Raw genomic sequence first — 270843 nt, 5'->3', positions numbered from 1 at the left:
CAAGCTGTGTGTCTTCGTTCACAAATCGGCGTCTAACGTCACTTCTGCTTCCCCAGATAGTAAAGAGGCCAAGCAATGAATTGTGGATCATCAAATGGAACGCATATGCGTTCCAACATATCGTCCAAGTTAGATTATATGCAGTAACATTTAATAACATTTCTAGCAATGCGACTGTGTGCACAAAAGTATCTAGATCCACTCCTCATCAATGAAGACATTAATTCAAAGTCACGCAGCAACGCTGCTGCATCCTCACGAAGGTCTGAAATATAGAGAACACGTCACTTCCTGTCATTCATCCTATTTGCGCATATGTTCCTCACATTTCTAACGCATATGCGTTTCAACTCATTATCTAAAGAAACGGATTAGATAAGTGTCATCTCTATCTAAGGCTCCAGGGAGTACCTAGCCAATTAGCACCCCTCTTTTTACTTCAATGGGTGTGCGCCTTCTCTCTATATCTTATACAATTTCCCCAATAGACCTGCTTATCTTAAATAGTTACAATTGCTTCTTTGCTTATCTTAAATTGTAACTAATGTATAGAAGTGCACCTGCCACATATTCTGGACTCTCTCAAGTCAGTTTTAGAAACTTTGTATCTTTTTGTGGCTGGAGATCAAAGTGCAGGAGATCAAAGAGAAAGTCAGGACATTTCAGTAACAATCCGGGAATGCTGGTTGAGCTGTCAAAATTGGGACTGTCCTGCGAAAAATGGGACAGTTGGGAGGTGTGCTTACAGACAGCTCCCTGTAGCCCTGATACTGGCTGCCCAGCTGGATGATTACACAGAAAAACAAAACTATTTTCTACAAGGTCACGTCTGCATATACTGAAAGCATATTATGTGTAACTCTTAAAGCAACAGTTACATGAGTATGAATGGATATGCAGAGGGTGTCACAATATCACAATATGATCACAGTAGATAGATAAGAATTGGCATTTGTTTGATTTAATGTCCAGGCTGCACTAGAGAATACCCCAATGCTTATAGTGCTAAACAGCTGGAGGGCCTCCCTATTATTAGGGTTGCTACCTGCAAAAATATAGGAAGGCCGGTATTTTTTTTCCAGAAAAGGTGGCAACCCTCCCTATTATACATATGTACAGATATTTATGTCATGTACAGTATTTGATTTTCCTACTAAACAGACTTTCCTATTGCCTGCATTGTTTTGGTACTGGCTAAATATCTGCCGACACTGTTAGGCCAGGCTTGTCCCGGAGAAAAGTTGCCTAAAGTTGCCCTATTCTTCCAATGACAAATGCTGGGGGAAATAATGGCAGTATCATAGATAAACCCCCCCAGATAGGGTCTGTGATCAGGGGAATGGAAGAGGGTCAACTAATGATGTCCCTGGACATAAAGGATGCGCATCTACATGTGCCGATATGGCCACCGCATCACCGCTTCCTACGTTTTGCCAACAACCATTACCAGTTTGTAGCCCTTCCATTCGGGTTATCAACAGCCCCCCGAGTGTTCACCACGCTGATGTCAGTCTCGGAATCGGCTCTACGTCTACAAGGGATCTCAATCACTCCCTACCTGGACGACCTGCTCATAAAGGCCAGAACAGCAACAAAAGCAAAGCAAGATCTCTCTCTAGCAATCTCCTTGCTCCAGCAATTCGGATGGACAGTGAACTGGTCGAAATCGAATTTACACCCCAGCCACCAAATGACCTTTTTGGGGCTGGAATTCAATACGAGCACTCAACTGGTCTGTCTCCCCCACGACAAACATAAAAGACTCAGAGATCAGATACAACGCCTACTTGTACCTCAAAAGATCACAATACAAACAGCAATGAGGGTGCTAGGGGTGATGATCTCAGTCATAGAGGCAGTGCCATTTGCACAGATGCACTTTCGTCCATTACAGTCGAACACACTTGCCGTCTGGAAAGGGGGACCCCTCTCCCGAACATTCTCCCTCTCCCAACAGACCAGGAGGTTGCTCTGGTGGTTGAAACCCTGCAACCTAAACACAGGACAGTCATGGGCGACACCAGACTGGACAGTCATAGCCAAGGATGCCAGCTGGGGGGGATGAGGAGCGACCTGAAACAACTTATCAGCACAAGGACTATGGTCCACAGAAGACTCAAAACTTCCAATAAACATACTGGAATTAAGAGCCGTAAGACTGGCACTCGAAGTATGGAGTACAGAGCGACAACGCCACAACAGTGGCATACATAAATCGCAAGGGAGGAACCCGCAGCAAAGCGGCACTAGCAGAGGCACAGCAAATATTACACTGGGTGGAAATCAACAAGGTGAGGTTGTCCGCAATACATATCCCGGGGGTATCCAACACAAAGGTTGATTACCTCAGCCGAAATCAAATAGAACCCGGAGAGTGGGAATTACACCCGGAAGTGTTTGCCGAGCTAGTAAATCACTGGGGACTTCCACAAATAGACCTCATGGCCTCCAGAGACAATCACAAGGTACCCAGGTACTTTGCCCGCTGTCGGGACCCGACAGCAGCGGGGACAGATGCAATGACTCAACCCTGGCGATTCAAGCTAGCGTACGTCTTTCCAGCCATTCCAATGTTACCTTGGGTACTAAAGAAGATAAGACAGTCACAACTCACTGTAATCATAGTGGCACCATACTGGCCACGACGGTCTTGGTTCTCAGACCTGCAGGACATGTTGGTCGCCCATCCAATACGTCTAACCCCCAGGTCAGATCTCCTCCTTCAAGGGCCCATAGCTCACCACAACCTGGGCCTGTTCCGTTTGATGGGGTGGTTATTGAATCCGACATCTGGAGAAAACAAGGACTGTCGGAAGAAGTCATTGCTACCATGCTAAAAGCTCGAAAAGCAACCTTATCCGGGTCCTACCACAGAATATGGCACTCCTACCACAACTGGTTCAACGAAGGGGGTTTCGCGTTTTTAGAACTCAAGATCCCTAGGATTCTGTCTTTTTTTCAGAGGAGTCTCCAACTAAATCTCAAGCTCAGCTTTCTTTTTTTTTTAATTCAATACTGCTTTTATTGGCATAAAAACAAACAGAAAGAGCAAGTAGTGGCATACAATGACATTTGCAAGGTATAATGAGCAAGTACATAATACAGGTACCCATGCAGCAGTATACAATGATAGTACCACCCTGATTCGTCTGGCATCTAAGGAACACATTGAACAAGCAATTAGAAAAGACTAGCTTAACACTTATGTATGGCCCCCAGAGGATGCGAGATGGCCTTCTCGACTGTAAAAATGGGCTAGACAGACTAGGTGGATACGGAACTCTGATAAGAAGTCCACGGTTCCCATGTCTGTATGATTCAAAGATTCTTTTCCGGGTCGGTTTCCGTCAAAAATTCCATATATTTCCTAGATTCAATCCGTTTGATCAACTGCTGTACAGAAGGAGTAGTTGGTGTCTTCCAAGTACTCGCTATAAGAGTTAGTGCTGCATTGAGTATCTGAAATAGAAGGCTCCTCTCAGCTTTTGAAATTTGTACTGGGTAGATTTGGAGTAGTGCTATCTGGGGCAGTTGGGGTATTTCCCTGTGGAATATCTCCTTTATTAAATCGAAAAGCTCTGTCCAAAAAACTGTAACTTTTACACACTGCCACCACATGTGAAGCATTGTACCTGGCTGTCCACATTGTCTCCAGCACATGTTTGGATAATTTGGAGAAATCTTTGCAATCCTGGAGGGTGTTAGGTACCACCTACCAACCACTTTAATGTGAGATTCCAGGTGGTTAGTGCAGTGGGTAGCGCCTTTAGGACTATTGATACAGGCGGACCATTGAGCTGGGGAGAACTGCAGTTGAAGCTCCTGTTCCCATTTATCCATATATAGAAGTTTTTGAGATTCCTCACGTGTTATTTGCATTTTATAACAATCCGACAATATCGATTTACCGTTCCAGAATTTACCACAGAGGCACTCCATCCATGACTGAGTGCGCAATGTTTTGTAATCCACAGCAGTGGTGCGCAGAAAATGCGTGATTTGCCCATAAGTATAGATTTGATGTGGTTGTAAACCATAGGTCTGCATCAGATCCTCAAACCGACGTAGTTTTGAGAGCTGGTAGAGGTGTCCTAGTTGGGAAATCCCAGCAGTAGCCCAGCTGTTAAGGTTTATCTGTGGGATGAAATATTTCAGTGCTTTCAGAGGCAGTAAAGGGGAAGGAAAGGTACTAAACTTAAGCTTTGTGTGCACAGTATCCCAGATATTGATGGACAGTTTAGTGGTGGGTAAAAGGCTGTCCACTGGTGGTCTGGAATGTTTGGGCATCCAGAAAAGATGAATTATAGAGTTATCCCCCATCATTTGAGCTTCCATATCCACCCATGCTCTGCAGCCCCTTTCCGCATGCAAACGGACAACTGATTCCAAAATAGTGGCAATATAATAGGCTTTGACATTGGGTATACCCATTCCTCCTGAAGATCTGGAATATTGAGTAGTCGAGAAGGCCATTCTCGGGGGTTTTTGCTGCCATATGAATCTATTCATAGTTCTCTGTATAGTCGCCAAATATTTAGTAGGGAGCCGGATCTGCAACATTCTAAATACATATAAAATGCGTGGTAAAAGGTTCATTTTTATAGCCATTACACGCCCATACCAAGAAATTGTTTCTTTTCGCCATCTGTTACATTCTAATTCAACGAGTTTTATCAAAGGAGAATGATTCAATTTAAATATCATGGCCGGGTCTCTGGGTAGCTTGATTCCCAAATAGGTGATATAGGAATCACGCCACTCAAAGGCGTGGTAGTGTGCAATTCCTTCCAGAACCCGCCTAGGTATGTTAATGGGTAAAGCCTGCGTTTTTGCGGTGTTGATTTTATACCATGATACTACTTGAAACCTGTCAAGTTCTCTGAGAATATTAGGTAGAGAGGTCAAGGGATTCGTAACAGCCAGGAGAATATCGTCTGCGAACAAACCAATTTTCTGTTGCCCAACAGGCGTGGGGATGCCCTTTATATCCTGATTGTCCCTAATACTGTGGGCTAAAGGTTCAACCATTAAGGCAAAGATAAAAGGCGACAGAGGGCACCCTTGCCTAGTCCCATTAGTAAGCTCGAAGGCGTCTGACAGGGCTCCCTTGGTACAAACTTTAGCTGTGGGATTTGAGTATAGTGGAGAGACAGCTTTTAAGAAAGTTGGTCCAATCTGGAATTTGGCCAATGTAGCTTTCATATATTCCCAATTTACCCTGTCAAACGCCTTCTCTGCGTCCAGGGAAAGCAATAGAGCTGGTGTTTCAGTGCTTTTGAGTAAGTGTAAAATATTCTGAAATCGTCTTGAGCTATCAGCCCCTTGCCTGGTTAGTATGAATCCCACTTGATCGTTTTTGATAAGTATTAAATTAAGCCGTTGAGCTAGCAACTTAGCGTAAATTTTGAGGTCAGTATTAAGCAAAGTGATGGGTCTGTAGTTTTGACACTGGTCGTGGGATTTGCCTGGTTTAGGGATGGTAACTACATGAGCATGTAGAAATTCAGGATTAATCAGACCTGTGTCCATGATGTCCTGAAATAATTTAAGTAAATGCGGGGATAATATGTCAAGGTATAGTTTGTAATATTGGTTTGTGAAGCCGTCAGGGCCTGGAGATTTACCAAGTTTCAGTTCTTTAATCACAGATTGCACAGATTAATCTTCAAGCTGAATGGGTTTGCGAAGGGATTCCAATTGTTGCGGGGTTGGTGAAGGGAGGTCCAAAGTGTTCAAATATGCGTCAATTTGTTCTGGAAGTGGTCTAGAGTTTGCCGGGTCAGAGCCTAAATTGTATAACTTTGTATAATAAAGCGCAAATTTGTTTGCTATTTGTTTAGGGTCAGTTATTTTTGTATGAGCGTCCTGTAAGTGTTGTATGCGGGTTTGAGCTTGTCTTTGTCTTAATAAGTTCGCCAATAAGCCTTGTTTCCCTTAGTGTAAAAAGTTGTTTCATACATGTACTCTGTACGCCGTTTTAGCAGCCAAGATCGTATTTAATTTAGTACGTGTAGCCTCTATTTGTTTGACTGTATTCGCGTGGAAGTGCTGTATCAGGTCCCTTTCTAGGTCTGCTAACTGAGATTCTAGCATCTTCTGTTCCGATTCCCTTTGCCTTCTAAGTTGTTTTGCCTTGGCTATTAATTCACCTCGCAAAACAGCTTTGTGCGCTAACCAATTGTTTTGCCAGTTGGTGTCTCTAGGATTGTTTTCCCTGAAAAATTGTAATATCCTCTGCTCAATATATCCCCTGGTTTCCTCATTCTGTAACAATGTATTGTTCAGTTTCCAGGGAAGTTTGTCAGCTATTCTATCTAGGGGGAGCTCCATACCGATTGGGGCATGGTCTGACCATGTTCGTAGACCAATCCAAGGATTAACGACTTGTGTGGTGGATTGCAAGTCGGTGAGGAACATGTCAATCCTAGTGTGTGTTTGGAATCTAGGGGAATAGTATGTGAAGTCTTTCGCTGAGGGGTATTTAGCTCTCCATACGTCTATTAAGGCAAAGTTGTGCAAAAGTGTTCTAAATTTGGAGGCCTGGGCTAGCCGAGATTTGTTCGTAACCCCCCTACCATCTGCTCTTTGAACATCAATATGTGGGTTTAGGGTGAGATTAAAATCCCCAGCTATTATGCATTTCCCCTGTATATCATTAAGCAGTTTGGTAAAAGTTTGCGTCAGGAATCTACTTTGATTGTCATTTGGGACATACATATTTATCAGGGTATATTTAACATTGTGAATCATACATATGAGGAGGATATACCTGCCTGCGGGATCTACAACAGACTTCAATAGTTGCCATGACACACGGGAGGATATCAAGATGGACACTCCCTTGGTTTTGTTTTGTGAGTATGAGTGGTAGCTATGTGGATAATGCCTATCTGAAAACCGTGGCGGGTTCTTGACACAGAAATGTGTTTCCTGGTAGAAAAGTATATCAGCCTTGGCCTGAAAAGCATCTCTAAGGGCTTGATTCCTTTTATGGGGGGAATTCAATCCTCTAGTATTCAGAGAGTAAAAACGTGTCATCACAACAAATTGACCAGTTGCTTTACCCGTTGGGATACCCCTAAAATATAATGCGACACTGCAACAAATTCGACATAGCTTGCTCGCAATACAATATTACGCTGATTAAGTAAGACATAGGACCCTGCAATTGTATGATACCACTGAGGTATGGTAGAAAAAACAGTATAATAAAACATTGTTATCAACAAAACATAGAACATTAAACAAAAGAACTGCGAAAAACGCATGTGGTAACGTGTGGTAGATACCACGGTGTGACTACTCAGCTAATGTGGAGTCAATGGGGGCTCCGGAGATACAATATCTCATTGTGGACAGGGGAGTTTCTGGGTTACCTTACTGTCCTGTACTTTTAGCTTCCTCAAAGGGGCAACAAGATTCAATATCTCTGTTATGCAGCTGGATTGTGGGCAACTTTAAGCTTTCGACCAATCCTTCCTCACTTTATGCTGCTGTAGGGGAGGCCTACGTAGTGCTGTAGGCTCTGTGTCTTGCTCCGGCGACATGATGTTCCATCTGATGAGCGCTTTCCGCGCATCGTCAGCTGTTGACAGCGTAGTGGGCACTCCATTCCTTTGCACTATCAACTTTACCGGATAACCCCATCTGTACGGAATATTGTGTTGGCGTAGCAGAGACGTAGTTTCAGCAAAGGCCTTCCTCTTTAGTAAAGTTGCTGGCGATAGATCGGTATAGATCTCCAACTTCTGGTAATCAGGTTGCCACCCCTCTTTCTTGCAAACAAGCGATAGTAACTTCTCCTCGCCAGCACATCCCGTGGCGCCGCATTCAGGGGCCGCTTGGGTTTGGGAACCCGATGAATGGATCCAGTTCTCGTTCGAGGCTGGTGGGAGTCGGACATAATGGCCGCCAGCAGCTGTTGTATGTGCTGCTCTAGGTCTTGCGGGCCTACCTCTTCAGGGATCCCCCTAAGCCGCAAATTGTTCCGGCGGGATCTGTCTTCTAGGTCAATTATCTTGTCGACCAGTCTGTCTGTCTCCGCCTGTACTTTCGTATGCGAGTCCGCGAGGTCATTATGGGCCTCCGCAATTCGGTTATTTGCTCCTCTAGGTGCGCCGTCCTCTCGCCAATGTCTTGGATATCTTGTGCGAAGTTCATCCGACATCCGCCGAACATCATTCTAGAGGGTACATTTCACTTCCTGCAGCATTTCGCGGATTTGCGTTGCTGTCGCCGGAATGCTCTCACCCTGCGGCTCCGTCATAACAGAGGCCTGCGATTCCGCGCCTTGCGGGCGAATCCAAGTTGGCGGAGGAGCGTTGCGACGCTCGAATAAAATAAGTGGAGACAGCTTTTTGTTCTTTTTTTTTGATTTCTCTTCTGGCCCCATGGACTTGGAGGGACTCAACTCGTGCCCAGAGTACATAGCCCGCAATGGGGCAGCTTAGATTCGCCCCCATTGAGGATCTGTACTCCCTCGTCCACGGAGCTCTTTCTCCTATGCGTCCATTAAAGTTGGCTAAGGGCAAAACTCCGCCCCCCAAGCTTCAGCTTTCTTAAAGTACAGATATCGAGCCCTTATCTGTAGCCTCTTTCAACAAGGACCTGGCACTAGAAGAATCCATACGGTACAATTTCTGCAAGGGAGTACAGACATCTAAAAACCTCCGTTCCGATCCCCAGTCCCCAGGGTGGGACTTAAACCTAGTACTCAAAGCGCTTCCTTGATCCACCGTTTGAACCAATGGGATCCCATTTCTGAAATCACTCTGACTAAGAAAGTGCTTTTCCTGATGACATATCCTCAACCAGACGAGTATGCAGACTCAGCCTCTGTCTTCTGAAGAACCGCTGACATCATTTTCCACAAGGACAAACGCGTACTCAGAACACTACCCTCCTTCCTACCAAAGGTGGTATCTCAATTCACATCAATCAAAGAAATAGTAGTGCCAACCTTATGCCCTGATCCAAGAACGACAAAGAGCGCAGACTACACAAATTAGATGTCGTCAGAGCACTTTGTTGGTATGTGGAACTCTCAAAACCATTTCGGCATTCTACATCCTTGTTTATACTACCAGCGGGCCCCTAAAAAAAGCCAGCAGCTTCTAAGCAACACTGGTAAGATGGATCAAAGAGACAATACGGCAAGCCTACTTATCCAAAGGGAAGGTTCCCACCCCTGAATATACGAGCTCATTTGACGAGAGCAGTCGGAGCTTCCTGGGCATGGCGGCAACTCTGGCCTCATTGAGCAGATCTGCAGAGCGGCACCTGTGTTTTCCTGTTCATACATTCTCAAAATTCTACAATCTGACCACGTACTCCTCAGCGGAGGCAGAGTTTGGCCCGCAAAGTACTGCACTCCATAGTGCAGTAAAGGTGTCATCTCTTTTTCAACTCAGTTTAATTCCTCAATTCCCACCGTTTGTCTGGGGCTGCTTTTGTTAGTCCCCTAATGTCCCCTGTGTCTCCCCAAGAGATTGACAGAGAAAACAGTATTTTTCATACTCACCGTTAAATCTGTTTCTCTGTAGCCTGATAGGGGGACACAGGGCTTTCCCGCCCCTTGAGAATGGTTGACCACCGTTGGTCTAAATGGAAATATTCTTCTGTTTTTTACCTGTTCTGCCATTCGGCTTATTGGTTTTATGAAGTTATTATAGCAGCTATCCTTTGGTACAAACTGGATGAATAAGTAAGTGTGTGGTGTTAAGCTGGCTATCCAGACACGCCCCCTGAATGATTTTCATAAGTGTTCCTGCGTTCCTGGAGGATGGAGCTAACCCCTAAGGTCCCTGTGGTCCCCCTATCGACTACAGCAGAAACAATTTAACGGTGAGTATCAAAAATCCTGTGCTTTACCAACCATTAGGTCATCACAATAGGTTGCCATGGGTTACCCATTGGTGGAGTCATCATAATGGTTGCCATCGGGTACCATTGTAGAGTCATCACGGTAATGTTGCCATGGGTTACGCATTGTGAGTCATCACAATGGTTGCCATGGGTACCATTGTGAGTTCATCAACAATGTAATGACCTCACAATGGTGCCATTGTGATGTCATCATATACATTGTGATGCTAATGGACCCTAAGCTTCTTGTACATGTAGCACAGAATACAGAATTCCATTTGTCATTTGTTTTCCAGCCAGCTGAGTAAGCATCAGAGCAGAGGTCATGTGGTATATTAAAACTACTAAAACTTCATATTAAGATAAAATATAGATAAAATAAGTTATATAATTCTCAAGTAGAAAGTGTACTATGAATCCTACCCTTTTATATGAATAAAGTAGCCCCTGTGTAAAATATAAGGATATTATAAGTAGCGAGGCATTCAGGCCATGAACTCTGAAGATGAGTTCTAATATCTATATTTGCAACAGGGATACTTTATTTATTACGTATCATGAAACCTAGAATATACATCACTAAGCTGCTCTGATTTACATACAATGACATCACTTAAGCTCTGATTAAAACAATGAATCTAATTCAATGGACCATATTAAGTCAATAGCTGAGTTGCTTCTCATATCCGATCGTATAATGCACCTAAGCTTTCTGTACATGTAGTACAGGAAACAGATCAATTTCATTTGAATTTTCCAGCCAACTGCAGTATAGCATCAGACAGAGAGTGAGGTATATTAAAATTACTAACATGATATTAAGAGCAAGAGAAATATATAAATATAATACATTAGTATGAACACAGATTGTGATATATAGTGATATCATATAGTGAATAAATGTACCCTTGTAAAAACAAGGAAATTATAAGTTCGCGAGAGTTCAGCATGAACTCTGAGGTAGTTCGAATAATCTTCAATATTTGCAACAGGGGATATTTATTTATCAAATAATCATTTCCTGTGAGTCATGCGACAAATTACATCCACTAACCTCTATTACAAAATGACATCACATAGCACTGTTATAAGGATATCATTACAGGATATTTATTGGTTCTTGTGTATTATTATATATGTATGCTATTTATAACATGTTTTTTTCTTCGCTTACAGAAATCAAATAACAAAATCAAATAACAAAATCAAATAACAAAATCAAAACTCTACATTCCTATCAATAACACTTTAAGAAAAGACTGTTGAAATGTATTTCTTATTGCTTTCCATTTCGTAAAAGTAAGCATTTCCAAATTATATATAATTAAAATGCAATATGTTGTTAAGTTAAAGAACAGCTCACATAAAAGTCTCAAAAGTTCGTAAACATCTGCAGTAACAATTTATCAAATTTCACAAATATTATTTACCTTTTATAGAAATGCTAACTCAGTTATTCTGCATTAATATTAGCTAAATTATCTTTTAAGAATATAAAATATTCCTGTAAAAAAAAAAAAAAAAAATTAAATGTGCATCTTAAACCCTCCAATTCATCACAATCAAACAATTCTTAATGGCAAAAATTAATTATACGTTGATAAAACCCACTATTGTTTATTTACCACACACAGAATTTGTCATTGTGCTGCCGTATCCATAGCACTTTTGGCTTCATTGTTGTACTTGTAGCTGGCAGAAACAAATATAGTCACTGACGTGCTGCTATTTTTTGTGCACAGGTGCAGATTTCCCTATAGTTAGTAATTATAGTCATATTGTTTATTACGATAATTAAAAATAAAAAGTCCCTATATAAATTTGATTCATGTATTTGTCATTGGCACCACTCCATATTGGCCACATAATTGTGGAGAATGTAGCAAATGAACATGACTTTAATATGGCCTACAGTTGGATATGTTGTTCAGTGTTATACAATATGTAGCATTTCATGTCTGTTAAGCAAAGAATCAGTGATTACCTTCTCGCTTTGATCTTTGCTCCAATGTATACATTACATGTTGGTATATCGCAATATCATGGGTGGTAAAGGTCCTACAATATAGTTTTTTCTGAACTGGGATGGTCTAGTCCTGCCTCTGACTGGTTATTAATTCAATTTTTCTACACCACTGGCTAGTGATGGCGAATTTGCGCCGTTTTCGCGCAAAAATTTGCGAAATTGCGAAACGGTGAAAAATTCGCGAAACGACCGCGGCGTTCGTTTTTTACGCCGCGTCCGTTTTTTAGGAAAAACAAATTGCTGACGCCCAATTTCCGCCTGCCGAATAATAATTCGCCCATCACTACACTTGCCCATATTAATTAGGGATAATTTGGCAAAGAGCTATGTTAAATACCCAGTATTAGCATATTCTTTAGCTGCAAATGAAGCGTTTTAACCTATAAACTGATAAATATATATTTTCTTTTCTTTAAAGCAGAAACCCTAATGACAAGCTTTGAAGAAATTGAGGTAGGCAGGAGATATTTGTAGAATTAAACAGAACATTCTTTTAATTCTTAGACTGCCTTCCTTTCATAGTACAGATTTACTTTAGCAACTTTCCTCATACTGACTAATCATATAATGGACGTTTAAGGTATGTGGAGTTTTTAACGTATCTTCAGTGCAGACCGAATCCTCTTTCCTCCTTTTTTACCTCTTCTTGTTTAAATAAAAAAGGTGTGTATATATATATATAAACTTACCTACACTGCTGTTATGAAAAGGCACATGTAGTATTGCTGACCAAATACCTTTATTTACATATATAATACATATATTTATACTATTAATATATATATATATATATATATATATATTATAATATATATATATATATATTATATATATATATATATAGGTACAGGATCTGTTATCTGGCAACCGTTATCCGGAAAGTTCCAAAATTATAGAGAGGCCATCTCCCTAAACTACATTTTATCCAAATAATTCCAAATTTTTAAAAAATGTTTCCTTTTCTTCTCCATAATAAATTAGTTCCATGTACTTGATCCCACTAAGAAGAAATACCAGCCTATTGGTTCATTTAATGTTTACACAATTTTCTAGTAGACTAAAGGTATGAACGATCCAAATTACAGTAAGATCTGTTATCCAGAAAACTCAAGTCCCGAGCAATTGTGGATAACCAGTCCAATACCTGTATATACACAGTTATACAAGAGTGGACATTGGTTGCTCATGAATCTTTGGTTTTCCTATAAAATTAGACATATTTCTACATTGCACAGTGGGTTATGGGCCTACGTGTCGGAACTGTAGCATTTACTTTACATTTTCTTACTTTTGTGAATCTCTTATTCTTGCGCTATTTTAATCTACAGATCAAACAGGAATCACTAGAAAAACAACCTTTTGAAGCTAATAGTGAAAAGAAACGAGTTATGAAGTTAATAGCGAAAGAGAAACAACTATTGAGCTAATAGTGAAGAGAAACGAGTTATGAAGTTAATAGTGAAAGAGAAACAACTATTGAAGCTAATAGTGAAAAGAAACACAGTTAATGAAGTTAATAGCGAAAGAGAACAAACTGTTGAAGCTAATAGTGAAATAGAAACGAGTAATGAGTTAATAGCGAAAGAGAAACAACTGTTGAAGGCTAAGAGAAAAGAGAAACTACTACTAAGCTCATAGGAAAAGAAAGGCGGCTAACAAATCTAGAGAGTACAAGAAAAACTGCTAAGAAGCCTAATGGTAATTAGTTAAATGCTAAATGCTATCTTCTGATTGGCTGAACACTTTCTACCTGTTACAGAAATGAACTAGTTGGTACTTGTTACTACTCCATGTCCCATCTTTAACCTTATAGTCCAACACTTCTTTCATATTAGTGGCAGAACATGATTTAGATGAATAAATGTGTTCATCTTCTAATCTTCACCTTTATCAACTGTGAAAATTTGTTGTTATTTGTTAACACTTTCTAAATAGATTTGCCCCTGTATATGTCTAAGTACATGATGTTCTAAAGATTATTTCAAAAGAACTGTCTGTGTTATCATTGTGGGCTTCATAAATAGTTATGGTTTTTTCTGTAATTTTTCCAGTCTGGGAATTTGTAGTAAATTGCCATCTTCATTCTTGTACTCTTTGTGGTTTGTTAAAATATTATTCATTATTCCATCACTCTCATCTGAATATAATATATGTATGTTATATCTCTTTTGCACATGCAGTTTCACCTGAACGGGATAAATTGGTACTTGTGACGAATGGTGTATCAGACAGAAGAGATGCTTCAAGACCAGTTAAAACATCAAGTTTGGTAAGTATTCCAGCACCAGGAATTCTTTTAGCCTATGTTTGAATATAATATATTAGGAGAAAAAAACTAAAAATGACATTGCACAGAGAGTCCATCTCCTACAATTGTAAATGATCTTAGTTTGGTGCCTGACTTCCCCAAGGCTATAATGACTTTACATAGAAAAGTTAAAGAACACTAGGAGGATAACAGATAAGCCACATTCTGCTCTTCATGTGTCCTGTTGTGAGGAGCATGAATTGGCTGGAAGGAGCACCTGGTCTAACATGACACAATCACACTAAAGTAACATAGAAATTCTGAATATACCTGTAATGGCCATTTTTACAAATGATATAAAAAACCAGGTGTATTGCTGTGAGTAGATATGCTGATAGCCAACTCATAAGGAAATAGGTAGATGGAAGAGATGTTCCATTTATCCCTGATATCTGCCCAATATGCAACAAGTACAACATTTAGTATTGGTTGTTATACAAACTATATTTGTTCTTCCACTACTAGCTATTTCCAAACCCCAAGACTTATGAATTTGTTTCTTTTATATACCCTTAAGGTCCCTTAATATCACACAGAAGACAACATGATCCCATGCAAGCAATTTATTCTGTATAGCCACCTTTAAGAAATTACTGTATTTGGAATCTCTAATGCGTTTCTCTTTAAATATCCCACACAGAAAAAGAAAAGTTTTCTGGACTGACTTTAAAGATCCCAATGACTTCGAGAGAGGCCTATTAAGTAGAGGATGGTGAAGAAAATTGCCCCCACCTTCAGTAAGTCTGCTTAAAAAAAACATCTCTTCAAGGATTTTTAGAGATATTGAATTGTTAATCGATAAAAATGAACCTAGTGCTCCCACATCTAGATATAATGTCTCTGCCTGGGGTTTCTGAGCACAAAGTTGATGAAGTAGAAGTAGAGGATAAAACCTCATGGAATAGGCGACAAATCTGCATGAAAGTTTGCATCCAACTTTATCTTCCAGTGACTTTCTGATCTGAAAATATTCCACGTAAACATATCCGTAGGCCAGAATTTATAAGGAATACTTTTTCTTAGGCACATGACACCAAAAAACATGGTTTTGTTAACACGTTGATACTCTACGTCTTAAGCCTTAATATTATAGAGATAAATATTATATTCCCTAATGTGCCCTGGGAAAATATGGGCAGAATCTGCTACTAGTGGAAACTTTCTGAGCATCTAATAAACTGTGATAATGATACTAATGCAATGTTTTTACTTGATAGATGCTGGTCCCAAGAAAACCTGTATTTCGTGACCCAAGCATATGGACATAAGGTAAATTCATATTTATGTTTGTACAATACAAAGATCTATGTAAGAAATGTGTGGGTATCTTAATCTAACCACTCATGGATATTGGCCAATTTAATTGAGCATTAAGATAAATATTGTTAATGTTTAATATTATAGCTTTCTTTTTATCACACCATTGTCATTGTTCAACCAGAAAGTGTCCAATGAACTTGCACTTTCCTATAGCTAAACATATTTCTTTCTATGATACAAAATATAAATGCCACCGTACATTTACTATTCAGTTAAAATGCATGATGTGACTGGTGGAGAGGAGCCAAGCAAGTTAGCAAGCTACATACTTAGTGCAACTTAATTACAGAGTATGTAGCAGCATAACTAGCAGTTACTAGCCAGTTGTTATTTCTTCTGTGGTAAAATGAAGTAATAATATGCTCCAGAAGTTTACTAATCATTTGAGGTACTTGCCTTCCATGAATAAACTTTGTATTATTTTTCTTTTTAGATTATAAGTCGTTAATACATACAACCCAACCTCATCCTGACACGCAAAGAATTGAACTCCATCTTCTGAAAGAGGATCAGATAACCAATCACTTTTGCAGAGTGCACGCCCAAGCAAGGTGAGCCAACTGCAGTGACTTACAAATGACCCAAGCAACCAATTAGATCTTTCATTTCTATCTCGCAGTAGCTGATCAAAATGAAATTGCTTATTAAATACTTTTGTGAATATATTCACATTCTCAGTGAAATTTGCCGTTTATTCATAATAGCACAACAAAAAATAACAGCAACATTGTTTTAGATGATTTGATCCATGTCTGAACTGGAGGCCCCAGTATTTAACCAGTGTAAAAGAACCCAATATGCTCCACATTGGCCCATTAATAAATACTGGTGCATTGCATTTTTGATATTTGCCGTTTACAGTCTGCCTGTGCAGGACTGCTTCTTTTCATCTGAATCATATGGCTTCCAGTTAACATAGATTGGAACCCATTATTTCCAAGTCAACAGACGGTTCCAGTAAATGGAAGTGGAAATTATTTACATAGGGTTTCCAAGAGGAAAACAAGGCTATGATATGATGCCTCTTGTCACTGGTCATACTCACAATGTAACTTCTTCGGACACAGGTGACCTGGTGGGAATATAGAGCCAGAATGTGGCCAATCAGTGGCTCTCTAGATGTTGTTGCATTCTAATTCCTAGATTTTTTGTATATTTTATTGCTATAATCTTTTTTGACTTTTATATATTATAAAATGCATAACTAAATATGTTCTTTGTATTCTAGAGTGGTCTGTGCAAAGTATTAAGGCAATGGTGTTTGTCGTGTGATGCGAATTCCACACACCTTTCTTCCCTCGTTGCTAACATGTTTAGTAAGATAATGAAAAACAAGCATTCATTGGTAAGTGTGCATAAATACTGTATCATGTCATTATGTCCTTGGGTATAGGTAGTCTTAAATGGGCTTTATATCCTTCAAAAACCAAAGATTATTTAACTTAACGTAGATCTACAACAGTGCTTCATGAGCAACCAGTTGCTCACCAACTCTTTGGATGTTTTCTCTCGTTAGGCCTAGAAACAGGCACTTATTTTAAATTCCAGGCTTGGAGGCAATTTAAATTGCATATAAACAGGTGTACTGCCATGTAGAGGATCCTGTATGTTGTCAGGCCACGTAGGGGCTACTAAATCACATCACTTATTTGGCACACTCCAGGGACTTTTATCATTTTTGCATTGCTCCAAAACTCTTGTTTTAATGTGAATGTGGTTCATGGGTAAAAAAAATGGATGGGGCCCCTTGTTTTAACACTAGGTTATTTTATATATTGCATTTTTTTCATGGAATAGTTATTTTGGTTTAGCTTTTACACAAATGTATTTATATAACATTTGAAAAAGGCACAGAGCACACATTCAATATAAACATTGCCCAGGCCATGACTAGTCCCTCCCCTCTCCTTGATGTCTCTCAACTTATCACCTAGTCATTAGAATGTTTTTAAGAGGGATTCTGAAATCACTGTTCTATACTAGCTGTCCATATGAAATAATGTTCCACCCTAAATAAAATGTGCTCTAATGTAACAGTATAGAAGTTCCCATAAAGGTATATTATAGTGCATATTAACGACAACTCTCTGTATCTCTTATAAATTGTGCCTATATAACATTAATATGTAAAGAAAATAAAATCCATAGTATCACCTCTTAGAATATAATTCAAAGTTCCATCTTTCTTTAGAAAACTAAATCATTTGCCCTGTTTGTTCTCACAGTTATTGTTAGTGTCATCTTTGGTTAAATAGAGTATTCTAACAAAAAATTACCTTATTTAGATGACTTTACCATGACTGCGGCTTGTGGTATCCCTAAAAATGGGTTTTTGAGAAACCAATGGGAAGTCTTTGCAAGATGAAGTTATTGCCCAGCCGGAAAGAAAAGGAAGAAAAACGGCTATTTTGCATGTCAGGTAAGGGAAAAGCAGCGCACCTGGTATAGCTACAGCTACTCTGATAACAGAAAATGAGTTACTTTGTAGTATTTAAACAAGACCCCTTCTTTTGCAGTGACTATAATTGGACAGTAACACCTTGTTCATTTTTTACACTGTAAGATTAGACTTGAAATGGAGTCACTGATCTCATGGTTTTCCAACCAACTATATTTGTTTATTGTTCTCACTTCTTATTAATTCTCCTCCTGTTATGTTCTTTCTGTAGATGCTAAAATAAACAATCATGCCCTGCAAGAATTGTTCCAGAAGATATTTATAGTAACAGCCTTGTGGCTTGCCAGTTTCATTCTGTACGACTTGACACATGAGGATGAAAGACGACATAATATGTGCCGGGATAGTTGATAGAAAAATTTCATAATGACTACTATCAGGTTATGCAGTAAGTAATGTCAGATGAAACCATTCATAACAATTTAGATTTAGAAGAAATTGTCCTGATTATAGGAAACAATGACAGTGAAACTCTATGGGGTGATTTATGAATGTTCATAGAAGTTTTTGTTTCTTTCGAAATCATTAGTTTTTTGCGCAAATTCATGCATTTTCTTATAGTTACTTAATCCATGATTTTTTAGTTATTTAGCAAGGTGTAAAACCCATAAAATCTACGAATACAAGGGCCTAAACAATCACATAGAACAGATATTTATCGTAAATAATACTTATTGTATACATTAATAATATCTCCATAAACATGTGTATTGCAATAGTGTGATGTGTATTATGTATAACTGTCTCTCATCCCTGCCCTTGTATTGTTACAGTCATGGTGCGCACATACAGAATTCAGACACAGTATGTTGATTACTGCCACCAATGTTATGTAAGCTGAGAAGAGTGAACCCACAGCTAGATATAGTGGAGAAAAAAACATCTGGATTTCAAAACCAAAGAAATTTTCTAGAGGAAGAGGTAAGAGAATCTGTGAATGGGTACTCAATTGTTGTTTAGGGGGAAACAAAAGTTCAGGTACTGGTGGGTGCCCCCACAGGACATTAAATGACTCAACATCAGTAACTAATGCAGAAAACTCATGCAAGGGCTTATATATGTAATAGCTATTTCTATATGATCCATAGAAGGGTGAGGAACCTCACCCGCCAGGGAGGTTTGGGAGGATCCATGAGGGGTTTTCATCTCATCTCATACATTTTGGCACATAATAATTCCCATTCTCATGGCCAATTACAGTTATGATTATGGTATTTCTGTGCAATAATCAAATATGTATAATGAATTCCTAATTTAGATGTGTGAGATGTAGGACCAATATGGTTTCAAAGGAGCACCTTAGTTATTGGTCCAAACGCATGCTGATTTTGTTGCTTCACGGTGTTACAGAATGGTTTACTACAATATTGATTTAAACAGAGATTGATTCATGTTTTACATGTTATTACAGGGATACGTGCAGAACTGATCTGAAAGACATATGTTTCTTGGGAAAAGGGAATGGGTGGTGAAAGTACATAGAGAGGCCACTTCTTGTATATGGAACCAATTTGATCTCCGTCAGCATTTCCTCATAGACGGATAGAGATACCTTAACTACTCTGGGTTCTATAAGCACAGTTTCCTCCGGTTTCTCATCTCAGCCTTCACGCTGGAGAGTTTAGATACGTAAGTAGAGGGTGCAAAATCTTGCATTCTATTTATTTGTTATAAGGTAATGACGTGATGTTGATATGACTTCACTGCTTTGTACTCTCAGAGGCTCATGTACAACCAGAAATAAGACTCTACTCTCTGCCTTATTTTAGCATGTTACAAACTGGTATAAATATCATAAGACCTTTTTTAATTGAACAAGTAAGAATTACATTATAAACACCTTGGACAATTGGTGCCATTGTTGCTTGTAACATATTTGGTTTATAGTCGGATAATGGTTGATATCACTTTAGAATGATATTTGCCTTTTACATCTGTGAAGTGATGAATATGCTAAAGGCCCTGTTCTTCTAACCTCTGATCTGTACATTGCATTGGTTCAAGGGCTCTGTAATTTTGGCTCTAACTATGGTAGTCGCTTGCTAAATCTAATGATGGCTAAGGCAGATTGAATATTTAGTGACTCACTGGATACCGACACCTGGATTACTAGTGAATGGATTCAGGCACATAAACCTGACAATTGTATTGTTTTATCCTTCCAGCGCCACCCCATGGTATGTAATTACGCCTAAAAGAAAAATTAGAATGCACCAAATCGTCACCCAACCTGCCTGAAGAAAACATGTGCCACAGTGACGAATTCAAAGAGTATCTTTGTACAATCGGAAAAGAGCAAAGTCTGGGATTCCAATCATTATACCAGGGATGAAGAAGCCCTCATTCATACAATGAAGGCCACTCGGAAAATGTGAAGTACAGGAAAAACAGTTTTGACCTTTTTGGTTTCAATTTTCTGTTTGGAGAAAACTTCCAGCCCTGGCTACTTGAGATACAATACAAAACCTGGCATACCAAAGACACGTCAGTAATGTGAAAATTGTTCCACCAATGGTAGAGGACACATGCTATCGTGTGGTGGATTGATTACAAGGATGACCTAACTGTAATGTGGGAGGATTTGAACTTATATATAAACAGGTAAGTGCAAGTCAAGGACAGAAACTTGATTACTGATGAATGTCTAAAGAATAAATATAACCTCGGCATATAATCTGAGTACATAATGTTTTTTGGCTGTGTTTATTTATATAAGTATGCCATGGGTGTGGTACTGCTACTTTCAGGCTCTCTTCCCCATGGGAATGTCTTTGCAGATTGGACAAATTGGTGTCCCACCCCTGATAAGTTTAACACGGGCCCAAGGGGATGAGGGGGTTGCAATTGCACCCAGGCAAGTAGTTATGCCACCGCACTCTGCCTCAGCCTTGGAAATGGCTATTAGTTGCAACGCTCAAACAAATCTAAGCAGTTCCTCTTAACTTGAACAAGTTACAGACATTTGTAAGCCAATACGTTTTAATAGTATCCAGAACAGTAAATATTCAACTAACCTTATAATATAGGAAGGTAATTACGTGAGGAACATACAAATAAGATTGTAGCATATAACACAGATTTAACACTAGGACACTGGGTATAACTTTTGGTATTACATCTGAGTATAGGAGACATCATTTTTGAATACATAATGAAAATGATTCATTTAAGCCTATATGGACTATATATATATATATTTTTAGTGCTAAAAGCTTTCTGTTTTTTCAGTTTTTAGGCAAATTATACTGGAATGTGTCACGGTCAGCACCCAACACCAGAAAGTATGCCAGGCACCCTGGTCTCTCTCGTACTTCACCAGTTAAGTGCGCCTTGGCCTCGGAGGAGCCCTCAGCTTACTTCAGATGCCACCTGGACTTAACGAGAGGTGCAAGGCGTAAGTTCTGGCTGGCAATGGGGCACGACTGTTTACAAGATGCTGGAAGATAGGAAGCCACCAGGAACAGGTAGGCGGGCCAGCAAAAGCAGTAGGAATCGTCAGCAGCAACGGGTCGAAACCAGGTTATCAATCGGAAGGTTCAGCATGAGATAGTAGACGACTGGCAAAGGTTCAGGATTGGAGAGATCAGCGTAGTAAGCAAGCAGGTATGGGTCAAACACGAAAGGATCAATCAGCGATTCACAACAATAAGCTCCCAGTAACAACAGCTCATTGACCTACAACGGGCAATGAGCTAATACTAAAAATCCTTTTATACATTTGAATTTCGCGCCAATAGCACGATGGCGCAATCACGTCAGCCAGCCTGCGCTTTATGAATTGCCAGCTAGAGACCGGACCAGATGGAGCAGGCGAGCAACGCGGTATGGACCCCGCTGCGCTAGACCACCAGGATTAGTGCCTTACGAAATGGGATTCTCAGTAAAAGAAAAAACATTTAGAGATCTGAAGATAACACCATCTCTGATCCATAACAGGTGGCTAGTGGGATGAGTCTTGGAGGAAGGAATAGTCCAACCAACCATTTCTTTTGATGCCTATTTTTTTCTTTGTTATACCTTTTTTAAAATAAAAATTATTTCCCTTAATCACTTTTTTGTCTTTCCTTATGAATAATATAAATACTTTTTAACGTTGGTATCAGTTGACACCATAGCTCACGCCACAAAGACCACCTATTAAAAAAAAAATAGAAAATTCATAATATATATTATAATAGAAAGGTACAATAGTAATAATTCCATCAAAAGCACATTTAGTTATGATGCGAGAGTAATGTTCCAAAGAGTATGCCATTTAATTTTGTGTATTTGATTTATTGATCATGTATTTATTAACTATTTTTTTGGTTGAACGTGTCACCATTTTCCATCTTTCCCGCTGTTACTCCAGCCGGGTGGTGGGTCAATGAATCAATGGAGGGCAGGTTGGTGACATTGCGAGGATGGACCTGTGATGTCAGTGGACACTCCTCATGTTAGGATTATGCTGATGTCATTTGGCAAAGTGCAAAATAAATGGCAGTAAGGAAAAGATGTGGCACCTCCTTGCCCCTCACCCTTGTTCTGTCATACTTTCCCATTCAACTGGAAGGGAATTATGGCGGTGGACAATGGTGGTGATTGCTTACCCCCGGACCAAAAATATTGTTGGAGTTTGTGAGCGGACCTTTGGAGACTTGATGCTGCTTTGTAGAATAAGTCTTTATTGCAACACGTGTGAAGAGAAATGAGCAACCACTTTTGATTTAACCCTGCAGCCTCAAGTTTTTTATAGTCTCTCAGCTGTCACTTCAGAAAAGGGGGCTCAGTACCTCAAGGAATTTGTCTCCTACAAGATGGTCTCTATATGCTTTACCTATTAACTTACACATACCTCCCAACAGTTTCAAAATTGATTTAATAAGAGACTGGATATGTGAATAAGAGGGCCTGAATAGAAGATGAAGTAATAAAAGTAGCAATACACATACATTTGTCGTATTTGTTTTATAGATGAGGGTCAGTGACCCCCATTTGAAAGAGTCAGAAGAAGAAGGCAAATAATTAAAATCTATACCAAATAAATAATGAAGACCAATTGAAAAGTTGCTAAATTAGCATTCTAAGCCTGCCAAGTCACACAATTCCCAATAATGCTCAAAGTAATGATAGGCACACCCAATATCAAGAAATAGGAAAAATGTATTAAAAAAATAAAGAAAATACAAACAATTATACAAAAAATACTAAAGCAAAAAGAGCCCAGCGTTTCTGACTTAAGGGTCTTCTCAGGGCACAAATAGACAAAAAAACAAAAAAGGCAGAACGCGCCTTAACTGTCCATAAGGTTTTATACCCCAAGCTGTGTGTCTTCGTTCACAAATTCGGCTCTTAACGTCACTTTCTGCTTCCCCAGATAGTAAAGAGGCCAAGCAATGAATTGTGGATCATCAAATGGAACCAATGCGTTCCAACATATTCGCCAAGTTAGATTATTGCAGTACTATTTAATAACATTTCTAGCAATGCGACTGTGTGCACAAAAGTATCTAGATCCACTCCTCATCATGAAGCATTAATTCAAAGTCACGCAGCAACGCTGCTGCATCCTCCACCGAAGGTCTGAAATATAAGAGAACACGTCACTCCTGTATTCATTATCCTATTTGCGCATATGTTCCTCACATTTCTAACGCATATGCGTTTCAAACTCATTATCTAAAGAAACGGATTAATAAGTTGTCATCTCTATCTAAGGCTCAGGAGTACCTACCAATTAGCACCCTCTTTTTACTTCAATGGGTGTGCGCTTCTCTCTATATCTTATACAATTTCCCATAGACCTGCTTATCTTAAATAGTTACAATTGCTTCTTTGCTTATCTTAAATTTGTAACTAATGTATAGAAGTGCGCACCTGCCACATATTCTGGACTCTCTCAAGTCAGTTTTTAGAACTTGTGTATCTTTTTGTGCTGGGATAAAGTGCAGGAGATCAAAGAGAAGTCAGGACATTTCAGTAACAATCCGGGAATGCTGTTGAGCTGTCAAAATTGGACTGTCCTGCGAAAAATGGGACAGTTGGGAGGTGTGCTTACAGACAGCTCCCTGTAGCCCTGATACTGGCTGCCCAGCTGGATGATTACACAGAAAAAACAAACTATTTTCTACAAGGTCACGTCTGCATATACTGAAAGCATATTAATGTTAACTCTAAGGCAACAGTTACATGAGTATGAATGGATATGCAGAGGGTGTCACAATATTCACAATATGATCACAGTAGATAGTAAGAATTGGCATTTGTTTGATTTTAATGTCCAGGCTGACTAGAGAATACCCCAATGCTTATAGTGCTAAACAGCTGGAGGCGCCTCCCTATTATTAGGGTTGCTACCTGCAAAAATATAGAAGGCCGGTATTTTTTTTTCCAGAAAAGGTGGCACCCTCTCCTATTATACATATGTTACAGATATTTATGTCATGTACAGTATTTGATTTTCCTACTAAACAGACTTTCCTATTGCCTGCATTGTTTTGGTACTGGCTAAATATCTGCCACATACTGTTAGGCCAGGCTTGTCCCGGAGAAGTTGCCTAAGTTGCCCTATTCTTCCAATGACAAATGCTGGGAAATAATGGCAGTATCATAGAATAAACCCCCCCAGATAGGGTCTGTGATCAGGGGAATGGAAAGAGGTCAACTAATGATGTCCTGGACATAAAGGATGCGCATACTACATGTGCCGATATGCCACCGCATCACCCTTCCTACGTTTTGGCCAACAACCATTACCAGTTTGTAGCCGCTTCCATTCGGGTTATCAACACCGCCCCCGAGTGTTCACCACGCTGATGTCATCTTCGGAATCGGCTCTACGTCTACAAGGGATCTCAATCACTCTACCATGGACGACCTGCTCATAAAGGCAGAACAGCAACAAAAGCAAAGCAAGATCTGCTCTCTAGCAATCTCCTTGCTCCAGCGATATGGATGAAATCGAATTTACACCCAGCACCACAAATGACTTTTTGGGGCTGGAATTCCATACGAGCACTCAACTGGTCTGTCTCCCCCAGAACAACAAAAGACTCAGAGATCAATACAACGCCTACTTGTACCTCAAAGATCACAATACAAACAGCAAGAGGGTGCTATAGGGGTGATGATCTCAGTCATAGAGGCAGTGCCATTTGCACGATGCACTTTCGTCCATTAAAGTCGAACACACATTGCCGTCTGAAAGGGGGACCGCCTCTCCCGAACATTCTCCCTCTCCCAACAGAACCGGAGGTTGCTCTGGTGGTTAAACCCTGCAAAACCTTAAACACAGAACGTCATGGCGACACCAGACTGACATCATAGCCAAGATGCCACTGGGGGGGTGGGAGCGACCTGAATACAACTTATCAGCACAAGGACTATGGTCCACAGAAGACTCAAAACTTCCAATAAACATACTGAATTAAGAGCCGTAAGACTGGCACTCGAAGTATGGAGTACAGAGCGACAACGCACAACAGTGGCATACATAAATCGCAAGGGAGGCAACCCGCAGGCAAAGCGGCACTAGCGAGGCACAGCAAATCATTACCTGGTGGAAATCAACAAGGTGAGGTTGTCCGCAATACATATCCGGGGGTATCCAACACAAAGGTTGATTACCTCAGCCGAAATCAAATAGAACCCGGAGAGTGGGGAATTACACCGGAAGTGTTTGCCCGAGCTAGGTAAATCACTGGGATCTTCCACAAATAGACCTCATGGCCTCCAGAGACACATCACAAGGTACCCAGGTACTTTGCCCCTGTCGGGACCCGACAGCAGCGGGGACAGATGCAATGACCTCAAACCCTGCGATATCAAGCTAGCGTACGTCTTTCCACCCATTCCAATGTTACCCTTTGGGTACTACGAAGAAACAGTCACACTCACTGTAATCATAGTGGCACCATACTGGCCACGACGGTCTTGGTTCTCAGAACCTGCAGGAATGTTGTCGCCCATCTACAATGTCTACCAGGTCAGATCTCCTCCTTCAAGGGCCCATAGCTCACCACAACCTGGGCCTGTTCCGTTTGATGGGTGGTTTATTGAATCCGACATCTGGAGAAACAAGGACTGTCGGAAGAAGTCATTGCTACCATGCTAAAAGCTCGAAAAGCAACCTTATCCGGGTCCTACCACAGAATATGGCACTCCCTACACAACTGGTTCAACGAAGGGGTTTCGCGTTTTTAGAACTTCAAGATCCCTAGGGATTCTGTCTTTTTTTCACGGAGTCTCCAACTAAAATCTCAAGCTCAGCTTTCTTTTTTTTTTTAATTTCAATACTGCTTTATTGGCATAAAAACAAACAGAAAGAGCAAGTAGTGGCATACAATGACATTTGCAAGGTATAATGAGCAAGTACATAAATACAGGTACCCATGCAGCAGTATACATGATAGTACACCTGATTCGTCTGGCATCTAAGGAACACATTGAACAAGCATTAGAAAAGACTAGCTTAACACTTATGTATGGCCCCCAGAGGATGCGAGAATGGCCTTCTCGACTGTACAAAATGGGCTAGACAGACTAGGTGGATACGGAACTCTGATAAGAAGTCCACGTTCCCATGTCCTGTATGATTCAAGATTCTTTTCGGGTCGTTTCCGTCAAAAATTCCTATATTTCCTAGATTCAATCCGTTTGATCAACTCTGTACAGAAGGGAGTAGTTTGGTGATCTTCCAAGTAACTCGCTATACAGAGTTAGTGCTGCATTGAGTATCTGAAATAGAAGGCTCCTCTCAGCTTTTGAAATTTGTACTGGTAGTATTGGAGATGGCTATCTGGGGCAGTTGGGGGTATTTCCCTGTGGAATATCTCCTTTATTAAATCGAAAAGCTCTGTCCAAAAACTGTAACTTTTACATCACTGCCACAACATGTGAAGCATTGTACCATGGCTGTCCACCATTGTCTCCAGCACATGTTTGGATAATTTGGAGAAATCTTTGCAATCCTGGAGGGTGTTAGGTACACCTACCAACCACTTTAATGTGAGATTCCAGGTGGTTAGTGCAGTGGGTAGCGCCTTTTAGGACTAATTGATACAGGCGACCATTGGAGCTGGGGAGAACTGCAGTTGAAGCTCCTGTTTCCCATTTATCCATATATAGAAGTTTTTGAGATCCTCACGTGTTATTTGCATTTTATAACAATCCGACAATATCGATTTACCGTTCCAGAATTTCCACAGAGCACTCCATCCATGACTGAGTGCGCAATGTTTTTGTAATCCACAGCAGTGGTGCGCCAGAAAATGCGTATTTGCCCATAAGATATTATTTGATGTGGTTGTAAACCATAGTGTCTGCATCAGATCCCTCAAACTGACGTAGTTTTGAGAGCTGGTAGAGTTGTCCTAGTTGGGAAACCCAGCAGTAGCCCAGCTGTTAAGGTTTATCTGTGGGATGAAATATTTCAGTGCTTTCAGAGGCAGAAACGGGGAAGAAAAGGTACTAAACTTAAGCTTTGGTGCACAGTACCCAGATATTGATGGATCAGTTTAGTGGTGGGTAAAAGGCTGTCCACTGGTGGTCTGGAATGTTTGGCATCCAGAAAAGATGAATTATAGAGTTATCCCCATCATTTGAGCTTCCATATCCACCATGCTCTGCAGCCCTTTCCGCATGCAAACGGACAAACTGATTCCAAAATAGTGCAATATAATGGCTTTTGACATTGGGTATAACCATTCCTCCTGAAGATCTGGAATTTGAGTAGTCGAGAAGGCATTCTCGGGGGTTTTGCTGCCATAACATGAATCTAATAGTTTCTCTTGTATAGTCGCCAAATATTTAGTAGGGAGCCGGATCTGCAACATTCTAAATACATATAAAATGGCATGTAAAGGTTCATTTTATAGCCATTACGCGCCATACCAGAAATTGTTTCTTTTCGCCATTGTTCACTCTAATTCACGGTTTTATCAAAGGAGAATGATTCAATTTAAATATCATGGCGGGTCTCTGGGTAGCTTGATCCCAAATAGGTGATATAGGAATCACCCACTCAAAGGCGTGGTAGTGTGCAATTCTTTCCAAGACCCGCCTAGGTATGTTATGGGTAAAGCTGCGTTTTTGCGGTGTCGATTTTATACATGATACTACTTGAACTTCAATCTCTATTTAGGTAGAAGAGGTCAAGGGATTCGTAACAGCCGGAGAATATCGTCTGCGAACAAACCAATTTTCTGTTGCCCACAGGCGTGGATGCCCTTTATTATCCTGATTGTCCTCAATACTGTGGGCTAAAGGTTCACCATTAAGGCAAAGATAAAAGGGCGACAGAGGGCACCCTTGCTATCCCATTAGTAAGCTCGAAGGCGTCTGACAGGGCTCCCTTGGTACAACTTTTAGCTGTGGGATTTGAGTATAGTGGAGAGACAGCTTTAAGAAAGTTGGTCCAATCTGGAATTTGGCAATGTAGCTTTCATATATTCCCAATTTTACCTGTCAAACGCCTTCTCTGCGTCCAGGGAAAGCAATAAGCTGGTGTTCTTAGCTGTTTGAGTAAGTGTAAAAATATTCTGAAATCGTCTTTGAGCTATCAGCGCCTTGCCTGGTTAGTATGAATCCCACTTGATCGTTTTTGATAAGTATTAAATTAAGCCGTTGAGCTAGCACTTAGCGTAATATTTGGGTCATATTAAGCAAAGTGATGGGTCTGTAGTTTTGACACTGGTCGTGGGTTTGCCTGGTTTAGGGATGGTAACTACATGAGCATGTAGAAATTCAGGAATTAATCAACCTGGTCCATGATGTCCTGAAATAATTTAAGTAAAGCGGATAATATGTCAAGGTATAGTTTGTAAATATTGGTTGTGCAAGCCGTCAGGGCCTGGAGATTTACCAACTTTCAGTTCTTTAATCACAAGATTGCAGATTAATCTTCAAGCTGAATGGGTTGCGAAGGGATTCCAATTGTTGCGGGGTTGGTGAAGGAGGTCCAAAGTGGTTCAAATATGCGTCAATTTGTTCTGGAATTGGGTCTAGAGTTTGCCGGGTCAGAGCCTAAATTGTATAACTTTGTATAATAAAGCGCAAATTTGTTTGCTATTTGTTTAGGGTCAGTTATTTTTGTATGAGCGTCCTGTAAGTTTGTATGCGGGTTTGAGCTTGTCTTTGTCTTAATAAGTTCGCCAATAAGCCTTGGTTTCCCTTAGTGTAAAAAAGTTGTTTCAATACATGTACTCTGTACGCCGTTTTAGCAGCCAAGACGTATTTAATTTAGTACGTGTAGCCTCTATTTGTTTTGACTGTATTCGCGTGGAAGTGCTGTATCAGGTCCTTTCTAGGTTGCTAATGAGATTCTAGCATCTTCTGTTCCGATTCCCTTTGCCTTCTAAGTTGTTTTGCCTGCTATTAATTCCCCTCGCAAAACAGCTTTGTGCGCTAACCAATTGTTTTGCCAGTTGGTCTCTAGGATTGTTTTCCTGAAAAATTGTAATACCTCTGCTCAATATATCCCTGGTTTCCTCATTCTTGTAAACAATGTATTGTTCAGTTTTCCAGGGAAGTTTTGTCAGCCTATTCTATCTAGAGGGGAGCTCCATACCGATTGGGGCATGGTCTGACCATGTTCGTAAGACCAATCCAAGGATTAACGACTTTGTGTTGGTGGATTGCATCGGTGAGGAGCATGTCCAATCTAGTTGTGTTTGGATCTAGGGGATAGTATGTGAAGTCTTTCGCTGAGGGGTATTTAGCTCTCCCATACGTCTATAAGGGCAAAGTTGTGCAAAAGTGTTCTAATTTGGAGGCCTGGCTAGCCGAGGATTTGTTCGTAACCCCCTCACCATCTGCTCTTTGAACATCAATATGTGGGTTTAGGGTGAGATTAAAATCCCCAGCTACTTATGCATTTCCCTGTATATCATTAAGCAGTTTGGTAAAAGTTTGCGTCAGGAATCTACTTTTGATTGTCATTTGGACACATATTTATCAGGGTATATTTAACATTGTAATCATACATATGGAGAGGAATACCTGCCTGCGGGATCTACACAAACTTCAATAGTTGCCATGACACACGGGAGGATATCAAGATGGACACTCCCTTGGTTTTGTTTTTGTGAGTATGAGTGGTAGCTATGTTGGATATCCTGAAAACGTGGGGGTTCTTGACACAGAAATGTGTTTTCCTGGTAGAAAAGTATTCAGCCCTTGGCTGAAAAGCATCTCTAAGGGCTTGATTCTTTTATGGGGGAATTCAATCCTCTAGGTATTCGAGAGTAAAAACGTGTCATCACACAATTGACCAGTTGCTTTACCGTTGGTATCCCCTAAAATATAATGCGACACTGCACAATTTCGACATAGTGCTCGCAAACAAATTACGCTGATTAAGTAAGACATAGGACCCTGCAATTGTATGATACCACTGAGGTATGGTAGAAAAAACACATATAATAAACATTGTATCCACATAACAAAGAATCTGCGAAAAACGCATGTGGTAACCGTTGTTGGTAAGAATACCACGGTGTGACTACTTCAGCTAATGTGGAGTCAATGGGGGCTCCGGAGATACAATATCTCATTGTGGACAGGGGAGTTTCTGGGTTACCTTACTGTCCTGTACTTTGTACGCTTCCTCAAGGGGCAAACAATCTTCACGATTTTTCCTGAAATTCCGATTTTCGCCATTTTTTTTGGGCCAGGAGAAGTTGCACCATCACTACAATGACTGGCTGAGCGTGGCAGAAGTTAGGGGACTTTTTAAATAACTTCAACTGAAAGGACTGCAGTGGTGGGCGCAGACAAGCGCTTAATATTAAGTATTTACGTTTATATTATGGATGCAGATCATTACAAAACGATCCCTATTTTCCTCTAAAATTTATGAATGCCATGAACATTTATTAAAAGATCCTGAATATAAAAAGTATGAGAATGAGAGAAAGGTGCAGAAAACAAATATGAATACTTCTAAAAGGCCCTCTAACATTTTTTCAAGTTTTTTCAGAAGATTAATGAGCAAAAACTATGCAGAAAAGGCTCTAAAGTCTGAATGGCTTCAAAAACGAGAAAGTCCAATAGGATGCGGCAGCACAGCGTCCGCATTCACGTTCATAGGACTTGATCTGCTTTTACTTGAGAAGTTTTGTATCAGAGTTTTTCATGTTTTTAACCACTTATAATCTGCCAGTAGAGTATAAGAGAAATTTTAAAAACTCAGAATATTTAGAAAAAAAAAATATGATTAGTAAATAAAAAGAAATGCTGAATGTTAGTTGAATAGGTCTCTTGGTTGTTTTCGGCCCACTTACTAGATAGACTGTATAGATGATGCCGCTAAAGATTCAGCTTGATACGAGTGGAACTGAATTTTCAGGAGAATGAGAAGGACATAATTACGGATATTGTGGAGAAGGAGGAGTATTATATTAATTACAGGGAATAGAAGGGCAGAGGGAGTTCATTGCTTTATGTACGAGGCCAGAATTAAAGCCATGCACTAAAATAAATGAAAAAGATATGGAATTGGGGAGGGTGTGGAATCCTTTGCTTGGTAGAAATTACTGGACCTAAAGTTACAGAAAATGATTATTGGGTGTATGCGCTGCAAACTGCCACTATATGTGAGGAGAATGAAAGTCGCTCTGATATTAAAAATTGGAACAGCTTCATATTGGGTTAAGTTTGTTATCATGGTTGACGCAGTAGTCATCAGACAAGAAGTATTCGCTGATAATTTGATCTATTGGTAAATGTCGCAATTAACTGGAGTCATTACACTCCTTGCTACATGAAACACCAGGGAATCATTTATATGGAATTTTCTCTGTTGGCTCTCAAGGCACTTTTCACAGCAAACAAATGCAGACATTGATAGTTGCAAGTAAGTCGGGACACCAGGAGATTGAGTTTTTGGTCTAGAGGGAGTTGTAAGCAGGGAAATCGAAACAGTGTGCTGCTGAATATGAGATCGCGCACTCAAGGCTGATCATTTAACCTGCAGCGCCATGCTATTCTCTCTAGAAAGCTTCCTTCAACTATACAATCAATTATTGAACCAAATCAGAAGTGCTTCGCAGCGTTTCTTCCCCCTGCACTTTGAAGTTATGGGAGATAACTCAGATATCTGGAAGTGTGCTCGGCGGATTGCGCAACTGGACGCCCTTTAGATATTTAAGCACGTATAACTGGCAAAAACAATGCTGGCTTGCGCGATTGGAATTGTTATGTCCTGCACCGTCTGCGCACAAACTGGAGCTATATTTAATGATTTTGAACTCAATGGGCAAATTTGCACCTGGGCGTGTTAACTAGGGGTTGGCACGCTGGCTGGTTATTGTTCAGTAGGCACGCTAACTAAAAAAAGGGGCTTGAACATTTTCAACTTTACGGCAACTAATGTACTTTTGTTTAATAACATTTCTTATACACTTTTATTCCCTTGCCTGCCTACTACATCGGCCTGATCACCCAAATATATTATTCTTCCATTTTACGGAGGCAAAATGTCTTGCTTGTGAATGTTTGCCCCATTACGAGTCATGGCGATCGGCTTGAATTGCTATGTGCATTACCCACCTCCGCAGCATACGCAGTGCCTCGCCTGACTGGTAAACAGGTGGGAATCCCTAGACGAGTACATGGCAAACATTAAAGTTTTTGTTTGTGTCATGTTCTACCTGTTAGTTGGGCTAGAAATTATATCTAATCACTAATTTGTTGATATATTTATTCGCGCATGTGCTCCATTGAGCATGAGTAATTTAGCAGTATGTGTATATTAAGAACAAAGATGAATGCTATGCGTATAGATTTTCATTGGGTTAAAATGTTACAAAAGCGACGATTCGTGAAGATACAGTAACAGGCGGTGTTATATGTATTTCTTTAGTAATCTCTTAATCAGGATGCTTATTTCTGGGAAAAGCTAGTAACATACAATGGAGACTCTTTGAACACCTCATCAAAGACTATATTTCTGGACCTTAAGGTTCTATTGGGTTTTTAATTGCACAAAAGTGCATAATCTGTTTCATGTCAAAACAACTGCAAAAAATAACAACAAAATAGACTTAAGACTTTGTGGAGGTCATCACGAATGGTTTGGTCATGGTTACACGGATTCGAGGTTCATCACAGATGGTTGCGCATGGTTTACCTTGTGACGGTCTATAATGGTTGCCCTGGGGGTTACCGATGTGTGAGGTCATCACAATGGTTGCCATGGGTTTACCATTGTGAGGTCATGCACAACTGGTTGGCCATGGGTTAGCCATTGTGAGGTCTCACAATGTCAATGACCTCACAATGGGTTTGCCATTGGTGAGTGTCATCATATGACATTGGTGATGTGCATAATGGACCTAAGCTTTCTGGTACTGTAGCACAGGAAACAGGATCCAGTTGTATTTGTTGATTTTCCAGGCCAGCTGAGTAAGGCATCAGAGGCAGAGGGTGTGGTATATTAAAACTACTAAAACTTATATTAAGGATAGAAATATTATAATAGATAAATAAGCGAGAGAGGTTGGTTATATTAGTGAATAAAGTAGCGGCCTTGTATAGTGAATAAAGTACCCTTGTAATCTAAGGATAGGTTATAAGTTAGGAGGGCATTCAGCGCCATGGAACTCTGAAGTGAGTTCTAATATTTCATATTTTGGGCAACAGGGGATCTTTATTTATTAGCGAGTCATGACAGAAATTAACATCACTAAGCTCTGATGTAACAACAATGACATACTTAGCTTGAATTGAAAAACAATGAAAATCAATTCAATGACGCATATATAGGGTAAAGGCTGAGTGCTTGCCATGGTGATGGTCATAATGGACCGGCTAAGCTTTCTGTACATGTAAGTAGGCATGGAAACAGGATCAAGAGTTGTATTTGATTTTAGCAGGCACTGAGGTAAGCATCAGAGGCAGAGAGTTGAGGTATATTAAGAATTACTAACACTGATTATTAAGCAAAGGAGAATATATAAATAAAGTATAAGAGACACAGAAGTTTGTATATATAGTGAGTATAGTTAGTGAATACGAAGTACCGGCTTGTAAAAATCAAGGAAATTATATATAGTTCGGCGGAGGATGTTCAAGGCATGGAACTCTGAGGGTGAGTTCTAATATTCTTCATATTTTTGGGCAACAGGGGATATTTATTTATCAATAATACTATATTTTCCTGGTGAGTCGTGCGACAGAAATTACATCAGCTAACCTCTGATTACGCAACAATGACAATCACGTAAAGCAGCTGTGTTTATAAGGGATATCAATTTCAGGATATTTAATGGCTCGTTGTGTATTCTTATATACTGTATGTATTATAACATTTTTTTTTCTTCTTAAGCAGAAAATCAAATAACAAAATTCAAATAAAAAATCAAATAACAAAATCAAATTCATCTACATTTAACAATGACACTTTAACGAAAGACTTGGAAATGTATTTCTTATTGCTTTCCATTTCGTAAAAAGGTAAGATTTCAATAATATATAATGCAATATGTTGTTAAGTTATAAGAATCAGCTCACCAATAAAAAGTCTCAAAAAGTTGTAAAATCTGCAGTAACAATTTATCAGAATTTCACAAATTTTTATTTACTTTTATAGAAATGCTAATCTCAGTTATCTGCAATAATATTAGCTAAATTATCATTTTAAGAATATTAAAATGATTCCTGTAAAAAAAAAAAAAAAGATTAATGTGCATCTTAACCCTCCAATCATCACAATCAAAGCAATTCTTAATGGCAAAATTAATTTGATACGTGTGATAAATCCCACTATGTTTATTTACCACACAAGGAATTGTTGTGCCTGGGCCGTATCCAATAGACTTTTTGCTTCATTGTTGTACTTGTAGCTGGCAGAACAAATATAGTCACTGACTGGCTGCTATTTTTTGTGGGCCACAGGTGCAGATTTCCCTAGTGTTAGTAAATAAGTCATATTGTTTATTCACGAATAATTAAAAATAAAAGTCCATATAAAATTTGGATTCAGGTATTTGTCAGTTGGCACCCACTCCATATTGGGCCACATATTGTGGAGAATGTAGGTACATGAACATACTTTAATATGCTACAGTTGATATGTATGTTCAGTGTATACCAATATGTAGCATTTCAGGTCTGTTAAGAAGAATCAGTGATACCTCTCCTTTGACTTGTGCTGCCAGAATGTATACAGTACATGTTGGGTATATGCAAATCATGGGCTGTAAAGGGTCCTACAAATAGGTTTTTCTGGACTGGGGAGGTCTAGTCCTGCCTCTGACTGTTATTAATTCAATTTTTCTACACCTGGCTAGTGATGGGCGAATTTGCGCCGTTTCGCCGCCGAAAAATTTGCGAAATTCGCGAAACGGTGAAAAATTCGCGAAACGACGCCGGCGTCTCGTTTTTGACGCCGGCGTCCGTTTTTTAGAAAAAAAAATTGCTGACGCCGCGAATTTGCGCCTGCCGAATAAATTCGCCCATCACTACACCTGGCCCATATTAATAGGGATAATTTGGCAAAGAGCTATGTTTAAATACCCAGTATTAGCATATTCTTTACTGTCAAATGAAGCGTTTAACTATAAACTGATAATATATATTTTCTTTCTTTAACAGAAACCTAATGACAATGCTGTTGAAGAAATTGAGGTAGGCAGGAGATATTTGTAGATTAAAACAGAACATTCTTTTATTCTTCAGACTGCCTTTCCTTTCATAGTACAGATTTACTTTAGCAACTTTCCTACATACTGACCTAATATATAATGGACGTTTAAGGTGCATGTGGAGTTTTTAACGTATCTTCAGTGCAGACCGAATCCCTTTTCCTCCTTTTTACCTCTTCTTGTTTAAAAATAAAAAAGTGTGTGTATATATATATTAAACTTCTACACTGCTGCTTTATGAAAAGGCACATGTAGTATTGCTGCCAAAAATACCTTATTTACATATATATATACATATACATATATATATATATATATATATATATATATATATATATATATATATATATATATATATATATTATATATATATATATATATATATATATAGGTACAGGATCTGTTATCTGGCAAACCGTTATCCGGAAAGTTCCAAATTATAGAGAGGCCATCTCCCTAAACTACATTTTATCCAAATAATTCCAAATTTTTAAAAAATGTTTCCTTTTCTTCTGCAATAATAAATTAGTTCCATGTACTTGATCCCAACTAAGAAGAAATACCAGCCTATTGGGTTCATTTAATGTTTACACAATTTTCTAGTAGACTAAAGGTATGAAGATCCAAATTACAGTAAGATCTGTTATCCAGAAAACTCAAGGTCCCGAGCATTGTGGATAACCAGTCCCATACCTGTATATACACAGTTATACAAGAGTGGACATTGGCTGCTCATGAATCTTTGGGTTTTCCTATAAAATTAGACATATTTCTACATTGCACCAGTGGGTTATGGGCCTAACGTGTGGAACTGTAGCATTTACTTTACACTTTTACCTTACTTTTGTGAATCTCTTATTCTTGCAATATTTTATCTTAACAGATCAAACAGGAATCACTAGAAAACAACCTATTGAAGCTAATAGTGAAAGAGAAACGAGTTATGAAGTTAATAGTGAAAGAGAAACAACTATTGAAGCTAATAGTGAAAGAGAAACGAGTTATGAAGTTAATAGTGAAAGAGAAACAACTATTGAAGCTAATAGTGAAATAGAAACAAGTTATGAAGTTAATAGCGAAAGAGAAACAACTGTTGAAGCTAATAGTGAAATAGAAACGAGTAATGAAGTTAATAGCGAAAGAGAAACAACTGTTGAAGCTAAGAGGAAAAGAGAAACTACTACTAAAGCTCATAGGAAAAGAAAGGCGGCTAACAAATCTAAGAGTACAAGAAAAACTGCTAAGAAGCCTAATGGTAATTAGTTAAATGCTTAAATGCTATCTTCTGATTGGCTGAACACTTTCTACCTGTTACTAGAAATGAACTAGTTGGTACTTGTTACTACTCCATGTCCCATCTTTAACCTTATAGTCCAACACTTCTTTCATATTAGTGGCAGAACATGATTTAGATGAATAAATGTGTTCATCTTCTAATCTTCACCTTTATCAACTGTGAAAATTTGTTGTTATTTGTTAACACTTTCCTAAATAGATTTGCCCCTGTATATGTCCTAGTACATGATGTTCTATAAGATTATTTCAAAGAACTGTCTTGTGTTATCATGTGGCTTCATAAAATATGTTTATGGTTTTATTCTGAATTTCTCCAGTCCTGGGAATTTTGTAGTAAATTGCCATCTTCATTTTGTACTCTTTGTGGTTTGTTAAAATATTATCTCATTATTCATCACTCATGATAATATAATATATGTATGTTATATCTCTTTTGCACATGCAGTTTCACCTGAACGGGATAAATTGTACTGTGACGAATGTGTATCCAGACAGAAGAGATGCTTCGAAGACCAGGTTAAAACATCAATTGTGGTAAGACCAGCACCAGGAATTCTTTTAGCCTATGTTGTGAATATAAGTATATTAGGAGAAAAAAACTAAAAATGACATTGCACAGAGAGTCCATCTCCTACAATGTAAATGATCTTAGTTTGGTGCCTGACTTCCCCAAGGCTATAATGACTTTACATAGAAAAGTTAAAGAACACTAGGAGTGAATAACAGATAAGCCACATTCTGCTCTTCATGTGTCCTGTTGTGAGAGCCATGATTGGCTGGAAGGAGGCACCTGGGTCTAACATAGACACAATCCACTAAAGTAACATAGAAATTCTGAATATACCTGTAATGGCCATTTTTACAAATGTAAAAACCAGTGTATTGCTGTGAGTAGATATGCTGATAGCCAACTCATAAGGAAATAGGTAGATGTGAAGAGCATTGTTACATTTATCCCTGATATCTGCCCAATATGCAACAAGTACACAGTTAGTATTGGTTGTATAACAAACTATTATGTTCTTCCACTACAGCTATTTCCAAACCCCAAGACTTATGAATTTGTTTCTTTTATATACCTTAAGGTCCCTTAATATCACACAGAAGAAACATGATCCCATGCAAGCAATTTATTCTGTATAAGCCACCTTTAAGAAATTACTGTATTTGGAATCTCTAATGCGTTTCTCTTTAAATATCCCACAGAAAAAGAAAGTTTTCTGGACTGACTTTAAAAGATCCAATGACTTCGAGAGAGGCCTATTAAGTAGAGGATGGGTGAAGAAAATTGCCCCCACCTTCAGTAAGTCTGCTTAAAAAAAACATCTCTTCAAGGATTTTAGAGATATTGAATTGTTAACGATAAAAATGAACCTAGTGCTCCCCACATGCTAGCATATAAATGTCTGCCCTGGGGTTTCATGAGCACAAAGTTGATGAAGTAGAAGTAGAGGATAAAACCTCATGGAATAGGCGACAATTGCATGAAAGTTGCATCCAACTTTATCTTCCAGTGACTTTCTGATCTGAAAATATTCCACGTAAACATATCCGTAGGCCAGAATTTATAAGGAATACTTTTTCTGTAGGCACCTGACACCAAAAAACATGGTTTTGTTATACAGTTGAGTACTCTAGTCTTAAGCCTTAATATTATAGAGATAATATTATATTCCCTAATGTGCCTGGGAAATATGGGCAGAATCTGCTACTAGTGGAACCTTTCTGAGCAATCTAATAAACTGTGATAATGATACTAATGCAATGTTTTTACTTGATAGATGCTGGTCCCAAGAAAACTGTATTTCGTGACCCAACATATGGACATAAGGTAAATTCATATTTATGTTTGTACAATACAAAGATCTATGTAAGAAATGTGTGGGTAATCTTAATCTAACCACTCATGGATATGGCCAATTTAATTGAGCATTAAGATAAATATTGTTAATGTTTAATATTATATGCTTTCTTTTATCACACCATTGTCATTGTTCAACCCAGAACAGTGTACAATGACTTGCCCTTTCCTATAGCTAAACATATTTCTTTCTATGAACATAAATATAAATCCACTACATTTACTATTCAGTTAAAGTGCATGATGTGACTGGTGGAGAGGAGCCAAGCAAGTTAGCAAGCTACAGTACTTAGTGCAACTTAATTACAGAGTATGGTAGCAGCATAACTAGCAGTTACTAGGCCAGTTGTTATTTCTTCTGTGGTAAAAGAAGTAATATAATGCTCCAGAAGTTTACTAATCATTTGAGTGTACTTGCCTTCCATGAATAAACTTTGTATTTATTTTTCTTTTTTAGATTATAAGTCGTTATGACATACAACCCAACCTCATCCTGACACGCCAAAGAATTGAACTCCATCTTCTGAAAGAGGATCAGATAACCAATCACTTTTGCAGAGTGCACGCCACAAGCAAGGTGAGCCAACTGCAGTGACTTACAATGACCCATAGCAACCAATTAGATCTTTCATTTCTATCTCGCAGTAGACTGATCAAAATGAATTGCTTATTAAATACTATTTGTGAATATATTCACATTCTCAGTGAAATTTGCCGTTTTATTATAATAGCACAACAAAAAATAAAAAGCAACTTGTTTTAGATGATTTGATCCATGTCTGAACTGGAGGCCCCAGTATTTAACCAGTGTAAAGACCCAAATAGCTCCACATTGGCCCATTAATAAATACTGGTGCATTGCATTTTGATATTTGCCCGTTTACAGTCTGCCTGTGCAGGACTGCTTCTTTCATCTGAATCATATGGCTTCCAGTTAACATGATTGGAACCCATTATTTCCAAGTCAAAGACGGTTTCCAGTAAATGGAAGTGGAAATTATTTTACATAGGGTTTCCAAGAGAAAACAAGGCTATGATATGATGCCTCTTGTCACTGGTCATACTCACAATGTAACTTCTTCGGACACAGGTGACCTGGTGGGAATATAGAAGCCAGAAATGTGGCCAATCAGTGGCTCTCTAGATGTTGTTGCATTCTAATTCCTAGAATTTTTTGTATATTTATTTGCTATAATCTTTTTTGACTTTTTATATTTATAAAATGCATAACTAAATATGTTCTTTGTATTCTAGAGTGGTCTGTGCAAAGTATTAAGGCAATGGTGTTTGTCGTGTGATGCGAATCCACACACTTTCTTCCCTCGTTGCTACATGTTTAGTAAGATAAATGAAAAACAAGCATTCATTGGTAAGTGTGCATAAAATACTGTATCATGGCATTATGTCTTGGGTATAGTATCTTAAATCTGGGCTTTATATCCTTCAAAACCAAAGTATTATTTAACTTAGTGATCTACAACCAGTGGCTTATGAGCAACCAGTTGCTCACCAACTCTTTGGATGTTTCTCTCGTTGGCCTAGAAACAGGCACTTATTTTTAAATTCCAGGCTTGGAGGCAAATTTAAATTGCATATAAACTAGGTGTACTGCCATGTAGAGGATCCTGTATGTTGTCAGGCCACGTAGGGGCTACTAAATCACATCACTTATTTGGCACCTCCAGGGACTTTTATCATTTTTGCATTGCTCCAAAACTCTTGTTTTATGTGAATGTGGTTCATGGGTAAAAAATGGATGGGGCCCCTTGTTTAACACTAAGGTTATTTTATATATTGCATTTTTTTCATGGAATAGTTATTTTGGTTTAGCTTTTACACAAATGTATTTATATAACATTTGAAAAGGCAACAGAGCACACATTCCAATATAGAACACTGACCAGGCCATGACTAGTCCCTCCCCTCTCCTTGATGTCTCTCACTTATCACCTAGTCATTAGAATGTTTAAGAGGGATTCTGAAATCACTGGTTCTATATAGCTGTCCATATGAAATAATGTTCCACCCTAAATAAAATGTGCTCTAATGTAACAGCTATTAGAAGTTCCCATAAGTATATTATAGTGCATATTAACGACAACTCTCTGTATCTCTTATAAATTGTGCCTATATACATTAATATGTAAAGGAAAATAAATCCATAGTATCACCTGCTTAGAAATATAATTCAAAGTTCCATCTTTCTTTAGAAACTAAATATTTGCCCTGTTTGTTCTCACAGTTATTGTTAGTGTCATCTTTTGGTTAAATAGAGTATTCTAACAAAAAATGTACCTTTATTTAGATGACTTTACCATGACTGCGGCTTGTGGTATCCTAAAATGGGTTTTGAGAACCAATGGGAAGTCTTTGCAAGATGAAGTTATTCCCAGCCGGAAAGAAAAGGAAGAAAAAACGGCTATTTGCATGTCAGGTAAGGGAAAAGCAGCGGCACCTGGTATAGCTACAGCTACTCTGATAACAGAAAATGAGTTACTTGTAGTATTTAAACAAGACCCCTTCTTTGCAGTGACTATAATTGGACAGTAACACCTTGTTCATTTTTACACTGTAAGATTAGACTTGAAATGGAGTCACTGGCATCTCATGGTTTTCCAACCAACTATATTTGTTTATTGTTCTCACTTCTTATTAATCTCCTCCTGTTATGTTCTTTTCTGTAGATGCTAAAATAAACAATCATGGCCCTGCAAGAATTGTTCCAGAAGATATTATAGTAACAGCCCTTGTGGCTTGCCAGTTTCATCTGTACGACTTGACACATGAGGATGAAGACGACATAATATGTGCCGGGATAGTTGATAGAAAACATTTCATAAGTGACTACTATCAGGTTATGCAGTAAGTAATGTCAGATGAAACCATTCATAACAATTTAGATTTAGAAAGAAATTGTCCTGATTATAGGAAAACAATGACAGTGAACACTCTATGGGGTGATTTATGAATGTTCATAGAATGTTTGTTTCTTCGAATCATAGTTTTTGCGCAAATTCATGAATTTTTCTTATAGTTACTTAATCCATGATTTTTTAGTTATTTAGCAAGTGTAAAAACCATAAAATCTACGAATACAAGGGCCTAAAACAAATCACATAGAACAGATATTTATCGTAAATAATAAACTTATTGGTATACATTATAATATTCTCCATAAACATTGTATTGCAATAGTGTGATGTGTATTATGTATAACTGTCTCTCATCCCTGCCCTTGTATTGTTACAGTCATGGTGCGCACATACAGAATTCAGACAAGTATGTTGATTACTGCCACCAATTGTTATGTAAGCTGAGAAGAGTGAACCCACAGCTAGATATAGATGGAGAAAAAAACATCTGGATTTCAAAACCAAGAAATTTATCTAGAGGAAGAGGTAAGAGAATCTGTGAAATGGGTACTCAATTGTTGTTTAGGGGGAAACAAAAGTTCAGGTTACTGGTGGGTGCCCCCACAGGACATTAAATGACTCACATACAGTAACTAATGCAGAAAATCATGCAAGGGCTTATATAGTAATAGCTATTTCTATATGATCCATAGAAGGGTGAGGAACCTCACCGCCAGTGAGGTTTTGGGAGGATCCATGAGGGTTTTCATCTCATCTCATACATTTTGGCACATAATAAATTCCCATTCTTCATGGCCAATTCACAGTTATGATTATGGTTATTTCTGTGCAATAATGCAGAATATGTATAAATGAATTCCTAATTAGATGTGTGAGATGTAGGACCAATATGGTTTCAAAGGAGCAACCTTAGTTATTGGTCCAACGCATGCTGATTTTGTTGCTTCAGGTGTTACAGAATGGTTTACTACAATATTGATTTAAACAGAGATTGATTCATGTTTTACATGTTATTACAGGGATACGTTGCAGAAATGATCTGAAAGACATATGTTCCTTGGGAAGGGAATGGGTGGTTGAAAAGTACATAGAGAGGCCACTTCTTGTATATGGAACCAAATTTGATCTCCGTCAGCATTTCCTCATAACGGACTGGTACCCCTTAACTATCTGGTTCTATAAGCACAGTTTCCTCCGTTTCTCATCTCAGCCCTTCACGCTGGAGAGTTTAGATACGTAAGTAGAGGGTGCAAAATCTTGCATTCTATTTATTTGTTATACAGTAATGACGTGATGTTGATATGACTTCACTGCTTTGTACTCTCAGAGGCTCATGTACAAACAGAAATAAGACTACTCTCTGCCTTATTTTAGCATGTTACAAACTGGTATAAATATCATAAGACCTTTTTTAATTGAACAAGTAAGAATTACATTATAAAACACCTTGGACAATTGTGCCATTGTTGCTTGTAACTTAAAGGTAATTTATAGGTTTAATCCACGGTGTATACGATAATGTTTGGGATAAATCACTTTATGGCATGAAATGTATTTGCTTGTTTCCTTTACATCTGTGAAGTGGATGAATATGCTAAAGGCCCTGTTCTTCTAACCTCTGATTCTGTAACAGTTGCATTGGTTACAGGGCTCTGTAATTTTGCTCTAACTATGGTAGTCAGCTTGCTAAATCTAATGAATGGCTAAGGCAAGATTAGAATATTTAGTGACTCACTGGATACCGACACTGGATTACTAGTGATGGATCAGGCACATAAACCTGACAATTGTATTGTTTTATCCTTCCAGCGCCACCCATGTATGTAATTACGCCATACAGAAAAAATTAAAGAATGCACCAAATCGTCACCCCAACCTGCCTGAAGAAAACATGTGGCACAGTGACGAATTCAAAGAGTATCTTTGTACAATCGGAAAAGAGCAAGTCTGGGATTCAATCATTATACCAGGGATGAAGAAAGCCCTCATTCATACAATGAAGGCCACTCGGGAAAATGTGAAGTACAGGAAAAACAGTTTTGACCTTTTTGGTTCAGATTTTCTGTTTGGAGAAAACTTCCAGCCCTGGCTACTTGAGATACAATACAAACCTGGCATAACCAAAGACACGTCAGTAATGTGGAAAATTGTTCCACCAATGGTAGAGGACATGCTACGTGTGGTGATTGATTACAAGGATGACCCTAACTGTAATGTGGGAGGATTTGAACTTATATATAAACAGGTAAGTGCAAGTCAAGGGACAGAAACTTTGATACTGATGAATGTCTAAAGAATAATATAACCTCAGGCATATAATCTGAGTACATAATGTTTTTGGGCTGTGTTTATTTATATAAGTATGCCATGGGTGGGTACTTGCTACTTCAGGCTCTCTTCCCCCATGGGAATGTCTTGCAGATTGGACAAAATTGGTGTCCAACCCCCTGATAAGTTTAACACGGGCCCCAAGGGGATGAGGGGGTTGCAATTGCACCCAGGCAAGTAGTTATGCCACCAGCACTCGCCTCAGCCTTGGAAATGGCTATTAGTTGCAACGCTCAACCCAAATCTAAGCAGTTCCTCTTAACTTAGAACAAGGTTACAGACATTTGTAAGCCAATACGTTTTAATAGTATCCAGAACAGTAAAATATTCAACTACCTTATAATTATAGGAAGGTATTACGTGAGAACATACAAATTAAGATTGTAGGCAATATAACACAGATTTAACACTAGGACACCGGGTATAACTTTTGGTATTACATCTGAGTATAGGAGACATCATTTTGAATACATAATGAAAATGATTCATTTAAGCCTAATGGACTATATATATATATATTTTAGTGCTAAAAGCTTTCTGTTTTTTCAGTTTTAGGCAAATTATACTGGAAATGTGTCACGGTCAGCACCCAACACCAGAACAGATGCCAGGCACCCTGGTCTCGGCTCGTACTTCACCAGTTAAGTGACCGCCTTTGGCCTCGGGAGGAGCCCTCAGCTTACTCAGATGCCACCTGGACTTAACGAGAGGTGCAAGGCGTAAGTTCTGGCTGGCAATGGGGCACGACTGTTTACAAGGATGCTGGAAGATAGGAAGCCACCAGGAACAGGTAGGCCGGGCCAGCACAAGCAGTAGGAATCGTCAGGCAGGCAAGGGTCGAAACCAGGTTATCAATCGGAAGGATTCAGCATGAGAGTAGTAGAGACTCAGGCAAAGGTCAGGATTGGAGAGATCAGCGTAGTAAGCAAGCAGGTATGGGTCAAACACGAAGGATCAATCAGGATTCACAACAATAAGCTCCCAGGAACAAGCTCATTGAACCTACAACGGGCAATGAGCTAATACTAAAAATCCCCTTTTATACATTTGAATTTCCGCGCCAATGCACGATGGCGCAATCACGTCAGCGCGCCTGCGCCTTTATGAATTGCCCTAGAGGACCGGAACCAGCATGGAGCAGGGAGCAACGCGGTATGGACCCCGCTGCCGCTAGACCACCAGGATTAGTGCCTTACGAAATGGGATTCTCAGTAAAGAAAAAACATTTAGAGATCTGAAGATAACAACCATCTCTGATCCATAACAGGTGGCTAGTGGGATGAGTCTTGGAGGAAGGAATAGTCCAACCAACCATTTCCTTTTGATGCCTATTTTTTTCTTTGTTATACCTTTTTTAAAATAAAAATTATTTCCTTAATCACTTTTTTGTCTTCCTTATGAATAATATAAATACTTTTTAACGTTGGTATCAGTTGACACCCATAGCTCTACACCCACAAAGACCACCTATTAAAAAAAAAAATAGAAATATATATATAGGTACAATAGGTACAATAATTCCATCAAAAGCACATTTAGTTTGATGCAGAGAGTAATGTTCCAAAGAGTATGCCATTTATTTTGTGGTATTTGATTTATTGATCATGTAATTTATGTAACTATTTTTTGGTTGAACGTGTCACCATTTTCCATCTTTCCCCGCTGTTAACTCCAGGCCGGGTGGTGGGTCAATGATATCATGGAGGGCAGGTTGGTGACATTGCGAGGATGGACCTGTGATGTCAGTGGACACTCCTCATGTTAGGATTAATGCTGGATGCAGTTTGCAAAGTGCAAATAAAATGGCAGTAAGGACAAAGATGTGGCACCTCCTTGCCCCTCACCCTTAGTTCTGTCATACTTTCCCATTCAATGGAAGGGAATATGGCGGTGGACAATGGTGGTGATTGCTTACCCCCGGACCAAAAATATTGTTGGAGTTGTGAGCGGACCCTTTGGAGACTTGATGCTGCTTTGTAAGATAAGTCTTTATTGCAACACGTGTGAAGGAGAAATGAGCAACCACTTTTGATTTAACCCTGCAGCCTACAAGGTTTTTATAGTCTCTCAGCTGTCACTCAGAAAAAGGGGGGCTCATACCTCAAGGAATTCTGTCTCCTACAAGATGGTCTCTATATGCTTTACCTATTAATTACACATACCTCCCAACAGTTTCAAAATTGATTTGAATAAGAGACTGGAATGTGAATAAGAGAGGCCTGAATAGAAAGATGAGTAATAAAAAGTAGCAATAACAATACATTTGTAGTATTTGTTTATAGATGAGGGTCAGTGACCCCCATTTGAAAGAGTCAGAAGAAGAAGGCAAATAATTAAAAATCTATACCAAATAAATAATGAAGACCAATTGAAAAGTTGCTTAGAATTAGCCATTCTAAGCTGCAAGTCACACAATTTCCCCAATAAATGCTCAAAGTAATGAATAGCACACCCAATATCAAGAAAATAATGGAAAAATGTATTACAAAAAATAAAGAAAATACAAAACAATTATACAAAAATACTAAAGAAACAAAGAGCCCAACGCGTTTCGACCTTAAGGGTCTTCCTCAGGGGCACAAATAGACAAAAAAACAAAAAGGCAGAACGAGCCTTACTGTCCATAAGGGTTTTATACCCCAAGCTGTGTGTCTTCGTTCACAAATCGGCGTCTAACGTCACTTCTGCTTCCCCAGATAGTAAAGAGGCCAAGCAATGAATTGTGGATCATCAAATGGAACGCATATGCGTTCCAACATATCGTCCAAGTTAGATTATATGCAGTAACATTTAATAACATTTCTAGCAATGCGACTGTGTGCACAAAAGTATCTAGATCCACTCCTCATCAATGAAGACATTAATTCAAAGTCACGCAGCAACGCTGCTGCATCCTCACGAAGGTCTGAAATATAGAGAACACGTCACTTCCTGTCATTCATCCTATTTGCGCATATGTTCCTCACATTTCTAACGCATATGCGTTTCAACTCATTATCTAAAGAAACGGATTAGATAAGTGTCATCTCTATCTAAGGCTCCAGGGAGTACCTAGCCAATTAGCACCCCTCTTTTTACTTCAATGGGTGTGCGCCTTCTCTCTATATCTTATACAATTTCCCCAATAGACCTGCTTATCTTAAATAGTTACAATTGCTTCTTTGCTTATCTTAAATTGTAACTAATGTATAGAAGTGCACCTGCCACATATTCTGGACTCTCTCAAGTCAGTTTTAGAAACTTTGTATATTTTTGTGGCTGGAGATCAAAGTGCAGGAGATCAAAGAGAAAGTCAGGACATTTCAGTAACAATCCGGGAATGCTGGTTGAGCTGTCAAAATTGGGACTGTCCTGCGAAAAATGGGACAGTTGGGAGGTGTGCTTACAGACAGCTCCCTGTAGCCCTGATACTGGCTGCCCAGCTGGATGATTACACAGAAAAACAAAACTATTTTCTACAAGGTCACGTCTGCATATACTGAAAGCATATTATGTGTAACTCTTAAAGCAACAGTTACATGAGTATGAATGGATATGCAGAGGGTGTCACAATATCACAATATGATCACAGTAGATAGATAAGAATTGGCATTTGTTTGATTTAATGTCCAGGCTGCACTAGAGAATACCCCAATGCTTATAGTGCTAAACAGCTGGAGGGCCTCCCTATTATTAGGGTTGCTACCTGCAAAAATATAGGAAGGCCGGTATTTTTTTTCCAGAAAAGGTGGCAACCCTCCCTATTATACATATGTACAGATATTTATGTCATGTACAGTATTTGATTTTCCTACTAAACAGACTTTCCTATTGCCTGCATTGTTTTGGTACTGGCTAAATATCTGCCGACACTGTTAGGCCAGGCTTGTCCCGGAGAAAAGTTGCCTAAAGTTGCCCTATTCTTCCAATGACAAATGCTGGGGGAAATAATGGCAGTATCATAGATAAACCCCCCCAGATAGGGTCTGTGATCAGGGGAATGGAAGAGGGTCAACTAATGATGTCCCTGGACATAAAGGATGCGCATCTACATGTGCCGATATGGCCACCGCATCACCGCTTCCTACGTTTTGCCAACAACCATTACCAGTTTGTAGCCCTTCCATTCGGGTTATCAACAGCCCCCCGAGTGTTCACCACGCTGATGTCAGTCTCGGAATCGGCTCTACGTCTACAAGGGATCTCAATCACTCCCTACCTGGACGACCTGCTCATAAAGGCCAGAACAGCAACAAAAGCAAAGCAAGATCTCTCTCTAGCAATCTCCTTGCTCCAGCAATTCGGATGGACAGTGAACTGGTCGAAATCGAATTTACACCCCAGCCACCAAATGACCTTTTTGGGGCTGGAATTCAATACGAGCACTCAACTGGTCTGTCTCCCCCACGACAAACATAAAAGACTCAGAGATCAGATACAACGCCTACTTGTACCTCAAAAGATCACAATACAAACAGCAATGAGGGTGCTAGGGGTGATGATCTCAGTCATAGAGGCAGTGCCATTTGCACAGATGCACTTTCGTCCATTACAGTCGAACACACTTGCCGTCTGGAAAGGGGGACCCCTCTCCCGAACATTCTCCCTCTCCCAACAGACCAGGAGGTTGCTCTGGTGGTTGAAACCCTGCAACCTAAACACAGGACAGTCATGGGCGACACCAGACTGGACAGTCATAGCCAAGGATGCCAGCTGGGGGGGATGGGGAGCGACCTGAAACAACTTATCAGCACAAGGACTATGGTCCACAGAAGACTCAAAACTTCCAATAAACATACTGGAATTAAGAGCCGTAAGACTGGCACTCGAAGTATGGAGTACAGAGCGACAACGCCACAACAGTGGCATACATAAATCGCAAGGGAGGAACCCGCAGCAAAGCGGCACTAGCAGAGGCACAGCAAATATTACACTGGGTGGAAATCAACAAGGTGAGGTTGTCCGCAATACATATCCCGGGGGTATCCAACACAAAGGTTGATTACCTCAGCCGAAATCAAATAGAACCCGGAGAGTGGGAATTACACCCGGAAGTGTTTGCCGAGCTAGTAAATCACTGGGGACTTCCACAAATAGACCTCATGGCCTCCAGAGACAATCACAAGGTACCCAGGTACTTTGCCCGCTGTCGGGACCCGACAGCAGCGGGGACAGATGCAATGACTCAACCCTGGCGATTCAAGCTAGCGTACGTCTTTCCACCCATTCCAATGTTACCTTGGGTACTAAAGAAGATAAGACAGTCACAACTCACTGTAATCATAGTGGCACCATACTGGCCACGACGGTCTTGGTTCTCAGACCTGCAGGACATGTTGGTCGCCCATCCAATACGTCTAACCCCCAGGTCAGATCTCCTCCTTCAAGGGCCCATAGCTCACCACAACCTGGGCCTGTTCCGTTTGATGGGGTGGTTATTGAATCCGACATCTGGAGAAAACAAGGACTGTCGGAAGAAGTCATTGCTACCATGCTAAAAGCTCGAAAAGCAACCTTATCCGGGTCCTACCACAGAATATGGCACTCCTACCACAACTGGTTCAACGAAGGGGGTTTCGCGTTTTTAGAACTCAAGATCCCTAGGATTCTGTCTTTTTTTCAGAGGAGTCTCCAACTAAATCTCAAGCTCAGCTTTCTTTTTTTTTTAATTCAATACTGCTTTTATTGGCATAAAAACAAACAGAAAGAGCAAGTAGTGGCATACAATGACATTTGCAAGGTATAATGAGCAAGTACATAATACAGGTACCCATGCAGCAGTATACAATGATAGTACCACCCTGATTCGTCTGGCATCTAAGGAACACATTGAACAAGCAATTAGAAAAGACTAGCTTAACACTTATGTATGGCCCCCAGAGGATGCGAGATGGCCTTCTCGACTGTAAAAATGGGCTAGACAGACTAGGTGGATACGGAACTCTGATAAGAAGTCCACGGTTCCCATGTCTGTATGATTCAAAGATTCTTTTCCGGGTCGGTTTCCGTCAAAAATTCCATATATTTCCTAGATTCAATCCGTTTGATCAACTGCTGTACAGAAGGAGTAGTTGGTGTCTTCCAAGTACTCGCTATAAGAGTTAGTGCTGCATTGAGTATCTGAAATAGAAGGCTCCTCTCAGCTTTTGAAATTTGTACTGGGTAGATTTGGAGTAGTGCTATCTGGGGCAGTTGGGGTATTTCCCTGTGGAATATCTCCTTTATTAAATCGAAAAGCTCTGTCCAAAAAACTGTAACTTTTACACACTGCCACCACATGTGAAGCATTGTACCTGGCTGTCCACATTGTCTCCAGCACATGTTTGGATAATTTGGAGAAATCTTTGCAATCCTGGAGGGTGTTAGGTACCACCTACCAACCACTTTAATGTGAGATTCCAGGTGGTTAGTGCAGTGGGTAGCGCCTTTAGGACTATTGATACAGGCGGACCATTGAGCTGGGGAGAACTGCAGTTGAAGCTCCTGTTCCCATTTATCCATATATAGAAGTTTTTGAGATTCCTCACGTGTTATTTGCATTTTATAACAATCCGACAATATCGATTTACCGTTCCAGAATTTACCACAGAGGCACTCCATCCATGACTGAGTGCGCAATGTTTTGTAATCCACAGCAGTGGTGCGCAGAAAATGCGTGATTTGCCCATAAGTATAGATTTGATGTGGTTGTAAACCATAGGTCTGCATCAGATCCTCAAACCGACGTAGTTTTGAGAGCTGGTAGAGGTGTCCTAGTTGGGAAATCCCAGCAGTAGCCCAGCTGTTAAGGTTTATCTGTGGGATGAAATATTTCAGTGCTTTCAGAGGCAGTAAAGGGGAAGGAAAGGTACTAAACTTAAGCTTTGTGTGCACAGTATCCCAGATATTGATGGACAGTTTAGTGGTGGGTAAAAGGCTGTCCACTGGTGGTCTGGAATGTTTGGGCATCCAGAAAAGATGAATTATAGAGTTATCCCCCATCATTTGAGCTTCCATATCCACCCATGCTCTGCAGCCCCTTTCCGCATGCAAACGGACAACTGATTCCAAAATAGTGGCAATATAATAGGCTTTGACATTGGGTATACCCATTCCTCCTGAAGATCTGGAATATTGAGTAGTCGAGAAGGCCATTCTCGGGGGTTTTTGCTGCCATATGAATCTATTCATAGTTCTCTGTATAGTCGCCAAATATTTAGTAGGGAGCCGGATCTGCAACATTCTAAATACATATAAAATGCGTGGTAAAAGGTTCATTTTTATAGCCATTACACGCCCATACCAAGAAATTGTTTCTTTTCGCCATCTGTTACATTCTAATTCAACGAGTTTTATCAAAGGAGAATGATTCAATTTAAATATCATGGCCGGGTCTCTGGGTAGCTTGATTCCCAAATAGGTGATATAGGAATCACGCCACTCAAAGGCGTGGTAGTGTGCAATTCCTTCCAGAACCCGCCTAGGTATGTTAATGGGTAAAGCCTGCGTTTTTGCGGTGTTGATTTTATACCATGATACTACTTGAAACCTGTCAAGTTCTCTGAGAATATTAGGTAGAGAGGTCAAGGGATTCGTAACAGCCAGGAGAATATCGTCTGCGAACAAACCAATTTTCTGTTGCCCAACAGGCGTGGGGATGCCCTTTATATCCTGATTGTCCCTAATACTGTGGGCTAAAGGTTCAACCATTAAGGCAAAGATAAAAGGCGACAGAGGGCACCCTTGCCTAGTCCCATTAGTAAGCTCGAAGGCGTCTGACAGGGCTCCCTTGGTACAAACTTTAGCTGTGGGATTTGAGTATAGTGGAGAGACAGCTTTTAAGAAAGTTGGTCCAATCTGGAATTTGGCCAATGTAGCTTTCATATATTCCCAATTTACCCTGTCAAACGCCTTCTCTGCGTCCAGGGAAAGCAATAGAGCTGGTGTTTCAGTGCTTTTGAGTAAGTGTAAAATATTCTGAAATCGTCTTGAGCTATCAGCCCCTTGCCTGGTTAGTATGAATCCCACTTGATCGTTTTTGATAAGTATTAAATTAAGCCGTTGAGCTAGCAACTTAGCGTAAATTTTGAGGTCAGTATTAAGCAAAGTGATGGGTCTGTAGTTTTGACACTGGTCGTGGGATTTGCCTGGTTTAGGGATGGTAACTACATGAGCATGTAGAAATTCAGGATTAATCAGACCTGTGTCCATGATGTCCTGAAATAATTTAAGTAAATGCGGGGATAATATGTCAAGGTATAGTTTGTAATATTGGTTTGTGAAGCCGTCAGGGCCTGGAGATTTACCAAGTTTCAGTTCTTTAATCACAGATTGCACAGATTAATCTTCAAGCTGAATGGGTTTGCGAAGGGATTCCAATTGTTGCGGGGTTGGTGAAGGGAGGTCCAAAGTGTTCAAATATGCGTCAATTTGTTCTGGAAGTGGTCTAGAGTTTGCCGGGTCAGAGCCTAAATTGTATAACTTTGTATAATAAAGCGCAAATTTGTTTGCTATTTGTTTAGGGTCAGTTATTTTTGTATGAGCGTCCTGTAAGTGTTGTATGCGGGTTTGAGCTTGTCTTTGTCTTAATAAGTTCGCCAATAAGCCTTGTTTCCCTTAGTGTAAAAAAGTTGTTTCATACATGTACTCTGTACGCCGTTTTAGCAGCCAAGATCGTATTTAATTTAGTACGTGTAGCCTCTATTTGTTTGACTGTATTCGCGTGGAAGTGCTGTATCAGGTCCCTTTCTAGGTCTGCTAACTGAGATTCTAGCATCTTCTGTTCCGATTCCCTTTGCCTTCTAAGTTGTTTTGCCTTGGCTATTAATTCACCTCGCAAAACAGCTTTGTGCGCTAACCAATTGTTTTGCCAGTTGGTGTCTCTAGGATTGTTTTCCCTGAAAAATTGTAATATCCTCTGCTCAATATATCCCCTGGTTTCCTCATTCTGTAACAATGTATTGTTCAGTTTCCAGGGAAGTTTGTCAGCTATTCTATCTAGGGGGAGCTCCATACCGATTGGGGCATGGTCTGACCATGTTCGTAGACCAATCCAAGGATTAACGACTTGTGTGGTGGATTGCAAGTCGGTGAGGAACATGTCAATCCTAGTGTGTGTTTGGAATCTAGGGGAATAGTATGTGAAGTCTTTCGCTGAGGGGTATTTAGCTCTCCATACGTCTATTAAGGCAAAGTTGTGCAAAAGTGTTCTAAATTTGGAGGCCTGGGCTAGCCGAGATTTGTTCGTAACCCCCCTACCATCTGCTCTTTGAACATCAATATGTGGGTTTAGGGTGAGATTAAAATCCCCAGCTATTATGCATTTCCCCTGTATATCATTAAGCAGTTTGGTAAAAGTTTGCGTCAGGAATCTACTTTGATTGTCATTTGGGACATACATATTTATCAGGGTATATTTAACATTGTGAATCATACATATGAGGAGGATATACCTGCCTGCGGGATCTACAACAGACTTCAATAGTTGCCATGACACACGGGAGGATATCAAGATGGACACTCCCTTGGTTTTGTTTTGTGAGTATGAGTGGTAGCTATGTGGATAATGCCTATCTGAAAACCGTGGCGGGTTCTTGACACAGAAATGTGTTTCCTGGTAGAAAAGTATATCAGCCTTGGCCTGAAAAGCATCTCTAAGGGCTTGATTCCTTTTATGGGGGGAATTCAATCCTCTAGTATTCAGAGAGTAAAAACGTGTCATCACAACAAATTGACCAGTTGCTTTACCCGTTGGGATACCCCTAAAATATAATGCGACACTGCAACAATTTCGACATAGCTTGCTCGCAATACAATATTACGCTGATTAAGTAAGACATAGGACCCTGCAATTGTATGATACCACTGAGGTATGGTAGAAAAAACAGTATAATAAAACATTGTTATCAACAAAACATAGAACATTAAACAAAAGAACTGCGAAAAACGCATGTGGTAACGTGTGGTAGATACCACGGTGTGACTACTCAGCTAATGTGGAGTCAATGGGGGCTCCGGAGATACAATATCTCATTGTGGACAGGGGAGTTTCTGGGTTACCTTACTGTCCTGTACTTTTAGCTTCCTCAAAGGGGCAACAAGATTCAATATCTCTGTTATGCAGCTGGATTGTGGGCAACTTTAAGCTTTCGACCAATCCTTCCTCACTTTATGCTGCTGTAGGGGAGGCCTACGTAGTGCTGTAGGCTCTGTGTCTTGCTCCGGCGACATGATGTTCCATCTGATGAGCGCTTTCCGCGCATCGTCAGCTGTTGACAGCGTAGTGGGCACTCCATTCCTTTGCACTATCAACTTTACCGGATAACCCCATCTGTACGGAATATTGTGTTGGCGTAGCAGAGACGTAGTTTCAGCAAAGGCCTTCCTCTTTAGTAAAGTTGCTGGCGATAGATCGGTATAGATCTCCAACTTCTGGTAATCAGGTTGCCACCCCTCTTTCTTGCAAACAAGCGATAGTAACTTCTCCTCGCCAGCACATCCCGTGGCGCCGCATCAGGGGCCGCCTTGGGTTTGGGAACCCGATGAATGCGATCCAGTTCTCGTTCGAGCTGGTGGGAGTCAGGCATAATGGCCGCCAGCAGCTGTTGTATGTGCTGCTCTAGGTCTTGCGGGCCTACCTCTTCAGGGATCCCCCTAAGCCGCAAATTGTTCCGGCGGGATCTGTCTTCTAGGTCAATTATCTTGTCGACCAGTCTGTCTGTCTCCGCCTGTACTTTCGTATGCGAGTCCGCGAGGTCATTATGGGCCTCCGCAAATTCGGTTATTTGCTCCTCTAGGTGCGCCGTCCTCTCGCCAATGTCTTGGATATCTTTGCGAAGTTCATCCGACATCCGCCGAACATCATTCTAGAGGGTACATTTCACTTCCTGCAGCATTTCGCGGATTTGCGTTGCTGTCGCCGGAATGCTCTCACCCTGCGGCTCCGTCATAACAGAGGCCTGCGATTCCGCGCCTTGCGGCGAATCCAAGTTGGCGGAGGAGCGTTGCGACGCTCGAATAAAATAAGTGGAGACAGCTTTTTGTTCTTTTTTTTTTTGATTTCTCTTCTGGCCCATGACTTGGAGGGATCACTCTGCCAGAGTAATAGCCCGCAATGGGCAGCTTAGATTCGCCCCCATAGGATCTGTAGCTCCCTCGTGCACGGAGCTCTTCTCCTATGCGTCCATTAAAGTTGCTAGGCAAACTCCGCCCCCAAGCTCAGCTTTCTTAAAGTACAGATATCAGCCTTATCTGTACTTCTTCAGACAAGACTGGCACTAGATGAATCCATACGGACATTTCTGCAGGGAGTACAACATCTAAAACCTCCGTTCCGATCCCCAGTCCCAGGGTGGGACTTAAACCTAGTACTCGAAGCGCTTCTTGATCCACCGTTTGAACCAATGGGATCCATTTCTGAATCACTTCTGACTAAGAAAGTGCTTTTCCTGATGACAATATCCTCAACCAGACGAGTATCAGAACTCAGCGCTCTGTCTTCTGAAGAACCGTACATCATTTTCCACAAGGACAAAGCCGTACTCAGAACACTACCCTCCTTCCTACCAAAGGTGGTATCTCAATTTCACATCAATCAAGAAATAGTAGTGCCAACCTTATGCCCTGATCCCAAGAACGACAAAGAGCGCAGACTACACAAATTAGATGTCGTCAGAGCACTTTGTTGGTATGTGGAACTCTCAAAACCATTTCGGCATTCTACATCCTTGTTTATACTACCAGCGGGCCCTAAAAAAAGCCAGGCAGCTTCTAAAGCAACACTGGCAAGATGGATCAAAGAGACAATACGGCAAGCCTACTTATCCAAAGGGAAGGTTCCACCCCTGAATATACGAGCTCATTTGACGAGAGCAGTCGGAGCTTCCTGGGCATGGCGCAACTCTGCCTCAATTGAGCAGATCTGCAGAGCGGCCACCTGGTTTTCCGTTCATACATTCTCAAAATTCTACAATCTTGACACGTACTCCTCAGCGGAGGCAGAGTTTGGCCGCAAAGTACTGCACTCCATAGTGCAGTAAAGGTGTCATCTCTTTTCAACTCAGTTTAATTCCTCAATTCCCACCCGTTTGTCTGGGGCTGCTTTGTTAAGTCCCCTAAGGTCCCTGTGTCCCCCAGAGATGACAGAGAAAACAGTATTTTTCATACTCACCGTTAAATCTGTTTCTCTGTAGCCGATAGGGGGACACAGGGCTTCCCGCCCCTTGAGGAATGGTTGACCACGTTGGTCTAAATGGGAATATTCTTCTAGTTTTCTTACCTGTTCTGCCATTCGGCTATGGTTTTATGAAGTTATTATAGCAGTATCCTTGGTACAAACTGATGGAATAAGTAAGTGTGTGGGGTTAAGCTGGCTATCCAGACACGCCCCCTGAATGATTTTCATAAGTGTCCTGCCTCCTGGAGGATGGAGCTTAACCCCTAAGGTCCCTGTGTCCCCCTATCGACTACAGAGAAACAGATTTAACGGTGAGTATCAAAAATCCTGTTTTTTTAAGTATATATTGTGTGTCCACGCAACATGTTTTGGGGCATCAAGGGCCTTTTTTTCACACACTTGAATAAGGGCCCTTGATGCCCAAAAACAGGTTGTGTGGACGCACAATAAAAGCTTAAAATAGCAGTTATTCTGCTTGTGTGCATTTCCTAACCTCTATATTGTGACATATATATATATATACTTCTAAGCATCCATAGCTGCTTCCTGTAAAATACAGAAAGACACCCTAATGCAATCAGAATACACAGTGCTGGTGCTCTAATACAGGCACGACAAGTGACCCTATAATACCGGCAGAATACATTGAGGAGAATGGGCACTATAATTCAGGCACATTCAGAAGAGTTGGCATTCTAATACAAGGAAATAAAGGAAAAAAGGGCTGGTACTCTAGTTCACTAAAGGGGTAGGTTCACCTTCAAGTTAAGTATTATTATTATTAACATGTATTTATATAGCGCCAACATATTGCGTAGCACTGTAAAGTATGTTATAGAATGGCTAATTAGAATGGCTAATTCTAAGAAAATTTTCCATTGGCCTTTATTTTTTCTTCTTTATAGTTTTTGAATTATTTGCCTTCTTCTCTGTCTCTTTTCAGCTTTCAAATGGGGGTCACTGACCCCCATCTAAAAACAAATGCTCTGTGGGGCTAAAAATGTACTGTCATAGTGCTTTTTATTACTCCTCTTTCTATTCAGGTCTCTTTTATTCATATTGCAGTCTCTTTTCAAATCAATGCATGGTTGCCAGGGTAATTTGTAAAAGTGCAAACCAGAGAGCAGCTGAATAAAAAGCTAAATAACAAAAATAATAAAAAATCAAAACCATTTGCAAATTGTCTCAGAATACCACTCTCTACATCATACTAAAAGTTAATTCAAACGTGAACAACCCCTTTAATAATACAAGGAGAAGAACTGGCATACTAATACAGGCTCAATATAAAAAGAAAGATGATACATATAAACCTGATACAGGGAGAAATCTGGCATTTTAGTACAGTTACTACTGGTGGGTAACTAAGATCTTCCATTGGTTTAGAAAATATTCTGGCACTGGTTATTTTAGAGTTGCATTTGGCCTCTCACCTGCCACTTTCTATCATGTCCTGCCCCCTTCTTCCAAATGATACAGACATAGGGACTGACAACATAGACTGTTATGTGAAGCTCTGACTATTAGAGCAGCCGTCTCTTTGCTCTGCAGGCTGACGGAGGAAGCCAGAACCTATAATCGGCAGGAAACAAGAACCAGGTGAGCAGATCAGACTTTATATCCCTCTGTTTCTTCTGTCCATTCCAGCCTGCTCAATAAGTAAACCTTAAAAATAAGTGAATGTAAAATTGATGAGGGTGCTGTAAGCATTTTTGCAATGTACATTAATTTTTTTTTTTTTCATTCCAAGATGTTAAAGGATACATGTACTGTTATTATCAATGAATTTTGTTACAACAGCGCCACCTGCTGGTCATTTTCTGACCAGTCTGACCACCAAGTAGTCAAGGAAGTTGTCAGGCGAAAGAAGGAGGCTGCTCTGATGTTCTTCTGGTTAAGAAATTAGAAACCTTTATCATATCTTTAATAACCAAAAGAACATCAGTCGCTGTTGTAACAAAATTCATTCATATTAACAGTACTTGTATCCTTTAATATCTTGGAATGAAAAATAAAATAAATAATGAATATACACTGCAAAAGTTCTTAGAATAGCACTCATAACACATTTTAAATTCACTTACTTTTGAGGTTTACTTATCCTTTAAGATCTGCCTCTAGTCTCTCCACCTTTGCATCTTGTTGTGCTTCGTTTGCCTACATGGTTGTCAAACCTGGAAGTACAACTAATGTCCTGCTGCTGACAATGGTTGGTTACAAGATCTGCTAGTAATTATATTTCATTAAATGGGTGCTCGTTTGTCTGCCCTTAATATTATTCCCAGGCTCTGCGTTGTTTGCGGAAGAGAAAGCTAGTGGAGCGTCGCATTACGGAGCTGCAGAACAAGCAGGACAACATACAGGGAATCTTGGAGAGGATATCGGCTGCCGAAACAGACCGCAAGGTGATGGCATTTAGCACTGAAAGAGCAAGAAACCCACAAGAAGTGACTTGTATTAACAAACTGGGCTAATGATAGTGATATGTTTACGGCCTTAGGTTGTCTCTGCGTACCAGATGGGAGTCTCTGCTCTTAAACAGGCCCTAAAAGATGTCACTTTGGAGAAGGCAGAAAGTATTGTGGATCAGATTCAAGAGGTAATAATGGCTAAGGCTAAAAGGGGAATTGTCTGTGCCTTTTGTATGAAGACATCATTATACTGTAATACCTCCCAGCTAGGATTGCCACCTCACCTCTTTAACACATATGGAACCCACAACCTGCATGGCTAATTAGCAATTCATTTAGACGCATGCTGCAGACTGAACTGATTTTATGTGCAGCCATGCATCATGCCTCTAAATAAATTGCTAATTAGCCATGCACGCTGTGGATTCCATATCTTTTAAAGGGGTGAAGTGGCAACCCTGCTCCCAGCATGCCTTCTTTGTCTCTGACCAATCATTTCCTTCTTGTGGCTGTTACAGTATTGTGATCTCCAGGATGACCTCAGTCAGACACTGTCCTCAGTCACCGACGCAGGTAAGATATGTACTTTTATTTGATGTATCTTTATCTCTGTCTGCTAAGGATTTCACTCCTACTCTACTGCTTCTTGTTTCAGATGTTGACTCTGATGATTTGGAGAGAGAACTCAATGAAATTCTCCAAAATGAAGAGATGATTATTGACCTTCCTGATGTTCCTTCAGGCCCAGTGATCATTTCTCCCCAGCGCCCTACAGAATGGAAGATGGACCAGGGTGAGTCTGCAGCACTTAATATTGCTAAACCTGTTGCAAAATATACACCACACTCTGTACTTCATAATATACAGCCCTGCCTCTAGTTATACATGATAGGTTTCCCCTGCTCTTTATATAGTATGGCTCTTCTGTATCTTAGTTTGTAGGGTGAACCCCCGGTGTATTTCCCATTTATACTACAGGACTTTGGTCTGTATCTTAGTTTTTAGGAGGGATTCCCGGTGTATATCCCATTTATACAATATGGCTTTTTTCTGGTCTGTATCTCAGTTTATAGGAGGGATCACCGGTGTATATCCCATTTATACAATAGGGCTTATCTCTGGTCTGTATCTCAGTTTATAGGAGGGATCACCGGTGTATATCCCATTTATACAATAGGACTTATCTCTGGTCTGTATCTCAGTTTAGAGGAGGGATCCCCAATGTCTGTCGCATTTATACCAGGACTAACTAGATAAAAGGCTAAACTACTACTGTATGTTGTCTATCCTCAGCTGCTCATTCTCCAGCAGATGGATCATTCTTGAGGTCTGTTCCAGAGCCAATGCTACAGTGACAATACCAAAAGGTTGACTTTTATGGCTGCTTGTGCCCTACTCACAGGACCTATGCTGAGGAACCACTATGACTCTAATGAACCAACAGAGTAATTTCTTATGACCTTTACGATCATTTATGACACCCCAGACCCCTCTATAAGACTTGAGAGGACAGATACTTGCATAAAATCAGGGGTACTGCCAAACAGAGCCTCATTTAGGCTGCCAGCCCACATAGGGGGTACCAATAGCAAATCACAGCACTTATTTGGCACCCCCAGGGATGTTTTTATACATATATATACATATATATATTTATTAATTTCTCCTGTTAATGTTGGCATCATGCTCCACTATGACCACATAGGCAATAACTCAACCAATCAAAACCATCCATTGTGTCCTGCACAGCAGACCCCTTGTCTTCTACATATCAAGTAAATGTATATGGTCTCAAGCCATCAGTCGGGAATTGTATATTTCCAGTATCACAGATTAATGCCTTAATATTTATTTTTGTCTATATCTTTAGTTTTGTCCAGAGAACAAATACATCTCAATGACATCTAAAAGCAAGAAATTCCCTGTAGTTCCCCTTCTCATAGCTGTAACATTACAAAACTGAGCTTGTCAGTCATTATTACTCATTGATTGCTGGTAGTCAGTCCCACTTACTGCTTGCAGAGCACATTCACATGCATATGTTTTCACTGTGCCAGCCTCATGTTAACCGTTAAGGGATACTGTCATGGGAAAATGTTTTTTCAAAACAAATCATTTCATTGTGCTGCTCACACTTCTGCATGGAAATTCGTCTTTCAAAAGAGCAAATGGATTTTTTTATATTTGATTTTGAAATCTGTCATGAGCTAGTCATCTTGTCAGTTTCCCAGGTGCCCCTAGTCATGTGTCTTGTGCTCTGATAAAAGTTAGTCACTCTTTACTGCTGTGCTGCAAGTTGGAGTGATATCACCCTCTTCCCTTTCCCCCACCCCAGCAGTCCATCACAACAATGGGAAGGTAACCAGATAACAGCTGCCTGGTAGATTTAAGAACAGCACTCAATAGTAAAATCCAGGTCCCACTGCAACTCCTTCAATTACATTGAGTAGGAGAAACAACAGCCTGCCATAAAGCAGTTCCATCGACTCTTTCTGAAAGCACGTGACCAGGCAAAATGATCTGAGATGGCGCCTACACACCAATAGTATAAATTAAAAAAATACACTTGCTGGTTCAGGAATTACATTTTTTATTGTAGAGTGAATTATTTGCAGTGTAAACAGTGTAATTTATAAATAAAAACCTGACCATAAAAATCATGATAGAATCCCTTTAAAGGGTAACTATTGCAAAAATTAAAATGTTATATTAGCTTCATCATAATGAAATAAGCTTAGAGCTCACTCAAATAACTGATTCCAGTACAAACAAAATCTAACAAAATAACTGCCTTCTGCACGAATCCTGCATGTAGAGAGACATGATGTCTGGTGATTTTAATAGAGTGAACTCTAATACATCTTCTAGGCAAAAGGAGCCCCCCTATAAGATATATTGGATCTAACTGTCAATGAATATCTGACACCCAACTGCTGCATGAAGGGAGAATGAAGAGAAAAAGTGCAGAATATTTAATTGAATGTATTTAGAAAGTTTCTTATTTCAGTATGATGAAGCTTGTATTCCATTTTCATTTTCGCAATAGTTACCCTTTAAGTGCCAGTTACATGAAATGAGTGTGTAATGACTAATGTTATGCAGTAGCACAGAACATTCTATGGAAGAAGCCAAACATTTGCACATGCAGCACAGTCTGACCCAACACAAAGAGCAGATATAACATGTTACTATGGCAGCCAGCAGTTTTATATAGTCACCTACAAGTTGATAAATGAAAACAAATAACTGATTAGTTGTTGTCTGCAACTGTATTTATGCAAGGTGGCACCTAGGTTAGAAAATAGTCATTTGTAAACAAATTATTGGCCTGGGCAGAACTTAAGTGTTTCCATCACTGCTCTGTTGTGCCGTCACTAACCCAAATGCTTTTGGTCACCTATTAACCCTTCCCTGGCTCAATCTGGGCACTATTTAATAACTAAAGTAAATATTTTCCACTCCCAAAATGACATTATAGTATAAGGAGTACTTGTTTCTACTGTGGCGCTTTATAAACATATATGGCCATTGATTTATCATATTTTATAGTAAGTAATAAGTACAGTATGTTAGAGAGATGCTCCCTGTTGTACATCACAAAGAGTACAGCAGCTCTGTCCTATGTAACACAAATATACAGTATGTTTATGGCCCTTTAATGAATACCATATTGTTTTTTCTGGAAGACATACTGTATACAAATAGTACTTTGTAATTAAGGGGAATTTTACAGGACTTGGATTTAGAGAAAGGGGAGGGTCATGTATTGAATAATCCCATGTAGTGGATGAATAGGAAACTCTAAGCGATGGTGATGCTTTTCCTTTCCTCATATAATTTCTCAGAATGTTTGGAGAGCTGCCAGCAATGTGAGATTACACGCCAGCTCTGCTAAATGTGACAGGCTCTGGGAATTCACCTGGAAATCCTATGTCCCTGCCCCACAGCTTCATGGACTGATTCAGAGCAATTGCCTCGGGCTTCCAGATCTACGGGGGGGTCACTTTGGGTCTAAAATGTAAATAAATGTACATATACTATAAGCTGCTGATCTGTAACTAGTACTTCTGTCCGGAGGCTTGTAGATCAACAACATTTGTGAGGCTGGACTGCAGAGTTGATCATTACTGGTATAAATAGCAAAGATCACTGAATTCCTTTACTGTTTCTTAATTGCAGAAGTAGAAATCATGCAGAACATTGCCAAAGTGGAACTGTTAGTTCATGAGTATTAGAAGAGGCATAAGAAAAGGAAGTAAAGGGGAAATGGAGATCCTGTGATAAAGAGCAACAGCTGCAGTCATCCTACCCAAGGTAGTTCTTTCGATATATATGGTCAAATGAGAGAAAATGTCCATAAACTTTAAAGGGGTTGTTCACTTTTGAGTTAACTTTTAGTATGATGTAGAGAGTGGTATTCTGAGACAATTTGCAATTGGTTTTATTTTTCATTATTTGTGGTTTTTGAGTTATTTAGCTTTTTATTCAGCAGCTCTCCAGTTTGCAATTTCAGCAATCTGGTTGCTAGGGTCCAAATTATCCTAGCAACCAGAGATTGATTTCAATAAGAGACTGGAATATGAATAGGAGAGTAATAAAAAGTAGCAACAACAACAAATGTGTAGCCTTACAGAACATTTGTTGTCTAGATGGGCCAATGTATTATTTTAATAATCTGTAGGCCCCTGCCACCAATGTTTTTTAAAATAATATTCTCTGGGGCCATAAGTTTTTTTTACTTATAAGCGGGGCACTGGCACCAATGGTTTTTTTAACTCATAGGGGGCCCTGGTCCCCAATTATTTTTTTTAACTTGTAGGGGGCCCTGACCGCCTTTTTAAAAAAAAAAAACTTTTATGGGTGGCCCTGGCACCACAGTTTTTTTTAAACTTATAAGGGGGCCCTGTCCATCAATATCTTTTTATAACTTGTGTTTGTGAGGGGAGGGGTTACCTTTTTTAGCGCTGATGTCTGTGTGGTCTTTTAACTGTCCTGTGGCGTGGGCGGGATCTGGTATGGGGCTTGTGGGTGGGGCCCAGCTGAATATTTTGTTGTAATGGGCCCCATGATTTCTAATGTCTTCCCTGGCTCCATGTCCTCTCCCAAATAGCGTTCCACCATGCTGGAGTGGAATCCTTTACAATGCATTGACTGTGTAAGTTGCTGGAGACTCTATCCCGTGGCAACAAATCAAATATGGAATCCATTTCACACAAAGTAATACCAAAAATGTTTTGGCTACCCTGAAGTTGGAGACCTAAGGTTTATGTCAATTAGACTATAACAAACAAGGGAAAGTTGTGCTCACCACCGGGTGCAATGAGGCTCTGAGCACACAATTCATACAGACAAATAAAAGAGATCCTCTGCACTCATCACATTATCAATATATTAAGGACATTGAGACATTTTGTGCCTTAAGCTACTAAAAATGCCTTCCCCTTTAAACAAAATAGGGATTGTTTGTCCATATATTACAATATATTTAAACTGGCCAAGTCATCCCTGGTCTGGCCAGTCCTACACACAACTTTCAGGTGAGCACAACTTTCCATTGTTTATTATAGTTTATACAGGAGCAGTGGCCAGCCCCATGTTGTGGCCCCCACCCCTTCCAGCTATAGTCAGGTGATAATAGTCATTGGCCAATTAAAAGTGAACTAAACCCTAGTGGCTAAATATTTTATATAATAACCTTATTGCACCAGCCTAAAGTTTCAGCCTTTGTCAATGTGTAGCAATGGGGGCAGCCATTCAAAGGAGAAAAGGCTTAGGTTACACAGCAGATAAGCTCTGTAGAACATAATGGTGTTATCTGTTATCCACTATTTAACCTGTGCCATATAGTCTTTTTTCTATTTCTACCATTGCTACACAGCAGCTTGTTTATATAAACTATAGTAGTGTTTCTGAAGCAAACACATCAGTTCTACCAGTGCAGAGCAACACTATTATATTTTAATTACTTTACAACACTTCCATTTTTTTGGTATTACTGTTCCTATAAGGGTTTGTCCTCAAAGGCAGGTTTATCTAGCCCACCGAAGATTCTGCATTCCTCTGTTTTCTCCAAGTCTGCTTGGGGGACACAGGGACAGTGGGGGTATAGCTAGTACCACTAGGAGGCAGGACACAACCAAGGAAAAAACTGACTCCGCCTCCACTGGCTATACCCCCAGCAGAGCTTAGCTCAGTTTGCGTTGTGTCCTCAAGAGGATAGGACATTTATTTTATTTTATATTGTTTTTTGGAGTGTGATCAGCTAAAACTGACACCAGGGGATAGCCAGGTCCCCTACACTGAGTAGGGGTACCCTATTGGCATCTCCCAGTGGGGGAACTGTTTCTGGGGTCTTCTAGTGTTCTTCTGCACAGACTATCCAGCTCACTAAACACCCTTTCCCTTATAGGGGTGCAAGAGCTGGCCAGAAAACAGAAAGGAATGATCCACGGGTTGAGTATTGTCCAGTTTCCTCCCCCAGAGATCCCCAGTCATTCCTCACACAGGCACCTGGGTTCTCACTACCCTCAGGAAACTGCCACTTGAGTGCTCTTACTGCACATAGAAGCAGAGGCACACCAGAGCAGTCCGCACACGCACACAAGCAGACCTCGCAAGCAGAGCTGAACTCTTTGCGGCTCCATATGGCAAGGGCTGCTCCCCTCAGGCAGTGACTCAATGCAGGCGCATGTCTTTGGTCCCTCTCCAGCCACGCACAAACTTTGCGGTTCAGTTGGAGGGGACCGGGGCGGCGCGCCATTTTAAAACTGTTCTTCTAGCGCGGGCTGGTGCTCTCGCGTGATCTCGCCGCATATGATCACGGCCGCCATTTTGAAAGTGCCCGAGACAGACCGAATTACAGCAAGGCTGCGCTTACATACAGCACAGCGCTGAGGCAGCATTCCTGAGGGGCAAGAGAACACAGCACAGGGAGTTATCGCTTGTACTACTATTAGCAGTGCTCTCCCTAGGAACCACTGCCCCTCTTTTCACTTGGCAGCTCCTATTAGACAGGAGCATTGCCTGCAAGCAGCGCCAAAACTGTTAACCTTTTCAGTTTGAGGGACTGTTTATAGCAATTCTTAAGGGGTCTCTATTTCCTTCTGTCACCATGTCTGAGGGGCAAAGAGATAACCTTTTTTCCAGGGTAGCACCTCCAGCTCAAATTAGATTCCTGGCTTGTGCCACTTGCCGCAAACGTTTGCCCTCTGGGCACAAAGAACCATTGTGTGCTAAATGTAAGCCACCTGGGAAAAGTTCTGACCCTCCAGAACCTACTTCCCCCCAGATGAGTCAAGCTATACAAGGGGAATCTACTATTGTCAGAGACTCATCCCCACCCAGAGCTTCACCAACTAGAAAGCCCTCCACCCCTGAGTGGGCGTCACAACTGGCCACTGGGATTCCAATACTGGCTCAGTCCTTAAACAAGCTTCTTTTAAGACTTGACAATCCCAAGGGAAGACCATCCAAACGCAGGGCTCCTTCCCCATCCGACGAGGACTGTGACTCTCCACCCAGATTTTCCTCCCCGCATCTACTAGATTCGGGGGATGATTGTGACCGCTCGGAAGGAGAGCTCTCTTCCAATTCAGATCCAGAAGAGGAAGATTCACCCAGACTATCCTCTGAATCTGTGGACTCTCTAATCTCCTCAGTACTAGAGACTCTCCACCTTCAAGAACCAGAAACCTCATCAGACTCTTCCAAAATAATTTTCAAGCGCCACAGCAAAACTTCACCAGTTTTCCCCTCTCACTCACAGCTGGATCAAATCATCCAACAGGAGTGGGATAAACCAGAGAGACGTTTTCAAGCCAATCGTCGATTCCAAAAGCTCTATCCTTTTCCTCCTGAGCTTACAGAAAAATGGTCAGCACCACCCTCAGTGGATGCACCAGTATCTTGACTTTCAAGAAACACGGCTCTCCCAGTTCCTGATGCCTCCTCATTCAAAGATTCAATGGACAAGAAGTTAGAGAGTCTTCTAAGATCTGTTTTTTCAGCTTTAGGCACTTCACTGCGTCCTGTTTTAGCGTCTGCCTGGGTGAGCAGGGCTATCCAGTCCTGGACGGCTTCGCTTCTTGAGGCAATTGACTCCGGGGCTCCTCGACACGAACTCTCCCAATTGACTTCCCAGATTAAAGAAGCAAACGACTATTTATGCGAGGCATCTCTAGATGCCGTTCAGGTAATCAGCAGATTTTCTGCATTAGCAGTGGCGGCTCGTAGATCCCTTTGGATGAAATTATGGTCTGCAAATATAGCTTCCAAGAAATCCTTGACCTCTATTCCCTTCAAGGGAAAACTCCTATTTGGCCCCAATCTGGACAAAATTATCAGTCAAGCTACAGGGGGCAAGAGTACATCAACCAAAGGCACGCTCATCCTTTCGCAGGGGCAAGTTTTTTCGTAGCTCCCAAGCCAAGAGTACGAGATCATCCCCTCCAAGACAATAATTTGGTCGAGGGCGCTTCAGTAGTAGACCAAAGCAAACCTGGAAGCACACCACAAAGCCTGGAGACAAGACTACCTCGGCATGACGGTGTCCCTATTCATTTGGACACGACACCAATAGGGGGAAGGTTAGGTCAATTTTCGGGGGCATGGCTCTCACTTGTTCAGGACGCTTGGATCCACGAAGTAGTATCCCAAGGTTACCACCTAGAGTTCTCCTCTCCTCCCCCTCATCGCTTCTTCATGTCCAGAGTTCCACAAGAACCAAGCAAACAAAAAGCCTTCCTAAGCATCATTTCCAATCTTCTCCTCTCAGAAGTAATTACTCCCGTACCTTCCGGAGAACTCTTCAAAGGATACTACTCAAACCTATTTGTAGTACCCAAGAAGGATGGGACCTTCCGTCCCATCTTGGATTTAAAGGAGTTGAACAAATTCATCAGTCCAAGATGATTCAAGATGGAGTCTCTAAGATCTGTCATAGCAGCCATGTCTCCTGGACAGTTCCTAATTTCCCTCAACATAAAAGATGCTTACCTACATGTACCCATTTTCCCTCCTCATCGGAGATACTTGTGCTTTGCCTTTCAAAATCACCATTACCAATTCACGAGCTTCCCTTTCGGCCTAACATCGGCTCCCCGGGTCTTCACCAAGATCATGTCAGCAGCCACAGCAGTAATCCGCAGTGCGGGAGTCTCCATCACTCCGTATCTGGACGATCTGCTGATCAAGGCCCCTTCTCTTCTGGAAGCTCACCATTCACTCAAGGTGACCATAGACAAACTCCAGGAATTGGGCTGGGTCTTGAACCTGAAAAAACCATCACTGATGCCCAGCCAATCCATGAATTTTCTGGGTATGCACTTCAACACTCAGCACAGAGAGTTTCTCTGCCTCAAGAGAAGATCCTTCATCTTCAGGAATTGGTCAAGTCTCTCCAACAAAAACCTCTACACACAGCCAGGTTTTGCATGAAAGTGTTGGGGGTAATGGTTTCCACCATAGAGGCGGTACCACTTGCCCAATTTCATCTGCGGGCTCTCCAATGGAATATTCTAGCAGCCTGGAAAAGGAAATCCCTGCTTCAGGAGATCCGAATATCTCGCAAAACGAGGACATCCCTCCTCTGGTGGCAGTCCTTAGACCCAGGAGAGTGGTCATTACAGGACGAAGTGTTTCTCCAGATAACGCGGAAGTGGGGGATTCCGAAGGTGGATCTCATGGCAACTCGACACAATCGAAAAGTTCCCACCTTTCTAGCCGATACAGGGACCCACTAGCCTTAGACGCCGACGCCCTCACAGCAAGATGGCAATTTCGTCTAGCATACGCTTTTCCACCCATTCCACTTCTTCCCAGAATAGGGAACAGACTACTCTCATACTCATAGCACCAAGGTGGCCTCGACGTTCCTGGTTCACAGACCTTCTCAATATGTCAGTAGCAAAGCCATGGCCTCTACCTCAGGTCCCAGATCTCCTAACAAAAGGTCCAATACGACATCCAAATACAAAAAATCTCAGGTGTGGCTCTTGAGACCCAAATTCTGATGCCAAAGGGTTTTTCTAAAGCCGTGGCACACACTATGTGCGCCGCTCGTAAACCAGTCTCAGCCAAAGCTTACCACAGAGTCTGGTCTACCTACCACCAGTGGTGCATCCTTCACAAAGCTGACTTCAAAGTCTTTTCAATTCCAAACATCCTGGATTTTTTTGCAAGAGGGACTGTCTATAGGTCTGTCACTAGGTTCACTCAAATCCCAAGTGTCAGCATTATCAGTTCTTTTTCAGAGACGTCTGGCTCTTCTAGCCGATATAAAAACATTTATGCAGGGGGTAGCCCACGTGGCCCCTCCTGTACAACCACCAGCTCCACTCTGGGATCTCACTTTGGTGTTACACGCCCTACAAAGTCCCCCCTTTGAACCACTAGGCTCAGTATCTCTTCAGTGGCTCACCTGGAAGACAGTTTTTCTCCTGGCAATCGCTTCAGCGAGGCGTGTCTCAGAACTCAATGCCTTATCCTGCAAATCGCCTTACCTTGTCTTCCATCATGACAGGGCGGTTCTCCGCACAGTCCCATCATTTCTACCTAAGGACGTGTCGGACTTCCATCTAAATCAGGAGATAACCATTCCAACATTCTGTCCTTCACCTTCAAATCCTAAGGAGGCGGCACTGCACACCTTGGATCCTGTCCGAGCTCTAAAATTCTATCTACACAGAGCTCAAGATATCCGGAAGACAGACTCTTTACTGATTATACCGTCCGGACCTAAACAAGGCACTCCGGCCGCCAAGGCGACCATTTCCCGTTGGATTAAACAGACAATTCAGCGATCCTACATTGCTAAGGGGCGGACCCCTCCAGTTAGACTTACAGCTCACTCTACCAGGGGGATAAGTACGTCCTGGGCGTTCAGAAACCAGGCTTCGGCAGAACAGCTGTGTAAGGCAGCTACATGGACCTCTGTCCATTCCTTTTCAAAATTCTACCACTTTGACACCTTTGCGGCAGCTGACAGTCGCTTTGGCCAAAAGGTGCTCCAAGCCGCAGTGGCTACTTAAGCCTCATCTCCCACCCGAGGGTATAGGGGACAGCTTTGGTACGTCCCCACTGTCCCTGCGTCCCCCAAGCAGACTTGGAGAAAAGGAGATTTTGTGTACTCACCGTTAAATCTCTTTCTCTTCAGTCGCTTGGGGGACACAGGGCTTCCCTCCCTGGATTGAGGCTCATTCTCTTTTTCCGTCAGACATGTTTACGGGTTGGTGTTTTTTCATGGTTAATTCAAGTTATTCTATGCATGTTTGCTAAGCTCCGCCTGCTGGGGGTATAGCCAGTGGAGGCGGAGTCAGTTTTTTCCTTGGTTGTGTCCTGCCTCCTAGTGGTACTAGCTATAGCCCACTGTCCCTGTGTCCCCCAAGCGACTGAAGAGAAAGAGATTTAACGGTGAGTACACAAAATCTCCTTTTCTTACACAAAGGTGGACTTCATCTTAGAAAGACTTGTGGATGGGGTGAGCACCAGTATTTGTTGTCAAGTGTGAGCAAGAAAGAACTAGATCACTTTAACAAACCTGCCTGTCTATCTGTCCCAGGGAATAACGGACCAGGGTTGTCAGGTCTAATTTCCAAAACCAGCCAAAATCAGTTACAAAACCAGCCCAAACTAGCCAAGAGTCACTTCAAAAGTAGCCCAAAAATAGCACAATATGTGCAATGGGAAAATCTAAATAAAAAATACATATATGTAAAAATACACCTTTTTCAAATTCTCACTGATTTGCAAATTTTCCCATGAAGTAAAATAGGACAGATTCGCCCGTCACTAGGGCCGTAGCTACAGAGGGGGACCCAGGAGGTATAGGGAACCCATGAGGCCCTAATTCATATACAATTTCAATAAATGTTGGTAAAACAGGCCAACCTATAGACATTTTGTTGGCCAGCAGATTTTTGCCCTAAAATTGGCTGAAATTGAGAAAAGTCACCAGAAAATGTGAGAATGAGGGACGGGATACTGGGGTACAGAGCCCAAAATCTGCTAACTCCAGACTTCTACACAAGTCCGTCCCTTTGCATGCTGGGTATTATAGTCTTACATTAAACTTGGCTGTCAGCAAATTGTTAAACAAAAACTACATTAACCAACATGCATTGGGAGATGCAGGCCTGGCACATTAGTGGCGGGCAACAAAAAACTTTTGCTGTTTTTCAAAGTACAAACTAGAAAAAGGCCCAAATCTGTACTTTGGCTAGTTTGTACTTTTAAAACCCGCCTGGGCTTTAAATTAGTAGCCCAATTTGGCTGGAAACCCGCCAACCTGACAACCCTGTCCTGTGTAGCACTTCCTTCCTGTCAGCTCACAGAGGTGGGGACTCCTCCCCCCTTGCACAGAAACAACACAGAGGAGAGACAAATATACACATCTCCCCTGCATTTATATAGTCCTGTAGCCTTTTTATACTAAGATTTGTTTGTTACACTAAGGGGGTTATTTACTAAACTCCGAATGCAAAAATCACGAACAATTCATGTTATAAAATCACAAATTTTTTAGAATTTATTAAACACAAAAAGTCTGAATCTGAAAATCCGACATCTCAGACCTGCCGAGGGTTGCATAAAAAATCAATGGAAGAAGTCCCAATGATTTTTTGATGTGCGCTGGGTTTCGTGCAATACCAGCAAGTTCACTGAATTTTCGAGTGGAAATTCCTAAAAAAAATGCAAAATTCGTAGAAATCGGATGAAAAAAACCTAAAAAAAATTCCTGAACTTCCTGACAGTTGGATTCCAATAAAGCAAATGACATTCTGCATGGTTGATCATCTTTATGGCTCTAATTGTTATTTTGCAAAAGTTTCTTTTTTTAATTGTGAGAAACCAATATCCAATAGATATCTGTAGGATAAGACATAACATTTCCCAGGAAATAATAAATAATTGAGAGTCTGCAAAACTGATGCATTTCCATATCATTAAATCACACAAATTGTTCCTCACACCAGTTACTGATATAGTAACTGATTTTCAGTTTCCCCTAATTTTACATTGTTGTTTTGTGGTCCCACCACATTTTCCTGGATTTTACACCACTTTTTCTGGTCCCCTGAAAAATGTAAAATGGGGGTTCTGCTGTAATTCTCTTAGAACACGTTATGGTGCTCTGCTTATTCTCAGAATATATGACTACACTGACAGAATGTAACACCTCGTACTTACACACTTATATTTCACAGGTACAAAGCAGAACTAGCAAACAAATTATGCTGGACGGTGGGTGCTGGATCAGGTAGGGCAGATTTTTAATTATTACATTCCAAATACATATACACACACACACACACACACACGTGTATGCGACCCATTGTCTGGAGAACTGTTATCCAGAAAGCACATCTCCCATAGACTCCTTTTTATCCAAATAATCCAAATTTTTTTAAAAAAAATGATTTCCTCTTTCTCTGTATTAATAGAACAGTACCTTGTATTTGATCCTAACTAAGATATAATTAATCCTTATCAGAGGCAAAACCAGCCTATTGGGTTTATTTAATGTTTACATGATTTTCTAGTAGACTTAAGGTATAAGGATCCAAATTACAGAAATGTATCTGTTTTACTACATTGGTGTGTATTATTTGTTTCTTAGTGGGGTCCACCGTAGGTAGGTGTATCCCTGGATCCCACTAGGTGGTGGCACGGCTATTGAGCAAAATTCCATAGGGTTACACTAGCAAATTTATAGTTAGAGAGAAGGGGTGGATTTTCCTCTTTGGCGTCTGGTGTTTGACCCAGCTGGATATTTCCAGGGAGCCTGGGTGCAACAAGGCCCAGTAAAGCCATTCTGTCCTAGAGGGACCAGTACCTCTAGAGAGTAAAGTCCAGGGGCAGGGACCCTGTGAATGAGGCCAGCTACAAATCTGAGATCCTGAGGGTGTATCTATCCAGGTGTTAAGCTATGTGCAAAACCAGTGGACCATTTGTCTTGGACAAATAATCTGTTACATTTTTGTTGCAAGAACCTCCTGTTGCTCTACATCTCAGGCTCCAGCCTGGTGTGTTAGAGTCCAATGTACACATGCTCTATTCCCATAGCTGGCAGACATTAACCCTTTGGATCTAAAATAGCCCAAAAAAACAGTTACATTTTGGTGCCCAAAGGCATGGGTTAAAGATTTTTCTGAAGGCTGAGCTGCTGTGTGTACTGTTTCTTTAAATCCTCATGGCATGCTGCTGGACCGAATAGGAGAAGACAGTCCTGCATTTTTTGCTCTAAATTATTTGGCTGTGGGTTCGATCTGCGAGGTTCGTTCTGGAGTACCCTCGTTGGCCAGCGCCTGTGTCAATCAGCCCAGTTGTGCGAGACTTCCGCGTCTCCATTCTTTGGGTGCGAGAAGCACTTTGAAGCACTTGGGGGAAGACGGGTCCAGATGTTCACCACTGCCGCCGTTTTGTAGAGAGGTTGCCGGAGACGGATGTGTCTGCACTGTCCCTGATCCGGGGGTGCTTACTACCTCTAGCAGCTGCTAGGAAGCAATTTATTGTGCTTACACACACTACTGGACCGCAGTTGTGGCTGGATACACCTGTGTGGACTGTCGTGCATCTCGCATATTCTATCCTGCAGTTGCAGGTGAGAGCTGATTCCTGTTCATCACCCTCCACATGTATTTCCATAATGGCGTATGGTTTAGATGGATGGGAGGATTTGGATGTCCCGGCAAGGAATCCTAAGTTATGGGACCCCTTCCTGAGATCCTTTCAGCTTTTCTATGGGCTCCAGAGTTTGAGATGCCTAGAGTACAGCTTTATCTGTTGAAGGACTTTGAAAATAGTGGGTTCTAATGAAAAAAAATCTACTCCACGGAGTAGCATCTGTTCCTTGTGCCTACTACCTTCCAAGTGGCTGTCATGCTGTGGGACACTTGTAAAGGGGGCTGGGGTGATTTGTGGGCTGCTGCCGCCTTAGGCAGCAACCCGATGCCGCCCCCCTCTCCCGTTCCGTGCTTAAAAGTTTAGCGTCGGAGCGGGCCAAAAGGGGCGGCATCACTAGTGCAACGAGCGCATACTGCACTTTCTGCACTAGCAGAGCTAAATTTCCGGTTTAAAAAACGGAAATTTGGCTCTTAAACTTACAGGAGGCGGCTTTTTGCCGCCCTATGTAACTGGCCAGTCACTGCAAGGTGCTCAGGCGGCAGCAGCCCACGGATCACCCCTGCTCATGGCAGGAACGGCCCTGGAAGGGGGTGATGTGATATCTGGGATAAAGTATAAACATTTTGCACCACTTGCCAAAAACGTTGCCTCAGTTTCCCTTCTTACTTTTTTTTACTTTACTACACAATTTGAAATCATTTGAGAAAAGCAATGCAACAGTCTTGGTTTCAATCTTAATTATTCCAAAGATTAATTTCACTCCATGTTTACACCAAAAATAAAGAAATTGACAAATTTTCAGTTACGTAGGCTATTGCTTGTCTTATTACTTTTCTAAGAACAATGTTCTCAAATTAAATAATCTTCATTACTAAACAGACATGGAAATACTTAATATTAAACTGTATTGCTTAATTGTGTAGCAAATGTATGGTTTGTCATTTGAAACAGATTTAAGGCAACACTGTCCCAGGGACAACTGTTGTTGAGAATAATATGCTGAATCAAGAAACTGATCCTCAGTAATAGGAATCCCAATGCTATACTTTAGAACTGTTGTATACAGGACTGTGTGATCACAATGAATATTGTAGTATAGAACGATGGAAATATTAGGAGCTAAGTGCTTGTTATAATTGTCTTTGGGAAGTGTAGGGTTTTAAGCATATTACAGCAATTATTACATAAAAATGTTGGTGTTTGCACATTTACAGTGAAATCACTAGTGAGTGCTATAATTACACGTGGGCTGCTTTTAGAATCCTTCTTTTCTCTGGAGGCTGAGTGCAAGTAAATTTGTGACATAAAAGCGACATACTGAACCATATAAACATTGATGATCAGGGCCCCAGACAAGATGGTGGCAACCTGTGTTTGTAGACCTGTTCTTCTCTGATGGCTGCTCAGCCTTTACTGAAGCTGACACTACTTTTATTATCCTTTTCCATAAGGTTATACTACTGCAATAACATTTTCAAGGTGCTATTATAATGACACTTAGAAAACATTTAGCTACTTTTAGCTTATTTTTTATTGTTTTTTGCTCATGTGATCAACTGGCTACCAACTGAAGATCTACTGGAGATTGAGATCTCCATGTCCTGAAGGGGATCATGGGGAAGCAACATAAAGAGATAACTGAAAAAACTGCAAATCTCAATATGAGAGTGATTTGTGACCCCCTAGAATACCTCTCTAAAATGGCTAATCTGAACCTAGTTTCCTTCTTCTCCAATCGCTTCGCTGTCTACCCATGCTTATGGATTTGCCTTGTTAATTGTAGGAGGGATAAAAATACTCTCATTTTACCAAATTAAGTTGATATTTTTCAGGGGTGTCCGAAATATGGGCAGATGTAAAATTAAAAACAATATTTATCATTTCTTTTTATTTTTAACCATTGTTAGATTTCATTCATAAAATATATATTTCCTACATACACGCTATGGGGCTGATTTATGAAGGGTCGAGCTATATCATACTTAGTGCTCTGCCTCAGTCCAAATGTGACTTCAAAGCACTGTAAAACTGGGACAACAATTTTTGTTCCAGATTATGCAATTTTTTAAGGAGTTTGTTCAGATTCCAATATACAAATGAGGGTTTGGAATCAGTTCAGAGTCATTCTAATTATCATGCCAAGAGCTTCAGTATTTGCCCAAATCCAAAAGTTATGAATTCATATATTTTTTATTGTTAAATCTTTGTGTTAAAAATGAATATATATGAGTGTGTCTATGTAGCTCACCTTCTTATTGCTGCAAACACTGCAAATAAATAGTGATAGGCTAATTTGTCCTGTTTCAATTTGCCGAAAAATGTGCAAATTTCTTGCGAAAAATCCACGAATCATGAATTTTGACACTGGCGACAATTCCGATGCACAATAAAGTTAATGGCATTGGTTTAATTGCTGGGAATTTATTTACCTGCTTTGAATCATTGAAATTTGCTGTGAATTTGCGTCTGCCAAATAAATTCACCCATAATAAGTAATAAACTAACTCAACATGCACTTCATTTTCTGCAATAATCAATGGCAAGTTGAAAGACAGTAAGCCATACAGTAAAATCTTTTTGGGTCCCAAAACTTCATACAGATGTATATTTTTGCAAATATATCGAAATGCACTTGTGGCCCATAGCTGTTACAGGGTCATCTGCAGCATAAATAATAAAACAAATCCCTTTTATTAAAATTGCAATTAGTTAAAAGGTCAACTAAACAAGCGCCCTACCATCATGAAGCTTATGGATCCCATCTGTTAATAATAAAAGTATGTTTGAATTTCCCAAAAATAATATGCATAATTCAATTATCTTAGTAGAACAAGATTTTTTTAACCATGTGCCAAAAAAGCAGGTAAATACCTGAGCAAACTCTGTCCCAATGTTGACAATGGAGACAATGGACCCAATGACTAGTGATGGGCGAATAAATTCGCCTGGCATGAATTTGTGGTGAATTTCCGGGTTGCGCCGTCTGCATCAATTTCCGATTTTCACAATTTTTTTAATGAAAATGTCCGATTTTTCATGATTTTTTTGGTGAAAATCTTCAAATTTCACGATTTTTTTTAGTGAAACCCTTCAAATTTCACGATTTTTGAGTGAAAACTTCCAAATATCACGATTTTTTTGTGAAAACGACCGAATTTCACGATTTTTTCCATGAAATCTCCGATTTCGCCAATTTTTTTGCCAGGAGAAGTTCGCCCATCACTACCAATGACTGCTGAGGTGGCAGAAGTATAGGGGACTTTTAAATAACTTCAACTGAAAGGGACTGCAGTGGTGCCCAAAAGCTTAATATTAAGTATTTAAGTTATATTATGATGCTGATCCATTACAAAACGATCCCCCTATTTCTCTAAAATTTATGAATGCCATGAACATTATTAAAAGATCTGAATATAAAAAGTATGAATGGAGAAAAGTGCAGAAAAAATATGAATACTTCTAAAGCCTCTAACAATTTTTAGTTTTTCAGAAGATTAATAGCAAAAAATATCAGAAAACCTCTAAAGTCTGAATGGCTCAAAAAACGAAAGTCCAATAGGATCAGCACAGCTCCCATTCACTTCTATAGGACCTTGACTGCTTTTACTTGGAGAAGTTTGTATCAGAGTTTTTCGTGGTTTTTACACTTCATAAATCTCAGTAGAGTATAAGAGAAATTTTAAAAACTCAAATATTTAGAAAAAAAATATGATTAGTAAATAAAAGAAATCTGAATGTTAGTAAATAGGTCTCTTGGTGTTTTCGGCACACTTACTGATAGACCTGTATAATGGATGACCTGAAAAGATTCCACTTGATACGAGTGGACTGAATATTCAGGAGAAGAGAAGACATAATTACCTTATTGTGGAGAGGAGGATATTATATTATTACAGGAATAGAAGGGCAGAGGAGTTCATCTTTATGTACAGCCAGAATTAAAGCCATGCACTAAAATAAATGAAAAAGAATGGAATTGGGGAGGGTGTGGAATCCTTCTTGGTAGAGAATTCACCTGGACTAAAGTTACAGAAAATGATTATTGGTGTATGCTGCAAACTGCCCACTATATGTGAGGAGAATGAAGTCCATCTGATATTAAAAATGGAACAAGCTTCATCATTGGGTTAAGTTGTTATCATGGTTGACCAGTATCCAGACAAGAGTATTCGCTGATAATTTGATCTTTGTAATGCCCAACTTACTGGAGTCATTACCCTCCTTGCTACAGAAACACAAGGGAATCATTTATATGGCAATTTTCTCCTGTTGGCCTCAAAGCACTTTTCACAGCAAACAATGCAGCCATTATAGGTGCACAAAGTAAGCCGGGACACCAGGAGATTGAGTTACTGGTCTAAGGAGTTGTAACAGGGAATCAAACCAGTGTCTCTAATATGAGATCCCACCTCAAGGCTGATCATTTAACCTCTAGGCCAATGACTATTTCTCCTAGAAAGCTCCCTTCAACTATACAATCAATATGAACAAATCAGAAGTGCTTCCAGCGTTTCTTCCCCCCTCACTTGAAGTTAATTGGGAGATAACTCAGATATCTGGAAGTCTACATTCCAACTGACCCTTTAGATATTTACACGTATAACTGCAAAACAATGCTGGCTTCCATTGGAATTGTTAATGTCCCTGCACCTCTTGCACACAAACTGGACTATAAATGATTTGAACTCAATGGGCAAATTTGCACCTGGGCTGTAACTAGGGTTGGCACCTGGCTGGTATTTCAGTAGCCTAACTAAAAAGGGGCTTGAATTTCAAATTTAACAACAATGTACTTGTTAATACATTTCTATACATTTTACCCTTGCCTGCCTACCTAATCCCTGATCCACCCCAAATATATATTCTCATTTTACCGCATGTCTGCTGTGATGTTTGCCCCATTACATCATCGATCTGCTGAATTCTATGTCATTACCCACCTCCAGCATCCCAGTGCCTCCTGACTGGTAAAAGGTGGAATCCCTAGCAGTAACCCATGGCAACCATTAAAGTTTTGTTTTCATGTTCTACCTGTAGTTGGCTAGAAAAATCTAATCACTAATTTGTTGATATATTTAATTCCCATGTGCTCCATTGAGCATGAGTAATTTACAGTATGTGTATATTAGAACAAAGATAATGCTATCTATAGATTTCATTGGGTTTAAAAATGTTACAAAGCGACGATTCCGTGAAATACAGTACAGGCGGTGTTATATGTATTTCTTAGTAATCTCTTAAATCAGGATCTTATTTCATGGAAAAGCTAGTAACATACAATGGAGAATCTTTGACACCTCATCAAAGACTATATTTCTGGACCTTAAGGTTCTATTGGGTTTATTCACAAAAGTGCATAATCTGTTTCATTCAAAACAACTGCAAAAAATAACAACAAAATAGACTTAAGACTTTGTGAGGTCATCACAATGGTTGCATTGGTTACCACCATTAGGTCATCACAATGGTTGCCATGGGTTACCATTGTGAGGTCATCATAATGGTTGCCATGGGTTACCATTGTGAGGTCATCACAATGGTTGCCATGGGTTACCATTGTGAGGTCATCACAATGGTTGCCATGGGTTACCATTGTGAGGTCATCACAATGTAATGACCTCACAATGGTTGCCATTGTGATGTCATCATATGACATTGTGATGTCATAATGGACCCTAAGCTTTCTGTACATGTAGCACAGGAAACAGGATCCAAGTTGTCATTTGATTTTCCAGCCAGCTGAGGTAAGCATCAGAGGCAGAGGGTGTGGTATATTAAAACTACTAAAACTTATATTAAGGATAGAAATATATAAATAAATAAGAGAGAGAGGTGTATATATAGTGAATAAAGTACCCCTTGTATAGTGAATAAAGTACCCCTTGTAAAATATAAGGATATTATAAGTTAGCGAGGCATTCAGGCCATGGAACTCTGAAGTGAGTTCTAATATCTTCATATTTTGCAACAGGGGATACTTTATTTATTACGAGTCATGACAGAAATAACATCACTAAGCTCTGATTACAACAATGACATCACTAAGCTCTGATTAAAACAATGAAATCAATTCAATGACCATATAAGGTCAAAGGCTGAGTGCTTCCATAGTGATGTCATAATGGACCCTAAGCTTTCTGTACATGTAGTACAGGAAACAGGATCCAAGTTGTCATTTGATTTTCCAGCCAACTGAGGCAGAGAGTGAGGTATATTAAAATTACTAACACTGATATTAAGGATAGAAATATATAAATAAATACATAAGAGAAACAGAGTTGTATATATAGTGAGTATATATAGTGAATAAAGTACCCCTTGTAAAATATAAGGATATTATAAGTTAGCGAGGAGTTCAGGCCATGGAACTCTGAAGTGAGTTCTAATATCTTCATATTTTGCAACAGGGGATACTTTATTTATCATAATATATACAGTAATAATACAGTTTGTGTGAGTCATGACAGAAATAACATCACTAAACGCTGATTACAACAATGACATCACTAAGCTCTGATTGCAACAATAACATCAATTCAATGACCATATAAGGTCGAAGGCCAAGTGCTTTTATACAGTTCATGGAACTCAGTGGTAACTTCTAATATCCTCATATTTTCCAACAAGAGGTAATTTATTTATTATAATACACAAGTTTTAGTGAGTTGTGTGACAAAAATGACATCACTACTCACCGTTTATAACTGATATTTATAAGGATATAATTTACAGGATATTTATGGCTCTTGTATATTATTATATATATATAGTATAACATATATATATTTTTTTTCTTCCTTTATAGAAAATCAAATAACAAAATCAAATAACAAAATCAAATAACATCTACATTCTACAATGAACACTTTAACGAAAAGACTTTGGAAATGTATTTCTTATTGCTTTCCATTTCGTAAAAAGGTAAGATTTCAAATAATATATATAATATAGATATAATGTATTTAATATAATTAAATGCAATATGTTGTCAAGTTATAAGAATCAGCTCACCAATAAAAAGTCTCAAAAGTTGTAAAATCTGCAGTAACAATTTATCAGAATTTCACAAATATTTGCCTGGGCCGTATCCAATAGAGTTTTTGCTTCATTGTTGTACTTGTAGCTGGCAGAACAGATATAGTCACTGACTGGCTGCTATTTTTTGTGGCCACAGGTGCAGATTTCCCTAGTGTTAGTAAATAAGTCATATTGTTTATTCACGAATAATTAAAAATAAAAGTCCATATAAAATTTGGATTCAGGTATTTGTCAGTTGGCACCCACTCCATATTGGGCCACATATTGTGGAGAATGTAGGTACATGAACATACTTTAATATGCTACAGTTGATATGTATGTTCAGTGTATACCAATGTGTAGCATTTCAGGTCTGTTAAGAAGAATCAGTGATACCTCTCCTTTGACTTGTGCTGCCAGATGTATACAGTACATGTTGGGTATATGGAAATCATGGGCTGTAAAGGGTCCTACAAATAGGTTTTTCTGGACTGGGGAGGTCTAGTCCTGCCTCTGACTGTTATTAATTCAATTTTTCTACACCTGGCTAGTGATGGGCGAATTTGCGCCGTTTCGCTTCGCCGAAAAATTTGCGAAATTCGCGAAACGGTGAAAAATTCGCGAAACGACGCCGGCGTCTCGTTTTTGACGCCGGCGTCCGTTTTTTAGAAAAAAAAATTGCTGACGCCGCGAATTTGCGCCTGCCGAATAAATTCGCCCATCACTACACCTGGCCCATATTAATAGGGATAATTTGGCAAAGAGCTATGTTTAAATACCCAGTATTAGCATATTCTTTACTGTCAAATGAAGCGTTTAACTATAAACTGATAATATATATTTTCTTTCTTTATCAGAAACCTAATGACAATGCTGTTGAAGAAATTGAGGTAGGCAGGAGATATTTGTAGATTAAAACAGAACATTCTTTTATTCTTCAGACTGCCTTTCCTTTCATAGTACAGATTTACTTTAGCAACTTTCCTACATACTGACCTAATATATAATGGACGTTTAAGGTGCATGTGGAGTTTTTAACGTATCTTCAGTGCAGACCGAATCCCTTTTTTCCTCCTTTTTACCTCTTCTTGTTTAAAAATAAAAAAGTGTGTGTATATATATATTAAACTTCTACACTGCTGCTTTATGAAAAGGCACATGTAGTATTGCTGCCAAAAATACCTTATTTACATATATATATACATATATATATATACATATATATATATATATATATATATATATATATATATAGGTACAGGATCTGTTATCTGGCAAACCGTTATCCGGAAAGTTCCAAATTATAGAGAGGCCATCTCCCTAAACTACATTTTATCCAAATAATTCCAAATTTTTAAAAAATGTTTCCTTTTCTTCTGCAATAATAAATTAGTTCCATGTACTTGATCCCAGCTAAGAAGAAATACCAGCCTATTGGGTTCATTTAATGTTTACACAATTTTCTAGTAGACTAAAGGTATGAAGATCCAAATTACAGTAAGATCTGTTATCCAGAAAACTCAAGGTCCCGAGCATTGTGGATAACCAGTCCCATACCTGTATATACACAGTTATACAAGAGTGGACATTGGCTGCTCATGAATCTTTGGGTTTTCCTATAAAATTAGACACATTTCCACATTGCACCAGTGGGTTATGGGCCTAACGTGTGGAACTGTAGCATTTACTTTACACTTTTACCTTACTTTTGTGAATCTCTTATTCTTGCAATATTTTATCTTAACAGATCAAACAGGAATCACTAGAAAAACAACCTATTGAAGCTAATAGTGAAAGAGAAACGAGTTATGAAGTAAATAGTGAAAGAGAAACAACTATTGAAGCTAATAGTGAAAGAGAAACGAGTTATGAAGTTAATAGCGAAAGAGAAACAACTATTGAAGCTAATAGTGAAAGAGAAACGAGTTATGAAGTTAATAGCGAAAGAGAAACAACTGTTGAAGCTAATAGTGAAATAGAAACGAGTAATGAAGTTAATAGCGAAAGAGAAACAACTGTTGAAGCTAAGAGGAAAAGAGAAACTACTACTAAAGCTCATAGGAAAAGAAAGGCGGCTAACAAATCTAAGAGTACAAGAAAAACTGCTAAGAAGCCTAATGGTAATTAGTTAAATGCTTAAATGCTATCTTCTGATTGGCTGAACACTTTCTACCTGTTACTAGAAATGAACTAGTTGGTACTTGTTACTACTCCATGTCCCATCTTTAACCTTATAGTCCAACACTTCTTTCATATTAGTGGCAGAACATGATTTAGATGAATAAATGTGTTCATCTTCTAATCTTCACCTTTATCAACTGTGAAAATTTGTTGTTATTTGTTAACACTTTCCTAAATAGATTTGCCCCTGTATATGTCCTAGTACATGATGTTCTACAAGATTATTTCAAAGAACTGTCTTGTGTTATCATGTGGCTTCATAAAATAGGTTTTATTCTGAATTTCTCCAGTCCTGGGAATTTTGTAGTAAATTGCCATCTTCATTTTGTACTCTTTGTGGTTTGTTAAAATATTATATCATTATTCATCACTCATGATAATATAATATATGTATGTTATATCTCTTTTGCACATGCAGTTTCACCTGAACGGGATAAATTGTACTGTGACGAATGTGTATCCAGACAGAAGAGATGCTTCGAAGACCAGGTTAAAACATCAATTGCGGTAAGTAATTTACCAGCACCAGGAATTCTTTTAGCCTATGTTGTGAATATAAGTATATTAGGAGAAAAAAACCTAAAAATGACATTGCACAGAGAGTCCATCTCCTACAATGTAAATGATCTTAGTTTGGTGCCTGACTTCCCCAAGGCTATAATGACTTTACATAGAAAAGTTAAAGAACACTAGGAGTGAATAACAGATAAGCCACATTCTGCTCTTCATGTGTCCTGTTGTGAGAGCCATGATTGGCTGGAAGGAGGCACCTGGGTCTAAGATAGACACAATCCACTAAAGTAACATAGTAATTCTGAATATACCTGTAATGGCCATTTTTACAAATGACAATATTAAAAAATATTTTACATTGGTACCAGTGTATTGCTGTGAGTAGATATGCTGATAGCCAACTCATAAGGAAATAGGTAGATGTGAAGAGCATTGTTACATTTATCCCTGATATCTGCCCAATATGCAACAAGTACACAGTTAGTATTGGTTGTATAACAAACTATTATGTTCTTCCACTACAGCTATTTCCAAACCCCAAGACTTATGAATTTGTTTCTTTTATATACCTTAAGGTCCCTTAATATCACACAGAAGAAACATGATCCCATGCAAGCAATTTATTCTGTATAAGCCACCTTTAAGAAATTACTGTATTTGGAATCTCTAATGCGTTTCTCTTTAAATATCCCACAGAAAAAGAAAGTTTTCTGGACTGACTTTAAAAGATCCAATGACTTCGAGAGAGGCCTATTAAGTAGAGGATGGGTGAAGAAAATTGCCCCCACCTTCAGTAAGTCTGCTTAAAAAAAACATCTCTTCAAGGATTTTAGAGATATTGAATTGTTAACGATAAAAATGAACCTAGTGCTCCCCACATGCTAGCATATAAATGTCTGCCCTGGGGTTTCATGAGCACAAAGTTGATGAAGTAGAAGTAGAGGATAAAACCTCATGGAATAGGCGACAATTGCATGAAAGTTGCATCCAACTTTATCTTCCAGTGACTTTCTGATCTGAAAATATTCCACGTAAACATATCCGTAGGCCAGAATTTATAAGGAATACTTTTTCTGTAGGCACCTGACACCAAAAACATGGTTTTGTTATACAGTTGAGTACTCTAGTCTTAAGCCTTAATATTATAGAGATAATATTATATTCCCTAATGTGCCTGGGAAATATGGGCAGAATCTGCTACTAGTGGAACCTTTCTGAGCAATCTAATAAACTGCGATAATGATACTAATGCAATGTTTTTACTTGATAGATGCTGGTCCCAAGAAAACTGTATTTCGTGACCCAACATATGGACATAAGGTAAATTCATATTTATGTTTGTACAATACAAAGATCTATGTAAGAAATGTGTGGGTAATCTTAATCTAACCACTCATGGATATGGCCAATTTAATTGAGCATTAAGATAAATATTGTTAATGTTTAATATTATATGCTTTCTTTTATCACACCATTGTCATTGTTCAACCCAGAACAGTGTACAATGACTTGCCCTTTCCTATAGCTAAACATATTTCTTTCTATGAACATAAATATAAATCCACTACATTTACTATTCAGTTAAAGTGCATGATGTGACTGGTGGAGAGGAGCCAAGCAAGTTAGCAAGCTACAGTACTTAGTGCAACTTAATTACAGAGTATGGTAGCAGCATAACTAGCAGTTACTAGGCCAGTTGTTATTTCTTCTGTGGTAAAAGAAGTAATATAATGCTCCAGAAGTTTACTAATCATTTGAGTGTACTTGCCTTCCATGAATAAACTTTGTATTTATTTTTCTTTTTTAGATTATAAGTCGTTATGACATACAACCCAACCTCATCCTGACACGCCAAAGAGTTGAACTCCATCTTCTGAAAGAGGATCAGATAACCAATCACTTTTGCAGAGTGCACGCCACAAGCAAGGTGAGCCAACTGCAGTGACTTACAATGACCCATAGCAACCAATTAGATCTTTCATTTCTATCTCGCAGTAGACTGATCAAAATGAATTGCTTATTAAATACTATTTGTGAATATATTCACATTCTCAGTGAAATTTGCCGTTTTATTATAATAGCACAACAAAAAATAAAAAGCAACTTGTTTTAGATGATTTGATCCATGTCTGAACTGGAGGCCCCAGTATTTAACCAGTGTAAAGACCCAAATAGCTCCACATTGGCCCATTAATAAATACTGGTGCATTGCATTTTGATATTTGCATGTTTACAGTCTGCCTGTGCAGGACTGCTTCTTTCATCTGAATCATATGGCTTCCAGTTAACATGATTGGAACCCATTATTTCCAAGTCAAAGATGGTTTCCAGTAAATGGAAGTGGAAATTATTTTACATAGGGTTTCCAAGAGAAAACAAGGCTATGATATGATGCCTCTTGTCACTGGTCATACTCACAATGTAACTTCTTCGGACACAGGTGACCTGGTGGGAATATAGAAGCCAGAAATGTGGCCAATCAGTGCTCTCTAGATGTTGTTGCATTCTAATTCTAGAATTTTTTGTATATTTATTTGCTATAATCTTTTTTGACTTTTTATATTTATAAAATGCATAACTAAATATGTTCTTTGTATTCTAGAGTGGTCTGTGCAAAGTATTAAGGCAATGGTGTTTGTCGTGTGATGCGAATCCACACACTTTCTTCCCTCGTTGCTACATGTTTAGTAAGATAAATGAAAAACAAGCATTCATGGAGTAACTTAGTGATCTACAACCAGTGGCTTATGAGCACCAGTTGCTCACAATCTTTGGATGTTTCTCTCGTTGTCCTAGGGAGAAAGGCACTTATTTTTTAAAATTCCAGGCTTGGAGGCAAATTTAATTGCAAATAAACTAGGTGTACTGCATGTAGAGGATCCTGTATGTTGTCAGCACGTAGGGGCTACTAAAATCAATCACTTATTTGGCACCTCCGGGACTTTTATACATTTTTGCATTGCTCAAAACTCTTGTTTTTAATGTGAAAGTGGTTCATGGGGTAAAAAATGGATGGGGCCCCTTGTTAACACTAAGTTTATGTTCATATAATTGCATTTTTTTCATGAATAGTTATTTTGGCTTAGCTTTTCACAAATGTATTATAATAACATTGAAAAGGCAACAGAAGCACACATTCCAATATAGAACAGCACTGACACAGGCATGACTAGTCCCCTCCCCTCTCCTTGAGTGTCTCTCACTTATCACCTTAGTCATTAGAATGCTTTAAGAGGGATCTGAAATCCCTGGTCTATACATAAGCTGTCATCATGAAATATGTTCTACCCTAAATAAAAATGTGCTTCTAATGTTAACAGCTAATTAGAATTCCATAAGTATATTATAGTGCATATAACGACACTTTCTGCTGTATGCTGCTTATAAATTGTGGCCTATATACATTAATAATGTAAAGGAAAATAATCTACGTAAATCACCCTGCTTTAGAATATAATCAAAGTCCAATCTTCTTAGAAACTAAATATTTGCCCTGTTTGTTCCTCCAACAGTTATTGTTAGTGTCATTTTTTGCGTTAAATAGAGTAATTCTAACAAAAAGATGTAACTTTTTTAGATGACTTTCCAATGACTGTGGTATCTCTAAAATGGGTTTTGAGAACAATGGGAAGCTTTGCAAGATGAAGTTATTCCCAGCCGGAAAGAAAAGAAGAAAAAACGGCTATTTTGCATGCTCAAGGTAAGGGCAAATACTGTATCATGGCATTATGTCTTGGGTATAGTATCTTAAATCTGGGCTTTATATCCTTCAAAAACCAAAGTATTATTTAACTTAGTGATCTACAACCAGTGGCTTATGAGCAACCAGTTGCTCACCAACTCTTTGGAGGTTTCTCTCGTTGGCCTAGAAACAGGCACTTATTTTTAAATTCCAGGCTTGGAGGCAAATTTAAATTGCATATAAACTAGGTGTACTGCCATGTAGAGGATCCTGTATGTTGTCAGGCCACGTAGGGCTACTAAATCACATCACTTATTTGGCACCTCCAGGGACTTTTATCATTTTTGCATTGCTCCAAAACTCTTGTTTTATGTGAATGTGGTTCATGGGTAAAAATGGATGGGCCCCTTGTTTAACACTAAGGTTATTTTATATATTGCATTTTTTTCATGGAATAGTTATTTTGGTTTAGCTTTTACACAAATGTATTTATATAACATTTGAAAAGGCAACAGAGCACACATTCCAATATAGAACACTGACCAGGCCATGACTAGTCCCTCCCCTCTCCTTGATGTCTCTCACTTATCACCTAGTCATTAGAATGTTTAAGAGGGATTCTGAAATCACTGGTTCTATATAGCTGTCCATATGAAATAATGTTCCACCCTAAATAAAATGTGCTCTAATGTAACAGCTATTAGAAGTTCCCATAAGTATATTATAGTGCATATTAACGACAACTCTCTGTATCTCTTATAAATTGTGCCTATATACATTAATATGTAAAGGAAAATAAATCCATAGTATCACCTGCTTAGAAATATAATTCAAAGTTCCATCTTTCTTTAGAAACTAAATATTTGCCCTGTTTGTTCTCACAGTTATTGTTAGTGTCATCTTTTGGTTAAATAGAGTATTCTAACAAAAAATGTACCTTTATGTAGATGACTTTACCATGACTGCGGCTTGTGGTATCCTAAAATGGGTTTTGAGAACCAATGGGAAGTCTTTGCAAGATGAAGTTATTCCCAGCCGGAAAGAAAAGGAAGAAAAAACGGCTATTTGCATGTCAGGTAAGGGAAAAGCAGCGGCACCTGGTATAGCTACAGCTACTCTGATAACAGAAAATGAGTTACTTGTAGTATTTAAACAAGACCCCTTCTTTGCAGTGACTATAATTGGACAGTAACACCTTGTTCATTTTTACACTGTAAGATTAGACTTGAAATGGAGTCACTGGCATCTCATGGTTTTCCAACCAACTATATTTGTTTATTGTTCTCACTTCTTATTAATCTCCTCCTGTTATGTTCTTTTCTGTAGATGCTAAAATAAACAATCATGGCCCTGCAAGAATTGTTCCAGAAGATATTATAGTAACAGCCCTTGTGGCTTGCCAGTTTCATCTGTACGACTTGACACATGAGGATGAAGACGACATAATATGTGCCGGGATAGTTGATAGAAAACATTTCATAAGTGACTACTATCAGGTTATGCAGTAAGTAATGTCAGATGAAACCATTCATAACAATTTAGATTTAGAAAGAAATTGTCCTGATTATAGGAAAACAATGACAGTGAACACTCTATGGGGTGATTTATGAATGTTCATAGAATGTTTGTTTCTTCGAATCATAGTTTTTGCGCAAATTCATGAATTTTTCTTATAGTTACTTAATCCATGATTTTTTAGTTATTTAGCAAGTGTAAAAACCATAAAATCTACGAATACAAGGGCCTAAAACAAATCACATAGAACAGATATTTATCGTAAATAATAAACTTATTGGTATACATTATAATATTCTCCATAAACATTGTATTGCAATAGTGTGATGTGTATTATGTATAACTGTCTCTCATCCCTGCCCTTGTATTGTTACAGTCATGGTGCGCACATACAGAATTCAGACAAGTATGTTGATTACTGCCACCAATTGTTATGTAAGCTGAGAAGAGTGAACCCACAGCTAGATATAGATGGAGAAAAAAACATCTGGATTTCAAAACCAAGAAATTTATCTAGAGGAAGAGGTAAGAGAATCTGTGAAATGGGTACTCAATTGTTGTTTAGGGGGAAACAAAAGTTCAGGTTACTGGTGGGTGCCCCCACAGGACATTAAATGACTCACATACAGTAACTAATGCAGAAAATCATGCAAGGGCTTATATAGTAATAGCTATTTCTATATGATCCATAGAAGGGTGAGGAACCTCACCGCCAGTGAGGTTTTGGGAGGATCCATGAGGGTTTTCATCTCATCTCATACATTTTGGCACATAATAAATTCCCATTCTTCATGGCCAATTCACAGTTATGATTATGGTTATTTCTGTGCAATAATGCAGAATATGTATAAATGAATTCCTAATTAGATGTGTGAGATGTAGGACCAATATGGTTTCAAAGGAGCAACCTTAGTTATTGGTCCAACGCATGCTGATTTTGTTGCTTCAGGTGTTACAGAATGGTTTACTACAATATTGATTTAAACAGAGATTGATTCATGTTTTACATGTTATTACAGGGATACGTTGCAGAAATGATCTGAAAGACATATGTTCCTTGGGAAGGGAATGGGTGGTTGAAAAGTACATAGAGAGGCCACTTCTTGTATATGGAACCAAATTTGATCTCCGTCAGCATTTCCTCATAACGGACTGGTACCCCTTAACTATCTGGTTCTATAAGCACAGTTTCCTCCGATTCTCATCTCAGCCCTTCACGCTGGAGAGTTTAGATACGTAAGTAGAGGGTGCAAAATCTTGCATTCTATTTATTTGTTATACAGTAATGACGTGATGTTGATATGACTTCACTGCTTTGTACTCTCAGAGGCTCATGTACAAACAGAAATAAGACTACTCTCTGCCTTATTTTAGCATGTTACAAACTGGTATAAATATCATAAGACCTTTTTTAATTAAACAAGTAAGAATTACATTATAAAACACCTTGGACAATTGTGCCATTGTTGCTTGTAACTTAAAGGTAATTTATAGGTTTAATCCACGGTGTATACGATAATGTTTGGATAAATCACTTTATGGCATGAAATGTATTTGCTTGTTTCCTTTACATCTGTGAAGTGGATGAATATGCTAAAGGCCCTGTTCTTCTAACCTCTGATTCTGTAACAGTTGCATTGGTTACAGGGCTCTGTAATTTTGCTGTAACTATGGTAGTCAGCTTGCTAAATCTAATGAATGGCTAGGCAAGATTAGAATATTTAGTGACTCACTGGATACCGACACTGGATTACTAGTGATGGATCAGGCACATAAACCTGACAATTGTATTGTTTTATCCTTCCAGCGCCACCCATGTATGTAATTACGCCATACAGAAAAAATTAAAGAATGCACCAAATCGTCACCCCAACCTGCCTGAAGAAAACATGTGGCACAGTGACGAATTCAAAGAGTATCTTTGTACAATCGGAAAAGAGCAAGTCTGGGATTCAATCATTATACCAGGGATGAAGAAAGCCCTCATTCATACAATGAAGGCCACTCGGGAAAATGTGAAGTACAGGAAAAACAGTTTTGACCTTTTTGGTTCAGATTTTCTGTTTGGAGAAAACTTCCAGCCCTGGCTACTTGAGATACAATACAAACCTGGCATAACCAAAGACACGTCAGTAATGTGGAAAATTGTTCCACCAATGGTAGAGGACATGCTACGTGTGGTGATTGATTACAAGGATGACCCTAACTGTAATGTGGGAGGATTTGAACTTATATATAAACAGGTAAGTGCAAGTCAAGGGACAGAAACTTTGATACTGATGAATGTCTAAAGAATAATATAACCTCAGGCATATAATCTGAGTACATAATGTTTTTGGGCTGTGTTTATTTATATAAGTATGCCATGGGTGGGTACTTGCTACTTCAGGCTCTCTTCCCCCATGGGAATGTCTTGCAGATTGGACAAAATTGGTGTCCAACCCCCTGATAAGTTTAACACGGGCCCCAAGGGGATGAGGCGGTTGCAATTGCACCCAGGCAAGTAGTTATGCCACCAGCACTCGCCTCAGCCTTGGAAATGGCTATTAGTTGCAACGCTCAACCCAAATCTAAGCAGTTCCTCTTAACTTAGAACAAGGTTACAGACATTTGTAAGCCAATACGTTTTAATAGTATCCAGAACAGTAAAATATTCAACTACCTTATAATTATAGGAAGGTATTACGTGAGAACATACAAATTAAGATTGTAGGCAATATAACACAGATTTAACACTAGGACACTGGGTATAACTTTTGGTATTACATCTGAGTATAGGAGACATCATTTTGAATACATAATGAAAATGATTCATTTAAGCCTAATGGACTATATATATATATATTTTAGTGCTAAAAGCTTTCTGTTTTTTCAGTTTTAGGCAAATTATACTGGAAATGTGTCACGGTCAGCACCCAACACCAGAACAGATGCCAGGCACCCTGGTCTCGGCTCGTACTTCACCAGTTAAGTGACCGCCTTTGGCCTCGGGAGGAGCCCTCAGCTTACTCAGATGCCACCTGGACTTAACGAGAGGTGCAAGGCGTAAGTTCTGGCTGGCAATGGGGCACGACTGTTTACAAGGATGCTGGAAGATAGGAAGCCACCAGGAACAGGTAGGCCGGGCCAGCACAAGCAGTAGGAATCATCAGGCAGGCAAGGGTCGAAACCAGGTTATCAATCGGAAGGATTCAGCATGAGAGTAGTAGAGACTCAGGCAAAGGTCAGGATTGGAGAGATCAGCGTAGTAAGCAAGCAGGTATGGGTCAAACACGAAGGATCAATCAGGATTCACAACAATAAGCTCCCAGGAACAAGCTCATTGAACCTACAACGGGCAATGAGCTAATACTAAAAATCCCCTTTTATACATTTGAATTTCCGCGCCAATGCACGATGGCGCAATCACGTCAGCGCGCCTGCGCCTTTATGAATTGCCCTAGAGGACCGGAACCAGCATGGAGCAGGGAGCAACGCGGTATGGACCCCGCTGCCGCTAGACCACCAGGATTAGTGCCTTACGAAATGGGATTCTCAGTAAAGAAAAAACATTTAGAGATCTGAAGATAACAACCATCTCTGATCCATAACAGGTGGCTAGTGGGATGAGTCTTGGAGGAAGGAATAGTCCAACCAACCATTTCCTTTTGATGCCTATTTTTTTCTTTGTTATACCTTTTTTAAAATAAAAATTATTTCCTTAATCACTTTTTTGTCTTCCTTATGAATAATATAAATACTTTTTAACGTTGGTATCAGTTGACACCCATAGCTCTACGCCCACAAAGACCACCTATTAAAAAAAAAATAGAAATATATATATAGGTACAATAGGTACAATAATTCCATCAAAAGCACATTTAGTTTGATGCAGAGAGTAATGTTCCAAAGAGTATGCCATTTATTTTGTGGTATTTGATTTATTGATCATGTAATTTATGTAACTATTTTTTGGTTGAACGTGTCACCATTTTCCATCTTTCCCCGCTGTTAACTCCAGGCCGGGTGGTGGGTCAATGATATCATGGAGGGCAGGTTGGTGACATTGCGAGGATGGACCTGTGATGTCAGTGGACACTCCTCATGTTAGGATTAATGCTGGATGCAGTTTGCAAAGTGCAAATAAAATGGCAGTAAGGACAAAGATGTGGCACCTCCTTGCCCCTCACCCTTAGTTCTGTCATACTTTCCCATTCAATGGAAGGGAATATGGCGGTGGACAATGGTGGTGATTGCTTACCCCCGGACCAAAAATATTGTTGGAGTTGTGAGCGGACCCTTTGGAGACTTGATGCTGCTTTGTAAGATAAGTCTTTATTGCAACACGTGTGAAGGAGAAATGAGCAACCACTTTTGATTTAACCCTGCAGCCTACAAGGTTTTTATAGTCTCTCAGCTGTCACTCAGAAAAAGGGGGGCTCATACCTCAAGGAATTCTGTCTCCTACAAGACGGTCCCTATATGCTTTACCTATTACTTACACATACCTCCCAACAGTTTCAAAATTGATTTGAATAAGAGACTGGAATGTGAATAAGAGATTGAAAGATGAGTAATAAAAAGTAGCAATAACAATACATTTGTAGTATTTGTTTATAGATGAGGGTCAGTGACCCCCATTTGAAAGAGTCAGAAGAAGAAGGCAAATAATTAAAAATCTATACCAAATAAATAATGAAGACCAATTGAAAAGTTGCTTAGAATTAGCCATTCTAAGCTGCAAGTCACACAATTTCCCCAATAAATGCTCAAAGTAATGAATAGCACACCCAATATCAAGAAAATAATGGAAAAATGTATTACAAAAATAAAGAAAATACAAAACAATTATACAAAAATACTAAAGAAACAAAGAGCCCAACGCGTTTTGACCTTAAGGGTCTTCCTCAGGGGCACAAATAGACAAAAAAACAAAAAGGCAGAACGAGCCTTACTGTCCATAAGGGTTTTATACCCCAAGCTGTGTGTCTTCGTTCACAAATCGGCATCTAACGTCACTTCTGCTTCCCCAGATAGTAAAGAGGCCAAGCAATGAATTGTGGATCATCAAATGGAACGCATATGCGTTCCAACATATCGTCCAAGTTAGATTATATGCAGTAACATTTAATAACATTTCTAGCAATGCGACTGTGTGCACAAAAGTATCTAGATCCACTCCTCATCAATGAAGACATTAATTCAAAGTCACGCAGCAACGCTGCTGCATCCTCACGAAGGTCTGAAATATAGAGAACACGTCACTTCCTGTCATTCATCCTATTTGCGCATATGTTCCTCACATTTCTAACGCATATGCGTTTCAACTCATTATCTAAAGAAACGGATTAGATAAGTGTCATCTCTATCTAAGGCTCCAGGGAGTACCTAGCCAATTAGCACCCCTCTTTTTACTTCAATGGGTGTGCGGCTTCTCTCTATATCTTATACAATTTCCCCAATAGACCTGCTTATCTTAAATAGTTACAATTGCTTCTTTGCTTATCTTAAGTTGTAACTAATGTATAGAAGTGCACCTGCCACATATTCTGGACTCTCTCAAGTCAGTTTTAGAAACTTTGTATATTTTTGTGGCTGGAGATCAAAGTGCAGGAGATCAAAGAGAAAGTCAGGACATTTCAGTAACAATCCGGGAATGCTGGTTGAGCTGTCAAAATTGGGACTGTCCTGCGAAAAATGGGACAGTTGGGAGGTGTGCTTACAGACAGCTCCCTGTAGCCCTGATACTGGCTGCCCAGCTGGATGATTACACAGAAAAACAAAACTATTTTCTACAAGGTCACGTCTGCATATACTGAAAGCATATTATGTGTAACTCTTAAAGCAACAGTTACATGAGTATGAATGGATATGCAGAGGGTGTCACAATATCACAATATGATCACAGTAGATAGATAAGAATTGGCATTTGTTTGATTTAATGTCCAGGCTGCACTAGAGAATACCCCAATGCTTATAGTGCTAAACAGCTGGAGGGCCTCCCTATTATTAGGGTTGCTACCTGCAAAAATATAGGAAGGCCGGTATTTTTTTCCAGAAAAGGTGGCAACCCTCCCTATTATACATATGTACAGATATTTATGTCATGTACAGTATTTGATTTTCCTACTAAACAGACTTTCCTATTGCCTGCATTGTTTTGGTACTGGCTAAATATCTGCCGACACTGTTAGGCCAGGCTTGTCCCGGAGAAAAGTTGCCTAAAGTTGCCCTATTCTTCCAATGACAAATGCTGGGGGAAATAATGGCAGTATCATAGATAAACCCCCCCAGATAGGGTCTGTGATCAGGGGAATGGAAGAGGGTCAACTAATGATGTCCCTGGACATAAAGGATGCGCATCTACATGTGCCGATATGGCCACCGCATCACCGCTTCCTACGTTTTGCCAACAACCATTACCAGTTTGTAGCCCTTCCATTCGGGTTATCAACAGCCCCCCGAGTGTTCACCACGCTGATGTCAGTCTCGGAATCGGCTCTACGTCTACAAGGGATCTCAATCACTCCCTACCTGGACGACCTGCTCATAAAGGCCAGAACAGCAACAAAAGCAAAGCAAGATCTCTCTCTAGCAATCTCCTTGCTCCAGCAATTCGGATGGACAGTGAACTGGTCGAAATCGAATTTACACCCCAGCCACCAAATGACCTTTTTGGGGCTGGAATTCAATACGAGCACTCAACTGGTCTGTCTCCCCCACGACAAACATAAAAGACTCAGAGATCAGATACAACGCCTACTTGTACCTCAAAAGATCACAATACAAACAGCAATGAGGGTGCTAGGGGTGATGATCTCAGTCATAGAGGCAGTGCCATTTGCACAGATGCACTTTCGTCCATTACAGTCGAACACACTTGCCGTCTGGAAAGGGGGACCCCTCTCCCGAACATTCTCCCTCTCCCAACAGACCAGGAGGTTGCTCTGGTGGTTGAAACCCTGCAACCTAAACACAGGACAGTCATGGGCGACACCAGACTGGACAGTCATAGCCAAGGATGCCAGCTGGGGGGGATGAGGAGCGACCTGAAACAACTTATCAGCACAAGGACTATGGTCCACAGAAGACTCAAAACTTCCAATAAACATACTGGAATTAAGAGCCGTAAGACTGGCACTCGAAGTATGGAGTACAGAGCGACAACGCCACAACAGTGGCATACATAAATCGCAAGGGAGGAACCCGCAGCAAAGCGGCACTAGCAGAGGCACAGCAAATATTACACTGGGTGGAAATCAACAAGGTGAGGTTGTCCGCAATACATATCCCGGGGGTATCCAACACAAAGGTTGATTACCTCAGCCGAAATCAAATAGAACCCGGAGAGTGGGAATTACACCCGGAAGTGTTTGCCGAGCTAGTAAATCACTGGGGACTTCCACAAATAGACCTCATGGCCTCCAGAGACAATCACAAGGTACCCAGGTACTTTGCCCGCTGTCGGGACCCGACAGCAGCGGGGACAGATGCAATGACTCAACCCTGGCGATTCAAGCTAGCGTACGTCTTTCCACCCATTCCAATGTTACCTTGGGTACTAAAGAAGATAAGACAGTCACAACTCACTGTAATCATAGTGGCACCATACTGGCCACGACGGCCTTGGTTCTCAGACCTGCAGGACATGTTGGTCGCCCATCCAATACGTCTAACCCCCAGGTCAGATCTCCTCCTTCAAGGGCCCATAGCTCACCACAACCTGGGCCTGTTCCGTTTGATGGGGTGGTTATTGAATCCGACATCTGGAGAAAACAAGGACTGTCGGAAGAAGTCATTGCTACCATGCTAAAAGCTCGAAAAGCAACCTTATCCGGGTCCTACCACAGAATATGGCACTCCTACCACAACTGGTTCAACGAAGGGGGTTTCGCGTTTTTAGAACTCAAGATCCCTAGGATTCTGTCTTATATTCAGAGGAGTCTCCAACTAAATCTCAAGCTCAGCTTTCTTTTTTTTTTTAATTCAATACTGCTTTTATTGGCATAAAAACAAACAGAAAGAGCAAGTAGTGGCATACAATGACATTTGCAAGGTATAATGAGCAAGTACATAATACAGGTACCCATGCAGCAGTATACAATGATAGTACCACCCTGATTCGTCTGGCATCTAAGGAACACATTGAACAAGCAATTAGAAAAGACTAGCTTAACACTTATGTATGGCCCCCAGAGGATGCGAGATGGCCTTCTCGACTGTAAAAATGGGCTAGACAGACTAGGTGGATACGGAACTCTGATAAGAAGTCCACGGTTCCCATGTCTGTATGATTCAAAGATTCTTTTCCGGGTCGGTTTCCATCAAAAATTCCATATATTTCCTAGATTCAATCCGTTTGATCAACTGCTGTACAGAAGGAGTAGTTGGTGTCTTCCAAGTACTCGCTATAAGAGTTAGTGCTGCATTGAGTATCTGAAATAGAAGGCTCCTCTCAGCTTTTGAAATTTGTACTGGGTAGATTTGGAGTAGTGCTATCTGGGGCAGTTGGGGTATTTCCCTGTGGAATATCTCCTTTATTAAATCGAAAAGCTCTGTCCAAAAAACTGTAACTTTTACACACTGCCACCACATGTGAAGCATTGTACCTGGCTGTCCACATTGTCTCCAGCACATGTTTGGATAATTTGGAGAAATCTTTGCAATCCTGGAGGGTGTTAGGTACCATCTACCAACCACTTTAATGTGAGATTCCAGGTGGTTAGTGCAGTGGGTAGCGCCTTTAGGACTATTGATACAGGCGGACCATTGAGCTGGGGAGAACTGCAGTTGAAGCTCCTGTTCCCATTTATCCATATATAGAAGTTTTTGAGATTCCTCACGTGTTATTTGCATTTTATAACAATCCGACAATATCGATTTACCGTTCCAGAATTTACCACAGAGGCACTCCATCCATGACTGAGTGCGCAATGTTTTGTAATCCACAGCAGTGGTGCGCAGAAAATGCGTGATTTGCCCATAAGTATAGATTTGATGTGGTTGTAAACCATAGGTCTGCATCAGATCCTCAAACCGACGTAGTTTTGAGAGCTGGTAGAGGTGTCCTAGTTGGGAAATCCCAGCAGTAGCCCAGCTGTTAAGGTTTATCTGTGGGATGAAATATTTCAGTGCTTTCAGAGGCAGTAAAGGGGAAGGAAAGGTACTAAACTTAAGCTTTGTGTGCACAGTATCCCAGATATTGATGGACAGTTTAGTGGTGGGTAAAAGGCTGTCCACTGGTGGTCTGGAATGTTTGGGCATCCAGAAAAGATGAATTTTAGAGTTATCCCCCATCATTTGAGCTTCCATATCCACCCATGCTCTGCAGCCCCTTTCCGCATGCAAACGGACAACTGATTCCAAAATAGTGGCAATATAATAGGCTTTGACATTGGGTATACCCATTCCTCCTGAAGATCTGGAATATTGAGTAGTCGAGAAGGCCATTCTCGGGGGTTTTTGCTGCCATATGAATCTATTCATAGTTCTCTGTATAGTCGCCAAATATTTAGTAGGGAGCCGGATCTGCAACATTCTAAATACATATAAAATGCGTGGTAAAAGGTTCATTTTTATAGCCATTACACGCCCATACCAAGAAATTGTTTCTTTTCGCCATCTGTTACATTCTAATTCAACGAGTTTTATCAAAGGAGAATGATTCAATTTAAATATCATGGCCGGGTCTCTGGGTAGCTTGATTCCCAAATAGGTGATATAGGAATCACGCCACTCAAAGGCGTGGTAGTGTGCAATTCCTTCCAGAACCCGCCTAGGTATGTTAATGGGTAAAGCCTGCGTTTTTGCGGTGTTGATTTTATACCATGATACTACTTGAAACCTGTCAAGTTCTCTGAGAATATTAGGTAGAGAGGTCAAGGGATTCGTAACAGCCAGGAGAATATCGTCTGCGAACAAACCAATTTTCTGTTGCCCAACAGGCGTGGGGATGCCCTTTATATCCTGATTGTCCCTAATACTGTGGGCTAAAGGTTCAACCATTAAGGCAAAGATAAAAGGCGACAGAGGGCACCCTTGCCTAGTCCCATTAGTAAGCTCGAAGGCGTCTGACAGGGCTCCCTTGGTACAAACTTTAGCTGTGGGATTTGAGTATAGTGGAGAGACAGCTTTTAAGAAAGTTGGTCCAATCTGGAATTTGGCCAATGTAGCTTTCATATATTCCCAATTTACCCTGTCAAACGCCTTCTCTGCGTCCAGGGAAAGCAATAGAGCTGGTGTTTCAGTGCTTTTGAGTAAGTGTAAAATATTCTGAAATCGTCTTGAGCTATCAGCCCCTTGCCTGGTTAGTATGAATCCCACTTGATCGTTTTTGATAAGTATTAAATTAAGCCGTTGAGCTAGCAACTTAGCGTAAATTTTGAGGTCAGTATTAAGCAAAGTGATGGGTCTGTAGTTTTGACACTGGTCGTGGGATTTGCCTGGTTTAGGGATGGTAACTACATGAGCATGTAGAAATTCAGGATTAATCAGACCTGTGTCCATGATGTCCTGAAATAATTTAAGTAAATGTGGGGATAATATGTCAAGGTATAGTTTGTAATATTGGTTTGTGAAGCCGTCAGGGCCTGGAGATTTACCAAGTTTCAGTTCTTTAATCACAGATTGCACAGATTAATCTTCAAGCTGAATGGGTTTGCGAAGGGATTCCAATTGTTGCGGGGTTGGTGAAGGGAGGTCCAAAGTGTTCAAATATGCGTCAATTTGTTCTGGAAGTGGTCTAGAGTTTGCCGGGTCAGAGCCTAAATTGTATAACTTTGTATAATAAAGCGCAAATTTGTTTGCTATTTGTTTAGGGTCAGTTATTTTTGTATGAGCGTCCTGTAAGTGTTGTATGCGGGTTTGAGCTTGACTTTGTCTTAATAAGTTCGCCAATAAGCCTTGTTTCCCTTAGTGTAAAAAAGTTGTTTCATACATGTACTCTGTACGCCGTTTTAGCAGCCAAGATCGTATTTAATTTAGTACGTGTAGCCTCTATTTGTTTGACTGTATTCGCGTGGAAGTGCTGTATCAGGTCCCTTTCTAGGTCTGCTAACTGAGATTCTAGCATCTTCTGTTCCGATTCCCTTTGCCTTCTAAGTTGTTTTGCCTTGGCTATTAATTCACCTCGCAAAACAGCTTTGTGCGCTAACCAATTGTTTTGCCAGTTAGTGTCTCTAGGATTGTTTTCCCTGAAAAATTGTAATATCCTCTGCTCAATATATCCCCTGGTTTCCTCATTCTGTAACAATGTATTGTTCAGTTTCCAGGGAAGTTTGTCAGCTATTCTATCTAGGGGGAGCTCCATACCGATTGGGGCATGGTCTGACCATGTTCGTAGACCAATCCAAGGATTAACGACTTGTGTGGTGGATTGCAAGTCGGTGAGGAACATGTCAATCCTAGTGTGTGTTTGGAATCTAGGGGAATAGTATGTGAAGTCTTTCGCTGAGGGGTATTTAGCTCTCCATACGTCTATTAAGGCAAAGTTGTGCAAAAGTGTTCTAAATTTGGAGGCCTGGGCTAGCCGAGATTTGTTCGTAACCCCCCTACCATCTGCTCTTTGAACATCAATATGTGGGTTTAGGGTGAGATTAAAATCCCCAGCTATTATGCATTTCCCCTGTATATCATTAAGCAGTTTGGTAAAAGTTTGCGTCAGGAATCTACTTTGATTGTCATTTGGGACATACATATTTATCAGGGTATATTTAACATTGTGAATCATACATATGAGGAGGATATACCTGCCTGCGGGATCTACAACAGACTTCAATAGTTGCCATGACACACGGGAGGATATCAAGATGGACACTCCCTTGGTTTTGTTTTGTGAGTATGAGTGGTAGCTATGTGGATAATGCCTATCTGAAAACCGTGGCAGGTTCTTGACACAGAAATGTGTTTCCTGGTAGAAAAGTATATCAGCCTTGGCCTGAAAAGCATCTCTAAGGGCTTGATTCCTTTTATGGGGGGAATTCAATCCTCTAGTATTCAGAGAGTAAAAACGTGTCATCACAACAAATTGACCAGTTGCTTTACCCGTTGGGATACCCCTAAAATATAATGCGACACTGCAACAAATTCGACATAGCTTGCTCGCAATACAATATTACGCTGATTAAGTAAGACATAGGACCCTGCAATTGTATGATACCACTGAGGTATGGTAGAAAAAACAGTATAATAAAACATTGTTATCAACAAAACATAGAACATTAAACAAAAGAACTGCGAAAAACGCATGTGGTAACGTGTGGTAGATACCACGGTGTGACTACTCAGCTAATGTGGAGTCAATGGGGGCTCCGGAGATACAATATCTCATTGTGGACAGGGGAGTTTCTGGGTTACCTTACTGTCCTGTACTTTTAGCTTCCTCAAAGGGGCAACAAGATTCAATATCTCTGTTATGCAGCTGGATTGTGGGCAACTTTAAGCTTTCGACCAATCCTTCCTCACTTTATGCTGCTGTAGGGGAGGCCTACGTAGTGCTGTAGGCTCTGTGTCTTGCTCCGGCGACATGATGTTCCATCTGATGAGCGCTTTCCGCGCATCGTCAGCTGTTGACAGCGTAGTGGGCACTCCATTCCTTTGCACTATCAACTTTACCGGATAACCCCATCTGTACGGAATATTGTGTTGGCGTAGCAGAGACGTAGTTTCAGCAAAGGCCTTCCTCTTTAGTAAAGTTGCTGGCGATAGATCGGTATAGATCTCCAACTTCTGGTAATCAGGTTGCCACCCCTCTTTCTTGCAAACAAGCGATAGTATATAAAATAAGTGGAGACAGCTTTTTGTTCTTTTTTTTTTGATTTCTCTTCTGGCCCATGACTTGGAGGGATCACTCTGCCAGAGTAATAGCCCGCAATGGGCAGCTTAGATTCGCCCCCATAGGATCTGTAGCTCCCTCGTGCACGGAGCTCTTCTCTTATGCGTCCATTAACGTTGCTAGGCAAACTCCGCCCCCAAGCTCAGCTTTCTTAAAGTACAGATATCAGCCTTATCTGTACTTCTTCAGACAAGACTGGCACTAGATGAATCCATACGGACATTTCTGCAGGGAGTACAACATCTAAAACCTCCGTTCCGATCCCCAGTCCCAGGGTGGGACTTAAACCTAGTACTCGAAGCGCTTCTTGATCCACCGTTTAAACCAATGGGATCCATTTCGGAATCACTTCTGACTAAGAAAGTGCTTTTCCTGATGACAATATCCTCAACCAGACGAGTATCAGAACTCAGCGCTCTGTCTTCTGAAGAACCGTACATCATTTTCCACAAGGACAAAGCCGTACTCAGAACACTACCCTCCTTCCTACCAAAGGTGGTATCTCAATTTCACATCAATCAAGAAATAGTAGTGCCAACCTTATGCCCTGATCCCAAGAACGACAAAGAGCGCAGACTACACAAATTAGATGTCGTCAGAGCACTTTGTTGGTATGTGGAACTCTCAAAACCATTTCGGCATTCTACATCTTTGTTTATACTACCAGCGGGCCCTAAAAAAAGCCAGGCAGCTTCTAAAGCAACACTGGCAAGATGGATCAAAGAGACAATACGGCAAGCCTACTTATCCAAAGGGAAGGTTCCACCCCTGAATATACGAGCTCATTTGACGAGAGCAGTCGGAGCTTCCTGGGCATGGCGCAACTCTGATGGAATAAGTAAGTGTGTGGGGTTAAGCTGGCTATCCAGACACGCCCCCTGAATGATTTTCATAAGTGTCCTGCCTCCTGGAGGATGGAGTTTAACCCCTAAGGTCCCTGTGTCCCCCTATCGACTACAGAGAAACAGATTTAACGGTGAGTATCAAAAATCCTGTTTTTTTAAGTATATATTGTGTGTCCACGCAACATGTTTTGGGGCATCAAGGGCCTTTTTTTCACACACTTGAATAAGGGCCCTTGATGCCCAAAAACAGGTTGTGTGGACGCACAATAAAAGCTTAAAATAGCAGTTATTCTGCTTGTGTGCATTTCCTAACCTCTATATTGTGACATATATATATATACTTCTAAGCATCCATAGCTGCTTCCTGTAAAATACAGAAAGACACCCTAATGCAATCAGAATACACAGTGCTGGTGCTCTAATACAGGCACGACAAGTGACCCTATAATACCGGCAGAATACATTGAGGAGAATGGGCACTATAATTCAGGCACATTCAGAAGTGTTGGAATTCTAATACAAGGAAATAAATGAAAAAAGGGCTGGTATTCTAGTTCACTAAAGGGGTAGGTTCACCTTCAAGTTAAGTATTATTATTATTAACATGTATTTATATAGCGCCAACATATTGCGTAGCACTGTAAAGTATGTTATAGAATGGCTAATTAGAATGGCTAATTCTAAGAAAATTTTCCATTGGCCTTTATTTTTTCTTCTTTATAGTTTTTGAATTATTTGCCTTCTTCTCTGTCTCTTTTCAGCTTTCAAATGGGGGTCACTGACCCCCATCTAAAAACAAATGCTCTGTGGGGCTAAAAATGTACTGTCATAGTGCTTTTTATTACTCCTCTTTCTATTCAGGTCTCTTTTATTCATATTGCAGTCTCTTTTCAAATCAATGCATGGTTGCCAGGGTAATTTGTAAAAGTGCAAACCAGAGAGCAGCTGAATAAAAAGCTAAATAACAAAAATAATAAAAAATCAAAACCATTTGCAAATTGTCTCAGAATACCACTCTCTACATCATACTAAAAGTTAATTCAAACGTGAACAACCCCTTTAATAATACAAGGAGAAGAACTGGCATACTAATACAGGCTCAATATAAAAAGAAAGATGATACATATAAAGATGATACATATAAACCTGATACAGGGAGAAATCTGGCATTTTAGTACAGTTACTACTGGTGGGTAACTAAGATCTTCCATTGGTTTAGACACTGGTTATTTTAGAGTTGCATTTGGCCTCTCACCTGCCACTTTCTATCATGTCCTGTCCCCTTCTTCCAAATGATACAGACATAGGGACTGACAACATAGACTGTTATGTGAAGCTCTGACTATTAGAGCAGCCGTCTCTTTGCTCTGCAGGCTGACGGAGGAAGCCAGAACCTATAATCGGGCAGGAAACAAGAAGCAGGTGAGCAGATCAGACTTTATATCCCTCTGTTTCTTCTGTCCTTTTCAGCCTGCTCAATAAGTAAACCTTAAAAATAAGTGAATGTAAAATTGATGAGGGTGCTGTAAGCACTTTTGCAATGTACATTCATTATTTTTTTTTTCATTCCAAGATGTTAAAGGATACATATACTGTTATCAATGAATTTTGTTACAACAGCGCCGCCTGCTGGTCATTTTCTGACCAGTCTGACCACCAAGTAGTCAAGGAAGTTGTCAGGAGAAAGAAGGAGGCTGCTCTGATGTTCTTCTGGTTAAGAAATTAGAAACCTTTATCATATCTTTAATAACCAAAAGAACATCAGTCGCTGTTGTAACAAAATTCATTCATAATAACAGTACATGTATCCTTTAAAATCTTGGAATGAAAAATAAAATAAATAATGAATATACACTGCAAAAGTTCTTAGAATAGCACTCATAACACATTTTAAATTCACTTACTTTTGAGGTTTACTTATCCTTTAAGATCTGCCTCTAGTCTCTCCACCTTTGCATCTTGTTGTGCTTCGTTTGCTTACATGGTTGTCAAACCTGGAAGTACAACTAATGTCCTGCTGCTGACAATGGTTGGTTACAAGATCTGCTAGTAATTCTATTTCATTAAATGGGTGCTTGTTTGTCTGCCCTTAATATTATTCCCAGGCTCTGCGTTGTTTGCAGAAGAGAAAGCTAGTGGAGCGTCGCATTACGGAGCTGCAGAACAAGCAGGACAACATACAGGGAATCTTGGAGAGGATATCGGCTGCCAAAACAGACCGCAAGGTGATGGCATTTAGCACTGAAAGAGCAAGAAACCCACAAGAAGTGACTTGTATTAACAAACTGGGCTAATGATAGCGATATGTTTACGGCCTTAGGTTGTCTCTGCGTACCAGATGGGAGTCTCTGCTCTTAAACAGGCCCTAAAAGATGTCACTTTGGAGAAGGCAGAAAGTATTGTGGATCAGATTCAAGAGGTAATAATGGCTAAGGCTAAAAGGGGAATTGTCTGTGCCTTTTGTATGAAGACATCATTATACTGTAATACCTCCCAGCTAGGATTGCCACCTCACCTCTTTAAAACATATGGAACCCACAACCTGCATGGCTAATTAGCAATTCATTTAGATTCATGCTGCAGACTGAACTGATTTTATGTGCAGCCATGCATCATGCCTCTAAATAAATTGCTAATTAGCCATGCACGCTGTGGATTCCATGGGGCAAATTCACTAAGGCGCGAAGCACCGAACGCTAGCGTTAATTCGCTAGCGTTTGGCATTTTCGCTACTGCGCAAATTCACTAACGAGCGCTGTCGTAGTTTCGTTAGTGTTACTTCGCAACCTTACGCCAGGCGAATCTTCGCTAGCGACGAAACTACGCAAATTCACTAACTTGCGCAGTGTAGTGAACGCTACCTTTTACGCTAGACTTCCTTCGCCATCTCAGACCTGGCGAAGCGCAATAGAGTAGATATGGATTGTTTAAAAAAAAGTCAATTTTTTTTTTTAAGTCCCAAAAAACGCTGGCGTGCTTTCTACATGATGGGTGATAGGCTGAAAAAGATCGAAAATTTTTTGGGGCTCCCCTTCCTCCCCCCTACATTTCCTGACTCATGGCAACTTACCTAGACAGTGGGCACATGTGTAGGGCAAAATAAAATTTTTATTTGCTGATTTGAAGGTTTTCTAGGCATTTGTAGTGCAGATACGTGTTCCTCCATTGAAATTTGAATTTCGCGCCGTATGCAAATTAGCCTTCACTAGCGCAACTTCGCTTTATATAGCGAATCAACGCTAGCGCAACTTCGCAACCTTACGCTACCCCTGTGCGCAACTTCAGATTTTAGTGAATTTGCAGAGCCCTGGCGAAACTACGCCTGGCGAAGTGCGGCGAAGTTGCGCCTGGCGCAACTTCGCATCTTAGTGAATTTGCCCCCATATCTTTTAAAAGGGTGAGGTGGCAACCCTATTCCCAGCATGCCTTCTTTGTCTCTGACCAATCATTTCCTTCTTGTGGCTGTTACAGTATTGTGATCTCCAGGATGACCTCAGTCAGACACTGTCCTCAGTCACCGACGCAGGTAAGATATGTACTTTTATTTGATGTATCTTTATCTCTGTCTGCTAAGGATTTCACTCCTACTCTACTGCTTCTTGTTTCAGATGTTGACTCTGATGATTTGGAGAGAGAACTCAATGAAATTCTCCAAAATGAAGAGATGATTATTGACCTTCCTGATGTTCCTTCAGGCCCAGTGATCATTTCTCCCCAGCGCCCTACAGAATGGAAGATGGACCAGGGTGAGTCTGCAGCACTTAATATTGCTAAACCTGTTGCAAAATATACACCACACTCTGTACTTCATAATATACAGCCCTGCCTCTAGTTATACATGATAGGTTTCCCCTGCTCTTTATATAGTATGGCTCTTCTGTATCTTAGTTTGTAGGGTGAACCCCCGGTGTATTTCCCATTTATACTACAGGACTTTGGTCTGTATCTTAGTTTATATATCTTAGATTCCCGGTGTATATCCCATTTATACAATATGGCTTTTTTCTGGTCTGTATCTCAGTTTATAGGAGGGATCCCTGGTATATATCCCATTTATACAATAGGACTTATCTCTGGTCTGTATCTCAGTTTATAGGAGGGATCACCGGTGTATATCCCATTTATACAATAGGACTTATCTCTGGTCTGTATCTCAGTTTATAGGAGGGATCCCTGGTGTATATCCCATTTATACAATAGGACTTATCTCTGGTCTGTATCTCAGTTTATAGGAGGGATCCCCGGTGTATATCCCATTTATACAATAGGACTTATCTCTGGTCTGTATCTCAGTTTAGAGGAGGGATCCCCAATGTCTGTCGCATTTATACCAGGACTAACTAGATAAAAGGCTAAACTACTACTGTATGTTGTCTATCCTCAGCTGCTCATTCTCCAGCAGATGGATCATTCTTGAGGTCTGTTCCAGAGCCAATGCTACAGTGACAATACCAAAAGGTAGACTTTTATGGCTGCTTGTGCCCTACTCACAGGACCTATGCTGAGGAACCACTATGACTCTAATGAACCAACAGAGTAATTTCTTATGACCTTTATGATCATTTATGACACCCCAGACCCCTCTATAAGACTTGAGAGGACAGATACTTGCATAAAATCAGGGGTACTGCCAAACAGAGCCTCATTTAGGCTGCCAGCCCACATAGGGGGTACCAATAGCAAATCACAGCACTTATTTGGCACCCCCAGGGATGTTTTTATACATATATATATACATATATATATTTATTAATTTCTCCTGTTAATGTTGGCATCATGCTCCACTATGACCACATAAGCAATAACTCAACCAATCAAAACCATCCATTGTGTCCTGCACAGCAAACCCCTTGTCTTCTACATATCAAGTAAATGTATATGGTCTCAAGCCATCAGTCAGGAATTGTATATTTCCAGTATCACAGATTAATGCCTTAATATTTATTTTTGTCTATATCTTTAGTTTTGTCCAGAGAACAAATACATCTCAATGACATCTAAAAGCAAGAAATTCCCTGTAGTTCCCCTTCTCATAGCTGTAACATTACAAAACTGAGCTTGTCAGTCATTATTACTCATTGATTGCTGGTAGTCAGTCCCACTTACTGCTTGCAGAGCACATTCACATGCATATGCTTTCACTGTGCCAGCCTCATGTTAACCGTTAAGGGATACTGTCATGGGAAAATATTTTTTCAAAACAAATTATTTCATAGTGCTGCTCACACTTCTGCACGGAAATTCATCTTTCAAAAGAGCAAATGGATTTTTTTATATTTAATTTTGAAATCTGTCATGAGCTAGACATATTGTCAGTTTCCCAGGTGCCCCTAGTCATGTGTCTTGTGCTCTGATAAACTTTAGTCACTCTTTACTGCTGTGCTGCAAGTTGGAGTGATATCCCCCCCTTCTCTTCCCCCAACCCCAGCAGTCCATCACAACAATGGGAAGGTAACCAGATAACAGCTGCCTAGTAGAACTAAGAACAGCACTCAATAGTAAAATCCAGGTCCCACTGTAACTCCTTTAATTACATTGAGTAGGAGAAACAACAGCCTGCCAGAAAGCAGTTCCATCCTAAAGTGCTGGCTCTTTCTGAAAGCACATGACCAGGCAAAATGACCTGAGATGGCGCCTAAACACCAATAGTATAAATTAAAAAAATACACTTGCTGGTTCAGGAATTAAATTTTTATTGTAGAGTGAATTATTTCCAGTGTAAACTGTGTAATTTATAAATAAAAACTGCACCATAAAAATCATGATAGAATCCCTTTAAAGGGTAACTATTGCAAAAATGAAAATGTTATATTAGCTTCATCATAATGAAATAAGCTTAGAGCTCACTCAAATAACTGATTCCAGTACAAACAAAATCTAACAAAATAACTGCCTTTTGCACAAATCCTGCATGTAGAGAGACATGATGTCTGGTGATTTTAATAGAGTGAACTCTAATACATCTTCTAGGCAAAAGGAACCCCCCTATAAGATATATTGGATCTAACTGTCAATGAATATCTGACACCCAACTGCTGCATGAAGAGAGAATGGAGAGAAAAAGATGCTGAGAGAGAAATAGTGAAGATAAACTTGATTATTTCAGAAACAGTACGGAATATTTAATTGAATGTATTTAGAAAGTTTCTTATTTCAGTATGATGAAGCTTGTATTCCATTTTCATTTTCGCAATAGTTACCCTTTAAGTGCCAGCTACATGAAATGTGAATATGTTCACTTTAACCCCGGTACCATACCTATTTAGAAAAGTGGTTGTGGGGGGAGGGGTTTGTCGGGGGCCAAATCTGTGCGTGGTTCAGTAAGGCAGCCGGTAAGGTGAGTGTGGGCAGAGAATAGAGGCAGGGTGGGAAGGTGTCGGCAGCCCAATGAGGAAGCAGTGTATTAATTAGGCATGTGTATCATGTGACTGGGGAATGTGAGTGTGTAATGACTAATGTTATGCAGTAGCACAGAACATTCTATGGAAGAAGCCAAACATTTGCACATGCAGCACAGTCTGACCCAACACAAAGAGCAGATATAACATGTTACTATGGCAGCCAGCAGTTTTATATAGTCACCTACAAGTTGATAAATGAAAACAAATAACTGATTAGTTGTTGTCTGCAACTGTATTTATGCAAGGTGGCACCTAGGTTTGAAAATAATCATTTGTAAACAAATTATTGGCCTGGGCAGAACTTAAGTGTTTCCATCACTGCTCTGTTGTGCCGTCACTAACCCAAACGCTTTTGGTCACCTATTAACCCTTCCCTGGCTCAATCTGGGCACTATTTAATAACTAAAGTAAATATTTTCCACTCCCAAAATAACATTATAGTATAAGGAGGAGTTGTTTCTACTGTGGTGCTTTATAAATATATATGGCCATTGATTTATCATATTTTATAGTAAGTAATAAGTACAGTATGTAAGAGAGATGCTCCCTGTTGTACATCACAAAGAGTACAGCAGCTCTGTCCTATGTAACACAAATATACAGTAAAGTATGTTTATGGCCCTTTAATGAATACCATATTGTTTTTTCTGGAAGACATACTGTATACAAATAGTACTTTGTAATTAAGGGGAATTTTACAGGACTTGGATTTAGAGAAAGGGGAGGGTCATGTATTGAATAAGCCCATGTAGCGGATAAATAGGAAACTCTAAGCGATGGTGATGCTTTCCCTTTCCTCATATAATTTCTCAGAATGTTTGGAGAGCTGCCAGCAATGTGAGATTACACGCCGGCTCTGCTAAATGTGACAGGCGCTGGGAATTTACCTGGAAATCCTATGTCCCTGCCCCACAGCTTCATGGATTGATTCAGAGCAATTGCCTCGGGCTTCCAGATCTACGGGGGGGTCACTTTGGGTCTAAAATGTAAATAAATGTACATATACTATAAGCTGCTGATCTGTAACTAGCACTGCTGTCCGGAGGCTTGTAGTTCAACAACATCTGTGAGGCTGGACTGCAGAGTTGATCATTACTGGTATAAATAGCAAAGATCACTGAATTCCTTTATTGTTTCTTAATTGCAGAAGTAGAAATCATGCAGAACATTGCCAAAGTGGAACTGTTAGTTCATGAGTATTAGAAGAGGCATAAGAAAAGGAAGTAAAGGGGAAATGGAGATCCTGTGATAAAGGGCAACGGCTGAAGTCATCCTACCCAAGGTAGTTCTTTCAATATATTTGGTCAAATGAGAGAAAATATCCATAAACTTTAAAGGGGTTGTTCACTTTTGAGTTAACTTTTAGTATGATGTAGAGAGTGATATTCTGAGACAATTTGCAATTGGTTTTCATTTTTCATTATTTGTGGTTTTTGAGTTGTTTAGCTTTTTATTCAGCAGCTCTCCAGTTTGCAATTTCAGCAATCTGGTTGCTAGGGTCCAAATTATCCTAGCAACCAGAGATTGATTTCAGTAAGAGACTGGAATATGAATAGGAGAGGCCTGAATAGAAAGGTGAGTAATAAAAAGTAGCAACAACAACAAATGTGTAGCCATACAGAACATTTGTTGTCTAGATGGGTCACTGACACCCATTTGAAATCTGGAAAAAGAAGAAGGCAAATAATTAAAAAAAACTATAAAAAAAAAGAAGACTAATAGAACAGTTGCTTAGACTTGGCCATAACATACTTTAAAGATCATCCTCTTAGTGAGCAGGGTTTTTCCTATTGGCTACGCAGAGACACCTAAAGCCAATCTGGGGTCAGATTTCATTTGGCAGGAGCGAGCATGCTGGGTAAGTTGCCGTGTTTGTTCTAGCACTGGATTGGCAGGCTTAGAAGCATTATTAGGGGATGAGTTGGACTATTCCAGTTTTAAAAGGTTATAGACCTGGATTCTGGATTTAAGTCCGTCCCACCATGTGACAATGAAAGAAAAGTCACGAAAACAGCTGAAATGTAAGTCCTGAAGCGGGGAAAAGACCCAAAGTCACTAAAGGAGTCGAAGTTGAAGTTCTGAAGCCACGAGTTCAATTCTATGGAACACCAATGTATTATTTTAATAATCTGTAGGCCCCTGCCACCAAAGTTTTTTAAAAAAATATTCTCTGGGGCCATAATTTTTTTTACTTATAAGGGGGGCACTGGCGCCAATGTTTTTTTCAACTCATAGGGGGCCCTGGTCCCCTATTATTTTTTTTAACTTGTAGGGGGCCCTGACCACCTAATTTTTTTTTTTTTAAAAAAACAAAAAACTTTTATTGGGGGCCCTGGCACCACAGTTTTTTTTTAACTAATATGGGGCCCTGTTCATCAATAGCTTTTTATAACTTGTGTTTGTGGGGGGAGGGGTTACCTTTTTTAGCGCTGATGTCTGTGTGGTCTTTTAACTGTCCTGTGGAGTGGGCGGGATCTGGGATGGCACTTGTGGGCCAGGGTGGATGGGCCCCAGCAGGCCCTGAAATTTTCCCATGATTTTTAATGGCGGCCCTGGCTCCATGTCCTCTCCCAAATAGCGTTCCACCATGCTGGAGTGGAATCCTTTACAATGCATTGATTGTGTTAGTTGCTGGGGACTCTATCCCGGGGCAACAAATAAAATATGGGATCCATTTCACACAAAGTAATATCAAAAATGTTTTGGCTACTCTGAAGTTGGAGACAAAAGGTTTATGTTATTTAGACTATAACAAACAAGGGAAAGTTGTGCTCACCACCGGGTGCAATGAGGCTCTGAGCACACAATCCATACAGACAAATAAAAGAGATCCTCTGCACTCATCACATTATCAATATATTAAGGACATTGAGACATTTTGTGCCTTAAGCTACTAAAAATGCCTTCCCCTTTAAACAAAATAGGGATTGTTTGTCCATATATTAAAATATATTTAAGCTGGCCAAGTCATCCCTGGTCTGGCCAGTCCTACACACAACTTTCAGGTGAGCACAACTTTCCATTGTTTATTATAGTTTATACAGGAGCAGTGGCCAGCCCCATGTTGTGGCCCCCACCCCTTCCAGCTATAGTCAGGTGATAGTCGTTAGCCAACTAAACCCTAGTGGCTAAAAAATTCACATTTTATATACTGAACTTATTGCACCAGCCTTAAGTTTCAGCTTGTCAATAGCAGTAATGATCCAGGACTTCAAACTTGTCACAGGGGGTCACCATCTTGGAAAGTGTCTGTGACACTCACATGCTCAGTGGGCTCTGAGCAGCTGTTGAGAAGCTAAGCTTAGGGGTCATCACTAATTATCCAGCAGAAAATGATCTGTAATATAAGCTGATGCTACAGGGCTGATTATTAAATTCTGATGCTAATTGCACAGGTTTCTGTGCTGCCATGTAGTAATTATCTGTATCATTATTATCTGAAGATGGCGCCTGTTCGCTCCACTGCACATTTCTGCTTGTATAGGTCAGCTTTACTATGAGAAGCACTGTTTATTGAAATAGACTCTGCGGGGATGGAGAAGAGAGGGGGCTCATTTGATGGCTGTGGATGGGGACTTTTGATGAGGGGGGTTTAGTTCTCCTTTAAAGGAACAGCAACATCAAAAAAGAAAAGTGTTTTAAAGTAATAAAATATAATGCAGTGTTGCCCTGGACTGGTAAAACTGGTGTGTTTGCTTCAGAAACACTACTATTGTTTATATAAATAAACTGCTGTGTAGCAATGGGGCAGCCATTCAAAAGAGAAAAGGCTCAGGTTACACAGCAGATAAGCTCTGTAGAACATAATGGTGTTATCTGTTATCCACTATTTAACCTGTGCCATATAGTCTTTTTTTCTATTTCTACCATTGCTACACAGCAGCTTGTTTATATTAACTATAGTAGTGTTTCTGAAGCAACACACCAGTTTTACCAGTGCAGGGCTACAGTGCATTATATTTTTATTACTTTACAACACTTCCATTTTTTTGGAGAGAAAAGAATTTAACGGTAAGTACATAAATTTTCTTTTCATTTCTTTGGTATTACTGTTCCTATAAGGGTTTCTCCTCAAAGGCAGGTTTATCTAGCCCACCGAAGATTCTGCGTTCCTCTGTTTTCTTACACAAAGGTGGACTTCATCTTAGAAAGACTTGTGGATGTGGTGAGCACTAGTATTTGTTGTCAAGTGTGAGCAAGAAAGAACTAGATCACTTTAACAAACCTGCCTGTCTATCTGTCCCAGGGAATAACGGACAGGTGGTGAGTCAGCACCATGGTTGTCAGGTCTAATTTCCAAAACCAGCCAAAATCAGCTACAAAACCAGCAGAAAACTAGCCAAGAGTCACTTCAAAAGTAGCCCAAAAATAGCACAATATGTGCAGTGGAAAAATCTAAAAAAAAAATACATACATATATATATATATATATATATATATATAAATACACCTTTTTCAAATTTTTACTGATTTGCAAATTTTTCCATGAAGTAAAATAGGACAGATTCGCCCGTCACTAGGGCCGTAACTACAGAGGGGGACCCAGGAGGTATAGGGAACCCATGAGGCCCTAATTCATATACAATTTCAATAAATGTTGGTAAAACAGATCAACCTATTGACATTTTGGTGGCCAGCAGATTTTTGCCCTAAAATTGTCTGAAATTGAGAAAAGTCACAAGATAATGTGAGAGGGATGGGAGACTGGGGTACAGAGCCCAAAATCTACTCCAGACTTCTACACAAGTCCGTCCCTTTGCATGCTGGGTATTGTAGTCTTACATTAAACTTGGCTGTCAGCAAATTGTTAAACAAAAACTACATTAACCAACATGCACTGGGAGATGCAGGCCTGGTACATTAGGGGCGGATAACAAAAAACTTTGGCTGTACAAACTAGCCAAAGGCCCAAAAAGTAGCCCAAATCTGTACCTTGGCTAGTTTGTACTTTTAAAACCTGCCTGGGCTTTAAATTAGTAGCCCAATTTGGCTGGAAACCCGCCAAACTAACAACCCTGTCCTGTGTAGCACTTCCTTCCTGTCAGCTCACAGAGGTGGGGACTCCTCCCCCCTTGCACAGAAACTACACAGAGGAGAGACAAATATACACATCTCCCCTGCATTTATATAGTCCTGTAGCCTTTTTATACTAAGATTTGTTTGTTACACTAAGGGGGTTATTTACTAAACTCTGAATGCAAAAATCACGAACAATTCATGATTTTTTTGTTATAAAATCACTTTTAAAAAATCACAAATTTTTTTGAATTTATTAAACACAAAAAGTCTGAATCTGAAAATCCGACATCTCAGACCTGCCGAGGGTTGCATAAAAATCAATGGGAGAAGTTCCAATGATTTTTGATGTGCGCTGGGTTTTGTGCAATACCAGCAAGTTCACTGAATTTTCGAGTGGAAATTCCGGAAAAAAACCAGCGAAATAAGTGAAAATCGGATGAAAAAAACCTAAAAAAATCTAATTTTTACCCGCAAAGCTAATTTTCTGGAAAATCGAATAATAAATAAGCCTAAAAAACCCAAGCGGATTTGATTGGACTTTATAGCAGAAAATATTGAGATAACTTTGGACTTTGATAAATAACCCCTAAGACTTGTTTATTTTCCTGTTTAGGCTCAGGTAAATTCTACACCAGTAGAGAAGTGCCCAAACCATATTGCACAGCCCGTTATTTTTCTGAACTTCCTGACAGTTGGATTCCAATAAAGCAAATGACATTCTGCATGGTTGATCATCTTTATGGCTCTAATTGTTATTTTGCAAAAGTTTCTTTTTTTAATTGTGAGAAACCAATATCCAATAGATATCTGTAGGATAAGACATAACATTTCCCAGGAAATAATAAATAATTGAGAGTCTGCAAAACTGATGCATTTCCATATCATTAAATCACACAAATTGTTCCTCACACCAGTTACTGATATAGTAACTGATTTTCAGTTTCCCCTAATTTTACATTGTTGTTTTGTGGTCCCACCACATTTTCCTGGATTTTACACCACTTTTTCTGGTCCCCTGAAAAATGTAAAATGGGGGTTCTGCTGTATTTCTCTTAGAACACGTTATGGTGCTCTGCTTATTCTCAGAATATATGACTACACTGACAGAATGTAACACCTCGTACTTACACACTTATATTTCACAGGTACAAAGCAGAACTAGCAAACAAATTATGCTGGACGGTGGGCGCTGGATCAGGTAGGGCAGATTTTTAATTATTACATTCCAAATACATATACACACACACACACACACACGTGTATGCGACCCATTGTCTGGAGAACTGTTATCCAGAAAGCACATCTCCCATAGACTCCTTTTTATCCAAATAATCCAAAATTTTTTTAAAAAAAAGATTTCCTCTTTCTCTGTATTAATAGAACAGTACCTTGTATTTGATCCTAACTAAGATATAATTAATCCTTATCAGAGGCAAAACCAGCCTATTGGGTTTATTTAATGTTTACATGATTTTCTAGTAGACTTAAGGTATAAGGATCCAAATTACAGAAATGTATCTGTTTTACTACATTGGTGTGTATTATTTGTTTCTTAGTGGGGTCCACCGTAGGTAGGTGTATCCCTGGATCCCACTAGGTGGTGGCACGGCTATTGAGCAAAATTCCATAGGGTTACACTAGCAAATTTATAGTTAGAGAGAAGGGGTGGATTTTCCTCTTTGGCGTCTGGTGTTTGACCCAGCTGGATATTTCCAGGGAGCCTGGGTGCAACAAGGCCCAGTAAAGCCATTCTGTCCTAGAGGGACCAGTACCTCTAGAGAGTAAAGTCCAGGGGCAGGGACCCTGTGAATGAGGCCAGCTACAAATCTGAGATCCTGAGGGTGTATCTATCCAGGTGTTAAGCTATGTGCAAAACCAGTGGACCATTTGTCTTGGACAAATAATCTGTTATATTTTTGTTGCAAGAACCTCCTGTTGCTCTACATCTCAGGCTCCAGCCTGGTGTGTTAGAGTCTAATGTACACATGCTCTATTCCCATAGCTGGCAGACATTAACCCTTTGGATCTAAAATAGCCCAAAAAAACATTACATTTTGGTGCCCAAAGGCATGGGTTAATGATTTTTCTGAAGGCTGAGCTGCTGTGTGTACTGTTTCTTTAAATCCTCATGGCAGGCTGCTGGACCGAATAGGAGAAGACAGCCCTGCATTTTTTTGCTCTAAATTATTTGGCTGTGGGTTCGATCTGCGAGGTTCGTTCTGGAGTACCCTCGTTGGCCAGCGCCTGTGTCAATCAGCCCAGTTGTGCGAGACTTCCGCGTCTCCATTCTTTGGGTGCGAGAAGCACTTTGAAGCACTTGGGGGAAGACGGGTCCAGATGTTCATCACTGCCGCCGTTTTGTAGAGAAGTTTCCTGGAGACAGATGTGTCTGCACTGTCCCTGATCCGGGGGTGCTTACTACCTCTAGCAGCTGCTAGGAAGCAATTTATTGTGCTTACACACACTACTGGACCGCAGTTGTGGCTGGATACACCTGTGTGAACTGTCGTGCATCTTGCATATTCTATCCTGCAGTTGCAGGTGAGAACTGATTCCTGTTCATCACCCTCCACATGTATTTCCATAATGGCGTATGGTTTAGATGGATGGGAGGGATTTGGATGTCCAGGCAAGGAACCCTAAGTTATGGGACCCCTTCCTGAGATCCTTTCAGCTTTTCTATGGGCTCCAGAGTTTGAGATGCCTAGAGTACAGCTTTATCTGTTGAAGGACTTTGAAAATAGTGGGTTCTAATGAAAAAAATATACTCCACGGAGTAGCATCTGTTCCTTGTGCCTACTACCTTCCAAGTGGCTGTCATGCTGTGGGACACTTGTAAAGGTGGCAGGGGCAATCTTTGGGCTGCTGCCACTTAGGCAGCAACCCCGATGCCGCCCCTCTCCCGTTCCGTGCTTAAAAGTTTAGCGTCGGAGCGGGCCAAAAGGGGCGGCATCACTAGTGCAACGAGCGCATACTGCACTTTCTGCACTAGCAGAGCTAAATTTCCGGTTTAAAAAACGGAAATTTGGCTCTTAAACTTACAGGAGGCGGCTTTTTGCCGCCCTTTGTAACTGGCCAGTCACTGCTGCCCGAGGCAAGGTGCTCAGGCGGCAGCAGCCCACGGATTGCCTCTGCTCATGGCAGGAACGGCCCTGGAAGGGGGTGATGTGATATCTGGGATAAAGTATAAACATTTTGTACCACTTGCCAAAAACGTTGCCTCAGTTTCCCTTCTTATTTTTTTTACTTTACTACACAATTTGAAATCATTTGAGAAAAGCAATGCAACAGTCTTGGTTTCAATCTTAATTATTCCAAAGATTAATTTCACTCCATATTTACACCAAAAATAAAGAAATTGACACATTTTCAGTTACGTAGGCTATTGCTTGTCTTATTACTTTTCTAAGAACAATGTTCTCAAATTAAATAATCTTCATTACTAAACAGACATGGAAATACTTAATATTAAACTGTATTGCTTATTGGTGTAGCAAATGTATGGTTTGTCATTTGAAACAGATTTAAGGCAACACTGTCCCAGGGACAACTGTTGTTGAGAATAATATGCTGAATCAAGAAAATGATCCTCAGTAATAGGAATCCCAATGCTATACTTTAGAACTGTTGTATACAGGACTGTGTGATCACAATGAATATTGTAGTATAGAACGATGGAAATATTAGGAGCTAAGTGCTTGTTATAATTGTCTTTGGGAAGTGTAGGGTTTTAAGCATATTACAGCAATTATTACATAAAAATGTTGGTGTTTGCACATTAACAGTGAAATCACTAGTGAGTGCTATAATTACACGTGGGCTGCTTTTAGAATCCTTCTTTTCTCTGGAGGCTGAGTGCAAGTAAATTTGTGACATAAAAGCGACATACTGAACCATATAAACATTGATGATCAGGGCCCCAGACAAGATGGTGGATAGGGGCGTAACTACAGAGGAAGCAGACCCTGCAGCTGCAGGGGGGCCCAGAGGTTTAGGGGCCCCATGAGGCCCTACTTAATGAGCATTTTCAATATATATTGTTAAAACAGGACAACCTCTGGATATTGTGGGGGCCCTGAAAAAATTTGCTGTGGGGCCAGTAACATCTAGTTATGCCACTGATGGTGGCAACCAGTGTTTGTAGACCTGTTCTTCTCTGATGGCTGCTCAGCCTTTACTGAAGCTGACACTACTTTTATTATCCTTTTCCATAAGGTTATATGACTGCAATAACATTTTCAAGGTGCTATTATAATGCCAGTGAAAAAACATTTAGCTACTAGCTTTAGCATATTTTTTTATTGTTTTTTGCTCATGCGATCAACTGGCTACCAACTGAAGATCTACTGTAGATTGAGATCTCCATGTCCTGAAGGGAATCGTGGGGAAGCAAATGTGCCATAGGATGATAAAGATTATAAAGAGATAATTGAAAAAAACTGCAAATCTCAATATGAGAATGATTTTTGACCCCCTAGAATACCTCTCTAAAATGGCTAATCTGAACCCTAGTTTCCTTCTTATCCAATGGCTTCCCTGTCTACCCATGCTTATGGATTTGCCTTGTTAATTTTAGGAGGGATAAAAATACTCTCATTTTACCAAATTAAGTTGATATTTTTCAGGGGTGTCCGAAATATGGGCAGATGTAAAATTAAAAACAAGATTTATAATTTTATTTATTTATTTTTAACCATTGTTAGATTTCATTCATAAAATATATATTTCCTACATACACGCTAATTGGCAGATTTATTAAGGGTCGAGCTATATCATACTTAGTGCTCTGCCTCAGTGAATCCAAATGTGACTTCAAAGCACTGTAAAACTGGGACAACAATTTTTGTTCCAAATTATGCAATTTTTAAGGAGTTTGTTCAGATTCCAGTATACAAATGAGGGTTTGGAATCAGTTCAGATTCATTCTAATTATCATGCCAAGAGTATTTGCCCAAATCAAAAAGTTATGAATTCATATATTTTTATTGTTAAATCTTTGTGTTAAAAATGAATGTGTATGAGTGTGCCTATGTAGCTCAGCTTCTTATTGCTGCAAACATTGCAAATAAATAGTGATAGGCTAATTTGGGCGTGGTTTAATTGCTAGCAAATTTTGGGAATTTATTCACCGGCTTCAAATCATTGAAATTCGCCGTGAATTTGCGCTTTACCAAATAAATTCACCCATAATAGGTAATAAACTAACTCAACATGCACTTAATTTTCTGCAATACTCAATGGCAAGTTGAAAGACAGTAAGCCATACAGGAACATCTTTTTAGGGTCCAAAACTTCATACAGATGTATATTTTTGCAAATATATCGAAATGCACTTGTGGCCCATAGCTGTTACAGGGTCATCTGCAGCATAAATAATAAAACAAATCCCTTTTATTAAAAAAAATGAAATTGCAGAAATTAGTTAAAAGGTCAACCAAACGAGCGCCCTACCATCATGAAGCTAATGGATCCCATCTGTAATAATAAAAGTATGTTTGAATTTCCAAAAAAAATAATTCAATTACTCAGTAGAACAAGATTTTTTAAACCATGTGCCAAACAAGCAGGTAAAATATCTGAACAAACTCTGTCCAATGTTGACACACAGAGGTGTAAAAAATGAGAGAATGGACCCAATGACTAGTGATGGCGAATAATTTGATTTAGTGGAGAATTTCTGTGTTTCGCTCCGATTTTCAAAATTTTATGTGAAAATGTCTGATCTTCCCGATTTTTTTGTGAAAACCTTCAGATTTCACGATTTTTAGTGAAACCCTTCAAATATCACGGATTATTGAGTGAAAACGACCCGAATTTCCCGATTTTTTTTGTGAACTTTCCGATTTCGCAATTTTTTTTTTAACCATGTGCCAAACAAGCAGGTAAATACCTGAGCAAACTCTGTCCCAATGTTGATTCACAGAGGTGTAACATGGAGACAATGGACCCAATGACTAGCCATGGGCAAATAAATTCGGCTGCCATGAATTAGTGGCGAATTTCTGTGTTTCGTTCCGATTTTCAACAGTATTTTGTGAAAATGTCTGATTTTCCCCGATAATCAGACAATTTTTCGTTTTTCAGGTGATTAATAGCAAAAAATATTGGAAAACCTGTAAAAGTGTGAATGGCTCAAAAAGAAAGTCCAATAGGATCAGCACAGCTCCCATTCACTTCTATGGGACCTGGACTGCTTTTACTTGGAGAAGTTTTGTATCAGAGTTTTTTGTGGTTTTTACACTTCATAAATCTCAGTAGAGTATTAGAGAAATTTTAAAAACTCAAATATTTAGAGAAACAAAATATGATTAGTAAATAAAAAAAATCTGAATGTTAGTAAATAGGTCTCTTGGTGTTTTCGGCACACTTACTGATAGAACTGTATAATGGATGACCTGAAAAGATTCCACTTGATACGAGTGGACTGAATATTCAGGAGAAGAGAAGACGTAATTACTTTATTGTGGAGAGGAGGATATTATATTATTACAGGAATAGAAGGGCAGAGGAGTTCATCTTAATGTACAGCCAGAATTAAAGCCATGCACTAAAATAAATGAAAAAGAATGGAATTGGGGAGGGCGTGGAATCCTTCTTGGCAGAGAATTCACCTGGACTAAAGTTACAGAAAATGATTATTGGTGTATGCTGCAAACTGCCCACTATATGTGAGGAGAATGAAGTCCATCTGATATTAAAAATGGAACAAGCTTCATCATTGGGTTAAGTTGTTATCATGGTTGACCAGTATCCAGACAAGAGTATTCGCTGATAATTTGATCTTTGTAATGCCCAACTTAATGGAGTCATTACCCTCCTTGCTACAGAAACACAAGGGAATCATTTATATGGCAATTTTCTCCTGTTGGCCTCAAAGCACTTTTCACAGCAACAATGCAGCCATTATAGGTGCACAAAGTAAGCCGGGACACCAGGAGATTGAGTTACTGGTCTAAGGAGTTGTAACAGGGAATCAAACCAGTGTCTCTAATATGAGATCCCACCTCAAGGCTGATCATTTAACCTCTAGGCCAATGACTATTTCTCCTAGAAAGCTCCCTTCAACTATACAATCAATATGAACAAATCAGAAGTGCTTCCAGCGTTTCTTCCCCCCTCACTTGAAGTTAAATTGGGAGATAACTCAGATATCTGGAAGTCTACATCCAACTGACCCTTAGATATTTACACAGTATAACTGCAAAACAAGCTGGCTTCCATTGATTCGTTACTGTCCCTGGCACCTCGTTCGACCACACTGGACTTATAAATGATTTGAACTCAATGGGCAAATTTGCACCTGGGCTTACTAGGGTTGGCACCTGGCTGGTATTTCAGTAGCTAAACTAAAAGGGTTGATTTCAAATTAACAACAATGACTTGTTAATACACTTCTATATCATTTTACCCTTGCCTCCTACCTAATCGCTGATCCACCCCCAAATATATATTCTCATTTACCGCAGTGTCTGCTGTGATGTTTGTCCCTTACATCATCGATATGCTGAATTCTATGTCATACCCACCTCCAGCATCCAGTGCCTCTGACTGGTAAAAGTGTGAATCCTAGCATACCCATGGCAACCATTAAGTTTTGTTTTCATGTTCTAGCCTGTAGTTGGCTAAGAAAAATCTATCACTTAATTGTTGATATATCTTAATTCCATGTTCTCGCATTGAGCATGAGTCAATACTACAGTAGTTTATATTAGAACAAAGATAATGCTATCGTATACGCTTTCATTGGTTTAAAATGGTACAAAGCGACGATTCCGTGAGAATACAGTAAGCGTGTTATATGTATTTCTAGAAATCTCTTAAATCAGTGATCCTATTTCCATGGCAAAGCTAGTAACCTACAAGGAGAATCTTTGACACCTCATCGAAAGACTGATATTTCTGGACCTTAATGGTTATATTGTGTTTTTCACAAAGGCATAATCTGTTTTCATCCAAAACAACTGCAAAAAATAACAACAAAAAGACATTAAGACTTTTGTGAGGGTCACACATGTTGCATGGTTACCACCGTTAGGTCACACAATGTTGCCATGGGTTACCATGGAGGTCATCATAATGGTTGCCATGGGTTAGCCATGTGAGGTCATCACAAGGTTGCCATGGTTACTCATTGTGAGGTCATCACAATGGTTGCCAGGGTTACATTGTGAGGTCATCACTAATGTGGTGCCATGGGTTACCATTGTGAGTATCAGCAATGGTTGCCATGGGTTACCATTGTGATCCATCACAATGTAATGACCTCACAATGGTTGCCATTGTGAAGTCATCATACGACATTGTGATTCATAACTGGACCTCTACTTCTGGTCCAGTGTAGCACAGTGAGAACTAGATTCCAAGTTGGTCCAATTTGATTTCCAGCCAGCTGAAGGTATGCATTCAGAGGCAAGGTGTGGTATGATGTTAAATACTACTAAAATATATAAGGATAGAAATATATAAATAATAAGAGAGAGAGGTGATAATAGTGAAACAAGTACCCCTTGTTAGGTGAATAAAGTACCCCTTGTAAAATATAAGGATAGTATATTATGCGAGGCATTCAGGCCATGGAACTCTGAAGTGAGTTCTCAATATCTTCATATTTTTGCACAGGGAATACTTATTTATTAGATCATGACAGAAAATAACATCACTAAGCTCTTGTACAACAATGAATCACTAAGCTCTGATTTAAAAGCCAATGATCAATTCAATACCATGATAAGGTCAAAGCTGAGTGCTTCATAGTGCTGTCAATAATGGACTCTTAAGCTTTCTGTACATGTATACAGGGAAAAGGATCCAAGTTGTCATTTGATTTCCAGCTCAACTGAGGCAGCAGAGTGAGGTAGATAAAATTACTAACACTGATATTGAAGGATAGGAAAATATATAAGATAATACATAAGAGAAACAGAGTTGTATATATAGTAGTATATTTAGTGACATAAAGTACCGCCTTGTAAATATAAGGATATTTAATTAGTCGAGGAGTCAGGCCATGGAACTCTGAAGTGAGTTCTAATATCTTCATATTTTGCAACAGGGATACTTCCCTAGTTCAATCATAATAATATAGTACAGTAATAATACAGTGTGTGTAAGTTGACAGAAATAACATCACTAAACGCTGATACACATGACACAACTAAGGCTCTGGATTGCAACAATAACATCATTCAAACCATTTATAAGGTCGAAGGCCAAAGTGCTTATACAGTTCTGGAACCAGTGGTAACTCTAATATCCTCAAATTTCCAACAGCGGTAATTTTATTATTATATATACACAATTTTGTGAGTTGTGTTGACAAAAATGACATCACTATCACTTATACCTGATATTTAGAAGGATATAATTTACAGGATATGTATGGCTCCTTGTATATTATTATATAATATAGTATAACATATATATTTTTTTTCTTCCTTATGGAAAATCAATAACAAATCAAATAACAAACTCAAATAACAAAAATCAAACTAACATCTACATCTACAATGAACACTTAACGAAAGATTGGAAATGTATTCTTATTGCTTTCCCATTTCGTAAAGGTAAGATTCAAATAATATATAAATATAGAATTAGTATGATTTAATAAATTAACTGCAATATTGTTGTCAGTTATAAGAATCATCTCACCAATAAAAATCTCAAAAGTTTAAAATCTGCAGTAAACAATTTTCAAATTCACAAATATTTGCCTGGCCGTATCCAATAGAGTTTTTTGCTTCATTGTTGTACTTGTAGCTGGCAGAACAATATAGTCACTGAGCGGCTGCTTTTTTGTGGCCACAGGTGCAGATCATAGTGTTAGTAAATAATCATACTTGTTATTCACGAAATAATAAAAATAAGTCCATATAAAATTTGGACTTCAGTTTCAGTTGGCACCCACCCATATTGGCCACATATTGTGATAATGTAGGTACATGAACATCTTTAATATGCTACAGTGATGTATGTCAGGTATTACCAATGTGTAGCATTCAGGTCTGTTAAGTAGATCATGATACCTCTCCTTTGACTTGTGCTGCCGCAGTGTAAATACAGTACATTTGGTATATGGAAATCATGGGCTGTAAAGGTCTACAAATAGTTCTGGACTGGGGAGGTCTAGTCTGCTCTGACTGTATTAATTCAATTTTCTACACCTGGCAGTGATTGGGCGAATTGCGCCGTCGCTTCGTCCGAAATATAGCGAAATCCGCAAAACGGTGAAAAATTCGCGAAACGTACGCCGGCGTCTCGTTTTGACGCCGGCGTCCGTTTTTTAGAAAAAAATTGCTGACGCGGCGAATTTGAGCTGCGGAATAAATTCTGCCCATCACTACACCTGGCCCATATTAATAGGGATATATTTGGCAAGAGCTATGTTAAATACCGCAGTTTACAATTTTTACTGTCAAATGAATGTGTTAACTATAAACGTGATAATAAGGTATTTCTTTCTTACAGAAACCTAATGACAATGCGTTGAGAAATTGAGTAGGCAGCGATATATTTGTAGATTAAAACAAGAACATTCTTTTATTCTTCAGACACTGCTTTCCTTTCATCAGTACAGGATTACTTTAGTCAACTTTCCTACATATGACTAATATATTATGGGACCGTTTAAGGTGCATGTGGAGTTTTGAAGTATCCTTCAGGCAGAGCGAATCCCTTTTTTGCCTCTTTTACCTTCTTCTTGTGTTTAAGAATAAAAAAGTGTGTGTATATATATATAACTCACACTGCTGCTTTATGAAAAGGCACCGTAGTCATTGTGCCAAAATACCTTATTACATAAATGATATAACATATATATATAAAGAGGTATATCAATATATATATATTATAATCAGGTAAGGATCTGTTATGTGGCAAACCTTATCCGGAAGAGTTCAAATTATAGAAGAGGCCATCTCCCTAAACTCCCCATTTTATCCAAATAATTCCACATTTTTAAAAATGTTTCCTTTCTTCGCAATAATAAATTAGTTCCAGTACTTGATCCAGCTAAGAAGAAATACAAGCCTATTGGGTTCTTTATGTTTACACAATTTTTAGTAGACTAAAGTATGAGACCCAAATTACAGTAAGATCGTTATCCAGAAAACTCAGTCCCGACATTGTGATAACCAGTCCATACCTGTATATACACAGTTATACCAAGAGTGGATCATGGCCTGCTCATGAAATCTTTGGTTTCCTATAAAATTAGACACATTTCACATTGCACAGTGGGTATGGGCTAAACGTGTTGGACGTAGCATTTACTTACACTTTACTACTTTTGTGAATCTCTTAATTCTTGCCAATATTTATCTTAAACAAGTCAAACAGAATCACTGGAAAAACAACCTATTGAATGCTATAGTGAAAGAGAAACGAGTTATAAGTAAATAGTGAAAGAGAAACAACTATTGAAGGCAATGTGAAGAGAGAAACGAGTTATGAAGTAATAGTGAAAGGAGAAACAACTATTTGAAGCTAATATGTGAAAGAGAAACGGAACTTTTTCGCAATTGCTCCAAAAACCTCTTGTTTTATGTGAAATGTGGCTTATGGGTAAAAAATGGATGGGCCCCTGGTTTTTAACCTAAGGTTATTTTATATATTGCATTTTTTTCATGGATAAGTTATTATGGGTTTAGCTTTAATGAAGCAACAAATTGTATTTATATAACAATTGAAAAGGCAACAGAGCACCACATTCCAATATAAGCTCACTGGCCAGGCCATGACTAGTCCGTCCCTCTCCTGATGTCTCTCAGCTTAATCACCTAGTCATTAGAATGTTTAAGAGGGATTCTGAAACCACTGGTTTCTATATAGCTGTCCCATATGAAATAATGTTTCCACCCTAAATACAATGTGCTCTAATGGTAACAGCCATAGAGTTCCCATAAGTATATTAAGTGGCAATGTTAACGGACAACTCTCTGTTGCTACTATAAATTTGCCTATATGCATTAATTATGAAAGAAAAATACAATCCATAGTATCAACCTGCTTAGGAAATATAATTCAAGTTCCATCTTTTCTTTAGAAACTAAATATTTGCCCTGTTTGTTCTCCAGTTATTGTTAGTGGTCATCTTTTGTTAAATAGAGTATTCTATACAAATTTACCTTTTATTTAGATGACTTTTTACATGACTTGCGGCCATGTGGTATCCTAAAATTGGGTTTTGAGACCAATGGAAAAGTCTTTTGCAAGATGAAGTTATTCCCAGCCGGAAAGAAAAGGAAGAAAAAAACGGCTATTTGCATGTCAGGTGGGAAAAGCAGCGGCACCTGGGTAATAGCTTACCAGCTACTCTGATAACACGAAAATGAGTTACTTGTAGTATTTAAACAAGACCCTTTCTTTGCAGTGACTATAATTTGACAATAACACCTTGTTCATTTTTACACTGTAAGATTAGACTTGAAATGGAGTCACTGGCAATCCTCATGGTTTTCCAACCAACTATATTTGTTTATTGTCTCACCTTCTTATTAAATCTCCTCCTGTTATGTTCGGTGGTTCTGTGAGATGCCCTAAAATAAACAATCATGGCGCCTGCAAGAATTGTTCCAGAAGATATTATGTAAACAGCCCTTGTGGCTTGCCGTTTTCATCTGTACGACATGACACATAGGATGAAGACGACGTAATAATGTGCCGGGAATAGTTGATATGAAAAACATTTCATAAGTGACTACTATCAGGTTATGCAGTAAGTAATGTCAGATGAAACCATTCATAAAAATTTAGATTTAGAAAGAAATTGTCCTGATTATAGGAAAACAATGACAGTGAACACTCTATGGGGTGATTAATGAATGTTCATAGAATGTTTGTTTCTTCGAATCATAGTTTTTGCGCAAATTCATGAATTTTGGAAAACAATGACAGTGAACACTCTATGGGGTGTTTAATGAATGTTCATAGAATGTTTGTTTCTTCGAATCATAGTTTTTGCGCAAATTCATGAATTTTTCTTATAGTTACTTAATCCATGATTTTTAAGTTATTTAGCAAGTCTAAAAACCATAAAATCTATGAATACAAGGGCCTAAAACAAATCACACAGAACAGATAACTTATTGGTATACATTATAATATTCTCCATAAACATTGTATTGCAATAGTGTGATGTGTATTATGTATAACTGTCTCTCATCCCTGCCCTTGTATTGTTACAGTCATGGTGCGCACATACAGAATTCAGACAAGTATGTTGATTACTGCCACCAATTGTTATGTAAGCTGAGAAGAGTGAACCCACAACTAGATATAGATGGAGAAAAAAACATCTGGATTTCAAAACCAAGAGCTCTATCTAGAGGAAGAGGTAAGAGAATCTGTGAAATGGGTACTCAATTGTTGTTTAGGGGGAAACAAAAGTTCAGGTTACTGGTGGGTGCCCCCACAGGACATTAAATGACTCACATACAGTAACTAATGCAGAAATCATGCAAGGGCTTATATAGTAATAGCTATTTCTATGTGATCCATACAAGGGTAAGGGACCTCACCGCCAGTGAGGTTTTGGGAGGATCCATGAGGGTTTTCATCTCATCTCATACATTTTGGCACATAATAAATTCCCATTTTTCATGGCCAATTCACAGTTATGATTATGGTTATTTCTGTGCAATAATACAGAATATGTATAAATGAATTCCTAATTAGATGTGTGAGATGTAGGACCAATATGGTTTCAAAGGAGCAACCTTAGTTATTGGTCCAACGCATGCTGATTTTGTTGCTTCAGGCGTTACAGAATGGTTTACTACAATATTGATTTAAACAGAGATTGATTCATGTTTTACATTTTATTACAGGGATACGTTGCAGAAATGATCTGAAAGACATATGTTCCTTGGGATGGAAATGGGTGGTTCAAAAGTACATAGAGAGACCACTTCTTGTATATGGAACCAAAATTGATCTCCGTCAGCATTTCCTCATAACGGACTGGTACCCCTTAACTATCTGGTTCTATAAGCACAGTTTCCTCCGTTTCTCATCTCAGCCCTTCACGCTGGAGAGTTTAGATACGTAAGTAGAGGGTGCAAAATCTTGCATTCTATTTATTTGTTATACAGTAATGACGTGATATTGATATGACTTCACTGCTTTGTACTCTCAGAGGCTCATGTACAAACAGAAATAAGACTACTCTCTGCCTTATTTTAGCATGTTACAAACTGGTATAAATATCATAAAACCTTTTTTAATTTAAAAAGTAAGAATTACATTATAAAACACCTTGGACAATTGTGCCATTGTTGCTTGTAACTTAAAGGTAATTTATAGGTTTAATCCACGGTGTATACGATAATGTTTGGGATAAATCACTTTATGGCATGAAATGTATTTGCTTGTTTCCTTTACATCTGTGAAGTGGATGAATATGCTAAAGGCTCTGTTCTTCTAACCTCTGATTCTGTAACAGTTGCATTGGTTACAGGGCTCTGTAATTTTGCTCTAACTATGGTAGTCAGCTTGCTAAATCTAATGAATGGCTAAGGCAAGATTAGAATATTTAGTGACTCACTGGATACCGACACTGGATTACTAGTGATGGATCAGGCACATAAACCTGACCATTGTATTGTTTTATCCTTCCAGCGCCATCCATGTATGTAATAGCGCCATACAGAGAAAATTAAAGAATGCACCAAATCGTCACCCCAACCTGCCTGAAGAAAACATGTGGCACAGTGACGAATTCAAAGAGTATCTTTGTACAATCGGAAAAGAGCAAGTCTGGGATTCAATCATTATACCAGGGATGAAGAAAGCCCTCATTCATACAATGAAGGCCGCTCGGGAAAATGTGAAGTACAAGAAAAACAGTTATGACCTTTTTGGTTCAGATTTTCTGTTTGGAGAAAACTTTCAGCCCTGGCTACTTGAGATACAATACAAACCTGACATAACCAAAGACACGTCAGTAATGAAGAAAATTGTTCCACCAATGGTAGAGGACATTCTACGTGTTGTGATTGATTACAAGGATGACCCTAACTGTAATGTGGGAGGATTTGAACTTATATATAAACAGGTAAGTGCAAGTCAAGGGACAGAAACTTAGATACTGATGAATGTCTAAAGAATAATATAACCTCAGGCATATAATCTGAGTACATAATGTTTTTGGGCTGTGTTTATTTACATAAGTATGCCATGGGTGGGTATTTGCTACTTCAGGCTCTCTTACCCCATGGGAATGTCTTGTAGATTGGACAAAATTGGTGTCCAACCCCCTGATAAGTTTAACACTGGCCCCAAGGGGATGAGGGGGTTGCAATTGCACCCAGGCAAGTAGTTATGCCACCAGCACTCGCCTCAGCCTTGGAAATGGCTATTAGTTGTAACGCTCAACCCAAAACTAAGCAGTTCCTCTTAACTTAGAACAAGGTTACAGACATTTGTAAGCCAATACGTTTTAATCGTATCCAGAACAGTAAAATATTCAACTACCTTATAATTATAGGAAGGTATTACGTGAGAACATACAAATTAAGATTGTAGGCAATATAACACAGATTTAACACTAGGACACTGGGTATAACTTTTGGTATTACATCTGAGTATAGGAGACATCATTTTGAATACATAATGAAAATGATTCATTTAAGCCTAATGGACTATATATATATATATATATATATATATATATATATATATATATATATATATATATATATATATATATATAGTGCTAAAAGCTTTCTGTTTTTCAGTTCTAGGCAAATTATACTGGAAATGTGTCACGGTCAGCACCCAACACCAGAACAGATGCCAGGCACCCTGGTCTCGGCTCGTACTTCACCAGTTAAGTGACGGCCTTTGGCCTCGGGAGGAGCCCTCAGCTTACTCAGATGCCACCTGGACTTAACGAGAGGTGCAAGGCGTAAGTTCTGGCAGGCAATGGGGCACGACTGTTTACAAGGATGCTGGAAGATAGGAAGCCACCATGAACAGGCAGGCCGGACCAGCAGTAGGAATCGTCAGGCAGGTAAGGGTATAAACCAGGTTATCAATTGGAAGGATTCAGCATGAGAGTAGTAGAGATTCAGGCAAAGATCAGGATTGGAGAGATCAGCGTAGTAAGCAAGCAGGTATGGGTCAAACACGAAGGATCAGTCAGGATTCACAACAATAAGCTCTCAGGAACAAGCTAATTGAACCTACAATGGGCAATGAGCTAATACTAAAAATCCCCTTTTATACATTTGAATTTCCGCGCCAATGCACGCTGGCGCAATCACGTCAGCACGCCTGCGCCTTTATGCATTGCCCTAGAGGACTGGAACCAGCATGGAGCAGGGAGCAACGCGCGTGGACCCCACTGCCGGTAGACCACCAGGGTTAGAGCCTTACAAAATGGGATTCTCAGTAAAGAAAAAACATTTAGAGATCTGAAGATAACAACCATCTCTGATCCATAACAGGTGGCTAGTGGGATGAGTCTTGGAGGAAGGAATAGTCCAACCAACCATTTCCTTTTGATGCCTATTTTTTTCTTTGTTATACCTTTTTTAAAATAAAAATTATTTCCTTAATCACTTTTTTGTCTTCCTTATGAATAATAGAAATACTTTTTAACGTTGGTATCAGTTGACACCCATAGCTACACCCACAAAGAGCACCTCTTAAAAAAAAAAAAAAAAAAAAAAAAAATATATATATATATATATATATATATATATATATATATATATATATATATATATATATATATATATATATATATATATAGGTACAATAGGTACAATAATTCCATCAAAAGCACATTTAGTTTGATGCAGAGAGTAATGTTCCAAAGAGTATGCCATTTATTTTGTGGTATTTGATTTATTGATCATGTAATTTATGTAACTATTTTTTGGTTGAACGTGTCACCATTTTCCATCTTTCCCCGCTGTTAACTCCTGGCCGGGTGGTGGGTCAATGATATCATGGGGGGGCAGGTTGGTGACATTGCGAGGATGGACCTGTCATGTCAGTGGACACTCCTCATGTTAGGATTAATGCTGGATGCAGTTTGCAAAGTGCAAATAAAATGGCAGTAAGGACAAAGATGTGGCACCTCCTTTCCCCTCACCCTTAGTTCTGTCATACTTTCCCATTCAATGGAAGGGAATATGGCGGTGGACAATGGTGGTGATTGTTTACCCCCCCGGACCAAAAATATTGTTGGAGTTGTGAGCGGACCCTTTGGAGACTTGATGCTGCTTTGTAAGATAAGTCTTTATTGCAGCACGTGTGAAGGAGAAATGAGCAACCACTTTTGATTTAACCCTGCAGCCTACAAGGTTTTTATAGTCTCTCAGCTGTCACTCAGAAAAAGGGGGGCTCATACCTCAAGGAATTCTGTCTCCTACAAGACGGTCCCTATATGCTTTACCTATTACTTACACATACCTCCCAACAGTTTCAAAATTGATTTGAATAAGAGACTGGAATATGAATAGGAGAGGCCTGAAAAGTAGCAATAACAATACATTTGTTAGTATTTGTTTATAGATGAGGGTCAGTGACCCCCATTTGAAAGAGTCAGAAGAAGAAGGCAAATAATTAAAAATCTATACTAAATAAATAATGAAGACCAATTGAAAAGTTGCTTAGAATTAGCCATTCTAAGATGCAAGTCACACAATGTCCCCAATACATGCTCAAAGTAATGAATAGCACACCCAATATCAAGAAAATAATGGAAAAATGTATTACAAAAAATAAAGAAAATACAAAACAATTATACAAAAATACTAAAGAAACAAAGAGCCCAACGCGTTTCAACCTTAAGGGTCTTCCTCAGGGGCACAAATAGACCAAAAAACAAAAAGGCAGAACGAGCCTTACTGTCCATAAGGGTTTTATACCCCAAGCTATGTGTCTTCGTTCACAAATCGGCGTCTAACGTCACTTCTGCTTCCCCAGATAGTAAAGAGGCCAAGCAATGAATTGTGGATCATCAAATGGAACGCATATGCGTTCCAACATATCGTCCAAGTTAGATTATATGCAGTAACATTTAATAACATTTCCAGCAATGCAACTGTGTGCACAAAAGTATCTAGATCCACTCCTCATCAATGAAGACATTAATTCAATTCACGCAGCAACGCTCACGAAGGTCTGAAATATAGAGAACACGTCACTTCCTGTCATTCATCCTATTTGCACATATGTTCCTCACATTTGGAACGCATATGCATTTCAACTCATTATCTAAAGAAACTGATTAGATAAGTGTCATCTCTATCTAAGGCTCCAGGGAGTACCTAGCCAATAAGACTTTAGGGACTTTTTCTCCAGGTCTGCTTGGGGGACACAGGGACAGCGGGGATATAGCTGGTACATCTAGGAGCCAGGACACAACTAGAAAAAACTGGTTCCTCCTCCACTGGCTATACCCCCAGTAGGTGGAGCTCAACCCAGTTTGAGTTGTGTCCTCAGGAGGATAGGACATGTGTTTTTTCTCTCTAACAAGATGTATGTGCTTCAGCTTGACTGACACTTGGGGATGTACAGGCCCTCTACACTGCGTAGAGGTCCATTATGTCACCCACCTACGTGGGACCAGTCTCTGGGTTTTTTTTAGAATGCCTTTTTGCACTAACCACCCAGCCTGATACCCTTTTTCCCTTCTGCAGGGAAAAAGAAGAGCTGGAGGACTGTGATCAGAGGCTCCTGGGGTAAGTCATAACTATGCCTTTTCGCCCATTTGACACAGCGCCTAGCGCGCTTAGAGCCCTGGCTGGAGCTTACTGTTTGCTGAAGAGCGGATACGCCTCCCTTCCGCACAGCTCCTTATCTGTAAGGACGCAGGTCGGATCGCTCTCTCTCTCCCTCTCCCGCAGCATCGGACACGCTTCCGGTTAAGGGGAGCGGGGAGGGCTGTGCGCAACAGCACTTAGCTGCAACAGCACAGGTCAGAAGCTTTTCTCTCATGCGCGCCACCGTCTATGCATTCCATGGTGGTTTCGCGCGCATTGTAACAGCGGCGGCCATTTTGTTTCAGCCTCTGAGAGACTGCACTGCACAGTTGTGCGGTCCAAACCGCTCTGGGTTCCTAGCGATAAGGGGATTTTTCTGCCTGCACAGAACGTCCTGCCTACAGCTCCAGCCACACAGTGGGGTATTCTGCCTGACATAAAATCAGCAGGGCACACCCAGAACAGCTGTTCCTCCTTCCCTGTGCCATCCTCCACAGGTTACTGTTCAGCTAGGCCTTCTATTTACACGGAGTAGGTCCCATTCCACTCCATCCTATTAGCATGTTCGAGGGTCAAAGCGACAACCTCTTTCCCAGGGCAGCACCAACTGCCTCTGTTAGATATCTTGCCTGTGCCAAATGCCGCAAACGTTTGCCTTCAGGGCACAAAGACCCATTATGCTCCAAATGTAAACCTGTTGTTCGTGATTCTGAATCCCCAGGACCTATCATTCCTCCGGGAGATCAGACTTCTCAAGGTGATTCCTCATCTAAGGGAGTAACTCCACAGCGTGTCTCCCCACCCAGGGACCCTTCTCCTCCGCAATGGGCAGCCCAACTTGCCACAGGGATTCCTAGATTAGCACAATCCTTAGATAAACTATTGTCTCGTTTGGAGAATCCTAAGGGGAAGGCTGCAAAACGAAGAGCTCCATCCCCATCCGATGATGGCAGCGGTTTTCCTCCCTGTATGTCTCCCATTCATCCCTTAGACTCAGATGATGAGGGCGATCAATCCGAGGGTGAACTTCTATCCAATTCTGACCAAGACGAGGAGGAGTCCCACAAACCCTCTTCAGAATCTGTGGATTCTCTAATTTCTTCAGTTTTAGAGACTCTTCAACTTCAGGAACCAGAAGCATCTGCCGAATCCTCTAAGACTCTTTTCAAGCGTCACAGCAAAGCTTCTCCAGTTTTTCCTTCTCACTCTCAACTTGATCAAATCATCCAACAGGAGTGGGACAAACCTGAGAGGCGTTTTCAAATAAACTGCCGGTTTCAGAAGCTCTACCCCTTTCCACATGATCTCACAGAAAAATGGTCTCTACCACCATCTGTGGATGCACCAGTGTCCCGACTTTCCAAGAATACCACTCTCCCAGTCCCTGATGCATCATCCTTTAAGGATTCCATGGATAAGAAGCTAGAGAGTCTTCTTCGCTCTCTTTTCTCAGCATCGGGAACTTCTCTACAGCCTGTTTTAGCGACAGCCTGGGTCAGCAGAGCCATCCAGTCCTGGTCCGAGTCCCTACTTGACGCTATCGTCTCGGGGGTTCCTCGACACAAACTTTCACACCTGGCTTCTCAGATTAAAGAGGCAAATAACTATATTTCCGAGGCTTCCCTGGACGCAGCCCAAGGCACGGCCCACTTTTTCGTGGCTCCCAAGCTAAGAATTCCAGATCTTCCCCACCTAGACAATCCTTCTCATCACGTGGTCGTTTCCAAAATAAGCAAAGACCCACCTGGCACAACAAGAAGCACAATCTCAAGTCCGGGGACAAGTCTACCTCGGCATGACGGTGTCCCCGCACCTTCAGCCACGTCACCAATAGGAGGGAGGTTAAGTCTGTTCGCCGACGCCTGGCTCACACTTGTACAGGATGCCTGGATCCGGAAGGTGGTGACTCAAGGTTATCATCTAGAGTTTTCAACTCCTCCTCATCGTTTCTTCATGTCCAGACTTCCGACAGAACCAAACAAGCGGACAGCTTTTCTAAACGTCATCTCCAACCTCCTCCTATCAAAGGTGATCACCCCTGTGCCCACGAAAGACCATTTAAGGAGCTACTATTCAAATCTGTTTGTAGTACCCAAGAAGGACGGGTCAGTTCATCCCATCCTAGACCTAAAGGAGTTAAACAAACATATTCGTCCCAGACGCTTCAAGATGGAATCTCTCAGATCTGTCATTTCTGCAATGACTCCGGGACAGTTCCTGGTCTCTCTGGACATAAAGGACGCTTATCTACATGTCCCCATTTTCCATCCTCATCAGAGATTTTTGAGATTTGCCTTTCAAAACCATCATTTCCAATTTACAAGCCTCCCCTTCGGCCTCACATCAGCTCCCCGGGTCTTCACCAAGATCATGGCTGCAGCCACGGCTGTGATCCGTGGTGCGGGTGTCTCCATCACACCATATCTGGATGATCTGTTGATCAAGGCTCCTTCCTTACGGGAAGCTCACCGTTCCCTAGAGATCACTCTGGACAAGTTATAACAGTTCGGTTGGGTTCTGAACCTCTCCAAATCTTCTCTAACTACCAGCCAATCCATGATTTTCCTCGGCATGCAATTCAATACGCAGACGCAAAGGATCTCTCTTCCTCTAGAGAAGGCTCTTCACCTCCAATTGTTGGTGAAATCACTCCTGCAGAAACAGCAACACACTGTTCGGTTTTGCATGAAGGTGCTGGGAGTCATGGTCTCCACCATAGAAGCAGTTACATTCGCCCAGTTCCATCTCCGAGAGCTTCAATGGAACATTCTCACAATGTGGAAACGACGATCCCTTCTACAAGAGATTCGCCTTTCTCGCAAGACGAGGGTATCTCTACACTGGTGGCTGAAAACCTCCCACCTTACATCAGGCAGACCGCTGGGAGACCCACACTGGAGAGTTCTGACCACAGACGCAAGCCTGTTCGGATGGGGAGCTGTTCTCGAAGGACATCCAGCTCAGGGAGTCTGGAACTCAGAAGAAAAGAAACTACCAATCAATCTTCTGGAAATTCGAGCAATTCGTCTAGGTCTCCTTCACTGGCAGCGGGACTTATCGAACCAAGCAGTAAAGATCCAGACGGACAATGCCACAGCGGTGGCTTACATCAACTACCAAGGGGGCACAAGGAGCAGAGGGGCCCTAAACGAAGGCAGAAAAATCTTCCTCTGGGCAGAAAGTCAGAACATCATTCTTTCAGCCATATACATTCCAGGTCTCTTGAACTGGGAAGCGGACTTCTTAAGCAGACAATCCATAGACCCGGGCGAATGGTCACTAAACGACGAGGTGTTTCACGAAATAACACAGATGTGGGGCACTCCAGAAGTGGACCTCCTGGCGACCCGTCACAACCGAAAGGTGAACAGATTTCTAGCTCGATACAAAGATCCTTTAGCCTTAGATGTCGACGCCCTCACAGCGGACTGGCATTTTCGCCTGGCGTATGCCTTTCCTCCCCTTCCACTCCTGTCAAGGATAATCAGAAGGTTACAGACTGTTCAGATAACCCTCATTCTCATAGCTCCAAGGTGGCCTCGTCGCTCCTGGTTCACAGATCTGATCAATCTGTCTGTGGCAGAACCATGGACTCTACCTCTCCTTCCAGACCTTTTAACGCAGGGTCCGATCAATCACCCAAATCCATCACACCTGAACTTGACAGCGTGGCTCTTGAGACGCACATCCTAACACAGAAGGGGTTTTCTGAGGCAGTGGCTCGCACCATGTGTGCAGCGAGAAAACCAGTTTCAGCCAAGACATACCATCGAGTCAGTGGTGCACCCGCAACAGAAGGGCCTTCAGGACTTTTTCGATCCCTGACATCCTTGAATTTCTTCAGGAGGGATTATCCATGGGTCTGTCCCTAGGTTCTCTCAAGTCACAGATCTATGCTCTTTCAGTTCTCTTCCAGAAGCGACTCGCCTTGTTATCTGACGTTAAGACCTTCATGCAAGGGTCGCACATGTCGCCCCCCCAATACGACCCACCAGCTCCTCTCTGGGATCTCACTCTAGTGTTGCGGGCACTCCAACATCCACCTTTGAACTGCTGGGGTCAGTGTCCCTTCAATGGCTTACTATGGAAGACGGTGTTCCTTCTAGCAATTGCTTCAGAAAGGCGCGTGTTTCGGAACTGAATGCATTTATCCTGCAAGCCACCCCTTCCTAGTTTTTCATCACGACAGAGCGGTTCTCAGAACTATTCCTCCTTCCTTCCCAAGGTGGTCTCGGATTTTCATTTGAACCAAGAAATAACGATTCCTACCTTCTGTCCTTCGCCATCAAATCCCAAAAGGTGGTTCTACATTCTCTGGATCCCGTCAGAGCTCTAAAATTCTATCTTCACAGAGTTAAAGACTTCCGTAAAACTGATGCTCTAGCTGGTTCTGTCTTCGGCCCCCAGAAGGGTTCTCGGGCCTCAAAATCTACTATTTCCCGTTGGATCAAACAAACCATTCAGCAAGCGTACACTGCACAAGTCGAACACCTCCGTCCAGGATTACTGCCCCACTCTACCAGAGGGATGAGTACGTCCTGGGCATTCAGAAATCGGCTGAAACAGCTGTGCAAGGCAGCTACGTGGACCTCCGTTCACTCCTTTGCCAAATTTCTTTACCATTTTGATACCTTGCGGCCTCTGACACTCGCTTCGGCAGGAAGGTGCTTCAAGCCGCAGTGGTTTTCTTCCACTTAAGCCCTCAATCTCCCACCCGGAGCCTTTTTAGAGGGACAGCTTTGGTATGTCCCCACTGTCCCTGTGTCCCCCAAGCAGACCTGGAGAAAAGGAGATTTTGTGTAACTCACCGTTAAATCTCTTTCTCTTCCAGTCGCTTGGGGGATACAGGGCTTCCCTCCCTGGATTGAGGCTCTCTGTTCTTCCGTCAGACATGTTACGATATCTGGATAGGAGTATTGCATTTTCTCCTTAGTTTATTATAGTTATTGTTATTTTACTGTTGACTTTGTTACAAACTGAGTTGAGCTCCGCCTACTGGGGGTATAGCCAGTGGAGGAGGAACCAGTTTTTTCAAGTTGTGTCCTGCCTCCTAGATGTACCAGCTATAACCCCCGCCTGTCCCTGTGTCCGCCAAGCGAACTGAAGAGAAAGAGATTTAACGGTTGAGTTACACAAAATCTCCTTTTAACAGTGAATTCACAGATAGTCTAGCCTGGCCTCCCCCTATGGATTAGCACCCCTCTTTTTACTTCAATGGGTGTGCGCCTTCTCTCTATATCTTATACAATTTCCCAATAGACCTGCTTATCTTAAATAGATACAATTGCTTCCTTGCTTATCTTAAATTCTAACTAATGTATAGAAGTGCACCTGCCACATATTCTGGACTCTCTCAAGTCAGTTTTAGAAACTTTGTATCTTTTTGTGGCTGGAGATCAAAGTGCAGGAGATCAAAGAGAAAGTCGGGACATTCCAATAACAATCCGGGAATGCTGGTTGAGCTGTCAAAATTGGGACTGTCCTGCGAAAAATGGGACAGTTGGGAGGTATGCTTACAGACAGCTCTGATACTGGCTGCCCATCTGGATGATTACACAGAAAAACAAAACTATTTTCTACAAGGTCACGTCTGCATATACTGAAAGCATATTATGTGTAACTCTTAAAGCAACAGTTACATCTCATACAATAATGTATAGAGTATGAATGGATATGCAGAGGGTGTCACAATATCACAATATGATCACAGTACATAGATAAGAATTGGCATTTGTTTGATTTAATGTCCAGGCTGCACTAGAGAATATCCCAATGCTTATAGTGCTAAACAGCTGGAGGGCCTCCCTATTATTAGGGTTGCTACCTGACTGGAATTTTACCAGCCTGCAAAAATATAGGAAGGCCGGTATTTTTTCCAGAAAAGGTGGCAACCCTCCCTATTATACATATGTACAGATATTTATGTCATGTACAGTATTTGATTTTCCTACTAAACAGACTTTCCTATTGCCTGCATTGTTTTGGTACTGGCTAAAAAATCTGCCGACACTGTTAGGCCAGGCTTGTCCCGGAGAAAAGTTTGCCTAAAGTTGCCCTATTCTTCCAATGACAAATGCTGGGGGAAATAATGGCAGTATCATAGATAAACCCCCCCAGATAGGGTCTGTGATCAGGGGAATGGAAGAGGGTCAACTAATGATGTCCCTGGGACATAAAGGATGCGCATCTACATGTGCCGATATGGCCACCGCATCACCGCTTCCTACGTTTTGCCTTTGCTAACAACCATTACCAGTTTGTAGCCCTTCCATTCGGGTTATCAAGAGCCCCCCGAGTGTTCACCAAGCTGATGTCAGTCTCGCATCGGCTCTACGTCTACAAGGGATCTCAATCACTCCCTACCTGGACGACCTGCTCATAAAGGCCAGAAACAGCAACAAAAGCAAAGCAAGAAAAAAATCTGCATAATAAAAGTCCTTTTCAAATTAAACATGAAATCCAATTTCTATTTTTTATTTAAGCATTCATAGCTGTTGTAAGCTCATTTAAAAATCTCAGCTGTCAATCAAAATTTGTCTGCCCCTCCTCTATGCCCGTGGCATAGAGGCGGGGCAGACAATTACTTTCACTTTCAATTCAGCACTTCTTAGATGTCACTGCTCCCCACACATTCCTACAGTTCTCTTTACCATAAAACTGTGTGGCCAGGGCATGGGGATGGACATTGGGTCCCCCATTCTGGTGCCACAAACAAAATTCCGAGATGATGCAAGGCTTGTTCTTAATAACAGTGTCAACAAAATGGCTGCTGCCTGCTTGCTGTAGTTTTTGAAATCTCAGACTGAAGGAAACAAGATTCAAATAATTTATATAGTGTAATTAAAGTTCATTATCCTTGACTAATCTGATAAAATAGGATTTTGAATAATTTTTTTGGGTGACGGGTCCCCTTTAATAACCAAAAGAACATCAGGCGCTGTTGTAACAAAATTAATTCATATTAACAGTACATGTATCCTTTAATATCTTGGAATGAAAAATAAAATAAATAATGAATATACACTGCAAAAGTTCTTACAATAGCACTCTCATCGATTTTAAATTCACTTACTTTTGAGTTTTACTTATCCTTTAAGATCTGCCTCTAGTCTCTCCACCTTTGCATCTTGTTGTGCTTCGTTTGCTTACATGGTTGTCAAACCTGGAAGTACAACTAATGTCCTGCTGCTGACAATGGTTGGTTACAAGATCTGCTAGTAATTATATTTCATTAAATGGGTGCTCGTTTGTCTGCCTTTAATATTATTCCCAGGCTCTGCGTTGTTTGCGGAAGAGAAAGCTAGTGGAGCGTCGCATTACAGAGCTGCAGGACAACATACAGGGAATCTTGGAGAGGATATCGGCTGCCGAAACAGACCGCAAGGTGATGGCATTTAGCACTGAAAGAGCAAGAAACCCACAAGAAGTGACTTGTATTAACAAACTGGGCTAATGATAGCGATATGTTTACGGCCTTAGGTTGTCTCTGCGTACCAGATGGGAGTCTCTGCTCTTAAACAGGCCCTAAAAGATGTCACTTTGGAGAAGGCAGAAAGTATTGTGGATCAGATTCAAGAGGTAATAATGGCTAAGGCTAAAAGGGGAATTGTCTGTGCCTTTTGTATGAAGACATCATTATACTGTAATACCTCCCAGCTAGGATTGCCACCTCACCTCTTTAACACATATGGAATCCACAACCTGCATGGCTAATTAGCAATTTATTTAGATGCATGCTGCAGACTGAACTAATTTTATGTGCAGCCATGCATCATGCCTCTAAATAAATTGCTAATTAGCCATGCACGCTGTGGATTCCATATCTTTTAAAGGGGTGAAGTGGCAACCCTGCTCCCAGCATGCCTTCTTTGTCTCTGACCAATCATTTCCTTCTTGTGGCTGTTACAGTATTGTGATCTCCAGGATGACCTCAGTCAGACACTGTCCTCAGTCACCGACGCAGGTAAGATATGTACTTTTATTTGATGTATCTTTATCTCTGTCTGCTAAGGATTTCAAAAAGATTTATATCAAAAGATATCTGTCCCAAGGCTTTTTTCTTTAGTAAAAAAATATTTTATTTAAATTCACATTAAACTATAGATACATACTGACCCTCACATGGCCCCACCTTACGCGTTTCGTACCTTCAGGCGCTTAGTCATAGGTGATGGAGACACCTATGACTAAGCGCCTGAAGGTGCGAAACGCGTAAGGTGGGGCGTAAGATAAACTGATTATTTCAGAAACAGTACAGAATATTTAATTGAATGTATTTAGAAAGTTTCTTATTTCAGTATGATGAAGCTTGTATTCCATTTTCATTTTCGCAATAGTTACCCTTTAAGTTCCAGCTACATGAAATGTGAATATGTTCACTTTAACCCCGGTACCATACCTATTTAGAAAAGTGATTGTGGGGGGAGGGGTTTGTCGGGGGCCAAATCTGTACGTGGTTCAGTAAGGCAGCCGGTAAGGTGAGTGTGGGCAGAGAATAGAGGCAGGGTGGGAAGGTGTCGGCAGCCCAATGAGGAAGCAGTGTATTAATTAGGCATGTGTATCATGTGACTGGGGAATGTGAGTGTGTAATGACTAATGTTATGCAGTAGCACAGAACATTCTATGGAAGAAGCCAAACATTTGCACATGCAGCACAGTCTGACCCAACACAAAGAGCAGATATAACATGTTACTATGGCAGCCAGCAGTTTTATATAGTCACCTACAAGTTGATAAATGAAAACAAATACCTGATTAGTTGTTGTCTGCAACTGTATTTATTGCAAGGTGGTACCTAGGTTAGAAAATAATCATTTGTAAACAAATTATTGGCCTGGGCAGAACTTAAGTGTTTCCATCACTGCTCTGTTGTGCCGTCACTAACCCAAACGCTTTTGGTCACCTATTAACCTTCCCTGGCTCAATCTGGGCACTATTTAATAACTAAAGTAAATATTTCCCACTCCCAAAATAACATTATAGTATTAGGAGTACTTGTTTCTACTGTGGCGCTTTATAAACATATATGGCCATTGATTTATCATATTTTATAGTAGTAATAAGTACAGTATGTTAGAGAGATGCTCGCCTGTTGTACATCACAAAGAGTACAGCAGCTCTGTCCTATGTAACACAAATATACAGTAAAGGATGTTTATGGCCCTTTAATGACTACCATATTGTTTTTTTCTGGAAGACATACTGTATACAAATAGTGCTTTGTAATTAAGGGGAATTTTACAGGACTTTGGATTTTAGAGAAAGGGGAGGGTCATGTGTTGATAATCCGCATGTAGCAGATGAATAGGAAACTCTAAGCGGTGGTGATGCTTTCCCTTTCCTCATATAATTTCTCAGAATGTTTGGGAGAGCTGCCAGCAATGTGAGATTACACGCCGGCTCTGCTAATGTGACAGGCTCTGGGAATTCACCTGGAAATCCTATGTCCCTGGCCCCGCAGCTTCATGGACTGATTCAGAGCAATTGCCTCGGGCTTCCAGATCTACGGGGGGTCACTTTGGGTCTAAAATGTAAATAAATGTACATATACTATAAGCTGCTGATCTGTAACTAGTACTGCTGTCCGGAGGCTTGTAGTTCAACAACATCTGTGAGGCTGGACTGCAGAGTTGATCATTACTGGTATAAATAGCAAAGATCACTGAATTCCTTTACTGTTTCTTAATTGCAGAAGTAGAAATCATGCAGAACATTGCCAAAGTGGAACTGTTAGTTCATGAGTATTAGAAGAGGCATAAGAAAGGAAGTAAAGGGGAAATGGAGATCCTGTGATAAAGGGCAACGGCTGCAGTCATCCTACCCAAGGTAGTTCTTTCAATATATATGGTCAAATGATAGAAAATATCCATAAACTTTAAATTATCCTAGCAACCAGAGATTGATTTCAATAAGAGACTGGAATATGAATAGAGAGGCCTGAATAGAAAGGTGAGTAATAAAAAGTAGCAACAACAACAAATGTGTAGCCTTACAGAACATTTGTTGTCTAGATGGGTCACTGACCCCCATTTGAAATCTGGAAAAAGAAGAAGGCAAATAATTAAAAAAAACTATAAAAAAAAGAAGACTAATAGAAACAGTTGCTTAGACTTGGCCATAACATACTTTCTCCTTGGTCTGCTTGGGGGACACAGGGACTATGGGTATAGCTTACACCACTAGGAGGCAGGACACAACAATAAAAAACATTAACTAATCCCTCCTCCTCCTGCTATACCCCAGCTCCCAGGCGGAGCCAAGCCAGTTTCGTTGTGTCCTCAGGAGGTTAGGACATATTCTCCCTTCAGGAGTTAGATTTTGTTTTTTATTTTTCCTTTATCTTTATTTGTTTATTTATCATCCTACACTCAATGAGGTTGGAATGGGCATCCACACTGCGTGCTTTGCTTTCATATCCCCATCCAACTGGCTGTCTCCGGGGTCTTTTGTGCCCTGCCCACTGACCACCCAGGCTCAAGCTTTCCCCTCTCTCATTATGGGGGGGGAACTGTCTGGCCGGCAGACTGCGGATTCCTCATCTGGCAGGTAAGCATACTCCTGCTTTTCCTGCCTATATCCGCCTCCCTGTGTTCACTACCGATTTTGTTTCTTGTGGTAATGTGTGCAATGTGGGTCACTGGAGGAACAGCGTCCTTTTGGTAAGCAATCCCTACTGTAACAGAGCTAAGCGCACTATTCAGCACAGAGGCGCGCACACTATCCCTTTTTGTCAGCGCACCTCTGGCCTTCCTCCTACTGCCGCGTAGCTCCACTGTCATGGGCGGATCCTTGAGGCTGGGGAGCGGTTACTGCAGTCGCGTCTCTGAGGCGCGCACTGTTTGAGCGTCACTACGGAGGGGCGGATCGCTCCTTCGCGCCCTGACTGTCCCCACGCCTTCGCTCCACACGCGTCTATGCGCATTCAGACCCAGGGTCTTCACAGCGCAGCACCTCACTGTTTGGCGCTTGTCTCTCCCTACCACGGACCACTGTGTTCCCCTGCAGAGGCGATCCCTTATCTATTTCTGCTTTTTCTGCGCTACCCTTAACCCTTTAGCTAATAGGTTCCAGCCTTCACCACTTCAGGCATACCGGGCTCCTAGCTGACAAAGGGGGGGTTTTATTTGTATAGGGTTCCTCTACACCCCTGCTCCCCAGCAGACCTTGTGGCCTTCTGGGATGGGTCATTATTGTCTATTTTTTGCCTAACATATTTAATTTCATTCTAGAGCACCATGTCTGAGAGTTCCAGTGATACCCTCTTTTCCAAGGACGGCTGCACCTGCTAAAATATCATATCTGGCCTGTGCCAAATGCCGCAACGTTTACCACTCGGTAACAAGGAACCTCTCTGCTCCTCGTGTAAGCCACCTGAGCCTGCTTTGGAAATCCAGGACCTAGAACACAGGTAAGCTTAGACACCCATGGGGGCATCAGCGGTCCAGGACTCTGACCCTCTACCAACGGGTCCCCCTTCCCCCCCCCCACAGTGGGCTTCCCAACTGGCCTCCGACATTCCCAAACTCGCTGATTCTTTGGACAGGCTCTTAGCTCGGTTGGATAACCCCAAACCCAAGCCATCTAAGCGCAGGGCGACCTCGCCCTCCGCTGCTGACAGTGACGAGGAGTCCATTTCCCATTTTCCTTTCCCTATAGGTTCCGGGGACGAACAGTCCCTTTCTGACGGCGAACTATCTCATGTTTCGGATCATGAGGATGCCCCTAAATTTTCCTCTAAGGCCATTGACTCTCTTGTCTCCTCTGTCCTAGAGACCTTACATCTGCAGGAACCTGGGACCAGCTCCAGCTCATCCTTGGGTTTATTCAAGCGGAGGGGTCGAACCTCCCCTTGTTTTCCCTCTCACGATCAGCTTGATCAAATCATTCAACAGGAATGGGACAAGCCCGAAAGGCGCTATCAACCTAACAGACGTTTTCTTAGGCTATATCCGTTCCCTTCGGACCTCACAGACAAGTGGTCTTCCCCCCCTCGTGGATGCCCCCGTGTCACGCCTCTCTAAGAACACTGCCCTGCCTGTTCCCGACGTAGCGTCCTTCAAGGATTCCATGGACAAAAAACTAGAGGGACTCCTGCGTTTCCTTTTCACCGCTACTGGATCTTCCTTGCGCCCTGTTTTAGCCTCAGCATGGGTGACCAAGGCCATGCAATCCTGGTCCGATGCTCTGTGCTGAGCTATTTCGTCCGGGGTACCTCGCGAGGAACTATCCGAACTTGCCTCACAGATCAAGGAGGCCTGCGACTATCTATGTGATGCATCCCTTGATGCTGCTCAGGTGATTGGACTATCTTCCGCTCTGGCTGTGGCTGCCCGTTGTTCCTCTGGATGAAACTTTGGTCGGTGGACCTTTCATCCAAGAAGTCCTTGACCTCCATTCCCTTCAAGGGTAAGCTACTCTTCGGCCCCGACCTCGACAAAATCATCAGTCAAGCTACTGGGGGCAAGAGCACTCTTTTGCCTCAACCCAAGGCACGTCCTTCCTTTCGTAAGGGACGAATTTTTCGTGGCCCCCAGAACAAGTCGTCAGGGCCTTCGCCCCCCTCGGCACGCCTCTTCCAGCAGAGGCCGATTTGGATCTAAGCCCCGCCCTTCCTGGCAATCCCGTAAGCCTTCTTCGAAACCTGCCGGCAAGTCCGCATCTGCATGACGGTTTCTCTTCCAGCGAACTGACCGTAGGCGGCAGACTACGGCATTTCGCAGACGCCTGGACTACTCTGACTTCAGATTCCTGGGTAGACGAGGTGGTGACTCGGGGTTACCACTTAGAGTTTTCTTCTCCCCCGCCTCACCGCTTCTTCATGTCCAGGCTACCTCAAGAACCCACCAAGGCCCAAGCTCTTCTAGACGCCATAGACAATCTTCTTCTTTCAGATGTCATCATTCCGGTTCCTCCCCAGGAGAGATTCCAGGGCTACTATTCCAACCTTTTTGTGGTCCCCAAAAAGGACGGATCCGCCCGTCCAATTTTGGATATCAAGGAGCTCAACTTGTTCATCCGTCCGAGGAAGTTCAAGATGGAGTCTCTCCGTTCCGTCATAGCGGCAATGTCTCTAGGCCAGTTTCTTACCTCCCTGGATATCAGACGTGTACCCATTTTCCCTCCCGATCAGAGATTCTTGCGATTTGCCGTCCGCAACCTGCACTTTCAGTTCTCAGCTCTCCCCTTCGGTCTCACCTCGGCTCCCCGAGTCTTCACCAAGATCATGTCCGTAGCCACGGCATTGATCAGGACTTCGGGGGTGTCCATCACTCCTTACCTCGACGACCTTCTCATCGAGGCTCCAACCTTTCTGGCAGCCCAACAGGCTCTCCGGCTGACTACGGACAGGTTACAGGAGTTGGGTTGGTACATCAACCGAGACAAGTCCTCCTTGACCCTGAGTCAGTCGATGGTATTCCTGGGGATGCTGTTCAATACTCAGATACAAAGGGTGTCTCTTCCAATGGACAAGGTCCATCACCTTAGTCCTACTACTTCTTTCAAAGCAGAAGCACACATCCAAGTTCTGCATGCAGGTCCTGGGAGTCATGGTGTCGACCATAGAAGCAGTTCCCTTCGCGCAATTCCATCTACGGGAACTTCAATGGAACATTCTCTCGGCTTGGAAACGCAAGTCCCTACTTCAAGTGATTCGACCTGTCTCACAAGACCAAGGCGTCCCTTCTCTGGTGGACTCACTCCAGCCACCTAACCAAGGGCAAACCTCTAGGGGATCTTCAATGGAAACTCCTAACAACCGATGACAGCCTCTCCGGCTGGGGCGCGGTCCTCGAGGGGCTCTCTGCACAGGGCCTCTGGTCCCCGGCAGAGCAACGCCTTCACATCAATCTCCTAGAGATTCGGGCCATTCGCCTAGCCTTATTCCACTGGCAGCACCTTCTGGCGGGTCAGGCGATCTGGATCCAATCCGACAATGCCACCGCAGTGGCCTACGTCAATCATCAGGGCGGCACAAGAAGCAGTGGTGCGCTCAACGAGATCGGACTAATCTTTCGCTGGGCCGAAGCTCTCCAGTCGCAACTGTCGGCAATCTTCATCCCGGGCGGACTTCCTCAGCAGACAGTCCCTGGACCCAGGTGAGTGGTCCCTAAGGGACGACATTTTCCGTCAACTCACCCTAAAATGGGGAACTCCGGAAGTCGACCTCATGGCATCTCGCCACAACCGGAAGGTACCTCATTTCTTTGCACGCTGCAGGGACCCTCTAGCGCTAGCTGCGGACACCCTCACAGCTCCCTGGGACTTCCAGCTCGCATACGCTTTTCTTCCTCTGCCTCTTCTACCCAGAACAATCAAGAGGTTGCTGAGGGAACGCACCACTCTCATCCTCATTGCACCCTACTGGCCCCGTCGCTCCTGGTTTTCGGAGCTGGTGAGCCTATCCGTGGACTCTTCCGGTTGTCCCAGACCTCCTGTCACAGGGGCCAATTCGACATCCGTGTCCAGCCAGCCTCCGTTTGACGCCGTGGCTATTGAGACCGCCATACTGGAGAAGACGGGCTTCTCCGACAATGTGATTCTCACCATGAGAGCAGCTCACAAACCAGTCTCTGCCAAGACCTATCACCAAGTTTGGTCTACCTATCACCAGTGGTGCCACCGTCATGGGGCGGAATTCCTACGCCCTTCCATTGCCATCGTCCTGGCGTTTTTGCAACAGGGTCTTTCGATGGGACTTTCCCTGGGATCCCTGAAGTCCCAAGTTTCGGCCCTGTCCGTCCTCCTTCAGAGGCGACTTGCCTTACATTCCGATGTTAAGACCTTCCTACAAGGGGTGGCCCACGTTAAGCCCCCAGTTAGGTCTCCCGCTCGTCTTGGGACCTTTCTCTTGTGCTTCGTTCCCTTCAAGGACCTCCATTCGAGCCCTTGTCCTCCATATCCCTGCTCTGGCTCTGACTGTTTTTCTGCTGGCCATTGCCTCGGCTCGCAGGGTATCGGAGATGTCTGCTCTTTCATGCAGATCCCCCCTTCTTACCTTTCACCAGGACAGGGTAATCCTCCGCACTATCCCTTCCTTCCTTCCTTCCCAAGGTGGTCTCTTCCTTTCACCTGAACCAGGAGATCACTATTCCCACCTTTTGTCCATCTCCTTCCAATCCTAAGAAGGTGGCTCTTCACGCTCTGGATCCGTTTCGCACCCTGAAGTTCTACCTTCACCGAACCGAGGGCGTCCGCCACACTGGCTCATTGTTCATCATTCCCTCGGGACCACGCCGTGGTGGCCCTGCCACCAAGGCCACTATTTCCCGTTGTATAAAACAGACCATTCAGCGAGCCTACTCTGTTCAGGGATTAAACCCCCCAGCTAGGATCAAGGCTCATTCCACCAGAGGGATGAGTACGTCCTGGGCTTTCCGGAATCAGGCATCAGCTGAGCAGTTGTGCAAGGCTGCCACCTGGACTTCTATTCATACATTTGCAAAATTCTATCATTTTGATACCTTTGCGGCATCTGACACCCGCTTTGGCAGGAAGGTACTTCAAGCCGCGGTGGCTGGTTCCACATATGCCTCTACCTCCCGCCCGTATCTTTGGGACAGCTTTGGTATGTCCCCATAGTCCCTGTGTCCCCCAAGCAGACCAAGGAGAAAAGGAGATTTTGTGATACTCACCGTTAAATCTCTTGTGGCTTGGGGGACACAGGGCTTCCCTCCCTGGTGAGGCCTTCACGTGTACTTCAGACATGGTCTTAATGCCCTCTTTGCTACTGTAGATAGTTTTACGGTTTCACGATTTTTGGTTCGTAACCTCCTGTTCTGTGCTTTGGTACAAACTGGCGTGGCTCCGCCTGGAAGCTGGGGTATAGCAGGAGGAGGAGGGATTAGTTAATGTTTTTTATTGTTGTGTCCTGCCTCCTAGTGGTGTAAGCTATACCGATAGTCCCTGTGTCCCCCAAGCGACTGGAGAGAAAGAGATTTAACGGTGAGTATCACAAAATCTCCTTTTAAAGAGCATCCTCCTAGTGAGCAGGGTTTTTCCTATTGGCCACGCAGAGACACCTAAAGCCAATCAGGGGTCAGATTTCATTTGGCAGGAGCGAGCATGCTGGGTAAGTTGCCGAGTTTGTTCTAGCACTGGATTGGCAGGCTTAGAAGCATTATTAGGGGATGAGTTGGACTATTCCAGTTTTAAAAGGTTATAGACCTGAATTCTGGATTTAAGTCAGTCCCACCATGTGACAATGAAAGAACAGTCATGAAAACAGAAATTTAAGTCCTGAAGCGGGGAAAAGACTAAAGGAGTCGAAGTTGAAGTCCTGAAGCCACGAGTTTAATTCCTAGGAACACCAATGTATTATTTTAATAATCTGTAGCCCCCTGCCACCAATGTTTTTTAAAAAAATATTCTCTGGGGTCATAATTTTTTTTACTTATAAGGGGGGCTCTGGCGCCAATGTTTTCTTTAACTCATAGATCGCCCTAGTCCCCAATTATTTTTTCAACTTATAGGGGGCCCTGACCACCTTTTTTAAAAAAAAACAAAAAAAAAACTTTTATGGGGGGCCCTGGCACCACAGTTTTTTTTTAACTTGTAAGGGGGCCCTGTCCATCAATAGCTTTTTATAGCATGTGTTTGTGGGGGGAGGGGTTACCTTTTTTAGCGCTGATGTCTGTGTGGTCTTTTAACTTTCCTGTGGCGTGGGCGGGATCTGGTATGGGGCTTGTGGGTGGGGCCGAGCTGAATATTTTGTTGTATTGGGCCCAGTGATTTCTAATGGCGGCCTTTGCTCCATGTCCTCTCCCAAATAGTGTTCCACCATGCTGGAGTGGAATCCTTTACTATGCATTGACTGTGTTAGTTGCTGTAGACTCTATCCCGTGGCAACAAATCAAATATGGAATCCATTTCACACAAAGTAATACCAAAAATGTTTTGGCTACTCTGAAGTTGAAAACCTAAGGTTTATGTCAGTTAGACTATAACAAACAAGGGAAAGTTATGCTCACCACCGGGTGCAATGAGGCTCTGAGCACACAATCCATACAGACAAATACAAGCGGTCCTCTGCACTCATCACATTATCAATATATTAAGGACATTGAGACATTTTCTGTCTTAAACTACTAAAAATGCCTTCCCCTTTAAACAAAATAGGGATTGTTTGTCCATATATTACAATATATTTAAGCTGGCCAAGTCATCCCTGGTCTGGCCAGTCCTACACACAACTTTCAGGTGAGCACAACTTTCCATTGTTTATTATAGTTTATACAGGAGCAGTGGCCAGCCCCATGTTGTGGCCCCCACCCCTTCCAGCTATAGTCAGGTGATAGTCGTTAGCCAATTAAAAGTGAACTAAACCCTAGTGGCTAAATATTTTATATAATAACCTTATTGTACCAGCCTAAAGTTTCAGCTTTTGTCAATGTGTAGCAATGGGGGCAGCCATTCAAAGGAGAAAAGGCTCAGGTTACACAGCAGATAAGCTCTGTAGAACATAATGGTGTTATCTGTTATCCACTATTTAACCTGTGCCATATAGTCTTTTTTCTATTTCTACCATTGCTACACAGCAGCTTGTTTATATAAACTATAGTAGTGTTTCTGAAGCAACACATCAGTTTTACCAGTGCAGGGCTACACTGTATTATATATTAATTTACAACACTTTCATTTTTTTGGTATTACTGTTCCTATAAGGGTTTCTCCTCAAAGGCAGGTTTATCTAGCTCACTGAAGATTCTACATTCCTCTGTTTTCTTACACAAAGGTGGACTTCATCTTAGAAAGACTTGTGGATGTGGTGAGCACCAGTATTTGTTGTCAAGTGTGAGCAAGAAAGAACTAGATCACTTTAACAAACCTGCCTGTCTATCTGCCCCAGGGAATAACGGACAGGTGGTGAGTCAGCACCAGGGTTGTCAGGTCTAATTTCCAAAACCAGCCAAAATCAGCTACAAAACCAGCTCAAAACTAGCCAAGAGTCACTTCAAAAGTAGCCCAAAAATAGCATAATATGTGCAGTGGGAAAATCTAAAAAAAAAATACATATATGTAAAAATACACCTTTTTCAAATTCTCACTGATTTGCAAATTTTCCCATGAAGTAAAATAGGACAGATTCGCCCGTCACTAGGGCCGTAACTACAGAGGGGGACCCAGGAGGTATAGGGACCCCATGAGGCCCTAATTCATATACAATTTCAATAAATGTTGGTAAAACAGATCAACCTTTAGACATTTTGTTGGCCAGCAGATTTTTGCCCTAAAATTGTCTGAAATTGAGAAAAGCCACCAGAAAATGTGAGAATGAGGGACGGGATCTTGGGGTACAGAGCCCAAAATCTGGTAACTTCCGACTTCTACACAAGTCCGTCCCTTTGCATACTGGGTATTGTAGTCTTACATTAAACTTGGCTGTCAGCAAATTGTTAAACAAAAACTACATTAACCAACATGCATTGGGAGATGCAGGCCTGGCACATTAGGGGCGGGCAACAAAAAACTTTGGCTGTTTTCCAAAGTACAAACTAGCCAAAGGCCCAAATCTGTACCTTGGCTAGTTTGTACTTTTAAAACCCACCTGGGCTTTAAATTAGTAGCCCAATTTGGCTGGAAACCCGCCAACCCTGTCCTGTGTAGCACTTCCTTCCTGTCATCTCACAGAGGTGGGGACTCCTCCCCCCTTGCACAGAAACTACACAGAGGAGAGACAAATATACACCTCTCCCCTGCATTTATATAGTCCTGTAGCCTTTTTATACTAAGATTTGTTTGTTACACTAAGGGGGTTATTTACTAAACTCCGAATGCAAAAATCACGAACAATTCATGATTTTTTTGTTATAAAATCACAAATTTTTTTAGAATTTATTAAACACAAAAAGTCTGAATCTGAAAATCCGACATCTCAGACATGAGAAAATCGGATGAAAAAAACCTAAAAAAAAATAAAATTTTTACCCACAAAGCTAATTTTCTGGAAAATGTAATAATAAATAAGCGTAAAAAAACCCAAGCGGATTTGATTGGAGTTTGTAGTAAAAAATATTGAGATAACTTTGGACTTTGATAAATAACCCCTAAGACTTGTTTATTTTCCTGTTTAGGCTCAGGTAAATTCTACACTAGTAGAGAAGTGACCAAACCATATTGCACAGCCCGTTATTTTTCTGAACTTCCTGACAGTTGGATTCCAAAAAAGCAAATGACATTCTGCATGGTTGATCATCTTTATGGCTCTAATTGTTATTTTGCAAAAGTTTCTTTTTTTAATTGTGAGAAACCAATATCCAATAGATGTCTGTAGGATAAGACATAACATTTCCCAGGAAATAAAAAATAATAATTGGGAGTCTGCAAACCTGATGCATTTCCATATCATTAAATCACACAAATTGTTCCTCACACCAGTTACTAATACAGTACCGTATATATACTCGAGTATAAGCCGACCCGAGTATAAGCCGAGGTACCTAATTTTACCTACGAAAACTGGGTAAACTTATTGACTCTAGTATAAGCCTAGACACAACTACAGCCCTGTCTCCCAGCAGTGCACATTCTGCCAAAGTGAGCCCCCCAACCGGACTTCTTTGCAAAGTTGATGGTGACAGAGAATTGCCAAACGGATTACTGTGTGCATTGTCCCACTGTCCCACTACCATGTGCAGAGGGTGCTGTTTGATATTGCCATCACTGTTAATCTTTCGTATATCCAACAGAGGGCACTGTGTGATATTGCAGTCACTGTTAATCTTTCATTTAACCAACAGAGGGCACTGTGTGATATTGCAGTCACTGTTATTCTTCCATATAACCAACAGATGGCGCTGTGTGATATTGCAGTCACTGTTATTCTTTCATATAACCAACAGAGGGCACATTGTTATCCTTTCATATAACCAACAGAGGGTGCTGTGTGATATTGCAGTCACTGTTATTCTTTCATATAACCAACAGAGGGTGCTGTGTGATATTGCAGTCACTGTTATTCTTTCATATAACCAACAGAGGGCGCACTGTTATTCTTTCATATAACCAACAGAGGGCGCACTGTTATTCTTTCATATAACCAAGAGAGGGTGCTGTGTGATATTGCAGTCACTGTTATTCTTTAATATAACCAACAGAGGGCGCTGTGTGATATTGCAGTCACTGTTAATCTTTCATATAACCAACAGAGGACGCACTGTTATTCTTTCATACAACCAACAGATGGCGCTGTGTGATATTGCAGTCAATGTTATTCTTTCATATAACCAACAGATGGCGCTGTGTGATATTGCAGTCACTGTTAATCTTTCATATAACCAACAGAGGGCGCACTGTTATTCTTTCATACAACCAACAGATGGCGCTGTGTGATATTGCAGTCACTGTTATTCTTTCATATAACCAACAGATGGCGCTGTGTGATATTGCAGTCACTGGTATTCTTTCATATAACCAACAGAGGGCACACTGTTATTCTTTCATATAACAAACAGAGGGCATTGTGGGATATTGCAGTCTCTCCCCAAGTGTACTGTTGGTATAGGAATGATTAAAAGTGACTGCAATCTCAGCTACTCGGGTCGGGTACCGCTGACCCGAGTACAAGCCGAGGTAGACTTTTTCAGCACATTTTGGATGCTGAAAAACTCGGCTTATACTCGGGTATATACGGTAACTGATTTTCAGTTTCCCCTCATTTTACATTGTTGTTTTGTGGTCCCACCACATTTTCTGGTCCCCTGAAAAATGTAAAATGGGGGTTCTGCTGTAATTCTCTTAGAACACGTTATGGTGCTCTGCTTATTCTCAGAATATATGACTACACTGACAGAATGTAACACCTCGTACTTACACACTTATATTTCACAGGTACAAAGCGGAACTAGCAAACAAATTATGCTGGACGGTGGGCGCTGGATCAGGTAGGGCAGATTTTTAATTATTACATTCCAAATACATATACACACACACACACACGTGTATGCGACCCATTATCTGGAGAACTGTTATCCAGAAAGCACATCTCCCATAGACTCCTTTTTATCCAAATAATCCAAATTTTTTTTTAAAAAAATGATTTCCTCTTTCTCTGTAATAATAGAACAGTGCCTTGTATTTGATCCTAACTAAGATATAATTAATCCTTATCAGAGGCAAAACCAGCCTATTTGGTTTATTTAATGTTTACATGATTTTCTAGTAGACTTAAGGTATAAAGATCCAAATTACAGAAATGTATCTGTTTTACTATATTGGTGTGTATTATTTGTTTCTTAGTGGGGTCCACCATAGGTAGGTGTATCCCTGGATCCCACTAGGTGGTGACATTGCTATTGAGCAAAATTCCATACGGTAACACTAGCAAATTTATAGTTAGAGAGAAGGGGTGGATTTTCCTCTTTGGCATCTGGTGCAGTGTCGGACTGGCCCACCGGGATACCAGGAAAACTCCCGGTGGGCCCAGGTGTCAGGAGGCCCTTGTGCTGCTAAAGATTTGGCCTATTTCATTATATTATGTAAAGAATAGAGACTAGGGGAATAGAGGTTGAGTGAGGAAAAGAATAATAATAGTACTGAGAGTGGGCCCCTGGTCTATGGTTCTTTGGTGGGCTCCTAGACTAAGGTTTTTGGGTGGGCCTCTGGTGTCCTAGTCCGACACTGATCTGGTGTTTGACACAGCTGGATATTTCCAGGGAGCCTGGGTGCAACAAGGCCCAGTAAAGCCATTCTGTCCTAGAGGGACCAGTACCTCTAGAGAGTAAAGTCCGGGGGCAGGGACCCTGTGAATAAGGCCAGCTACAGATCTGAGAGCCTGAGGGTGTATCTATCCAGGTGTTAAGCTATGTGCAAAACCAGTGGATCATTTGTCTTGGACAAATAATCTGTTACATTTTTGTTGCAAGAACCTCCTGTTGCTCTACATCTCAGGCTCCAGCCTGGTGTGTTATAGAGTCCAATGTACACATGCTCTATTCCCATAGCTGGCAGACATGAACCCTTTGGATCTAAAATAGCCCAAAAAAAAGTTACATTTTGGTGCCCAAAGGCATGGGTTAATGATTTTTCTGAAGGCTGAGCTGCTGTGTGTACTGTTTCTTTAAATCCTCATGGCAGGCTGCTGGACCGAGTAGGAGAAGACAGTCTTGCATTTTTTGCTCTAAAATATTTGGCTGTGGGTTCGGGCTGCGAGGTTCGTTCTGGAGTACCCTCGTTGGCCAGCGCCTGTGTCAATCAGCCCAGTTGTGCGAGACTTCCGCGTCTCCATTCTTTGGGTGCGAGAAGCACTTGGGGGAAGACGGGTCCAGATGTTCATCACTGCCGCCGTTTTGTAGAGAAGTTGCCGGAGACGGATGTGTCTGCACTGTCCCTGATCCGGGGGTGCTTACTACCTCTAGCAGCTGCTAGGAAGCAATTTTGTGCTTACACACACACACTACTGGACCGCAGTTGTGGCTGGATACACCTGTGTGGACTGTCGTGCATCTCGCATATTCTATCCTGCAGTTGCAGGTGAGAGCTGATTCCTGTTCATCACCCTCCACATGTATTTCCATAATGGCGTATGGTTTAGATGGATGGGAGGATTTGGATGTCCCGGCAAGGAACCCTAAGATGTGGGACCCCTTCCTGAGATCCTTTCAGCTTTTCTATGGGCTCCAGAGTTTGAGATGCCTAGAGTACAGCTTTATCTGTTGAAGGACTTTGAAAATAGTGGGTTCTAATGAAAAAAATATCTACTCCACGGAGTAGCATCTGTTCCTTGTGCCTACTACCTTCCAAGTGGCTGTCATGCTGTGGGACACTTGTAAAGGGGGCTGGGGTGATTTGTGGGCTGCTGCCGCCTTAGGCAGCAACCCGATGCCGCCCCCCTCTCCCGTTCCGTGCTTAAAATTTTAGCGTCGGAGCGGGCCAAAAGGGGCGGCATCACTAGTGCAACGAGCGCGTACTGCACTTTCTGCACTAGCAGAGCTAAATTTCTGGTTTAAAAAACGGAAATTTGGCTCTTAAACTTACAGGAGGCGGCTTTTTGCCGCCCTTTGTAACTGGCCAGTCACTGCAAGGTGCTCAGGCGGCAGCAGCCCACGGATCACCCCTGCTCATGGCAGGAACGGCCCTGGAAGGGGGTGATGTGATATCTGGGATAAAGTATAAACATTTTGCACCACTTGCCAAAAACGTTGCCTCAGTTTCCCTTCTTACTTTTTTTTACTTTACTACACAATTTGAAATCATTTGAGAAAAGCAATGCAACAGTCTTGGTTTCAATCTTAATTATTCCAAAGATTAATTTCACTCCATGTTTACACCAAAAATAAAGAAATTGACAAATTTTCAGTTACATAGGCTATTGCTTGTCTTATTACTTTTCTAAGAACAATGTTCTCAAATTAAATAATCTTCATTACTAAACAGACATGGAAATACTTAATATTAAACTGTATTGCTTAATTGTGTAGCAAATGTATGGTTTGTCATTTGAAACAGATTTAAGGCAACACTGTCCCAGGGACAACTGTTGTTGAGAATAATATGCTGAATCAAGAAAATGATCCTCAGTAATAGGAATCCCAATGCTATACTTTAGAACTGTTGTATACAGGACTGTGTGATCACAATGAATATTGTAGTATAGAACGATGGAAATATTAGGAGCTAAGTGCTTGTTATAATTGTCTTTGGGAAGTGTTGGGTTTTAAGCATATTACAGCAATTATTACATAAAAATGTTGGTGTTTGCACATTTACAGTGAAATCACTAGTGAGTGCTATAATTACACGTGGGCTGCTTTTGGAATCCTTCTTTTTTCTCTGGAGGCTGAGTACAAGTAAATTTGTGACATAAAAGCGACATACTGAACCATATAAACATTGATGATCAGGGCCCTATACAAGATGGTGGCAACCAGTGTTTGTAGACCTGTTCTTCTCTGATGGCTGCTCAGCCTTTACTGAAGCTGACACTACTTTTATTATCCTTTTCCATAAGGTTATACTACTGCAATAACATTTTCAAGGTGCTATTATAATGCCAGTGAAAAAACATTTTTTTTATTGTTTTTTTGCTCATGCGATCAACTGGCTACCAACTGAAGATCTACTGAAGATTGAGATCTCCATGTCCTGAAGGGGATCATGGGGAAGCAACATGTGCCATAGGATGATAAAGATTATAAAGAGATAATTGAAAAAACTGCAAATCTCAATATGAGAATGATTTTTGACCCCTAGAATACCTCTCTAAAATGGCTAATCTGAACCTAGTTTCCTTCTTATCCAATGGCTTCCCTGTCTACCCATGCTTATGGATTTGCCTTGTTAATTTTAGGAGGGATAAAAATACTCTCATTTTACCAAATTAAGTTGATATTTTTCAGGGGTGTCCGAAATATGGGCAGATGTAAAATTAAAAACAAGATTTATAATTTTATTTATTTTATTTTTAACCATTGTTAGATTTCATTCATAAAAATATATATTTCCTACATACACGCTAATTGGCAGATTTATTAAGGGTCGAGCTATATCATACTTAGTGCTCTGCCCCAGTGAATCCAAATGTGACTTCAAAGCACTGTAAAACTGGGACAACAATTTTTGTTCCAGATTATGCAATTTTTTAAGGAGTTTGTTCAGATTCCAGTATACAAATGAGGGTTTGGAATCAGTTCAGATTCATTCTAATTATCATGCCAAGAGTATTTGCCCAAATCAAAAAGTTATGAATTCATATATTTTTTATTGTTAAATCTTTGTGTTAAAAATGAATGTGTATGAGTGTGTCTATATAGCTCAGCTTCTTATTGCTGCAAACATTGCAAATAAATAGTGATAGGCTAATTTGGGCGTGGTTTAATTGCTAGCAAATTTTGGGAATTTATTCACCGGCTTCAAATCATTGAAATTCGCCGTGAATTTGCGCTTACCAAATAAATTCACCCATAATAGGTAATAAACTAACTCAACATGCACTTAATTTTCTGCAATACTCAATGGCAAGTTGAAAGACAGTAAGCCATACAGGAACATCTTTTTAGGGTCCCAAAACTTCATACAGATGTATATTTTTGCAAATATATCGAAATGCACTTGTGGCCCATAGCTGTTACAGGGTCATCTGCAGCATAAATAATAAAACAAATCCCTTTTATTAAAAAAAAAATGAAATTGCAGAAATTAGTTAAAAGGTCAACCAAACGAGCGCCCTACCATCATGAAGCTAATGGATCCCATCTGTTAATAATAAAAGTATGTTTGAATTTCCAAAAAAAAAAAATTCAATTATCTCAGTAGAACAAGATTTTTTTAACCATGTGCCAAACAAGCAGGTAAATATCTGAACAAACTCTGTCCCAATGTTGACACACAGAGGTGTAAAAATGGAGAGAATGGACCCAATGACTAGTGATGGGCGAATAAATTTGATTTAGTGGAGAATTTCTGTGTTTCGCTCCGATTTTCAAAATTTTATGTGAAAATGTCTGATCTTCCCGATTTTTTTGTGAAAACCTTCAGATTTCACGATTTTTTAGTGAAACCCTTCAAATATCACGATTATTGAGTGAAAACGACCGAATTTCACGATTTTTTTTGTGAACTTTCCGATTTCGCAATTTTTTTTTTAACCATGTGCCAAACAAGCAGGTAAATACCTGAGCAAACTCTGTCCCAATGTTGATTCACAGAGGTGTAACAATGGAGACAATGGACCCAATGACTAGCCATGGGCAAATAAATTCGGCTGCCATGAATTAGTGGCGAATTTCTGTGTTTCGTTCCGATTTTCACAGTATTTTTGTGAAAATGTCTGATTTTCCCGATAATCAGACAATTTTTCGTTTTTCAGGTGATTAATAGCAAAAAATATTGGAAAACCTGTAAAAGTGTGAATGGCTCAAAAAGAAAGTCCAATAGGATCAGCACAGCTCCCATTCACTTCTATGGGACCTGGACTGCTTTTACTTGGAGAAGTTTTGTATCAGAGTTTTTTGTGGTTTTTACACTTCATAAATCTCAGTAGAGTATTAGAGAAATTTTAAAAACTCAAATATTTAGAGAAACAAAATATGATTAGTAAATAAAAAAAATCTGAATGTTAGTAAATAGGTCTCTTGGTGTTTTCGGCACACTTACTGATAGAACTGTATAATGGATGACCTGAAAAGATTCCACTTGATACGAGTGGACTGAATATTCAGGAGAAGAGAAGACGTAATTACTTTATTGTGGAGAGGAGGATATTATATTATTACAGGAATAGAAGGGCAGAGGAGTTCATCTTAATGTACAGCCAGAATTAAAGCCATGCACTAAAATAAATGAAAAAGAATGGAATTGGGGAGGGTGTGGAATCCTTCTTGGTAGAGAATTCACCTGGACTAAAGTTACAGAAAATGATTATTGGTGTATGCTGCAAACTGCCCACTATATGTGAGGAGAATGAAGTCCATCTGATATTAAAAATGGAACAAGCTTCATCATTGGGTTAAGTTGTTATCATGGTTGACCAGTATCCAGACAAGAGTATTCGCTGATAATTTGATCTTTGTAATGCCCAACTTACTGGAGTCATTACCCTCCTTGCTACAGAAACACAAGGGAATCATTTATATGGCAATTTTCTCCTGTTGGCCTCAAAGCACTTTTCACAGCAAACAATGCAGCCATTATAGGTGCACAAAGTAAGCCGGGACACCAGGAGACTGAGTTACTGGTCTAAGGAGTTGTAACAGGGAATCAAACCAGTGTCTCTAATATGAGATCCCACCTCAAGGCTGATCATTTAACCTCTAGGCCAATGACTATTTCTCCTAGAAAGCTCCCTTCAACTATACAATCAATATGAACAAATCAGAAGTGCTTCCAGCGTTTCTTCCCCCCTCACTTGAAGTTAATTGGGAGATAACTCAGATATCTGGAAGTCTACATTCCAACTGACCCTTTAGATATTTACACATATAACTGCAAAACAATGCTGGCTTCCATTGGAATTGTTAATGTCCCTGCACCTCTTGCACACAAACTGGACTATAAATGATTTGAACTCAATGGGCAAATTTGCACCTGGGCTGTAACTAGGGTTGGCACCTGGCTGGTATTTCAGTAGCCTAACTAAAAAGGGGCTTGAATTTCAAATTTAACAACAATGTACTTGTTAATACATTTCTATAAATTTTACCCTTGCCTGCCTACCTAATCCCTGATCCACCCCAAATATATATTCTCATTTTACCGCATGTCTGCTGTGATGTTTACCCCATTACATCATCGATCTGCTGAATTCTATGTCATTACCCACCTCCAGCATCCCAGTGCCTCCTGACTGGTAAAAGGTGGAATCCCTAGCAGTAACCCATGGCAACCATTAAAGTTTTGTTTTCATGTTCTACCTGTAGTTGGCTAGAAAAATCTAATCACTAATTTGTTGATATATTTAATTCCCATGTGCTCCATTGAGCATGAGTAATTTACAGTATGTTTATATTAGAACAAAGATAATGCTATCTATAGATTTCATTGGGTTTAAAAATGTTACAAAGCGACGATTCCGTGAAATACAGTACAGGCGGTGTTATATGTATTTCTTAGTAATCTCTTAAATCAGGATCTTATTTCATGGAAAAGATAGTAACATACAAAGGAGAATCATTGACACCTCATCAAAGACTATATTTCTGGACCTTAAGGTTCTATTGTGTTTATTCACAAAAGTGCATAATCTGTTTCATTCAAAACAACTGCAAAAAATAACAAAATAGACTTAAGACTTTGTGAGGTCATCACAATGGTTGCATTGGTTACCACCATTAGGTCATCACAATGGTTGCCATGGATTACCATTGTGAGGTCATCACAATGGTTGCCATGGGTTACCATTGTGAGGTCATCACAATGTAATGACCTCACAATGGTTGCCATTGTGATGTCATCATATGACATTGTGATGTCATAATGGACCCTAAGCTTTCTGTACATGTAGCACAGGAAACAGGATCCAAGTTGTCATTTGATTTTCCAGCCAGCTGAGGTAAGCATCAGAGGCAGAGGGTGTGGTATATTAAAACTACTAAAACTTATATTAAGGATAGAAATATATAAATAAATAAGAGAGAGAGGTGTATATATAGTGAATAAAGTACCCCTTGTATAGTGAATAAAGTACCCCTTGTAAAATATAAGGATATTATAAGTTAGCGAGGCATTCAGGCCATGGAACTCTGAAGTGAGTTCTAATATCTTCATATTTTGCAACAGGGGATACTTTATTTATTACGAGTCATGACAGAAATAACATCACTAAGCTCTGATTACAACAATGACATCACTAAGATCTGATTAAAACAATGAAATCAATTCAATGACCATATAAGGTCAAAGGCTGAGTGCTTCCATAGTGATGTCATAATGGACCCTAAGCTTTCTGTACATGTAGTACAGGAAACAGGATCCAAGTTGTCATTTGATTTTCCAGCCAACTGAGGCAGAGAGTGAGGTATATTAAAATTACTAACACTGATATTAAGGATAGAAATATATAAATAAATACATAAGAGAAACAGAGTTGTATATATAGTGAGTATATATAGTGAATAAAGTACCCCTTGTAAAATATAAGGATATTATAAGTTAGCGAGGAGTTCAGGCCATGGAACTCTGAAGTGAGTTCTAATATCTTCATATTTTGCAACAGGGGATACTTTATTTATCATAATATATACAGTAATAATACAGTTTGTGTGAGTCATGACAGAAATAACATCACTAAACGCTGATTACAACAATGACATCACTAAGCTCTGATTGCAACAATAACATCAATTCAATGACCATATAAGGTCGAAGGCCAAGTGCTTTTATACAGTTCATGGAACTCAGTGGTAACTTCTAATATCCTCATATTTTCCAACAAGAGGTACTTTATTTATTATAATACACAAGTTTTAGTGAGTTGTGTGACAAAAATGACATCACTACTCACCGTTTATAACTGATATTTATAAGGATATAATTTACAGGATATTTATGGCTCTTGTATATTATTATATATATATAGTATAACATATATATATTTTTTTCTTCCTTTATAGAAAATCAAATAACAAAATCAAATAACAAAATCAAATAACATCTACATTCTACAATGAACACTTTAACGAAAAGACTTTGGAAATGTATTTCTTATTGCTTTCCATTTCGTAAAAAGGTAAGATTTCAAATAATATATATAATATAGATATAATGTATTTAATATAATTAAATGCAATATGTTGTCAAGTTATAAGAATCAGCTCACCAATAAAAAGTCTCAAAAGTTGTAAAATCTGCAGTAACAATTTATCAGAATTTCACAAATATTTGCCTGGGCCGTATCCAATAGAGTTTTTGCTTCATTGTTGTACTTGTAGCTGGCAGAACAAATATAGTCACTGACTGGCTGCTATTTTTTGTGGCCACAGGTGCAGATTTCCCTAGTGTTAGTAAATAAGTCATATTGTTTATTCACGAATAATTAAAAATAAAAGTCCATATAAAATTTGGATTCAGGTATTTGTCAGTTGGCACCCACTCCATATTGGGCCACATATTGTGGAGAATGTAGGTACATGAACATACTTTAATATGCTACAGTTGATATGTATGTTCAGTGTATACCAATGTGTAGCATTTCAGGTCTGTTAAGAAGAATCAGTGATACCTCTCCTTTGACTTGTGCTGCCAGATGTATACAGTACATGTTGGGTATATGGAAATCATGGGCTGTAAAGGGTCCTACAAATAGGTTTTTCTGGACTGGGGAGGTCTAGTCCTGCCTCTGACTGTTATTAATTCAATTTTTCTACACCTGGCTAGTGATGGGCGAATTTGCGCCGTTTCGCTTCGCCGAAAAATTTGCGAAATTCGCGAAACGGTGAAAAATTCGCGAAACGACGCCGGCGTCTAGTTTTTGACGCCGGCGTCCGTTTTTTAGAAAAAAAAATTGCTGACGCCGCGAATTTGCGCCTGCCGAATAAATTCGCCCATCACTACACCTGGCCCATATTAATAGGGATAATTTGGCAAAGAGCTATGTTTAAATACCCAGTATTAGCATATTCTTTACTGTCAAATGAAGCGTTTAACTATAAACTGATAATATATATTTTCTTTCTTTATCAGAAACCTAATGACAATGCTGTTGAAGAAATTGAGGTAGGCAGGAGATATTTGTAGATTAAAACAGAACATTCTTTTATTCTTCAGACTGCCTTTCCTTTCATAGTACAGATTTACTTTAGCAACTTTCCTACATACTGACCTAATATATAATGGACGTTTAAGGTGCATGTGGAGTTTTTAACGTATCTTCAGTGCAGACCGAATCCCTTTTCCTCCTTTTTACCTCTTCTTGTTTAAAAATAAAAAAGTGTGTGTATATATATATTAAACTTCTACACTGCTGCTTTATGAAAAGGCACATGTAGTATTGCTGCCAAAAATACCTTATTTACATATATATATACATATATATATATACATATATATATATATATATATATATATATATATATATATATATATATATATATATATATATATATATATATATATATATATATATATATATATATATATATATATATATATAGGTACAGGATCTGTTAACTGGCAAACCGTTATCCGGAAAGTTCCAAATTATAGAGAGGCCATCTCCCTAAACTACATTTTATCCAAATAATTCCAAATTTTTAAAAAATGTTTCCTTTTCTTCTGCAATAATAAATTAGTTCCATGTACTTGATCCCAGCTAAGAAGAAATACCAGCCTATTGGGTTCATTTAATGTTTACACAATTTTCTAGTAGACTAAAGGTATGAAGATCCAAATTACAGTAAGATCAGAAAACTCAAGGTCCCGAGCATTGTGGATAACCAGTCCCATACCTGTATATACACAGTTATACAAGAGTGGACATTGGCTGCTCATGAATCTTTGGGTTTTCCTATAAAATTAGACACATTTCCACATTGCACCAGTGGGTTATGGGCCTAACGTGTGGAACTGTAGCATTTACTTTACACTTTTACCTTACTTTTGTGAATCTCTTATTCTTGCAATATTTTATCTTAACAGATCAAACAGGAATCACTAGAAAAACAACCTATTGAAGCTAATAGTGAAAGAGAAACGAGTTATGAAGTAAATAGTGAAAGAGAAACAACTATTGAAGCTAATAGTGAAAGAGAAACGAGTTATGAAGCTAATAGTGAAAGAGAAACGAGTTATGAAGTAAATAGCGAAAGAGAAACAACTATTGAAGCTAATAGTGAAAGAGAAACGAGTTATGAAGTAAATAGTGAAAGAGAAACAACTATTGAAGCTAATAGTGAAAGAGAAACGAGTTATGAAGTTAATAGCGAAAGAGAAACAACTGTTGAAGCTAATAGTGAAATAGAAACGAGTAATGAAGTTAATAGCGAAAGAGAAACAACTGTTGAAGCTAAGAGGAAAAGAGATACTACTACTAAAGCTCATAGGAAAAGAAAGGCGGCTAACAAATCTAAGAGTACAAGAAAAACTGCTAAGAAGCCTAATGGTAATTAGTTAAATGCTTAAATGCTATCTTCTGATTGGCTGAACACTTTCTACCTGTTACTAGAAATGAACTAGTTGGTACTTGTTACTACTCCATGTCCCATCTTTAACCTTATAGTCCAACACTTCTTTCATATTAGTGGCAGAACATGATTTAGATGAATAAATGTGTTCATCTTCTAATCTTCACCTTTATCAACTGTGAAAATTTGTTGTTATTTGTTAACACTTTCCTAAATAGATTTGCCCCTGTATATGTCCTAGTACATGATGTTCTACAAGATTATTTCAAAGAACTGTCTTGTGTTATCATGTGGCTTCATAAAATAGGTTTTATTCTGAATTTCTCCAGTCCTGGGAATTTTGTAGTAAATTGCCATCTTCATTTTGTACTCTTTGTGGTTTGTTAAAATATTATATCATTATTCATCACTCATGATAATATAATATATGTATGTTATATCTCTTTTGCACATGCAGTTTCACCTGAACGGGATAAATTGTACTGTGACGAATGTGTATCCAGACAGAAGAGATGCTTCGAAGACCAGGTTAAAACATCAATTGCGGTAAGTAATTTACCAGCACCAGGAATTCTTTTAGCCTATGTTGTGAATATAAGTATATTAGGAGAAAAAAACCTAAAAATGACATTGCACAGAGAGTCCATCTCCTACAATGTAAATGATCTTAGTTTGGTGCCTGACTTCCCCAAGGCTATAATGACTTTACAAAGAAAAGTTAAAGAACACTAGGAGTGAATAACAGATAAGCCACATTCTGCTCTTCATGTGTCCTGTTGTGAGAGCCATGATTGGCTGGAAGGAGGCACCTGGGTCTAAGATAGACACAATCCACTAAAGTAACATAGTAATTCTGAATATACCTGTAATGGCCATTTTTACAAATGACAATATTAAAAAATATTTTACATTGGTACCAGTGTATTGCTGTGAGTAGATATGCTGATAGCCAACTCATAAGGAAATAGGTAGATGTGAAGAGCATTGTTACATTTATCCCTGATATCTGCCCAATATGCAACAAGTACACAGTTAGTATTGGTTGTATAACAAACTATTATGTTCTTCCACTACAGCTATTTCCAAACCCCAAGACTTATGAATTTGTTTCTTTTATATACCTTAAGGTCCCTTAATATCACACAGAAGAAACATGATCCCATGCAAGCAATTTATTCTGTATAAGCCACCTTTAAGAAATTACTGTATTTGGAATCTCTAATGCGTTTCTCTTTAAATATCCCACAGAAAAAGAAAGTTTTCTGGACTGACTTTAAAAGATCCAATGACTTCGAGAGAGGCCTATTAAGTAGAGGATGGGTGAAGAAAATTGCCCCCACCTTCAGTAAGTCTGCTTAAAAAAACATCTCTTCAAGGATTTTAGAGATATTGAATTGTTAACGATAAAAATGAACCTAGTGCTCCCCACATGCTAGCATATAAATGTCTGCCCTGGGGTTTCATGAGCACAAAGTTGATGAAGTAGAAGTAGAGGATAAAACCTCATGGAATAGGCGACAATTGCATGAAAGTTGCATCCAACTTTATCTTCCAGTGACTTTCTGATCTGAAAATATTCCACGTAAACATATCCGTAGGCCAGAATTTATAAGGAATACTTTTTCTGTAGGCACCTGACACCAAAAAACATGGTTTTGTTATACAGTTGAGTACTCTAGTCTTAAGCCTTAATATTATAGAGATAATATTATATTCCCTAATGTGCCTGGGAAATATGGGCAGAATCTGCTACTAGTGGAACCTTTCTGAGCAATCTAATAAACTGTGATAATGATACTAATGCAATGTTTTTACTTGATAGATGCTGGTCCCAAGAAAACTGTATTTCGTGACCCAACATATGGACATAAGGTAAATTCATATTTATGTTTGTACAATACAAAGATCTATGTAAGAAATGTGTGGGTAATCTTAATCTAACCACTCATGGATATGGCCAATTTAATTGAGCATTAAGATAAATATTGTTAATGTTTAATATTATATGCTTTCTTTTATCACACCATTGTCATTGTTCAACCCAGAACAGTGTACAATGACTTGCCCTTTCCTATAGCTAAACATATTTCTTTCTATGAACATAAATATAAATCCACTACATTTACTATTCAGTTAAAGTGCATGATGTGACTGGTGGAGAGGAGCCAAGCAAGTTAGCAAGCTACAGTACTTAGTGCAACTTAATTACAGAGTATGGTAGCAGCATAACTAGCAGTTACTAGGCCAGTTGTTATTTCTTCTGTGGTAAAAGAAGTAATATAATGCTCCAGAAGTTTACTAATCATTTGAGTGTACTTGCCTTCCATGAATAAACTTTGTATTTATTTTTCTTTTTTAGATTATAAGTCGTTATGACATACAACCCAACCTCATCCTGACACGCCAAAGAATTGAACTCCATCTTCTGAAAGAGGATCAGATAACCAATCACTTTTGCAGAGTGCACGCCACAAGCAAGGTGAGCCAACTGCAGTGACTTACAATGACCCATAGCAACCAATTAGATCTTTCATTTCTATCTCGCAGTAGACTGATCAAAATGAATTGCTTATTAAATACTATTTGTGAATATATTCACATTCTCAGTGAAATTTGCCGTTTTATTATAATAGCACAACAAAAAATAAAAAGCAACTTGTTTTAGATGATTTGATCCATGTCTGAACTGGAGGCCCCAGTATTTAACCAGTGTAAAGACCCAAATAGCTCCACATTGGCCCATTAATAAATACTGGTGCATTGCATTTTGATATTTGCCCGTTTACAGTCTGCCTGTGCAGGACTGCTTCTTTCATCTGAATCATATGGCTTCCAGTTAACATGATTGGAACCCATTATTTCCAAGTCAAAGACGGTTTCCAGTAAATGGAAGTGGAAATTATTTTACATAGGGTTTCCAAGAGAAAACAAGGCTATGATATGATGCCTCTTGTCACTGGTCATACTCACAATGTAACTTCTTCGGACACAGGTGACCTGGTGGGAATATAGAAGCCAGAAATGTGGCCAATCAGTGGCTCTCTAGATGTTGTTGCATTCTAATTCCTAGAATTTTTTGTATATTTATTTGCTATAATCTTTTTTGACTTTTTATATTTATAAAATGCATAACTAAATATGTTCTTTGTATTCTAGAGTGGTCTGTGCAAAGTATTAAGGCAATGGTGTTTGTCGTGTGATGCGAATCCACACACTTTCTTCCCTCGTTGCTACATGTTTAGTAAGATAAATGAAAAACAAGCATTCATTGGTAAGTGTGCATAAAATACTGTATCATGGCATTATGTCTTGGGTATAGTATCTTAAATCTGGGCTTTATATCCTTCAAAACCAAAGTATTATTTAACTTAGTGATCTACAACCAGTGGCTTATGAGCAACCAGTTGCTCACCAACTCTTTGGATGTTTCTCTCGTTGGCCTAGAAACAGGCACTTATTTTTAAATTCCAGGCTTGGAGGCAAATTTAAATTGCATATAAACTAGGTGTACTGCCATGTAGAGGATCCTGTATGTTGTCAGGCCACGTAGGGGCTACTAAATCACATCACTTATTTGGCACCTCCAGGGACTTTTATCATTTTTGCATTGCTCCAAAACTCTTGTTTTATGTGAATGTGGTTCATGGGTAAAAAATGGATGGGGCCCCTTGTTTAACACTAAGGTTATTTTATATATTGCATTTTTTTCATGGAATAGTTATTTTGGTTTAGCTTTTACACAAATGTATTTATATAACATTTGAAAAGGCAACAGAGCACACATTCCAATATAGAACACTGACCAGGCCATGACTAGTCCCTCCCCTCTCCTTGATGTCTCTCACTTATCACCTAGTCATTAGAATGTTTAAGAGGGATTCTGAAATCACTGGTTCTATATAGCTGTCCATATGAAATAATGTTCCACCCTAAATAAAATGTGCTCTAATGTAACAGCTATTAGAAGTTCCCATAAGTATATTATAGTGCATATTAACGACAACTCTCTGTATCTCTTATAAATTGTGCCTATATACATTAATATGTAAAGGAAAATAAATCCATAGTATCACCTGCTTAGAAATATAATTCAAAGTTCCATCTTTCTTTAGAAACTAAATATTTGCCCTGTTTGTTCTCACAGTTATTGTTAGTGTCATCTTTTGGTTAAATAGAGTATTCTAACAAAAAATGTACCTTTATTTAGATGACTTTACCATGACTGCGGCTTGTGGTATCCTAAAATGGGTTTTGAGAACCAATGGGAAGTCTTTGCAAGATGAAGTTATTCCCAGCCGGAAAGAAAAGGAAGAAAAAACGGCTATTTGCATGTCAGGTAAGGGAAAAGCAGCGGCACCTGGTATAGCTACAGCTACTCTGATAACAGAAAATGAGTTACTTGTAGTATTTAAACAAGACCCCTTCTTTGCAGTGACTATAATTGGACAGTAACACCTTGTTCATTTTTACACTGTAAGATTAGACTTGAAATGGAGTCACTGGCATCTCATGGTTTTCCAACCAACTATATTTGTTTATTGTTCTCACTTCTTATTAATCTCCTCCTGTTATGTTCTTTTCTGTAGATGCTAAAATAAACAATCATGGCCCTGCAAGAATTGTTCCAGAAGATATTATAGTAACAGCCCTTGTGGCTTGCCAGTTTCATCTGTACGACTTGACACATGAGGATGAAGACGACATAATATGTGCCGGGATAGTTGATAGAAAACATTTCATAAGTGACTACTATCAGGTTATGCAGTAAGTAATGTCAGATGAAACCATTCATAACAATTTAGATTTAGAAAGAAATTGTCCTGATTATAGGAAAACAATGACAGTGAACACTCTATGGGGTGATTTATGAATGTTCATAGAATGTTTGTTTCTTCGAATCATAGTTTTTGCGCAAATTCATGAATTTTTCTTATAGTTACTTAATCCATGATTTTTTAGTTATTTAGCAAGTGTAAAAACCATAAAATCTACGAATACAAGGGCCTAAAACAAATCACATAGAACAGATATTTATCGTAAATAATAAACTTATTGGTATACATTATAATATTCTCCATAAACATTGTATTGCAATAGTGTGATGTGTATTATGTATAACTGTCTCTCATCCCTGCCCTTGTATTGTTACAGTCATGGTGCGCACATACAGAATTCAGACAAGTATGTTGATTACTGCCACCAATTGTTATGTAAGCTGAGAAGAGTGAACCCACAGCTAGATATAGATGGAGAAAAAAACATCTGGATTTCAAAACCAAGAAATTTATCTAGAGGAAGAGGTAAGAGAATCTGTGAAATGGGTACTCAATTGTTGTTTAGGGGGAAACAAAAGTTCAGGTTACTGGTGGGTGCCCCCACAGGACATTAAATGACTCACATACAGTAACTAATGCAGAAAATCATGCAAGGGCTTATATAGTAATAGCTATTTCTATATGATCCATAGAAGGGTGAGGAACCTCACCGCCAGTGAGGTTTTGGGAGGATCCATGAGGGTTTTCATCTCATCTCATACATTTTGGCACATAATAAATTCCCATTCTTCATGGCCAATTCACAGTTATGATTATGGTTATTTCTGTGCAATAATGCAGAATATGTATAAATGAATTCCTAATTAGATGTGTGAGATGTAGGACCAATATGGTTTCAAAGGAGCAACCTTAGTTATTGGTCCAACGCATGCTGATTTTGTTGCTTCAGGTGTTACAGAATGGTTTACTACAATATTGATTTAAACAGAGATTGATTCATGTTTTACATGTTATTACAGGGATACGTTGCAGAAATGATCTGAAAGACATATGTTCCTTGGGAAGGGAATGGGTGGTTGAAAAGTACATAGAGAGGCCACTTCTTGTATATGGAACCAAATTTGATCTCCGTCAGCATTTCCTCATAACGGACTGGTACCCCTTAACTATCTGGTTCTATAAGCACAGTTTCCTCCGTTTCTCATCTCAGCCCTTCACGCTGGAGAGTTTAGATACGTAAGTAGAGGGTGCAAAATCTTGCATTCTATTTATTTGTTATACAGTAATGACGTGATGTTGATATGACTTCACTGCTTTGTACTCTCAGAGGCTCATGTACAAACAGAAATAAGACTACTCTCTGCCTTATTTTAGCATGTTACAAACTGGTATAAATATCATAAGACCTTTTTTAATTGAACAAGTAAGAATTACATTATAAAACACCTTGGACAATTGTGCCATTGTTGCTTGTAACTTAAAGGTAATTTATAGGTTTAATCCACGGTGTATACGATAATGTTTGGGATAAATCACTTTATGGCATGAAATGTATTTGCTTGTTTCCTTTACATCTGTGAAGTGGATGAATATGCTAAAGGCCCTGTTCTTCTAACCTCTGATTCTGTAACAGTTGCATTGGTTACAGGGCTCTGTAATTTTGCTCTAACTATGGTAGTCAGCTTGCTAAATCTAATGAATGGCTAAGGCAAGATTAGAATATTTAGTGACTCACTGGATACCGACACTGGATTACTAGTGATGGATCAGGCACATAAACCTGACAATTGTATTGTTTTATCCTTCCAGCGCCACCCATGTATGTAATTACGCCATACAGAAAAAATTAAAGAATGCACCAAATCGTCACCCCAACCTGCCTGAAGAAAACATGTGGCACAGTGACGAATTCAAAGAGTATCTTTGTACAATCGGAAAAGAGCAAGTCTGGGATTCAATCATTATACCAGGGATGAAGAAAGCCCTCATTCATACAATGAAGGCCACTCGGGAAAATGTGAAGTACAGGAAAAACAGTTTTGACCTTTTTGGTTCAGATTTTCTGTTTGGAGAAAACTTCCAGCCCTGGCTACTTGAGATACAATACAAACCTGGCATAACCAAAGACACGTCAGTAATGTGGAAAATTGTTCCACCAATGGTAGAGGACATGCTACGTGTGGTGATTGATTACAAGGATGACCCTAACTGTAATGTGGGAGGATTTGAACTTATATATAAACAGGTAAGTGCAAGTCAAGGGACAGAAACTTTGATACTGATGAATGTCTAAAGAATAATATAACCTCAGGCATATAATCTGAGTACATAATGTTTTTGGGCTGTGTTTATTTATATAAGTATGCCATGGGTGGGTACTTGCTACTTCAGGCTCTCTTCCCCCATGGGAATGTCTTGCAGATTGGACAAAATTGGTGTCCAACCCCCTGATAAGTTTAACACGGGCCCCAAGGGGATGAGGGGGTTGCAATTGCACCCAGGCAAGTAGTTATGCCACCAGCACTCGCCTCAGCCTTGGAAATGGCTATTAGTTGCAACGCTCAACCCAAATCTAAGCAGTTCCTCTTAACTTAGAACAAGGTTACAGACATTTGTAAGCCAATACGTTTTAATAGTATCCAGAACAGTAAAATATTCAACTACCTTATAATTATAGGAAGGTATTACGTGAGAACATACAAATTAAGATTGTAGGCAATATAACACAGATTTAACACTAGGACACCGGGTATAACTTTTGGTATTACATCTGAGTATAGGAGACATCATTTTGAATACATAATGAAAATGATTCATTTAAGCCTAATGGACTATATATATATATATATTTTAGTGCTAAAAGCTTTCTGTTTTTTCAGTTTTAGGCAAATTATACTGGAAATGTGTCACGGTCAGCACCCAACACCAGAACAGATGCCAGGCACCCTGGTCTCGGCTCGTACTTCACCAGTTAAGTGACCGCCTTTGGCCTCGGGAGGAGCCCTCAGCTTACTCAGATGCCACCTGGACTTAACGAGAGGTGCAAGGCGTAAGTTCTGGCTGGCAATGGGGCACGACTGTTTACAAGGATGCTGGAAGATAGGAAGCCACCAGGAACAGGTAGGCCGGGCCAGCACAAGCAGTAGGAATCGTCAGGCAGGCAAGGGTCGAAACCAGGTTATCAATCGGAAGGATTCAGCATGAGAGTAGTAGAGACTCAGGCAAAGGTCAGGATTGGAGAGATCAGCGTAGTAAGCAAGCAGGTATGGGTCAAACACGAAGGATCAATCAGGATTCACAACAATAAGCTCCCAGGAACAAGCTCATTGAACCTACAACGGGCAATGAGCTAATACTAAAAATCCCCTTTTATACATTTGAATTTCCGCGCCAATGCACGATGGCGCAATCACGTCAGCGCGCCTGCGCCTTTATGAATTGCCCTAGAGGACCGGAACCAGCATGGAGCAGGGAGCAACGCGGTATGGACCCCGCTGCCGCTAGACCACCAGGATTAGTGCCTTACGAAATGGGATTCTCAGTAAAGAAAAAACATTTAGAGATCTGAAGATAACAACCATCTCTGATCCATAACAGGTGGCTAGTGGGATGAGTCTTGGAGGAAGGAATAGTCCAACCAACCATTTCCTTTTGATGCCTATTTTTTTCTTTGTTATACCTTTTTTAAAATAAAAATTATTTCCTTAATCACTTTTTTGTCTTCCTTATGAATAATATAAATACTTTTTAACGTTGGTATCAGTTGACACCCATAGCTCTACACCCACAAAGACCACCTATTAAAAAAAAATAGAAATATATATATATAGGTACAATAGGTACAATAATTCCATCAAAAGCACATTTAGTTTGATGCAGAGAGTAATGTTCCAAAGAGTATGCCATTTATTTTGTGGTATTTGATTTATTGATCATGTAATTTATGTAACTATTTTTTGGTTGAACGTGTCACCATTTTCCATCTTTCCCCGCTGTTAACTCCAGGCCGGGTGGTGGGTCAATGATATCATGGAGGGCAGGTTGGTGACATTGCGAGGATGGACCTGTGATGTCAGTGGACACTCCTCATGTTAGGATTAATGCTGGATGCAGTTTGCAAAGTGCAAATAAAATGGCAGTAAGGACAAAGATGTGGCACCTCCTTGCCCCTCACCCTTAGTTCTGTCATACTTTCCCATTCAATGGAAGGGAATATGGCGGTGGACAATGGTGGTGATTGCTTACCCCCCGGACCAAAAATATTGTTGGAGTTGTGAGCGGACCCTTTGGAGACTTGATGCTGCTTTGTAAGATAAGTCTTTATTGCAACACGTGTGAAGGAGAAATGAGCAACCACTTTTGATTTAACCCTGCAGCCTACAAGGTTTTTATAGTCTCTCAGCTGTCACTCAGAAAAAGGGGGGCTCATACCTCAAGGAATTCTGTCTCCTACAAGATGGTCTCTATATGCTTTACCTATTACTTACACATACCTCCCAACAGTTTCAAAATTGATTTGAATAAGAGACTGGAATGTGAATAAGAGAGGCCTGAATAGAAAGATGAGTAATAAAAAGTAGCAATAACAATACATTTGTAGTATTTGTTTATAGATGAGGGTCAGTGACCCCCATTTGAAAGAGTCAGAAGAAGAAGGCAAATAATTAAAAATCTATACCAAATAAATAATGAAGACCAATTGAAAAGTTGCTTAGAATTAGCCATTCTAAGCTGCAAGTCACACAATTTCCCCAATAAATGCTCAAAGTAATGAATAGCACACCCAATATCAAGAAAATAATGGAAAAATGTATTACAAAAAATAAAGAAAATACAAAACAATTATACAAAAATACTAAAGAAACAAAGAGCCCAACGCGTTTCGACCTTAAGGGTCTTCCTCAGGGGCACAAATAGACAAAAAAACAAAAAGGCAGAACGAGCCTTACTGTCCATAAGGGTTTTATACCCCAAGCTGTGTGTCTTCGTTCACAAATCGGCGTCTAACGTCACTTCTGCTTCCCCAGATAGTAAAGAGGCCAAGCAATGAATTGTGGATCATCAAATGGAACGCATATGCGTTCCAACATATCGTCCAAGTTAGATTATATGCAGTAACATTTAATAACATTTCTAGCAATGCGACTGTGTGCACAAAAGTATCTAGATCCACTCCTCATCAATGAAGACATTAATTCAAAGTCACGCAGCAACGCTGCTGCATCCTCACGAAGGTCTGAAATATAGAGAACACGTCACTTCCTGTCATTCATCCTATTTGCGCATATGTTCCTCACATTTCTAACGCATATGCGTTTCAACTCATTATCTAAAGAAACGGATTAGATAAGTGTCATCTCTATCTAAGGCTCCAGGGAGTACCTAGCCAATTAGCACCCCTCTTTTTACTTCAATGGGTGTGCGCCTTCTCTCTATATCTTATACAATTTCCCCAATAGACCTGCTTATCTTAAATAGTTACAATTGCTTCTTTGCTTATCTTAAATTGTAACTAATGTATAGAAGTGCACCTGCCACATATTCTGGACTCTCTCAAGTCAGTTTTAGAAACTTTGTATCTTTTTGTGGCTGGAGATCAAAGTGCAGGAGATCAAAGAGAAAGTCAGGACATTTCAGTAACAATCCGGGAATGCTGGTTGAGCTGTCAAAATTGGGACTGTCCTGCGAAAAATGGGACAGTTGGGAGGTGTGCTTACAGACAGCTCCCTGTAGCCCTGATACTGGCTGCCCAGCTGGATGATTACACAGAAAAACAAAACTATTTTCTACAAGGTCACGTCTGCATATACTGAAAGCATATTATGTGTAACTCTTAAAGCAACAGTTACATGAGTATGAATGGATATGCAGAGGGTGTCACAATATCACAATATGATCACAGTAGATAGATAAGAATTGGCATTTGTTTGATTTAATGTCCAGGCTGCACTAGAGAATACCCCAATGCTTATAGTGCTAAACAGCTGGAGGGCCTCCCTATTATTAGGGTTGCTACCTGCAAAAATATAGGAAGGCCGGTATTTTTTTTCCAGAAAAGGTGGCAACCCTCCCTATTATACATATGTACAGATATTTATGTCATGTACAGTATTTGATTTTCCTACTAAACAGACTTTCCTATTGCCTGCATTGTTTTGGTACTGGCTAAAAATCTGCCGACACTGTTAGGCCAGGCTTGTCCCGGAGAAAAGTTGCCTAAAGTTGCCCTATTCTTCCAATGACAAATGCTGGGGGAAATAATGGCAGTATCATAGATAAACCCCCCCAGATAGGGTCTGTGATCAGGGGAATGGAAGAGGGTCAACTAATGATGTCCCTGGACATAAAGGATGCGCATCTACATGTGCCGATATGGCCACCGCATCACCGCTTCCTACGTTTTGCCAACAACCATTACCAGTTTGTAGCCCTTCCATTCGGGTTATCAACAGCCCCCCGAGTGTTCACCACGCTGATGTCAGTCTCGGAATCGGCTCTACGTCTACAAGGGATCTCAATCACTCCCTACCTGGACGACCTGCTCATAAAGGCCAGAACAGCAACAAAAGCAAAGCAAGATCTCTCTCTAGCAATCTCCTTGCTCCAGCAATTCGGATGGACAGTGAACTGGTCGAAATCGAATTTACACCCCAGCCACCAAATGACCTTTTTGGGGCTGGAATTCAATACGAGCACTCAACTGGTCTGTCTCCCCCACGACAAACATAAAAGATTCAGAGATCAGATACAACGCCTACTTGTACCTCAAAAGATCACAATACAAACAGCAATGAGGGTGCTAGGGGTGATGATCTCAGTCATAGAGGCAGTGCCATTTGCACAGATGCACTTTCGTCCATTACAGTCGAACACACTTGCCGTCTGGAAAGGGGGACCCCTCTCCCGAACATTCTCCCTCTCCCAACAGACCAGGAGGTTGCTCTGGTGGTTGAAACCCTGCAACCTAAACACAGGACAGTCATGGGCGACACCAGACTGGACAGTCATAGCCAAGGATGCCAGCTGGGGGGGATGAGGAGCGACCTGAAACAACTTATCAGCACAAGGACTATGGTCCACAGAAGACTCAAAACTTCCAATAAACATACTGGAATTAAGAGCCGTAAGACTGGCACTCGAAGTATGGAGTACAGAGCGACAACGCCACAACAGTGGCATACATAAATCGCAAGGGAGGAACCCGCAGCAAAGCGGCACTAGCAGAGGCACAGCAAATATTACACTGGGTGGAAATCAACAAGGTGAGGTTGTCCGCAATACATATCCCGGGGGTATCAAACACAAAGGTTGATTACCTCAGCCGAAATCAAATAGAACCCGGAGAGTGGGAATTACACCCGGAAGTGTTTGCCGAGCTAGTAAATCACTGGGGACTTCCACAAATAGACCTCATGGCCTCCAGAGACAATCACAAGGTACCCAGGTACTTTGCCCGCTGTCGGGACCCGACAGCAGCGGGGACAGATGCAATGACTCAACCCTGGCGATTCAAGCTAGCGTACGTCTTTCCAGCCATTCCAATGTTACCTTGGGTACTAAAGAAGATAAGACAGTCACAACTCACTGTAATCATAGTGGCACCATACTGGCCACGACGGTCTTGGTTCTCAGACCTGCAGGACATGTTGGTCGCCCATCCAATACGTCTAACCCCCAGGTCAGATCTCCTCCTTCAAGGGCCCATAGCTCACCACAACCTGGGCCTGTTCCGTTTGATGGGGTGGTTATTGAATCCGACATCTGGAGAAAACAAGGACTGTCGGAAGAAGTCATTGCTACCATGCTAAAAGCTCGAAAAGCAACCTTATCCGGGTCCTACCACAGAATATGGCACTCCTACCACAACTGGTTCAACGAAGGGGGTTTCGCGTTTTTAGAACTCAAGATCCCTAGGATTCTGTCTTTTTTTCAGAGGAGTCTCCAACTAAATCTCAAGCTCAGCTTTCTTTTTTTTTTTAATTCAATACTGCTTTTATTGGCATAAAAACAAACAGAAAGAGCAAGTAGTGGCATACAATGACATTTGCAAGGTATAATGAGCAAGTACATAATACAGGTACCCATGCAGCAGTATACAATGATAGTACCACCCTGATTCGTCTGGCATCTAAGGAACACATTGAACAAGCAATTAGAAAAGACTAGCTTAACACTTATGTATGGCCCCCAGAGGATGCGAGATGGCCTTCTCGACTGTAAAAATGGGCTAGACAGACTAGGTGGATACGGAACTCTGATAAGAAGTCCACGGTTCCCATGTCTGTATGATTCAAAGATTCTTTTCCGGGTCGGTTTCCGTCAAAAATTCCATATATTTCCTAGATTCAATCCGTTTGATCAACTGCTGTACAGAAGGAGTAGTTGGTGTCTTCCAAGTACTCGCTATAAGAGTTAGTGCTGCATTGAGTATCTGAAATAGAAGGCTCCTCTCAGCTTTTGAAATTTGTACTGGGTAGATTTGGAGTAGTGCTATCTGGGGCAGTTGGGGTATTTCCCTGTGGAATATCTCCTTTATTAAATCGAAAAGCTCTGTCCAAAAAACTGTAACTTTTACACACTGCCACCACATGTGAAGCATTGTACCTGGCTGTCCACATTGTCTCCAGCACATGTTTGGATAATTTGGAGAAATCTTTGCAATCCTGGAGGGTGTTAGGTACCACCTACCAACCACTTTAATGTGAGATTCCAGGTGGTTAGTGCAGTGGGTAGCGCCTTTAGGACTATTGATACAGGCGGACCATTGAGCTGGGGAGAACTGCAGTTGAAGCTCCTGTTCCCATTTATCCATATATAGAAGTTTTTGAGATTCCTCACGTGTTATTTGCATTTTATAACAATCCGACAATATCGATTTACCGTTCCAGAATTTACCACAGAGGCACTCCATCCATGACTGAGTGCGCAATGTTTTGTAATCCACAGCAGTGGTGCGCAGAAAATGCGTGATTTGCCCATAAGTATAGATTTGATGTGGTTGTAAACCATAGGTCTGCATCAGATCCTCAAACCGACGTAGTTTTGAGAGCTGGTAGAGGTGTCCTAGTTGGGAAATCCCAGCAGTAGCCCAGCTGTTAAGGTTTATCTGTGGGATGAAATATTTCAGTGCTTTCAGAGGCAGTAAAGGGGAAGGAAAGGTACTAAACTTAAGCTTTGTGTGCACAGTATCCCAGATATTGATGGACAGTTTAGTGGTGGGTAAAAGGCTGTCCACTGGTGGTCTGGAATGTTTGGGCATCCAGAAAAGATGAATTATAGAGTTATCCCCCATCATTTGAGCTTCCATATCCACCCATGCTCTGCAGCCCCTTTCCGCATGCAAACGGACAACTGATTCCAAAATAGTGGCAATATAATAGGCTTTGACATTGGGTATACCCATTCCTCCTGAAGATCTGGAATATTGAGTAGTCGAGAAGGCCATTCTCGGGGGTTTTTGCTGCCATATGAATCTATTCATAGTTCTCTGTATAGTCGCCAAATATTTAGTAGGGAGCCGGATCTGCAACATTCTAAATACATATAAAATGCGTGGTAAAAGGTTCATTTTTATAGCCATTACACGCCCATACCAAGAAATTGTTTCTTTTCGCCATCTGTTACATTCTAATTCAACGAGTTTTATCAAAGGAGAATGATTCAATTTAAATATCATGGCCGGGTCTCTGGGTAGCTTGATTCCCAAATAGGTGATATAGGAATCACGCCACTCAAAGGCGTGGTAGTGTGCAATTCCTTCCAGAACCCGCCTAGGTATGTTAATGGGTAAAGCCTGCGTTTTTGCGGTGTTGATTTTATACCATGATACTACTTGAAACCTGTCAAGTTCTCTGAGAATATTAGGTAGAGAGGTCAAGGGATTCGTAACAGCCAGGAGAATATCGTCTGCGAACAAACCAATTTTCTGTTGCCCAACAGGCGTGGGGATGCCCTTTATATCCTGATTGTCCCTAATACTGTGGGCTAAAGGTTCAACCATTAAGGCAAAGATAAAAGACGACAGAGGGCACCCTTGCCTAGTCCCATTAGTAAGCTCGAAGGCGTCTGACAGGGCTCCCTTGGTACAAACTTTAGCTGTGGGATTTGAGTATAGTGGAGAGACAGCTTTTAAGAAAGTTGGTCCAATCTGGAATTTGGCCAATGTAGCTTTCATATATTCCCAATTTACCCTGTCAAACGCCTTCTCTGCGTCCAGGGAAAGCAATAGAGCTGGTGTTTTAATGCTTTTGAGTAAGTGTAAAATATTCTGAAATCGTCTTGAGCTATCAGCCCCTTGCCTGGTTAGTATGAATCCCACTTGATCGTTTTTGATAAGTATTAAATTAAGCCGTTGAGCTAGCAACTTAGCGTAAATTTTGAGGTCAGTATTAAGCAAAGTGATGGGTCTGTAGTTTTGACACTGGTCGTGGGATTTGCCTGGTTTAGGGATGGTAACTACATGAGCATGTAGAAATTCAGGATTAATCAGACCTGTGTCCATGATGTCCTGAAATAATTTAAGTAAATGCGGGGATAATATGTCAAGGTATAGTTTGTAATATTGGTTTGTGAAGCCGTCAGGGCCTGGAGATTTACCAAGTTTCAGTTCTTTAATCACAGATTGCACAGATTAATCTTCAAGCTGAATGGGTTTGCGAAGGGATTCCAATTGTTGCGGGGTTGGTGAAGGGAGGTCCAAAGTGTTCAAATATGCGTCAATTTGTTCTGGAAGTGGTCTAGAGTTTGCCGGGTCAGAGCCTAAATTGTATAACTTTGTATAATAAAGCGCAAATTTGTTTGCTATTTGTTTAGGGTCAGTTATTTTTGTATGAGCGTCCTGTAAGTGTTGTATGCGGGTTTGAGCTTGTCTTTGTCTTAATAAGTTCGCCAATAAGCCTTGTTTCCCTTAGTGTAAAAAAGTTGTTTCATACATGTACTCTGTACGCCGTTTTAGCAGCCAAGATCGTATTTAATTTAGTACGTGTAGCCTCTATTTGTTTGACTGTATTCGCGTGGAAGTGCTGTATCAGGTCCCTTTCTAGGTCTGCTAACTGAGATTCTAGCATCTTCTGTTCCGATTCCCTTTGCCTTCTAAGTTGTTTTGCCTTGGCTATTAATTCACCTCGCAAAACAGCTTTGTGCGCTAACCAATTGTTTTGCCAGTTGGTGTCTCTAGGATTGTTTTCCCTGAAAAATTGTAATATCCTCTGCTCAATATATCCCCTGGTTTCCTCATTCTGTAACAATGTATTGTTCAGTTTCCAGGGAAGTTTGTCAGCTATTCTATCTAGGGGGAGCTCCATACCGATTGGGGCATGGTCTGACCATGTTCGTAGACCAATCCAAGGATTAACGACTTGTGTGGTGGATTGCAAGTCGGTGAGGAACATGTCAATCCTAGTGTGTGTTTGGAATCTAGGGGAATAGTATGTGAAGTCTTTCGCTGAGGGGTATTTAGCTCTCCATACGTCTATTAAGGCAAAGTTGTGCAAAAGTGTTCTAAATTTGGAGGCCTGGGCTAGCCGAGATTTGTTCGTAACCCCCCTACCATCTGCTCTTTGAACATCAATATGTGGGTTTAGGGTGAGATTAAAATCCCCAGCTATTATGCATTTCCCCTGTCTATCATTAAGCAGTTTGGTAAAAGTTTGCGTCAGGAATCTACTTTGATTGTCATTTGGGACATACATATTTATCAGGGTATATTTAACATTGTCAATCATACATATGAGGAGGATATACCTGCCTGCGGGATCTACAACAGACTTCAATAGTTGCCATGACACACGGGAGGATATCAAGATGGACACTCCCTTGGTTTTGTTTTGTGAGTATGAGTGGTAGCTATGTGGATAATCTGAAAACCGTGGCGGGTTCTTGACACAGAAATGTGTTTCCTGGTAGAAAAGTATATCAGCCTTGGCCTGAAAAGCATCTCTAAGGGCTTGATTCCTTTTATGGGGGGAATTCAATCCTCTAGTATTCAGAGAGTAAAAACGTGTCATCACAACAAATTGACCAGTTGCTTTACCCGTTGGGATACCCCTAAAATATAATGCGACACTGCAACAATTTCGACATAGCTTGCTCGCAATACAATATTACGCTGATTAAGTAAGACATAGGACCCTGCAATTGTATGATACCACTGAGGTATGGTAGAAAAAACAGTATAATAAAACATTGTTATCAACATTAAACAAAAGAACTGCGAAAAACGCATGTGGTAACGTGTGGTAGATACCACGGTGTGACTACTCAGCTAATGTGGAGTCAATGGGGGCTCCGGAGATACAATATCTCATTGTGGACAGGGGAGTTTCTGGGTTACCTTACTGTCCTGTACTTTTAGCTTCCTCAAAGGGGCAACAAGATTCAATATCTCTGTTATGCAGCTGGATTGTGGGCAACTTTAAGCTTTCGACCAATCCTTCCTCACTTTATGCTGCTGTAGGGGAGGCCTACGTAGTGCTGTAGGCTCTGTGCTCCGGCGACATGATGTTCCATCTGATGAGCGCTTTCCGCGCATCGTCAGCTGTTGACAGCGTAGTGGGCACTCCATTCCTTTGCACTATCAACTTTACCGGATAACCCCATCTGTACGGAATATTGTGTTGGCGTAGCAGAGACGTAGTTTCAGCAAAGGCCTTCCTCTTTAGTAAAGTTGCTGGCGATAGATCGGTATAGATCTCCAACTTCTGGTAATCAGGTTGCCACCCCTCTTTCTTGCAAACAAGCGATAGTAACTTCTCCTCGCCAGCACATCCCGTGGCGCCGCATCAGGGGCCGCCTTGGGTTTGGGAACCCGATGAATGCGATCCAGTTCTCGTTCGAGCTGGTGGGAGTCGGACATAATGGCCGCCAGCAGCTGTTGTATGTGCTGCTCTAGGTCTTGCGGGCCTACCTCTTCAGGGATCCCCCTAAGCCGCAAATTGTTCCGGCGGGATCTGTCTTCTAGGTCAATTATCTTGTCGACCAGTCTGTCTGTCTCCACCTGTACTTTTGTATGCGAGTCCGCGAGGTCATTATGGGCCTCCGCAAATTCGGTTATTTGCTCCTCTAGGTGCGCCGTCCTCTCGCCAATGTCTTGGATATCTTTGCGAAGTTCATCCGACATCCGCCGAACATCATTCTAGAGGGTACATTTCACTTCCTGCAGCATTTCGCGGATTTGCGTTGCTGTCGCCGGAATGCTCTCACCCTGCGGCTCCGTCATAACAGAGGCCTGCGATTCCGCGCCTTGCGGCGAATCCAAGTTGGCGGAGGAGCGTTGCGACGCTCGAATAAAATAAGTGGAGACAACTTTTTGTTCTTTTTTTTTTTGATTTCTCTTCTGGCCCATGACTTGGAGGGATCACTCTGCTAGAGTAATAGCCCGCAATGGGCAGCTTAGATTCGCCCCCATAGGATCTGTAGCTCCCTCGTGCACGGAGCTCTTCTCCTATGCGTCCATTAAAGTTGCTAGGCAAACTCCGCCCCCAAGCTCAGCTTTCTTAAAGTACAGATATCAGCCTTATCTGTACTTCTTCAGACAAGACTGGCACTAGATGAATCCATACGGACATTTCTGCAGGGAGTACAACATCTAAAACCTCCGTTCCGATCCCCAGTCCCAGGGTGGGACTTAAACCTAGTACTCGAAGCGCTTCTTGATCCACCGTTTGAACCAATGGGATCCATTTCTTTTTTTAACAATGCTTTATTTGAATAAAGTACATTAACATTATTGATATATAGATGTACACAGCTTATCCATATGTCCATTTACTGCAACATTACAATAGTCATATATTACATCAGCTTGTTACAGTTGTATTACATACATGTACAGTTATTCCTTTTACTTGTTCTCAGTGTTATTTTGCAAAATTAACTCCAATAAATCTAATCTAACCTAACTTGTGCACTGCCTCATGAAACTTACATTACATTCTACTCACTACAGTGTAAAGTTTAGGAGGGGTAGTCGATTAGTCCCTTTGCATACCCTTAGGATACATTTAGAGTTTGTGGTCAGGTATCAATTACCCCCATCATGGATGTCCAGCCACGGGGACCAGATTTTATCAAATTTAGCCGGGCAGCCCCTTCTTGCATATAGAAGTTTGTATATTGGTACCGCATGCATAATCTGAGTTTCCCAGAACTGTAGACTTGGGGCTAACTGTGCTTTCCATCTCATGGTGATGGATTTACGGGCATAGGCGAACATAATAGATATTAGAGCTTTCTCCGCTACCGTCGGTGCTAGGTCAGTTACTTGATTTAGTAACATACTCAGAGGTTCTACCCCAACTGGAATATCCATCATATCAGAGACATACTGTGCTACCGCCCTCCAAAACCGTTGTATCTTGGTACATGACCATACCATGTGTATGAAATTGGCTGGGGAGAGATGACATCGGGGACATTCGTCTACCTGGGTTGGGGACATTTTGGCCAGTACCGTTGGGGTAAGATACGCTCTGTGCAAGAATTTGTATTGCACCATTTTGTCCCTGGAAGCCACCATGTGGTCAAAGATTGACTCCAGGACCTCCTTCCAGTCCTCAAGTGTTAATTCGGGTATGTCATTGCTCCATTTACCAAAGAGTTTACCCAGCGGGGATTTCCCAGCAGTTATTAGTATGGCATAGAAGTTGGACAGTATTTTTTTCTGCGAGTTAGCTCTCGCCCTCACCTCCAGTTGGGAAGGCACTGTATTCAGTGGGGCCCCTCGGAATTGGGATTGTATGGCATGTCTCAACTGGAGGTATCTAAAGAGCATACTGTTGGGCAGGTCTTTTCCCTCTTTTAGGGTTTGGAAGTCCAGTAGATTCCCTTCTACCATTATATCTTGTATATATTTTATATGATATTGGGCCCACGCTTGAGGGTCCGGTATAGTTTGTAAGTGAGGCAGTTTGGGGTTGCACCAGAGGGGTGTGTAACCTGAGCAGTAGCTCTCTAGTTTGGGGAGGAGGCCCTGGGCTGTATGCCATGCCCACACGACCTCTTTCATAGGTGGGGTTGCATTGGTGGTATAGTGGCATCCGCGGTAAAGGAGGTTTTTGAGTTCCTCATAGGATCCTATGATCTGCGCCTCTAGTCTAGTGGCCGGGTTATCTAGAGATGGGGTTGACCACTCTTTAGCTGTGACAAGTTTTGCTGCCAGGTAATATAGAAACAGGTTTGGCGCTGCCAGTCCCCCAGCCTGCACCGGAAGATGAAGTTTTGCCATAGCTATTTTTGGCGTAGAGGGGTACCAATATAACTGTGTAAGGAGTCCCCTAAGTTTTGTGAAGAAATTATTTGGTATCCTTACCGGAGATTGCCTAAAAAAATAGGTAAACTTGGGAAGCATTACCATTTTGAATAGGTTTATGCGTCCAATTAGGGATAATGGTAAATGGGTCCATTGTTTGATTTTTTTCTCCAAACCTTGTAACAAGGGTGTTAAATTTAGCTCTACAAATTTACTTAGGTCTTTGTGGATATTGATACCTAAATATTTGAAGTTATCCGTCCAGGTTAGACCATCAGGCAATACCGGCCTAGGTTCGGGTACCGGGTCTATTGGGAAGAGTGCTGACTTACTCCAGTTAACTTTTAGGCCCGAATATGAGGAGTGCACCTTCACGATTTCCAGCGCAGCCTCCAGGTCCCGGCCCGAATTGTCTAGGTATAGTAACGTGTCATCAGCAAACATGGATATTTTCTCAGTGATACCCCCTTTCTTAAGTCCTTCAATCCTAGCCGATTGCCTTATCATACAAGCCAGTGGTTCCATGGCCACCGCAAATAGGAGGGGAGAGAGAGGGCACCCCTGCCTAGTCCCCCTGTGCAACTTAAATGTTCGTGAAGAGTTACAGTTAGTGCGAATAGTAGCTTCTGGGGCCCTATACAGCATCTGCACCCATTTCATGAAGTTTTCAGGGAAACCCATGCATTTCATTGCAGCCCATAGGTATTGCCATTCCACCGAGTCAAATGCTTTCTCATTATCCAGGGCAGCAATGACTCTATTCACTGAGTTATCATGGGATACCGCCAGGTTAGTATATAGCCTTCTGATGTTAATATCTGTAGTTTTCAAGGGAATGAAGCCAGATTGATCTATGTCTATTATTTGTGTGATAAATGTGTTAAGGCGTCTGGCTAGGACTTTCGCTAGTATTTTTGCATCACAGTTCATTAATGATATTGGTCTGTATGATGCGCATTGTTTAAGGTCTTTATTTGGCTTTGGGATGACTATAATCTGGGCCTTGTTCATAGACTCTGGCAGTAAGGACCCTCCTGTAACATCATTGAATAGGTTGGCCAGGTGGGGTGACAACTCCTTTTTATATAATTTGTACCACTCCATGGGGATCCCATCCTCCCCTGGAGTTTTCCCCCTTGGAAAGGATTCTATGGCTTCTGCAATTTCTTGTGTTGTTATAGGGGTGTTTAGTACTGTCCTCCCCTCGATGTCGAGTGTTGACATGTCTATTTTCTCTAAATAGTCTAGTATCTCTGGGTAGGTAAAATCTATCTTGGTGGCATACAACTCTGAATAATAGTCTCTAAATACCTCATTTATTTCCCTAGGGGTTGTTGTAGAAATCCCTTGTCCCTTATTTATTTCAGGTATCGCCGTCAATTGGGTGGGATCCCTGCTGAGGTAGGCCAGAAGTTTACCACTTTTGTCCCCTGACTCCAGTACGTTTGTTTTTTGATAGAGTATACTTTTCTTTGCTAATTCTGTTTGAGCTAAGAGGAGGGTTGCTTGTGCGTTCTGCCATGCAGCCATGGTGGCTGGGTTTGGGTTGGTTGTGTATTGTTCTTCTGTTAGCATTAATGTTTGTTGTTTCGCCTCTATGTTAGCGTTGGCCTGTTTCTTAATTTTGCTTATCTGCATGGCATATTCTCCCCTAATGTATGCTTTTAAGGCGTCCCATACTATTGGATCGGCTGCTGTCCCCGTATTTATAGTCAAAAATTCAGTAATAGCAGTAGCCATTTGTGTTACCAGATCTGGATGATTAATCCAGTGTTGGCTCAGTCGCCATACATTGTCCTGGGGTTCAGGGCTTGTTTGTAAGCTGAGGCTAATGGGAGAGTGGTCAGAGATCCCCCTGGTTAGTATGTGAATTTCCATGGTTGCCCTGGCCACCTCCGGGGATCCCAATGCTAGATCGATACGGGATAGGGTGTTATGGGACGAATTAAAACAAGTATACTGCTTTATCCCTTCGTGGCGGGCCCTCCATAGATCAGTTAAATGGAACGTGTCCGCCCACTTGCACATTGCTTGATCGTTTCTGGAAGGCGGTGGTAGTCTGTCCAGATCTTTATCTAGGACATTGTTGAAGTCCCCCATGATGAGAATGGGAGCTATGGGTAGTGTAGTTATTTTGTTCATGACTGTGTATAGAATTGTATCTGTAAAGGGTGGTGGGACATACACATTGGCGATTGTCCATTGCCTACCCATAATGGATAAATGAAGTATTATAAACCTTCCCCCCGGATCAGATATTACTTTGTGGAGAGTATAAGTACAGGTTTTTGCTATAAGAATAGATACTCCTCTGGAGTAACTGGAGTAAGGCGCGTGGTATGCTGCTGCCACCCATGGTTTTTTAAGCGTCATAAGCTTGCTGCCATCTAGATGGGTTTCTTGGAGCATTATAATGTGCGGTTTTTGTTTTTTGAGAAATTTTGTAACCAGGCTCCTTTTAATCTGGTCTCCCAGCCCCCTAACATTCCATGACATTACCTTAATGCAATACATTGTAAAACTTGTACATATTTATATACAGGGTATTTTCTCCTCACCCTGATCAACCTTGCTGTAGCATCACCCATCTTAGTGCCAATTATAGTTGACTGTAGTGGTAGTAGAGTCTGTCCTGGTGATTTGAAGTAAAATCCTTCGTGGCTGTGCATAACTCCCAACCTTCCCACCCTATCCACCACCCTCCCCAACTTGTAGTGGATCTATCCCCCAAAGAGAAAAAGGAAACTTTGTTCAAGTAGTTAAGAGCGGCAAGACCAGAGTCTCGATAGGAAAAAAAAACAAATTGTCTGGTGTTAAAGTTAGGTACTGGCCCTGCTCCGGCCCCTCACAAAATATATATATGTGCATCCCAAGGTACTTCATCAATTGGCATTTCAATGAGCCTCCCGCCCAAGTCATGTTGGAAACTATACTTATCTGCGAGGAGATCTTCCGGGTCTATGTTCCAGCCAGGCTTCCACTTCCCGGGCTGTCGTGAAGAAGTGGGTTTGGCCGTTGTCTACCACACGCAGCTTAGCTGGGTATAGCATTGCATAAGGTAGTTGCAGTTGGATTAGCCTTTTCTTTACGTCTGCGAACTTCATGCGCTGTTTACGTATCTCCATCGAGTAGTCTGGGTATATGGAGATCCTGGAATTTTCAAACATGATGTCTCCTTTGGTCCGTGCTTCTCGTAGAATTTTATCTCTGTCTCTGTAGTTGAGAAGTCGTGCAATCATGGGCCTAGACTGAGATCCTGGCGGAGGGGGTCTGCCTGGCACCCTATGGGCACGTTCGATTGCGAATGTAGGAGAGGTTATGGATGGGAAGGTGTTCTGGAGCCATTGCTCTAGGAATGCTTCCGGTCGCCCACCTTCTGCTCTCTCCGGCAGACCAAGCAGTCTAATATTATTCCGGCGTAGTCTGTTCTCGAGATCATCTGCTTTCGCCTCCATATTAGACAGCCTTTGTTCCATGTTTTGCATTTGCCCCTGCATAGGGCTGACCGTGTCCTCAAGCTCACCAACTCTTCTTTCGACCTCTTGGGTGCGCTCCCTTATGTTCTGTATATCATGCCTGAGTATATTAAAGTTTGTCTGGAGCTCATCTATTTTCCCAATAGTAGTGGCATGGTTACTGTTTAGTAGGGATACGATCTCTGTTAGTGTATTATGTTCTTGCTCTTTAGAGGTGTCATTGGTTGTCGAGCTCTCTGCTGGGCCTGTTTGCTGTTGGCTTGTGTTATTCCCCAGCGCCTCGTGTTCCTGGGGTCCCTGCATGTTTGCAGCGCTTGTGCCTGCCACAGGGGTGTCAGCTCTGCCTCTGTCCCTGTCAGTGGGATCTCTGTTGAAGCGCTCTAGTTTGTGCGCTGTTTGTGTGTTTATAGTATAATGGCGCCTCTCACCTTGTGGCTGCCGGCTTACATCAGCCGAGTGACTGCGGCCGCCATCTTGGATTCTTTTGTCAGCCAGCGTGTGCTGCAGTTGTGGCGTCCGAGCGCGGTTTCTGCCCATTTCTACGCCGCGAAAATTGCTGGATCGTTGGCGGATCGCTTGGGGGATCCTGTGTGCAAGTATGTGCCCTTGGGATGCTAGGTTTATGGGCTGTTTGGCGGGTTCCGTGCAGGAGCGCTAGTACGTGCGTCCTCTCTGCTCTACATTCGGCCACGCCCCCGATGGGATCCATTTCTGAATCACTTCTGACTAAGAAAGTGCTTTTCCTGATGACAATATCCTCAACCAGACGAGTATCAGAACTCAGCGCTCTGTCTTCTGAAGAACCGTACATCATTTTCCACAAGGACAAAGCCGTACTCAGAACACTACCCTCCTTCCTACCAAAGGTGGTATCTCAATTTCACATCAATCAAGAAATAGTAGTGCCAACCTTATGCCCTGATCCCAAGAACGACAAAGAGCGCAGACTACACAAATTAGATGTCGTCAGAGCACTTTGTTGGTATGTGGAACTCTCAAAACCATTTCGGCATTCTACATCCTTGTTTATACTACCAGCGGGCCCTAAAAAAAGCCAGGCAGCTTCTAAAGCAACACTGGCAAGATGGATCAAAGAGACAATACGGCAAGCCTACTTATCCAAAGGGAAGGTTCCACCCCTGAATATACGAGCTCATTTGACGAGAGCAGTCGGAGCTTCCTGGGCATGGCGCAACTCTGCCTCAATTGAGCAGATCTGCAGAGCGGCCACCTGGTTTTCCGTTCATACATTCTCAAAATTCTACAATCTTGACACGTACTCCTCAGCGGAGGCAGAGTTTGGCCGCAAAGTACTGCACTCCATAGTGCAGTAAAGGTGTCATCTCTTTTCAACTCAGTTTAATTCCTCAATTCCCACCCGTTTGTCTGGGGCTGCTTTGTTAAGTCCCCTAAGGTCCCTGTGTCCCCCAGAGATGACAGAGAAAACAGTATTTTTCATACTCACCGTTAAATCTGTTTCTCTGTAGCCGATAGGGGGACACAGGGCTTCCCGCCCCTTGAGGAATGGTTGACCACGTTGGTCTAAATGGGAATATTCTTCTAGTTTTCTTACCTGTTCTGCCATTCGGCTATGGTTTTATGAAGTTATTATAGCAGTATCCTTGGTACAAACTGATGGAATAAGTAAGTGTGTGGGGTTAAGCTGGCTATCCAGACACGCCCCCTGAATGATTTTCATAAGTGTCCTGCCTCCTGGAGGATGGAGCTTAACCCCTAAGGTCCCTGTGTCCCCCTATCGACTACAGAGAAACAGATTTAACGGTGAGTATCAAAAATCCTGTTTTTTTAAGTATATATTGTGTGTCCACGCAACATGTTTTGGAGCATCAAGGGCCTTTTTTTCACACACTTGAATAAGGGCCCTTGATGCCCAAAAACAGGTTGTGTGGACGCACAATAAAAGCTTAAAATAGCAGTTATTCTGCTTGTGTGCATTTCCTAACCTCTATATTGTGACATATATATATATATACTTCTAAGCATCCATAGCTGCTTCCTGTAAAATACAGAAAGACACCCTAATGCAATCAGAATACACAGTGCTGGTGCTCTAATACAGGCACGACAAGTGACCCTATAATACCGGAAGAATACATTGAGGAGAATGGGCACTATAATTCAGGCACATTCAGAAGAGTTGGCATTCTAATACAAGGAAATAAAGGAAAAAAGGGCTGGTACTCTAGTTCACTAAAGGGGTAGGTTCACCTTCAAGTTAAGTATTATTATTATTAACATGTATTTATATAGCGCCAACATATTGCGTAGCACTGTAAAGTATGTTATAGAATGGCTAATTAGAATGGCTAATTCTAAGAAAATTTTCCATTGGCCTTTATTTTTTCTTCTTTATAGTTTTGAATTATTTGCCTTCTTCTCTGTCTCTTTTCAGCTTTCAAATGGGGTCACTGACCCCCATCTAAAAACAAATGCTCTGTGGGGCTAAAAATGTACTGTCATAGTGCTTTTTATTACTCCTCTTTCTATTCAGGTCTCTTTTATTCATATTGCAGTCTCTTTTCAAATCAATGCATGGTTGCCAGGGTAATTTGTAAAAGTGCAAACCAGAGAGCAGCTGAATAAAAAGCTAAAAATAATAAAAAATCAAAACCATTTGCAAATTGTCTCAGAATACCACTCTCTACATCATACTAAAAGTTAATTCAAACGTGAACAACCCCTTTAATAATACAAGGAGAAGAACTGGCATACTAATACAGGCTCAATATAAAAAGAAAGATGATACATATAAACCTGATACAGGAGAAATCTGGCATTTTAGTACAGTTACTACTGGTGGGTAACTAAGATCTTCCATTGGTTTAGAAAATATTCTGGCACTGGTTATTTTAGAGTTGCATTTGGCCTCTCACCTGCCACTTTCTATCATGTCCTGCCCCCTTCTTCCAAATGATACAGACATAGGGACTGACAACATAGACTGTTATGTGAAGCTCTGACTATTAGAGCAGCCGTCTCTTTGCTCTGCAGGCTGACGGAGGAAGCCAGAACCTATAATCGGGCAGGAAACAAGAACCAGGTGAGCAGATCAGACTTTATATCCCTCTGTTTCTTCTGTCCATTCCAGCCTGCTCAATAAGTAAACCTTAAAAATAAGTGAATGTAAAATTGATGAGGGTGCTGTAAGCACTTTTGCAATGTACATTCATTATTTTTTTTTTTCATTCCAAGATCTTAAAGGATACATATACTGTTATTATCAATGAATTTTGTTACAACAGCGCCGCCTGCTGGTCATTTTCTGACCAGTCTGACCACCAAGTAGTCAAGGAAGTTGTCAGGAGAAAGAAGGAGGCTGCTCTGATGTTCTTCTGGTTAAGAAATTAGAAACCTTTATCATATCTTTAATAACCAAAAGAACATCAGTCGCAGTTGTAACAAAATTCATTCATATTAACAGTACATGTATCCTTTAAAATCTTGGAATGAAAAATAAAATAAATAATGAATATACACTGCAAAAGTTCTTAGAATAGCACTCATAACACATTTTAAATTCACTTACTTTTGAGGTTTACTTATCCTTTAAAATCTGCCTCTAGTCTCTCCACCTTTGCATCTTGTTGTGCTTCGTTTGCCTACATGGTTGTCAAACCTGGAAGTACAACTAATGTCCTGCTGCTGACAATGGTTGGTTACAAGATCTGCTAGTAATTATATTTCATTAAATGGGTGCTCGTTTGTCTGCCCTTAATATTATTCCCAGGCTCTGCGTTGTTTGCGGAAGAGAAAGCTAGTGGAGCGTCGCATTACGGAGCTGCAGAACAAGCAGGACAACATACAGGGAATCTTGGAGAGGATAACGGCTGCCGAAACAGACCGCAAGGGTGATGGCATTTAGCACTGAAAGAGCAAGAAACCCACAAGAAGTGACTTGTATTAACAAACTGGGCTAATGATAGCGATATGTTTACGGCCTTAGGTTGTCTCTGCGTACCAGATGGGAGTCTCTGCTCTTAAACAGGCCCTAAAAGATGTCACTTTGGAGAAGGTAGAAAGTATTGTGGATCAGATTCAAGAGGTAATAATGGCTAAGGCTAAAAGGGGAATTGTCTGTGCCTTTTGTATGAAGACATCATTATACTGTAATACCTCCCAGCTAGGATTGCCACCTCACCTCTTTAACACATATGGAACCCACAACCTGCATGGCTAATTAGCAATTCATTTAGACGCATGCTGCAGACTGAACTGATTTTATGTGCAGCCATGCATCATGCCTCTAAATAAATTGCTAATTAGCCATGCACGCTGTGGATTCCATATCTTTTAAAGGGGTGAAGTGGCAACCCTGCTCCCAGCATGCCTTCTTTGTCTCTGACCAATCATTTCCTTCTTGTGGCTGTTACAGTATTGTGATCTCCAGGATGACCTCAGTCAGACACTGTCCTCAGTCACCGACGCAGGTAAGATATGTACTTTTATTTGATGTATCTTTATCTCTGTCTGCTAAGGATTTCACTCCCTACTCTACTGCTTCTTGTTTCAAGATGTTGACTCTGATGATTTGGAGAGAGAACTCAATGAAATTCTCCAAAATGAAGAGATGATTATTGACCTTCCTGATGTTCCTTCAGGCCCAGTGATCATTTCTCCCCAGCGCCCTACAGAATGGAAGATGGACCAGGTGAGTCTTGCAGCACTTAATATTGCTAAACCTGTTGCAAAATATACACCACACTTCTGTACTTCATAATATACAGCCCTGCCTCTAGTTATACATGATAGGTTTCCCCTGCTCTTTATATAGTATGGCTCTTCTGGTATCTTAGTTTGTAGGGTGAAACCCCCGGTGTATTTCCCATTTTATTACTACAGGAATTTGGTCTGTATCTTAGTTTTTAGGAGGGATTCCCGGTGTATCTCATTTATACAATATGGATTTTTTCCGGTCTGTATCTCAGTTTATAGGAGGGATCACCGGTGTATATCCCATTTATACAATATGGCTTTTCTCTGGTCTGTATCTCAGTTTATAGGAGGGATCCCTGGTGTATATCCCATTTATACAATAGGACTTATCTCTGGTCTGTATCTCAGTTTATAGGAGGGATCACCGGTGTATATCCCATTTATACAATAGGGCTTATCTCTGGTCTGTATCTCAGTTTAGAGGAGGGATCCCCAATGTCTGTCGCATTTATACCAGAACTAACTAGATAAAAGGCTAAAACTACCTACTGTATGTTGTCTATCCTCAGCTGCTCATTCTCCAGCAGAATGGATCGTTCTTGAGGTCTGTTCCAGAGCCAATGCTACAGTGACAATACCAAAAGTTGACCTTTTATGGCTGCTTGTCCCCTACTCAACAGGAACCTATGCTGAGGAACCACTATGACTCTAATGAACCAACAGAGTAATTCTTATGACCTTTATGATCATTTATGACACCCCAGACCCCTCTATAAGACTTGAGAGGACAATATACTTGCAGAAATCAGGGGTACTGCCAAACAGAGCCTCATTTAGGCTGCCAGCCCACATAGGGGGTACCAGTAGCAAATCACAGCACTTATTTGCACCCCAGGGATGTTTTTATACATATATTACATATATATATATTTATTAATTTCTCCTGTTAATGTTGGCATCATGCTCCACTATGACCACATAGGCAATAACTCAACCAATCAAAACCATCCATTGTGTCCTGCACAGCAGACCCTTGTCTTCTACATATCAAGTAAATGTATATGGTCTCAAGCCATCAGTCGGGAATTGTATATTTCCAGTATCACAGATTAATGCCTTAATATTTATTTTTGTCTATATCTTTAGTTTTGTCCAGAGAACAAATACATCTCAATGACATCTAAAAGCAAGAAATTCCCTGTAGTTCCCCTTCTCATAGCTGTAACATTACAAAACTGAGCTTGTCAGTCATTATTACTTATTGATTGCTGGTAGTCAGTCCCACTTACTGCTTGCAGAGCACATTCACATGCATATGTTTTCACTGTGCCAGCCTCATGTTAACCGTTAAGGGATACTGTCATGGGAAAATGTTTTTTCAAACAAATCATTTCATTGTGCTGCTCACACTTCTGCATGGAAATTCGTCTTTCAAAAGAGCAAATGGATTTTTTTATATTTGATTTTGAAATCTGTCATGAGCTAGTCATCTTGTCAGTTTCCCAGGTGCCCCTAGTCATGTGTCTTGTGCTCTGATAAAAGTTAGTCACTCTTTACTGCTGTGCTGCAAGTTGGAGTGATATCACCCTCTTCCCTTTCCCCACCCCAGCAGTCCATCACAACAATGGGAAGGTAACCAGATAACAGCTGCCTGGTAGATTTAAGAACAGCACTCAATAGTAAAATCCAGGTCCCACTGCAACTCCTTCAATTACATTGAGTAGGAGAAACAACAGCCTGCCATAAAGCAGTTCCATCGACTCTTTCTGAAAGCACGTGACCAGGCAAAATGATCTGAGATGGCGCCTACACACCAATAGTATAAATTAAAAAAATACACTTGCTGGTTCAGGAATTACATTTTTTATTGTAGAGTGAATTATTTGCAGTGTAAACAGTGTAATTTATAAATAAAAACCTGACCATAAAAATCATGATAGAATCCCTTTAAAGGGTAACTATTGCAAAAATTAAAATGTTATATTAGCTTCATCATAATGAAATAAGCTTAGAGCTCACTCAAATAACTGATTCCAGTACAAACAAAATCTAACAAAATAACTGCCTTCTGCACGAATCCTGCATGTAGAGAGACATGATGTCTGGTGATTTTAATAGAGTGAACTCTAATACATCTTCTAGGCAAAAGGAGCGCCCCTATAAGATATATTGGATCTAACTGTCAATGAATATCTGACACCCAACTGCTGCATGAAGAGAGAATGGAGAGAAAAAGTGCAGAATATTTAATTGAATGTATTTAGAAAGTTTCTTATTTCAGTATGATGAAGCTTGTATTCCATTTTCATTTTCGCAATAGTTACCCTTTAAGTGCCAGTTACATGAAATGTGAATATGTATACTTTAACCCCGGTACCATACCTATTTAGAAAAGTGGTTGTGGGGAGGGGTTTGTCGGGGGCCAAATCTGTGCGTGGTTCAGTAAGGCAGCCGGTAAGGTGAGTGTGGGCAGAGAATAGAGGCAGGGTGGGAAGGTGTCGGCAGCCCAATGAGGAAGCAGTGTATTAATTAGGCATTTGTATCATGTGACTGGAATGTGAGTGTGTAATGACTAATGTATCGCAGTAGAATGAACATCTTGCGAGAGAAATTTGCACCTGCAGCACATAGTCTGACAACACAAAGAACAGTATATAAGTTACTATGGGAGCTCAGCAGTTTTTTAATATGACTACAGTGTGTAAATGAAAATAACTGATTAGTTTGTCTCACTGTATTTATGCAAGGTGGCTAGGTTAGAAATAGCTTTTTAAAATTAATTGGCCGGGCAGAATTAAATGTTTATCACTGTCTGTTGTGGTCTAATCCAAATGCTTTGGTCTTATTATATCCTGGCTTAATATGGACTATTATAATAAAGTAATATTTTCCACTCCAAAATAGAATTTACGTTAGAGAAGTATTGTTCACTGGGCGCTTTATAAACATATATAGTGATTTTTATATATTTTTAGTAAGTATAAGTACAGGTAGTTAGAGAGAGCTCCTGTTGTAATCCATAAGAGTCAGCAGCGTCTGCTATGTAAACAAATAACAGGTGTTTATGGCCCCTTTAATGAATAACATAATTGTTTTGTTTCTGAAGACATGGACTGCCGTATTATTATTTGTTGATTTTTATTTTTTTTTTTATTTTTTTGATTTTTTTTGTTTATTATATTTTTTTTATTTAGTTTTTTATTTTTTTTATTTTTTATATTGTTTTTGATTTTTTATTTTATATTGTTTTTCATTTTGTTTATTATATTTTTTTTTTTTTTTGTTTTTTTTTTTTCTTATCTTTATTTTTTTTTTTTTTTTTATTTTTATTTTTTTTTTATATTTTTTATTTGATTTTTTTTGTATTTTTTAATTTTTTTTTATTTTTTTTTGTTTTTTTTGTATTTATTTTTATTTTTTATGGTTTTTTTTTTTTTTTTTAATCGTTATTATGATTTTTTATTGTTTTATTTTTTTTTTTTTTTTCAATGTGATTTGTATTAAGGATTTACAGGAGTTGGATTTAGAGAAGGAGGTATGTGTGATAATCTTCATGTAGTGGATGAATAAGGAACCTAAGCGATGGTGAATGCTTTTTCCATTTCCTCTATAATTTCAGAATGTTGGGGCTGCAGCATTGTGAGATTAAGCTCCGCGTAAATAGTGTAGCGACTGGAATTACCTGGAAATACTATGATCTGCGTAACAGAGCTCATGGATATTCAAGCAATTTGCGTGGGGTTCAGATCTAGCGGGGGGTCACTTTGGGTCTAATTATAATAAATGTACAAAACTGCTGATTGTTAAATAGTATCTGATGTCCGGAGGCTTGTAGAATACAACTTTGTGAGGGCTGGATGCAGAGTTGATCAATTATGTATAACGAATAGAAAGATTCAATGATTCGTTTATGTTTTAATTGCAAAGTGAGAAATCATGCAGAAATTTGTCAAAGTGGAAATGTTAGTTCACAGAGTTATTAGAAGAGCATAAGAAAAGGGAAGTAAGGGGAATGGGACCTGGTATAAGAGCAACAGGCAGTCATAAGCTAGCCAGTAGTTTTCGATATATTATTGGTAAATGAGAGAATGTCATAAACTTTAAAGGGGTTGTTCACTTTGGTTAATTAGTTGAGTATGAGATGGTTATTCTTAGACATTTGCATGATTGGTTTTATTTTTCTTATTTGTGTTTTTGAGTGTTTAGTTTTATTCAGCTCTTGCATTTTGCAATTCCAGAATCTGGGTTGCTGAGGGAAATTATCCAGCACAGAGTGATTTCAATAAGAGAACTGATAGAGAGTAATAAAAGGTAGCAAAACAAAAATGTGTAGCTTAGAAATTTGTTGTCAGATGGCCAATGTATTATTTTAATATCTGTAGGCCCTGGCAGAAAATGGTTTTTTACAATATATATTCTGGGCATAAGTTTTTACTTATAGGGAGGCACTGCACAATGTTTTTTAACTATAGGGGGACTGGTCCCAATTATTTTTTTTAATGTAGGGGGCCCTGACGCTTTTTTAAAAAAAAAACTTTATGGGTGCCCTGGACACAGTTTTTTAAAGCTTATAGGGGGCAGTCCATCATATCTTTTATATACTTGTGTTGTGAGGGGGGGTTCTTTTTTAGGTCACTTGATGTTGTGTGGTCTTTTAGACTGTCTGTGAGTGGGGCCGGGGATCTGGTATGGGGGCTATGTGGTGGGCCATCTGAATATTTGTTGTTAGATGGTCCCCATATTTAAATGTTCGCTGGTCCGATGTCCTCCCGAATAGCGTTCACATGGCGGAGGAATCTTTACAATGCTGTATGTTAGAAGTTGCTGGAGTCATCCGCGTGGAATAGAATCAAATATGGAATACATTTTCACAAGATTACAAAAATGTTGGCTAGCTGAGTTGGAGACTAAGTTTATGTAGATTAGAATATAACAAAAAGGGAAAGTTGCCCACCGACTGGGTGAATGAGGCTGACACGCAATTATACATGAAAAATAAAGAAAGGATTCTCTCATCTCAGATTATAATTATTAAGGACATTGAACATTGTGGTAAGCTCTAAAATGCCTTCCCTTTAAACAATAGGATTTGTTGTCCATATTACAATATATTAAACTGGCAGCATCCTGTTCTGGGCATCTACATAAACACAGCCCAACTTTCAGGGTGAGCACAACTTTCCATTGGTTGTTATAGTTTATAAGGAGCCTGCCAGCCCCATGTTTGGCCCACCCTCCAGTCTATATCCAGCCGTGATATGTATTGGCTAATTAAAATGACTAAAGCCGTAGCTAAATTTTATATAATAACTTATTGCACGGCTGAAGTTTCAGCCATTTGTATGTGTAAGATGCGGGCAGCATTCAAAGGATGAAAAGGCTCGGTACACAGAGATAGCTTGTAGAAATAATGGTTTATCTGTTATCTCACTAATTATATCGACTGTGCCATTAGTGCTTTTTCTATTTCTATTCCGATTGGTAACAGCAGCTTTTTATATAATAACTTATTAGTAGTGTTCTGAAGCCAAAAACTAGTTCTACCAGTGCGATGAGCAGCACTGTAATTTAAGTTGGTTAATTATTTTTTACAAAAATACTTCCATTTTTTTTGGTCTTTGTCAATATAAGGGTGTCCTCGAAAGGCAGGTTATATAGCCCACCGAAGATCTGGTCATTCTCTGTTTTCTTCAAGTCTGCTTGGGGAACCGGATGGGGGGTAAGTAGTATACTAGGAAGGAGGACATAACGAAGGAAAAAATACTGCTTCCGCTCAGCACTTGGATAATGTATCTGTCATTAGTGCTTTGTTACTTGCCTTCACTATTCTAGGTTCTCTTTATTCATATTGCAGTTCTCTTTTTCAAGATCAATCATGGTTGCCAGGGATATTTGTAAAGTGTTCAAACCATGATTATGCTAGTGTCTTGATATTATATTAGCTAATAACTAGAAAATAATAAAAAATCCAAAACCTATTTTGCAAATTGTTCAGAATACCACTTTCTTACATCTAGTTATCTAAGAAGTTAATTCAAACGTGATCAACTCTCCTTTAATTATATTACAGGAGAAGAACTGCAGTATTCCTATATATCAGGCTCAGATATTAAAATAAGAAAGAAATGTTATACATATAAGACTGATACAGGGAGAACATTCTTGGCATTATTTTAGTAACAGTTACTACTGTGTGGTTTAATTCTTAAGATCTTTCCATTGGTTTTATGAAAAATATTCTGTGTCAATCTTTGGTATTTAAGTTGCATTTGCCTGTGTCACCTGCCATCTTCTATCATGTCCTTCTGCCCCCTTCTTCCAAGATGAGTAGTTATTCAGGACAATAGTGAGTCTTGACAATCTAAGCTGTAGTGACGTTCTGACTGATTAAGCAGTCCGTCTCGTTTTGCTCTGCAGGCTGACGGAGGTAATTGCTCAGAATCTTTATAATCGGTTTGTCAGTAAAAACAGTGAACAGTGTGTTATGCAGATCAGATTGATTGTTATATTTCCCTTTGTTTCTTCTGTCCTTCCAGTCTGCTTCATATAAGTGATTAACTCTATTATAATAAGTGAATTGTAATTAATTATTGATCAAGAGTAGTGCTTTATTCTATAGCTTATTTTGCAATGTACATGGTATGTTTTTTTTTTTCATTCAGTATGTTATAAGGATATCATTGTCCTGTTATTTATGAAATGAATTTTTTCAACAGTCACTACCTGCGTGGTCCATTTTTCTTGACGCATCTGATCCACGCAAGTTAGTCCAAGGTAGTATGTTTGTCCCGGTGTGTTGGCTTCGAAAGAAGGAGCTTTGCTCGTGTATGTTCTTCTGTTAAGACATTATGAAACTCTTTATCCTATCTTTTAATAAACAAAGTAATACACAGTCGCTGTTGTATTACAATATATTCAGTTGCTTATAATAAGCAGTACATGTATCTTTAAAATCTTGGAATGAAAAATAAATAAATAATTGAATTATACACTGGCAAAAGTTCTTAGGAATGTCACTCTATAACACATTTTAAATTCACTACTTTTATTTCCTTATTCTTTTAAGATCTGCCTGTCTAGTCTCTCGCACTTTGCATCTATGTTGTGGCTTCGTTTGGCGCTACATGGTTGTCAAAGCATGGAAGATACAACTCATGTCCTGCTGCTTTTGACAATGGTTGGTTAGCAAGATTCTGCTAAGTATTCTATTTCATTAAATGGGTGCTTGTTTGTTGTCTGCCCTTAAATATTATTTCAGCTCTGCGTTTGTTTGCGGCAGAGAAAGCTAGTGGAGCGTCGCATACCGGAGGCTGCAGAAACACGCAGGACAACATACAGGGAAAATCTTGGAGAGGATATCGGCTGCCAAAGACAGACTCGCAAGGTGATGGCATTAGGCATCGAAAGGAGCAAGAAGGAACCCACAAGAAGATGGACTTGTATTATACAACCTGGGCTAACTGATTAGTGATTGTTTACGGCGCTTAGGTTGATCCTGCGTACCAGAATGGTGAGTCTCTGCTCTTAACAGGCCCTAAAAAAGATGTCAACTGGTTGGAAGAAGGCAGAAAGTATTGTGGATCAGATTTTTCAAGAAGGTTAATAAATGGGCTAAGGCTAAAAGGGGCATTGTCTGTGCTTTTGTATGAAAGACATATTATACTGTAATACCTGCCTCAGCTAGGGATGCGCACCTCAAGCCTCTTTAACACATATGGAACCCACAACCCTGCATGCTAATTAGCAATTCATTTAGACGCATGCTAGCAGACTGAACTGATTTTATGTGCAGCCATGCATCAATCCTCTAAATAAATTGCTAATTAGCGCATGCACGCTGTGGATTCCATATCTTTTAAAGGGGTGAAAGTGGCAACCCTGCTCCCAGCATGCCTTCTTTGTCTCTGACCAATCTTTCCTTCTTGTGGCTGTTACAGTATTGTGCTCTCCAGGATGACTCAAGTCAGACATGTCCTCAGTCACCGACGCAGGTAAGGATATGTCTTTTTATTTGAATGTATCTTTATTCTCTGTCTGCTAGGATTATCACTCCCTACTGCTAACTGCTTCTGTGTTTGCAGATTGTTTTTGACTCCTGATGATTTGGAGAGAGAACTTCCCAATTGAAATTCTCCAAAATGAAAGAGATGATTATTGACCTTCCTGTGTTCTTCAGGCCAGTGTCATTTCTCCCACAGCGCCCTACAGAATGGAAGATGGACCAGGGTGAGTCTGCAGCAACATTAATATTGCTAAACCTGGTTGCAAAATATACACCACACTCTGTACTTCATAATATACAGCCCTGCCTCTAGTTATACATGATAGGTTTCCCCTGCTCTTTATATAGTATGGCTCTTCTGTATCTTAGTTTGTAGGGTGAACCCCCGGTGTATTTCCCATTTATACTACAGGAATTTGGTCTGTATCTTAGTTTTTAGGAGGGATTCCCGGTGTATCTCATTTATACAATATGGATTTTTTCCGGTCTGTATCTCAGTTTATAGGAGGGATCACCGGTGTATATCCCATTTATACAATATGGCTTTTCTCTGGTCTGTATCTCAGTTTATAGGAGGGATCCCTGGTGTATATCCCATTTATACAATAGGACTTATCTCTGGTCTGTATCTCAGTTTATAGGAGGGATCACCGGTGTATATCCCATTTATACAATAGGGCTTATCTCTGGTCTGTATCTCAGTTTAGAGGAGGGATCCCCAATGTCTGTCGCATTTATACCAGAACTAACTAGATAAAAGGCTAAACTACTACTGTATGTTGTCTATCCTCAGCTGCTCATTCTCCAGCAGATGGATCGTTCTTGAGGTCTGTTCCAGAGCCAATGCTACAGTGACAATACCAAAAGGTTGACTTTTATGGCTGCTTGTCCCCTACTCACAGGACCTATGCTGAGGAACCACTATGACTCTAATGAACCAACAGAGTAATTTCTTATGACCTTTATGATCATTTATGACACCCCAGACCCCTCTATAAGACTTGAGAGGACATATACTTGCAGAAAATCAGGGGTACTGCCAAACAGAGCCTCATTTAGGCTGCCAGCCCACATAGGGGGTACCAATAGCAAATCACAGCACTTATTTGGCACCCCCAGGGATGTTTTTATACATATATATATTTATTAATTTCTCCTGTTAATGTTGGCATCATGCTCCACTATGACCACATAGGCAATAACTCAACCAATCAAAACCATCCATTGTGTCCTGCACAGCAGACCCCTTGTCTTCTACATATCAAGTAAATGTATATGGTCTCAAGCCATCAGTCGGGAATTGTATATTTCCAGTATCACAGATTAATGCTTAATATTTATTTTTGTCTATATCTTTAGTTTTGTCCAGAGAACAAATACATCTCAATGACATCTAAAAGCAAGAAATTCCCTGTAGTTCCCCTTCTCATAGCTGTAACATTACAAAACTGAGCTGTCAGTCATTATTACTTATTGATTGCTGGTAGTCAGTCCCACTTACTGCTTGCAGAGCACATTCACATGCATATGTTTTCACTGTGCCAGCCTCATGTTAACCGTTAAGGGATACTGTCATGGGAAAATGTTTTTTCAAAACAAATCATTTCATTGTGCTGCTCACACTTCTGCATGGAAATTCGTCTTTCAAAAGAGCAAATGGATTTTTTTATATTTGATTTTGAAATCTGTCATGAGCTAGTCATCTTGTCAGTTTCCCAGGTGCCCCTAGTCATGTGTCTTGTGCTCTGATAAAAGTTAGTCACTCTTTACTGCTGTGCTGCAAGTTGGAGTGATATCACCCTCTTCCCTTTCCCCCACCCCAGCAGTCCATCACAACAATGGGAAGGTAACCAGATAACAGCTGCCTGGTAGATTTAAGAACAGCACTCAATAGTAAAATCCAGGTCCCACTGCAACTCCTTCAATTACATTGAGTAGGAGAAACAACAGCCTGCCATAAAGCAGTTCCATCGACTCTTTCTGAAAGCACGTGACCAGGCAAAATGATCTGAGATGGCGCCTACACACCAATAGTATAAATTAAAAAAATACACTTGCTGGTTCAGGAATTACATTTTTTATTGTAGAGTGAATTATTTGCAGTGTAAACAGTGTAATTTATAAATAAAAACCTGACCATAAAAATCATGATAGAATCCCTTTAAAGGGTAACTATTGCAAAAATTAAAATGTTATATTAGCTTCATCATAATGAAATAAGCTTAGAGCTCACTCAAATAACTGATTCCAGTACAAACAAAATCTAACAAAATAACTGCCTTCTGCACGAATCCTGCATGTAGAGAGACATGATGTCTGGTGATTTTAATAGAGTGAACTCTAATACATCTTCTAGGCAAAAGGAGCGCCCCTATAAGATATATTGGATCTAACTGTCAATGAATATCTGACACCCAACTGCTGCATGAAGAGAGAATGGAGAGAAAAAGTGCAGAATATTTAATTGAATGTATTTAGAAAGTTTCTTATTTCAGTATGATGAAGCTTGTATTCCATTTTCATTTTCGCAATAGTTACCCTTTAAGTGCCAGTTACATGAAATGTGAATATGTATACTTTAACCCCGGTACCATACCTATTTAGAAAAGTGGTTGTGGGGGAGGGGTTTGTCGGGGGCCAAATCTGTGCGTGGTTCAGTAAGGCAGCCGGTAAGGTGAGTGTGGGCAGAGAATAGAGGCAGGGTGGGAAGGTGTCGGCAGCCCAATGAGGAAGCAGTGTATTAATTAGGCATTTGTATCATGTGACTGGGGAATGTGAGTGTGTAATGACTAATGTTATGCAGTAGCACAGAACATTCTATGGAAGAAGCCAAACATTTGCACATGCAGCACAGTCTGACCCAACACAAAGAGCAGATATAACATGTTACTATGGCAGCCAGCAGTTTTATATAGTCACCTACAAGTTGATAAATGAAAACAAATAACTGATTAGTTGTTGTCTGCAACTGTATTTATGCAAGGTGGCACCTAGGTTAGAAAATAGTCATTTGTAAACAAATTATTGGCCTGGGCAGAACTTAAGTGTTTCCATCACTGCTCTGTTGTGCCGTCACTAACCCAAATGCTTTTGGTCACCTATTAACCCTTCCCTGGCTCAATCTGGGCACTATTTAATAACTAAAGTAAATATTTTCCACTCCCAAAATAACATTATAGTATAAGGAGTACTTGTTTCTACTGTGGCGCTTTATAAACATATATGGCCATTGATTTATCATATTTTATAGTAAGTAATAAGTACAGTATGTTAGAGAGATGCTCCCTGTTGTACATCACAAAGAGTACAGCAGCTCTGTCCTATGTAACACAAATATACAGTATGTTTATGGCCCTTTAATGAATACCATATTGTTTTTTCTGGAAGACATACTGTATACAAATAGTACTTTGTAATTAAGGGGAATTTTACAGGACTTGGATTTAGAGAAAGGGGAAGGTCATGTGTTGAATAATCCCATGTAGTGGATGAATAGGAAACTCTAAGCGATGGTGATGCTTTTCCTTTCCTCATATAATTTCTCAGAATGTTTGGAGAGCTGCCAGCAATGTGAGATTACACGCCGGCTCTGCTAAATGTGACAGGCGCTGGGAATTTACCTGGAAATCCTATGTCCCTGCCTCACAGCTTCATGGACTGATTCAGAGCAATTGCCTCGGGCTTCCAGATCTACGGGGGGTCACTTTGGGTCTAAAATGTAAATAAATGTACATATAGAAGCTGCTGATCTGTAACTAGTACTGCTGTCCGGAGGCTTGTAGATCAACAACATTTGTGAGGCTGGACTGCAGAGTTGATCATTACTGGTATAAATAGCAAAGATCACTGAATTCCTTTAATGTTTCTTAATTGCAGAAGTAGAAATCATGCAGAACATTGCCAAAGTGGAACTGTTAGTTCATGAGTATTAGAAGAGGCATAAGAAAAGGAAGTAAAGGGGAAATGGAGATCCTGTGATAAAGAGCAACAGCTGCAGTCATCCTACCCAAGGTAGTTCTTTCGATATATATGGTCAAATGAGAGAAAATGTCCATAAACTTTAAAGGGGTTGTTCACTTTTGAGTTAACTTTTAGTATGATGTAGAGAGTGGTATTCTGAGACAATTTGCAATTGGTTTTATTTTTCATTATTTGTGGTTTTTGAGTTATTTAGCTTTTTATTCAGCAGCTCTCCAGTTTGCAATTTCAGCAATCTGGTTGCTAGGGTCCAAATTATCCTAGCAACCAGAGATTGATTTCAATAAGAGACTGGAATATGAATAGGAGAGTAATAAAAAGTAGCAACAACAACAAATGTGTAGCCTTACAGAACATTTGTTGTCTAGATGGGCCAATGTATTATTTTAATAATCTGTAGGCCCCTGCCACCAATGTTTTTTAAAATAATATTCTCTGGGGCCATAAGTTTTTTTTACTTATAAGCGGGGGCACTGGCACCAATGTTTTTTTTAACTCATAGGGGGCCCTGGTCCCCAATTATTTTTTTTAACTTGTAGGGGGCCCTGACCGCCTTTTTTAAAAAAAAAAAACTTTTATGGGTGGCCCTGGCACCACAGTTTTTTTTAAACTTATAAGGGGGCCCTGTCCATCAATATCTTTTTATAACTTGTGTTTGTGAGGGGAGGGGTTACCTTTTTTAGCGCTGATGTCTGTGTGGTCTTTTAACTGTCCTGTGGAGTGGGCGGGATCTGGTATGGGGCTTGTGGGTGGGGCCCAGCTGAATATTTTGTTGTAATGGGCCCCATGATTTCTAATGTCTTCCCTGGCTCCATGTCCTCTCCCAAATAGCGTTCCACCATGCTGGAGTGGAATCCTTTACAATGCATTGACTGTGTAAGTTGCTGGAGACTCTATCCCGTGGCAACAAATCAAATATGGAATCCATTTCACACAAAGTAATACCAAAAATGTTTTGGCTACCCTGAAGTTGGAGACCTAAGGTTTATGTCAATTAGACTATAACAAACAAGGGAAAGTTGTGCTCACCACCGGGTGCAATGAGGCTCTGAGCACACAATTTATACAGACAAATAAAAGAGATCCTCTGCACTCATCACATTATCAATATATTAAGGACATTGAGACATTTTGTGCCTTAAGCTACTAAAAATGCCTTCCCCTTTAAACAAAATAGGGATTGTTTGTCCATATATTACAATATATTTAAACTGGCCAAGTCATCCCTGGTCTGGCCAGTCCTACACACAACTTTCAGGTGAGCACAACTTTCCATTGTTTATTATAGTTTATACAGGAGCCGTGGCCAGCCCCATGTTGTGGCCCCCACCCCTTCCAGCTATAGTCAGGTGATAATAGTCATTGGCCAATTAAAAGTGAACTAAACCCTAGTGGCTAAATATTTTATATAATAACCTTATTGCACCAGCCTAAAGTTTCAGCCTTTGTCAATGTGTAGCAATGGGGGCAGCCATTCAAAGGAGAAAAGGCTCAGGTTACACAGCAGATAAGCTCTGTAGAACATAATGGTGTTATCTGTTATCCACTATTTAACCTGTGCCATATAGTCTCTTTTCTATTTCTACCATTGCTACACAGCAGCTTGTTTATATAAACTATAGTAGTGTTTCTGAAGCAAACACATCAGTTCTACCAGTGCAGAGCAACACTGTATTATATTTTAATTACTTTACAACACTTCCATTTTTTGGTATTACTGTTCCTATAAGGGTTTGTCCTCAAAGGCAGGTTTATCTAGCCCACCGAAGATTCTGCATTCCTCTGTTTTCTCCAAGTCTGCTTGGGGGACACAGGGACAGTGGGGGTATAGCTAGTACCACTAGGAGGCAGGACACAACCAAGGAAAAAACTGACTCCGCCTCCACTGGCTATACCCCCAGCAGAGCTTAGCTCAGTTTGCGTTGTGTCCTCAAGAGGATAGGACATTTATTTTATTTTATATTGTTTTTTGGAGTGTGATCAGCTAAAACTGACACCAGGGGATAGCCAGGTCCCCTACACTGAGTAGGGGTACCCTATTGGCATCTCCCAGCGGGGGAACTGTTTCTGGGGTCTTCTAGTGTTCTTCTGCACAGACTATCCAGCTCACTAAACACCCTTTCCCTTATAGGGGTGCAAGAGCTGGCCAGAAAACAGAAAGGAATGATCCACGGGTTGAGTATTGCCCAGTTTCCTCCCCCAGAGATCCCCAGTCATTCCTCACACAGGCACCTGGGTTCTCACTACCCTCAGGAAACTGCCACTCGAGTGCTCTTACTGCACATAGAAGCAGAGGCACACCAGAGCAGTCCGCACACGCACACAAGCAGACCTCGCAAGCAGAGCTGAACTCTTTGCGGCTCCATATGGCAAGGGCTGGTCCCCTCAGGCAGTGACTCAATGCAGGCGCATGTCTTTGGTCCCTCTCCAGCCGCGCACAAACTTTGCGGTTCAGTTGGAGGGGACCGGGGCGGCGCGCCATTTTAAAACTGTTCTTCTAGCGCGGGCTGGTGCTCTCGCGTGATCTCGCCGCATATGATCACGGCCGCCATTTTGAAAGTGCCCGAGACAGACCGAATTACAGCAAGGCTGCGCTTACATACAGCACAGCGCTGAGGCAGCATTCCTGAGGGGCAAGAGAACACAGCACAGGGAGTTATCGCTTGTACTACTATTAGCAGTGCTCTCCCTAGGAACCACTGCCCCTCTTTTCACTTGGCAGCTCCTATTAGACAGGAGCATTGCCTGCAAGCAGCGCCAAAACTGTTAACCTTTTCAGTTTGAGGGACTGTTTATAGCAATTCTTAAGGGGTCTCTATTTCCTTCTGTCACCATGTCTGAGGGGCAAAGAGATAACCTTTTTTCCAGGGTAGCACCTCCAGCTCAAATTAGATTCCTGGCTTGTGCCACTTGCCGCAAACGTTTGCCCTCTGGGCACAAAGAACCATTGTGTGCTAAATGTAAGCCACCTGGGAAAAGTTCTGACCCTCCAGAACCTACTTCCCCCCAGATGAGTCAAGCTATACAAGGGGAATCTACTATTGTCAGAGACTCATCCCCACCCAGAGCTTCACCAACTAGAAAGCCCTCCACCCCTGAGTGGGCGTCACAACTGGCCACTGGGATTCCAATACTGGCTCAGTCCTTAAACAAGCTTCTTTTAAGACTTGACAATCCCAAGGGAAGACCATCCAAACGCAGGGCTCCTTCCCCATCCGACGAGGACTGTGACTCTCCACCCAGATTTTCCTCCCCGCATCTACTAGATTCGGGGATGATTGTGACCGCTCGGAAGGAGAGCTCTCTTCCAATTCAGATCCAGAAGAGGAAGATTCACCCAGACTATCCTCTGAATCTGTGGACTCTCTAATCTCCTCAGTACTAGAGACTCTCCACCTTCAAGAACCAGAAACCTCATCAGACTCTTCCAAAATAATTTTCAAGCGCCACAGCAAAACTTCACCAGTTTTCCCCTCTCACTCACAGCTGGATCAAATCATCCAACAGGAGTGGGATAAACCAGAGAGACGTTTTCAAGCCAATCGTCGATTCCAAAAGCTCTATCCTTTTCCTCCTGAGCTTACAGAAAAATGGTCAGCACCACCCTCAGTGGATGCACCAGTATCTTGACTTTCAAGAAACACGGCTCTCCCAGTTCCTGATGCCTCCTCATTCAAAGATTCAATGGACAAGAAGTTAGAGAGTCTTCTAAGATCTGTTTTTTCAGCTTTAGGCACTTCACTGCGTCCTGTTTTAGCGTCTGCCTGGGTGAGCAGGGCTATCCAGTCCTGGACGGCTTCGCTTCTTGAGGCAATTGACTCCGGGGCTCCTCGACACGAACTCTCCCAATTGACTTCCCAGATTAAAGAAGCAAACGACTATTTATGCGAGGCATCTCTAGATGCCGTTCAGGTAATCAGCAGATTTTCTGCATTAGCAGTGGCGGCTCGTAGATCCCTTTGGATGAAATTATGGTCTGCAGATATAGCTTCCAAGAAATCCTTGACCTCTATTCCCTTCAAGGGAAAACTCCTATTTGGCCCCAATCTGGACAAAATTATCAGTCAAGCTACAGGGGGCAAGAGTACATCAACCAAAGGCACGCTCATCCTTTCGCAGGGGCAAGTTTTTTCGTAGTTCCCAAGCCAAGAGTACGAGATCATCCCCTCCAAGACAATAATTTGGTCGAGGGCGCTTCAGTAGTAGACCAAAGCAAACCTGGAAGCACACCACAAAGCCTGGAGACAAGACTACCTCGGCATGACGGTGTCCCTATTCATTTGGACACGACACCAATAGGGGGAAGGTTAGGTCAATTTTCGGGGGCATGGCTCTCACTTGTTCAGGACGCTTGGATCCACGAAGTAGTATCCCAAGGTTACCACCTAGAGTTCTCCTCTCCTCCCCCTCATCGCTTCTTCATGTCCAGAGTTCCACAAGAACCAAGCAAACAAAAAGCCTTCCTAAGCATCATTTCCAATCTTCTCCTCTCAGAAGTAATTACTCCCGTACCTTCCGGAGAACTCTTCAAAGGATACTACTCAAACCTATTTGTAGTACCCAAGAAGGATGGGACCTTCCGTCCCATCTTGGATTTAAAGGAGTTGAACAAATTCATCAGTCCAAGATGATTCAAGATGGAGTCTCTAAGATCTGTCATAGCAGCCATGTCTCCTGGACAGTTCCTAATTTCCCTCAACATAAAAGATGCTTACCTACATGTACCCATTTTCCCTCCTCATCGGAGATACTTGTGCTTTGCCTTTCAAAATCACCATTACCAATTCACGAGCTTCCCTTTCGGCCTAACATCGGCTCCCCGGGTCTTCACCAAGATCATGTCAGCAGCCACAGCAGTAATCCGCAGTGCGGGAGTCTCCATCACTCCGTATCTGGACGATCTGCTGATCAAGGCCCCTTCTCTTCTGGAAGCTCACCATTCACTCAAGGTGACCATAGACAAACTCCAGGAATTGGGCTGGGTCTTGAACCTGAAAAAACCATCACTGATGCCCAGCCAATCCATGAATTTTCTGGGTATGCACTTCAACACTCAGCACAGAGAGTTTCTCTGCCTCAAGAGAAGATCCTTCATCTTCAGGAATTGGTCAAGTCTCTCCAACAAAAACCTCTACACACAGCCAGGTTTTGCATGAAAGTGTTGGGGGTAATGGTTTCCACCATAGAGGCGGTACCACTTGCCCAATTTCATCTGCGGGCTCTCCAATGGAATATTCTAGCAGCCTGGAAAAGGAAATCCCTGCTTCAGGAGATCCGAATATCTCGCAAAACGAGGACATCCCTCCTCTGGTGGCAGTCCTTAGACCCAGGAGAGTGGTCATTACAGGACGAAGTGTTTCTCCAGATAACGCGGAAGTGGGGGATTCCGAAGGTGGATCTCATGGCAACTCGACACAATCGAAAAGTTCCCACCTTTCTAGCCGATACAGGGACCCACTAGCCTTAGACGCCGACGCCCTCACAGCAAGATGGCAATTTCGTCTAGCATACGCTTTTCCACCCATTCCACTTCTTCCCAGAATAGGGAACAGACTACTCTCATACTCATAGCACCAAGGTGGCCTCGACGTTCCTGGTTCACAGACCTTCTCAATATGTCAGTAGCAAAGCCATGGCCTCTACCTCAGGTCCCAGATCTCCTAACAAAAGGTCCAATACGACATCCAAATACAAAAAATCTCAGGTGTGGCTCTTGAGACCCAAATTCTGATGCCAAAGGGTTTTTCTAAAGCCGTGGCACACACTATGTGCGCCGCTCGTAAACCAGTCTCAGCCAAAGCTTACCACAGAGTCTGGTCTACCTACCACCAGTGGTGCATCCTTCACAAAGCTGACTTCAAAGTCTTTTCAATTCCAAACATCCTGGATTTTTTTGCAAGAGGGACTGTCTATAGGTCTGTCACTAGGTTCACTCAAATCCCAAGTGTCAGCATTATCAGTTCTTTTTCAGAGACGTCTGGCTCTTCTAGCCGATATAAAAACGTTTATGCAGGGGGTAGCCCACGTGGCCCCTCCTGTACAACCACCAGCTCCACTCTGGGATCTCACTTTGGTGTTACACGCCCTACAAAGTCCCCCCTTTGAACCACTAGGCTCAGTATCTCTTCAGTGGCTCACCTGGAAGACAGTTTTTCTCCTGGCAATCGCTTCAGCGAGGCGTGTCTCAGAACTCAATGCCTTATCCTGCAAATCGCCTTACCTTGTCTTCCATCATGACAGGGCGGTTCTCCGCACAGTCCCATCATTTCTACCTAAGGACGTGTCGGACTTCCATCTAAATCAGGAGATAACCATTCCAACATTCTGTCCTTCACCTTCAAATCCTAAGGAGGCGGCACTGCACACCTTGGATCCTGTCCGAGCTCTAAAATTCTATCTACACAGAGCTCAAGATATCCGGAAGACAGACTCTTTACTGATTATACCGTCCGGACCTAAACAAGGCACTCCGGCCGCCAAGGCGACCATTTCCCTTTGGATTAAACAGACAATTCAGCGATCCTACATTGCTAAGGGGTGGACCCCTCCAGTTAGACTTACAGCTCACTCTACCAGGGGGATAAGTACGTCCTGGGCGTTCAGAAACCAGGCTTCGGCAGAACAGCTGTGTAAGGCAGCTACATGGACCTCTGTCCATTCCTTTTCAAAATTCTACCACTTTGACACCTTTGCAGCAGCTGACACTCGCTTTGGCCGAAAGGTGCTCCAAGCCGCAGTGGCTACTTAAGCCTCATCTCCACCCGAGGGTATAGGGGACAGCTTTGGTACGTCCCCACTGTCCCTGCGTCCCCCAAGCAGACTTGGAGAAAAGGAGATTTTGTGTACTCACCGTTAAATCTCTTTCTCTTCAGTCGCTTGGGGGACACAGGGCTTCCCTCCCTGGATTGAGGCTCATTCTCTTTTTCCGTCAGACATGTTTACGGGTTGGTGTTTTTTCATGGTTAATTCAAGTTATTCTATGCATGTTTGCTAAGCTCCGCCTGCTGGGGGTATAGCCAGTGGAGGCGGAGTCAGTTTTTTCCTTGGTTGTGTCCTGCCTCCTAGTGGTACTAGCTATAGCCCACTGTCCCTGTGTCCCCCAAGCGACTGAAGAGAAAGAGATTTAACGGTGAGTACACAAAATCTCCTTTTCTTACACAAAGGTGGACTTCATCTTAGAAAGACTTGTGGATGGGGTGAGCACCAGTATTTGTTGTCAAGTGTGAGCAAGAAAGAACTAGATCACTTTAACAAACCTGCCTGTCTATCTGTCCCAGGGAATAACGGACCAGGGTTGTCAGGTCTAATTTCCAAAACCAGCCAAAATCAGTTACAAAACCAGCCCAAACTAGCCAAGAGTCACTTCAAAAGTAGCCCAAAAATAGCACAATATGTGCAATGGGAAAATCTAAATAAAAAATACATATATGTAAAAATACACCTTTTTCAAATTCTCACTGATTTGCAAATTTTCCCATGAAGTAAAATAGGACAGATTCGCCCGTCACTAGGGCCGTAGCTACAGAGGGGGACCCAGGAGGTATAGGGAACCCATGAGGCCCTAATTCATATACAATTTCAATAAATGTTGGTAAAACAGGCCAACCTATAGACATTTTGTTGGCCAGCAGATTTTTGCCCTAAAATTGGCTGAAATTGAGAAAAGTCACCAGAAAATGTGAGAATGAGGGACGGGATACTGGGGTACAGAGCCCAAAATCTGCTAACTCCAGACTTCTACACAAGTCCGTCCCTTTGCATGCTGGGTATTATAGTCTTACATTAAACTTGGCTGTCAGCAAATTGTTAAACAAAAACTACATTAACCAACATGCATTGGGAGATGCAGGCCTGGCACATTAGTGGCGGGCAACAAAAAACTTTTGCTGTTTTTCAAAGTACAAACTAGAAAAAGGCCCAAATCTGTACTTTGGCTAGTTTGTACTTTTAAAACCCGCCTGGGCTTTAAATTAGTAGCCCAATTTGGCTGGAAACCCGCCAACCTGACAACCCTGTCCTGTGTAGCACTTCCTTCCTGTCAGCTCACAGAGGTGGGGACTCCTCCCCCCTTGCACAGAAACAACACAGAGGAGAGACAAATATACACATCTCCCCTGCATTTATATAGTCCTGTAGCCTTTTTATACTAAGATTTGTTTGTTACACTAAGGGGGTTATTTACTAAACTCCGAATGCAAAAATCACGAACAATTCATGTTATAAAATCACAAATTTTTTAGAATTTATTAAACACAAAAAGTCTGAATCTGAAAATCCGACATCTCAGACCTGCCGAGGGTTGCATAAAAAATCAATGGAAGAAGTCCCAATGATTTTTTGATGTGCGCTGGGTTTCGTGCAATACCAGCAAGTTCACTGAATTTTCGAGTGGAAATTCCTAAAAAAAATGCAAAATTCGTAGAAATCGGATGAAAAAAACCTAAAAAAAATTCCTGAACTTCCTGACAGTTGGATTCCAATAAAGCAAATGACATTCTGCATGGTTGATCATCTTTATGGCTCTAATTGTTATTTTGCAAAAGTTTCTTTTTTTAATTGTGAGAAACCAATATCCAATAGATATCTGTAGGATAAGACATAACATTTCCCAGGAAATAATAAATAATTGAGAGTCTGCAAAACTGATGCATTTCCATATCATTAAATCACACAAATTGTTCCTCACACCAGTTACTGATATAGTAACTGATTTTCAGTTTCCCCTAATTTTACATTGTTGTTTTGTGGTCCCACCACATTTTCCTGGATTTTACACCACTTTTTCTGGTCCCCTGAAAAATGTAAAATGGGGGTTCTGCTGTATTTCTCTTAGAACACGTTATGGTGCTCTGCTTATTCTCAGAATATATGACTACACTGACAGAATGTAACACCTCGTACTTACACACTTATATTTCACAGGTACAAAGCAGAACTAGCAAACAAATTATGCTGGACGGTGGGTGCTGGATCAGGTAGGGCAGATTTTTAATTATTACATTCCAAATACATACACACACACACACACACACACACACACACGTGTATGCGACCCATTGTCTGGAGAACTGTTATCCAGAAAGCACATCTCCCATAGACTCCTTTTTATCCAAATAATCCAAATTTTTTTTAAAAAAATGATTTCCTCTTTCTCTGTATTAATAGAACAGTACCTTGTATTTGATGCTAACTAAGATATAATTAATCCTTATCAGAGGCAAAACCAGCCTATTGGGTTTATTTAATGTTTACATGATTTTCTAGTAGACTTAAGGTATAAGGATCCAAATTACAGAAATGTATCTGTTTTACTACATTGGTGTGTATTATTTGTTTCTTAGTGGGGTCCACCGTAGGTAGGTGTATCCCTGGATCCCACTAGGTGGTGGCACGGCTATTGAGCAAAATTCCATAGGGTTACACTAGCAAATTTATAGTTAGAGAGAAGGGGTGGATTTTCCTCTTTGGCGTCTGGTGTTTGACCCAGCTGGATATTTCCAGGGAGCCTGGGTGCAACAAGGCCCAGTAAAGCCATTCTGTCCTAGAGGGACCAGTACCTCTAGAGAGTAAAGTCCAGGGGCAGGGACCCTGTGAATGAGGCCAGCTACAAATCTGAGATCCTGAGGGTGTATCTATCCAGGTGTTAAGCTATGTGCAAAACCAGTGGACCATTTGTCTTGGACAAATAATCTGTTACATTTTTGTTGCAAGAACCTCCTGTTGCTCTACATCTCAGGCTCCAGCCTGGTGTGTTAGAGTCCAATGTACACATGCTCTATTCCCATAGCTGGCAGACATTAACCCTTTGGATCTAAAATAGCCCAAAAAAACAGTTACATTTTGGTGCCCAAAGGCATGGGTTAAAGATTTTTCTGAAGGCTGAGCTGCTGTGTGTACTGTTTCTTTAAATCCTCATGGCATGCTGCTGGACCGAATAGGAGAAGACAGTCCTGCATTTTTTGCTCTAAATTATTTGGCTGTGGGTTCGATTTGCGAGGTTCGTTCTGGAGTACCCTCGTTGGCCAGCGCCTGTGTCAATCAGCCCAGTTGTGCGAGACTTCCGCGTCTCCATTCTTTGGGTGCGAGAAGCACTTTGAAGCACTTGGGGGAAGACGGGTCCAGATGTTCACCACTGCCACCGTTTTGTAGAGAGGTTGCCGGAGACGGATGTGTCTGCACTGTCCCTGATCCGGGGGTGCTTACTACCTCTAGCAGCTGCTAGGAAGCAATTTATTGTGCTTACACACACTACTGGACCGCAGTTGTGGCTGGATACACCTGTGTGGACTGTCGTGCATCTCGCATATTCTATCCTGCAGTTGCAGGTGAGAGCTGATTCCTGTTCATCACCCTCCACATGTATTTCTATAATGGCGTATGGTTTAGATGGATGGGAGGATTTGGATGTCCCGGCAAGGAATCCTAAGATATGGGACCCCTTCCTGAGATCCTTTCAGCTTTTCTATGGGCTCCAGAGTTTGAGATGCCTAGAGTACAGCTTTATCTGTTGAAGGACTTTGAAAATAGTGGGTTCTAATGAAAAAAAATCTACTCCACGGAGTAGCATCTGTTCCTTGTGCCTACTACCTTCCAAGTGGCTGTCATGCTGTGGGACACTTGTAAAGGGGGCTGGGGTGATTTGTGGGCTGCTGCCGCCTTAGGCAGCAACCCGATGCCGCCCCCCTCTCCCGTTCCGTGCTTAAAAGTTTAGCGTCGGAGCGGGCCAAAAGGGGCGGCATCACTAGTGCAACGAGCGCATACTGCACTTTCTGCACTAGCAGAGCTAAATTTCCGGTTTAAAAAACGGAAATTTGGCTCTTAAACTTACAGGAGGCGGCTTTTTGCCGCCCTATGTAACTGGCCAGTCACTGCAAGGTGCTCAGGCGGCAGCAGCCCACGGATCACCCCTGCTCATGGCAGGAACGGCCCTGGAAGGGGGTGATGTGATATCTGGGATAAAGTATAAACATTTTGCACCACTTGCCAAAAACGTTGCCTCAGTTTCCCTTCTTACTTTTTTTTACTTTACTACACAATTTGAAATCATTTGAGAAAAGCAATGCAACAGTCTTGGTTTCAATCTTAATTATTCCAAAGATTAATTTCACTCCATGTTTACACCAAAAATAAAGAAATTGACAAATTTTCAGTTACGTAGGCTATTGCTTGTCTTATTACTTTTCTAAGAACAATGTTCTCAAATTAAATAATCTTCATTACTAAACAGACATGGAAATACTTAATATTAAACTGTATTGCTTAATTGTGTAGCAAATGTATGGTTTGACATTTGAAACAGATTTAAGGCAACACTGTCCCAGGGACAACTGTTGTTGAGAATAATATGCTGAATCAAGAAACTGATCCTCAGTAATAGGAATCCCAATGCTATACTTTAGAACTGTTGTATACAGGACTGTGTGATCACAATGAATATTGTAGTATAGAACGATGGAAATATTAGGAGCTAAGTGCTTGTTATAATTGTCTTTGGGAAGTGTAGGGTTTTAAGCATATTACAGCAATTATTACATAAAAATGTTGGTGTTTGCACATTTACAGTGAAATCACTAGTGAGTGCTATAATTACACGTGGGCTGCTTTTAGAATCCTTCTTTTCTCTGGAGGCTGAGTGCAAGTAAATTTGTGACATAAAAGCGACATACTGAACCATATAAACATTGATGATCAGGGCCCCAGACAAGATGGTGGCAACCTGTGTTTGTAGACCTGTTCTTCTCTGATGGCTGCTCAGCCTTTACTGAAGCTGACACTACTTTTATTATCCTTTTCCATAAGGTTATACTACTGCAATAACATTTTCAAGGTGCTATTATAATGACACTTAGAAAACATTTAGCTACTTTTAGCTTATTTTTTATTGTTTTTTGCTCATGTGATCAACTGGCTACCAACTGAAGATCTACTGGAGATTGAGATCTCCATGTCCTGAAGGGGATCATGGGGAAGCAACATAAAGAGATAACTGAAAAAACTGCAAATCTCAATATGAGAGTGATTTGTGACCCCCTAGAATACCTCTCTAAAATGGCTAATCTGAACCTAGTTTCCTTCTTCTCCAATCGCTTCGCTGTCTACCCATGCTTATGGATTTGCCTTGTTAATTGTAGGAGGGATAAAAATACTCTCATTTTACCAAATTAAGTTGATATTTTTCAGGGGTGTCCGAAATATGGGCAGATGTAAAATTAAAAACAATATTTATCATTTCTTTTTATTTTTAACCATTGTTAGATTTCATTCATAAAAATATATATTTCCTACATACACGCTATGGGGCTGATTTATTAAGGGTCGAGCTATATCATACTTAGTGCTCTGCCTCAGTCCAAATGTGACTTCAAAGCACTGTAAAACTGGGACAACAATTTTTGTTCCAGATTATGCAATTTTTTAAGGAGTTTGTTCAGATTCCAATATACAAATGAGGGTTTGGAATCAGTTCAGAGTCATTCTAATTATCATGCCAAGAGCTTCAGTATTTGCCCAAATCCAAAAGTTATGAATTCATATATTTTTTATTGTTAAATCTTTGTGTTAAAAATGAATATATATGAGTGTGTCTATGTAGCTCACCTTCTTATTGCTGCAAACACTGCAAATAAATAGTGATAGGCTAATTTGTCCTGTTTCAATTTGCCGAAAAATGTGCAAATTTCTTGCGAAAAATCCACGAATCATGAATTTTGACACTGGCGACAATTCCGATGCACAATAAAGTTAATGGCATTGGTTTAATTGCTGGGAATTTATTTACCTGCTTTGAATCATTGAAATTTGCTGTGAATTTGCGTCTGCCAAATAAATTCACCCATAATAAGTAATAAACTAACTCAACATGCACTTCATTTTCTGCAATAATCAATGGCAAGTTGAAAGACAGTAAGCCATACAGTAAAATCTTTTTTGGGTCCCAAAACTTCATACAGATGTATATTTTTGCAAATATATCGAAATGCACTTGTGGCCCATAGCTGTTACAGGGTCATCTGCAGCATAAATAATAAAACAAATCCCTTTTATTAAAATTGCAATTAGTTAAAAGGTCAACTAAACAAGCGCCCTACCATCATGAAGCTTATGGATCCCATCTGTTAATAATAAAAGTATGTTTGAATTTCCCAAAAATAATATGCATAATTCAATTATCTTAGTAGAACAAGATTTTTTTAACCATGTGCCAAAAAAGCAGGTAAATACCTGAGCAAACTCTGTCCCAATGTTGACAATGGAGACAATGGACCCAATGACTAGTGATGGGCGAATAAATTCGCCTGGCATGAATTTGTGGTGAATTTCCGGGTTGCGCCGTCTGCATCAATTTCCGATTTTCACAATTTTTTTAATGAAAATGTCCGATTTTTCATGATTTTTTTTGTGAAAATCTTCAAATTTCATGATTTTTTTTAGTGAAACCCTTCAAATTTCACGATTTTTGAGTGAAAACTTCCAAATATCACGATTTTTTTGTGAAAACGACCGAATTTCACGATTTTTTCCATGAAATCTCCGATTTCGCCAATTTTTTTGCCAGGAGAAGTTCGCCCATCACTACCAATGACTGCTGAGGTGGCAGAAGTATAGGGGACTTTTAAATAACTTCAACTGAAAGGGACTGCAGTGGTGCCCCAAAAGCTTAATATTAAGTATTTAAGTTATATTATGATGCTGATCCATTACAAAACGATCCCCCTATTTCTCTAAAATTATGAATGCCATGAACATTATTAAAAGATCTGAATATAAAAAGTATGAATGGAGAAAAGTGCAGAAAAAATATGAATACTTCTAAAGCCTCTAACAATTTTTAGTTTTTCAGAAGATTAATAGCAAAAAATATCAGAAAACCTCTAAAGTCTGAATGGCTCAAAAAACGAAAGTCCAATAGGATCAGCACAGCTCCCATTCACTTCTATAGGACCTTGACTGCTTTTACTTGGAGAAGTTTTGTATCAGAGTTTTTCATGGTTTTTACACTTCATAAATCTCAGTAGAGTATAGAGAAATTTTAAAAACTCAAATATTTAGAAAAAAAAATATGATTAGTAAATAAAAGAAATCTGAATGTTAGTAAATAGGTCTCTTGGTGTTTTCGGCACACTTACTGATAGACCTGTATAATGGATGACCTGAAAAGATTCCACTTGATACGAGTGGACTGAATATTCAGGAGAAGAGAAGACATAATTACCTTATTGTGGAGAGGAGGATATTATATTATTACAGGAATAGAAGGGCAGAGGAGTTCATCTTTATGTACAGCCAGAATTAAAGCCATGCACTAAAATAAATGAAAAAGAATGGAATTGGGGAGGGTGTGGAATCCTTCTTGGTAGAGAATTCACCTGGACTAAAGTTACAGAAAATGATTATTGGTGTATGCTGCAAACTGCCCACTATATGTGAGGAGAATGAAGTCCATCTGATATTAAAAATGGAACAAGCTTCATCATTGGGTTAAGTTGTTATCATGGTTGACCAGTATCCATCCAGACAAGAGTATTCGCTGATAATTTGATCTTTGTAATGCCCAACTTACTGGAGTCATTACCCTCCTTGCTACAGAAACACAAGGGAATCATTTATATGGCAATTTTCTCCTGTTGGCCTCAAAGCACTTTTCACAGCAAACAATGCAGCCATATAGGTGCACAAAGTAAGCCGGGACACCAGGAGATTGAGTTTCTGGTCTAAGGAGTTGTAACAGGGAATCAAACCAGTGTCTCTAATATGAGATCCCACCTCAAGGCTGATCATTTAACCTCTAGGCCAATGACTATTTCTCCTAGAAAGCTCCCTTCAACTATACAATCAATATGAACAAATCAGAAGTGCTTCCAGCGTTTCTTCCCCCCTCACTTGAAGTTAATTGGGAGATAACTCAGATATCTGGAAGTCTACATTCCAACTGACCCTTTAGATATTTACACGTATAACTGCAAAACAATGCTGGCTTCCCATTGGAATTGTTAATGTCCCTGCACCTCTTGCACACAAACTGGACTATAAATGATTTGAACTCAATGGGCAAATTTGCACCTGGGCTGTAACTAGGGTTGGCACCTGGCTGGTATTTCAGTAGCCTAACTAAAAAGGGGCTTGAATTTCAAATTTAACAACAATGTACTTGTTAATACATTTCTATACATTTTACCCTTGCCTGCCTACCTAATCCCTGATCCACCCCAAATATATATTCTCATTTTAACCGCATGTCTGCTGTGATGTTTGCCCCATTACATCATCGATCTGCTGAATTCTATGTCATTACCCACCTCCAGCATCCCAGTGCCTCCTGACTGGTAAAAAGGTGGAATCCCTAGCAGTAACCCATGGCAACCATTAAAGTTTTGTTTTTCATGTTCTACCTGTAGTTGGCTAGAAAAATCTAATCACTAATTTGTTGATATATTTAATTCCCATGTGCTCCATTGAGCATGAGTAATTTTACAGTATGTGTATATTAGAACAAAGATAATGCTATCTATAAGTTTCATTGGGTTTAAAAATGTTACAAAGCGACGATTCCGTGAAATACAGTACAGGCGTGTTATATGTATTTCTTAGTAATCTCTTAAATCAGGATCTTATTTCATGGAAAAGCTAGTAACATACAATGGAGAATCTTTGACACCTCATCAAAGACTATATTTCTGGAACCTTAAGGTTCTATTGGGTTTATTCACAAAAGTGCATAATCTGTTTCATTCAAAACAACTGCAAAAAATAACAACAAAATAGACTTAAGACTTTGTGAGGTCATCACAATGGTTGCATTGGTTACCACCATTAGGTCATCACAATGGTTGCCATGGTTACCATTGTGAGGTCATTCATAAATGGTTGCCATGGTTACCATTGTGAGGTCATCACAATGGTTGCCATGGGTTACCATTGTGAGGTCATCACAATGGTTGCCATGGGTTACCATTGTGAGGTCATCACAATGTAATGACCTCACAATGGTTGCCATTGTGATGTCATCATATGACATTGTGATGTCATAATGGACCCTAAGCTTTCTGTACATGTAGCACAGGAAACAGGATCCAAGTTGTCATTTGATTTTCCAGCCAGCTGAGGTAAGCATCAGAGGCAGAGGGTGTGGTATATTAAAACTACTAAAACTTATATTAAGGATAGAAATATATAAATAAATAAGAGAGAGAGGTGTATATATAGTGAATAAAGTACCCCTTGTATAGTGAATAAAGTACCCCTTGTAAAATATAAGGATATTATAAGTTAGCGAGGCATTCAGGCCATGGAACTCTGAAGTGAGTTCTAATATCTTCATATTTTGCAACAGGGGATACTTTATTTATTACGAGTCATGACAGAAATAACATCACTAAGCTCTGATTACAACAATGACATCACTAAGCTCTGATTAAAACAATGAAATCAATTCAATGACCATATAAGGTCAAAGGCTGAGTGCTTCCATAGTGATGTCATAATGGACCCTAAGCTTTCTGTACATGTAGTACAGGAAACAGGATCCAAGTTGTCATTTGATTTTCCAGCCAACTGAGGTAAGCATCAGAGGCAGAGAGTGAGGTATATTAAAATTACTAACACTGATATTAAGCAAAGAAATATATAAATAATACATAAGAGACACAGAGTTGTATATATAGTGAGTATATATAGTGAATAAAGTACCCCTTGTAAAATACAAGGAAATTATAAGTTCGCGAGGAGTTCAGGCCATGGAACTCTGAGGTGAGTTCTAATATCTTCATATTTTGCAACAGGGGATATTTATTTATCATAATACATCATTTCCTGTGAGTCATGCGACAGAAATTACATCACTAACCTCTGATTACAACAATGACATCACTAAGCACTGTTTATAAGGATATCATTTACAGGGATATTTATGGCTCTGTGTATTATTATATATGTATATATTATAACATTTTTTTTTCTTCCTTACAGAAAATCAAATAAAATCAAATAACAAAATCAATAACAAAATCAAATTACATCTACATTCTACAATGAACACTTTAACGAAAAGACTTTGGAAATGTATTTCTTATTGCTTTCCATTTCGTAAAAAGGTAAGATTTCAAATAATATAATTAAATGCAATATGTTGTTAAGTTATAAGAATCAGCTCACCAATAAAAAGTCTCAAAAGTTGTAAAATCTGCAGTGACAATTTATCAGAATTTCACAAATATTTTATTTACCTTTTATAGAAATGCTAATCTCAGTTATCTGCATAATATTAGCTAAATTATCATTTTAAGAATATTAAAATGATTCCTGTAAAAAAAAAAAAAAAGATTAAATGTGCATCTTAAACCCTCCAATCATCACAAGCAAAGCAATTCTTAATGGCAAAATTAATTTGATACGTGTGATAAACCCACTATTGTTTATTTACCAACACAAGGAATTGTTGTGCCTGGGCCGTATCCAATAGACTTTTTGCTTCATTGTTGTACTTGTAGCTGGCAGAACAAATATAGTCACTGACTGGCTGCTATTTTTGTGGCCACAGGTGCAGATTTCCCTAGTGTTAGTAAATAAGTCATATTGTTTATTCACGAATAATTAAAAATAAAAGTCCATATAAAATTTGGATTCAGGTATTTGTCAGTTGGCACCCACTCCATATTGGGCCACATATTGTGAAGAATGTAGGTACATGAACATACTTTAATATGCTACAGTTGATATGTATGTTCAGTGTATACCAATGTGTAGCATTTCAGGTCTGTTACGATTTAGTGATACCTCTCCTTTGACTTGTGCTGCCAGATGTATACAGTACATGTTGGGTATATGGAAATCATGGGCTGTAAAGGGTCCTACAAATAGTTTTTCTGGCCTGGGGAGGTCTAGTTCTGCCCCATATTAATAGGGATAATTTGGCAAAGAGCTATGTTTAAATACCCAGTATTAGAATATTCTTTACTGTCAAATGAAGCACTTAACTATAAACTGATAATATATATTTTCTTTTTTTATCAGAAACCTAATGACAATGCTGTTGAAGAAATTGAGGTAGGCAGGAGATATTTGTAGATTAAACAGAACATTCTTTTATTCTTCAGACTGCCTTTCCTTTCATAGTACAGATTTACTTTAGCAACTTTCCTACATACTGACCTAATATATAATGGACGTTTAAGGTGTATGTGGAGTTTTTAAAGTATCTTCAGTGCAGACCAAATCCCTTTCCTCCTTTTTACCTCTTCTTTTTTAAAAATAAAAAGTGTGTGTATATATATATATATATATATATTATATATATATATATATATATATATTAAACTTCTACACTGCTGCTTTATGAAAAGGCATATGTAGTATTGCTGCCAAAAATACCTTATTTACATTATAGATACATTATAGAGAAGGCCATCTCCTAAAGTACATTTTATCCAAATAATTCCAAATTTTAAAAAAATGTTCCTTTTTTTCTGCAATAATAAATTAGTTCCATGTACTTGATCCCAACTAAGAAGAAATACCAGCCTATTGGGTTCATTTAATGTTTACACAATTTTCTAGTAGACTAAAGTATGAAGATCCAAATTACAGTAAGATCTGTTATCCAGAAAACTCAAGGTCCCGAGCATTGTGGATAACCAGTCCCATACCTGTATATACACAGTTATACAAGAGAGGACATTGGTTGCTCATGAATCTTTGGGTTTTCCTATCAAATTAGATACATTTCCACATTGCACCAGTGGGTTATGGGCCTAACGTGTGGAACCTGTAGCATTTACTTTACACTTTTACCTTACTTTTGTGAATCTCTTATTCTTGCAATATTTTATCTTAACAGATCAAACAGGAATCACTAGAAAAACAACCTATTGAAGCTAATAGTGAAAGAGAAACGAGTTATGAAGTAAACAGTGAAGAGAAACAACTATTGAAGCTAATAGTGAAATAGAAACCAGTAATGAAGTTAATAGCGAAAGAGAAACAACTATTGAAGCTAATAGTGAAAGAGAAACGAGTTATGAAGTTAATAGCGAAAGAGAAACAACTATTGAAGCTAATAGTGAAATAGAAACGAGTAATGGAAGTTAATAGCGAAAGAGAAACAACTGTTGAAGCTAAGAGGAAAAGAGATACTACTACTAAAGCTCATAGGAAAGAAAGGCGGCTAACAAATCTAATAGTACAAGAAAAACTGCTAAGAAGCCTAATGGTAATTAGTTAAATGCTTAAATGCTATCTTCTGATTGGCTGAACAGTTTCTACCTGTTACTAGAAATGAACTAGTTGGTACTTGTTACCACTCCATGTCCATCTTTAACCTTATAGTCCAACACTTCTTTTATATTAGTGGCAGAACATGATTTAGATGAATAAATGTGTTCAACTTCTAATCTTCACCTTTATCAACTGTGAAAATTTGTTGTTATTTGTTAACACTTTCCTAAATAGATTTGGCCCTGTATATGTCCTAGTACATGATGTTCTACAAGATTATTTCAAAGAACTGTCTTGTGTTATCATGTGGCTTCATAAAATATGTTTATGGTTTTATTCTGAATTTCTCCAGTCCTGGGAATTTTGTAGTAAATTGCCATCTTCATTTTGTACTCTTTGTGGTTTGTTAAAATATTATATCATTATTCATCACTCCTGATAATATAATATATGTATGTTATATCTCTTTTGCACATGCAGTTTCACCCTGAACGGGATAAATTGTACTGTGACGAATGTGTATCCAGACAGAAGAGATGCTTCGAAGACCAGGTTAAAACATCAATTGCGGTAAGTAATGTACCAGCACCAGGAATTCTTTTAGCCTATGTTGTGAATATAAGTATATTAGGAGAAAAAAAACTAAAAATGACATTGCACAGAGAGTCCATCTCCTACAATGTAAATGATCTTAGTTTGGTGCCTGACTTCCCCAAGGCTATAATAACTTACATAGAAAAGTTAAAGAACACTAGGAGTGAATAACAGATAAGCCACATTCTGCTCTTCATGTGTCCTGTTGTGAGAGCCATGATTGGCTGAAGGAGGCACCTGGGTCTAACATAGACACAATCCACTAAAGTAACATAGAAATTCTGAATATACTGTAATGGCCATTTTTACAAATGACAATATTAAAAAACATTTTACATTGGTACCAGTGTATTGCTGTGAGTAGATATGCTGATAGCCAACTCATAAGGAAATAGGTAGATGTGAGAGCATTGTTACATTTATCCTGATATCTGCCCAATATGCAACAAGTACACAGTTAGTATTGGTTGTATAACAAACTATTATGTTCTTCCACTACAGCTATTTCCAAACCCCAAGACTTATGAATTTGTTTCTTTTATATACCTTAAGGTCCCTTAATATCACACAGAAGAAACATGATCCATGCAAGCAATTTATTCTGTATAAGCCACCTTTAAGAAATTACTGTATTTGGAATCTCTAATGCGTTTCTCTTTAAATATCCCACAGAAAAAGAAAGTTTTCTGGACTGACTTAAAAGATCCAATGACTTCGAGAGAGGCCTATTAAGTAGAGGATGGGTGAAGAAAATCGCCCCCACCTTCAGTAAGTCTGCTTAAAAAAAACAAATCTCTTCAAGGATTTTAGAGATATTGAATTGCTAATGATAAAAATGAACCTAGTGCTCCCCACATGCTAGCATATAAATGTCTGCCCTGGGGTTTCATGAGCACAAAGTTGATGAAGTAGAGTTGGATAAAACCTCATGGAAATAGGCGACAATTGCATGAAAGTTGCTTCCAACTTTATCTTCCAGTGACTTTCTGATCTGAAAATATTCCACGTAAACACATCCGTAGGCCAGAATTTATAAGGAATACTTTTTCTGTAGGCACCTGACACCAAAAAACATGGGTTTTGTTATAAGTTGAGTACTCTAGTCTTAAGCCTTAATATTATAGAGATAATATTATATTCCCTAATGTGCCTGGGAAATATGGGCAGAATCTGCTACTAGTGGAACCTTTCTGAGCAATCTAATAAACGGCGATAATGATACTAATGCAATGTTTTCTCTTGATAGATGCTGGTCCCAAGAAAACTGTATTTCGTGACCCAACATATGGACATAAGGTAAATTCATATTTACGTTTGTACAATACAAAGATCTATGTAAGAATGTGTGGGTAATCTAATCTAACCACTCATGGATATGGCCAATTTAATTGAGCATTAAGATAAATATTGTTAATGTTTACTATTATATGCTTTCTTTTATCACACCATTGTCATTGTTCAACCCAGAACAGTGTACATGACTTGCCCTTTCCTATAGCTAAACATATTTCTTTCTATGAACATAAATATAAATGCACTACATTTACTATTCAGTTAAAGTGCATGATGTGACTGGTGGAGAGGAGCCAAGCAAGTTAGCAAGCTACAGTACTTAGTGCAACTTAATTACAGAGTATGGTAGCAGCATAACTAGCAGTTACTAGGCCAGTTGTTATTTCTTCTGTGGTAAAAGAAGTAATATAATGCTCCAGAAGTTTATTAATCATTTGAGTGTACTTGCCTTCCATGAATAAACTTTGTATTTATTTTTCTTTTTTAGATTATAAGTCGTTATGACATACAACCCAACCTCATCCTGACACGCAATAGAATTGAACTCCATCTTCTGAAAGAGGATCAGATAACCAATCACTTTTATGGTGTGGTCGCCACAAGCAAGGTGAGCCAACTGCAGTGACTTACAATGACCCATAGCAACCAATTAGATCTTTCATTTCTTGCAGTAGACTGATCAAAATGAATTGCTTATTAAATACTATTTGTGAATGTATTCACATTCTCAGTGAAATTTGCCGTTTTATTATAATAGCCCAACAAAAAATAAAAAGCAACTTGTTTTAGATGATTTGATCCATGTCTGAACTGGAGGCCCCAGTATTTAACCAGTGTAAAGGCCCAAATAGCTCCACATTGGCCCATTAATAAATACTGGTGCATTGCATTTTGATATTTGCATGTTTACAGTCTGCCTGTGCAGGACTGCTTCTTTCATCTGAATCATATGGCTTCCAGTTAACATGAGTGGAACCCATTATTTCCAAGTCAAAGACGGTTTCCAGTAAATGGAAGTGGAAATTATTTTACATAGGGTTTCCAAGAGAAAACAAGGCTATGATATGATGCCTCTTGTCACTGGTCATACTCACAATGTAACTTCTTCGGACACAGGTGACCTGGTGGGAATATAGAAGCCAGAAATGTGGCCAATCAGTGGCTCTCTAGATGTTGTTGCATTCCAATTCCTAGAATTTTTCGTATATTTATTTGCTATAATCTTTTTTGACTTTTTATATTTATAAAATGCATCACTAAATATGTTCTTTGTATTCTAGAGTGGTCTGTGCAAAGTATTAAGGCAATGGTGTTTGTCGTGTGATGCGAATCCACACACTTTCTTCCCTCGTTGCTACATGTTTAGTAAGATAAATGAAAAACAAGCATTCATTGGTAAGTGTGCATAAAATACTGTATCGTGTCATTAAGTCTTGGGTATAGTATCTTAAATCTGGGCTTTATATCCTTCAAAACCAAAGTATTATTTAACTTAGTGATCTACAACCAGTGGCTTATGAGCAACCAGTTGCTCACCAACTCTTTGGATGTTTCTCTCGTTGGCCTAGAAACAGGCACTTATATTTAAATTCCAGGCTTGGAGGCAAATTTAAATTGCATATAAACTAGGTGTACTGCCATGTAGAGGATCCTGTATGTTGTCAGGCCACGTAGGGGCCACCAAATCACATCACTTATTTGGCACCTCCAGGGACTTTTATCATTTTTGCATTGCTCCAAAACTCTTGTTTTATGTGAATGTGGCTCATGGGTAAAAAATAGATGGGGCCCCTTGTTTAACACTAAGGTTATTTTATATATTGCATTTTTTTCATGGAATAGTTATTTTGGTTTAGCTTTTACACAAATGTATTTATATAACATTTGAAAAGGCAACAGAGCACACATTCCAATATAGAACACTGGCCAGGCCATGACTAGTCCCTCCCCTCTCCTTGATGTCTCTCCCTTATTACCTAGTCATTAGAATGTTTGAGGGATTCTGAAATCACTGGTTCTATATAGCTGTCCATATGAAATAATGTTCCACCCTAAATAAAATGTGCTCTAATGTAACAGCTATTAGAAGTTCCCATAAGTATATTATAGTGCATGTTAACGACAACTCCTCTCTGTATCTACTATAAATTGTGTCTATATACATTAATATGTAAAGGAAAATAAATCCATAGTATCACCTGCTTAGAAATATAATTCAAAGTTCCATCTTTCTTTAGAAACTAAATATTTGCCCTGTTTGTTCTCACAGTTATTGTTAGTGTCATCTTTTGGTTAAATAGAGTATTCTAACAAAAAAATGTACCTTTATTTAGATGACTTTACCATGACTGCGGCTTGTGGTATCCTAAAATGGGTTTTGAGAACCAATGGAAAGTCTTTGCAAGATGAAGTTATTCCCAGCCGGAAAGAAAAGGAAGAAAAAACGGCTATTTGCATGTCAGGTAAGGGAAAAGCAGCGGCACCTGGTATAGCTACAGCTACTCTGATAACAGAAAATGAGTTACTTGTAGTATTTAAACAAGACCCCTTCTTTGCAGTGACTATAATTGGACAGTAACACCTTGTTCATTTTTACACTGTAAGATTAGACTTGAAATGGAGTCACTGGCATCTCATGGTTTTCCAACCAACTATATTTGTTTATTGTTCTCACTTCTTATTAATCTCCTCCTGTTATGTTCTTTTCTGTAGATGCTAAAATAAACAATCATGGCCCTGCAAGAATTGTTCCAGAAGATATTATAGTAACAGCCCTTGTGGCTTGCCAGTTTCATCTGTACAACTTGACACATGAGGATGAAGACAACTTAATATGTGCCGGGATAGTTGATAGAAAACATTTCATAAGTGACTACTATCGGGTTATGCAGTAAGTAATGTCAGATGAAACCATTCATAAAAATTTAGATTTAGAAAGAAATTGTCCTGATTATAGGAAAACAATGACAGTGAACACTCTATGGGGTGATTTATGAATGTTCATAGAATGTTTGTTTCTTCGAATCATAGTTTTTGCGCAAATTCATGAATTTTTCTTATAGTTACTTAATCCATGATTTTTTAGTTATTTAGCAAGTGTAAAAAACCATAAAATTTACCAATACAAGGGCCTAAAACAAATCACATAGAACAGATAACTTATTGGTATACATTATAATATTCTCCATAAACATTGTATTGCAATAGTGTGATGTGTATTATGTATAACTGTCTCTCATCCCTGCCCTTGTATTGTTACAGTCATGGTGCGCACATACAGAATTCAGACAAGTATGTTGATTACTGCCACCAATTGTTACGTAAGCTGAGAAGAGTGAACCCACAACTAGATATAGATGGAGAAAAAAACATCTGGATTTCAAAACCAAGAAATTTATCTAGAGGAAGAGGTAAGAGAATCTGTGAAATGGGTACTCAAGTGATGTTTAGGGGGGAAACAAAAGTTCAGGTTACTGGTGGGTGCCCCCACAGGACATTAAATGACTCACATACAGTAACTAATGCAGAAAATCATGCAAGGGCTTATATAGTAATAGCTATTTCTATATGATCCATACAAGGGCGAGGAACCTCACCGCCAGTGAGGTTTTGGGAGAATCCATGAGGTTTTCATCTCATCTCATACATTTTGGCACATAATAAATTCCCATTCTTCATGGCCAATTCACAGTTATGATTATGGTTATTTCTGTGCAATAATGCAGAATATGTATAAATGAATTCCTAATTAGATGTGTGAGATGTAGGACCAATATGGTTTCAAAGGAGCAACCTTAGTTATTGGTCCAACGCATGCTGATTTTGTTGCTTCAGGTGTTACAGAATGGTTTACTACAATATTGATTTAAACAGAGATTGATTCATGTTTTACATGTTATTACAGGGATACGTTGCAGAAATGATCTGAAAGACATATGTTCCTTGGGAAGAGAATGGGTGGTTGAAAAGTACATAGAGAGGCCACTTCTTATATATGGATCCAAATTTGATCTCCGTCAGCATTTCCTCATAACGGACTGGCACCCCTTAACTATCTGGTTCTATAAGCACAGTTTCCTCCGTTTCTCATCTCAGCCCTTCACGCTGGAGAGTTTAGATACGTAAGTAGAGGGTGCAAAATCTTGCATTCTATTTATTTGTTATACAGTAATGACGTGATGTTGATATGACTTCACTGCTTTGTACTCTCAGAGGCTCATGTAGAAACAGAAATAAGACTACTCTCTGCCTTATTTTAGCATGTTACAAACTGGAATAAATATCATAAGACCTTTTTAATTTAACAAGTAAGAATTACATTATAAAACACCTTGGACAATTGTGCCATTGTTGCTAGTAACTTAAAGGTAATTTATAGGTTTAATCCACGGTGTATACGATAATGTTTGGGATAAATCACTTTATGGCATGAAATGTATTTGCTTGTTTCCTTTACATCTGTGAAGTGGATGAATATGCTAAAGGCTCTGTTCTTCTAACCTCTGATTCTGTAGCAGTTGCATTGGTTACAGGGCTCTATAATTTTGCTGTAACTATGGTAGTCAGCTTGCTAAATCTAATGAATGGCTAAGGCAAGATTAGAATATTTAGTGACTCAGTGGATACCGACACTGGATTACTAGTGATGGATCAGGCACATAAACCTGACAATTGTATTGTTTTATCCTTCCAGCGCCACCCATGTATGTAATTACGCCATACAGAAAAATTTTAAGAATGCACCAAATCGTCACCCCAACCTGCCTGAAGAAAACATGTGGCACAGTGACGAATTCAAAGAGTATCTTTGTACAATCGGAAAAGAGCAAGTCTGGGATTCAATCATTATACCAGGGATGAAGAAAGCCCTCATTCAAACAATGAAGGCCACTCGGGAAAATGTGAAGTACAAGAAAAACAGTTTTGAGCTTTTTGGTTCAGATTTTCTGTTTGGAGAAAACTTCCAGCCCTGGCTACTTGAGATACAATACAAACCTGGCATAACCAAAGACACGTCAGTAATGTGGAAAATTGTTCCACCAATGGTAGAGGACATTCTACGTGTGGTGATTGATTACAAGGATAACCCTAACTGTAATGTCGGAGGATTTGAACTTATATATAAACAGGTAAGTGCAAGTCAAGGGACAGAAACTTTGATACTGATGAATGTGTAAAGAATAATATAACCTCAGGCATATAATCTGAGTACATAATGTATTTGGGCTGTGTTTATTTATATAAGTATGCCATGGGTGGGTACTTGCTACTTCAGGCTCTCTTCCCCCATGGGAATGTCTTGTAGATTGGACAAAATAGGTGTCCAACCCCCTGATAAGTTTAACACTGGCCCCAAGGGGATGAGGGGGTTGCAATTGCACCCAGGCAAGTAGTTATGCCACCAGCACTCGCCTCAGCCTTGGAAATGGCTATTAGTTGTAACGCTCAACCCAAATCTAAGCAGTTCCTCTTAACTTAGAACAAGGTTACAGACATTTGTAAGCCAATACGTTGTAATAGTATCCAGAACAGTAAAATATTCAACTACCTTATAATTATAGGAAGGTATTACGTGAGAACATACAAATTAAGATTGTAGGCAATATAACACAGATTTAACACTAGGACACTGGGTATAACTTTTGGTATTACATCTGAGTATAGGAGACATCATTTTGAATACATAATGAAAATGATTCATTTAAGCCTAATGGACTATATATATATATATTTTAGTGCTAAAAGCTTTCTGTTTTTTCAGTTTTAGGCAAATTATACTGGAAATGTGTCACGGTCAGCACCCAACACCAGAACAGATGCCAGGCACCCTGGTCTCAGCCCGTACTTCACCAGTTAAGTGACCGCCTTTGGCCTCGGGAGTAGCCCTCAGCTTACTCAGATGCCACCTGGACTTAACGAGAGGTGCAAGGCGTAAGTTCTGGCAGGCAATGGGGCACGACTGTTTACAAGGATGCTGGAAGATAGGAAGCCACCAGGAACAGGTAGGCCGGGCCAGCACAAGCAGTAGGAATCGTCAGGCAGGCAAGGGTCTAAACCAGGTTATCAATCGAAGGATCAGCATGAGAGTAGTAGAGACTCAGGCAAAGGTCAGGATTGGAGAGATCAGCGTAGTAAGCAAGCAGGTATGGGTCAAACACGAAGGATCAATCAGGATTCACAACAATAAGCTCCCAGGAACAAGCTTATTGAACCTACAACGGGCAATGAGCTAATACTAAAAATCCCCTTTTATACATTTGAATTTCCGCGCCAATGCACGATGGCGCAATCACGTCAGCGCGCCTGCGCCTTTATGAATTGCCCTAGGGAACTGGAACCAGCATGGAGCAGGGAGCAACGCGGCGTGGACCCCGCTGCCACTAGACCACCAGGATTAGTGCCTTACGAAATGGGATTCTCAGTAAAGAAAAAACATTTAGAGATCTGAAGATAACAACCATCTCTGATCCATAACAGGTGGCTAGTGGGATGAGTCTTGGAGGAAGGAATAGTCCAACCAACCATTTCCTTTTGATGCCTATTTTTTTCTTTGTTATACCTTTTTTAAAATAAAAATTATTTCCTTAATCACTTTTTTGTCTTCCTTATGAATAATATAAATACTTTTTAACGTTGGTATCAGTTGACACCCATAGCTACACCCACAAAGACCACCTATTAAAAAAAAATAGAAATATATATATATATATATGTACAATAGGTACAATAATTCCATCAAAAGCACATTTAGTTTGATGCAGAGAGTAATGTTCCAAAGAGTATGCCATTTATTTTGTGGTATTTGATTTATTGATCATGTAATTTATGTAACTATTTTTTGGTTGAAAGTGTCACCATTTTCCATCTTTCCCCGCTGTTAACTCCAGGCCGGGTGGTGGGTCAATGATATCATGGGAGGGCAGGTTTGTGACATTGCGAGGATGGACCTGTGATGTCAGTGGACACTCCTCATGTTAGGATTAATGCTGGATGCAGTTTGCAAAGTGTAAATAAAAATGGCAGTAAGGACAAAGATGTGGCACCTCCTTGCCCCTCACCCCTTAGCTCTGTCATACTTTCCCATTCAATGGAAGGGAATATGGCGGTGGACAATGGTGGTGATTGTTTACCCCCCCGGACCAAAAATATTGTTGGAGTTGTGAGCGCGACCCTTTGGAGACTTGATGCTGCTTTGTAAGATAAGTCTTTATTGCAACACGTGTGAAGGAGAAATGAGCAACCACTTTTGATTTAACCCTGCAGCCTACAAGGTTTTATAGTCTCTCAGCTGTCACTCAGAAAAAGGGGGGCTCATACCTCAAGGAATTCTGTCTCCTACAAGATGGTCCCTATATGCTTTACCTATTACTTACACATATCTCCCAACAGTTTCAAAATTGATTTGAATAAGAGTCTGGAATATGTATAGGAGAGGCCTCAATAGAAAGATGAGTAATAAAAAGTAGCAATAACAATACATTTGTAGTATTTGTTTGTAGATGAGGGTCAGTGACCCCCATTTGAAAGAGTCAGAAGAAGAAGGCATAATAAATAATAAAGACCAATTGAAAAGTTGCTTAGAATTAGCCATTCTAAGCTGCAAGTCACACAATTTCCCCAATAAATGCTCAAAGTAATGAATAGCACACCCAATTATCAAGAAAATAATGGAAAATGTATTACAAAAATAATGAAAATACAAAACAATTATACAAAATACTAAAGAAACAAAGAGCCCAACGCGTTTCGACCTTAAGGGTCTTTCTCAGGGGCACAAATAGACAAAAAACAAAAAGGCAGAACGAGCCTTACTGTCCATAAGGGTTTTATACCCCAAGCTGTGTGTCTTCGTTCACAAATCGGCATCTAACGTCACTTCTGCTTCCCCAGATAGTAAAAGAGGCCAAGCAATGAATTGTGGATCATCAAATGGAACGCATATGCGTTCCAACATATCGTCCAAGTTAGATTATATGCAAGTAACATTTAATAACATTTCCAGCAATGCGACTGTGTGCACAAAAAGTATCTAGATCCACTCCTCATCAATGAAGACATTAATTCAAAGTCACGCAGCAACGCTGCTGCATCCTCACGAAGGTCTGAAATAGAGAACACGTCAACTTCCTGTCATTCATCCTATTTGCGCATAAGTTCCTCACATTTGGAACGCCATATGCGTCTCAACTCATTATCTAAAGAAACGGATTAGATAAGTGTCATCTCTATCTAAGGCTCCAGGGAGTACCTAGCCAATAAGACTTTAGGACTTTTTAACAGTGAATTCACAGACAGCCTAGCCTGGCCTCCCCTATGGATTAGCACCCCTCTTTTTACTTCAATGGTGTGCGCCTTCTCTCTATATCTTATACAATTTCCCCAATAGACCTGCTTATCTTAAATAGTTACAATTGCTTCTTTGCTTATCTTAAATTGTAACTAATGTATAGAAGTGCACCTGCCACATATTCTGGACTCTCTCAAGTCAGTTTTAGAAACTTTGTATCTTTTTTGTGGCTCGGAGATCAAAGAGAAAGTCAGGACATTTCAGTAACAATCCGGGAATGCTGGTTGAGCTGTCAAAATTGGGACTGTCCTGCGAAAAACGGACAGTTGGGAGGTATGCTTACAGACAGCTCCCTGTAGCCCTGATACTGGCTGCCTAGCTGGATGATTACACAGAAAAAAAAAATTATTTTCTACAAGGTCACGTCTGCATATACTGAAAGCATATTATGTGTAACTCTTAAAGCAACAGTTACATCTTATACAATAATGTAAAAGTATGAATGAATATGCAGAGGGTGTCACAATATCAAAATATGATCACAGTTCATAGATAAGAATTGGCATTTGTTTGATTTAATGTCCAGGCTGCACTAGAGAATACCCCAATGCTTATAGTGCTAAACAGCTGGAGGGCCTCCCTATTATTAGGGTTGCTACCTGAGTGAATTTTACCGCCTGCAAAAATATAGGAAGGCCGGTATTTTTTTCCAGAAAAGGTGGCAGCCCTCCCTATTATACATATGTACAGATATTTATGTCATGTACAGTATTTGATTTTCCTACTAAACAGACTATCCTATTGCCTGCATTGTTTTGGCACTGGCTAAATATCTGCCGACACTGTTAGGCCTGGCTTGTCCTGGAGACAAAGCTACCTAAAGTTGCCCTATTCTTTCAATGACAAATGCTGGGGGAAATAATGGAGTATCACAGATAAACCCCCAGATAGGGTCTGTGATCAGGGGAATGGAAGAGGGTCAACTAATGATGTCCTGGACATAAAGGACGCGTATCTACATGTGCCGATATGGCCACTGCATCACCGCTTCCTACGTTTTGCCTTTGCAACAACCATTACCAGTTTGTAGCCTTCCATTCGGGTTATCAACAGCCCCCCGAGTGTTCACCAAGCTGATGTCAGTCTCAGCAGCGGCTCTATGTCTACAAGGGATCTCAATCACTCCCTACCTGGACGACCTGCTCATAAAGGCCAGAACAGCAACAAAAGCAAAGCAAGATCTCTCTCTAGCAATCTCCTTGCTCCAGCAATTCGGATGGACAGTGAACTGGTCAAAATCGAATTTACACCCCAGCCACCAAATGACCTTTTTGGGCTGGAATTCAATACGAGCACTCAACTGGTCTGTCTCCCCCACGACAAACAGAAAAGACTCAGAGGTCAGATACAACGCCTACTTGTACCTCAAAAGATCACAATACAAACAGCAATGAGGGTGCTAGGTGTGATGGTCTCAGTCATAGAGGCAGTGCCATTTGCACAGATGCACCTTTCGTGCATTACAGTCGAACATACTGGCCGCTGGACCCCTCTCCCGAACATTCTCCTCTCCCAACAGACCAGGAGGTCTCTTCTCTGGTGGTTGAAACCCTGCAACCTAAACACAGGACAGTCATGGGCGACACCAGACTGGACAGTCATAGCCACGGATGCCGGCTTACGGGGATGGGAAGCGACCTGGAACAATCTACCAGCACAAGGACTATGGTCCACAGAAGACTCAAAACTTCCAATAAACATACTGGAATTTAGAGCCGTAAGACTGGCACTCGAAGTATGGACTCACCCTCTTTGAACAAAACCAGTACGAGTACAGAGCGACAACGCCACAACAGTGGCATACATAAATCGCCAGGGAGGAACCCACAGCAAAGCGGCCTAGCAGAGGCGCAGCAAATATTACACTGGGCGGAAATCAACAAGGTGAGGTTGTCCGCAATCCATATCCTGGGGGTATCCAACACGAAGGCGGATTGTCTCACCCGAAATCAAATAGAACCTGGAGAGTGGGAATTACACCCGGAAGTGTTGTCAAGCTAGTACATCACTGGGACTTCCACAAATAGACCTCATGGCCTCCAGAGACAATCACAAGGTACCCAGGTACTTTGCCCGCTGTCGGGACCCGACAGCAGTGGGGACAGATACAATGACTCAACTCTGTCGATTCAAGCTAGCGTACATCTTTCCATCCATTCCAATGTTACCTCGGTTACTAAAGAAGATAAGACAGTCACAACTCACTGTAATCATAGAGGCACTATACTGGCCACGACAGACTTGGTTCTCAGACCTGCAGGACATGTCAGTCACCCATCCAATACGACTAATCCCCAGGTCAGATCTCCTCCCTCAAGGGCCTATAGCTCACCACAACCTGGGCCTTTTGATGTGGGTGGTTATTGAATCTGACATCTGGAGAAAACAAGGACTGTCGGAAGAAGTCATTGCTACCATGCTAAAAGCAAGAAAAGCAACTTCATCCAGGTCTTACCACAGAATATGGCACTCCTACCACAACTGGTAGAACTCAACATCCCTAGGATCCTGTCTTTTCTTCAGAGGGGTCTCCAAATAAATCTCTCAGCTCTCTTAAAGTACAGATATCAGCCTTATCTGTACTTCTTCAGACAAGACAGGCACTAGATGAATCCATACAGACATTTCTGCCGGGAGTAAAACATCTAAAACCTCCGTTCCAATCCCCAGTCCCAGGGTGGACTTAAACCTAGTACTTGAAGCGCTACTTGATCCACCGTTTGAAACCAATGGGATCCATTTCTGAATCACTTCTGACTAAGAAAGTGCTTTTCCTGATGGCAATATCCTCAACTAGACGAGTATCAGAACTCAGCGCTCTGTCTTCTGAAGAACCGTACATCATTTTCCACAAGGACAAAGCCGTACTCAGAACACTACCCTCCTTCCTACCAAAGGTGGTATCTCAATTTCACATCAATCAAGAAATAGTAGTGCCAACCTTATGCCCTGATCCCAAGAACTACACAAATTAGATGTCGTCAGAGAACTTCGTTGGTATGTGGAACGCCCAAAACCATTTGGCGTTCTACATCCTTGTTTAAACTACCAGCGGGCCCTAAAAAAGGCCAGGCAGCTTCTAAAGCAACACTGGCAAGATGGATCAAAGAGACAATACGGCAAGCCTACTTATTCAAAGGGAAGGTTCCACCCCTGAATATACGAGCTCATTGGACGAGAGCAGTCGGAGCTTCCTGGGCATGGCGCAACTCTACCTCAATTCAGCAGATCTGCAGAGCGGCCACCTGGTCTTCCGTTCATACATTCTCAAAATTCTACAATCTTGACACGTACTCCTCAATTTGGCAGTAGTGCAGTAAATGTGTCATCTCTTTTCAACTTAGTTTAATTCCTTAATTCCCACCCGTTTGTCTTGGGCTGCTTTGTTAAGTCCCCTAAGGTCCCCGTGTCCCCAGAGACCACAGAGAAAACAGTATTTTTGATACTCACAGTTAAATCTGTTTCTCTGTAGTCGATAGGGGGACACAGGGTTTCACGCCCTTTGAGGAATGGTTGACCACGTTGGTCTAAATGGGAATATTCTTCTTGTTTTCTCCATGTCTGCTTGGGTGACACAGGACAGTGGGGTATAGCTGGTGCATCTAGGAGGCAGGACACAACTCGAAAAAAAAACTGGATCCTCCCCACTGGCTATACCCCCAGTAGGCAGAGTTCCACTCAGTTTAAATTGTGTCCTCAGGAGGATAGGACATATTTTCTCTTCAGTGTGTTTTTTTTGTTTTTATATTATTGCTCAGCTAGACTGACACCCGGGGTTGTTCAGGCCCTCTACACTGTTGTAGAGGTCCATACTGACAACCCCCACGAGGGACCTGTAGCCGGGGTCAAGCTGCCTTTTGGCATAGACCCCCCAGCTTAATTGTCTCTTCTTTCCCCTTCAGGATAAGGGGGGGATATTGCTGGCCAGATGACAGAATACTGAGGGCCCTAATGGGGTAAGTTACAGATTCTTATATCCCCCTGGGGCCTCCTCAGAAGCAGTGTGCTGTGTTTGTGCAGTTTCCTGGCTAGACGCTCAAGGTAGCAGGGAGAGGAAGGGACGAACCTTTATTTAACAGGTGCACGTCTCTCAGGCCTGCAGTCTGAGCCGCACTGGAGCGTTGCCGTTCGTTCCCCTAGCTATCACGCTCCCTTTTTCAGGCGCCAGGACTCCAATGACGTCACCCGCGGCATTCTCTCCGCATAATAGCGCGCAAACTCCTTGCGGGCCGCCATTTTACTCAGGCTCTCGCCAAGCGGTCACTCCTGTGTTTTTTCTCCGCTATCCCTCTTAAGGGTGGCGAGTTTTGCTTACTTGCGCATCCTGCCTACAGCTCCAGAAGACAGTGGGGTACTACTGGTACTTCTGGGACAAGCACTCCAGACACGCACACCAGACAGCTGATCTCCTTCCCTGCTTAACCCCTTGCAGGTTAGTGTTCTGCTGCGCATAAGGGCCACTAGGGACCCTCCAAGGCTGCTCCCTACGGGCTACTAGACTGCTATCATGTCTGAGGGTCAAAGTGACACCCTTTTTCCAGGCAGCGGGGGGGAAAAGATTCTCACTACCTCTGTCAGATATCTAGCCTGTGCCAAATGCCGCAAACGTTTGCCTTCTGGGCACAAAGACCCCATTTGTTCCAGGTGCAAGCCTATTGAGCATTATTCTGATTCCGCAGGTCCTCTCATCCCCCTGGCAGACCAGGCCGCTCAAGGGGAACCCTCTCCTCAACCCAGGGACTCTCCCCTCCCAAGGTTCCCCTTCTCCTCCAGAATGGGCTACCCAACTGGCCACCGGTATTCCAAAGCTTGCACAATCTCTAGACAAACTTCTGTCGAGGCTTGAAAATCCTAAGGGAAGGGCAACTAAACACAGAGCCCCATCTCCCTCTGACGAAGACAGTGATTCTCCTTCAGAATTCTTTCCTTACACCTTTAGTTTCGGGGGATGAGGACGACCAATCTGAAGGAGAGCTTTCTTTTAATTCAGATAAGAGGGAGGAAATCCCTCAGACCATCCTCAGACTCGGTGGATTCTCTGATTGCCTCTGTTTTAGAGACTCTTCACCTTGAAGAACCAGAAGTCTCAGCCGACTCTTCTAAGACTCTTTTCAAATGGCACAGTAAGACTTCCGCTGTTTTCCCTTCTCACTCTCAGTTCGACCATATTATTCAGCAAGAGTGGGACAAACCTGAGAGACGTTTTCAAACAAACCACCGCTTCCAAAAGCTCTATCCTTTCCCTAGCGAGGTTACTGAGAAGTGGTCGCTGCCACTTCAGTGGATGCACCAGTCTCTCGACTGTCCAAAAATACTGTCTCTTCCAGTCCCTGACGCCTCCTCATTCAAGGATTCCATGGACAAAAAACTAGAAAGCCTTCTGCGGTCTCTTTTTTCAGCTTTGGGCACTTCCCTTCAACCTGTTTTAGCAACAGCCTGGGTGAGCAGAGCCATTCAATCCTGGTCTGATTCTCTTCTCAACGCTATCGAATCGGGGCTCCCCAACACGAACTTTCTCAATGGGCCTCTCAGATAAAGGAAACAAATGATTATATTTCCGAAGCCTCCTTAGACGCTGCTCAAGTCATCAGTAGGTCTTCGGCACTCGCAATTGCAGCCCGTAGATCCTTATGGATGAAGTTATGGTCTGCTGAGTGACAAAAGAAATCCCTGACCTCCATACCCTTCAAGGGTAAGTTGCTTTTTGGGCCTGATTTGGACAAGATCATCAGCCAAGCTACTGGGGGCAAAAGTACTCTCGTACCTCAGCCCAAGGCTCGGTCTACCTTTCGCAGAAGAAGACATTTTCGTGGCTCCCAAACAAAGGGCTCGAGATCCTCCCTCCGAGACAATCCTTCTTGGCACGGGGACGCCTGGCTAACAAACAAAGACCAGTCTGGCAAAACAGGAAGTTCACTCCTAAGTCCGGGGACAAGTCTACTTCAGCATGACGGTGTCATTACGCCTCCAACCACACGAATAGGAGGGAGGCTAAGTCTGTTCGCCGACGCTTGGCTCACTCTTGTTCAGGACGCCTGGATCCACGAAGTGGTGACTCGAGGTTATCACTTAGAGTTTTCAACAGAACCTCCTCATCGGTTTTCATGTTCCAGACTTCCAGTTCAGCCAGACAAGCGAACAGCATTTCAAAGTGTATCTCCAAACTCCTTCTCTCAAAGGTGATCACTGCCCAAAAAGGACGGTTCAGTCCGGCCCATCCTAGACCTAAAGGAATTGAACAAATTCATTCGACCCTGATGCTTCAAAATGGAGTCTCTCAAGTTGGTCATTGCAGCAATGTCCCCGGACAGTTTCTTATCTCAATAGACATAAAGGATGCGTATCTGCATTTCCTTCACCATCAGAAATACTTGAGATTTGCCTACCAGAATCATCATTTCCAATTCACAAGTCTTCCTTTGGACTAACGTCGGCCCTCGGGTCTTCACCAAGATTATGGCCGCAACCACAGCGGTAATCCGCGGGTGCAGGGGGTTTTCCATCACCCCTTATCTGGACGATCTGCTGATCAAAGCTCCATCGATTCCAGAGGCTTATCGCTTCCTCAGTATATCTCTGGACATGCTACAGAAACTAGGTGGGTACTCAACTTAGCCAAGTCTTCTCTGATACCCAATCAATCCATGGTTTTTCTCGGGATGCAATTCAACACTCTAACACAGAGAATATCCCTTCCTCTGGAGAAGGCCATCGTCTTCAATCATTAGTAAGATCCCTAATACAAAAGACAACATTCTAATCAAGTTTTGCATGAAGGCTCTGGGAGTCATGGTTTCCACCATAGAAGCGGGTTACCATTCGCCCAGTTCCATCTCCGCGAGCTTCAATGGAACATTCTAACAGTGTGGAAAAGGCGATCCCTGCTACAGGAGATTCATGGTTGGCAGGGTAATTTGTAAAAGTGCAAACCGGAGAGCAGCTGAATAAAAAGCTAAATAACAAAAACAAAAACAATAAAAAATGAAAAACCATTTGCAGATTGTCTCAGAATATCACTCTTTACATCATACTAAAAGTTAACTCAAACGTGAACAACCCCTTTAATAATACAAGGAGAAGAACTGCCATAGTAATACAGGCTCAATATAAAAAGAAAGATGATACATATAAACCTGATTTCAGGGAGAAATCTGGCATTTTAGTACAGTTACTACTGGTGGGTAACTAAGATCTTCCATTGTTCTGGCACTGGGTTTTTTAGAGTTGCATTTGGCCTCTCACCTGCCACTTTCTATCATGTCCTGCCCCCTTCTTCCAAATGATACAGACATAGGGACTGACAATATAGACTGTTATGTGAAGCTCTGACTATTAGAGCAGCCGTCTCTTTGCTCTGCAGGCTGACGGAGGAAGCCAGAACCTATAATCGGGCAGGAAACAAGAACCAGGTGAGCAGATCAGACTTTATATCCCTCTGTTTCTTCTGTCCATTCCAGCCTGCTCAATAAGTAAACTTAAAAATAAGTGAATGTAAAATTGATGAGAGAGTGCTATTCTAAGCATTTTTGCAATGTACATTAAGTTTTTTTTTTTTTTCATTCCAAGATGTTAAAGGATACATGTACTGTTATTATGAATGAATTTTGTTTCAACAGCACCACCTGCTGGTCATTTTCTGACCAGTCTGACACCAAGTAGTCAAGGAAGTTGTCAGTCGAAAGAAGGAGGCTGCTCTGATGTTCTTCTGGTTAAGAAATTAGAAACCTTTATCATATCTTTAATAACCAAAAGAACATCAGTCGCTGTTGTAACAAAATTCATTCATATTAACAGTACATGTATCCTTTAAAATCTTGGAATGAAAAATAAAATAAATAATGAATATACACTGCAAAAGTTCTTTAGAAATAGCACTCATAACACATTTTAAATTCACATACTTTTGAGGTTTACTTATCCTTTAAAATCTGCCTCTAGTCTCTCCACCTTTGCATCTTGTTGTGCTTCGTTTGCCTACATGGTTTGTCAAACCTGGAAGTACAACTAATGTCCTGCTGCTGACAATGGTTGGTTACAAGATCTGCTAGTAATTATATTTCATTAAATGGGTGCTTGTTTGTCTGCCCTTAATATTATTCCCAGGCTCTGCGTTGTTTGCGGAAGAGAAAGCTAGTGGAGCGTCGCATTACGGAGCTGCAGAACAAGCAGGACAACATACAGGGAATCTTGGAGAGGATATCGGCTGCCGAAACAGACCGCAAGGTGATGGCATTTAGCACTGAAAGAGCAAGAAACCCACAAGAAGTGACTTGTATTAACAAACTGGGCTAATGATAGCGATATGTTTACGGCCTTAGGTTGTCTCTGCGTAACCAGATGGGAGTCTCTGCTCTTAAACAGGCCCTAAAAGATGTCACTTTGGAGAAGGCAGAAAGTATTGTGGATCAGATTCAAGAGGTAATAATGGCTAAGGCTAAAAGGGGAATTGGTCTGTGCCTTTTGTATGAAGACATCATTATACTGTAATACCTTCCCAGCTAGGATTGCCACTCACCTCTTTAAAAACATATGGAATCCACACCTGCATGGCTAATTAGCAATTCATTTAGATGCATGCTGCAGACTGAACTGATTTTATGTGCAGCCATGCATCATGCCTCTAAATTAATTTGCTAATTAGCCATCCCACGCTTGTGGATTCCATGGGGCAAATTCACTAAGGCGCGAAGCACCGAACGCTAGCGTTAATTCGCTAGCGTTTGGCATTTCGCTTACTGCGCAAATTCACTAACGAACGTGTCGTAGTTTCGCTAGTGTTACTTCGCAACCTTACGCCAGGCGAATCTTCGCTAGCGACGAAACTACGCAAATTCACTAACTTGCGCAGTGTAGTGAACGCTACCTTTTACGCTAGACTTCCTTCGCCACACTCAGACCTGGCGAAGCGCAATAAGTAGATAGGGATTGTTTAAAAAAAAGTCTTTTTTTTTTTTTTTCTAAGTCCCAAAAAACGCTGGCGTGCTTTCTACATGATGGGGTGATAGGCTGAAAAGATCGAAAATTTTTTGGGCTTCCCCTTCATGTGTCTTGTGCTCTGATAAACTTTAGTCACTCTTTACTGCTGTGGCTACAAGTTGGAGTGATATCACCCCCTTCCCCTCAACCCCAGCAGTCCATCATCACAACAATGGGAAGGTAACCAGATAACAGCTGCCTGGTAGATCTAAGAACTGCACTCAATAGTAAAATCCAGGTCCGCACTGCGACTCCTTAATTTACATTTGAACAGCCTGCCAGAAAGCAGATCCATCCTAAAGTGCTGGCTCTTTCTGAAAGCACATGACCAGGCAAAATGAACCTGAGATGGCGCCTACACACCAATATATATAAATTAAAAAAATACACTTGCTGGTTCAGGAATTAAATTTTATATGTAGAGTGAATTATTTGCAGTGTAGAACAGTATAATTTAGAAATAAAAACTGCACCATAAAAATCATGAAAGAATCCCTTTAAAGGGTAAACTTTTGCGAAAATGAAAATGTAATATTAACTTCATCATACTGAAATAAAGAAACTTTCTAAATACAATAAATAAATATTCTGCATTGTTTCTGAAATAATTCAAGTTTGTCTTCACTATCCTCTCTTAGCATCTGTTTCTTTTTCATTCTCTCTTCATGCAGCAGTTGGGTGTCAGATATTCATTGACAGTTAGACCCAATATATCTTATAGGGGGCTCCTTTTGCTGTTATTAACATGTATTTATATAGCGCCAAACATATTCCTTCGATTTGTCCGCAGTACAAACAAAATCTAACAAAATAACTACCTTTAGCAACAAATTCTGCATGTAGAGAGACATGATGTCTGGTGATTTTTAATAGAGTGAACTCTAATACATCTTCTAGGCAAAAGGAACCCCCCTATAAAGATATATTGGATCTAACTGTCAATAGAATATCTGACACCCAACTGCTGCATGAAGACAGAATGAAGAGAAAAGATGCTGAGAGAGAAATAGTGAAGATAACTTGATTATTTCAGAAACAGTACAGAATATTTAATTGAATGTATTTAGAAAATGTCTTATTTCAGTATGATGAAGCTTGTATTACATTTCCGCAGTAGTTACCCTTTAAGTGCCTGCTACATGAAATGTGAATATGTTCACTTTAAACCCCGGTACCATACCTATTTAGAAAAGTGGATGTGGGGGGGGGTTTGTCGGGGGCCACATCTGTACGTGGTTCAGTAAGGCAGCCGGTAAGGTGAGTGTGGGCAGAGAATAGAGGCAGGGTGGGAAGGTGTCGGCAGCCAATGAAGGAAGCAGTGTATTAATTAGGCATGTGTATCATGTGACTGGGGAATGTGAGTGTGTAATGACTAATGTTATGCAGTAGCACAGAACATTCTATGGAAGAAGCCAAACATTTGCACATGCAGCACAGTCTGACCAACACAAAGAGCAGATATAACATGTTACTATGGCAGCCAGCAGTTTTATATAGTCACCTCAAGTTGATAAATGAAAACAAATACCTGATTAGTTGTTGTCTGCAACTGTATTTATGCAAGGTGGCACCTAGGTTAGAAAATAGTTCATTTGTAAACAAATTATTGGCCTGGGCAGAACTTTAGTGTTTCCATCACTGCTCTGTTGTGCCGTCACTAACCCAAACGCTTTTGGTCACCTATTAACCTTCCTGGCTCAATCTGGGCACTATTTAATAACTAAAGTAAATATTTCCCACTCCCAAAATAACATTATAGTAAAAGGAAGTACTTGTTTTCTACTGTGGCGCTTTATAAATATATATGGCCATTGATTATCATATTTATAGTTAAGTAATAAGTACAGTATGTAAGAGAGATGCTCCCTGTTGTACATCACAAAGAGTACAGTAGCTCTGTCCTACGTAACACAAATATACAGTAAAGGATGTTTATGGCCCTTTAATGAATACCATATTGTTTTTTCTGGAAGACATACTGTATAAAAAATAGTGCTTTGTAATTAAGGGGAATTTTACAGGACTTGGATTTAGAGAAAAGGGAGGGTCATGTATTGAATAATCCATGTAGCAGATGAATAGGAACTCTAAGCGGTGGTGATGCTTTTCCTTTCCTCATATAATTTCTCAGAATGTTTGGAGAGCTGCCAGCAATGTGAGATTACACGCCGGCTCTGCCTAAATGTGACAGGCGCTGGGAATTTACCTGGAAATCCTATGTCCTGCCCCGCAGCTTCATGGACTGATTCAGAGCAATTTGCCTCGGGCTTCCAGATCTACGGGGTCACTTTGGGTCTAAAATGTAAATAAATGTACATATACTATAAGCTGCTGATCTGTAACTAGTACTTCTGTCCGGTGGGTTGTAGTTCAACAACATCTGTGAGGCTGGACTGCAGAGTTGATCATTATTGGTATAAATAGCAAAGATCACTGATTTCTTTACTGTTTCTTAATTGCAGAAGTAGAAATCATGCAGAACATTGCCAAAGTGGAACTGTTAGTTCATGAGTATTAGAAAGAGGCATAAAAAAAGGAAGTAAAGGGGAAATGGAGATCCTTGTGATAAAGGCATGGCTGCAGTCATCCTACCCAAGGTAGTTCTTTCAATATATATGGTCAAATGAGAGAAAATGTCCATAACTTTAAAGGGGTTGTTCACTTTTGAGTTAACTTTTAGTATGATGTAGAGAGTGATATTTTGAGAAAATTTGCAATTGGTTTTCATTTTTCATTATGTTGGTTTTTGAGTTATTTAGCTTTTTATTCAGCAGCTCTCCAGTTGCAATTTCAGCAATCTGGTTGCTAGGGCCCAAATGATCCTATCAACCAGAGATTGATTTCAATAAGAGACTGGAATATGAATAGGAGAGGCCTAATTAGAAAGGTGAGTAATAAAAAGTAGCAACAACAACAAATGTGTAGCCTTACAGAACATTTGTTGTCTAGATGGGTCAGTGACCCCCATTTGAAATCTGGAAAAAGAAGAAAAGGCAAATAATTAAAAAAAACTATAAAAAAAAAAAAAGAAGACTAATAGAACAGTTGCTTTGACTTGTCCATAACATACGTTAAAGATCATCATCCTAGTGAGTAGGGTTTTTCCTATTGGCTACGCAGAGACTCCTGCAGCCAATCAGGGATCAGATTTCATTTGGCAGGAGCGAGCATGCTGGGTAAGTTGCCGTGTTGTTCTAGCACTGGATTTGGCAGGCTTAGAAGCATTATTAGGGGATGAGTTTGGACTATTCCAGTTTTAAAAGGTTATTAGACCTGGATTCTGGATTTAAGTCAGTCCCACCATGTGACAATAGAAAGAAAAGTCACGAAAACAGCTGAAATGTAAGTCCTGAAGCGGGGAAAAGACCCAAAGTCACTAAAGGAGTCGAAGTTGAAGTCCTGAAGCCACGAGTTCAATTCTATGGAACACCAATGTATTATTTTAATAATCTGTAGGCCCCTGCACCAATGTTTTTAAAAAAGTATTCTCTGGGGCCATAATTTTTGCGCTGATGTCTGTGTGGTCTTTTAACTTGTCCTATGGAGTGGGCGGGATCTGGGATGGGGCTTGGAGGCCCTCAAATTTTTTGTTGTATTGTTGTATTGGGCCCCGTGATTTCTAATGGCGGCCCTCGCTCCATGTCCTCTCCCAAATAGCGTTCAACCATATTTTACACTGTATTTATTTTAATTACTTTACAACACTTTAATTTCTTTTGGGTATTACTGTTCTTATAAGGCTTTCTTCTCAAAGGCAGGTTTATCTAGCTCACTGAAGATTCTGCGTTCCTCTGTTTTCTTACACAAAGGTGGACTTCATCTTAGAAAGACTTGTGGATGTGGTGAGCACTAGTATTTGTTTGTCAAGTGTGAGCAAGAAAGAAAATAGAAACACTTTAACAACCTGCCTGTCTATCCTGTCCCAAGGGAATAAAGGACAGGTGGTGAGTCAGCAACCAGGGTTGGTCAGGTCTAATTTCCAAAACCAGCCAAAATCAGCTACAAAACCAGCCCAAACTAGCCAAGAGTCACTTCAAAGTAGCCCAAAAATAGCACAATATGGTGGCAGGTGGGAAATTCTAAAAAAAAATACATATATGTAAAATACACCTTTTTCAAATTCTCACCGATTTGCCTAATTTTCCCATGAAGTTTAAAAAAGGACAGATTCGCCCGTCACTAGGGCCTAACTACAGAGGGGGACCCAGGAGGTATAGGAACCCACGAAAGGGCCCTAATTCATATACAATTTTTAATAAATGTTGGTAAAACAGGTCAACCTATAGACATTTTTTGGCCAGCAGATTTTTGCCCTAAATTGGCTGAAATTGAGAAAGTCACTAGAAAATGTGAGAATGCTTAAGAGGGACGGCAAGACTGGGGTACAGAGCCGAAATCTGGTAACTCCTGACTTCTACACAAGTCCGTCCCTTTGCATGCTGGGGTATTTGTAGTCTTACATTAACTTGGCTGTCAGGCAAATTGGTTAAACAAAAACGACATTAACCAACATGCATTGGGAGATGCAGGCCTGGCACATTAGGGGCGGGCAACAAAAAACTTTGCTGTTTTCCAAAGTACAAACTAAAAAAGGCCCAATCTTTACTTTGGCTAGTTTGTACTTTTAAAACCCGCCTGGGCTTTAAATTTAGTTAGCCCAATTTGGCTGGAAACACGGCCAACCTGACAACCCTGTCCTGTGTAGCACTTCCTTCCTGTCAGCTCACAAGAGGTGGGGACTCCTCCCCCTTGCACAGAAACAAACACAGAGGAGAGACAAATAACACATCTCCCCTGCATTTATATAGTGCTGTAGCCTTTTTATACTAAGATTTGTTTTTTACACTAAGGGGGTTATTTACTAAACTCGAATGCAAAAAACGAACAATTATGCATTTTTTGTTATAAAATCACAAATTCTTTTAGAATTTATTAAACACAAAAAGTCTAATCTGAAAATCCAATCTCAGACCTGCCGAGGGTTGCATAAAAATCAATGGGAAAGAAGTCCCAATGATTTTTTTGATGTGCGCTGGTTTTCGTGCAATACCAGCAAGTTCACTGAATTTTGAGTGGAAATTCCGAAAAAAATGCAAAATTCAGTGGAAAAAAACCGGATAAAAAAAAATTACGAAAAAAAATAAAATTTTTATCCACAAAAGCTTTTTTCTGGAAAAATGTAATAAAATAAGCGATAAAAAAACCCAGCGGATAATTGATTGGGAGTTTTGTAGTAAAATATTGAAAATTACTGGACTATGTAAATAACCCCAAAGATTGATTTTCCTGTTTAGGTCAGGTAAATTTTTACACCAGTGGAAGTGACCAAACCAATTGCACAGCCGTTATTTTTTGACTTCCTGACATTTGGATTCCAAAAACAAATGACATTCTGCGGGAATCTTTATGGCTCAAATTTTATTTTGAAAAATTTCCCTTTTTTTTTAATTGTGAGAAACCAATTTTCCAAAATTTGTAATAAGAATATATTTCAAAAATAATAATAATTGGGATCTGCAAACCAAAAATTTTTCCCAAACTTTAAAAACCCCCAAAATTGTTTCCCACCCAGTTACTAATAAGAACTGATTTTGAGTTTCCCCTTCATTTTATATTGTTGTTTGTGGTCCCACCTATAATATCATATACATTTCCGCTGATTTTACATTTTCCTAGATCCTTTCTGGTCCCCTGAAAATGTAAAATGGGGTTCTGCTGTAAATTCTTTTAGAACACGTTATGGTGCTCTGCTTATTCTCAGAATATATGACTACACTGACAGAATGTAACACCTCGTACTTACACACTTATATTTCACAGGTACAAAGCAGAACTAGCAAACAAATTATGCTGGACGGTGGGCGCTGGATCAGGTAGGGGCAGATTTTTAATTATTACATTCCAAATACATCACACAACATACACACAACACGTGTATGCGACCATTTCTGGAGATCATTTATCCTAGAAAGCACATCTCCATAGACTCCTTTTTATCCAATAATCCAAATTTTTTTTTTAAAAAAATGATTTCCTCTTTCTCTGTATTAATAGAACAGTCCTTGTATTTGATCCTAACTAAGATATAATTAATCTTATCAGAGGCAAAACCAGCCTATTGGGTTTATTTTAATGTTTACATGATTTCTAGTAGACTTAAAGGTATAAGGATCCAAATTACAAAATGTATCTGTTTAAACATTGGTTGTATTATTTGTTTCTTAGTGGGGTCCACGTGGTAGGGTGTATCCCTGGATCCCTAGGTGGTGGCACGGCTATTGAGAAAATTCTAGGGGTTTTCACTAGCAAATTTTAGTTAGAGAGAAGGGGGGGATTTTCCTTTTGGCGTTGGTGTTTTTACCCAGCTGGATATTTCCAGGGAGCCTGGGTGCAACAAGGGCCAGTAAAGCCATTCTCTTCCCAGGGGCCAGTACCTTAAAAAGTAAAGTCCGGGGCAGGGACCCTGTGAATGAGGCCAGCTACAAATCTGAGATCCTGAGGGTGATTATCCAGGTGTTAAGCTTGTGCAAAACCAGTGGACCATTTGTCTTGGACAAATAATCTGTTAATTTTTTGTTGAAGAAAAACTCCTGTTGCTCTACATCTCAGGCTCCAGCTGGGTGTGTTGAGTCAATGTACCTTTTCTCTATTCCCATAGTGGCAACATTAACCCTTTTGGATTAAAATAGCCCAAAAAAACAGTTACATTTTGGTGCCCAAGGCATGGGTTTAAAGATTTTTCTGAAGGGTGAGCTGCTGTTGTACTGTTTCTTTAAAATCCTCATGGCAGGCTGCTGGACCGTAGGAGAAGACAGTCCTGCATTTTTCTCTAAATTATTTTTGGCTGTGGGTTATCGGATTTCGTTCTGGAGAAGTTGCCAGCGCCTGTGTCAATCAGCCAGTTTGGCGAGACTTCCGCGTCTCCATTCTTTGGGGTGCGAGAAAACACTTTAACACTTGGGGAGACGGTCCAGATGTTTCACCATCCCCTTTTGTAAAAGGTTGCCGGGAGGCGGATGTGTTGCATGTCCCTGATCCGGGGGTGCTTACTACCTCTAGCAGCTGCTAGGAAGCAATTTTTGTGCTTACACCACTACTGGACCGCAGTTGTGGCTGGATAAACCCCTGTGTGGGTCGGCATTCTGCATATTCTATCCTGCGGTTGCAGGTGAGAGTATTCCTGTTCATAAACCCTCCACATGTATTTTCCATAATGGCGTTTGGTTTAATATAGGTTTTGGATGGGCAAGGAATTGTTGGGAGGATTTAGCCAGGGCCCAAGGAGAGCTAGGTACAGCTTTATTGTTGAAGGACTTTGAAAATAGTGGGTTCTAATGAAAAAAATCTACTCCACGGAAAATAGCATCTGTTCCTTTGCCTACTACCTTCCAAGTGGCTGTCATGCTGTGGGACACTTGTAAAGGGGGCTGGGGTGATTTGTGGGCTGCTGCCGCCTTAGGCAGCAACCCGATGCCGCCCCCCTCTCCCGTTCCGTGCTTAAAAGTTTAGCGTCGGAGCGGGCCAAAAGGGGCGGCATCACTAGTGCAACGAGCGCATACTGCACTTTCTGCACTAGCAGAGCTAAATTTCCGGTTTAAAAAACGGAAATTGGCTCTTAAACTTACAGGAGGCGGCTTTTGCGCCCTATGTAACTGGCCAGTCACTGCAAGGTGCTCAGGCGGCAGCAGCCCACGGATCACCCTGCTCATGGCAGGAACGGCCCTGGAAGGGGGTGATGTGATATCTGGGATAAAGTATAAACATTTTGCACCAACTTGCCAAAAACGTTGCCTCAGTTTCCCTTCTTACTTTTTTTACTTTACTACACAATTTGAAATCATTTGAGAAAAGCAATGCAACAGTCTTGGTTTCAATCTTAATTATTCCAAGTTTAAATTTCACTCCATGTTTACACCAAAAATAAAGAAATTGACAAATTTTCAGTTACGTAGGCTATTGCTTGTCTTATTACTTTTCTAAGAACAATGTTCTCAAATTAAATAATCTTCATTACTAAACAGACATGGAAATACTTAATATTAAACTGTATTGCTTAATTGTGTAGCAAATGTATGGTTTGTCATTTGAAACAGATTTAAGGCAACACTGTCCCAGGACAACTGTTGTTGAGAATAATATGCTGAATCAAGAAACTGATCCTCAGTAATAGGAATCCCAATGCTATACTTTAGAACTGTTGTATACAGGACTGTGTGATCACAATGAATATTGTAGTATAGAACGATGGAAATATTAGGAGCTAAGTGCTTGTTATAATTGTCTTTGGGAAGTGTAGGGTTTTAAGCATATTACAGCAATTATTACATAAAAATGTTGGTGTTTGCACATTTACAGTGAAATCACTAGTGAGTGCTATAATTACACGTGGGCTGCTTTTAGAATCCTTCTTTTCTCTGGAGGCTGAGTGCAAGTAAATTTGTGACATAAAAGCGACATACTGAACCATATAAACATTGATGATCAGGGCCCCAGACAAGATGGTGGCAACCTGTGTTTGTAGACCTGTTCTTCTCTGATGGCTGCTCAGCCTTTACTGAAGCTGACACTACTTTTATTATCCTTTTCCATAAGGTTATACTACTGCAATAACATTTTCAAGGTGCTATTATAATGACACTTAGAAACATTTAGCTACTTTTAGCTTATTTTTTATTGTTTTTTGCTCATGTGATCAACTGGCTACCAACTGAAGATCTACTGGAGATTGAGATCTCCATGTCCTGAAGGGGATCATGGGGAAGCAACATAAAGAGATAACTGAAAAAACTGCAAATCTCAATATGAGAGTGATTTGTGACCCCCTAGAATACCTCTCTAAAATGGCTAATCTGAACCTAGTTTCCTTCTTCTCCAATCGCTTCGCTGTCTACCCATGCTTATGGATTTGCCTTGTTAATTGTAGGAGGGATAAAAATACTCTCATTTTACCAAATTAAGTTGATATTTTTCAGGGGTGTCCGAAATATGGGCAGATGTAAAATTAAAAACAATATTTATCATTTCTTTTTATTTTTAACCATTGTTAGATTTCATTCATAAAATATATATTTCCTACATACACGCTATGGGGCTGATTTATTAAGGGTCGAGCTATATCATACTTAGTGCTCTGCCTCAGTCCAAATGTGACTTCAAAGCACTGTAAAACTGGGACAACAATTTTTGTTCCAGATTATGCAATTTTTAAGGAGTTTGTTCAGATTCCAATATACAAATGAGGGTTTGGAATCAGTTCAGAGTCATTCTAATTATCATGCCAAGAGCTTCAGTATTTGCCCAAATCCAAAAGTTATGAATTCATATATTTTTTATTGTTAAATCTTTGTGTTAAAAATGAATATATATGAGTGTGTCTATGTAGCTCACCTTCTTATTGCTGCAAACACTGCAAATAAATAGTGATAGGCTAATTTGTCCTGTTTCAATTTGCCGAAAAATGTGCAAATTTCTTGCGAAAAATCCACGAATCATGAATTTTGACACTGGCGACAATTCCGATGCACAATAAAGTTAATGGCATTGGTTTAATTGCTGGGAATTTATTTACCTGCTTGAATCATTGAAATTTGCTGTGAATTTGCGTCTGCCAAATAAATTCACCCATAATAAGTAATAAACTAACTCAACATGCACTTCATTTTCTGCAATAATCAATGGCAAGTTGAAAGACAGTAAGCCATACAGTAAAATCTTTTTTGGGTCCCAAAACTTCATACAGATGTATATTTTTGCAAATATATCGAAATGCACTTGTGGCCCATAGCTGTTACAGGGTCATCTGCAGCATAAATAATAAAACAAATCCTTTTATTAAAATTGCAATTAGTTAAAAGGTCAACTAAACAAGCGCCCTACCATCATGAAGCTTATGGATCCCATCTGTTAATAATAAAAGTATGTTTGAATTTCCCAAAAATAATATGCATAATTCAATTATCTTAGTAGAACAAGATTTTTTTAACCATGTGCCAAAAAAGCAGGTAAATACCTGAGCAAACTCTGTCCCAATGTTGACAATGGAGACAATGGACCCAATGACTAGTGATGGGCGAATAAATTCGCCTGGCATGAATTTGTGGTGAATTTCCGGGTTGCGCCGTCTGCATCAATTTCCGATTTCACAATTTTTTAATGAAAATGTCCGATTTTTCATGATTTTTTTTGTGAAAATCTTCAAATTTCACGATTTTTTTAGTGAAACCCTTCAAATTTCACGATTTTTGAGTGAAAACTTCCAAATATCACGATTTTTTTGTGAAAACGACCGAATTTCACGATTTTTTCCATGAAATCTCCGATTTCGCCAATTTTTTTGCCAGGAGAAGTTCGCCCATCACTACCAATGACTGCTGAGGTGGCAGAAGTATAGGGGACTTTTAAATAACTTCAACTGAAAGGGACTGCAGTGGTGCCCAAAAGCTTAATATTAAGTATTTAAGTTATATTATGATGCTGATCCATTACAAAACGATCCCCCTATTTCTCTAAAATTTATGAATGCCATGAACATTATTAAAAGATCTGAATATAAAAAGTATGAATGGAGAAAAGTGCAGAAAAAATATGAATACTTCTAAAGCCTCTAACAATTTTTAGTTTTTCAGAAGATTAATAGCAAAAAATATCAGAAAACCTCTAAAGTCTGAATGGCTCAAAAAACGAAAGTCCAATAGGATCAGCACAGCTCCCATTCACTTCTATAGGACCTTGACTGCTTTTACTTGGAGAAGTTTTGTATCAGAGTTTTTCTGGTTTTTACACTTCATAAATCTCAGTAGAGTATAAGAGAAATTTTAAAAACTCAAATATTTAGAAAAAAAAATATGATTAGTAAATAAAAGAAATCTGAATGTTAGTAAATAGGTCTCTTGGTGTTTTCGGCACACTTACTGATAGACCTGTATAATGGATGACCTGAAAAGATTCCACTTGATACGAGTGGACTGAATATTCAGGAGAAGAGAAGACATAATTACCTTATTGTGGAGAGGAGGATATTATATTATTACAGGAATAGAAGGGCAGAGGAGTTCATCTTTATGTACAGCCAGAATTAAAGCCATGCACTAAAATAAATGAAAAAGAATGGAATTGGGGAGGGTGTGGAATCCTTCTTGGTAGAGAATTCACCTGGACTAAAGTTACAGAAAATGATTATTGGTGTATGCTGCAAACTGCCCACTATATGTGAGGAGAATGAAGTCCATCTGATATTAAAAATGGAACAAGCTTCATCATTGGGTTAAGTTGTTATCATGGTTGACCAGTATCCAGACAAGAGTATTCGCTGATAATTTGATCTTTGTAATGCCCAACTTACTGGAGTCATTACCCTCCTTGCTACAGAAACACAAGGGAATCATTTATATGGCAATTTTCTCCTGTTGGCCTCAAAGCACTTTTCACAGCAAACAATGCAGCCATTATAGGTGCACAAAGTAAGCCGGGACACCAGGAGATTGAGTTACTGGTCTAAGGAGTTGTAACAGGGAATCAAACCAGTGTCTCTAATATGAGATCCCACCTCAAGGCTGATCATTTAACCTCTAGGCCAATGACTATTTCTCCTAGAAAGCTCCCTTCAACTATACAATCAATATGAACAAATCAGAAGTGCTTCCAGCGTTTCTTCCCCCCTCACTTGAAGTTAATTGGGAGATAACTCAGATATCTGGAAGTCTACATTCCAACTGACCCTTTAGATATTTACACGTATAACTGCAAAACAATGCTGGCTTCCATTGGAATTGTTAATGTCCCTGCACCTCTTGCACACAAACTGGACTATAAATGATTTGAACTCAATGGGCAAATTTGCACCTGGGCTGTAACTAGGGTTGGCACCTGGCTGGTATTTCAGTAGCCTAACTAAAAAGGGGCTTGAATTTCAAATTTAACAACAATGTACTTGTTAATACATTTCTATACATTTTACCCTTGCCTGCCTACCTAATCCCTGATCCACCCCAAATATATATTCTCATTTTACCGCATGTCTGCTGTGATGTTTGCCCCATTACATCATCGATCTGCTGAATTCTATGTCATTACCCACCTCCAGCATCCCAGTGCCTCCTGACTGGTAAAAGGTGGAATCCCTAGCAGTAACCCATGGCAACCATTAAAGTTTTGTTTTCATGTTCTACCTGTAGTTGGCTAGAAAAATCTAATCACTAATTTGTTGATATATTTAATTCCCATGTGCTCCATTGAGCATGAGTAATTTACAGTATGTGTATATTAGAACAAAGATAATGCTATCTATAGATTTCATTGGGTTTAAAAATGTTACAAAGCGACGATTCCGTGAAATACAGTACAGGCGGTGTTATATGTATTTCTTAGTAATCTCTTAAATCAGGATCTTATTTCATGGAAAAGCTAGTAACATACAATGGAGAATCTTTGACACCTCATCAAAGACTATATTTCTGGACCTTAAGGTTCTATTGGGTTTATTCACAAAAGTGCATAATCTGTTTCATTCAAAACAACTGCAAAAAATAACAACAAAATAGACTTAAGACTTTGTGAGGTCATCACAATGGTTGCATTGGTTACCACCATTAGGTCATCACAATGGTTGCCATGGGTTACCATTGTGAGGTCATCATAATGGTTGCCATGGGTTACCATTGTGAGGTCATCACAATGGTTGCCATGGGTTACCATTGTGAGGTCATCACAATGGTTGCCATGGGTTACCATTGTGAGGTCATCACAATGTAATGACCTCACAATGGTTGCCATTGTGATGTCATCATATGACATTGTGATGTCATAATGGACCCTAAGCTTTCTGTACATGTAGCACAGGAAACAGGATCCAAGTTGTCATTTGATTTTCCAGCCAGCTGAGGTAAGCATCAGAGGCAGAGGGTGTGGTATATTAAAACTACTAAAACTTATATTAAGGATAGAAATATATAAATAAATAAGAGAGAGAGGTGTATATATAGTGAATAAAGTACCCCTTGTATAGTGAATAAAGTACCCCTTGTAAAATATAAGGATATTATAAGTTAGCGAGGCATTCAGGCCATGGAACTCTGAAGTGAGTTCTAATATCTTCATATTTTGCAACAGGGGATACTTTATTTATTACGAGTCATGACAGAAATAACATCACTAAGCTCTGATTACAACAATGACATCACTAAGCTCTGATTAAAACAATGAAATCAATTCAATGACCATATAAGGTCAAAGGCTGAGTGCTTCCATAGTGATGTCATAATGGACCCTAAGCTTTCTGTACATGTAGTACAGGAAACAGGATCCAAGTTGTCATTTGATTTTCCAGCCAACTGAGGCAGAGAGTGAGGTATATTAAAATTACTAACACTGATATTAAGGATAGAAATATATAAATAAATACATAAGAGAAACAGAGTTGTATATATAGTGAGTATATATAGTGAATAAAGTACCCCTTGTAAAATATAAGGATATTATAAGTTAGCGAGGAGTTCAGGCCATGGAACTCTGAAGTGAGTTCTAATATCTTCATATTTTGCAACAGGGGATACTTTATTTATCATAATATATACAGTAATAATACAGTTTGTGTGAGTCATGACAGAAATAACATCACTAAACGCTGATTACAACAATGACATCACTAAGCTCTGATTGCAACAATAACATCAATTCAATGACCATATAAGGTCGAAGGCCAAGTGCTTTTATACAGTTCATGGAACTCAGTGGTAACTTCTAATATCCTCATATTTTCCAACAAGAGGTAATTTATTTATTATAATACACAAGTTTTAGTGAGTTGTGTGACAAAAATGACATCACTACTCACCGTTTATAACTGATATTTATAAGGATATAATTTACAGGATATTTATGGCTCTTGTATATTATTATATATATATAGTATAACATATATATATTTTTTTTTCTTCCTTTATAGAAAATCAAATAACAAAATCAAATAACAAAATCAAATAACATCTACATTCTACAATGAACACTTTAACGAAAAGACTTTGGAAATGTATTTCTTATTGCTTTCCATTTCGTAAAAAGGTAAGATTTCAAATAATATATATAATATAGATATAATGTATTTAATATAATTAAATGCAATATGTTGTCAAGTTATAAGAATCAGCTCACCAATAAAAAGTCTCAAAAGTTGTAAAATCTGCAGTAACAATTTATCAGAATTTCACAAATATTTGCCTGGGCCGTATCCAATAGAGTTTTTGCTTCATTGTTGTACTTGTAGCTGGCAGAACAAATATAGTCACTGACTGGCTGCTATTTTTTGTGGCCACAGGTGCAGATTTCCCTAGTGTTAGTAAATAAGTCATATTGTTTATTCACGAATAATTAAAAATAAAAGTCCATATAAAATTTGGATTCAGGTATTTGTCAGTTGGCACCCACTCCATATTGGGCCACATATTGTGGAGAATGTAGGTACATGAACATACTTTAATATGCTACAGTTGATATGTATGTTCAGTGTATACCAATGTGTAGCATTTCAGGTCTGTTAAGAAGAATCAGTGATACCTCTCCTTTGACTTGTGCTGCCAGATGTATACAGTACATGTTGGGTATATGGAAATCATGGGCTGTAAAGGGTCCTACAAATAGGTTTTTCTGGACTGGGGAGGTCTAGTCCTGCCTCTGACTGTTATTAATTCAATTTTTCTACACCTGGCTAGTGATGGGCGAATTTGCGCCGTTTCGCTTCGCCGAAAAATTTGCGAAATTCGCGAAACGGTGAAAAATTCGCGAAACGACGCCGGCGTCTCGTTTTTGACGCCGGCGTCCGTTTTTTAGAAAAAAAAATTGCTGACGCCGCGAATTTGCGCCTGCCGAATAAATTCGCCCATCACTACACCTGGCCCATATTAATAGGGATAATTTGGCAAAGAGCTATGTTTAAATACCCAGTATTAGCATATTCTTTACTGTCAAATGAAGCGTTTAACTATAAACTGATAATATATATTTTCTTTCTTTATCAGAAACCTAATGACAATGCTGTTGAAGAAATTGAGGTAGGCAGGAGATATTTGTAGATTAAAACAGAACATTCTTTTATTCTTCAGACTGCCTTTCCTTTCATAGTACAGATTTACTTTAGCAACTTTCCTACATACTGACCTAATATATAATGGACGTTTAAGGTGCATGTGGAGTTTTTAACGTATCTTCAGTGCAGACCGAATCCCTTTTTTCCTCCTTTTTACCTCTTCTTGTTTAAAAATAAAAAAGTGTGTGTATATATATATTAAACTTCTACACTGCTGCTTTATGAAAAGGCACATGTAGTATTGCTGCCAAAAATACCTTATTTACATATATATAATATATATACATATATATATATATATATATATATATATATATATATATATATATATATATATATAGGTACAGGATCTGTTATCTGGCAAACCGTTATCCGGAAAGTTCCAAATTATAGAGAGGCCATCTCCCTAAACTACATTTTATCCAAATAATTCCAAATTTTTAAAAAATGTTTCCTTTTCTTCTGCAATAATAAATTAGTTCCATGTACTTGATCCCAGCTAAGAAGAAATACCAGCCTATTGGGTTCATTTAATGTTTACACAATTTTCTAGTAGACTAAAGGTATGAAGATCCAAATTACAGTAAGATCTGTTATCCAGAAAACTCAAGGTCCCGAGCATTGTGGATAACCAGTCCCATACCTGTATATACACAGTTATACAAGAGTGGACATTGGCTGCTCATGAATCTTTGGGTTTTCCTATAAAATTAGACACATTTCCACATTGCACCAGTGGGTTATGGGCCTAACGTGTGGAACTGTAGCATTTACTTTACACTTTTACCTTACTTTTGTGAATCTCTTATTCTTGCAATATTTTATCTTAACAGATCAAACAGGAATCACTAGAAAAACAACCTATTGAAGCTAATAGTGAAAGAGAAACGAGTTATGAAGTAAATAGTGAAAGAGAAACAACTATTGAAGCTAATAGTGAAAGAGAAACGAGTTATGAAGTTAATAGCGAAAGAGAAACAACTATTGAAGCTAATAGTGAAAGAGAAACGAGTTATGAAGTTAATAGCGAAAGAGAAACAACTGTTGAAGCTAATAGTGAAATAGAAACGAGTAATGAAGTTAATAGCGAAAGAGAAACAACTGTTGAAGCTAAGAGGAAAAGAGAAACTACTACTAAAGCTCATAGGAAAAGAAAGGCGGCTAACAAATCTAAGAGTACAAGAAAAACTGCTAAGAAGCCTAATGGTAATTAGTTAAATGCTTAAATGCTATCTTCTGATTGGCTGAACACTTTCTACCTGTTACTAGAAATGAACTAGTTGGTACTTGTTACTACTCCATGTCCCATCTTTAACCTTATAGTCCAACACTTCTTTCATATTAGTGGCAGAACATGATTTAGATGAATAAATGTGTTCATCTTCTAATCTTCACCTTTATCAACTGTGAAAATTTGTTGTTATTTGTTAACACTTTCCTAAATAGATTTGCCCCTGTATATGTCCTAGTACATGATGTTCTACAAGATTATTTCAAAGAACTGTCTTGTGTTATCATGTGGCTTCATAAAATAGGTTTTATTCTGAATTTCTCCAGTCCTGGGAATTTTGTAGTAAATTGCCATCTTCATTTTGTACTCTTTGTGGTTTGTTAAAATATTATATCATTATTCATCACTCCTGATAATATAATATATGTATGTTATATCTCTTTTGCACATGCAGTTTCACCTGAACGGGATAAATTGTACTGTGACGAATGTGTATCCAGACAGAAGAGATGCTTCAAAGACCAGGTTAAAACATCAATTGCGGTAAGTAATTTACCAGCACCAGGAATTCTTTTAGCCTATGTTGTGAATATAAGTATATTAGGAGAAAAAAACCTAAAAATGACATTGCACAGAGAGTCCATCTCCTACAATGTAAATGATCTTAGTTTGGTGCCTGACTTCCCCAAGGCTATAATGACTTTACATAGAAAAGTTAAAGAACACTAGGAGTGAATAACAGATAAGCCACATTCTGCTCTTCATGTGTCCTGTTGTGAGAGCCATGATTGGCTGGAAGGAGGCACCTGGGTCTAAGATAGACACAATCCACTAAAGTAACATAGTAATTCTGAATATACCTGTAATGGCCATTTTTACAAATGACAATATTAAAAAATATTTTACATTGGTACCAGTGTATTGCTGTGAGTAGATATGCTGATAGCCAACTCATAAGGAAATAGGTAGATGTGAAGAGCATTGTTACATTTATCCCTGATATCTGCCCAATATGCAACAAGTACACAGTTAGTATTGGTTGTATAACAAACTATTATGTTCTTCCACTACAGCTATTTCCAAACCCCAAGACTTATGAATTTGTTTCTTTTATATACCTTAAGGTCCCTTAATATCACACAGAAGAAACATGATCCCATGCAAGCAATTTATTCTGTATAAGCCACCTTTAAGAAATTACTGTATTTGGAATCTCTAATGCGTTTCTCTTTAAATATCCCACAGAAAAAGAAAGTTTTCTGGACTGACTTTAAAAGATCCAATGACTTCGAGAGAGGCCTATTAAGTAGAGGATGGGTGAAGAAAATTGCCCCCACCTTCAGTAAGTCTGCTTAAAAAAAACATCTCTTCAAGGATTTTAGAGATATTGAATTGTTAACGATAAAAATGAACCTAGTGCTCCCCACATGCTAGCATATAAATGTCTGCCCTGGGGTTTCATGAGCACAAAGTTGATGAAGTAGAAGTAGAGGATAAAACCTCATGGAATAGGCGACAATTGCATGAAAGTTGCATCCAACTTTATCTTCCAGTGACTTTCTGATCTGAAAATATTCCACGTAAACATATCCGTAGGCCAGAATTTATAAGGAATACTTTTTCTGTAGGCACCTGACACCAAAAAACATGGTTTTGTTACACAGTTGAGTACTCTAGTCTTAAGCCTTAATATTATAGAGATAATATTATATTCCCTAATGTGCCTGGGAAATATGGGCAGAATCTGCTACTAGTGGAACCTTTCTGAGCAATCTAATAAACTGCGATAATGATACTAATGCAATGTTTTTACTTGATAGATGCTGGTCCCAAGAAAACTGTATTTCGTGACCCAACATATGGACATAAGGTAAATTCATATTTATGTTTGTACAATACAAAGATCTATGTAAGAAATGTGTGGGTAATCTTAATCTAACCACTCATGGATATGGCCAATTTAATTGAGCATTAAGATAAATATTGTTAATGTTTAATATTATATGCTTTCTTTTATCACACCATTGTCATTGTTCAACCCAGAACAGTGTACAATGACTTGCCCTTTCCTATAGCTAAACATATTTCTTTCTATGAACATAAATATAAATGCACTACATTTACTATTCAGTTAAAGTGCATGATGTGACTGGTGGAGAGGAGCCAAGCAAGTTAGCAAGCTACAGTACTTAGTGCAACTTAATTACAGAGTATGGTAGCAGCATAACTAGCAGTTACTAGGCCAGTTGTTATTTCTTCTGTGGTAAAAGAAGTAATATAATGCTCCAGAAGTTTACTAATCATTTGAGTGTACTTGCCTTCCATGAATAAACTTTGTATTTATTTTTCTTTTTTAGATTATAAGTCGTTATGACATACAACCCAACCTCATCCTGACACGCCAAAGAATTGAACTCCATCTTCTGAAAGAGGATCAGATAACCAATCACTTTTGCAGAGTGCACGCCACAAGCAAGGTGAGCCAACTGCAGTGACTTACAATGACCCATAGCAACCAATTAGATCTTTCATTTCTATCTCGCAGTAGACTGATCAAAATGAATTGCTTATTAAATACTATTTGTGAATATATTCACATTCTCAGTGAAATTTGCCGTTTTATTATAATAGCACAACAAAAAATAAAAAGCAACTTGTTTTAGATGATTTGATCCATGTCTGAACTGGAGGCCCCAGTATTTAACCAGTGTAAAGACCCAAATAGCTCCACATTGGCCCATTAATAAATACTGGTGCATTGCATTTTGATATTTGCATGTTTACAGTCTGCCTGTGCAGGACTGCTTCTTTCATCTGAATCATATGGCTTCCAGTTAACATGATTGGAACCCATTATTTCCAAGTCAAAGACGGTTTCCAGTAAATGGAAGTGGAAATTATTTTACATAGGGTTTCCAAGAGAAAACAAGGCTATGATATGATGCCTCTTGTCACTGGTCATACTCACAATGTAACTTCTTCGGACACAGGTGACCTGGTGGGAATATAGAAGCCAGAAATGTGGCCAATCAGTGGCTCTCTAGATGTTGTTGCATTCTAATTCCTAGAATTTTTTGTATATTTATTTGCTATAATCTTTTTTGACTTTTTATATTTATAAAATGCATAACTAAATATGTTCTTTGTATTCTAGAGTGGTCTGTGCAAAGTATTAAGGCAATGGTGTTTGTCGTGTGATGCGAATCCACACACTTTCTTCCCTCGTTGCTACATGTTTAGTAAGATAAATGAAAAACAAGCATTCATTGGTAAGTGTGCATAAAATACTGTATCATGTCATTATGTCTTGGGTATAGTATCTTAAATCTGGGCTTTATATCCTTCAAAACCAAAGTATTATTTAACTTAGTGATCTACAACCAGTGGCTTATGAGCAACCAGTTGCTCACCAACTCTTTGGATGTTTCTCTCGTTGGCCTAGAAACAGGCACTTATTTTTAAATTCCAGGCTTGGAGGCAAATTTAAATTGCATATAAACTAGGTGTACTGCCATGTAGAGGATCCTGTATGTTGTCAGGCCACGTAGGGGCTACTAAATCACATCACTTATTTGGCACCTCCAGGGACTTTTATCATTTTTGCATTGCTCCAAAACTCTTGTTTTATGTGAATGTGGTTCATGGGTAAAAAATGGATGGGGCCCCTTGTTTAACACTAAGGTTATTTTATATATTGCATTTTTTTCATGGAATAGTTATTTTGGTTTAGCTTTTACACAAATGTATTTATATAACATTTGAAAAGGCAACAGAGCACACATTCCAATATAGAACACTGACCAGGCCATGACTAGTCCCTCCCCTCTCCTTGATGTCTCTCACTTATCACCTAGTCATTAGAATGTTTAAGAGGGATTCTGAAATCACTGGTTCTATATAGCTGTCCATATGAAATAATGTTCCACCCTAAATAAAATGTGCTCTAATGTAACAGCTATTAGAAGTTCCCATAAGTATATTATAGTGCATATTAACGACAACTCTCTGTATCTCTTATAAATTGTGCCTATATACATTAATATGTAAAGGAAAATAAATCCATAGTATCACCTGCTTAGAAATATAATTCAAAGTTCCATCTTTCTTTAGAAACTAAATATTTGCCCTGTTTGTTCTCACAGTTATTGTTAGTGTCATCTTTTGGTTAAATAGAGTATTCTAACAAAAAATGTACCTTTATTTAGATGACTTTACCATGACTGCGGCTTGTGGTATCCTAAAATGGGTTTTGAGAACCAATGGGAAGTCTTTGCAAGATGAAGTTATTCCCAGCCGGAAAGAAAAGGAAGAAAAAACGGCTATTTGCATGTCAGGTAAGGGAAAAGCAGCGGCACCTGGTATAGCTACAGCTACTCTGATAACAGAAAATGAGTTACTTGTAGTATTTAAACAAGACCCCTTCTTTGCAGTGACTATAATTGGACAGTAACACCTTGTTCATTTTTACACTGTAAGATTAGACTTGAAATGGAGTCACTGGCATCTCATGGTTTTCCAACCAACTATATTTGTTTATTGTTCTCACTTCTTATTAATCTCCTCCTGTTATGTTCTTTTCTGTAGATGCTAAAATAAACAATCATGGCCCTGCAAGAATTGTTCCAGAAGATATTATAGTAACAGCCCTTGTGGCTTGCCAGTTTCATCTGTACGACTTGACACATGAGGATGAAGACGACATAATATGTGCCGGGATAGTTGATAGAAAACATTTCATAAGTGACTACTATCAGGTTATGCAGTAAGTAATGTCAGATGAAACCATTCATAACAATTTAGATTTAGAAAGAAATTGTCCTGATTATAGGAAAACAATGACAGTGAACACTCTATGGGGTGATTTATGAATGTTCATAGAATGTTTGTTTCTTCGAATCATAGTTTTTGCGCAAATTCATGAATTTTTCTTATAGTTACTTAATCCATGATTTTTTAGTTATTTAGCAAGTGTAAAAACCATAAAATCTACGAATACAAGGGCCTAAAACAAATCACATAGAACAGATATTTATCGTAAATAATAAACTTATTGGTATACATTATAATATTCTCCATAAACATTGTATTGCAATAGTGTGATGTGTATTATGTATAACTGTCTCTCATCCCTGCCCTTGTATTGTTACAGTCATGGTGCGCACATACAGAATTCAGACAAGTATGTTGATTACTGCCACCAATTGTTATGTAAGCTGAGAAGAGTGAACCCACAGCTAGATATAGATGGAGAAAAAAACATCTGGATTTCAAAACCAAGAAATTTATCTAGAGGAAGAGGTAAGAGAATCTGTGAAATGGGTACTCAATTGTTGTTTAGGGGGAAACAAAAGTTCAGGTTACTGGTGGGTGCCCCCACAGGACATTAAATGACTCACATACAGTAACTAATGCAGAAAATCATGCAAGGGCTTATATAGTAATAGCTATTTCTATATGATCCATAGAAGGGTGAGGAACCTCACCGCCAGTGAGGTTTTGGGAGGATCCATGAGGGTTTTCATCTCATCTCATACATTTTGGCACATAATAAATTCCCATTCTTCATGGCCAATTCACAGTTATGATTATGGTTATTTCTGTGCAATAATGCAGAATATGTATAAATGAATTCCTAATTAGATGTGTGAGATGTAGGACCAATATGGTTTCAAAGGAGCAACCTTAGTTATTGGTCCAACGCATGCTGATTTTGTTGCTTCAGGTGTTACAGAATGGTTTACTACAATATTGATTTAAACAGAGATTGATTCATGTTTTACATGTTATTACAGGGATACGTTGCAGAAATGATCTGAAAGACATATGTTCCTTGGGAAGGGAATGGGTGGTTGAAAAGTACATAGAGAGGCCACTTCTTGTATATGGAACCAAATTTGATCTCCGTCAGCATTTCCTCATAACGGACTGGTACCCCTTAACTATCTGGTTCTATAAGCACAGTTTCCTCCGTTTCTCATCTCAGCCCTTCACGCTGGAGAGTTTAGATACGTAAGTAGAGGGTGCAAAATCTTGCATTCTATTTATTTGTTATACAGTAATGACGTGATGTTGATATGACTTCACTGCTTTGTACTCTCAGAGGCTCATGTACAAACAGAAATAAGACTACTCTCTGCCTTATTTTAGCATGTTACAAACTGGTATAAATATCATAAGACCTTTTTTAATTGAACAAGTAAGAATTACATTATAAAACACCTTGGACAATTGTGCCATTGTTGCTTGTAACTTAAAGGTAATTTATAGGTTTAATCCACGGTGTATACGATAATGTTTGGGATAAATCACTTTATGGCATGAAATGTATTTGCTTGTTTCCTTTACATCTGTGAAGTGGATGAATATGCTAAAGGCCCTGTTCTTCTAACCTCTGATTCTGTAACAGTTGCATTGGTTACAGGGCTCTGTAATTTTGCTCTAACTATGGTAGTCAGCTTGCTAAATCTAATGAATGGCTAAGGCAAGATTAGAATATTTAGTGACTCACTGGATACCGACACTGGATTACTAGTGATGGATCAGGCACATAAACCTGACAATTGTATTGTTTTATCCTTCCAGCGCCACCCATGTATGTAATTACGCCATACAGAAAAAATTAAAGAATGCACCAAATCGTCACCCCAACCTGCCTGAAGAAAACATGTGGCACAGTGACGAATTCAAAGAGTATCTTTGTACAATCGGAAAAGAGCAAGTCTGGGATTCAATCATTATACCAGGGATGAAGAAAGCCCTCATTCATACAATGAAGGCCACTCGGGAAAATGTGAAGTACAGGAAAAACAGTTTTGACCTTTTTGGTTCAGATTTTCTGTTTGGAGAAAACTTCCAGCCCTGGCTACTTGAGATACAATACAAACCTGGCATAACCAAAGACACGTCAGTAATGTGGAAAATTGTTCCACCAATGGTAGAGGACATGCTACGTGTGGTGATTGATTACAAGGATGACCCTAACTGTAATGTGGGAGGATTTGAACTTATATATAAACAGGTAAGTGCAAGTCAAGGGACAGAAACTTTGATACTGATGAATGTCTAAAGAATAATATAACCTCAGGCATATAATCTGAGTACATAATGTTTTTGGGCTGTGTTTATTTATATAAGTATGCCATGGGTGGGTACTTGCTACTTCAGGCTCTCTTCCCCCATGGGAATGTCTTGCAGATTGGACAAAATTGGTGTCCAACCCCCTGATAAGTTTAACACGGGCCCCAAGGGGATGAGGGGGTTGCAATTGCACCCAGGCAAGTAGTTATGCCACCAGCACTCGCCTCAGCCTTGGAAATGGCTATTAGTTGCAACGCTCAACCCAAATCTAAGCAGTTCCTCTTAACTTAGAACAAGGTTACAGACATTTGTAAGCCAATACGTTTTAATAGTATCCAGAACAGTAAAATATTCAACTACCTTATAATTATAGGAAGGTATTACGTGAGAACATACAAATTAAGATTGTAGGCAATATAACACAGATTTAACACTAGGACACTGGGTATAACTTTTGGTATTACATCTGAGTATAGGAGACATCATTTTGAATACATAATGAAAATGATTCATTTAAGCCTAATGGACTATATATATATATATTTTAGTGCTAAAAGCTTTCTGTTTTTTCAGTTTTAGGCAAATTATACTGGAAATGTGTCACGGTCAGCACCCAACACCAGAACAGATGCCAGGCACCCTGGTCTCGGCTCGTACTTCACCAGTTAAGTGACCGCCTTTGGCCTCGGGAGGAGCCCTCAGCTTACTCAGATGCCACCTGGACTTAACGAGAGGTGCAAGGCGTAAGTTCTGGCTGGCAATGGGGCACGACTGTTTACAAGGATGCTGGAAGATAGGAAGCCACCAGGAACAGGTAGGCCGGGCCAGCACAAGCAGTAGGAATCGTCAGGCAGGCAAGGGTCGAAACCAGGTTATCAATCGGAAGGATTCAGCATGAGAGTAGTAGAGACTCAGGCAAAGGTCAGGATTGGAGAGATCAGCGTAGTAAGCAAGCAGGTATGGGTCAAACACGAAGGATCAATCAGGATTCACAACAATAAGCTCCCAGTAACAAGCTCATTGAACCTACAACGGGCAATGAGCTAATACTAAAAATCCCCTTTTATACATTTGAATTTCCGCGCCAATGCACGATGGCGCAATCACGTCAGCGCGCCTGCGCCTTTATGAATTGCCCTAGAGGACCGGAACCAGCATGGAGCAGGGAGCAACGCGGTATGGACCCCGCTGCCGCTAGACCACCAGGATTAGTGCCTTACGAAATGGGATTCTCAGTAAAGAAAAAACATTTAGAGATCTGAAGATAACAACCATCTCTGATCCATAACAGGTGGCTAGTGGGATGAGTCTTGGAGGAAGGAATAGTCCAACCAACCATTTCCTTTTGATGCCTATTTTTTTCTTTGTTATACCTTTTTTAAAATAAAAATTATTTCCTTAATCACTTTTTTGTCTTCCTTATGAATAATATAAATACTTTTTAACGTTGGTATCAGTTGACACCCATAGCTCTACACCCACAAAGACCACCTATTAAAAAAAAATAGAAATATATATATAGGTACAATAGGTACAATAATTCCATCAAAAGCACATTTAGTTTGATGCAGAGAGTAATGTTCCAAAGAGTATGCCATTTATTTTGTGGTATTTGATTTATTGATCATGTAATTTATGTAACTATTTTTTGGTTGAACGTGTCACCATTTTCCATCTTTCCCCGCTGTTAACTCCAGGCCGGGTGGTGGGTCAATGATATCATGGAGGGCAGGTTGGTGACATTGCGAGGATGGACCTGTGATGTCAGTGGACACTCCTCATGTTAGGATTAATGCTGGATGCAGTTTGCAAAGTGCAAATAAAATGGCAGTAAGGACAAAGATGTGGCACCTCCTTGCCCCTCACCCTTAGTTCTGTCATACTTTCCCATTCAATGGAAGGGAATATGGCGGTGGACAATGGTGGTGATTGCTTACCCCCCGGACCAAAAATATTGTTGGAGTTGTGAGCGGACCCTTTGGAGACTTGATGCTGCTTTGTAAGATAAGTCTTTATTGCAACACGTGTGAAGGAGAAATGAGCAACCACTTTTGATTTAACCCTGCAGCCTACAAGGTTTTTATAGTCTCTCAGCTGTCACTCAGAAAAAGGGGGGCTCATACCTCAAGGAATTCTGTCTCCTACAAGATGGTCTCTATATGCTTTACCTATTACTTACACATACCTCCCAACAGTTTCAAAATTGATTTGAATAAGAGACTGGAATGTGAATAAGAGAGGCCTGAATAGAAGATGAGTAATAAAAAGTAGCAATAACAATACATTTGTAGTATTTGTTTATAGATGAGGGTCAGTGACCCCCATTTGAAAGAGTCAGAAGAAGAAGGCAAATAATTAAAAATCTATACCAAATAAATAATGAAGACCAATTGAAAAGTTGCTTAGAATTAGCCATTCTAAGCTGCAAGTCACACAATTTCCCCAATAAATGCTCAAAGTAATGAATAGCACACCCAATATCAAGAAAATAATGGAAAAATGTATTACAAAAAATAAAGAAAATACAAAACAATTATTACAAAAATACTAAAGAAACAAAGAGCCCAACGCGTTTCGACCTTAAGGGTCTTCCTCAGGGGCACAAATAGACAAAAAAACAAAAAGGCAGAACGAGCCTTACTGTCCATAAGGGTTTTATACCCCAAGCTGTGTGTCTTCGTTCACAAATCGGCATCTAACGTCACTTCTGCTTCCCCAGATAGTAAAGAGGCCAAGCAATGAATTGTGGATCATCAAATGGAACGCATATGCGTTCCAACATATCGTCCAAGTTAGATTATATGCAGTAACATTTAATAACATTTCTAGCAATGCGACTGTGTGCACAAAAGTATCTAGATCCACTCCTCATCAATGAAGACATTAATTCAAAGTCACGCAGCAACGCTGCTGCATCCTCACGAAGGTCTGAAATATAGAGAACACGTCACTTCCTGTCATTCATTCCTATTTGCGCATATGTTCCTCACATTTCTAACGCATATGCGTTTCAACTCATTATCTAAAGAAACGGATTAGATAAGTGTCATCTCTATCTAAGGCTCCAGGAGTACCTAGCCAATTAGCACCCCCTCTTTTTTACTTCAATGGGTGTGCGCTTCTCTCTATATTCTTATACAATTTCCCCAATAGACCTGCTTACTTAAATAGTTACAATTGCTTCTTTGCTTATCTTAAATTGTAACTAATGTATAGAAGTTGCACCTGCCACATATTCTGGACTCTCTCAATCAGTTTTAGAAACTTTGTATATTTTTGTGGCTGGAGATCAAAGTGCAGGAGTAAAGAGAAGTCAGGACATTTCAGTAACAATCCGGGAATGCTGGTTGAGCTGTCAAAATTGGGACTGTCCTGCGAAAAATGGACAGTTGGGAGGTGTGCTTACAGACAGCTCCCTGTAGCCCTGATACTGGCTTGCCCAGCTGGATGATTACACAGAAAAACAAAACTATTTTCTACAAGGTCACGTCTGCATATACTGAAAGCATATTATGGTGTAACTCTTAAAGCAACAGTTACATGAGTATGAATGGATATGCAGAGGGTGTCACAATATCACAATATGATCACAGTAGATAGATAAGAATTTGGCATTTGTTTGATTTAATGTCCAGGCTGCACTACGAGATACCCCAATGCTTATAGTGCTAAACAGCTGGAGGGGCCTCCCTATTATTAGGGTTGCTACCTGCAAAAATATAGGAAGGCCGGTATTTTTTTCCAGAAAAGGTGGCAACCCTCCCTATTATAACATACAGTATGTACAGATATTTATTGTCATGTACAGTATTTGATTTTCCTACTAAACAGACTTTCCTATTGCCTGCATTGTTTTGGTACTGGCTAAATATCTGCCGACACTGTTCTAGGCCAGGCTTGTCCCGGAGAAAAGTTGCCTAAAGTTGCCCTATTCTTCCAATGACAAATGCTAGGGGGAAATAATGGCAGTATCATAGTAAAACCCCCCCGATAGGGGTCTGTGATCAGGGGAATGGAAGAGGGTCAACTAATGATGTCCCTGGACATAAAGGATGCGCATCTACATGTGCCGATATGGCCACCCGCATTCACCGCTTCCTACGTTTTGCCAACAACCATTAACCAGTTGTAGCCCTTCCATTCGGGTTATCAACAGCCCCCCGAGTGTTCACCACGGCTGATGTCAGTCTCGGAATCGGCTCTACGTCTACAAGGGATCTCAATCACTCCCTACCTGGACGACCTGCCTCATAAAGGCCAGAACAGCAACAAAAGCAAAGCAAGATCTCTCTCTAGCAATCTCCTTGCTCCAGCAATTCGGATGGACAGTGAACTGGTCGAAATCGAATTTACACCCCAGCCACCAAATGACCTTTTTGGGGCTGGAATTCAATACGAGCACTCAACTGGTCTGTCTCCCCCACGACAAACATAAAAGACTCAGAGATCAGATACAACGCCTACTTGTACCTCAAAAGATCACAATACAAACAGCAATGAGGGTGCTAGGGGTGATGATCTCAGTCATAGAGGCAGTGCCATTTGCACAGATGCACTTTCGTCCATTACAGTCGAACACACTTGCCGTCTGGAAAGGGGGACCCCTCTCCCGAACATTCTCCCTCTCCCAACAGACCAGGAGGTTGCTCTGGTGGTTGAAACCCTGCAACCTAAACACAGGACAGTCATGGGCGACACCAGACTGGACAGTCATAGCCAAGGATGCCAGCTGGGGGGGATGAGGAGCGACCTGAAACAACTTATCAGCACAAGGACTATGGTCCACAGAAGACTCAAAACTTCCAATAAACATACTGGAATTAAGAGCCGTAAGACTGGCACTCGAAGTATGGAGTACAGAGCGACAACGCCACAACAGTGGCATACATAAATCGCAAGGGAGGAACCCGCAGCAAAGCGGCACTAGCAGAGGCACAGCAAATATTACACTGGGTGGAAATCAACAAGGTGAGGTTGTCCGCAATACATATCCCGGGGGTATCCAACACAAAGGTTGATTACCTCAGCCGAAATCAAATAGAACCCGGAGAGTGGGAATTACACCCGGAAGTGTTTGCCGAGCTAGTAAATCACTGGGGACTTCCACAAATAGACCTCATGGCCTCCAGAGACAATCACAAGGTACCCAGGTACTTTGCCCGCTGTCGGGACCCGACAGCAGCGGGGACAGATGCAATGACTCAACCCTGGCGATTCAAGCTAGCGTACGTCTTTCCACCCATTCCAATGTTACCTTGGGTACTAAAGAAGATAAGACAGTCACAACTCACTGTAATCATAGTGGCACCATACTGGCCACGACGGTCTTGGTTCTCAGACCTGCAGGACATGTTGGTCGCCCATCCAATACGTCTAACCCCCAGGTCAGATCTCCTCCTTCAAGGGCCCATAGCTCACCACAACCTGGGCCTGTTCCGTTTGATGGGGTGGTTATTGAATCCGACATCTGGAGAAAACAAGGACTGTCGGAAGAAGTCATTGCTACCATGCTAAAAG

The 270843-nt window shown here is 40.2% G+C and overlaps 8 protein-coding genes across 22 annotated transcripts; all 8 read left to right on the top strand.

Annotated features, from left to right (window-relative positions):
* Positions 1 to 9234: 9234 nt before the first annotated feature.
* On the top strand, positions 9235 to 45333 carry LOC121401263 (tubulin monoglycylase TTLL3-like). Its single transcript, XM_041585606.1, has 14 exons — positions 9235 to 9361; positions 36481 to 36852; positions 37339 to 37427; positions 38100 to 38196; positions 38675 to 38724; positions 39212 to 39331; positions 40009 to 40123; positions 41060 to 41188; positions 41439 to 41616; positions 42004 to 42152; positions 42647 to 42863; positions 43437 to 43872; positions 44511 to 44526; positions 45155 to 45333. The coding sequence occupies exons 1-14, from the start codon at positions 9235 to 9237 to the stop codon at positions 45217 to 45219; spliced, it is 2160 nt and encodes a 719-aa protein (XP_041441540.1). The 3' UTR covers positions 45220 to 45333.
* An 11946-nt stretch (positions 45334 to 57279) lies between these two features.
* Positions 57280 to 114295, top strand: LOC121401598 (charged multivesicular body protein 7-like). 2 transcript variants are annotated; one of them, XM_041587062.1, is made up of 8 exons: positions 57280 to 57687; positions 103791 to 103910; positions 104006 to 104104; positions 105157 to 105211; positions 105294 to 105431; positions 106070 to 106103; positions 109234 to 109368; positions 114251 to 114295. In XM_041587062.1, exons 3-7 carry the CDS (start codon positions 104024 to 104026, stop codon positions 109280 to 109282), a joined length of 357 nt encoding a protein of 118 aa, XP_041442996.1. In that variant the 5' UTR covers positions 57280 to 57687; positions 103791 to 103910; positions 104006 to 104023; the 3' UTR covers positions 109283 to 109368; positions 114251 to 114295. The 2 variants fall into 2 exon arrangements, with proteins under 2 accessions (XP_041442996.1, XP_041442997.1); XM_041587063.1 differs by lacking the exon at positions 57280 to 57687 and adding an exon at positions 102959 to 103107.
* LOC121401597 (protein monoglycylase TTLL8-like) lies at positions 59851 to 85554 on the top strand. Its single transcript, XM_041587061.1, has 10 exons — positions 59851 to 59944; positions 71702 to 71754; positions 79927 to 80042; positions 80996 to 81028; positions 81886 to 82258; positions 82738 to 82826; positions 83529 to 83625; positions 84103 to 84152; positions 84640 to 84759; positions 85435 to 85554. Exons 3-10 carry the CDS (start codon positions 79980 to 79982, stop codon positions 85552 to 85554), a joined length of 945 nt encoding a protein of 314 aa, XP_041442995.1. The 5' UTR covers positions 59851 to 59944; positions 71702 to 71754; positions 79927 to 79979.
* Positions 87444 to 91733, top strand: LOC121401596 (tubulin monoglycylase TTLL3-like). The gene is made up of 7 exons (XM_041587060.1): positions 87444 to 87590; positions 87841 to 88018; positions 88406 to 88554; positions 89049 to 89265; positions 89837 to 90272; positions 90911 to 90926; positions 91555 to 91733. Exons 1-7 carry the CDS (start codon positions 87446 to 87448, stop codon positions 91617 to 91619), a joined length of 1206 nt encoding a protein of 401 aa, XP_041442994.1. The 5' UTR covers positions 87444 to 87445; the 3' UTR covers positions 91620 to 91733.
* Positions 114296 to 125783: 11488 nt separating the features above from the next.
* LOC121401594 (tubulin monoglycylase TTLL3-like) lies at positions 125784 to 129661 on the top strand. Of its 2 annotated transcripts, XM_041587054.1 has the most exons (6): positions 125784 to 125820; positions 126290 to 126438; positions 126932 to 127148; positions 127722 to 128157; positions 128846 to 128861; positions 129483 to 129661. In XM_041587054.1, exons 1-6 carry the CDS (start codon positions 125816 to 125818, stop codon positions 129545 to 129547), a joined length of 888 nt encoding a protein of 295 aa, XP_041442988.1. In that variant the 5' UTR covers positions 125784 to 125815; the 3' UTR covers positions 129548 to 129661. The 2 variants fall into 2 exon arrangements, with proteins under 2 accessions (XP_041442988.1, XP_041442989.1); XM_041587055.1 differs by lacking the exon at positions 129483 to 129661 and having other exon boundaries at positions 128840 to 129474.
* A 10095-nt stretch (positions 129662 to 139756) lies between these two features.
* Positions 139757 to 171851, top strand: LOC121401593 (tubulin monoglycylase TTLL3-like). Of its 5 annotated transcripts, XM_041587051.1 has the most exons (17): positions 141572 to 141643; positions 152645 to 152697; positions 160861 to 160976; positions 161930 to 161962; positions 162884 to 163346; positions 163826 to 163914; positions 164617 to 164713; positions 165191 to 165240; positions 165728 to 165847; positions 166525 to 166639; positions 167576 to 167704; positions 167955 to 168132; positions 168520 to 168668; positions 169163 to 169379; positions 169953 to 170388; positions 171029 to 171044; positions 171673 to 171851. In XM_041587051.1, exons 3-17 carry the CDS (start codon positions 160914 to 160916, stop codon positions 171735 to 171737), a joined length of 2220 nt encoding a protein of 739 aa, XP_041442985.1. In that variant the 5' UTR covers positions 141572 to 141643; positions 152645 to 152697; positions 160861 to 160913; the 3' UTR covers positions 171738 to 171851. The 5 variants fall into 5 exon arrangements, with proteins under 5 accessions (XP_041442984.1, XP_041442985.1, XP_041442983.1 ...); XM_041587050.1 differs by lacking the exons at positions 141572 to 141643; positions 171673 to 171851 and adding an exon at positions 139757 to 139781 and having other exon boundaries at positions 171029 to 171137; XM_041587049.1 differs by lacking the exon at positions 171673 to 171851 and having other exon boundaries at positions 171029 to 171137.
* An 18900-nt stretch (positions 171852 to 190751) lies between these two features.
* LOC121401591 (tubulin monoglycylase TTLL3-like) lies at positions 190752 to 266728 on the top strand. 8 transcript variants are annotated; one of them, XM_041587044.1, is made up of 19 exons: positions 240251 to 240372; positions 241067 to 241186; positions 241282 to 241381; positions 247760 to 247812; positions 255882 to 255997; positions 256951 to 256983; positions 257852 to 258224; positions 258704 to 258792; positions 259495 to 259591; positions 260070 to 260119; positions 260607 to 260726; positions 261404 to 261518; positions 262455 to 262583; positions 262834 to 263011; positions 263399 to 263547; positions 264042 to 264258; positions 264832 to 265267; positions 265906 to 265921; positions 266550 to 266728. In XM_041587044.1, exons 5-19 carry the CDS (start codon positions 255935 to 255937, stop codon positions 266612 to 266614), a joined length of 2130 nt encoding a protein of 709 aa, XP_041442978.1. In that variant the 5' UTR covers positions 240251 to 240372; positions 241067 to 241186; positions 241282 to 241381; positions 247760 to 247812; positions 255882 to 255934; the 3' UTR covers positions 266615 to 266728. The 8 variants fall into 8 exon arrangements, with proteins under 8 accessions (XP_041442975.1, XP_041442976.1, XP_041442974.1 ...); XM_041587040.1 differs by lacking the exons at positions 240251 to 240372; positions 241067 to 241186; positions 241282 to 241381; positions 247760 to 247812; positions 266550 to 266728 and adding exons at positions 199732 to 199766; positions 200336 to 200487; positions 203419 to 203553; positions 212443 to 212495 and having other exon boundaries at positions 265906 to 266014; XM_041587046.1 differs by lacking the exon at positions 266550 to 266728 and having other exon boundaries at positions 265900 to 266043.
* On the top strand, positions 223216 to 231204 carry LOC121401592 (tubulin monoglycylase TTLL3-like). 2 transcript variants are annotated; one of them, XM_041587047.1, is made up of 12 exons: positions 223216 to 223299; positions 223996 to 224091; positions 224570 to 224619; positions 225104 to 225223; positions 225897 to 226011; positions 226950 to 227078; positions 227329 to 227506; positions 227878 to 228026; positions 228521 to 228737; positions 229310 to 229745; positions 230384 to 230399; positions 231026 to 231204. In XM_041587047.1, exons 5-12 carry the CDS (start codon positions 225975 to 225977, stop codon positions 231088 to 231090), a joined length of 1227 nt encoding a protein of 408 aa, XP_041442981.1. In that variant the 5' UTR covers positions 223216 to 223299; positions 223996 to 224091; positions 224570 to 224619; positions 225104 to 225223; positions 225897 to 225974; the 3' UTR covers positions 231091 to 231204. The 2 variants fall into 2 exon arrangements, with proteins under 2 accessions (XP_041442981.1, XP_041442982.1); XM_041587048.1 differs by lacking the exon at positions 231026 to 231204 and having other exon boundaries at positions 230378 to 230478.
* Positions 266729 to 270843: the final 4115 nt, after the last annotated feature.

Source organism: Xenopus laevis, chromosome 3L (genome assembly GCF_017654675.1).
Source record: "Xenopus laevis strain J_2021 chromosome 3L, Xenopus_laevis_v10.1, whole genome shotgun sequence".
Classification (NCBI taxonomy): Eukaryota; Metazoa; Chordata; class Amphibia; order Anura; family Pipidae; genus Xenopus; species Xenopus laevis.
Note: the sequence above shows the minus strand (reverse complement) of the source record. Positions and strands in the feature narration are given on the sequence as shown.

Coding starts and splice junctions, on each gene's coding strand:
- LOC121401263 (XM_041585606.1), top strand. CDS start 9,235: ATGGCGGCAACTCTGGCCTCATTGAGCAGATCTGCAGAGCGGCACCTG. Junction 36,853..37,338: donor AACTGCTAAGAAGCCTAATG/GTAATTAGTTAA, acceptor TTGCACATGCAG/TTTCACCTGAACGGGATAAA. Junction 42,864..43,436: donor ACGCTGGAGAGTTTAGATAC/GTAAGTAGAGGG, acceptor TTATCCTTCCAG/CGCCACCCATGTATGTAATT.
- LOC121401597 (XM_041587061.1), top strand. CDS start 79,980: ATGAACACTTTAACGAAAAGACTTTGGAAATGTATTTCTTATTGCTTT. Junction 82,827..83,528: donor AGGTTAAAACATCAATTGCG/GTAAGTAATTTA, acceptor AATATCCCACAG/AAAAAGAAAGTTTTCTGGAC. Junction 84,760..85,434: donor GAGTGCACGCCACAAGCAAG/GTGAGCCAACTG, acceptor TTTGTATTCTAG/AGTGGTCTGTGCAAAGTATT.
- LOC121401596 (XM_041587060.1), top strand. CDS start 87,446: ATGTACCTTTATGTAGATGACTTTACCATGACTGCGGCTTGTGGTATC. Junction 88,019..88,405: donor GACTACTATCAGGTTATGCA/GTAAGTAATGTC, acceptor GTATTGTTACAG/TCATGGTGCGCACATACAGA. Junction 88,555..89,048: donor AAATTTATCTAGAGGAAGAG/GTAAGAGAATCT, acceptor ATGTTATTACAG/GGATACGTTGCAGAAATGAT.
- LOC121401598 (XM_041587062.1), top strand. CDS start 104,024: ATGGGAGTCTCTGCTCTTAAACAGGCCCTAAAAGATGTCACTTTGGAG. Junction 104,105..105,156: donor TTGTGGATCAGATTCAAGAG/GTAATAATGGCT, acceptor TGGCTGTTACAG/TATTGTGATCTCCAGGATGA. Junction 105,212..105,293: donor GTCCTCAGTCACCGACGCAG/GTAAGATATGTA, acceptor TTCTTGTTTCAG/ATGTTGACTCTGATGATTTG.
- LOC121401594 (XM_041587054.1), top strand. Junction 126,439..126,931: donor AGCTCTATCTAGAGGAAGAG/GTAAGAGAATCT, acceptor ATTTTATTACAG/GGATACGTTGCAGAAATGAT. Junction 127,149..127,721: donor ACGCTGGAGAGTTTAGATAC/GTAAGTAGAGGG, acceptor TTATCCTTCCAG/CGCCATCCATGTATGTAATA.
- LOC121401593 (XM_041587050.1), top strand. CDS start 160,914: ATGAACACTTTAACGAAAAGACTTTGGAAATGTATTTCTTATTGCTTT. Junction 163,915..164,616: donor AGGTTAAAACATCAATTGCG/GTAAGTAATTTA, acceptor AATATCCCACAG/AAAAAGAAAGTTTTCTGGAC. Junction 164,714..165,190: donor GAAAATTGCCCCCACCTTCA/GTAAGTCTGCTT, acceptor TTTACTTGATAG/ATGCTGGTCCCAAGAAAACT.
- LOC121401592 (XM_041587047.1), top strand. CDS start 225,975: ATGTTTAGTAAGATAAATGAAAAACAAGCATTCATTG. Junction 226,012..226,949: donor TGAAAAACAAGCATTCATTG/GTAAGTGTGCAT, acceptor ACCTTTATTTAG/ATGACTTTACCATGACTGCG. Junction 227,507..227,877: donor GACTACTATCGGGTTATGCA/GTAAGTAATGTC, acceptor GTATTGTTACAG/TCATGGTGCGCACATACAGA.
- LOC121401591 (XM_041587041.1), top strand. CDS start 255,935: ATGAACACTTTAACGAAAAGACTTTGGAAATGTATTTCTTATTGCTTT. Junction 258,225..258,703: donor AACTGCTAAGAAGCCTAATG/GTAATTAGTTAA, acceptor TTGCACATGCAG/TTTCACCTGAACGGGATAAA. Junction 259,592..260,069: donor GAAAATTGCCCCCACCTTCA/GTAAGTCTGCTT, acceptor TTTACTTGATAG/ATGCTGGTCCCAAGAAAACT.